This window comes from Bos indicus, chromosome 2 (assembly GCF_029378745.1).
Source record: "Bos indicus isolate NIAB-ARS_2022 breed Sahiwal x Tharparkar chromosome 2, NIAB-ARS_B.indTharparkar_mat_pri_1.0, whole genome shotgun sequence".
NCBI classification, from domain to species: Eukaryota; Metazoa; Chordata; class Mammalia; order Artiodactyla; family Bovidae; genus Bos; species Bos indicus.
Genome location: NC_091761.1, coordinates 125,550,120 through 125,823,143, shown reverse-complemented (window position 1 = coordinate 125,823,143; position 273,024 = coordinate 125,550,120). Strand labels below are relative to the sequence as shown.

The following is a 273,024-nucleotide window of genomic DNA, read 5'->3' as shown; positions in this document are numbered from 1 at the left end:
CAACAAGAGAAGCCACCACAGTGAGGAGCCCATGCACAGCAATGACGAGTAGCCCCTGCTCGCCACAACTAGAGAAAGCCGGAGAACAGCAACCAAGACCCAGCACGGGCAAAAATAAAATACATAAATCATAAAAAAAAAAAAAAGAGTCTAGCCAGAGTCTAGGTTCAGATCCCCACATCACCACTCAGTAGTTAGAAGACCTTGGGTAAGTCAGTCGACCTCCCTGTTTCACAGTTTCTTCCTCCATCACGTGCGGGCAACAACAATGCCAGTCTCATGGGGCTGTTATAAGATCTTAGCCAATGTACATGTGGAACTCGGGGCAGCACACAGCAGTACCACTTATATTTACCGTCTGTATCTTCATTTACATGCACTGAGGGCCTCAAATGTAGACTTTTGGTGTTAGGGCCACATTCAGACACAGAAATGCTGGCTAGAAAAAAATCCCTCACATCTGAGAAACTGATCATCAGACCACAACCCCTGTGGCATGCTATGAGTTTAATAATTTCTTAAAATTATATTTTGAATTTAATAATTTTAGATAAATTATATTGTGTATTCTGCATGTTAAAAGCATGATCTTGTTAAAAGAAAGAAAGAAAGTGAAGCTGCTCAGTTGTGCCTGACCCTTTGTGACCCCACGAACTGTAGCCTGCCAGGCTTCTCTGTCCATGGGATTTTCCAGGCAAGAACACTGGAGCGCGTTGCCATTTCTTTCTCCAGGGGATCTTCCCAACCCAGGGATCAAACTCAGGTCTCCCGCATTGCAGACAGACTCCTTACTGTCTGAGCACCAAGGAAGTCTATCTTGTTAAAGGTCATCAGTTAATATATGCTGCAATACTTGTAACCCCATTTTGGCAAGTCCTATTGTGTTACTGTTACACGTTCTCTTGACTCACAGGGGCTGTGTCTCTGCAGACTCCTCTCCTGCAGATCCAGAACCATCTCTAGATGCCTGGCCCTGGGCAGCATCTCCCCTTGTTTAGGCCATGTCTGTCCCTCTGTGCTCCTCCTTCAATCATTTTGGTAAAAGTAATGGGAACTTGGGCCTACTCCATCACATCCCTCAAGCCTTTATGCAAATCCCCCTTCTGGTTGTCCAGTCTACCTTGACCCTAGGGGACATAGGGTCAATCCCTGATCCAGGAACTAAGATCCCACGTGCCCAAATTAAGATCCAGCAAAGCCAAATAAATTTTGAGTAGTGGGGATTTTATGGAATTGCTATAGCTATGACAGATAAGTAGCAAACATGTCATACTTGGAAAAGATCCTCTGAGCCACTTACTAGCTGTGCATCATGAGGAAGTAAGGTTTTGTCTCTGTCACTCAGTTTATTCATGTATATAAAAGGGGGGTGAGGACTGAATATATGCCTTGAAGGTTAGTGCAAATATTAAGTAGCTGATATATTAATACACAAAGCTCAGTTTCTTGCATATTGTTGGTACTCAGTAACTGACTTCACCTCCTTCTTTGCTTTGTTATATGACATCACAGCCCTGCAAGGCCCTCTTCTTCCATCACGGACTCCACTCCAACCATGCGGCCTCCTTGCTATTTCTCACACAGTGCCAAGCACACTTCTGTCAGTGCCTTAGTGCTTGCTGTCCCTTCTGCCTGGAATACTCTTCTCTAGCTATCCACTTGGTCCACTCCATCACATCCCTCCACAAAACCCTCCACATCCCATCACTTCTGCAAATCCTCCTCAGTGTGGCCTGCAAGTGTGTTAGTCACTCAGTCATGTCTGATTCCTTCCCAGCCCATGGACTTAGCCCGCCAGGCTCCTCTGTCCTTGGAATTGTCCAGGCAAAAATACTGGAGTGAGTTGCCATCCTCTTCTCCAGGAAATCTTCCCAACCCAGGGATCGAACCTGGGTCTCCATGGCAGGTGGATTTTTTACTGTCTGAGTCAACGTGGCCTACTACATGATAACGCTAACTAATAATGATGTTTCCCCAGCCTGATCACTGCTGCCACTCCCACTCAGGCCCAGCCCTCACTCTGCTGCTTTTTTTTTTTTCCATAGCAATTTTCACTCACATATGGTATAATAAACCTACTTACTATATTTGTTGTTTACTACCATTACCTCCTTAGGTTGCAAACTCCAGGAGGGCAAAAGAGGCTGAATGAATGAATGAGCGAATGACATTATTTGCACCTGAGAAAACCAAGTTCCAAGGGGAGACTCACTTGTGGCCACAGAGCTGGGAATAAGGGGAACCAGGTGTGAATTCAAGTCTGTCTGACTCTGAAGTCCAAGTTTTTCCAACTTCTTTGGGCTGTTGGCCACCATGAAGATACGTTGCATGCTAGGCAACCAGGAGAGAGTTACTGGTAAGAAGGTAGAATTTGTGACTGAGTGATTGGCTTTGAAGCTAAATCCTTTTCTTCAGATATTTATTTATTTATTTGACCACTCCAGGTCTTAGTTGCGGGACATGAGATCTTTAATTGTAGCATGTGGGATCTAGTTCCTGGACCAGGGATTAAACCCAGGCTCCCTGCATTGGGAGCTCGAAGTCTTAGCTACTGGGCCACCAGGGCAGTCCCTTAAGCTAAATTCTTAATTCACTCAATAAACTTTTAGCACCTACTATGTGCAAGTCCTTGTGCTTCCTGCTGTGGGAGACTGGACAATGAATCTGGTTAACACCCATCGGTGAACCTGAGACTCTCATATCCACTCACAGACCAGAAGTCCTATGGGCACTTCCATCTCCACAGGTACTGATCACAGCCCCAACCTTTCCCTGAACTTGCTACCACTCCACCTTCTCAGGTACAGATTGCTTAGCCTTGCTGGAGACGTTAGGATTTAGTAAGCCAGAGGAGAAAGGCCCAGGGTTTGAATTTTATGAGCCCTGGGAAGATTTTGATGCAGGTGGTCCTGTCCACACTTCAGAAAACTCTAGCCTGAATGGGTAAAGGACATTTTTTATTGTTCCCACACCCTCCACAGTTTTCAGGGAGAACGTTCTGAGCCATGCCCCTCCCCCCACCGCATTCTTGACATGGCACTCAAAGGCCTTCACACCTTCAGGCCCACAAACATTTTTCCCTGCTCTAATTATTTATATATTGTAGTTAATTAATTTATACGTTGGACTGCAGAGGGTTTTTGTGGCTGCACGTAGGCTTTGTCTAGTTGTGGTGAGCCGGGGGCTATTCTCTGTTTGCAGTGCGCGGGCTTCTATTGCGGTGGCTTCTCTTGTTGCCAAAGCATGGGCTCCAGGCACGCGGGCTTCAGTAGCTGTGGCACACGGGCTTAGTTGCTCTGCAGCATGTGGAATCTTCCCAGACCAGGGATCAAAGCCATGTGCCCTCATTGGCAGGTGGATTCTTAACCACTGGACCACCGAGGAGTGTGTGTGTGTTAGTTGCTCAGTCGTGTCCGATTCTTTGCAACTCCAGTGACTGTAGCCTGCCAGGCTCCTCTGTCCATGCAATTCTCCAGGCAAGAATGCTGGAGTGGGTTGCCATGCCCTCCTCCAGGGGATCGTCTTGACTCAGGAATCAAACCTGGGTCTCCTGCATTGGCAGGCAGATTCTTTACCATCTGAGCCACCAGGGAAGTCCCTTCTAATTATCTTTAAGGGGGACTTTCCTGGCGGTCCTGTGGTTAAGATTCCTTGGAAATTTGAAAGTGTAAAGATAATATAGCAAACATCAAAATGTTCACCTTTCTGAATTATTGGGTGTTACAGTTTGTTCCGTTTGCCTTCATTTTTTAAAAGATATATCTGTATTATTTCATCAGATTTTAAAGTCTCTTTGAACCTTCACTGACAAGGTTATAGACAAGGTTATATTATAAGAATGTAATATGGGGGACTTCCCTGGTGGTCCAGTGGCTAAAACTATGCTCCCAGTGCACAGGGCCCAGGTTCCATCCTTGCTCAGGAAACTAGATCCCACATGCCACAATTAAAAGACCCCACATGCCACAACGGGCATAACCAAATAAATGAATAAGTAAAAAAAAAAAGAATGTAATGTAGGAGTTCCTGGTGATTAAATCTCAGTGCTTCCAATGCAAAGGGTATGGGTTTGATCCCTGGTAGGGGAACTAAGACCCCACAGGACACTTGGAAAAATAAAACACAGTTAATGTACATCAACCTCTACCAATGACAGGAAACTTTATCATGAATGTGATGCACTATTTTGACACTTTAACACACTGCTGTTCACCCACACTTCCTTCCAGCTGTGGTCAAACACTTGAGAGAATTATCTGTACTGCCTGTATCATTTCCCTTCTCTCTGACTCTCAAATCTGATCCAATTAGATTTTAACCTCTACATACTCACCTAAAGCCACTCTTGTCAATGTCACTAATGACCACTGTAGGACAAGAAAAGTCTCTTCTTCTGCCCCCAGATCTCTTCCTATACCCATGCAGCTGGGGCTGCATAAATTAGACTGTCCAAAGACAGACTAACAAGAGAAAAGCAAATAGAAGTTCATAAACATGTGCAGCATATACCCAGAGATGAATAACTCAAAGATTTAGTTAGAGCTTGGGCTGATATAACATCTTAGCAAAAGAATGAAATTTTTAGAGATATGACAAGAGAAAGAAAAAGATCTGACTCTAGGGGCAGGTAAAGAATCTGCCTGCAATGCGGGAAACTGGGGTTCGATCTCTGGGTTGGGAAGATCCCATGGAGAAGGGAAAGGCTACCCACTGCAGTATTCTGGCCTGGAGAATTCCATGGACTGTATAGTCCATGGGGTCGCAAAGAGTCGGACACAACTGAGCAACTTTCACTTTCACTAGGGGCAGCAAATTGTGGAAAGGCAAATCAAAGAAAATGATGGTAGATAAAGGATAGTCAGTAAAACTTGTTTCTGATGATTTTCTGTCCCTCCTGGTAGAGACAGGAGTTGGGACAACTTTATGAATGTGTGTCCTGCTTTTATGCAAATGAGGGTATAGGGCAGAGAGCCTTTCTTCTATCTGCTTCTTCTCAATTGCCTTTAGCTCAAAACAATCCTTGTGCCAAAGTGGCATATTTGAGGATGGCACATTCTGCCACCCAGCACCTCCATGATGCTTGATCAAATGGTCATTTCTCAATCCTCATCTTTCTTTCCCTATCGGCAGCCTTCAACACATTTGATCACTTGATCCTTCTTGGAACGCTTTCTTCAACTAGCTGGCTCTCTCTCCTCAACTGGCTGGCTCCCTCTCCTGGCTTTTCTCCTGGTTTTCCTCCCGCCTCTCTGGCTGTTCCTTCTCAGTTTCCTGTTGCTGAATTCTCCCCCTTCTCCCTTTCCTCCTCCTCAGCTGCAAACTCTGAATGCTGGGGCGCCAGGGTTCAGTTCTCACATTTTCACTGCTCTATATCTATATTCATTTCTTGGATGATCTCATCCTTTCTTGTGGTTTCAAATAAAATCTATATGCAGATGAGGCATAGATTTTTATCTCCTCTGCTCAAAACTCCAGACTATTATGTCCAACTGAACGCTCAACGTGTCCACCTGGTTGTCCAGTAGAAATCTCAAACTCAGCATGTCCAAAACGAAACTCCAGGCCTTCCCACCCCCTCCTCAAACCTGCTTCTCCTATTGTCTTCTCCATTCAGGAAACAATCGCTCTGTCTTCCCATTTACGTAGGCCAAAAACCTGAGTCATCCTTGACTCCTTTCCCTCTGTCATGTCAATCCTCATCAAATACCGTCAACTTGATCTTCAAAATATATCCAAAATCCAATCACTTCTTACCACCACCCACTGCTACCACTCCAATGCAAGCTACCACCCGAACCTCTGAGCAATCTCACCTCAACAAAGAGGGATCCCTCTTAAGCCCAAGTCAGATATTGTCACCCCCTGCTCAGACCCCTCCAAGGTCCTCATGACGGATAAGGCCCCACCCAATCTAGCCTCCATCTCTCTCTGGGCTCATTTCTTTTATTCTCATTTCTTTATTCCCTCTGCTTTAGTGACCCTGGCTTCCTTGCTATTTATTTTTCAAACACTCCAGGTTTACCACTCCCCAGAGCCTGTGATCTTGTTGTCAAGGCTGAAATGCGGGTACCCCCAGATACAGGCATGGTTTCCTCTTTCACTTCCTTAGAGTCTTTGCTCAGATGTTATCTCTCAGTGAGGCCATCCATGACCCCCACACTCCCTCTTTGAAGGGTAATACTCCCTTTTCCCTTCCCTTCTTTGTTTTTCTCCACAGCTCGTTCACTGTCTAACTTACTTACCTTCCCTAGAATGGAGCTGCATGAGGAGGGGGAATTCGAGGCAGAGAGTATAATGGTTGGTAGGACAGACTTGAAGCCAGGCTTCCAGGATGTGGTTGCTGTCTCTACCACTGTCCAAGTGTGGTACCCAAGACAAGTTACTGAACTCCATTGCCGCTTGGTGTCGTCATCAGTATGTTGGGGTTAATAACAGAGCCTGTGTCACAACATTTATAGGATAGTAAATGCTGGGCTTCCCACGCGGTGCTAATGGTAAAGAACACGTCTGCCAATGCAGGTAGATGTAAGAGACACAGGTCCTATCCCTGGATCAGGAAGATTCCCTGGAGAAGAAAATGGCAACCCAGTATTCTTGCCTGGAAAATTCCATGGACAGAGGAGCTCGCTACAATCCATGGGGTCGCAAAGAGCCGGACACAACTGAGCACACACACACACACACACACACACACCACATACACCCCTCTTCACCTTTACTTTTTCATTCAGTATTGCATTTTTAACATCTAGCCATATTGATATATAGAAATTTCATTCTTTCCTTTTAGCTGCTATGTAGTAAATATTCCACCATATTTATAACCTGTATATAATTTGTATGTCTGTCCCCCTGTTGATAGACATTCAAGTTGTTTCAGTTTTATGTTATTGTGGACAATTTGTATCAAAGCCTTTATAAATATCTCTTGGTGTCCAAATGGAATTCTGGATTCCAGGGTTTGTATATTTTCTGCTTTCCTAGACTACATTGCTTCCTACAATACCTTTGACCCTTCCACCTGCAAATATGAGAGAATTATTTTTCCCATATCCTCCTCAATACTTCTTTGAGTCAGACTTTTTATTCTTTGTTAATTTCATGAGTAGGAATAATATCTCATCATTCAAAAAAAATGTTTATTTATCTGACTGTGCCAGGTCTTAGGTGTGGCACACAGCATCCTCAGTCTTCCCTGCCACATACACAGTCTTTAGTTACAGCCTGCATGGGCTTTAGTTGTGGCATACAAACTCTCTGGGTTTCCCTGGTGGCTCAGTGGTAAAGAATCCCCTTTCCAATGCAGGAGACATAAGTTCGGCCCCTGGGTCAGAAAGATCCTCTGGAGAAAAAAAATGACAACCCACTCAAATATTCCTGCCTGGAAAATCCCATGGACAGAGAAGCCTGCAGGGCTACAGTCCATGGGGTTGCAAAAGAGTTGAACACGACTTAGCAACTAAACAACAACTTAGCAACTAAACAACAGCAACAACAATACGAACTCTTAGTTGTGACATGTGGGATCTAGTTCCCTGACCAGGGAGCAAATGTGGGCTCCCTGCATTGGTGGCAGAGTCTTAGCCACTGGACCACCAAGGAAGTCCCAGTATCTCATCATTTTTTTAAATAAACGTTTTACTTTGGAATACCTTTGTTGTTGTCGTTTAGTCGCTAAGTCCTGTCTGCTGGTACGGAGAAGGCAATGGCACCCCACTCCAGTACTCTTGCCTGGAAAATCCCATGGACTTTTTTGCAACTCTATGGACTTAGCCTGCCAGGCTCCTCTAACCATGAGATTTCCCACACAAGAATACTGGAGTGAGTTGCCATTTCTTTCTACAGGTAATCTTCCCAACCCGGGGGTCGAAACAACATCTCCTGCGTTGCAGGTGGATTCTTTACCACTGAGCCACCAGTATCTTTAGATCTATAGAAAAGTTACAAAGATAGTCAAGAGAGTTCCCAAATACCCTCCAGTCAATCTCCCCTAATATTAGCATTTTACATTACCATAGCAGATTTGTCAAATCTAAGAAGTCAACACTGGCTTATTACTGTTAACTAAAATCCAGACTTTATTCAGATTTCAGTAATGTCCTTTTTCTGTTCCAGGATCCCACCCAGAATACTACATTGTCCTGTTTCTTTAGTTTCTTCTGGTCTGTGACCATTTCTCAGTCTTTCCTTATTCCTATAACCTTGATAGTCCTGAGGAATACTGGTCAGGTATTTTGCAGAAGAAAGTGCAAGTGTTACTTGCTCAGCCAGGTCCAACTCTCAGGGATCCCATGGACTATAGCTTGCCCACCTCCTCTGTCCGTGGAATTCTCCAGGCAAGAATCCTGAAGTGGTTGCCTTTCCCTTCTCCAGGGGACCTTCCCAACCCAGGGATTGAACACGTGTCTCCTGCATTGCAGGCAGATTCTTTACCTGCACAAACCACAAACCTAATCCATTTTGCAGAATGTCCTTCAATTGGAGCTTATCTGATGTTTTATTCATGGCTTTCCAGAGGTCATAGATTTGGGGGAAGAGATGAACTACCTTTCTCATCACACCCTACTGGAGGTCACATGCTACCCACATGCCTGATTACTGGTGATGTTATTACCTTTCTTGACTTGGTTAAGGTGGTGTTCCCATGTTTCTTTCACTGTAAAGTTACTATTTCCCTCTTTCCATACTCTATGGTATCTACTCACTTTAATTTGCACTTCCCTCTGCAATCAGGAGTTCTTGTGGGAATTGCCACTTTGTCCTTTGCTTATGTTTCAACTTGTTTGCTTGTTTCTGGTTCTTACTGACTTTAAGGTGTTATTTACATGTAAATTGCAATTATCTTCTCCCAGGGAGTCCTTTAGTATTTTAACTTTGTTCATAATGTCTTTTGCCATTTACGTTTTTAATCTTAATTTAATCATATATGCAAATGCTTTCCTTTATTCTTCGTATGTTCTGAACTACCTTTGAACACCCATCCATGACTCACCAATCCCTTAGCAATCTTTGGTTTTCTTGATTTGATTGATGTTGCCCCTTTGCCTCAAATGTCCTTTCTCCTTCCTACTGCCAAGCAAGCTCTTACTTATCTTCAATGCCATAAACCAAATAAAACCTCTATGGGAAGCCCCTCCCAATTCCCCCAGGTAGAATTAGTTGCTCTCTCCACAGTCCTCTCACAATGTGTCCATATCTTTACTAAAGTACATATCTCGGGGGTCCCCCGGTGGTCCAATGGCTAAGACTCCAGGCTCTTGGTGCAGAGGGCTGGGGTTTGATCCCTAGTCAGAAAACTAGATGTCACGTGCTGTAACTAAAGATCCCTCATGCTGCAACTAAGAGTTGGTGCAGCCAAATAAAAAATGAATAAGTAAATAAATAAAATACAAATTATATTGTTTTATTGCTCTTTGCTTAATTGTATGTCTTCTCTCACACTAAATTATTACATGAGGAGTGGAACCCCATGTAGTTCACCTTTCTTTTTTTTTATTGTGTTGAAATATATGCAACATTTACCACCTTAGCCATCTTTAAGTGGACAGCTCATGGTATTAAAAACACATTGTTGGGACTTCGCTGGTGGTCCAGTGGTTAAGAAAACGCCTGACAACGCAGGGAACACTGGCTCAATCTGTGGTTGTGAAACCATTTACCTCAGATTGGGACTTGAACCCATGACCTGGGATTAGAACCCAGCCAAACCCAGCTTGGGACTTGAACCCAGTCAAAACCCTGCTTGGGACTTAAACCCAGGTGACTGGAACTCAAACCCAGCCAAAACTCTACCTGGGACTTGAACCCACATGGTTGGGACTCGAACCCAGCCCAAACCCACGGTACCTGGTTTCAGGGCTCAGGTTCTTGATGTCTCATCACAGAAAGAATTCAGTGAGAGACAGAGTGATAGGTAAGAAGTAGATTTATTCAGATTCAGAGAGAAGCACACTTCACAGACAATATGTGGGCCATCACAGAGGGTGAGTGCCGCCTAGAAATGTAGAGTGGTTAGTTTTTATAGGCTGGGCAATTTCATATGCAAATGAGTGGGAGGACTATCTCTGGTATTCTTTTCTGAAGAATCCCATGGACAGAGGAGCCTGGCGTGCATAGGGTTGCACAGAGTTGGACATCACTAAAGTGACTTTAGCCATGTCCAAGGAGCCGTGGCTGCGCGGGCGCAGGAGGGCCTAGAGGAGCTATCCCACACTGAAGGTCAGGAGGATGGCGGTGAGGAGATACCCCTCGTCCAAGGTAAGGAGCAGTGGCTGCGCTTTGCTGGAGCAGCCATGAAGAGATACCCCACGCCCAAGGTAAGAGAAACCCAAGTAAGACGGTAGGTGTTACAAGAGGGCATCAGAGGGCAGACACACTGAAACCATACTCACAGAAAACTAGTCAATCTAATCACACTAGGACCACAGCCTTGTCTAACTCAATGAAACTAAGCCATGCCCGTGGGGCAACCCAAGATGAGTGGGTCATGGTGGAGAGATCTGACAGAATGTGGTCCACTGGAGAAGGGAATGGCAAACCACTTCAGTATTCTTGCCTTGAGAACCCCATGAACAGTATGAAAAGGCAAAATGATAGTATACTGAAAGAGGAACTCCCCAGGTCAGTAGATGCCCAATATGCTACTGGAGATCAGTGGAGAAATAACTCCAGAAAGAATGAAGGGATGGAGCCAAAGCAAAAAGAATACCCAGCTGTGGATGTGACTGGTGATAGAAGCAAGGTCCGATGCTGTAAAGAGCAATATTGCATAGGAACCTGGAATGTCAGATCTGTGAATCAAGGCAAATTGGAAGTGGTCAAACAAGAGATGGCAAGAGTGAATGTCGACATTTTAGGAATCAGCAAACTAAAATGGACTGGAATGGGTGAATTTAACTCAGATTACCATTATATCTACTACTGTGGTCAGGAATCCCTCAGAAGAAATAGAGTAGCCATCATGGTCAACAAAAGAGTCCGAAATGCAGTACTTGGATGCAATCTCAAAAACGACAGAATGATCTCTGTTCATTTCCAAGGCAAACCATTCAATATCACAGTAATCCAAGTCTATGCCCCAACCAGAAATGCTGAAGAAGCTGAAGTTGAACGGTTCTATGAAGACCTACAAGACATTTTAGAACTAACACCCAAAAAAGATGTCCTTTTCATTATAGGGGACTGGAATGCAAAAGTAGAAAGTCAAGAAACACCTGGAGTAACAGGCAAATTTGGCCTTGGAATACAGAATGAAGCAGGGCAAAGACTAATAGAGTTTTGCCAAGAAAATGCACTGGTCATAACAAACACCCTCTTCCAACAACACAAGAGAAGACTCTACACATGGACATCACCAGATGGTCAACACCGAAATCAGATTGATTATATTCTTTGCAGCCAAAGATGGAGAAGCTCTATACAGTCAACAAAAACAAGACCAGGAGCTGACTGTGGCTCAGATCATGAACTCCTTATTGCCAAATTCAGACTTAAATTGAAGAAAGTAGGGAAAACCACTAGACCATTCAGGTATGACCTAAATCAAATCCCTTATGATTATACAGTGGAAGTGAGAAATAGATTTAAGGGCCTAGATCTGATAGATAGAGTGCCTGATGAGCTATGGAATGAGGTTCGTGACATTGTACAGGAGACAGGGATCAAGACCATCCCCATGGAAAAGAAATGCAAAAAAGCAAAATGGCTGTCTGGGGAGGCCTTACAAATAGCTGTGAAAAGAAGAGAAGTGAAAAGCAAAGGAGAAAAGGAAAGATATAAGCATCTGAATGCAGAGTTCCAAAGAATAGCAAGAAGAGATAAGAAAGCCTTCTTCAGCGATCAATGCAAAGAAATAGAGGAAAACAACAGAACGGGAAAGACTAGAGATCTCTTCAAGAAAAGTAGAGATACCAAGGGAACATTTCATGCAAAGATGGAATCAATAAAGCACAGAAATGGTATGGACCTAACAGAAGCAGAAGATATTAAGAGGTGGCAAGAATACACAGAAGAACTGTACAAAAAAGATCTTCATGACCCAGATAATCACGATGGTGTGATCACTCACCTAGAGCCAGACATCCTGGAATGTGAAGTCAAGTGGGCCTTAGAAAGCATCATTATGAACAAAGCTAGTGGAGATGATGGAATTCCAGTTGAGCTATTTCAAATCCTGAAAGATGATGCTGTGAAAGTGCTGCACTCAGTATGCCAGCAAATTTGGAAAACTCAGCAGTGGCCACAGGACTGGAAAAGGTCAGTTTTCATTCCAATCCCAAAGAAAGGCAATGCCAAAGAATGCTCAAACTACCGCACAATTGCACTCATCTCACACGCTAGTAAAGTAATGCTCAAAATTCTCCAAGCCAGGCTTCAGCAATATGTGAACAGTGAACTTCCTGATGTTCAAGCTGGTTTTAGAAAAGGCACAAGAACCAGAGATCAAATTGCCAACATCCTCTGGATCATGGAAAAAGCAAGAGAGTTCCAGAAAAACATCTATTTCTGCTTTATTGAGTATGCCAAAGCCTTTGACTGTGTGGATCACAATAAACTGTGGGAAATTCTGAAAGAGATGGGAATACCAGACCACCTGACCTGCCTCTTGAGAAATCTGTGAGCAGGTCAGGAAGCAACAGTTAGAGCTGGACATGGAACAACAGACTGGTTCCAAATAGGAAAAGGAGTACGTCAAGGCTGTATATTGTCACCCTGCTTATTTAACTTATATGCAGAGTACATCATGAGAAACGCTGGGCTGGAAGAAGCACAAGCTGGAATCAAGATTGCCAGGAGAAATATCAATAACCTCAGATATGCAGATGACACCACCCTTATGGCAGAAAGTGAAGAGGAACTAAGAAGCCTCTTGATGAAAGTGAAAGTGGAGAGTGAAAAAGTTGGCTTAAAGCTCAACATTCAGAAAACGAAGATCATGGCATCTGGTCCCCTCACTTCATGGGAAATAGTTGGGAAACAGTGGAAACAGTGTCAGACTTTATTTTTTGGGGCTCCAAAATCACTGCAGATGATGACTGCAACCATGAAATTAAAAGATGCTTACTCCTTGGAAGGAAAGTTATGACCAACCTAGATAGCATATTCAAAAGCAGAGACATTACTTTGCTAACAAAGGTTCGTCTAGTCAAGGCTATGTTTTTTCCTGTGGTCATGTATGGATGTGAGAGTTGGACTGTGAAGAAGGCTGAGCGCCGAAGAATTGATGCTTTTGAACTGTGGTGTTGGAGAAGACTCTTGAGAGTCCCTTGGACTGCAAGGAGATCCAACCAGTCCATTCTGAAGGAGATCAGCCCTGGGATTTCTTTGGAAGGAATGAAGCTAAAGCTGAAAGTCCAGTAGTTTGGCCACCTCATGTGAAGAGTTGACTCATTGGAAAAGACTCTGATGCTGGGAGGGATTGGGGGCAGGAGGAGAAGGGGACGACAGAGGATGAGATGGCTGGATGGCATCACTGACTCGATGGACGTGAGTCTGGGTGAACTCCAGGAGTTGGTGATGGACAGGGAGGCCTGGCGTGCTGCTATTCATGGGGTCGCAAAGAGTCGGACACGACTGAGCAACTGAACTGAACTGAAAGTGACTTAACAGGCAGGCATGGGAGGACTATTCCAACTATTTTTCGGAAGGGGTGGAGATTCCCAGGATTTGGGCCACTACCCACTCCTTGGTCTTTTATCAGTGCCTTGGAAATGTCAAGGCACCTCTGGGTGTGTCATTTCACTTGCTGACTGAGGATCAAGGTCTAGTCTTGTCTGCCATCTTGGTCCCACTTGATTCTAATCAGTTTATGTTGTGTCCTTGGGGTATGTCATTCTTTCAAAAGTTATGCCCTGCCCCTTTCCCTCCTGTTACAGTTGGGGAACTAAGATCCCACTTGCTGCAGAGCAACAAGGCATAACTACTGAGCCCGCACTCCACAACTAGAGAATCCATGCTCCGCCACAAAGGATCCTACATGATGCAACAAAGATACGGCCTACTGACCGCAACTAACCCCCAACACAGCCAAATAAATACATAAAACACGTTGTTGTGCAGCCATCACCACCGTCCACCCCTGTAACTCTTTTCTTCCTGTAAATCTGAAACTCTATATCTATTAAACAATAATTCCTCCTTCTGCCCTCCCCTCAGTTCAGTTCAGTTCAGTTCAGTCGCTCAGTCATGTCCGACTCTTTGTGACCCCATGAATCGCAGCACGCCAGGTCTCCCTGTCCATCACCAACTGCTGGAGTTTACCCAAACTCACATCCACCGAATCGATGATGCCATCCAGCCATCTCATCCTCTGTCATCCCCTTCTCCTCCTGCCCCCAGTCCCTCCCAGCATCAGGGTCTTCTCCAACGTCCCCCAGCAACTCCCCATTCTACTTTCTGCCTTTAAAGTACCTCATACATATCATGGATATGTATGTAATCATACATACCATGGATATGTATGTAATCATACATATCATGTATTTTTTGTCCTTTTGTGACTAGCTTGTTTTGCTTAGTATTACATCTTCAAAGTTCATTTATGTTGCAGCATGGGTCAGAATTTTTTTAAGGCCAAATATGATTCCATTGTATGAATATACTGCGTTTTGATAATGCATTTAAGTGCCGGTCAGTTGGGTTGCTCCCATGCTTTTGCTGTTGTGAATCATGCTGTTGTGAACATGGGTGTGCACAGGAGGGTGTCTTCGAGACCCTATGCCAAGAAGTGGAATTGCTGGGCCGTCGGGTAATTCTATGCCTTTTTGAGGAAGCTCCATACTGTTTTTCACAGCTTCGGCATCATTTTACATTCCCACCAACAGTGCACAAGGGTCCCGATTTCTCCATATTCTTGCCAACACTTGTTTTCTGTGTTTTTTAACTTTTTAATAGAATTAATTATATCTCTGCTGTACAGCAAAGTTGTTTTCTGTGTTTTTGATAATAAGCATCCTAATGGGCATGAGGTGGCTGACTAATTCATCTTTGTAAATGAACACTGGGCATGATGCAATCAGTGTTTATTGAGTGAACAAATGAGGCTACAGTCTTGTTAGAGGAAACACTGAAACCACTTGGCCTGGTCAGGCAAAATATAGCTACTTGTATGAATTACCTTAGAACAAGAGGTCCTGTTTAAAAATGTGGGACTAACAAGCTACCACCAACCAGAAGAATTCAGGAAAGGTCGAAAGGAGACAGTACACGCCCGTCCATGTGTGCCACTAAGAAGGACCCTGAGTCAAACGAACTAATCCCATCACCATAAAATCAGAGGCCGAGAGCCACGTGGCAGAGCAGCTCTTTCGGGTTCCTTTACCCTGCTGCTCTCCACCTGGGCACCTTTCCCTAGTAGCTCAGCTGATAAAGAATCTGCCTGTGATGCAGGAGACCCCAGTTTGATTTCCGGGACAGGAAGATCCCCTGGAGAAGGAACAGGCTATCCACTCCAGTATTCTTGGGCTTCTCTGATGGCTCAGGTGGTAAAGAATCTGCCTGCAATGCTGGAGACCATCCCCAGAGAAGGGAACAGCTACTCACTCCAGTAGAATTGCCTGGAGAATTCCTTGGACAGAGGAGCCTGGCAGGCTATAGTCCACAGGGTTGCAAAGAATCGGACACAACTGAGTGACTTTCACTTCACTACCCTGCTGCTCTCCACCTGGGCACCTTTCCCAGTACAAGCCTCTGGCTTTGTCAGCATGTGTATTTCCTTGAACAAGTCATTTCCAAGTGTTAGACAAGAGCCCACTCTCGGGCCCTGGAAGCAGTCCCCGGAAGCGGTCCCCCTTCCTGCAGCAGTCTGAATCAGTGGTCTTCAGACTTTTTGCTCTCGTGCCAACTTAAAGTATTTTTTTTAAACTGCATTTGTGAGGATTCCAACATGAAACAAATAACACACTCAAATTAAGATAATTCAAGCAGGTCATATGTACAAAGGAGCTAATTTAGAAGGTGCGGTCAAGGAGTAGGGAAATCACCAGGGATTATGCAGGAACCTGGGAAGAGCAGCAGCTAGGGTGTTACCACCTAAGGTCTAAAGGGCAATTTTTCTGCCTTAAGAGGAGCAGTGACTTTCCATCCAGGGTCAGGGCCAGAATGACTAGATGTCCAGAGGCTAGAACAAAGGGGATAAAAATCCTAATCTCGCTCCTCCCTCCATTCTGTCTCCTGCCAGGGCTTCCCAGTGACCAAATCCAAGTTGAGGCTAGAGGCACAAAGCCCTTGATGTCCTCCAACCAAGTCAGCCAACCAGGGGAGAGAAGACGGGAGAGATAGGTTGGAGAATGGATCTGCTGGTCCACATGCAGGCTAGGTGGCACATTTTAATATTGTTCACTGAAACATCTTAAATATAAGCCACTGCAAAAGGTATACTTGTTTGGACTTCCCTGGTGGCACAGTGGATAAGAATCCACTTGCCAGTGCAGGGGACATGGGTTTGATCCCTGGTCCAGGAAGATTCCGCAAGCCATGGAGCAACTAAGCCTGTGTGCTACAACTACTGAAGCTCAAGAGCCTAAAGCCTGTGCTCCACAAGAGAAACCACTGCCATGAGAAGCCCAAGTAGCACAACAAGGAGTAGCCCCTGCTTGCTGCAACTAGAGAAAGTCCGCCAAAAGCAACAAAGACCCAGGGTAGCCCAAACTTTAAAAAAAAAAAAGGATACACTTGCTAAATAAAACTGTTCCATCATCAGCTGAATGTAAGCATCATCAGGGTTTGATACTATCTTTCACTTCAAGAAAATACCAGAACAAGCTCACTTTAACAGGCAGAAATGCTACATCATTATTTTTTTTTCTTCTTGAACTTATAGTTTCATTTTGCTTCCTTTTCCAGAATGTTATCCTAAGGTAATATATTTTATGCTGGAAAGTCTGTTATTGATTACTTTATTCATACTCTGATAGAAATTTATATATATGATTGCAATTTAAGAAATTTTGAAATTTAAATAATTTAAATTTTCCTTTGACTCTAAGTCTCTATGTTTTAAAATTTCTTCTGGATTGAAATATCACTTATTATTGTACTAATACACAATTGATCAAAGCAACATAACATATATCTTTTGAAAAATAATTATTAAACAAAGAGTGAAACAATATTGGAAATATGTCTCTTACTGAAATCGATTTTTTTTCAGTTAGTTTGTGAATTTATGGATGTTACTACTGGAATGAAGCTGGGTTCAGCGTCAATTTTATATCTATTTTTAACTTTTATAAATAGAAGTTCTGAGAAACCGTGTTCAAATAAATAAGTAGATGAAAATGAAGGGAGTTTTGTTATAATAATGTCACGTAACTTTTTTAATTCTTAGAGTTTCAAGCCAAAAAATTACATAGTGATTATTTTGAAAATGATCAAAAGTTATTTTGGGGGGATTTCCCCGGCAGTCCGGTGGTTAAGACTTTGTCTTCCAATTGCAAAGGGCAGGGGTTTGAGCCCTGGTCAGGGAATTAAAGGTCCCACATGCTATGGGGTGCAACCAGAAATTTCTTTTAAAGTTGTTTTTAATGACAGCAAAATCAGAACCTCTTTCAACTCTATTTTGAGAGCAAAGAACTGGCAATTACTCCACTTGCAAAATGCTTTATCCAGTCTTCAGAGTTCTTCACCTGTGGTTGGTACCCTGAAGGTATTTACCCCTAGGGTAAGATTGTGGGTAAAACCCAGGGCTTAGAGCCTTTTGTAAAGTTGGAGAGGATGCGTGTGAAAAAGATAGACCTGGACCAAAGAGCATCTTCTCCAGAAGATGTGTCTTAGCAAAGAGCGTGAATAGAGTTTGAGGATCTGGACATCAATTCTTAGAAGTTTCTGTGCCATGCACCTTTGCCCTCCAGGCATTTCCAATTTAGTCAGGGGGAGAAGTTTGCCGACAAAGGTCTGCATAGTCAAAGCTATGGTTTTTCCAGTAGTCATGTATGGACATGAAAGCTGAAACATAAAGAAGGTTGAGGACCAGTGAATTAATGCTTTTAACTTGTGGTGCTGGAGAAGACCCTTGAGAGTCCCTTGGACCACAAGGAGATCAAACCCAGTCAATCCTAAAGGAGATCAACCTTGAACATTCATTGGAAGGACTGATGCTGAAGCTGAAGCTCCAATACTTGGGCCACGTGATGCAAAGAGTGGACTCATTGGAAAAGACTCTGATGCTGGTAAAGATTGAGGGCAAAAGGAAAAGAAGGTGGCAGAGGATGAGATGGTTAGATAGCATCACCGACTCAATGGACCTGAATTTGGGCAAACTCTAGGAGATAGTGAAGGACAGGGAAGTTTGGCATGCTGCAGTCCATGGGTCCAAATTGTGTCCGCAAAGAGTCGGACATGATTTGGTGACTGAACAACAAAAACAGCAAGGGGAGAGGAGTTAGAGAAACGTGCTGAAGGGTCGGTGAGTAGTGATGGAGATGTTCAGGGATTTACTTTTCACTGTGGGGGCCAAAAAAGGCTTTGTGGGTGAAGTGGCATGTCAGCTGCTTTTCAGGTTGGGTAGGATTTTGACAGAAAATATAGGAGAGAGGACATTCAAGGTGGAGTGCACTGAATAAACAAAACCTCAGCGATAAGAAGCCATAAGGCAAAAGAATAAAAATGGAAGACATAGACCATGTGAGCATGTTTGGGAAATAAGGAGAGTGTAGACAGAGGCAAAGAGTGGGAGAAAAGGCAGAGACATAAACTCTCAAGGCTAAAATCTTAAGAGCCATCTTATCTAGTCTCCACTGTTATCTCCAGCACTCCACCAAAATCCACTCAGTGCTGTAAAACATCTAGTCCTCAGGAGTTCATTATTCAGAGCTGCGGCTCCCACCTTCTTAGTACTGGGGACCAATTTTGTGGAAGACAATTTTTCCACAGACAGGAATGCAGAGGTGAGAGGGATGGTTTAGGCAGTAATTCAATCATTTTTCTGTGACCCAAGGGCTGGGGACCCCTGCTTTACATAATACCCCATCCATTGGAAATATAAAGCAAGCCACATGTGTAATTTACATTTTTCTGGTAACTACCAAAAGGGGGAAAAAAAAGAAACAGGTGAAATTAAGCATTTTTGTTTTCTTGGAATATTTAAATCCAGATTATTAATTTTTAAACAATTTTGTGTATGTATTTTTATTATTTATTATTTTGGCTGTGCTGGGTCTTTGTTGCTTTGCGCGGGGGTTTCTCTAGTTGCAGCGGACTTTCTCTTGTTGCGGCGAGCAGGGGCTACTCTTCCTTTGGTACTCGGGATTCTCACTGTGGCGCCTTCTCTTGTTACTGACCACAGGGCTCTAGGGGGCTCAGGCTTCAGTAGCTGCAGCACACGGGCTTCAGTAGCTGTGGGTGTGGTCTTAGTTGCTCCTCAGCATGCGTATTTTCCCCAGACCACAATCAAACCTATGTCCCCTGCCCTGGCAAGACAGGATCTTACCCAGGGCACCACCAGGGAAGTTCCCCATTATTAATCTGCATATCATAAAATTAATTAATTTTAAATGTATACGTTTTGTCATATGTACAGGTGAAATTAATTTTAATAGTTTTTTATTTAGCTCAACACATCCAAAATATTATCATTTTAGTTAGAAATCAAAAGAAAAACAGTTACTGAGATATTATACATTCTTTTTCTGTACTAAACCATCCCAGTTCAGATCAGCCACATTTCACTTGCTCAGTGGCCCCACGTGGCTAGTGAGTAAAGCACAAATCTAGGGGGAACCTATTATATCTTGGACCACTTTTGGTAGTTAGACATCTTCCCTTGGATGATAGAATAATGCTGACTTGATTTCTTCTTTAAACACTTGCATCTTCAACTTGTTTGCTATCGACATGTATTAATATAGAATTAGGATAGGAATAACCACCAGGTGCTATGGTTTCTCATGTTAGGGGTGCCTCATCCTGGCCTTGCAGGTCAGAGAAGTTTTCAGGAGGAAGATACACAGGAATGGGTATAATTAATGCTTAAAAGAGATTTTATTATATTCAGCTTGTAATTATTCTCTAAACCATACTTATATGTTTGGTGTACTCCTCTGTATGTGATATATTTCACAATTTAAAAATGTAAGTTTTCTTCCCAGTAGCAATGAGCAATGATCCAGTGTCCAGATTTTGGCTTCTAAAAATCATCTTCAAAAGAAGAAACCAGGGATCTTTGGAGAAGTAGATGATTTTATGGTGGGTAGAGAAAAGAAAAGGCTTCTCTGGTGGCTCAGATGGTAAAGAACCTGCCCGCAGTGCGGGAAAACCAGAGTTCAATCTCTGTGTCGAGAAGATGATTCCCTGGAGAAGGACATGGCAATCCACTCCAGTATTCTTGCCTGGAAAATTCCATGGATAGAGGAGCCTGGCAGGCTAAAGTCCATGGGGTCTCAGGACTGAGTGACTAAAAATTTCCAATTTCCAGAGAATAGACAAGATGAGCTCAGAACGTCTTGCAGTGCCAGAAAGTAAGAAAGGATTAAAAAACCAAAACCCGATAACCTGAAAGAGCAAGCGATGGGCAAAGCTGGGACAATTTGAGCTACAGAAGAAATAACGTAGTGTTGGATTATAACCCAAAGTGTCAAATAAATATTACATGAGTCCCTGTTAATAAAAATAAATAACTGAATAAATAAGTAAATAAATGGGGGAGAAGAGACAAATCTTCTTTAAAGAAGAATCCCAAATAGTTTATGTAGATGCTTCCCCCTCCAGGAGGCAGAATTTAATCCCATTCCCTAACCCTTGAGTGTCAGCTGATCTAGTGACTTGCTAAAGAACAGACTGTGGAAAGGTGTGGGGGCAGGGGTGGTGGTTATGGAGTGGGAGTGGTAGAATCAGCAAGTGGTGGAAGGTAACATAACCAGTAATAAGCCCTGTGGGTAGCATGTGACCCATGATAGGGTGTGATGAGAAGGGCTCTTCATCTCTGTGGCTATTTGTTCTCCAGAACCCATAACCTCAGTCTAGTCATGAGGCAAATAGCAAGTAAGTCCAAATTAAGGGACATTCTGCAAAATACCTAACCAGTGTTCCTCAAGGTTTTCAAGGTCATAGGAATAAGGAAAGACTAGTAAGTTGTCGCTGGCCAGAGCAGACTAAGGAGACAGGGGAACTAAATGCAGGGTGGTGTCCTGGCTGGGATTCTGGAACAGAAAAAGAAAATTGGTGAAATCTGATTAAAGTCTGGAGTTTGGGATTTTCCAGGCAAGAATACTGAAGCAGGTTGCCATTTCCTCCTCCATGGGATCTTTCTGACCCAGGGATCGAACCCGAGTCTCCGGTGGCTTCTGCATTGGCAGGCGGATTCTTTATTACCGAGCAACCTGGGAACCCCTCAAAGCTAGGGGAGAAAGACATCAAAAAAGAAAGGAAGGAAGAAAGAAAGGTCTTGCCTACTAGAAGCAGAAACCTTGGAGGAGGCTGCATTTCTGGGAGCATGGGGAAGGGGTGAAGTGGAATAGCAGACCCAGTGGAGACTCTTGGTCAGGTCAGGGTTAAGCCTTTGGGACTTTATCTCATGGTAGTGGGGGAACCATTGAAGGTTACTGAGTGTAGCCTGACTTCAAGGGTATGGCTGATTTCAGAATGACTCAGCCAAAGTCATCCTGTTCAGCCTACCCAGGCCCCTTTCTACCCTCCCCTACCCAAGGTCCCTTCTTTCCATGAGCTCTTTATTCTTTGCCTGTAGAGGCCAAACTCTGGCTGGAATCTGAGTCTTTAGCACAGAGAGATCTCCTCCACTGCTCACCCTCCCACCCCCACCCTATCCTGGTTCAGTGGTCTTTAGAGGCTCAGCATTGCCACACCTGCTAAGGGTCAGAGCCACCTTTCAACCCACCCAGCAGAGACCCCTGGGCAGGGAGGTGCAGGATGGGGACTCATGTAAAAATCCTGTAAGCTCTTAGTGGAGTCATTTCCACCACACTCTGTCCCCTCTCTCTCCTCTCTTCCTCTGGTGAAAGGAAAGCAGTCCATTGGAGAGGGAAGCAGAAGGCACCTTCAAGATGGAAACTTCTAGACTGCCACCAGGAAGATTGTTATCAGCCTTTCTTCGATGACCTGCTTGGAAACGCAAATATGTCCAGGTCAGAAGCTGGGGGCAGGGATGAGGGAGAAAATGGGAGAGAAAAGGTAACTCTATAGTTTGCTCTCCATATCCGTGGATTCAACTAACTGCAGATAGGAAATATTCAGAAAAAGACATTTCCAGAAAATTCCAAAAAGCAAAACTTGAATTTGTTGAGCACTGGCAATGATTATGGCACCCCAGTCTAGTACTCTTGCCTGGAAAATCCCATGGACGGAGGAGCCTGGTAGGCTGCAGTCCATGGGGTCGCCAAGAGTTGGACATGACTGAGCGACTTCACTTTCACTTTTCACTTTCATGCATTGGAGAAGGAAATGGCAACCCACTCCAGTGTTCTTGCCTGGAGAATCCCAGGGACGGGGGAGCCTGGTGGGCTGCCGTCTATGGGGTCGCACAGAGTCAGACACGACTGAAGTGACTTAGCAGCAGCAGCAGCAGGCAATGATTTACATTGTATTTACAATGTTATTGACAACTATTTATGCAACATTTACATTGAATCAGGTATTATAAGTAACCTAGAGATTGATTGATATTTTGGGCTATGCTGGGTCTTTGTTCCAGCATGTGGGCTTTTCTCTAGTTGCAGCTCACAGGCTTCTCTTTGTAAGAATCCGCCTGCAATGCCGGAGACCCCAGTTTGATTCCTGGGTCGGGAAGATCCGCTGGAAAAGGGATAGGCAACTCACTCCAGTATTCTTGGGCTTTCCTGGTGGCTCAGAAGGTAAAGAATCTGCCTGCAATGCATGAGACCTGGGTTTGATCCTTGGGTTGGGAAGATCCCCTGGAGGAGGGTATGACAGCCCACTCCATATTCTTGCCTGGAGAATCCCTGTGGACAGAGGAGCCTGGTGGGCTGCAGTCCATGGAGTCGCAGAGAGTCGGACACGACTGAGCGGTTAAGCACACAGCATGCTATTTTACAGGTATGAAGGACTTCAGCATCCACACATTTTGGTATTGGCAGGAGGTCCTGGAACCAATCCCCCAAGGACACTGAAGGAGGACTTCTCCTGCCAGCAGTGGTAGCTATGAGAATTCAGTGTTAGAATTTATCAATTTCCACACCTCAGTCATGCCAGTTTTCTCATCCTGTATCTTTAATCCTGTATCTTTTCCCTCTGTGGAAGAGAATACAAAACTTTAACTTTACTGAGCAATCTGTTCTGTGCTAGGCACTATGCATAACTTCGTTCGGTCCTCATAACAACTCTGTCAGTATACACATTTTACAGATAGAAAGCTGAGGCTCAGAGGAGGTAAGTGACATGCCCAAGGTTATGCAGCTGAGAGGTAGCAGAGCAGGAAGACAGCAAAGCCAGTTCAAGTCTTTAGAAGCATGGGCTTGAAAAGGATCTTAGGGAATTTTACCTTTCAGGGTAGAGGAAGGGAATGGTTTTATGGTAAAATCCAAATTTCTTACAAGGTATCTAGCCTCCACTTCTGACCTCACCCCTATAATGTCTGAAGTAGCCACAGCATTTAGAGAAATTCTTAAAGCCTTGTCCTTCTTTCTAAAGGTGTCCCTCCAAATCGTTCATTCAGGTCTGGGGCTAAAAATCAGAGCCACCATCCTTGTTCACCCCATGCAGAGCCCACATCCCCCTCAGTCACTCTTTGCGACCCTATGGACTGCAGCACGCCAGGCTTCCTTGTCCTTCACCGTCTCCTGGAGCTTGCTCAAACTCATGCCCATTGAGTCGATGATGCCATCCAATCATCTCATTCTCTGTCACCCCCTTCTCCTGCACTTAATCTTTCCCAGCATCAGGGTCTTTTCCAATGAGTTGGATCTTCACATCAGGTGGCCAGAGTATTGGAGCTTCAGCTTCCAATGAATATTTAGGACTGATTTCCTTTAAGATTGACTGGTTTGATCTCCTTGCAGTCCAAGGGACTCTCAAGAGTCTTCTCCAACACCACAGTTCAAAAGCATCAATTTTTCAGTGCTCAGCCTTCTTTGTGGTCCAACTCTCACATCCATATATGACTACTGGAAAAACCATAGCTTTGACTAAACGGACATTTGTCGGCAAAGTAATGTCTCTCCTTCTTAATACACTGTCTGGGTTTGTCATAGTTTTTCTTCCAAGGAGCAAGAGTCTTTTAATTTCATGACTTCAGTCACCATCCACATCCCCTTACACATGCTCAGGTGTCATCATAGTACCTACTGCCTCCTGACATATTTCTGTACTTATTTCTTTGCTAGTCTGTATCCATCCAAGAGAATATAAACTCCACAAGATCAGGACCTGGTCTGTTTGATTCACTGCTGTACTCCTAGTGTCTGATATAGTAGACCCATAATGTGTTGGATGAAGAAATTCTGCTTTCTTCCACTGAGTACTTGGCTCCTATTCCCCATCAGCTGCTGAATTCTCTCCCCACTTCAAAGCCTTACTCCTTCACTTTCCCATTAGGGACTGCTTCTCTGTCACCTTTCCTAGCCTAGGGACTGATACAGCCACCCAGTTAGTTGTTCCAACCAGAAACCAGAAGTCTCTTCAACTCCTCCTTTCTTTCTATCTGCCCTGTACCACTACCCCCAGTTTCCAATCAATCACCAACTCCAGTCCATTTTATCTCTTTACCTGTCCCCCAGATATGCCAAGTCTCCCAGTCCCTGCTATGCTCCCTCCTCCAGGCAGCTCTCCTACTTTGCCTGGGTTGCTGCATCAGCCTCCTCTGCCTCTGGTTAGGCCCTTGACATTCAGTCTGCATGTTGTAATCACAATGATTAGCCTAAAACTCAAATTGCCTGGGTAAGCATCCCATTGAGTCCTCAGAGACTTGAAATAAAGTCCAAGATCTTAATGAGGAATATAAGACTCTGCCCTGTGTGCATAGCCTTACTTTCAACCACACTCTGCTCCTGTCTGATTGAAACACTTTTCGTTTCCCCAAACGTGTCCATGACATTTCTTTCACCTGGGAACTCTGGCCAACTCCTGACTGTCATTCAGATCTTAGCCTGAACGTCACTGTCTCCAGGAAGCCCTCCCCAGCCTTTTCCTCCCCACCAGGCTGGGTTAGGAATCCTAAGTGTGTAGAATCAAGGCATTTTGCCTACCCTGAATGATCTCCGTGGTCACCTGGTCCAATTTCCCACCCTCTTCCATTGCGTCCCTCTGGGTGTCACTGCTTGAACAGCCTCCATTACTTCTCCAACGCTTTTCACCTTTCAAGACCCATCTCAAGTTTAGATTCATCTAGAAAAATTTCCAGAGAGGGAAAAGAAGGCTGCCTATGAGTTAGGATGTCTCTAGTCTCCCCATTGCCACTTCCTAGTGTGACTGTGGGCATGCCATTTTGCCCCTGAGAGCCTCAGTTCCCTCTAAAAAACACAGATGATAACATTACTATCTACCTCATGGTTGTTACAAGTCAAATTATAGATGTTAAAAAGCAGTGTAAACACTGAAGTGTTGTGTAGACATGAGGATGATTATCGTCTTTCTGGGCACTGTGCTCCTGCAGCACTCACAGGTCATGCCCTACCATTCTGCACTTAATTATACCCTGCCTCCAACCATCTGCTCTTGTTCCTGTGTGGTAGCCTACTGTTTACCCCAGCGCGGAAGCCAACTGGGATTGCATCTCTTACAGCCCTTCTGCATCCCCTAGAATTCAGAGATCAGCGCTGAGCTAACAGAAGGTGTGTTTTATTACTGTGATTGTAACACAGTACCGTTTATTGATTGCTTATTAAGCACTCAGCATATACTGTTTCTCAGAACTACCTGAGAGATAGGTATTTTTACTTCCACTATGCAAACTAAGGGTCAGATAAATTAAATAACTTGTCCAAGGTCACAGAGCTGTTAGGGCCATGGGGACAGAGGCCCTGAGAGTCTTTGTGGCACTATCCCCAGATGTATGTTAAGGGGCTGGTGGCTTTCCACCTATTCAGTCTTCTGCCACAGCTGAGCTGTGTTGGAGAAAAAGGAAAAAAAAAAAAAATCAAACCATAGGCTGATCAGAGGAGGTGGCTGCCATGTCATGGACCAGACACAGGGGCAGGAGACTTTTGGCAAGTAAGTTAGGTATGGCTCCACCAAAGGGAGTCACAAAGCCTTGGTCTTGGGGATGCAGTGGGTGAGAAGTGGTCAGCAAAAGCCCTGGGGCATCTAAAAGTGTCAGCACTGAATAGCTGCCCACACCTACATGAGGAGCGTAGAGAGAAGTGTGCTCTGATGGCAAAGTCACTCACAGCAAGAGGGTGATCAGCTCACAGTGAACGTGAAGTCGCTCAGTCGTGTCCCACTCTTTGCGACCCCATGGACTGTAGCCTCTGTCCAAACAGAGAGCTGTAGACTCCTCTGTCCATGGGATTTTCCAGGCAAGAGTACTGGAGTAGGTTGCCATTTCCTTCTCCAGGGGATGTTCCCTAATCGAAACCGGGTCTCCCTCGTTGTAGTCAGACGCTTTACTGTCTGAGCCACCGCTTCCATTTTCCTTGTCCAGGAACTTGATCCAGGAGGAGGAAACGTGGAGTTCACAGTCTACCACTAGGTGGCGCTGTGCACAGAGAGGGCGCACAAATTACGCGATCAGAACCTTTCACAAGAATCAGAAGGGATTTTAGATCAAGTAAGCCATAAAGTAAATGTCTCCTTTTATAGAAGACATGTGAGACCCAGAGAAGTTAACCAAGTTTCCTAGTTTTGTGGCTGAACCAGTTCAGTTCAGTCGCTCAGTCGAGTCCGACTCTTTGCGATCCCGTGGACTGCAGCACTCCAGGTTTCTCTATCACCGACTCCCAGAATTTACTCTAATTCACATCCATTGCGTCGGTGATGCCATCCAACCATCTCATCTTCTGTCGTCCCCTTCTCCTCCTGCCCTCAATCTTTCCCAGCATGATTTTTTCAAATGAGTCAATTCTTTGCATCAGGTGGCCAAAGTATTGGAGTTTCAGCTTCAGCATCAATCCTTCCAATGAATATTCAGGACTGATTTCCTTTAAGATGGACTGGTTGGGTCTCCTTGCAGTCCAAGGGACTCTCAAGAGTGTTCTCCAACACCACAGTTCAAAAGCATCAATTCTTCAGTGCTCAGCTTTCTTTATAGTCCAACTCTCACATCCATATATGACCACTGGAAAAACCATAGCCTTGACTAGACGGACCTTTGTTGGTAAAGTAATGACTCTGCTTTTTAATATGCTGTCTAGGTACTAGAGGCCAAATTCGGCCTGCTTCTAAGTTCACTACACTTCATCTTTAATGCTCATCAAATCCCATCAAAATGTCCATCTATTCATGGTGTGATCTTACTCAAGTCATTCATGTCCTCTGTGCAGAGAATAGTGAATTAGTCTAGATCCATGATGTCAATATGGTAGCCACTAGCCACATGGCTATCTAAGTTAATCGTAGTAGTAGTGTTAGTTGCTCAGTCATGTCTGACTCTTTGTGACCCTGTGGACTGTAGGCCACCAGGTTCCTCTGTCCATGGGATTCTCCAGGGAAGAATACTGGATTGGGTTGCCATGCCTTTCTCCAGGGGATCTTCCTGACCCAGGAATTGAACTTGGGTCTCCTGCATTGCAGGCAGATTCTTTACCATCTGAGCCACCAGGAAAGCATAATTAAAACTAAAAGTTAAAATTCAGTTCTTAATCACAATAACCACATTTCAAGTGCTCAATAGACAATTGTGAATAGTGGTTATCATATTGGACAGCATAAATATAGATTATTTCCATTATTGCAGATAGTTCTAATACCATTGCTGCTGCTGCTAAGTTGCTTCAATCGTGTCCGACTCTGTGCGACCCCTGAGACGGCAGCCCACCAGGCTTCCTGTCCCTGGGATTCTCCAGGCAAGAACACTGGAGTGGGTTGCCATTTCCTTCTCCAATGCATGAAAGTGAAAAGTGAAAGTGAAGTTGCTCAGCCGTGTCCGACTCTAGCGACCCCATGGACTGCAGCCTACCAGGCTCCTCCGTCCATAGGATTTTCTAGGCAAAAGTACTGGAGTGGGGTGCCATTGCCTTCTCCTCTAATAGCATTGGTTGGTATTTAAGGTCCTTCCAGCTTTTAGCATCCTAGAGATCCTCTGTGAGAGTGATGGAGGGTATAGGATTAAATGCATAAGGTTTTCCAGCTCTCAGCCTGAGTTTTTAACCACATACAAGGAATACAGAGAGAATAAGATGAATAAAAATCCTCCCTTAATGGAGTTGACATTCTAATGAGCCTAAAATACTGAATCTAAAAACCACAGCTTTGTGCCCCAGGACCTGTGGAGGGGTAGTTTGAGGTTACTATGTAAATAGTCCCTTGGAGACTGTTAGTGGCTACTGACAAATACTTCTTCTTAATTGCCTTTATTATCTCGATTCTTTCTTTCTCTACCCAACTCTCCCTGTGTTAGAACCCCAATAATGCTACCCTGCATAATTTTTGCAAAATAAATATCATTAGGAAATCCAGATGTAGGATATTAGACCATTATATACTATTTCAATCCATAGTCTCTGGAGCATAATTTTTAATCCATATGAAAATAATTTCACATTAATGCAATAAGAAAAATAACAATTTAGTGCATGCTCAGTCACTTCAGTCATGTCCAACTCTTAGCGATCCCATGGACTGCCTGTAGCCTGCCGGGCTTCTCTGTCCAGGGAATTCTCCAGGCAAGAACACTGGAATGGGTTGCCATTCCCTTCTTCAAGTGATCTTCCAAACCCAGGGATCAAACCCAGGTTTCCTGCATTGCAGGCATATTCTTTTACCATCTGAGCCACCAGGGAAGCTCAAGTACAAAGTAGAGGGACTTCTCTGCTGGTGGTTTAGCCATGGACTCTAGCCAATCAGGTTCCTCTTTCCATGGGATTTCCCAGGTAAGAATACTGGAGTGGGTAGCCATTCCCTTTTCCAGGGGACCTTCCCCACCCAGGGATCGAACCTGGGTCTCCTGCATTGCAGGCGGATTCTTTACCAGCTGAACCACCAGGGAAGCTCTTGTCACAGTTTACCTTCAGATAATATTCTACCATTTCTCTGATACAGTGTTTGCAACAATAAACGTATGCAGTAAGTTTACAGCAGTAAACTTCCAGTTCCTTCTGAGCACATTTTATACTATTATCATCATGCATTTTACTTTTAAATATGTTATAAATGCCATGCAATACATTATTGCCTATTTTGGTTTAGTTGGACAATTCCTTTTTTTAAATAAGCTATTTTTAAATTTTTTATTTCTTTTTATTTTTGTGGTGGGTCTTTGTTGCTGTGTTTGGGCTTTCTCGGGTTGTGGTGTGCGGGCTTCTTATTGCAGTAGTTTCTCTTGTTGAAGGGCACAGGCTCTAGGGCATGCAGGCTTCAGCAGTTGCAGCACTCAGGCTCTAGAATGCAGGCTCCAGCAGTTGTGGTGCACGGGTTTAGTTGCCCCGCAGTATGCGGGATCTTCCTGGACCAGGGATTGAACCTGTGTCCCCTGCATTGGCAGGCAGGCTCTTAACCATTGGACCACCAGGGATGTCCTAGTCAGCCAATTATTTTTTAAATAGATTGAAAGTGTCTTTTCTATTTATTTTATTTTATTTTATTTTTTACCATTTTCAATACTTCTCAGTTCTTTATACATATCCAAGTTCCCTCAGGTATCATATTCCTTCTTCCCGGAAGAACTTCCATTACCTTTTCTTATTGTTAGGTCTACTGACAGTGGATGTCCCCAGCTTTTGTCCGTTGTCCCCTCAGCTTTCAGCCACCCCTGCACCCCTGCAACCCAGCAGGGGTTCTTCTCCATGCTCTCCCTGCTCTCCTTGGGGCAGCCTGCGGTTGCCTCTTACATGATGATATGCAGGTCACGATGGTAAGACCTAAGGTGGGTTTCTCCATTGTCGTGACCCAGCCTCAGTCTTAGGCAGGATCTATGCATCTGGGCCTCAGGCAGGAGCCTTCTCAGCATCCCTGCCCCTCCTCCTTGTGGCACCAAATTCCACCTGGAGTTTTTGGTTGGTCTATAATGTTCCCAGACCTATACCAGATCTCAGATTGGTATTGCTGTAGGGTTTTGAGCCTGAACAAGTTTCCAGCCCCTTTGCGAAAGGTGGAGGGTTTCTGCTTCTCCTCACCCCCTGCCTGCAGTGGAGCCTTGCTTGTGTCTTGGAGTGAGAGTGTTCTCTACACACCCACCAGTCCAAGCAAAAGGGTGTTGCTGCTATTCTTCCTGCAGAAACAATAGATCTTTGCTGGGAGGAACCCAGGTGTGAGGGTCTGCTTCCCCTCCCCCAAAGGCTTAAAATTTTGCTTTGTTGAAAAGAAGGAAGCATCTGGAAAACTGTAAGGGACTTTGTAGTAGCTCCGTTGGTAAAGAATCTGCCTGCAATGCAGGAGACCCAGGTTCAATCCCTGGGTTGGGAAGGTCCCCTGGAGAAGGATAGGGCAACACATTCCAGTACTCTTGTCTGGGGAATTCCATGAACAGAGGACCTGGTGGGCTACAGCCCACGGGATCACAAAGAGTCAGACGCGACTGTGCGACTTTCACTTGCATCCTTCAGCAGGAGCCAGTAACCTGCTGCACACCTATCCCATGTGGGTGTTCTCTGGTCTCCTGCTCTGCTTTCAGTCTTTCTAGTGAGCCGCCACTGGAGGCCTGTGGAAGAGAACTTGGAGTGAAAACTCCTCTTGTGTCAGAGCCCCAGTCCATACCACACTGATATGCTAGCCCATGCATGGTTTTTAGAAATTTGTCAAAATTTTAGCTAATTTCTTCTCATCAGCTTCTCTGGCAGCCGCCACTTTCTCTTGTGTTTAATGAAGGTGACATGTGTGTGTATCCCATCTCACCTTTGAGAAGATTCTCACTCTTTGGAATTCAGTTGACTTCATTCTTCTCCGATGGGTTGAAGAAAAATTATGACATTGTAGACTACTTGCCTTTTTCTCCTTATTGAGTTGGGAGTGGTATTTTTCCCACTTTCTTCATCTGAAGTGGAAGTAAAAGCCTAGGAAATTTCTTGAAACGTACATTTTGTTACTGAACAGCACTGGCAACAGTAAAGGATTGGCGTGGTAAGTCAAGACTACTCTGGTGACAAGGCAGTGCCCCAAACAGGAATGTTGCCAAAAGTAATTCCCCATCCCTCTAGGTTGGGCCCACCTTTGCTGCTCCAGAGTGTGTGTCAGGCACTGTGGGGCAAATTATCCATTCATTCACTCAGTAAGTACTTACTGAGAGCATCCCGTGGAAGGGTATCCCCCAGGCTACCTGCTGGAGACTGTGCCGACAGGCATGGTCCTGGCCTTCATAGGGTTCACAATATAGTGAAAGTAGATACTGAAAAAAATCATGGCAAGTGTGGTTAGTGCCCCAAAAGAGGAAATAGAGGATGCTATGGGACATCACGACCAGTGATCTAACCTAGTCCTGTCCAGGGAAGCATTTCAGATGAGAGCTGGAGGTTCAGGAGAAGCTAGCCAAGTGGAGAGAGGAGGTATTCTACTTAAGTGTGGGTATGTATCAAATTCCCCCCAGTTTTATTGGCATTTATTTTATGATCACAAGTTCCCTGTGTCAGGAATTCAGACAAGGCATTACGGGATGGCTTGTTTCTACACCAGTGTCTGGGGCCTCAGTTGGAAGACTTAAAGGCTTGAGGCCTGGAATCATCTAAAAGTTTAATTACTCACTTATCTGGCGGTTTATGCAAGCTAGTGGCCTCAGCTCCCCTCTACATGGGCTTCTCTGAATGTTCTCTCCGCATGGATCAGTCTGGGCTTCCTCAGGTTCCAAGGGCAAACATCCCAAGAAAGAGAGCTAGGTGGAAGCAACACCAATTTTTCTTTTGGCTATGTTGGGTCTTCACTGGTGGTTCAAGGGGACTTCTCTAATTGCGGGAACTTCTATTATTATGACATGCAGGCTTTGGTGCCCTGTGGCATGTAGGATCTTAGTTCCCTGACCAGGGATTGAACCCATGTCCCTTGCATTGCAGGACAGATTCTTAACCACTGGACCACCAAGGAAGTCCCAAAACCATCTTTTCTGACTCAGCTTCAGAAGTCACTCAACATCACTTCTACTATTTTTCCACTTGCTGAGGCAGTCGAAAAAATTCCATTCCACGTCAAGGGAAGAAGAAATAGACTCCCATCTCTTTATGGGGGACAGCAAAGTTCTAGAAGAGTATGTGGGACAAGAAATACTGCTGTGGCCAGTTTTGAAAAAAAATCCCACAGATTGCCCCAGTGGGAAGAATATTTCAGTTGAGACAATCCTTAAACAAAAATCTTCCAATGGGAGAAGGCAGAGTCCACCTGAGGACAAAAAAAGAGGCTGGCAGGCAGCCAAGAAAAGGAGACTAGCATGAGATCTAAGAAGTCAAAAACCAAAGTCCTCATTCTTACCCTTGATGAGTTTGTCATCTTAATGGCCGTGGTGCCTCCCTTCTGCTCAGTGCTTTACCATCAACAAAGCAGCACCTCAGCGATTTCATTTGTTTCAAACAACCACCTTGTGAGGGATGTATTATTAGTCCTATTGTACAGATGAAGAAGCTAAGCATCAATGAGGTGAAGTGGAAGGTGATACAGGAGGGGCAGACTCAGTGATTTTAGTTGACACACGGATAAACATTTTACATGTTAGTGTTAATAGTTAACATCTTTTTTTCATAGAGAAATATGTCTAAGACATCAAACGCATCATCTCATTGATATTATAGCTTGGACAAATCAAAGAAGCAAATTGATTTAAAGTTGACTTAAGGGAAAGTTTTATTTTTTTAATTTTTAAAAATTTATTTATTTTTGACTATGCTGGGTCTTTTTTGCTGTGTGAAGCCTTTCCCTAGTTGCAGCAAATGGGGGATACTCTCTAGTTGCTGTGTTCAGGCTTCTCATTGCAGGGGTTTCTCTTGTTGCAGAGCACGGGCTCTAAACACAGGCTCGGTAGTTGTGGCTCATGGGCTTAGTTGCCCCAAGGAACATGGAATCTTGCCAGACCAGGAATCAAACCAATGTCCCCTGCATTAGCAGGGAGATTCTTAACCACTGGACCACCAGGGAAACTTTTAATATAAAAGGTGTGTAAATATTGTAATAATGATAAAGATGAGAGGTAAATGAGGAGAGCGTGAGAAATACCGGCAGAGGAGTAAATGTGTTGGATATGTCTGGAGTCGGATCAAATCCTGATCAGTTCCAGGGGCAAAAAAAAAAAAAAAGGTGTGAAGAGAGAGCCTGGCAAGTTATTTAACTCCCTTCTGCCTCAGTTTTCTCATTTTAAAAATGAAAATAATCATATTACTTCCCTATGAAAAGTAAATCAGTGAATATTGATAAAGTGTGCAGAAGAATTCCTGGCACTTAGTAAGTACTATATAAGTATTTATTAAACAACTAAATTAAATCAACTTACTTAAGCATAAAAGGGAATGTACTGGTTTGTGTAACTGAAAAGTTCATTGATGTTTGTCTGTCTTCAGTCTGGATCCAGAGGCTCAAAGTGTACCATTACTTCTGTCTCTCTCTCTTTCTCCTTCCCTCCCTGACTCCTCCCTCTCGCTCCACATCTCAGCTCTACCCTGCGTAGACTCATCCCCAGGTGACCTCTCAACCACTGTTGGCAAGGTGACCACAGCAGCTCCAGGGTTAGAGGAACCTGACAGAGTTCACAGCTCCCACGCCAAAAGGAAGAGACACCTCCTTTGCACGGCTGTAGGAAAAGCCGCTTTATTCGTTCTTATTGGGCCTGCTTAGGTCACATGACCACACCTCAACCAATCATTGTGGCCCATAGGGAGGACTACTTGGGTCAGTTTAGTTACAAATGTAACCCTGACTCCAAGAGGTGGAGTGAGTTTCCGCAAAACCTTGGACCAAATATGCAGGAGGGGCGGTTCTCAGAGGAATATCCAGTGTTCTTCGAAGAAGAAAAAGCATTAGATACGGGAAGGGCTTCCCTGGTGGCTCAGATGGTAAAGATTCCACCTGCAATGCGGGAGACCTGGATTCAATCCCTGGGTTGGGAAAAATCCCCTGAAGGAGGGCATGGCAATCCACTCCAGTGTTCTTGTCTGGAGCCTCCCCATGGACAGAGGAGCCTGGTGGGCTACAGTCCATGGGGTCGCACAGAGTGGGACACGACTGAACAACGAAGCACACAGCACTGGAAGGGCAAACAGAAAAAGTCTTCTATATTAAGTAAGTTTGTAAATTATCTAGAGTCGCCAGGCCTCAGTGTCCATGTGTTTATGTCAAATGAGTACAATATGAGACAGTGCCCACTGGGAATTCCCTGGCAGTCCAGTGGTTAGGACTGCTTTCAGTCACCAGCCTGAGTTCAATCCCTGGTCAGGGAACTAAGATCCTGCAAACCTCAAGGTGGTGCAGCCAAAAAAAAAAAAAAAAGCTCCCATAGAGTAAAGTCATGGTAAGTTTTAAATGATATAAACATTTAATAAAGCTTAGCACTATACCAGTCATAAAGTAAGCACTCAATAAATATTAGTTACTATTAGTAATACCCATGTCACAGAGTTGATAATGATGGAGCTGGGAGTTACATCTATGTTTTCTGATTTTAAAAACTACTGGTACACTTCAATCAACTGGTCTTTGTACCCTTCAATCAGTTTTTATAACAACAAACCCTCCTATCTCTGTAGTATTTTGCAATATACAAAGAGAATTCACCTACAATTTTCTTATTTGAGCCTCGCAATAAGAAATAAGGAATCCTCCTTATTTGATACACTTTGCCCTATACAAATGATACAAAATTGGAGAACCGGAAGCTTGAAGAATAATACATTTGCTCTATTCATTTCCTCAACAAATATTAAGTGTACACTACTTTGTGTTGAGAGGGACTCCTCCTAATGCTCCAGCTTTCTTCTCTACTCACAATGACGAGACATGCTTTTCAAGTTGCAGATCATTACCTGTTAGTGGGTCATGAGATCAATTTCGTGAACTGTTACCAGTATTTTAATTTTTAAAATGAGACAGAAAACACTGAGTGCATCCCAAATAGTGAGCCAGAATTTGTGAAACTCTCATTTAATTACACAGCTGCATATATATGTTGATACAGATCATGATGAAAAATGGAGTTTCCTCTGAAAGACTGTTGAAAAAGTTTCAAAGCCATTGACCAACAGAGGATCTCAAACTTTTTGATCCTAGGACTCCTTCGTTGTTCAGTCACTAAGTTGTGTCTGACTCCTTGCGACCCCGTGGACTGCAGCATGCCAGGCTTCCCTATCCTTCACTATATCCTGGAGTTCGCTCAAACTCATGTTCGTTGAGTCGGTGATGCTTAAAAATTATTGAGAACCTTAGAAAAATTCTTGTTTTATAGGTTTTATCTATTGATATTTACCATGTTAGAAAATAAAATACTGAGAAAAATTTAGATCACAGGAATATACGGTGGAAAAGGCAGGTAACATTTTTTTTACTGAGCTGGGTCTTCCTTGGTGTACATGGCCTTTCCCTCGGGGCAAGCGGGGGCTACTCTTTGATGCTGTGCGCAGGCTTCTCACTGCGGTGGCTTCTCTTGTTGCAGAAGACGGGCTGTAGACGCACCGGCTTCAGCAGTTGTGACAAGATGGCTCCGTGGTTTCGGGTCACGGGCCCTAAAACTTGGGGTCTGTAGTTGTGGCGCACAGGTTCAGTTGCTCTGTGGCATGTGGAATCTTTCTGGACCAGGGATCGAACCCGTGTTCCCTGCACTGGCAGGTAAATTCTTATCCACTGTACCACCAGGGTAGTCCAGCAGGTAGCTTTTTTGCACTCTTATGGATATTGTTTTGAATGTACAGACCCTCTGAAAGGTTCGTGGGAAATGGTCTACAGGATATCTGTTTAAATGTTTCTGCCAAATTTCTAACTCACTCTTTCCAAAACACACTCATTATTTAATCAATAGACTTTCCCAGAATGCCTGTTTAGTCATTGGCACTACTCTCCTTCCGTGATCCAGGTTTCAAACTAAGAATTCTGGTTTTGTGTTTATTTGTTGTTTTTTTTTTTGTTTGTTTGCCATGCCTCAAACTCAGTCCCTTGGCAGTGAAAGCGCAGAGTTCTAACCACTGGACTGCCAAGGAATTCTCTAAGGATTCTGTCTGAGTCCTGTTTTCTTCATCCGTCAGACATCTACCTCTCTTCTGTCTTCCAAGTGGACCTGGAATTATTATTTGGGAGGTGCTGTAATGATTAAGAGCATTAAGTTGCAGTTACATGACCTTGCTATAGAGCTCTGGACAAGTTACTCACGTATATGCAAAATTCAGAAGTACTACCAGATATAAAATGAAAAGTAAATCTTCCCTTCTCTGTCCCAGAGCATCCTGTCCCTCACCTTAGAGGTAGCCATGTCTCAAATATCAGCCCTCAAAAGTTTTTCATGTCATTTCTTAATTTTTCTGTCTGTCAAACTCCAGGCTCACCTTGAACCCCTCCTTGGCTCTCCCCCAACAAAACAGAATTGGTTGCTCCTTCCTATTGGCAAACTCTGCATAAGCCTCTACAAGTTTACCAAATGTATCGCTTTGAACATAGACACATTTATCGTTTCTCACTGTATTTTGAGTGAATAGCGCAATGCCTTTTGCTTTTGTAAGCCTAGTGTCTATCCAGTTCAATGCTTAAGGCAGTATGAGTGTTCCGAGAGTCTCTGAAGACAGAGTGTATTTCCCTTGATCAAGAATTTTCAAAGACTCTCCAGTGTCTGTGAGGGTTCAGTCTACACTCATATGGAATTTCCAATTTTCCCCATTTTACCTCAACTTCCCTATCTAAACTGATGCCCTGGGAAATTTTGCTGTAGCCAAGATAGTCTCCTAATTAGAGCCAGTCTGCCAAACTCTGTCCAAATGCCAGGCCTTTTTCTGTGCTGTTGACCATCAGCTGAAATTCTGAAATCAAATGTATGTTTCTTAGAAACAAGAAATGTATCTGTTTACTTATCAATATGTAAGTGTTTAATATTTCTCACAAGAAATTATCTAGTTTGGAAAGTTGCATGATATCAATCCACTGCAGCATTGTTTTAAAATAGCAAAAGAATCCCACTCCTGGGGGCAGGGGGACATGTTTTGAAAGGATATATGTAGCCCAAAATTCAATGTAGCACTGTTTACAATAGCCAAGGCATGGAAGCAATTTAAACAAATGGATAGAAAGATGTGATATGTATATACAATGGAATACTTAGCCCCTAAATAGAATGAATTAATGCTATTTGCAGCCACACGGATGGACCTGGAGATTATCATGCTAAGTAAAGTAAGTCAGACAAAGACAATTATATGATATTGCTTATATGTGGAATCAAAAAATGATACAAATGAACTTATTTACAAAACAGAAAGACTCACAAACATAGAAAACAAACTTATGGTTAACAAGGGGGAAAAGTGAGGGGAGGGATAAATCAGGACTTTGGGATTGACATAAACATTACTACGTTAAAAATTGATAACCAACAAGAACCTACTGTATAGCACAGAGAACTCTGCTCAATATTCTGTAATAAACGTGAGAAAAGAATTTGAAAAAGAATAGATATATGTGTATGTATAATTGAATCACTGTGCTGTACACCTGAAAATAATACAACGCTGATAATCAACCATAGGCCCATATAAAGTAAAACATTTTTAAAAAGCAATAAAAATACTGAAAGTATCCTAAATTTCTACCAATATAGGAATGGTTAAACAATAATATAGTTTCTTTAGTGGCAAACTATATAGCTATTAAATGAGCTAGATCTAGATATATTAACCTGAATGAATTTTAAATGGAATTTTACTGCATGCTGGGCTTCTTTCTACAGTGTTATGTTCATGAGATTCATCTAGGTTGTTGCTTGTGACAGTGGCTTGCTCCTTCTCCTTGCTATATATCAATAGTATTCTACTGTATGAATACATCCATTTTACTATTGATGACCATTTGGGTTGTTTCCATTTTTCGGTTATGATTCTGTCATCTGCTATAAATATTCTTGTGCATAAATTATGCTTATATGTTCATGATCCACGTAGAGTGGAGGATATGAGTATACATTCAGCTTTAATGGATATTTTCAAAGTCAATTTCCAAAATGGTTGTACCATTTTACATTTGTACCAATAATGAATAAGCTTTCCAGTTGATTCACACTGTCACCAAAACTTGGTAACATCAAGAATTCCCTGAGAACCTTACACTTGCACTGCAGGCAGCAAGGGTTTGATCCCTGTTTTGGGATCTCCAGTCAGGAACTAAGATCCTGCGAGCCTTGGCTTGACCAAAAAAAAAAAAAACAACAAAAACTTGCTAACATCAGTAATTTAAATTAACCATTTTAAGGGTGAATAGTGAGATCTGATGAAGTTTTTTTGGTTTTGGGGATTTGGGGGGTCATTTATTTTATAGGATCTTTGCTGGTAGACCTCTTTCTTACACCCAGGAGACTTACATGTCTCTCAGACATGTGCCTAGAAGGCTTTTGAGGGACAAGTGAAAGTATAAGTCTCTCAGTCATGTCTGACTCTTCGCGATCCCATGGACTATACAGTCCATGGAATTCTCCAGGCTAGAATACTGGAGTGGGTAGCCCTTCCCTTCTCCAGGGGATCTTCCCAACCCAGGAATCGAACCCAGGTCTCCCGCATTGCAGACAGATTCTTTACCAGCTGGGCCACAGGGAGGGCCAAGACTGGACCACAAATTCAACCTTGTATCAATGCCCTTCTCACCAATGCATAAGCCAAAACTTCCCCTCACCTCTTAACTGCCCAGGGGAGAGCAAAATCTTCTTCCTGATAAAGCAAAGTCTAAAGACATCTAAAGCCAAACATTCGGTAGGGACAAGCCTAAGAGAGGTGGACAAAAACCAGCCCAGTGGGTCCAGCACGATGACCAGGGGTGGCCAGGTTGGGAGCGGTCAAGGGCTGGCTCTGCACCAGCCACAGGATCTCGATGTCTCGGGCCAGCTTTGGGGGTCCCAGCTCTCAGTGCTCCAGTTCCGTGTAACAGCCACTGCTTCAACTCAAACGACTTGACGACAAGGGTGTGTGTGAGGCCTGTGGTGGCGACGCCCCTCTCCAGCTGGATGGGGTGGTGTGCCTGTGCAATGCGGTGCAGGTTGGCTTCCAGGCAGACGAACATGAGCTCCTCCTGGGCCTCTTCTATGTAAAATTGCAAGGGGAAGTTGAACTTTTCAGGCATGGTCCAACCACAGCTCTGTCTCCATGTCCTCCTGCCCCTGGCTGATTCTGAATAGGGGCTAGTTCAGGAATTTATCCCAACAGGATTTAAGAGGAATCAAGCTCATGAAGTTTTAATTTGCATTTCCCTGATACTTGAGGTTTAGCAACTTCTCATTTAATAGTCATGTGAGTTTTTTTCTCAGTATGCATCTTTTCAGGCATTTTGTCTATGTTTATCTTACCTTTTATTGTAAAGGTGGTCTGTCCTTTTCTAATTGGTTTATAGTAATTCTTTATATATTCAGAACACAAACCTTTCTCATTTGTATATATTGTAAATATCTTCTCCTGCTTTGTAGACTGCTGCTTAATTTGGGTGATATGTGAGTTTGCCCATCCTTCCCCATCTTTGTTAGCATCAAAATGGAATTTGGAAAAAAAAACAGAAAATTTTGCCCAAAGGTATTTCATTGCTATCATAGTTTTAAAATATTTTATTATTTATTTAGCTGCGCTGGATCTTAGTTGCATCTTACAGGATCTTTCACTGTAGCCTAAGGACTCTCTAGCTGTGGCACGGGCTCCCGAGCATGTCCTCTGCATTGCAAGGCAGATTCTTGACCACTGGACCACCAGGGAACTTCCTCATTGTTATTACTTTTTAATAAGTATTATTTATTTTTTAGAGCAGTTTTAGGTTTATAGAAAATTGAGCAGATAGTAGAAAGGCCCACAGACCCCCTTTCCATCGCCTCCAGTTCCTTAATATTAATACCCTTCTTTAGTGTAGCATATTTGTTATAATTGAGGCAATATTGATACATTAAATATAGTGCAGAGTTGTTTTTTTTACAGCCCATAGTTTTTACATAAGCTTCATTTTTTTGTGTTGTATAGCAATAAGCACTTTGATAAATACGTAATGTCATTTATCCACTTTTACAGTTTCACTGCTCTTAATGTCCTATTTCCTCCCTCCCTTCTTCCTTCCACTTTAAATCCCCTGCTAACCACTGCTCTTTTTACTGTTGCTGTAGTTTTGCCTCTTCTAGCATATCATATAGTTGGAATCATACAAGTAGCCTGGCTTCTCGCACTCAGTAGTATGCATTTAAGTTTCCTTCATGTCTTTTTGTGACTTAATAGTTCATTTCCTTTATCACTGATTATTATTCCATTGTATGGATTTACCACAGCTTTTTATACACTCACCTTTAGAAGGACATCTTGGTTACTTCCAGCTCTTGGCAATTATGAATTAAATTTCTGTAAATATCTGTGTGCAGGTTTTTGTGTGGACATCAATTTTCAACTCATTTTGGGTGAATGTATGTGTGTGTGTTAGTTGCTCAGTCATGTCCGACTTTTGGTGACCCCATAGACTAGCTCTCCAGGTTCCTCTGTCCATGGAATTCTCCATGCAAGAACACTGGAGTGGTTAACCATTCCCTTCTCCAGGGGATCTTCCCAAACCAGGGATCGAACTCGGGTCTCTTGCATTGAAGGCAGATTCTTTACCATCTGAGCCACCAGGGAAGCCCATTTGGGTGAATAACTAGGTGCTAAGACTAAGTCTGGGGCTTCCCAGGTGGCACTACTGGTAAAGAACCCACCTGCCAGTACCGGGGACTTAAGAGACACTGGTTTGATCCCTGGGTCAGAAAGATCCCCTGGAGGAGGGCTTGGCCACCCACTCTAATGTTCTTGCCTAGAGAATCCCACGAACAGAGGTGTCTGGCAGACTATACAGGGTCGCAAAGGGCAGGACACGACTGAATTGACTTAGCACACATGCATGCAAGACTCAGTCTGGCTTTGTAGGAAACCACCAGACTGTCTTCCAAAGTGGCTGTGCCATTTTATATTCCCATCAACAATGAATGAAATTTACTGTTGCTCCATCCACATCCTTACCAGCATTTGGTATTGTTAGTTTTTTTAAATTTTAGCCATTCTATCATTGGAAAAGACTCTGATGCTGGGAGGGATTGGGGGCAGGAGGAGAAGGGGACGACAGAGGATGGGATGACTGGATGGCATCACTGACTCGATGGACGTGAGTCTGAGTGAACTCCAAGAGTTGGTGACGGACAGGGAGGCCTGGCGTGCTGCGATTCATGGGGTCGCAATGAGTCGGACATGACTGAGCGACTGACCTGATCTGATCTGATCTGATTAGGTAAGTTGCATTTATCAAATGGCATCTGATGTTGAGCATGTTTTATATGCTTATTTGATACCTATGTATCTTCTTTGGTGAGATATCCAGAACTTTGTCCATTTTTAAATTGGGTTGTTTTCTTATTGTTGATTTTTAAGAGATCTTTGTATGCTTTGAATACAAGTCCATTACATGACAGGTGTTTTTGCAAATATTTCCCCCCATTCTGTGGTTTATCTTTTTTAACCTCTTAAGTGTCTTTTGTAGAGAAGATTGTTTTAATTTGAATGAAGTCTGGGTTACCAGTTTTTTCTTTCATTAACCTGAAAATTCATCACCCAACTCAGGGCCATTTAACTTTTCTCTTTTTTTATTTTCTAGAAGTTTTATAGTTTCACACTTAAGTTAATATTTCCATTGTAAGTTAATATTTATGAAAGATGTAACAGCAGTATCTAGATTCTCTATTTTTTTTTTGTATGTGGATGTCCAATAATTCAAGAAGTATTTATTGAAAAGATTACTTTTACTCCATTGAATAATCTTTACCCCTTTGTCAATCAATGGCCAGTTAACTATATTTGTGAAGATCTATTTCTGGGTTCTATGTCTGCAAGGTTAACAACTACTTCTCATTACATATGAAAACACTGGAATTCCTTTTTTTTTTTTTTTTAATATTTATTTAGCTCCACCAGGTCTTATTTGTGACATGTGAGATCTAGTTCCCCAACCAGGGATCGAACCCAGGCCCCCTGCATTGGGCACACAGAGTCTTAGCCACTAGACCACCAGGGAAGTCCCCCACTCTTTTTAAAAAAGTTTAGTTTTGGCTGCGCTGGGTCTTCATTGCTGTTCAAGGGCTTTCTCTAGTTGTGGTTCGAGGGCTTCTCATTGAGGTGGCCTCTCTTGCTGCAGAGCAATGGACTCTGGGTGTGCAGGCTTCAGTAGTTGAGGCTTGCAGGCTCTAGAGCACAGACTCAGTAGTTGTGGAGCCTGGGCTTAGTTGTCTTGAGGCATAAGGATCAAACCTGTGTCCCCTGCATTGGCAAGCAGGTCTTTTATTTATTTATTTTGGGTTGTACTGGGTCTTCACTGCTGCTCCGGCTTTTCTCTAGTTGCGGAGATTAGGGGCTACTCTCTAGTGGTGAGGTACAGGCTTCTAATTGTGGTGGTTTCTCTTGTCGCAGAGCACAGGCTCTGGGGCTCTCAGGCTTCAGTACTTGCAGCACTTGGGCTCAGTAGTTGTGGCTCCCATGCTCTAGAGCACAGACTTAGTAGTTGGGGCACATGGGCTTAGTTGCTCTGTGGCATGTGGGATCTTCCAGGATGCAGGATCAAACCCAGGTCTCCTGCATTGGCAGGTGGATTCTTAACTACTGGACCACCAGGGAAGCCCTGAAAACACTGGAATTCTCTTTGATCTATCTTTTGTGAGTTTGATTAGCAAAAGTCATTGCCCTAATCTTGATTGATACCAGGAATCCTGATACCACCGAGAGTCTAACTGTAGAGAACTGGGCTTGTCTCTGAGTTCTGGACTCTTGAGTTCTGCCCAAATCTATCACCTTGAAAGATTCTACAGTTGATACTCCTGGCTGGGTAGCCCCCAAATCCATTTATTAATCTCTGTTCCTTTGCCTCCTCTTGGGATGCCAAATAATTGCTTACTGGACTTTTCCAAACCTACCTTGTACGTAGTTCTAAGACATAGTTCCAACAAGTGAGATATAAGCAGAAATCTGTTGAGGGCTTCTAAAAAACTTTTGCTTTCTAATAAAACACAGCTAGCTGTTTTCTTTTCCCCTGTTCTTCTTGCTTTGAACATAGATATGATGTTTGGTGCTGCAGCAGACATTTTATTATACTGAACAATTAAAACTGAGTGTTGGAGCAGAAAAAATAGAAACAAATTATGTTGAACAGTTGGACTAATTACAACCATCACCTACCTCAGGACTTCTTGTTAAGCGTGAAAACAATCTCAAGTGTTAAAGCCACTGCTGGTCAGGTTATTTATTACTTGCCACTGAAAACCATCTCAATTAATCTTCTAACAGTCTTAGTTAATCTGCCAACTATTCTAGTGGGGCCATCTTGGGTAGACATTTCTGGAATGCTTCTTTTGGAAATGACCTAGGATTCTTTTTTTTCATTGTGCCACTCAGCTTGCACAGGCCCTCAGCAGTAAAATCATGAAGTCCTAACCACCGGGCCATTAGGGAATTCCTACCATAGAATTCTTTGAGACGTTTTCTTGAATGTTCCCATCAGTGGCGATCTCTGCCCCTTCTTTGGCTGGATTAAAAAAAAAATGAAGATAATTCATTTAGGAAAGAGAAGACTCAGTGGGGACACGAGAGTCATATTCATTATCTAAAGCTTTTTTTAAAAAGATATTTAATTGCCTGGACCAGTTCTTATTTGCTGCTCATGGGATCTTTGATCTTCACTGGGGCATATGGGACCTTTAGAGTTGTGGCGTGTGGGACCTAATTCCCAAATCAGGGATCAAACCCAGGCTCCCTGCATTGGAATCAGGCGTCTTAGTCATTGGACCATCAGGGAAGTCCCTAAAGGTTTTTTAAGAGAAAAAGGGATCATTTTGACTATCACTCCTAATCAAATTGACACAAGACTTTACAGTTTATGTAAATATCACTTCACTTAATACACAAAATCTATGTTGCCACAGAGAACAGAGTTGAGACAAATAAGTGGAAGTAAGAACTTCATTACAGAGAAGAACTTTCTAGTGATCAGAATAACGCAAACAAGGAAATGTGCTGCCCCATGACAGGAAGAATTGCTCACCTGGAAAGGGCTGAGCAGAAAGCTGAGGATGCCAAGCAGGAAAGCAGATTAGGGCTCAGTTGATGCTAAAATTCAGACCCAAGTCTGGGGCATGAGATTGGCTAATTCTTTCTTAGTTTCGCTAAGCAGGATTTTAGAGAAGGAACAGAAGATCGGTAAGATAAATGGGAGCAGGAGGAAGCTTCCAAGTGGAGTGAATAACTTGAACAAAGGTGCAGTGTCCTCAAGATGAGTTGGGATACTCTTGATGGACCAGTTGGACTGGAGTGGACAGTTTGGGCCCTTGAGGGTCTGTGACTTTAAGCAAATCACCAGACTGTTTTAGATCAATTTTCTCTTCCGTAAAATGAAAGGACTAACCGAAATCAGTGAGTCTGAAGTTTTCTCACAGCGACCTAGAGGGCACTCCCAAAGGCTTTGCAAACACAAGTCCTAAAGAAAATACTAGGAGGGAATGTGTTAGTCGCTCAGTCATGTTCAACTCTTTGTGACCCCATGAACTGTAGCCCCCAGGCTCCCCTGTCTATGAAATTCTCCAGGCAAGAATACTGGAGTGGGTTGCCATTTCCTTATCCAGGGGATCTTCCCGACCCAGGGATCGAACCCGAGTCTCCTGCATTGCAGGCAGATTTTTTTACCGTCTGAGCCGCCAGGGAAGCCCCTGATGAGTACATTTAAAAAAAAAAAAAATTCAATTATAAACTATTTCAAACATTCAGAAAAATATAGATAATAATATAACCACTAAGATAAAAGTGATGTTTAATATTTTGCTATGTTTACTATTGACCTCTTTTTTAAGAAATAAGTTAGCACTATAGCAAAACCCAGTTTCCCAGATCACAAAAGTGGTAAACAACCCACCTGCCAATACAGGAGGCATAGAATACCAGACCACCTGATCTGCCTCTTGAGAAATTTGTATGCAGGTCAGGAAGCAACAGTTAGAACTGGACATGGAACAACAGACTGGTTCCAAATAGGAAAAGGAGTTCATCAAGGCTGTATATTGTCACCTTGTTTATTTAACTTATATGCAGAGTACATCATGAGAAACGCTGGGCTGGAAGAAACACAAGCTGGAATCAAGATTGCCAGGAGAAATATCAATAACCTCAGATATGCAGATGACACCACCCTTATGGCAGAAAGTGAAGAGGAACTCAAAAGCCTCTTGATGAAAGTGAAAGTGGAGAGTGAAAAAGTTGGCTTAAAGCTCAACATTCAGAAAACAAAGATCGTGGCATCCGGCCCCATCACTTCATGGCAAACAGATGGGGAAACAGTGGAAACAGTGTCAGACTTTATTTTTCTGGGCTCCAAAATCACTGCAGATGGTGACTGCAACCATGAAATTAAAAGATGCTTACTCCTTGGAAGGAAAGTTATGACCAACCTAGATAGCATATTCAAAAGCAGAGACATTACTTTGCCAACAAAGGTTCGTCTAGTCAAGGCTATGGTTTTTCCTGTGGTCATGTATGGATGTGAGAGTTGGACTGTGAAGAAGGCTGAGCGCCGAAGAATTGATGCTTTTGAACTATGGTGTTGGAGAAGACTCTTGAGAGTCCCTTGGACTGCAAGGAGATCCAACCAGTCCATTCTGAAGGAGATCAGCCCTGGGATTTCTTTGGAAGGACTGATGCTGAAGCTGAAACTCCAATACTTTGGCCACCTCATGTGAAGAGTTGACTCATTGGAAAAGACTCTGATCCTGGGAGGGATTGGGGGCAAGAGGAGAAGGGGACGACAGAGGATGAGATGGCTGGATGGCATCACTGACTCAATGGACGTGAGTCTCAGTGAACTCCGGGAGCTGGTGATGGACAGGGAGGCCTGGCGTGCTGCGATTCATGGGGTCGCAAAGAGTTGGACACAACTGAGCGACTGATCTGATCTGAAGAGACTCAGGTTTGATCCCCTGTGCTCCTGAAGGAGGGAGGGAATGGCAACCCACTGGAATATTCTTGCCTAGAGAATCCCATGGACAGAGGAGCCTGGCAGGCTATAATCCATAGGGTCGCAGAGTCAGACACAACTGAAATGACGTGGCATGCATAACCAAACCCCATTGTTCATCTTGGTTTTCTTCCTTTTCCTCAGAGGTACCCACTTTCCCCAAATTTCTATGTGTTTTTCCCATTTAACTTTTTGTACTTTTATTTCATATGTAAGCATCTATAATATGTGGTATTTTTGTGTTACGTTTTACATCAATGTCATACTGAATGGATCTTTTTCAACTTTCTTTTTTCCACTCATTATTATGCTTTTAAGATTTCTCTATCTTGACAGCATGTGAATCATTGAATTGGTTGTGTAGTACTTCATGATCAGGGATTGAACTTGCTTATCCTGCATTGGCAGGCAGATTCTTTACCACTGACACACCTGGGAAGCCCCTGATGGCTCAGCATTAAAGAATCCACCTGCAATGTTGGAGACAGAGGTTTGACCCCTGGGTCTGGAAGATCCCCTGGAAGAGGAAATGGCAACCCACTCAAGTATTCTTGTCTGGAAAATCCTACAGACAGAGGAGCCTGGTGGGCTACAGTCTATAGGGTTGCAAAGAGCCAGTGCAAGTAAACGCACAGTCACCAGTGGTTAAGACCCCGTGTTTCCAATGCAGGGGATGCAGGTTCAATCCCTGGTCAGATCCAACATGTCTTGAGTTGCGGGGGGAAAGGTTGTGTTCTTTTTAAATTTGTAAAAAAAAATATCAGAAGTTGCATTGCTGGGTTGTAAAATATGAGCATCTTAAATGCTTTAATGAGCATCTTTAATTTCAGGTTGACTATATCCCCTTTTGTCCCAGAGTCCAATCAGGACATGAAAATAGTGGTGTCAGTGACTACCTCTATAGAGCTGATCAGCTGGGGCATCATCGCTGCATTCACTACTACAAGCCATATTTGAGTAATCTTTGTCTACTTCCAAAAGTCAAATCAGAAAATATTAGAATTGGTCATATAATTAAATATCTATACAGTAAAGTCAGAGAAGGCAATGGCAACCCACTCCAGTCAGTACTCTTCCCTGGAAAATCCCATGGACAGAGAGCCTGGTAGGCTGCAGTCCATGGGGTTGCTAAGAGTTGGACATGACTGAGCGACTTCACTTTCACTTTTCACTTTCATCATTGGAGAAGGAAATGGCAACCCACTCCAGTGTTCTTGCCTGGAGAATCCCAGGGACAGCGGAGCCTGGTGGGCTGCTGTCTATGGGGTCGCACAGAGTGGGACACGACTGAAGCGACTTAGCAGCAGCAGCAGCAGCATACAATAAAGTAATTCTTTCTAGAGTATCCTGGACAGATGACTATATAATATATCCTATACATGAATCCCACCAAAGACAGAGAGCTCCAAACCTCCCAAAGTAGCCCAACTCTAGTGGTTAGAAAGTTCTCTCTTAAATTGATCTGAAAACACCTATGGCTGGGAGGGGTCTTATTCTGAACTGAACTCCCCTGTGAGTCTCTGTTTCTTCTATGTAAAATGAGAGTAAGAATAATACCTACCTCATAATGTTGTTGTGAAGATCAAATGAGTTAGGGTGTGTGTGAATGTATAATGTGTGTAAACAAAGATACATGTATATATGTATGTATACATGTGTATATATATATGTATACATATGTATATGTGTATATATTTATCTATAAATGTGTACACATGTATATGCGGACATGGATATATGTATGTATATATGTATATATATGCAATATATAAACCTGTCATATATACATATATATTCATAGATGTAGAAAAGAAAAAGAGTGCATGAGAGAACAAGTGAGCTCCTGATAGAAAATAATAAATAATAGATGTAGCTATTATTAACATTCTTCTTGCTATCATCCACTCCCTATCAACAACTTGACAACAAATATTTACTGAATGTCTGCTCTCTGCAAAATATTGTTCTAAGAGTCACAGAAACATCAACCATACTTCTCTATCAATATTTCTAAGATCCTCTGATATTGCCAGCATAGAACAGGGTTTAAAATGGGGGTTCTGGACTCAAATAAGCTGGGTCTTAATTCCAACTAGCTATATGATTCATGACAGTATTGCTTAATTCACTGATAAGTACTTATCTCCCATGGTAAATGTTCAATAAATGTTAGCTATTATTCATTTGAATTGACCCAGTGGTTTAGCCTGCAGCTTGGGAGCTATACATAGGTGATCTCAAAGCTTTCTCCCAGTCTCGAAGTTTATAATTTTTTATTTAAATTATTTATTTATTTTTATATTATCTTGGTCACACCATCCAGCATGCAGGATCTTAGCTCCCCAACCAGGGACTGAACCCATGCCCCTTGCATTGGAAGCACAGAGTCATAACCACTGGAAGTCCCCTATACTTTTTCTTTAATTTTATTTTATTTAACTTTACAATATTGTATTGGTTTTGCCATATATCAAAGTGAATCTGCCACAGGTATACATGTGTTCCCCATCTTGATACTTTTTTAAATTTGGTGAAACATCTATCTGTAAGAGAGAGATCAGGAGGAATGATCCACAACATTTTTAGGATAAAGGCATTGCACAAAGCTGAATTGACAAGGGTAGGCTTTAACGCCTCCAAATGGGGAGAAATCGCACTTAGGGAGCTCACAGACTAATTCAGCTCTTGATATGAGCAGAAGCAGGACAAAACAAGCAACTCATGGAGTAATAAACACGGGGCAAACACTCTAAATGCTAAATACCTATATATAGTTCTTCCTGAGGACAAATGCTGCCTGGTTCTCACTGGAGGGACAGGTACTATTCAAAAGTTCAGACTCTCAGATTGGTTCCTTATCATCCATGTGACCCTGGGCAAATTGCTTTTAACTTTTTTATGCCTCAGTTTCCTCTACTGCAAAACAGATACAGTAATAGTACCATCTAAGGAATAGCATCTTCCTTAGTAGCTCAGTTGGTAAAGAATATCCTGCAATGTAAGAGACTGAGGTTCTATCCCTGGGTGAGGAAGATCCCCTGGAGAAGGAAATGGCAACCCACTCCAGTACTCTTGTCTGAGGAATTCCATGGACAGGGGACCTGGTGGGCCACAGTCCATGGGATCCCAAAGAGTTGGACACAACTGTGAGACTAACTTTCACTTTTCAAGGAACTGTACTCAGTACAGTGCTGACATAGTAAGCAAATGCTCAGCAAAAGCACATTATTGTTATTGTCTGATAGAGGGCACCCTATGGGTGAGCGATAAGTTTCCATTCTTGGAAGATGACCTTGTCTTCTTTTTGACTGGAGGCTCCTCGTGGGTGGGGCCCAGTCTCTACCTTCAGAAGTTAGGCAAAATGACTCCCTTGTGACCTTGGGAACTTCTTTAGAGAGGAAGTGACTCCTCCATCAGACTTGGGACTCCACAAGGCTGGAACCGCCTCTCAGAGGTGGGAACAGCAGTACTTGCACCGATCTCGGATGCATCTTGTCTCTTCCAACAGACTGAGGGTTTCCAAGAGTGTGTGTATGGCTGGCTCCCCTCCAGGCCACCCAGTGTAGGCTGATTACCTTTTATCCTCCTCCTTCAGGCGGGGAGACAACGGTGAGGAATGTGCCGCTGCAGCAGCCTCCAAGAATAGGATGGAGTGAGCTGAGACTTGGCTCTAGGGGAGGACCTGGGGCCCCAGCCTTGAGGGGTCCCGCAATTAAGGGGCTCTGAGGAAGTCTTGAGAAGGCTCTTGAGAGACTGTGTCGGCCTCTTGGGGCAGTGGGTGAGGGGAGTGTCCCAAAAGTGACAGCAGGGAGCATTTTACGTGGATATAGGATAGAAGGCGCGTCCGGGTAACTAATGGCAACTGGGCGGGGTAAGCCCGCGCTGCGGGAGCTCTTCGACGGAGAAAAACTACGACTCCCAGGATGCCTCAGGGCCTAGCCCAGCTTTTCCGCCCGCCCACTGGCTGCCGGTCTGGCGAGCGGCGAAGCGGATTGGCCGCGGCTGTGCGGGGCTCCCCCACTAGCAGGTTAGTGGGCGCCGCCGGCAGCAGACGTTGACCGGGCGCGGGGAGTGGAGGGTGTTGGAGGGGGCCCTGATCGCCATTCTGGAAACTGCCGGGCGCTGTCTCCGTAGCGTAGCCGCTGTCTGTGAGGCGCGGGGCGGGGGCGGAGACTGCGTGGCGCAGGCGCGGTGCTGGGCTTCTCCTGGGTCCCCAGACAGCTGGAGGAGATAAACAGAGCAGGAGGAGGGAGGGGAGTGCGTGTGTGAGAGCGCGCGAGGGAGTGTGAGTGTGTGTGTGAGCGCGGGTGTGAGGCGGTGCGCAGGGGCGGGCGGAGGCGCTGTCCGGCCCCGGCCAGGCGCCGGGCGGGGAGCATGGGAAGGGGCTAGAGCAGCCCGGGCCCCCCAGCCCCCTCCCCGGGATCCGCGCCCCCCCTCCGGGGAGAGGGGCCGGGCCCCCCGGACGGACATGGGCTCCTGAAGTTGCGCCGCCACCGGTCCTAGGAAGAGGCCTGACAGGTACGGGTAGCCGCCGCCCCCTGCTCTTCGCGGGCGCCCAGGCGAGGACCGGCTCCGGCAGCCTTGGGCGCACGGGCCGCCTCTGCTCTGGGCCGGCCCCAGCCCTGCCGGCCCGGGGGCCTGAGCCCGTCCGCCTCGGGGAGGGGGGCCCGGGGTGTCCCAAGAAGGGGCAGGCCTCGCCGGGGCGGAGGGCAGAGTGGGCCGGGGTCGAGGTGGGGACGGAGGGCTGGCTGGGAAGTGGTGGGGAAGGCTCTGGGAGTTCGGGGAGCCTCAGCAGAGGGAGAGGTGGAAGTCGTCCCATCACGGGACTTTCTTGCGGAGTTTTTGTTTGACATCTGATATGGCCCGGGTCTCAGGAAGAAGGGGGCAGGTGGAAGTGCCGAGAGGGCTACGTTGACCTGACCTCCTGCTCTCTCTTAGTTTCTCTCTCTCTCTCTCTCTCTCTCTGTCCGTCCCCGTGTCCAGTCCAGGCTTCTGGCAGCCGCAGATGCCTTCAGTGGCCCATCCTGGCACCAAACTGAACTCTGCCGAGGTGTTTCCACCAGGCGACTGTAGCGCCCGTACAAAAGGGCCTTTACTTGGGAACTGGCTATTCAGTACCCACTTCAAAGGGCAAATAGGAAGTGTGGAGTAAGAGAGAGACTGCGACCCAGCAGGTTCCAATTCTCGTTGCTGAAAGCTGCAGAGACGCCCCCTTGCCAGTCAGGTTGAATTTGCCCAGTGCCCTCTGTCTCTCCTCTGCAGGTGTGCTACCGGGGTCTCTAGAAAAGAGATATCGGGGACTTACGACTCATGTCTAACAACCTAATTTGACTATTTCGCCCAAAGGCCTTTTTTTCTATGACTTTCTTTAACTGGTAGAGCAACTTAAAGTTTTCTTCTCAAGTTAGTGAGTTTAAAAGCCTGGTAGGGTGGCTGTAGCTTCCCCATTCTTTCTAAAGATGGGTAGGTGATCAGGGCCAAGTGGCAGTTAAGTCACCACTTTTAATAAAGCCTGAAACAGTTTTGAGAAGACTATTCTGAGGTCACCTCCTGACTCAAAGGCATTATGAAATCCCCACCTAGGGCACAGGTATGCCCAGTGGCCTCACTAAACTTTTCTGTATCTTGCAGTCCTTCTTGACTGGCTAGTCTTTGTTCCTAAGTTGAAGGAACTACTTAAGGCTATTTTGGTTTGAATTCTGGTTTCTTCTTTGTAATTCTTCTGTTTTTAAAGAGGTTGTTGGCTGTTGAGTATAGTACTAACTAGATTCCTCTCTCACATGCCAAGGAGTAACTAGAAGGGCTTCCTTGGGCCGAGTCTAAAGACTGACAATGAATTTCTTCCTTGCAAGCTGTTGTGTTTCATTAGTAGGTGGAAAAACAACCTTTTCTGCCGTAGTTTGTCATCACACTGCTTCAGTTCTGGAGTCCAGCGATCCTTCCCTCTTTTAATCTGCTTGGGGGCACTTGTGTTCAAGTCACATCCCTGTTTGTAGAAGCAGTGCTTTGGGTCAACTTTGAGGAATAACTGAACAGCAATTCATATTTGTGCCTGGGACTCCTTCCCTTGGGGTCACTGAAGGAAAGAGAATATGTGTAATGCTTGTGGTGATGATCTCATTGACGATTTGCCAGTTTTGAGTTTTAAAGTAGTCAAACAGCTTTCCTAGCTGGCAAGAACTCATGAGACATCCTGTAAAGGATATTTTCACACACCTGGGCTTAGAATCTGGCAGATTACAACTGAAGAAGCCCCCTGCTAAACATCTGTAGCTCTGGAGAGGCTACAGATCCCTCTCCAGATCATCCCAGCATGGAATGATCCAGAACTGTGACTTTAATTATTCTTTAATTATTTTTCTTCTCTCTTTTTTGAATTAAGGAATATAGCCTGTATGTGCAGTCCTGGGTCTCAGAGAGGGAGTCATAGACAACACGTAGTGTGGTGATACTTACCTTTTCTTTTGGGCGACTGGTTTAATGATCCATTCTGTTTCCTTTCTTCTTTCATTGTCACCTTTCCAGATTCTCCACCACATCTTTGGGCTGCCAAACCCATATAACTCTTGGGCTGTGCTTTCTTCTCAGCTGTATAATAAGAAAGCTCTTCAAAAACCCAAGCCTCGATAGTTCCCATCAGAAACCAGTCCCTTGTGTTACATTTAATTCTGGCTCATTTACTGTGAGGGATATTTGCTAATTGGAATACATCCTAAAAAGTGACTGACATTTATTGAAGGCCTGGTATATGTCAGACTCTATGCTCAGTAGTGTTTTTACTTTATCTAATTTAACCTTCATGACTACCCAGTGAGGCGAAAATCATTTTTCCTAATATACGTATGAAGATACTGGTTCAGAGAGGTAAAATAACTTGCTTAAGGCCGCACAACTAGTAAGTGAAAGGATCAGAACTCAGACCCAGGTCTGTCTCCTCGGGAATCGTGACACTTGATCAGGAGCTGAAGGGACCAGAGCTAAGAGCCTGGGGGACGTATACTTGAAGAACTGTCCTTGGAAAGGGACCTGGACTTTTCTCTGTGTGATTCTGGAATGCAGCATTAGGATCAGAGGATGAAAATCCCAAGAGGGTAGATGTTGGTGTGACAGGAGAGAATTTGGCTTTCTAAAAACAAAATGGGCTGCCTTGTGAAGGAGTGAGTTAGCCATCATTGGAAGTATTCAAGCAGAGGCTTTGCCACTTTTTATCAAAGATATGGTAGAGGAGTTCATACTTATGTAGTTAATTGGACAAGTTTTTTGTTTTTTTTTTTAGTAAACTGTTAATATGTGAAAATTATATAAAATTCCTATTGTTTTGATCCGTAAATAACTAATATGTATTGAATATTTTGTGTCTGGTACTTGCTGGACACTTTTCTTCCAAGATTTCATTTAGTCCTAGTGATAAGTATTATCACTATTCCCACTCTACAGATGAGGAAGCTGAGGATCCAGAAAGTTGACAGATATGCTGGAGGTTACACAGGGAGTAATAGTAGGGCTGATACTTGATCCTGCGTGTGCACCTTCTTAGATGCGTGTCCTGGAGTAAATCAAATGTTCTCTCTGAGCTATGCTTTTCTGATCTGTGAAATGACCACCTACTCTACAGTGGGTTTGTGAGGACTCACTGATGTAATATTTGCTTTTCATTAGATCTAGTCTATGGCCCATCAAGGGCCTGGGTTTGGGGGTGAAGGGACTTTGGTTTCTTCAGGGTGAATTCAGGCCTGCCAGGAACCCTGAGAGTAGTTCTGGGGTTCATTCTTGGTGCTATTAGTAATAGCTGCTGACTCCACAAAGGGCTTTGTGGCATTAGTGACTAATACCCTAAAAACTTGAGGCCTGAATAAGAGGAGGATTCAGCCAACAGGTTGGGGTATAGGAGGCAGTGTTGGAGGCTGTGTGGAATGGAAATTCTCACCCTGTTGTAGAGTCCGCTTCAGGGATCAGTGCTGCATCTTTATATTTAATGTCTTCTTTTAGAATGAACAAGGTCATAACTGCTAGAGCTGTGACAGAGCTGGATGCAAAGAATAATAACCCTTAATCCTCCCTGTAGCCATCTGGGGAGGTATTAACCCCATTTTCTTGGGGAAGGGGGCAGAGGAGGATCTGTCCTTGCCCAGGTAGCTATCTACAGGTTCTTTGGAGGCAGTGTTAGGATCAGGACCTTGGTAAAATTATGTCCTTGTTCATAACCTCCAGATTTTATTTTCGGAAAGCATAAAACTGTGCTTATTCGTGAACCTTTTAGAGAGCCTTTCTCAGAATGGGAGTCAGGCGTTTCTGGTCAGGGAGCTTCATCAGTTGAGGCCTAAGTGTTTGGGTGCCAGTGGCTCTTCCGGTCCCCTCTTGAGCTAGACATCTGGATGTAACACAACTGCAGTTGAATCAAAAAGGAAACATTTCCAAATTGATTGACTTAGTTTTCCTTGACCTTTCTACTAGGAGTGAAATTAGAGGGTGAAACTTAAGGGCTTCCCTCTGAGAGGTACGTTGAGTTGTGGCAGGATTTGGGGTGATCCAAGTTAAAGGTGAAATGCAAGACCAGATGCTCTTGAATTCAATGAGAAAGGATAATGTTATCAGAATACTCTCCCATTTCTGTTTCTGTTCCCTTCCACTACCTTAAGATAATTGTGGCCCTATGACACTGCAGATAAATTAGTATGGTCACTGAAAAGCAAAGTTCTGAGAACAGGAAAATCTTTTACAAAACTTCAGATGGCAATAGAGAACTCTACAGACAGAGAAGACATCAAGGTGAGTTTTCATCCAGAGCTCCCAGAGTGGAGCATTTCTTAAATGGCCTTTCACAGAGAATGCTTCAGTCAGCCCCATACGGAATCATTTAAGCCAGGAGCCTCAAAGATGGCAAAGAACTTTTCCAATGGTGCTTGGCTGATGGGCTTGTCCTGCCATCCACACCTTTCTCAGATGTTCTTGTGCCAACTTAGTCCATGACCCTGAAATGCAAGCTTTAAGTTTGTGTTTGAGACCAGCAAAGTCAAGGTGATTTTGATGCCTTAGCCTAACCCTAAGAAATAAGAGACAGAGTTTCTTTTGGCAAAGAGTGCTTGGATGTGGTCTAAATAAAGATAGTAGGAATTCTTTTTTAGTGGTCAACAGCCTGGGTTCTGGAGATAAACTATCTAGTTTGACTCTTCATTTAATTACTGTAACTTTGGGAAGTTAACTTCTCCATGCCTCAGTCCTTCATCAATAAAGTGAGAATAATAGTAGTACCTGTCTCAGGGCTGTTATGAGGAGGGGTCTGTCAGACAGTACTTGTAAACTGCTTAGAATGTCCAATAAATACTATTTGCTAGGCTCAGTATCAGGCATTTCCTCCCATTCCTCATCACTCTGTGAAGGTGGGCTTTATAATCCCTGTTTTATAGATTAGGAAACTGAGGTTTAGAAATAACTTTCACAGAGAAAGTAGGTGGTAGAACTGGAATTTGAACCTGAGGTCTGTTGGACTCTGCAGCCAACTTTATTTTATTATTTTAGTTCAAATTACCTTTATGCATTGGAAGTGCATTTTTTTCCCCCATAGGATTGCTCCAGTAGGAAAACCATTGCAAACAGAGAGGAAACTTGCATATATCTTTTGCGTAATTCAGGATGTTGACAGGGAGGTCAGTCAGTTGTCACTCAGCCGGGGGCACTTCCCTGTAGTGGGAGGCAGCAAGTCCAGAGGAAAGAGAATACAGATGATGTGGATTCAGTCTCCACTCTACTGCTTCCTAGCAGTGTGTCCTGGGATAATGGTATTGGAACGAATTTTGCAGTGCATCTCAGTCTACCTCTTGTTTTACAGATGGGTAAGTAGGCTGAGGGAATGAAATGCCATACTCAGAGTCACGCCGCCAGTTAGAGGCAGGTCTTGGCTTGGAGCACAAGACCCTAATCCCAGTTCCGTGCCTCTCCCTCAGTACCGCGTAGCAGTGGGCTTCAGTTCCCTCTTGTTAAAAGGGGATCGTAGGAACTTTCCAGCATCTTCTCAAGGTTATTGTGAAGTTCAAATAAAAGCATGAACAGAAGCATTGTGATAGGTATGAAACACTGTTTGTATGCAAGGCAGTCATGTTGTTGTTCATTCAGCAAGTTTTAATATATTGGTACCTGCTAAGCCCACATCACTCCTTGGGAGACCCAGGAGGGGTCAGCAGATGAATCAGATAGATAGAGTTGGCCCTCAGGATGTTTTCAGTCTGTTAAGAAAAAGAAGCCACATAAATAACTGCTATTCAAGTTAGGAGACAAATGAAGGAAAGGGTGAGAACTAAATTTTCTTAAATTGTGATTTTGAGGTAGAGAACCGAAGAAAGGGTTTGGGGACTTTTCCTCCTTTATAGCTGAGATATAATTTACTTACCATAAAACCCATGCTTTTAATGTGTGCAGTTCTTCACTTTTTGATATAGTCACAGTTCTATAACCATCTAATTCTGGAACATTTTCGTCACCCCCCCCCCAAAGAAAACCATACCATTTAGCTATCACTGCCCACCCCCAATCACCCCATCTTCTCTCTCAACCCTAGACAACCACTAATCTACTTTCTGTCTCTAGCTTTTTCTATTCTTGAGATTTCACATAAATGAATTCACACAATATGTGGCATTTTGGGACTGGCTTCTTTCCCTTAGCATAATGTCTTCAAGTTTTCATCCATGTTACAGTGTGAATCAATACTTCATTCCTTTTTATGACCAAATAACATTCCGTTGTATGAATAAGCCACATTTTGTTTATCCATTCATCAGTTGATGGACATTTTGGTTGTTTCTGTCTTTAGCTATTGTGAATAATGTTACTATATGCATTCTTATACGAGTTTTGTATAGAATTTCTTTGTTTTCAACAAAGTCACTTTTTTCCTCCTGATCTTGTATTTCAAAGCTAGTAGAGGTGATAAAGACATCCTGTTCTCTATGCCCCACCATACCACGCACAATGGAATCCTCAATGTCAGCTTTGTCTCTCTGGTAGGGAAGGAAATGTGGAAGAAATGTTGTAACCATGCCACTGAGCATAGATAACAGGAGTTATCCGGTCTTAGAATTTAGGTTTGGCTACCATATATTCCCTCATAGCTCAGTTGGTAAAGAATCTGCCTGCAATGCAGGAGAGCCTGGTTCGATTCCTGGGTGGGGAAGATCCTCTGGAGAAGGGGTAGGCTACACACTCCAGTATTCTTGGGCTTCCCTTGTGGCTCAGCTGGTAAAGAATCTTCCTGCAATGTGGGAGACCTGGGTTTGATCCCTGGCTTGGGAAGATCCCCTGGAAAAGGGAACAGCTACCCACTCCAGTATTCTAGCCTGAAGAATGTCCATGGGGTCACAGAGTCGGACACAGCTGAGCGACTTTCACTTCACTACTACTGCTGTTGCTAAGTCACTTGAGTCGTGTCCAACTAAGCCTTCAATTAACAATCTATTAAGCCCCTACTATGATCCAGGTATGTATTTTGCACTTTTATACATACTTTATCATTTATTCCTCACAATGCTCCATTGAAGGAGGTTAGCATCCTTCTTTTACACGTGAGCAAATTGAAACTCAGAAAGATTAAGTAACTTGCCCAACCAGAGGCTGAAATTCAGGCCCAGGTGCCTACGTACTTTAAGTCTGCTCCTCTTTCTGCTACATTAACCAGAGCCCAGACAAGGACTGTGGCACACCTAAAATGGGCGGTTCCTCGTGTTTGCATATTGCCATTTAATCCTTGGTTCCAGATGAGTAATCTTCTCCAGGTGTACTTTGTTCTAGGTTTGTTAACCTTAAGCTGTTATATTACTGGTACCCTTTGCATTATGACCCTGGAGAAGGAAATGGTAGCCCACTCCAGCATTCTTGCCTGGAGAATCCCATGGACAGAGGAGCCTGGTGGGCTACAGTCAGTCGGGTTGCACAGAGTCCAACATGACTGAGTGACTAACACTTGCATTGTGAAGTATGAGTTGAAGTCCTCCAAACTGAATTTTATTAGCTTCCTTTAACTGTAACAGATATAGGCCCATTGAAGAAAGTTTCCCAGTAGCCTAAGTTAGAAGTCTGTGGAAGTGATGGTGTTAAGTTCTAGGTGTTTTAGAGCTCCAGGAACAGAATACCCTTTGGAAGATACAACATCTACATAGCAGCTCATGTTTTCTTTATAACATTAAGTCATATGTTTTCCTCTGTGCCTTAGGTGTTTCTGTATTTCTCATATTCCTGATTCACAAAAACTGGCTTCCTTCTTCCTCTTTTCCATTGAATATCAGCTGGAGTTTGCCTGTAGTATCTTAAATTACAAGTAAATACCATTCCTAAACCTTTGTATTCTAGCTGGAGAACGTTTTCTTGAACTTTCATATTCTGCTAGCAAATTAGCCCTCAATGTTATGAGAGCTTTAAGTGTGAAAATCAGAGTTTATTTATTAACTGTGCTATCCTTAGGATGAAGAAGATACATTAAAAGTTTCTTGTTGTCTGGGAGTTCCCTGGTGGTTAGGACTCAGCCCTTTCACTGTGATGGCCTCAGTTCAGTCTCTGGTTGGGAAGCTAAGTTCCCACAAGCCGTGTGGTGCAGCCCCCAAAAAAGTTGCTTGTCAACTGTTAAACTCTTCATTCTTCATTAGTGATTTCCCAGGAGTCTGCCTAGCTCTACTGTTATATGTTTAGATGTGTGAATAAATGAGTATAAATAAGATTTAATTTATTATTCCATGTTGTTCCTTCTGAATTTACTGTCCTAGCTATTCATTTTGATCATCTGACTAAGTTAAAGTCAGCCTTCTTCAGTCTCTCCTTGGAGCTCCGATTATGGCCTGGGTGCCTTTGATGCTCCAGTAACTATGCCTACATTGTGTGCTCTTAGTCTGTCACAGTCCCTGGCAAAGTAGACACTGAATTTGTTACTTTATGGGTTCTTGAAGTCACTTAGTTTGGTCTTTTTACCCCTCAACAGAACTGAATATTATGTAATTCGCATACTGCACCAGAGATAGAAATTCTCTTGAATTAAACACTTTTCTAGTGTTTAATCACACACACACACACACACACACACACATATGTAACCTCCTTTTGCCAATTTCAATATTTCATTCATATCATTTCATGTCTATGAGTTCTTTACTCTGTAGAATTGACTATTTCTGAACCTTCCTTAAAATAATGCTTTTAAAATTTGACCATGATTGAATCTCACATTCATATAACTTTTATTTACTGCTCTGATTATTTATGTATTTGAGAAGTATGAAACTAGTTATGCCCTCTGTACATTTGAGTATATTTCTCTCCTGAGGTGAGCCTTTTAAATGATCTCTACTTAGAAGTGTTTCCAGTTATGCTTGTCTGCCTCTTAAAGTTTGTGAAGAGGCACTGTTTCCTTAAGAGAGGAGAGGGTGGGCTGTGTTACAAAATGAGCTATTTGCCAGTGTGCTATCATTTCTTCTTAGGATGGGAATGGAACTGTTTACCAAAATACCACCTGAGCAGTAGTTGTGTTAAATTTGACATTTTGGGTCTTAAACCTCTGCCTACCAGTCTGATACTGTTTTAAATCCCAGTTTCCATTTTACCATTTACCTGAATAGCAGTGATTTTTGCTTGCCTGGTTTCTCTGCTTTTACTCTTCTTATTCCTTTTAGTATTTCCAAGCCACACACCAATATTAGCTAGAGTTCCTTGTGGCTTGTGGGATTTTAGTTCCCCCACCAGGGACTGAATGCATGCCCTTGGCAGTGAAAAACACAGAGTCCTAACTGCTGGACCACCAGGAAGTTCCCTAAATCCCTTGCCTTTGATTCTCTGCATCTTAGCATAGGTACTGTATCTTTTCACCTTCACTATTCCCTCATGACTAGCACAGTGCTGGGTGCTTGGTAAAAATTCAGTTTATGTTTTAAGAAAATTAGTGAATGAATAATGACAATTTATTTGGCTCTTTTGGGGATTCCCTGATAGTTCAGTTGGTAAAGAATCTGCCTGCAATGCAGGAGACCCCGGTTCTATTCCTGGACCGGGAAGATCCGCTGGCTGCTGCTAAGTCGCTTCAGTCGTGTCCGACTCTGTGCGACTCCATAGACGGCAGCCCACCAGGCTCGGCTGTCCCTGGGATTCTCCAGGCAAGAACACTGGAGTGGGTTGCCATTGCCTTCTTCATTGTGTGAAAGTGAAAAGTGAAAGTGAAGTCGCCCAGTCGTGTCTGACTCTTAGCGACCTCATGGACTGCAGCCTACCAGGCTCCTCCATCCATGGGATTTTCTAGGCAAGAGTACTGGAGTGGCTTGCCATTGCCTTCTCCGAAGATCTGCTGGAGAAGGGATAAACTACCCACTTCAGTATTCTTGGGCTTCCTTTGTGGCTCAGCTGGTAGAGAATCTGCCTGCAATGCAGGAGACCTGGGTTTGATCCCTGGGTTGGGAAGATCCCCTGGAGAAGGGAAAGACTTCCTACTCCAGTATTCTGGTCTGGAGAATTCCATGGACTGCATAGTCCATGGGGTCGCAAAGAGTTGGGCACGACTGAGCGACTTTCACTTGGGGATTCTTGTGGTGATCATTACTCTAGGAAATTGCATACTGGAGCAGTTTATTTATGTATACATAGTGGTTAAGAGCGTAAGTACAGTTTTGGGTTTGGGTCCCTGCTGTGTCTCCAGTTTATCAGCTATGTGACGTTGTGGGAATTGTTTCATACCTATGACTGTCTCCTCGTGTGTACAGTGAAGATAAAACCAGCACTACCATACAAGCTTTTGAGCTGATCTTAGCACTGGTTGTCTCCCTTCTCAGAATTGTATCCCCCTAGATCTTTGTGACTTCTTGCCATTCACATTTCAGCTTAAATGTCATTTTCTCAGAGAACTCCTCTGTATCAGACTGGATTTGTAGTTGTCAGCAACAGAAACCAATTCTAGATGATTCCTAAAAGGATATTAAGGAAACTCAACAAAATATCAAGGAAGGCCACAAAGCCAGACTTGAAGAATGGGCTGGAACAAGGGAAATTAGCTAGCAGCCAGGACCCACAGCCAAAATTATTCACAGAACCAGTCCGTGAGGTCACTGCTGCCACTTACGTAGCTTACCCCACCAGCTGACTGGACCCTAATGGCAACTGTAGCACCCCTTCCTGCCAGCATGGACTCTCCATGGTCCTCTGATTCTTTGACAGCATATCTCAATTAAGGTCTGGGGCTCATGTGTCTGTTGACATAGCCTGGGCCATATGCACGCACACTAGGTATAGGAGAGCCTCAGAAAGAGAATCTTGTCTCCACCATTCTCACTTCATAGTGAGAGGGCTCTCTACTTCCCACCAGACTCATGAGATGGGAAATTCCCAAAATGCAGGAAGGAAGTTCACATGCTGAGCAGCCAGACAAACTCCAAAATGCACTATATCTTTTTTAACCTCAAGTCTAAAAGTAGCTCATCAGTCACTCTCTGATCAGCTTGTTTTATTTTCATCATAGCACTTTTCACTACTGGATATAGTCTTATTTTATTTGTATTATTATTTGTTATCTATCCCCTCTTGCTAGAATATAGGTACCCTGAGAATAAGGAATTTATCTGTCTGTTCACTGCTATGTCTCCTAGGTCTGGAATAGTACCTGGCATATAGTAGAAGCTTCTTGTGCTTACTTGTTGAGTGAATAAATGAATGGGTGAATAAATATAAAGCACTTAGCATAATTCTTGGCACATAGTAAGTACATAATATTTGGCAACTTAGTATTTCTTAGCAGATACAAGTATTTATGTTCCTTTCAAAATAAAATTAGGGAAAGGGCTTTATACTTACATTATTTTTTTTGACCTTCCCAGTAACCTTCTAAGGAAAAGGGTGTTGGGAGGAAAAAGTGAGCCTTCTTCTGGTGAAGCGTGCATGGCCCCGTCACTGTTTGCTGCAATGCTTCCTGTGCCTGTGAGTCACGGGAATGAGTGCCTACTTAGAGAGATTAAGAGACTTGACCAAGGCCACATGGCTGGTCTTACTTTATATCAGATATACTCACTGACTTTGGTGTTTTCCATTGTGATAAGCCCCATCTCATATTCATGGTGATTGTGGGGGCAATTACTGTTAATGTTTTGGCTTTGACTGTTATAACCCAAATCAGAGTCATAAACACAATTGCAGGCCAGTGCTTAATTGATGTCAGTTTGTTCAAATTTATAATTTTAATTTGATAGCCAAGGGCCCCTGGAAAAGCCATCACAGAATTGTAGTTCTTACGATGGCATCCCTGGATGTTCTTGGTGCTTGTAGGTCTTGTGATCCTAGGTAGTGCCCATGACTTCCATATATCCCTAGTAATGCTCACTGAGATGCAGTGCTGGTTGGCTTCCACATTCTAAGGGAAGGTTTTTGCCCTTTTAAGAGCTTGTAATCCCAAAATAGATCATGGAGACATAAGCCCCAAAGAATTCAAGCCGAATGGGAGCATCTAATCAGGCAGCAAGTTTTGTTTTGTTTTTTTGTCCTACTGTGTGCCTAGCACTAAAGGGAAAAAAGCAATCTCCAATAACATAGTGTTTGTAAATGGAGTCTCCTTTTGTGGTTAAATGTCAAAAGGAAGGGAAGGAGTCTGCTCACAGCTCAGGTGAGGAATGTTTGGTTTTAGGAGGGTATACAAGGGATCTGCAGGAGGCCAGCAGGAGGAAAGCCTGGGCCAGGAGATCCAGAAGTGGCTTCAGGGGGTCCTGCTGACTCAGGAGGGTTAGCAGAGAGGCCTGATGGGTCCCCAAGGCATTGTCATAGGGCCATCATGGAGAAGAAAGACCGGACCTCCTGTGTGACTCCAGAGGTAGAAACAGGACCAAAAAGTGGGCATAACAACAGGCAGAACTTTATTTTAAAATTTTGTGGGTTTATTTTCTCTAGCTGTTTTTTTTTTTCTGATTGTAAAATTAATGTGGTTATATAGAAAAAAATTGAAAACATCAAAAAGTAGAAGGAAAAATTCAGTCATACTATTTATTATCTAAAGATGGCAATTGTTATTTTTTATATTTCCTTTTTTAAACATAGCTGTGATGATAGTGTTTATTGCAAAAGAAAATACAGGCAATCTGATATAAGCATTTTTCTTTCACAAGTAGCCTTTCTAATGCTGCATTATATCATATGGCTATCCGTTATTTAGCTGTTCCTCTATCATTGGAAACTTGGGTGGCTTTATTTATTTATTTTGCTCTTCCAAAGTCTGTGATGAGTGTGCTTCAGTTTGGAACTTTTTTATTTCTCATATTTTGTGCTTTCTTAATGATAAATTATCAGAAACGGTTTCTCTGTCAGAGTTGTATAACAAAGAAATAGTTTGCTTCAAGAGGTTCTGAGTATGAAAATCTACCTATCAGGATACTGAAGAAGGTTTTCTTAAAGTTGGACATGGTCACCATTACATTTCCTTTCCACTCTTTGACTCTGTGAATCTGTCAGACAGTTGAATGTTCTGTCTGTGTTACTGATTTTGTTTGGGGGAGAGCCAAGCTGAAGGTCAAGGATTTTGAAGCATAATTAAAAGTTACAGACTGGTGGCCACAGATGCATACTGAGCAAGTAAAACTTGACATCTTTCTCGCTGTATGCCTTGTTCTTCCTTTCAGGATGTGTTTCCATCTTCCTTCATACTCAGTCACACACACACATGCACACACACACACACACCCATTTTCTGGAGAAGCATACATGGCTCCTTCAGTGTTTGTTCCAGTGTTTCCTGTGGCTGTGAATCACTGTTTCTCCCCTGCCCCCTTGACCCTCCAGAGGTTCTTCAACACTATGGAGCAGGGCCAGCGCACCATGTCGTAAATCACAGGAGATAGCCAGTTTACTGGGTGGGCTGGTGGGGTATTTTAGGGGTGGAATCAGGGCTCCAAAGCCACCTTTCCCCATCCCTCAAGGTTTGATGATTTTTCTTCCCCCAGGTAATTAAATGTGTGTCTTGTGGACCTGGGCTTGGCTGGAATGCTCAAGGGTCCTGAAGATCCTTCTATAGCGTCCTTCTGTTGAACCCATTAAGAGAAGATGGCAAAAGTCAACATAACTAGAGACCTCATCCGTAGGCAGATAAAGGTAAGCAACCCAGGCCCATGATCCAGAACATGAGGTCCTTTTTTCCCCACAGGTTTCTTTTATAGCTGAATAAACTGAGGACTAGAGTCTCTGACTTGCCCGAAGTCGTACAACTAATTTAATCAGTGACAGACCCAGGACTGGAGCCGAGGTCTCTTGACTCTGATCTTCTTTTACCCAAGAACGTGGGATGCATGGGGATTCCTCTGTCCAAGCACGTGTACCTGGGCTCCTGAGATTGGTGGAGTCTGGGGAGGGAGGGGAGCACGAGTGTGGACATCTCTGAGGGTGGGGGTACAGCAGATGTAAGGAGAGCTTCTTCATGTTGCTCTGGCTGCTCAGCTGAAGCTGGGAGAGTCCTAATCCCACTTTAGCTTAAGCTCGCTCTTCTCTTCTTCGAGAGTCTCCTGTACCAAAGCCTGCACCTCTTCTCTGCGGTTTGTACATGGAAGACTCTCTAGTACTGTGAGATGAATAGATGACTGGGCATTCACACTCATTTAGCTATGTAGCCCGGACTTTGTCAGGGAGGCCCTCAGCAAAGGAACACGGGTGTAATGGAGGAGATTCAACCAAGACAAGTTGTGCTTCTGAAATAAGAACCCCAGGCTGGGGTCAGGAGCTTATAATCTCACTGCCCTAATTAACTACCTGTATGACTTTAGTCATTTCACCTCCTTGTGCTGCGGTTTTCAACTGTTAAACGATAATAATGTCTGTCTGCCTGCAGGCTAATCTTGAGGATGAAATCTAAAAGACCCTGAGAAAGTTCTTTGTAAAGGTTTGGTGACAAAAATCTTTAAAAACTTAAGTGGCCTGCAGCATCAGGTGTGGTTGCCATCTAGAAGGACCAAGCACAGCCTCCCCATAAGCCATGCACTTGGTGCGCGTCAGTCTGTGTGTCACGTGTTCTGCTCTGCATCCTTTTGCAGCTTTGTTCACTTGTAGGGGCATTTTCTTGGTTTGATTTCATTAGACTGGGTGGCCCTCAAGGGCCAGGACTAATTCCTAGAGGCACAGAGTCACATAATTGAAGGACTGTGCAAGTTATTTTTCTCCTTTGTATATATCCCGGAATTTGTGTCCTGAAGATGATGCCCACCTTCTTTAACCTAAATATGGAAACATTCTATTTGTTGTTTCAGGTTTGTTTGTTTTTTTGAACCTAACAATTAGGACTTAGTGCTTAATTACATACTCTCTTCTATTCTCTAATCCCTGCTGAAGTATAGTGTAAGCTCCTGCAGGCCAGTTTCTTGTTCTCTTTTTCTAGCTCTAGCCCAGCACATTGCTGTATATGTAATAGGAACGTAGTAAATCATGTTACATTTCAATCAGTTGAACCCATGAGTTTGTTTCTGTCTGCAGGAGCGGGGAGCCCTGAGCTTTGAGCGGCGCTACCATGTCACTGATCCCTTTATCAGACGGCTGGGCCTGGAAGCAGAGCTGCAGGTAAGAGCTCCAGTTTGCACCCTAGATGCAGATGACTGGTTCTCCACTCTCTGCCTGCCGAGAATCTTCTTGGCACTGTTCAAGGCATAAACAGTTTTTCTCTGTAGGTCATACCTGAAGGTTACCTCTCGTTTATAGCAGCTTTATTAGGCACAGAAATCTGAATCAAGGTTAGTGATTGACACGGTCACACAGGAGTTGTTTTTTGTCATACTATTTCCTTGGTGCTTGGAAAAAGACTATTGAATTTCTTTCATACTGCTGTTTTTACTATTGGCTTGGACAGTTAAGATTCTTACCTTTGTATATGAATTTAGAATTTACAAAGTGTTTTCTCTCGCTCACACACGCACACACACATGTTTTCTCATTTTATCTTCAGAGAAATGCTGTGGGAGGTAGATAGGAAATAGATACATATTTTTTTGAAAAAGCGATTTAGAAAAACTCAGCACCTTGTCCAGTGTTGTGTTGTCCTGTCCAGTCCATGGAGAGTCAGGTCTAGAGTCCAGAAGTTGAGCTTTTTCGTTGTGTCAGACATAAAAACAGTCCATAATATTAGTTTCATTCCCTTTTCTTCCACAAGATCATGTTCTGAATCCAGCTTTTAGCTGTCCTGTCCAACTTAGTGTCATTCTTGGTTCCTTCACATTAGTGTTTATAAGTGATTGTGTTGATCTTAGAAAAAGATTAGAAAGGAAATTATTGAATACTAACAGTGTTATCTGGAGGTAATGAAATTATAGATGATTGTTATTGTTTTCTTTTCATTATAAACTTTTATCCCTTATAAAATATGACTACATTAATAGTAATATGGAAAAGAGAACTAGAAATTACATCTTATTCCCACCTCCCTAATATAGTTACTATTAGCATTTTATATACTTTGTTTTATCTCTTGCATATTTTCACATAATCGTAATCACACTTTGATTTGATATTTTTTTCTATAATAATCCTTCTCTCTGTATTACCAAGTAGTCCTCACAGCTTTCACTGAAAATTTTTTTCTGATTATAGAAGTGGTAAATATCATAGTAGAAAATATGGAATTGACAGAAATATATAGAGAAGAAAACAAAAATCACTTTTAATTCTTCCATCCAGAGATAAACATTGTTGCTGTTTGGAATATTACTTTTGTGTATTATGAAGCAGAATGCTCATTAAGAGATGGGCATTAGAGTTGGATAAATTTAGTTTCAAGATCTATCTTCTCTCCAGCTGTATGTACAAGTTACCCCTCATTTCCTGATCTATGAAAAAGAACAATAGCTGAGAACTGTGGTGATGATTAAATGAGGTGATTTTGTAAAGTGATTAATACAATACCTGGATCATAGTAAGGTAGTTCAGTAAATAACAATTATTATTATTAAGTCTTCCAGTTTTTTTAATGCTTATATAAATTTTTTTTTACTTAATTGGTCTTATACTATTTACACAGTTTGTTACACTCTTTTATACTTTTATTTCCCCATATCCCATGGACGGAAGACCCTGGTGGGCTAAAGTCCACAGGGTTGCAGAGTCAGACACGACTGGAGCGACTTAGCACACAACGCACATATCTCTAAAAAGCCTCTGAACACATGAGTTTGTAAATGCATTGTACTATTTGTCCTTTGTTTGTTTCTTTCCGTGTTTCCTTTAGAATATAAAGTGCATCTGTTTAGTGCAGTTGGGCGTGGTGCATGGAAAGTTTTACCTCCGAGGAGACATTTGGTAATGTCCAGAAACAATTTTGGCTGTGAAAACTAGAAGAGCTCTACGGGCATATAGTGAATAGAGTGTAGGGATGCTGCTAAACATCCTACAATCAGAGTACAAAAAGAACGTGCAGCAGAGGATTATGCAGCGCCCAGTGCCAATAATGCCAAGGCTGAGAAACCCCACTCAGGAGGCGGGAGATGCTGAGTAGACAGTTCCCACTAGCTGGCTGGGCTTCTCCTTTTAACTGTGCCTCCACCCAACCTGTATTGTCTCTACTATCTCTTCCTGGTTTGATAACTTTGTCCACAATAGACTTGGAAACTTCAAGAACACAAAACAGGATTCTATGATTCCCAAAGATTTGGCACTCAAATACAAAAATATGTTAAGGTGGATGAATTGTTTGAATTTACACCTGGCTGAAGGCAGCCTTGTTGGGGACCTGTAGCAGCAGTGCACAATATGAAGGAATGCACACAGGTTTAGATGGTAAAGCAAACATCCCAGCTTTGCACTTGTGAGGCTTAGAGAAGTCAGAGCAGATGGAAAGAACACTGGGAGAAAAAATAGGCTTATGAGAGAATCAGGGGGTTGGACCTGTAAAGTTGGGAAGCCTTTTGGATAGCTTTGTGGAGATGTCAGGTAGGCAGTTGATGGTGCTAACTGGGGGAGAGCTATGGACCATAGGGAGAAATTCAGAGACTTCAGCATCCATTTAGGCTTAAAGAATAAGCCTAAATCTCTCTAACTCTTAAGAGATACTCCAGCTGTCAGAATTGATTACAACCTAAGGAGATTGAAAAGTTAACCACCAAAGAGAGTCCATGAAGTAGAACAGAAACAAAACCAGAAGAGTGTAAGGAGAGCATTTCAAGAAAGGAGTGGTCAGTTTTACTCAGTGCTTCGGAAAGTTTGAGTAAGTGGGGGCAAAACAATGACTGTGGCCTAAACTAAAGCAGTTTTATTGGAGTGGTGAGAATAGACACTAGACGGAAGGAGTAAGTTGGACATGAAGGAGTGCAGAAGCAAGTAATGGTAGTGGTTTTGCCACTTAAGTCCTGTCCAGCTCTTACGACCCCATGGACTGTAGTTTGCCAAGCTCCTCTGTCCATGGGATTCTCCAGGCAAGAATTCTGGAGTGGATTACCATTTCCTTCTCCAGGGAATCTTCCCAACCCAGGAATCAAACCCAGGTCTCCTACATTGCAGGCAGATTCTTTACCGACTGAGCTACAAGGGAAGCCCGTAGCAAGTAGACAACTCTGTATTTTAAAAAAAATTTTTTAGGAAATTCTCTCATAGTCCCATGGTTAAGACTCGGTGCTTTCACTGCAGTGGGCCTGGGTTCATCCTCTCGTTGAGGAGCTAGGATCCCACAACTGCACAAAATTTTAAAGAGGGTGATTAAATTTTACTTATCTGTTTATTTAGTTATTACAAACTTTTCCCCTAGATGAAAGGAAAGATAGGATGTAAGCAGTAAAAAGGGTAAACAGTGGCAGGAAGGGGGACCCCTTCCAGGGCCGGAAAGTGGGCTCTTGTCTAACACTCAGAAACGAATTGTCCGAGGAGACACACACGCTGACAAAGCAAGAGACTTCATTGGGAAGGGGCACCCGGGCAGAGAACAGCAGGGTCAAGGAACCCAAGAGAGCTGCTCTGCCCCGTGGCTTACAGTCTCAGGTTTTATGGTGATAGGATTAGTTCCTGGGCTGTCCCTGGCCAGTCATTCTGACCCAGGGTCCTTCCCGCTGGCACACTCATCACTCAGCCAGGATGAATTCCATGAGAAGGGTTTTTAGAACTTGATGGGACATGCGGCCTGGTGCCCCCTCTCTCCTGACTTTTCCCAAACCCTTGCAGCTGGTGGTACCTTGTTAGTTCCATTTTGTTCACCAGGACCTCCTGTTGTAAGAAAACTCTTGGTGCTGTGCCTGGCCGTGGTGGGAGGTTTTGATAAGTGGTGCCCCTAACAAAATTGTAAAAGATAACCTTCTCTTGTCTCTACACCTCCTCTTCACCGTTTTTTCTTAGCTCACTGCCGGGATAGCTGACTTTCACAGATGTGAATCTCTCTTGTCCTGCTCTCTTCTGTTTGACTTTAACCAGTGGGGAGTCTTTCAGGAGATTGGAGGAAGAAGACATCTGTTTTGTTTTCCCTTCATTTCCACCCTTCAAAGTCACTTTTGTTTTGTTTTTGTATTTGTTTTCCAGCTCTATTGAGCTGTGTAGACAATTCTTGAAGGACTTTGTTTACCAAATGGGACGGTAGATGGAGGGGCATATGGGATCAAAGCAGGGATTTGTAAGAATGGGAAGAAATACTAGAGCTTGTTTGTATGTTGATAAGAGAGAAAGGGATTGAGGATACAGGATTAGGACAGAATGACTGAAGGAGCAAAGTCCTAAGGAAGATTGGAGGGTTTAGGATTCAGAGTTGAAGCAGAGGGCTCAGCCTTTGATAAGTGCAAAGACATTTCTATCATTGTTACAAGGTCTGGTGGGTCTGGGGCCAAAAGAAGCATGAAAAGTAAAAGTGTTAGTCCCTCAGTCTTTTCCTACTCTTGGCGACCCCATGGAGAGTAGCCCCCCAGGGTCCTCTGTCCATTGAATTCTCCAGGCAAAAATCCTGGAGTGGGTCGCCAGGGGATCTTCCCGACCCAACGATCAAACCCAAATCTGCTGTGGCCCCTTGCCCGTGGATTGTTTACCCGCTGAGCCACCAGGGAAGCGTAGACTGGGATAAAAACCAGAACATCATTGTAATAGTCTGTACAGTAGCAGTTCTCAAAGTGTGGCGTGCAGACCCCTGGGATCCCCATGACCTCTTCAAGGGAATCCATGAGGTCAAAACTACTTTCATAGTAATACTAAGACATTGTTTGCAAAACTAAACTAATTCATTTAAAAGTTTGTGAAAAAGTGGTAATATTGTCATTTTAGTGTGAATCAAGGCAAGTAACATCAAATTCATTGAATCATTCACCCTATGCATTTGCAGTGACAAGCCAGTCTTACTTAAAATGCCCTTGATGTAAGTGCAATAAAACGTACTAATTTTAAATTTCAACTCATAAGTACAGATCTCTTTAGTATATGGGGTAGGAAGTACTGCTGCTGCATACTGAATTATGATGGTTGTCTTGAGGAAAAGCACTTGTTCAGTTGTTTTGAGTTGTAAGCTCAACTGGACATTTTTTTCATGGAACACCATCTGAAAGAATGGCTAGCAGACGAAAACTGTGGTTATTCAAATATGGATATTTGGCAGACATTTTCTTTAAAATGAATGAAGTAAACTGTCACTTCAAGAAGAACAACTGACAGTATTTGTTGCCAAGGATAAAATTTTAGCTTTAAAGAGAAAAAAAAAAAAGAATGTAGGAAAACTTGTGTTTGCCACCAAGAGCTTGATAGCTTCTCAATACTTAAAAAAAAAAAATTATTCAGCTCTGCCAGCTCTTAGCTGAGGTATGCGGCATCTTAGTTGTGGCGTGTTGCATCTAGCTTCCTGACCAGAGATAAAACCTGGGCCCCCGGCATTGGGAGTGCAGAGTCATAACCACTGGACCACCGGGAAAGTCCCTTCTTAATACTTCTTAAAAGACTTTTTGATGAGATCTGTGGTGATTTTAACAAATGTCAGCAATATTTTATTGTATAATAAATGTTAGCATTTGAAGATCTTCAAATTCAATAAGTCGCTATTTTCCAAACAGTCATACATGTACAGAAGTCATACGTGTGTAAAAGACCCAGGCATAATGTAAAATCAACCAGCACTTTTTAATGTAGCAGGTTACCAACAGCTCATTTATGTGGATTCAGATTCCACATTGTAACATTAAGAAACCATTATTTGTCCAGTTGTTGTGTAGTATCAAAGAAGGATACCTACAGTGATCTGAAAAGGCCATTAAAATACTGCTCCTTATTCCAACTACTTATCTTTATGAGGCTGGATTTTCTTCATATACTTCAACTGAAATAGCATCTTGCACCAAAGTAAATACAAAAGTAGATATGAGCACCCAGACATGAGAATCCATTAAGCTGGACATTAAAGAGTTTTGCAAAATGTAAAGCACTACTGCCGTTCTTCCCATTACATTCTTTTGCCTTGGAAAATATAGTTACTTTTTATTTAAAATGTGTTAACTTATCATTTATTACTATTTTAAGTGAAATTAATAACTTTATTTTCATTAAAGTTATAATTAATAATGTTAAGTTTAAATGAAGTTAATATTTCAGTTTTAATTTCTAATATGGTAAATATTGATAACCTATATCAATAGGTCTTGAGACTAAAAAGTTTGTAAACCAGTTGTCTATAAAGACACGAAGCCGAGTGACTGGATTGTGTCACTGGTGAGAAAAAAGAAAGAAGACAGATAAAGGCCCAGGACCAAGAACAAGGCATTTTCGGCATCTAGAGATTATCTTTCTTCTCTTTCTCTACCCACAGGAGACAGAAAGAATAGCATAGTGGTGGAAGAACATGATATCTTGGAAGTCAAGGAGGAAAAATATTCAGCTGTACTGATTCTTACAATCCTGATCTCAAAAGTCTATCCTATTTCCCTCTTTCCTAGTTTGAGGTTGAAAAGGATAACGTTTTTTGATACTCTCACCCCCCACTATAGTAATAAAAATGCTATTATAAGCCATATGACCTTGGATAAGCCCTTTAACTTCTAGGGCTCATTTCCTCATCTGTATAATCTGTATAATCTGACAAACATCCTGTTTGTCTCCTGGGTTTAAGAGAAGGAATAGTTAATTTGTGTATGTAAAGTATTTAGCCGGAGAAGGCAATGGCACCGCACTCCTTGCCTGGAAAATCCCATGGATGGAGGAGCCTGGTAGGCTGCAGTCCATGGGGTCGCCAAGAGTTGGACATGACTGAGCAACTTCACTTTCACTTTTCACTTTCCTGCATTGGAGAAGGAAATGGCAACCCACTCCAGTGTTCTTGCCTGGAGAATCCCAGGGACGGCAGAGCCTGGTGGGCTGCTGTCTATGGGGTCGCACAGAGTCAGACACGACCAAAGTGACTTAGCAGTGACTTAGCAGAAAGTATTTAGCATGGCACTTAGTATATTGTAAAATTCATCGTATATAGTACTCAAATATTAGCTGCTATTATTATTGTTATTTATAGAAAGTTCTTAAAGTTTCCTAAGATGCTGATTTGATGGCATCTAACTTTTAAAAACGCTTTCTGGTCATTTTCTTCCCTTGTTTTGTTTCCCATCCATTATCACATTTGTGTGTTGGTCGCTCAGTTGTGTCCAACTCTTTGCCAACCCCATGGACTGTAGCCCACCAGGCTCCTCTGTCCATGGAATTCTCCAGGCCATAATACTGGAGTGGGTAGCCTTTCCCTTCTCCAGGGGCTCTTCCCAACCCAGGAATTGAACCCGGGTCTCCTGCATTGCAGGCAAATTCTTTACCATCTAAACCACCACAGAATCCCTTATCACATATGGACCCCATTTCATTTAGCCAGAGTTGGTTTGGGGCATTAAGAAGAGGTGATATTATAAGGGTTGGGGGTGGAATAAAAGAGGTAAAATCAACAGTAAAAGCTCCTGCCTTTTGTGGTTATTGATTATAATGCTTTCCATACTGTCTGGGGGAATTTTTTCTCCTGGATTTGCTAATTTACTATTTTGTATACTTTTTGAAAAAGCAAAAGGAAATTCCAAGAGAACTTTTAGGATATAGTGCTGAACATTTAGTAGAGGTTCACTAAAAGCCTATTGGTTTGATTGACTTTTAAATTTTTCTATTTTAGAGCTAGCTTAAAAGTTTAAAAAGGTCATCTCCTTTCCACTGTTTTTCTCAGCCACCAAATGCACTCTCCTGGAATCAACTAGCATACTCAATTTCAATATCCTTCCAGATAAATTTTATTCATTTTTATGTAGATTCTCACCTTTTCTCACAAATGTTAGCCTAACGTATTTACTACTTTGTATCTTACTTTTGAATTTAAAAATATACTTTCTTGATTTTACCATATCAGTACATAAAGATGTCTCTAATATCTAAATTTTTCATGGCTTCAGAGTATTGTGTTGTATGAGTGTAGTATAAATTATTTAAATTGTCCCTGTTGTTGAAGATGTAGATTACTTACAATCTTTTGTATGGACAGTGTTATTCCTTGCAACATCATTTGGCATATGTGGGTGTTTATCTTTAGAATAAATACCTACAAATAGAATTAGCAGGCCAGAGAGTGTATCTACCTGTAATTTTGATAAATATTAACAAAATTGCCTTTCATGGAATATGCACAGTTTATCAATTTATACTCAAAGCGTCAATTTACACTCTTATCACACTTCTTCACTCTTAAACATAGTATTCAATAAACAATTGTTCTCTCAATCTCAACCTCTTCTCCCCCATGTAGCCATCATTCTGAGAAATTTCACATACAAGTGAAATACAATGGGCCAGAGAGTTGGCTTCCTAAGAGAAATGTAGTCTAGGCTGATACCTGAAATATGGATGGAAGGAGCTAACTAGATTTGGGGGAGATAGGAAGAGACTGAGCAACTTCACTTTCATGCATTGGAGAAGGAAATGGCAACCCACTCCAGTGTTCTTGGCTAGAGAATCCCAGGGACGGGGTAGCCTAGTGGGCTGCCGTCTATGGGGTCGCAAAGAGTCAGACACGACTGAAGCAACTTAGCATCAGCAGCAGCAGGAAGAGAAAAGTTCTAGACTGACAGAACAGCATTTGAGTGATACAAAAGAGAGTAGAGGGTACTTGGTTCATGAGAACAGATAGTTACAGATACAAATTGAAAAAGGATATAGATAAGGTTGGTGAGATGAGTGTGAGTGGATGATGTTTCATAATGAAGGGTGTTGTAAGCTGTATTGAAGATTGTTGATTTTATCCTCAGAGCAGTGGAGAGCTATAGAGTGGTCCGTATCATGTAAGCAACATGATCAGAGTTAAGGTTGTTTTTGTTTTTTAATTAAAATTGCCTTCAAAATGAAGATTGCTGACATTTAAACTGTGAACAAATAGACCACTTAAGAGACAGTGGTAGTGATTCAGGAAGAAGTAATTGGTTACTTGAACCTAGATAATGGTAGTTTGGGTGGAGAGAAGTCAGTGAATTTGAAAGACATGTAAGAGGTAGAATTAATAGAATTCTTGATGATTAAATGTGAAAAGTTAGGAAAAGAGAGGAGTCAAGGATGAAGTTAAATTTCTTTTAGCAGAGTAAATGATAGTATCATTCACAGAGTTAAAGAGCACTGGAGAAGAAATAATTTTGAAGGAAAAGATGATAACTTGGTTATTGCTGTTCTGGAGCTATAGGCCATGTGTCATCTAGTGCTTTCTAGATTGTTGCTGTTCAGCCACTAAGTTGTGTCTGACCCTTTGCAACCCCATGGACTGCAGCACTCCAGCCTTCCCTGTCCTTTACTATCTCCCAGAGTTTGCTCAAACTCATGTCCGTTGAGTCAATGATGCCATCAAACCATCTCATCCTCTCTTGCCCCCTTCTCCCCCTGCCCTCAATCTTTCCCAGCATCAGGGTCTTTTCCAGTGAGTCGGCTCTTTGCATCAGGTGGCCACAGTATTGGCACTTCCACTTCAGCATCAGTCCTTCCAATGACTATTCAGGACTGATTTCCTTTAGGATTTACTGGTTTGATCTCCTTGCAGTCCAGGGGATTCTCAAGAGTCATCTCCAACACCACAATTTGAAAGCATCAGTTCTTCAGCGCTCAGCCTTCTTTATGGTCCAGCTCTCACATCTGTACATGACTACTGGAAAAACCATCGCTTTGACTGTACAGACCTTTTTTGGCAAAGTGATGCCTCTGCTTCTTAATATGCTGTCTAGGTCAAAGAGGAATGTTTCATTGAGAAGGAAGTGTAGTCAGCATCATCAAATACAGCCAGGGACCAGTAAGATAAGGACTGAGAACTGTCCCTATGATTTAGGGCGAGGAAGCCTCGTGGTCACCTTGGCAAGGGCCACTTTTGTGGTATCGATAGAAGTGGGTTGAGAAATTATTGGAAAATGAGGAAGTAAAAATGTCCAGTATAGACTGCTCTTTCAGTATGGTTATGAAGGGGAAGAAAAATGGACGGCCACAGCTAAATGTGAATTTGGCATCAAGGGAGGACTTTTTAGATTAGAGAACCTTTAGGACCCTTAATCCCAAGGGGAAAGAATCAGTAGAGAAAGGGAAAGTTGAAGATACAGAAAAGTTAAAAGATCATCTAGGGTTGGGATTTTGTCAGATGAAGGTTGGAAGAGAATGATTGTGGTAACGAATCATATATTTTTAGGGAAGTGGGAAGATACGAGTAGCTTGTGAGGGAAGAATAGAGTGATTGGACTTAGAGGACTTGTTAAGGATAAGAATCATTGAGGAATGATATATATTCTCTTTTTTTCACTTACTAATGTATCTTGAAAATCACCCAGGTTGGTTCAGAGAGTTCTTTTTTTTGTTTTTTGGCTCCGCCTTGCAATCTGTATGACCTTACTTCCCTGACCAGAGATCAAAGCCAGGCCCATGACAGTGAAAGTGCTGAATCCTAGCCACTAGACCTCTGGGGAATCCCTCATGGAGCTCTTTTTCACAGCTGCATGGTAGTCTATTAATAGTATGTAGATAAAACAAGGCTAAGTCAGTGAATTTCCCATGTATGGGCTCTTACAGTTGTTTGTAATAGTTTGTAATTACAACGCCATAATGAATAAACTTTTTGTGTATATGGATTTTAGCATTGCTGGAGATACATCTTCAGGGTAAAAACCTAGAAGTGGGAGTGCTGACCAAAGGGTAAATGTATATGTGGTTTTGTTAGCTATTGCCATGACAGCACCTGTTTCTCCACAACTTATCAACAGACTGGGGGGTTGAGCTTTAGAATATTTTACCATTCTAGCAGATGAAACACGGAGAAGGCAATGGCAACCCACTCTAGTACTCTTGCCTGGAAAATCATATGGACAGAGGAGCCTGGTAGGCTGCAGTCCATGGGGTCGCTAAGAGTCAGACACAACTGAGCGACTTCACTTTCATGCATTGGAGAAGGTAATGGCCACCCACTCCAGTGTTCTTGCCTGGAGAATCCTAGGGACGGGGGAGCCTGGAGGGCTGCCGTCTATGGGGTCGCACAGAGTCAGATACGACTGAAGTGACTTAGCAGCAGCAGCAGATGAAACATGATATCTCAATAGAGTTTCAGATTATATTTCTCTTATGAATGGGCTTCCATGGTGGATCAAACGGTAAAGAATCTGCCAGCAATACAGGAGACCCAGGTTGGATCCGTGGGTCAGGAAGATCCCCTGGAAAAGGGACTAGCGACCCACTCCAATATTCTTTACTGGAGAATTCCATGGACACAGGAGCCTGGAGAGCTATAGTCCATGGGGTCTTAGAGAGTCAGACACGACTAAGTGACTAACACACAAGAGTGAAATGGAATATCTTTTTTTTTAATGTATGTAAGGGCTTCCCTTGTGGCTCAGCTGATAAAGAATCCGCCTGCAGTGCAGGAGACCTGGGTTCAATCCCTGGGTTGGGAAGATCCCCTGGAGAAGGGAATGGCTACCCACTCCAGTATTCTGGCCTGGAGAATTTCATGGACTGTATAGTCCGTGGAGTCACAAAGAGTCGGACACGACTGAGCGACTTGCACTTTCATACAAGGGTTGCTTTAATATAATTTTGCGAAGTTTGGTTTAATGAAGGAGAGTAAGAATTTATATATGTAACTGCATAGTTTTACAAACATAAGTATAGACTGGATAAGCAGAGACTAATGCAATTGGTCATCTCTAGGGGATAGAAGGGAGAAGGCAACGGCACCCCACTCCAGTACTCTTGCCTGGAAAATCCCATGGACGGAGGAGCCTGGTGGGCTGCAGTCCATGGGATTGCTAAGAGTCAGAGCGACTCCACTTTCACTTTTCACTTTCATGCATTGGAGAAGGAAATGGCAACCCACTCCAGTGTTCTTGCCTGGAGAATCCCAGGGACGGGGGAGCCTGGTGGGCTGCCGTCTATGGGGTCGCACAGAGTCGGACACGACTGAAGCGACTTAGCAGCAGCAGCAGCAGGGGAGAGAAGGCATAGAGTGGAGGGGTAGAGAAAAGGGAATAATGCTTCTGGACCGTTTTGTAGAATTTTTACTTTTATAACCACATTGAGGTTTTACACATTCAAAAAGTAAAATAAAGTTGGCAGAGATGGGGAAAGTGATGTCAACTAACTCAAGTAATTTTTGACATAGTACTTTGACTATAAATATTAGTTGACTGTATATATTTTGAAGACAAACTAAAGAAATCTTGATTGAACTCCAGTTAGTAAATTTGTCATTTGTAGTGCAATTGCTGCAGCAGTTCTGTAACTATTTTGCGTATGTTGCAGAACTGAGCAAATTAGTAAATATGTCGGTGTTGGGGTAAATTTATCAATGTATAATAAATATAATATTTATAATATTGATATAATGTTATCAGTGTTATTCCCTTCCAAATATGGAATAGGCAAAAGAACTCTGAGGTATTGAATTGGAATTATTAGTATCAGTAGGAATTCATGGGTGTTTTGGGGTTTTTTTTGGCCACACAGCTTGTGGGATCTTAGTTCCCCAACCAGGGATTGACTGTGGGCCCTAGCAGTGAAAGCGCCAGATCCTAACCACTGGACTGCCAGGGAATTCCTGAATTCATAGTTTAAAAATACATATATTTTAGCATACGTTTATATATTATTTCTAGCTCTATCTTCTGAGAGGGTCCAAGAAGCAATCATACCTCAATAGCCATGAGTTACTGGTTTCTAAAAAGAACTATGGGTTCTTGGAGGAGTGACTGATTCAAGTCTGGGACAGCCATGAGCCTACAGCATCTTGTGGCAGAGCATTAACAGAAAGTGAAGAAGTAAAAATGATAGGGGCTTATCATAAGGACACGGAAGCCAGCTTGAAAGGCATGCTGCTGGCCAAACCCGTTGTAGTTTGAGCATCAGGATGAATAATGACTATACTGAATTAAAAACCCACTGAATAAAAAATACCTGAGTTTGTGCTGGTGAGAGAGAGAGAAAGAGAAGGGGAGGAGAGAAAGCGGGGGGAAAAAACCACTTAATTCTAGTAGATTGTGGTGGTGGTTTAATCTCTAAGTCGTTTCTGACTCTTGTGACCCCACAGACTGTAATCTGCCAGGTTCCTCTGTCCATGGGATTCTCCAGGCAAGCATACTGGAGTGGGTGGCCATTTCCTTCTCCAGGTGATCCTCCCAATCCAAAAATCAAACCCAGGTCTCTTGCATTGTAGGCAGATTGTTTACCAGCTGAGCTACAAGGGAAGCCCAAAGTGAAAGTCATTCGGTCATGTCCGACTCTTTGCAACCCCATGGACTATACAGTCCGTGGAACTCTCCAGGCCAGAATACTGGAGTTGGTAGCCTTTCCCTTTTCCAGGGGATCTTCCCAACCCAGAGATCGAAGCCAGGTCTCCCGCATTGTAGGTGAATTCTTTACCAGCGGAGCCTCAAGGGAAGCCTAAATGAAGAAATGAAACGTTGGGAAAATCACAGATTTATAAGCATCATACCAAATCAGTAATTGATTCAGACAAAAATAATCAGTGAGTTATCGAACCTTTGGGTGGAAATTGATGTTTGCACAATGTAGAAGTATTTTCTCGCAGACAACAAAAGGGAAAATAATATTGGAGTGGAAACCCTGGTCTGTCTGTACTCAGTCTCGTCCGACTCTTTGCAACCCTGTGGCATGTAGGCTGCCAGGCTCCTCTGTCCATGGGATTTTCTAGGCAAGAACACTGGAATGGGTTGCCATTTCCTGCTCCAGGGGATCTTCCTGACCCAGGGCATCTTCCGCATTGGCAGGTGGATTCTTTATCACTGCGCCAGCTGGGAAGCCAGAGCAACCTGTAGATGCCACCTTAACATCAGGTGCCACCTGATAGTGTGCACTGAGGACACAAGATCACCCGGGTGGTGGTTCTGTCAAAATGCGTGATCTGAAACTAATCCTCAGGAGGTAATCAGACAAATCCAAACCCAGAGACGATCTCCAGCACAACTGACATATTATTCAGAGATGTCAGTGTCAGAAAAAATAAAGGACTGAGGAACTGTTCCACACTGAAGGAGACTAAAATGAAAATGACAACTAAATGCAGCATGTGATTCTGGATTGGATCCTGGATCAGCAGAATCAAAGGGGTGATATTGGGACAGTTGATGAAATGTGAATGTAGACTCTGTATTGAATAATAGTATCATGTCAAATTTCCTGACACTGAAATTTAAGTATGTAAAGGGTCCTGAAGTCTGTAACTTATTCTCAGATGGTTCAAGGGGGAAAAAACGTGTGTGTGTGTAGAGAGAGAGGCGAGGGGGACACAAACGTTAGCAGTTATGAATTAGGGGAAAGATGTATGTGGGTGTTTTTGTTCTATTCTTGTTCCTTTTTTATATGTTTGAAATTGTTTCAAACAGAGTTTAAAATGCTCATTAAGAAAATATGAAGAAGTGTTGTAGTGGCAGCAACTTAGGAAGAGAGACCAAAGGGAGGTCAAAATTAGAAGATTTAAGTTTAACGTTGATTAGGATAAGTTGTAAGTTGTTCTTACATATAGACTAAAACACTTCTCTGTATTCCTTGAACACCTTTGCTGAGCGTTCCTCATCCCCCTTTAGTTTTATATGCTAGCTCATCTTGTCTCAGTGAGTTTTGTCCTAACCGGACAGGAGCCAGATACCCTGGGATTTCAGTTTGTGACCTGCAGTCCTTACTGTGGAGGCAGGGAGCTGTTTGCTTTCAACATCACTAGGATTTTCCAGGTCTTCCTTAAACTTCTGATCATACTTTGATCCATTCTATTCCTTCCACTCATGGGATTTCTTGCCACAGTGTTTGGCATCAACACTGAAAGGCAGAGGGAGAGAGAAGAAAGTACCCTCTCTTTACAAATAATGAGAGTAAAAAATCACTTCCAAGTTCACATGAGTGGTAGAAATAAGATTAGTAAGATTTGTATCAGGCCTGTCTGGCCTTAAAGTTCATAGTCTTTCCTACCTCACCCATGTGTCTACTTTTTTAAAGGCCTTATTAACAAATAGTTCTTAGCTTGGTGGATTTATTTTTCTGCCTTTTTAGTTTTATTAATAATGTCCTTATAAGTTGCATACATTATATATGTCCCAACTTCACAATTGGTTTGATGTTTTTTTGTTTCTGTTTTGTTTCTTCTGTAAATTTGAGCATAAATTCACTGGAAACAAGTCATACCAAACTAGTGAGGTTTTCTTTTTGAATATAGTTGGTATGGTAGACCAGGATAGTTTGATAGAGTAACCTGATTCTAATGAAGATTTGTCAGAGTTTTTTTACAATATCAGTTTAGAGAAGGAAACTTGACAACTTTTATCAAGTAGTCACCCTGAAAGAAAGAGATGGAGCAGAGATCTGACTTTGTGAGAGATTTCAAGGACTGTCCTTTATATCAGGAGCCAGCAGATTATGACTTGCAGGCCAAATCCAGCCTGCCACCTTTTTGTTGACTTGAGTTTTTGGGGTTTTTTTAAGTTTATGTGTTTTATGTAAGTGTACAATTCAGTGGGGTTTTTGTTTTGTTTTTAGTATATTCACAAAGTTGTGCAGCTGTCACCATTACCTAATTCCATACATTTTATCACCCCAAAATAGAAGCTGTTTACCCATAGTACTCCCCATCCCCTACCCCTGGCTCCAGCCCCTGGCAACCACTCATCTATTTTCTATCTCTATGGATTTTCAGAGAAAGCAATGGCACCCCAATCCAGTACTCTTGCCTGGAAAATCCCATGGACAGAGGAGCCTGGTGGGCTGCAGTCCATGGGGTCGCGAAAAGTCGAACACGACTGAGCGACTTCACTTTCACTTTTCACTTTCATGCATTGGAGAAGGAAATGGCAGCCCACTCCAGTGTTCTTGCCTGGAGAATCCCAGGGACCGGGGAGCCCGGTGGGCTGCTGTCTATGGGGTTGCACAGAGTGGACATGACTGAAGTGACTTAGCAGCAGCAGCAGCATGGATTTTCCTATTCTGGATGCTTCATATGAATGGAATCATATACTATGTAGCTTTTTGTTTCTGACTTCCTCATTATGGGGGCTTCCCTTGTGGCTCAGACAGGTAATGTGGGAATGTAATGTGGGAAACATCAGTTTGATCCCTAGGTCAGGAAGATCCCCTGGAGAAGGGAATGGCTACCCACTCCAGTATTCTTTCCTGGAGAATTCCATGGACCGAGGAGCCTGGCAGGCTATAGTCCATGGGGCCGCAAAGAGTCAGACACGACTGAGTGACTAACATCTTTTTCATTTCCTTAATATGATAATTTCAAGATTTATCTATGTTGAAGCATGAATCATACTTCATTCCTTTTTATTCCCAAACAACACTCCATTATATGGATATGCCACATTTTATTTATCCAGTCATCAGTTAGTGGATGTTTTGTTTCCACTTTTTGACTATTGTGAATAATGCTGCTGTGAATAATTGGTGTAGATGATTTTGTGCAGACATTTATTTCCAGTTCTTTTAGTTATATACCTAAGAGTAGAATTGCTGTGTCATATGGCAACTCTATGTTTAATTTTTTGAGGAACTGCCAAACTTTTTTCCAAGTGACACCACCATTTTACATGTCCACCAGAAATGTACATGGGTTCCATTTTCTCCATATTCTTCCCAATACTTACTGTCTTTTTTTTTATTATAGTCATTCCTAGTGGGGGTGATGTGCTATTTCATTGTGGTCTTGATTTGCACTTCCCTAATGACTAATGATGTTGCACTTCTTTACATGTGCTTATTGGCCATTTGTATGTCTTCTTCTTTGGAGGAATGTCTTTTCAGATCCTTTGACCATTTTTATTTTTTTTTAATTAATTTATTTTAATTGGATATTTAATAATATTTAATAATATTATTTATAATATTGTAGTGGTTTTTTTGATACATTGATATGAATCAGCCATAGGTGCACATGTGTCCCCCATCCTGAACCCCCCCTCCCACCTCCCTCCCCATTCCATCCCTCAGGGTCATCCCAGTGCACCAGCCCTGAGCACCCTGTCTCATGCATCAAACCAGGACTGGTGATCTATATCACATATGGTAATAAACATGTTTAAGTGCTATTCTCTCAAATCATCCTACCCTTGCCTTCTTCCACAGAGTCCAAAAGTCTATTCTTTACATCTGTGTGTCTCTTACTGTCTCGCATATAAGGTCATCATTGCCATCTTTCTAAATTCCATATATATGTGTTAATATACTGTACTGGTGTTTTTCTTTCTGACTTACTTCACTCTGTATTATAGGCTCCAGTTTCATCCACCTCATTAGAAGTGATTCAAATGCATTCTTTTTAATAGCTGAGTAATATTCCATTGTGTTTATATAGCACAGCTTTCTTATCCATTTGTCTGCCAATGGACATCTAGGTTGCTTCCATGTCCAAGCTTATTGTAAACAGTGCTGTGATGAACATTGGGGTACATGTGTCTCTTTCAGTTCTGGTTTCCTCGGTGTGTAGGCCCAGCAGTGGGATTGCTGGGTGGTATGGCAGTTCTATTTCCAGTTTTTTAATGAATCTCCACACTGTTCCATAGTGGCTGTACTGGTTTGCATTCCCACCAGCAGTGTAAGAGGGTTCCCTTTTCTCCACACCCTCACCAGCATTTATTGTTTGTAGACTTTTTTGATAGCAGCCATTCTGACTGGCATTAGATGGTACCTCATTGTGATTTTGTTTTACATTTCTCTGATAATGAGTGATGTTGAACATCTTTTCATGTGTTTATTAGCCATCTGTATGCCTTCTTTGGAGAATTGTCTGTTTAGTTCTTTGGCTCATTTTTTATTAAATCATTTATTTTTCTGGAATTGAGCTTCATGAGCTGCTTGTATATTTTGGAGATTAATTCTTTGTCAGTTGCTTCGTTTGCTATTATTTTCTCCCATTCTAAAGGCTGTCTTTTCACCTTGCTTATAGTTTCCTTCGTTGTGTAAAAGCTTTTAAGTTTAATTAGGTCCCATTTGTTTATTTTTGCTTTTGTTTCCATTACTCTGGGAGGTGGGTCATAGAGGATCCTGCTGTGATTTATGTCAGAGAGTGTCTTGCCTATGTTTTATAGTTTCTGGTCTTACATTTAGATCTTTAATCCATTTTGAGTTTATTTTTGTGAATGGTGTTAGAAAGTGTTCTAGTTTCATTCTTTTACAAGTGGTTGACCAGTTTTCCCAGCATCACTTGTTAAAGAGATTGTCTTTTCTCCATTGTATATTCTTGCCTCCTTTGTCAAAAATAAGGTCTCCGTAGGTGCGTGAATTTATCTCTGGGCTTTCTATTTTGTTCCATTGATCTATATTTCTGTCTTTGTGCCAGTACCATACTGTCTTGATGACTGTAGCTTTGTAGTATAATCTGAAGTCAGGCAGGTTGATTCCTCCAGTTCCATTCTTCTTTCTCAAGATTGCTTTGGCTATTCAAGGTTTTTTGTATTTCCATACAAATTGTGAAATTATTTGTTTTAGTTCTCTGAAAAATACCGTTGGAAGTTTGATAGGGATTGCATTGAATTTATAGATGGCTTTGGGTAGTATACTTATTTTTGTTATATTCTTCCGATCCATGAACACGGTATATTTCTCCATCTATTTGTACTTTGACCATTTTTAAACTGTTATTTATTGTTGAGGCATAAGAATTCTTTGTATGTCCTGGATAATAAACTTTCATCAGATTATGTGATTTGAAAATTTTCCTCTCATTCTGTGGATTTTTTCACTTTCTTGAGAGCACTTTTGACTCACAAAACTTTTAATTTTCTTGAAGTCCAAGTTATTTTCTTTATTTTTTCATAATAAATGTGACACTTTTGATGTCACATTTAAGAAGCCATTTCCTAATACAAGATCACAAAGATATATACACTTGTGTTTTCTTCCAAAAGTTTTATAGTTTTAAGTCTTCTGTGTATGTCTTTTATCCATTTTGGGTTAATTTTTATATATGGTGTCATGTTGAGGCCCAGTTTCATTCTTTTGCATATACATATTCAGTTATGTATATGGGCTTCCCTCATAGATCAGTTGGTAAAGAATCTGCCAACAACGCAGGAGACCTGGGTTCGATTCCTGGGTCAGGAAGATCTCCTGGAGAAGGAAATGGCAACCCACTCCAGTATTCTTGCCTGGGGGATCCCATGGACAGAGGAGCCTGGCGGGCTACAGTCCACAGGATTGCAGGAGTCGGACACAACTTAGCGACTAAACCACTACCACCATTCAGTTATTGGGCTTCTCAGGTGGCGCTATTGGTAAAGAACCCACCTGCCACAGCAGGTAGACATAAGAGACTTGGATTCGATCCCTGGGTTGGGAAGATCCCCTGGAGGAGGGCACGGCAAATCACTTTGGTACTCTTGCCAAGAGAAGCCCATGGAGAGAGGAGCCTGGTGGGCTGCTGTCCATAGGGTCACACAGAGTTGGACACAACTGAAGTGACTAAGCAGCAGTGGCATTCAGTTATTACAGCATCATCTGTTGAAAAGACTACTCTTTCTCTCATTTGAATTGTCTTGGCACTCTTGTTGGAAATCAGCTGCTACTGCTGCTAAGTCACGTCAGTCATGTCCGACTCTGTGCGACCCCGTAGACGGCAGCCCAACAGGCTCCTCTGTCCCTGGGATTCTCCAGGCAAGAGTACGATCTTGCCTCTGCTCACCTCCGAAACTTAGCTTGCCTTACTCTGTCCCTTTTATCCCTGTATTCTAGCCACTGGCCTTAATTCTATATCTATAGCATGCCAAGCCTCTTCTTACCTTTGTACTTGTTCTTTTCTATGCCTGGCATGCTTTTCCTTCTCAGCATTCAAATTTCTTCTCAAACTTATCTATAGGGTTTCCCTGGCCAGTGTATCTAAAGTATAACCCATCACCATGTTTTCTTGTCTTTAATTAATTTTCTGTTTGTGCCGGAGCCAGCCGGCAAAGTCAATCAGGTCCCGAGAACGTGCACGACACGGCTGAGAAAGAATACTACAGCAAAAGAATACTACAGCAAAGATGGGGTTGAGAGGATCAGACACGTCTCCACAAAGGGAAGCGGTCTGACCACGACTTTATTCAGCATCTTATATTTATACAGGAGAGCAAGAGAAAAACAAGACAGTTAACATTTTTCCTGGCTGACCTATACATCTTACGAAAAGTCACAAAAAATCTTGAGAGCATGGGAATGGCACCCTGTTATTATTTCTTACACAAGATAACATTTCCCTGTGTGTGAGAAGTTTGTCCAGAACTCCAGGTGTCTGCAGTAAATAATCGCCTAATCTCTGGGGTGGCGGGACAGAGAGCTATGTTTGCAAGCAAACCCTCAAGGACTGAGGCAGCTCCCAGAGCTGTGTCCTTTAGATAAAGGACCCCGTTCTCACGGGCAGCTCCCTGCATCTCCTCCTTTCTTTTTATATAGGTGCACGCTTATGTTCCTTTAACCGCAATTTCCATAGATAGAAGCCTTTATCATCTATAGATCATCAATCAGTTTTTTAATTAAACAAGGTGCAAGAAATAAAACAGTTAAAATTATTAAGAATAGTCCTCCTATGGCTGCTCCCAAGTACCAAATACTATTGATGGTAGGTACATGTCAAAAAAGTTCTTTAACAAAAGACTCAGCTCTTTTTGCAACATCCAAATCAAGTCTGGGCGCATTTTCAATGTTCATTGTTTCCTGATGTAGATACAGTAAATCTAAGGAAATATTTTCATTATGCCAAATACCTTCTAAATGAGCTTTCACCTTATCCCAAGCAGTTATACTACCATTATATTTTTTGGGGGTAACACAGATCCATCGAAAATCGGCATGACATTATACCCGTAATCTCAACTTTATACCTTGAACCTCTTTGCCTAAAAATTTTACAACATCATAAAGGGCATTCAATCGATCCTCTAGCTTTTTGTCAATATCTTCTTGAGTCCCCAGGGTAACGGATACATTTTGTGCCAGATTATTAACAGAAGTTGCAGTTTGCACTGATTGTGCCAGGGACAGGGCTGCAGTAATCAAGGAGGCAATAAGGGTTACCAAAGCTACAAATCCCAGAATTATTAACCCTATTCCCCTGCGATAACGCATTAAAGCACCCTCTACTTCTCTCCAAAGCTCAAGTCCTTTTTCATCATACCAAGACCCATTAATCTTTACAGGAATCATAACAAAAGCAGGCTGTCTTAAGACTAGAACCCTAGTTTGATTAGTAATTCCCCTGACGCAGTTAGTTAAGGTACAGTTGTTACAAGTTACATTATAATTTCGTAACCCAGGTTGTATATTTACAGATCCTACTAGCAAAGCATAAGGGTGAGGCACACATGCACGAGGGTATCTCATGGTGAGATTCCATAAATAACCGTGTCTCACTTTTGATCCCACCTGAAGGTAGAAACCCTCACATCCAAGGGTGGCAGCTAGTTTCCAGATTTCTGTTTGGAACACTTTAGAGCCGCCCAAGTTCCAAATACGGGATGCAAACTTTCTATTATCTTGTGCTCCGGAGTTTCTGGCCGAGTCTGGAGACCAGTCCCACAATGACTCATTTGTCCCAAATATGTTATAAACCGTAGCAGTTCCATCTCGACACAGTTTCCATGGTGCAGCAGTGGCTCTTCTCCTTGCTTCAGGGTCACAGAAAGGGATATCTAAAGGACCAGTTCCATTAGGACATTGAGGAATTCCAGATTCTTTCGTTACTCCAGGAATATATAGGCTCCAACCATTGTCATAATCAGCCTATCCTGACTCCCCAACAAAAAGACATCCTGTTGAATTAAAATATCTAGACAGACAAATAGGTAAACGATCAAACACTCCATGATAAGAGAAATTAACTTGATTAGGAATAATATGTTTATCTGAAAACCTCCCAGGGCATATCCTCTCTATGGTACTGAGCCGCTTGTTCATTTAACTCTTCCTGTTCATCAGAGCTTAACACATCATCATTCCTTCCAGCCTTACAAGATGTTCCCTCAGGCACGGCATAAAGCGGCTCAGGCGGAGGGGCGGAAGGCTCTGCAACTTCGGGTTCTGTGGAATCCCGGAGGGCCTTTTGAATCTTACGTCCCTCATGTTCAGGATCCAGACAGTCTCTTATGAGAGTCCACAAAGAAAAAGCATCCACAGGGACACGATTGGGACCATGTAAGGAATAATATGTCTGCAATTGTTTTCCTACTTTCTTCCAAGTTTCCAGACTAACTGTTCCTTCCTCTGGGAACCAAGGACGAACTTCTTCTACAAAAAGTAAAACCTTCTCTAACTGTAACTTATTTACATGAATTCCCCTGCCTTTTAACATAGTTTTCAACATATGTACAAATAACTGGCTGCTATTGCCTTGTCCCATGATTTATTACTCTCAACAATAACACTCCCTGCCCCTTCAATAATTAGGCATTCCTCGTTACTTAACCTCAATCCTGACGGGCAGCAGCCGTCGTCGCACTCCAATTCTCGAGTCCCTGTTCGGGCGCCACCTGCCGGAGCCAGCTGGCAAAGTCAATCACGTCCCAAGAACGTGCACGACACGGCTGAGAAAGAATACTACAGCAAAGATGGGGTCGAGAGGATCAGACACGTCTCCACAAAGGGAAGTGGTCTGACCACGACTTTATTCAGCATCTTATATTTATACAGGAGAGCAAGAGAAAAACAAGACAGTTAACATTTTTCCTGGCTGACCTATACATCTTACGAAAAGTCACAAAAAATCTTGAGAGCATGGGAATGGCACCCTGTTATTATTTCTTACACCAGATAACATTTCCCTGTGTGTGAGAAGTTTGTCCAGAACTCCAGGTGTCTGCAGTAAATAATTGCCTAATCTCTGGGGTGGCGGGACAGAGAGCTATGTTTGCAAGCAAACCCTCAAGGACTGAGGCAGCTCCCAGAGCTGTGTCCTTTAGATAAAGGACCCTGTTCTCATGGGCAGCTCCCCGAATGTTTGCACTAGATCTTCATTGCTGTGCAGGAGCTTTCTCTAGTTGCAGCAAATGGGAGCTAACTCTTTGTGGTGCCTGGGCTTCTTATTGCTGTGGCTTCTCATGTTGCAGAGCACAGACTGTAGGCCCACAGGCTTCAGTAGTCGCAGTACGTGGGCTCAGTAGGTGTGGCATATAGTTCTAGGGCACGTGGGCTTCAGTAATTGCAGCACATAGGCTCAGTAGTTGTGGCTCTCAGACCCGAGAGTTTGCAGCCTCAGTAGCTGTGACCCACAGGCTCAATAGCTGTGGCACATGGGCTTAGTTGCTCTGTGGCATGAGGAATCTTCCTGGACCTGGGATTGAACTCGTGTCCCCTTTGTTGGCAGGTGGATTCCTATCCATTGCACCCCTAGCTAAGTCCCACCATGTTTTATTTTCTACATAGCACTTATCACTGTCTGAGCTCATTTTCGGAGAAGGCAATGGCAAGCCACTCCAGTACTCTTGCCTAGAAAATCCCATGGATGGAGGAGCCTGGTAGGCTGCATTCCATGGGGTCGCTACCAGTGAGTTGCGACTGAGCGTCTTCACTTTCACTTTTCACTTTCACGAAATGGAGAAGGAAATGGCAACCCACTCCAGTGTTCTTGCCTGGAGAATCCCAGGGACGGCAGAGCCTGGTGGGCTGCTGTCTATGGGGTTGCACAGAGTCGGACATGACTGAAGCGACTTAGCAGCAGCAGAGCTCATTTTACTGATTCCTGTGCTTTTTTTTTTTTGGTCTCCCTCATCACTGGAGTTCTTTATCTTATTTACCACCATAGCTTTTGCACATGTAAGAGTGCCTATTTTATAAGAAATAAAAATAAAATCAGTCCATCAATCAAATAAAGTGAATTTGCTGGGATAGACAGCAGATATAGGTCAGCATAAGGAAAAAGTTTCTCATATGGTTGTTGACTCACCCCACTATATTCATACTTAGATTTTTGCTTAAACATATAGCAGTTGAAATATATATTACCTTATTTTTTTAGAAATATGTTTTAAATTGTTCCTTTTAATAACTTCTAGGAGGATTTTTCCTTCCCCAGTAATCATAGTTCACATTAGGCTGTACTGTAAGTCTTAAATTATCCTGGTGCAGGGGAGAGAACATATTTGGACTTGATTTCCAATTTTGCTACTCAGCTATCACAGTGTTTTACAAATACTGATTTGTGCCCCACAACAATTCTATGAGGTTATGTATATTATCACCATTTTTTTTAGAGATATAAAACCTGACACACAGAGAAGTTATAGGACTTCCTCAAGGAAACACAGCTTGTGAACCCAGAAACACATTTACTGTCCTTTATGAACAGTTTAATGAACTTTGAAGAGTAATTATGTGAAGCAGTTAGGGCAGGGCCTGACACGTGGTATGATGGGTTTTGGTCACTCTTGTTTCTCTTACTACTCTAGTAGGCAATTTTCAGTCACACTAAAATTTGAGAAAGCATTGAACTCAGTTAAAGAAGCAACAGAGGATTTTACAAAGATGTTTGTTTACTCACATCATTCTGCCTTTAGGATAACTGAGTTGTTTTTTTTTTTAACTTTACAATATTGTATTGGTTCTGCCATATATCGAAATGAATCCGCCACAGGCATACACGTGTTTCCCATCCTGAACCCTCCTCCCTCCTCCCTCCCCATACCATCCCTCTGGGTCATCCCAGTGCACCAGCCCCAAGCATCCAGTATTGTGCATCGAACCTGGACTGGCGACTCGTTTCATATATGATATTATACATATTTCAATGCCATTCTCCCAAATCATCTCACCCTCTCCCTCTCCCACAGAGTCCAAAAGACTGTTCTATACATCAGTGTCTCTTTTGCTGTCTCGTATATAGGGTTATTGTTACCATCTTTCTAAATTCTATATATATGCGTTAGTATACTGTATTGGTGTTTTTCTTTCTGGCTTACTTCACTCTGTATTATAGGCTCCAGTTTCATCCACCTCATTAGAACTGATTCAAATGTATTCTTTTTAATGGCTGAGTAATACTCCATTGTGTATATGTACCACAGCTTTCTTATCCATTCATCTGCTGATGGACATCTAGGTTGCTTCCATGTCCTGGCTATTATAAACAGTGCTGCGATGAACATTGGGGTACATGTGTCTCTTTGAATTCTGGTTTCCTCAGTGTGTATGCCCAGCAGTGGGATTGCTGGATCATAAGGCAGTGCTATTTCCAGTTTTTTAAGGAATCTCCACACTGTTCTCCATAGTGGCTGTACTAGTTTGCATTCCCACCAACAGTGTAAGAGGGTTCCCTTTTCTCCACATCCTCTCCAGCATTTATTACTTGTAGACTTTTGGATCGCAGCCATTCTGACTGGCGTGAAATGGTACCTCATAGTGGTTTTGATTTGCATTTCTCTGATAATGAGTGATGTTGAGCATCTTTTCATGTGTTTGGATAACTGCGTTTTATTTGCCTTCAGGACTCATTGCATTCTGTTATATTGTGACTGTGTAATCTTAATACATTAAGGCTAATAAACAACATGTATTGTGAAGTTTAAATGAATTCGTATACATGAAAGCTTAGCACTTACAGGCACATAGCAGACATTTCAGTTTTGAGGGAGATACCCCAGAATTTAAAAAGGCAGTATGACACCATGGTTAAGAGCCAAGCAGTGGAGTCTGTCAGACAAGGATTCACATTCTTACTATACTGTTTATGCAATATGGATATTAACCTTTTTCTCATTAAAAAAAATGAGAATAGTAGTGGTATTTCCATCATGAGGCAGTTGTAGAGTTTAACTCAGCATTAAGTGAAGGGCATAATGTTGTCCCTAGAGGATGGTGAGATAGCACTTACTATATATTAGCTACTACTATCACTATTATTGTGATTACCTTTTTTCTTCCCTCTCTTTATTGAAGTATGATTTGCATAAAAATAAAGTACATGGGTCTCAGGTTGGATGAGTTTTGACAAGTAACTACTACTCATGACAAGACAGAAAATACTTCCATCACCTTAGAAGTTCCCATGGTGCCCTTTCCAGTCAACACTCCTCTCTCAGAGGAACCACTTTTTGGCTTCTGTCTCCATAGATTAGTTTGTTTGTTTTCTATTTCTCCCCATAGGTTAGTTTTGCCTGTTCATACACTTTCTGAAACTGGAATTATACAGTATGCGTGTTTTTCTGTTTGGCTTCTTTTGCTTAGCATCATGTGTTTTGAGTTTCATCCACGTGGTTTCATGTATCTATGGTAGTTTCTTTTTATTTCTGAGTAGGATTACACTGTTTGAATACACTACATTTTGTGTATCTCTTCTGTTGATGATCATTTGGGTTATTTCTCATGTGGGACTTTGAAAATTAAAGCATCTAGGGGGCAGGTAGAGAAGGGGATGACAGAGGATGAGATAGCTGGATGGCATCACTGACTCGATGGGCGTGAGTTTGAGTGAACTCCGGGAGATGGTGATGGACAGGGAGGCCTGGCGTGCTGCGATTCATGGGGTCGCAAAGAGTTGGACACGACTGAGAGACTGAACTGAACTGAACTGAATGCTATGAAACTATAAAGAAAGCTGAGGGCCTAAGAACGATGCTTTTGAAGTGTGGTGTTGGAGAAGACTCTTGAGAGTCCCTTGGACTGCAAGGGGATCCAACCATTCCATCCTAAAGGAGATCAGTCCTGAGTGTTCACTGGAAGGACTAATGTTGAAGCAAACTCCAAAACTTTGGCCACCTGATGCAAAGAACTGACCCATTGGAAAAGACCCTGATGCTGGGAAAGATTGAAGGCAGGAGGAGAAGGGGATGACAGAGTATGAGATGGTTGGATGGCATCACCAATTCAATGGACATGAGTTTGAGTAAACTCCGGGAGTTGGTGATGGACAGGGAGGCCTGGTGTGCTGCAGTCCATGGGGTTGCAAAGAGTTGGACACGACTGGGCGACTGGACTGAACTGAACTGAACTGAAGGATATTCTTATACCAGTCTTTAGGTGGACAAATGTCTTCATTTCCCTTGAGTAAATACCTAAGGAATGGAATTGCTGGGTTATACAGTAGAGGTAAATTTGACTTTATATCAAACTGACAGTTTTCTAAGGTGATAGTAGCAGTGAGATCTCTTTTTAATACGGGTGGGAATAAGGGTGGCATTTGAGGTAATCCAGCACAGAGAAATATTTGGAGTCATATGGACCTGGGTTCCTGTAAACTGGTGTTTACAGTCTGAGTGACTTATTTAATATCTCTGAGACTTAGTCTTACCTGTTAAAAGGGAATGACAATAAGGTCATGTATATTACTATCTAGTATTCTACCCAGCAGCAGCATACCAAGCTAGGGGCAGTAGTGCAGGCTTGTAAGGGGGTGTGTGGTCCGCAAAGAATTTAAAAGCAGTAAGAAAACCACCAAAAAAAAAAAAAAAGAAGGCCACCTAAGTGTCGGTCTGCTTTTTACCATCATTATGCACCTGCAGGTCGAAGCAGCGTCAGTGATAAAATGCTTCTCCTTGCCTCCTTTTCCTCCTGTATACTATGCTGCCTAGCAATTATAGGAATTTATAATAAATAGTCATTATAAGCAATCTTTAATCAAGTTAAGCAGGAAGTAAGAGGTTGGAATTTGGAAGCTGAGCGAGATCTAGGACTTCTGTTGCAGGTTCGTTCTCTGGGCAGTTTGTTTCTTCCTTATTCCTGGTATGCAAGGCTCACCATAAGCAGGTACGTGTCCAGGGTTCCAGGGAGCCAGCCACACAGAGGTCTGTTCCTCTCTCGGAGCCATCTGTAAACAACGACTCCTCTCTTTCTTTAAAGTTTGAGGTTTTCTCCCTTCTTTTTTACCCACTGTTTAATTCTGATATGCCATAGGCATATTTTCTTCCGTTGTATTCTTCAACTTAATTCTAGATCACGTACCTCATCTAAGCCAGGCTTATTTATCAAGGCCAAAACAAATCCTCTTAAACACCCCATGCCTTATATAAATTAGCTTCCCAAACACATAGTCTAACTTATAGAGCCCTTTATTAATGCCTTTTGTCAATAGTTACTTTGTATTTTTGTAGAATCTGATTTGGACTTTCTCTCTACACTTTCTCCAACTTACCTGTCTCTGAGCTGTTTTTTACTGTGTAAAAATGAGTCATAAGTAACATGTTTGTCTTCTGTGGCCTGTCTTCTGTACTTTGGATGCACTACTGATTTGAGGACAAATATAATAATTCTGGAAGCATTCATGCACTTTTCAGACAGTGCTTAAGAGCCCGAGCCCTTGAGTTAAAATGCTTCCTGATTAAAAAAAAAAAAAAAGTGCTTCCTGATACCACTTCTAGCTGTGCTACATTAGCCATGTCCAACGTGTGGGTATGTGTTGGTTTGGTTTATACCACCAAGCAACTCTCCAATACCAGCTGGTTCCCTACAATTTAACTCAATCCTGATACTGTCTACCTGGAGATAGTGTCAAATCCCTCGGGTTAAGAGCTCAGTCCTTAACCACTAGACCACCAAGAAGTCAAAAGCTTAGTCCTGTGAACAACCCTGCTGCCCTTCAGCCCCAGCAGCTACTTCAGACACCAGTTGCAAATCCAGGCTGTCCCCTGTGCTTTCGACTAATTGTAGATTAGGAGTTCCAAGGGGCTTCCCTGGTGGCTCAGACAGTAACGAGTCTGACTGCAGTGCAGGAGGCCTGGGTTCGATCCCTAAGTCAGGAAGATCCCTTGGAGAAGGAAATGGCAATCCACTCCAGTATTCTTGCCTAGAGAATTCCGTGGACAGAGGAACCTGGCAGTCCACAGGGTCACAGAGAGTCAGACACGACTGAGCGACTAACATTTCAGAAGTTCCAAACCCCTTTTCCTTGGTTTCAATTAATTTGCTAAAGTGACTCACAGAACTCAGAGAAACATTTTACTTACTAGATTACTGGTTTATTATAAAACAATATAATTTAGAAAACAACCAGATAAAAGAGGGCAAGGTACATGGGATGGGCTGCATAGCTTCCATGTCCTCTCCTAGCATGCCACTCTCCCCAAATCTCCATGTGTACCAACACAGAAGCTCTCTGAACCCTGTCCTTTTGTGTATCCCATTACCTTGGCTGGTTGATTAAATCATCGTCCATTGGTGATCAGTTCAGCCGCCAGCCCCTCTCCCCTCCCTGGTGGTCAGGTTGGAATGAAAGTTCCAACCCTCCAATCATATGTTTGGTTCTCTTGGTAACCAGCCTGCACCCTTAGGTGCTTCCCAAAAATCTCATCATTAACATAAACTCAGGTGTTAGTTGAAAGAGGTTTGTTATGGATATCACGACATCTTTATTACTTTTATTACTTAGAAAATTCCAAGGGTTTTTAGGACTTCTGTGCCAGACAGACTATATCAAGACTATATCTTCCTGACATACAATAAATACATATAAATTACAGAATCGCAGCAGTTTACCTAAGCTCTCTGAGTATTGGGTTTTCTTGGGGTTTTTTTTTTTGGAGGGGGGGAGTTGTTTCTTTTTGTTTTGATTTTTTTCGGTCACACTGCTCAGCGTGCAGATTCTTAGCTCCCTGAACAGGGATCAAACCCATACCCCCTGTGTTGGAAGTACAGAATCTTAACCACTGGACCTCCAGGGAAGTTTTTCTTATCCGTGAAATAAGTAATGATACCTGTTTCTTAAACAAGATAATGGATGTGGAATGCTGTAAAATTCCTGTGGCTGCCGTAACAAATCACCATAAACTTAGTGGCTTAAAACAGCACAAATGGATCATCTTCTAGTTCTGTAGGTCGGAAGTCTGACCTGGCTCTCACAGGCCTAATGTCTTGACAGGGCTTTGTTCCTTCTGGAGGCTGGAGAACAGAATCCGTTTTCTTGCACTTTCCAGTTTCTAGCATTTCTTGGCTAGAAGAAACCTTCCATCTTCAGAACTGGCAGTCGTCGGTCAAGTCCATTTCACACTTACATCTCTCTACTCTCTGCAGCCAGGAGAGGTTCTCTGATTTTAAGGACTCCTGTGATTGTATTGGGCTCCCCTGGATAAAGATAATCTCCCTACCTCAAGGATTTTAGCCTTAAGTCACATCTGCAGAGTCCCTTTGCCATCTACCATAATGTGTTCATGGGTTCCAGAAGACCAGGACATGGACATTTGTAAGGGGGCCGTTATTCTGCCCACCACTGGTACACGGTACTACACCTAGCTCTTTGTAAGCCCTTGGTAAGTGATGAACATTAAAAGCCCTCAGCACTCTGGGAAATTGCACGCTAAAGATGTGACCCCTGGGCGCAAGTAATTTAAAGCTTGGAGGGAAAATGAGAGGGGTGAGGAAAGAAATGAATCTGATTCAGGAAGAGTGACCAGAATCATGTATGGATTTCAACCCGGTGCCATGGGAAAGTGAGAGGCCGCAGGTGAGCCAGTGGTCTGGCAAGTTAAACAGAGTGAATGTGTCAATAATGTATTGAAGTGCAGAACCTATGAAGACATGAGGTTCAACCCACATGAGCATTTTTATAGGACAGTGGGTGAGAGGGAAGGAAAAAGCAGAGGAGAAGCCTCTGCTGACGAGAGAGTCAGGGGTTTGTTCATTCTCTCAAGTCTTCCCACGAGGCCCACCGGACCCACTTGTTCACTGTGCAGCAGATACGTGCCAGGCACTGTTCCTGGCCTCGGGAATACAGTGAGCGTGGTCACAGGGGCTGCCTTCCCCACTCAGTGTGGTGGAACAGACAGCCGTGTCAACACAGAGCCGTGATACAGCTTGACAATAGGAGCCCACAGGAAGGGTGTCCCTCCTTCCCAGGTTTACGGGATAGGAACAGCTGCTTGAGGGAAGTGCCCACGAACTGAGACCTGAAGAGTGAGTTGATCAGGATGCTCTGAGCCACAAGCAACAGCCCAGCTCAAGTGACCTTAAAGCAACGAGCAGACTGGCTCCTGACTGGAGCCCAGGAGTCGGGTAGGCATCAGGGTGGGTTACTCTGGTCATTCTGGCTCCATCTTTCTGTGATTCCTTTGGCTGGGCTTTTCTCTCCATGTTTATTTCACTGTCAGGCTGGCTACCCTCGTGGTCACAGTCCTAGGAGTCACATCAGGACACCCAGCATCCACAGGAAGAAAGGTGTCCCTTTTGTAGGTTCTTCTCTGAAAATGAGAAAACTTCTTTTTTACACGCTCTCACCTCCTGGCCCCCTTGCATCCAGTTGGGGTTACAGGCTCATTTCTGAGCCGGTCCCTATGTCTGGGTGAATGCCATGTCCAATTTGGCTTAGATCTAAGTTCCTGAACCCACCATTGTGGAAAGGACAATGAACTTACACTTCCTGAAATACATGGTCTTATTTTGGGCTGGACAGATAATGAAATGAAAATCAAGATTCCATTAGGAATGAGGGAAAGAAAGAACAGAATGTAGGAATGGAAGTGGCTTGTTCTCCTCTTCTCCAGTGTAAGACTTGTTTCTGCCACTGCATACCTTCTGCTTTTCATGGTTTCTGTTTCCTCGTAATTCTGGCTTTGCCATGACTTCTCTCTGTGCATGCTTTCAACTTCAGCCTTCGTCAGTAAGTGCCTCACTTCTCCATGTTTCTCAGTTCACATCCCTGTGCTTGATTTACCTCACTTTACACGTACCTGAAGTAAGCTCCAGGAGACCAGGGACTTTGTTATGCCCCCAGCATCTGAACAGTACCTGGCATGCAGTGCGTGCTGGGTAAACACGTGCCCTATGAGTGAAAGATCAGGCTTCTGGCAACTAGCTGCATTTCGGTCAGTTGGGCTCCTCTGTCCAGATTTTCTGTGGCTGAGGGGCTGTCCCTTGAAGCGACTGTTAATAGATACCCCTCTGGTGGTAGGAGCAGAAATTTGTTTGGATACATTTCCACTATTACCTGAATTTTGGTTTACTTTTCTGCAAAATAAAGTCAATAAAATCTTCCCTTTGTGGCTCAGAGGGGTTCAATATCAAGTGGAATTATGCATATGAAAGTGTATTATATATTGTGAACTGCATGGTGGTTTGATTCAGTCCTGGTCACTCACTCACACCTAGAAAACCCTGATGATGGAAAGGCTATTTTATCTGTTCACTTCTACTTCTTGACATTGAGTTCTCCAGGAGAACTTCTAACTGGCTCTCTTCTTGTCCCCCAGGGTCACTCAGGATGTGTCAACTGCCTGGAGTGGAACGAGAAAGGAGAGTAAGTATGAAATCCGGCACCTATGGGTGCTGGAGGAGGGTGTGGGGAGGTTGGGAGGCGGGGATTTTCCTTCCTCTTTGTAGATCGAAGGAAAAGAGTGGACCCAGAAGAGGAGTTGGGTCCTCTGCTCTCTGCTGTGTCCTTAAGTTTCATTCATCAGCAGCACACAGTTAAATAATGAATCCCAGATAGATGGAAGGTTGGATGACCTTCCAAACTCTGTTTTTTTGATAAGCTAATGCATTTAAGGAACAATGAGAAATCCTCAGAACAAAATATGAGACTCAGTCACTGTTTACAAGATAACCTTATATTCTGTGACACGTACTGTTGTTCTTAAAGTTGTGTGTGGCCTAAGTCCTTTCACCTGGGAAACATGGGCTAGAGGAACTTGAGGAGAGGAGAGGTCACAACTGTTCCTCTCTCCGCTTACAGCTTGCTGGCCTCTGGTTCTGACGACCAGCACACGATTGTGTGGGACCCGCTGCACCACAAGAAGCTGCTTTCCATGCACACAGGACACACTGCAAACATCTTTTCTGTCAAGGTGAGCAGGACGAGCCGCGGAGCAGACGGACGGTGTGACTGGGCTCCGGGTGTGGTCGTGTTTGCGTGTGTGTCTCCCACCTACCCTGGGGGTCACAGACCTCTTTGTGATCTGAGCATCTGCTGGTGATTTCTAAAACTCTCTGTCTCTTTTCCATGCGCTAATTCCTCTCTCAGAGCCAAGAGGTCAGCTCCAAATGAATGTATACGCATGTGAGTGGTGATGATATAAGGTATGGTTCTGAGTACGAACTTTGATAGCATAGCAGGCAGACCCGTATTTGACTCCCTCATCTGCCTCTTGGAAGCTGTGTGAGCTGGGCAAATCACCTGACCTCTCTGAGCCTGTTTACCCATCTATAAAAAGGAAGTAGCTAAGGACAATCCCTCAGATTCATGAATAAATAAACTAAAAAGGGAAGTAGCAATCCACAGGGTTGATGTTACAGTTTAAGGAGATTGTTGATTAAAAAAAGCACCTGGCCCAGGTGATTGTAGGAAATGAGTCTGCTGTCTGTTGGTGGAGGGGGGTTGAGGAGAGGGGAGGGAGGGGACTTACAAATGCCTTCAGACCTCTGAAAGTGAAAGTGTCCAACTCTTTGCAACCCCGTGAACAGTATAGTCCACCAGCCCCTTCTGTCCATGGGATTCTCCAAACAAGGATACTGGAATGGGTAGCCATTCCTGTCTCCAGGGGATCTTCCCGACCTAGGGATCAAAGCCAGGTCTTCCACCTTGCGGGCAGATTCGTTACTGTCTGAGCCACTGGTGAGGCCCCTTCAGACCTCGGGAGGCCTGTTATGTGGAAGTAACGTGACGCTTGTCCCTTTTGGTCCCAGAGAACAGACCTCGAATTAGTGACTATGAGTTTTCAGAAGCAGATGGAGGCCTGATGAAGGAAAGAACTGTCTGATGCTTAGAGGTATTTGAAAAAGGCAAAATGGGCCTTCTGAGGATGTAATCAGTGTCCCAGCACTGAGGTATTCCTCACGGGGAACTTAAAGGAAATGACCTTTAAGGATGTTTCCAGCCCTGAAATTCTATAATGGTGTATGTGAGAGTGAGGCTGTCCTTTGGAAAGCCTCACTCATCCAAGAAATCTTTTCCTGATTAATATCAAGACCAATTACAAGAAGCCTGAAGAGGAAGACAGATTCAAGAGCTCAAAACCAACTCATTTCCTTAATCAGAACTTCTTTCCCAGCTCTGACTCTCATCTACTGTTCCAAGGACCAAGCCTAGATTAATTCTGTGATTTTTAATGGCAGGAAAATGCTGATTCACCTCCTGCATGATGACCAGAAACTGCTTTCGTCCCCTGAAAAGTGTTAGGCCTAGTTTAAATCTGTGGGGTCAGATCAGGAGAAGGGACCTAAGCCATCATTTTGGCATCATAGAACACAAAATGTCGAGTTCAGAGACCAGAATTGGACAGTGGCCTTGATATTCCCTAATACTAAGACCTTGGGCAAGACCCTCAGCCTCCTCTTCTACTATAAAAGGGTTTCTCTCCCTTCTGGTGATAAACCACAGATGTATTTAACCCACGAGCTCCCCCTAGTGGCATCTATAATGTAGGACGAGTAGGGCAGCAGCTGCAAGCTCTTCCCAAGGGCTCTTGTTTCTGTTGGGAGTAGGGTATATGTTGTTTCCAGACAGGATTAAAGATCCCTAGTTGTCCCTAAAAATGATCAAATTCCATCTTTCATCTAGCCCTTATGCTCGTGAGCTATTAGAGAAGTGGATGTGGAAAGAGTGAATTTTTAGCTCAAGCCAGGTGGGACTTTAGTATTTTTAGACAAAATTTTAGTATTAATCAAAATTATGTTTGTGGCTGTTTTGTCCTTGCCATATGTGATCTGGACCGTTCTGTTCTCAGCTTCATTGGAATGATGGTTGTCCTTCTGAATGATGGCCACATAGAGCTGAGCCTTCTGATGCTCAGCCTTTCCCCAAGGTCTGACTTCTGAGCCATTTCCAGCACTGCCCTTATAAGGAGTGCTACTTGGAGCATCTTTGCATGGGTCCCGTTTTTCTTTTAGAATTACTTCCCAGAAGTGGTAGCTTTGGGTCAAAAGATAGAAATAGTTTTTATATGTTACCTGTTGCCAGATTGTTCTCCAGAAATATTTGAACCAATTTAAAACACTCACTCTCTTAAAACACTGAGGGACTTGTGTTTTAAGACTAATTTATTACTTAACCCCCAGGTTATTAAATAGTCATCATGAAGCATCTAGGAGTCAGACAGACTTGAATTTGAACCCAGTCCTGCTGAATGCTAGTGCCAAACCTCAATTTTAATGAGATTTTTATATTAATAAGATAAATCACGTACTCAATGTCTAGCACATGGTAAATACTTAATAAATGGTAACAACTGTGATTATCATCCATTCAGCTCTTGGCCTGGGGAAGAATCAGAAGAAGAGAGTTCCTTAGATAGTCCAGCTTGGCGTGGGTCAGGACCACTCTGGAAAATAAAGGTGTACACCCTGATTTTGACTGATAGGCCTACAGGCTGATGCTCAAGATCCAAAGTTCTCTTGGTGGACTGGCCTGGATGGGCTCCTTTTCTTATCTGCTATGGAGAGGGGGGAAAGATGCTAAGATGCAGGCTAGTCTCCTTCCGGGGCCCACCCCTACCACCTGCCAACCTCTTCTTCAATCTCTCCCAAGCAGTTCCTGCCTCACGCTGGGGACCGCATCTTGATCACAGGGGCAGCTGACTCCAAGGTGCACGTCCACGACCTGACAGTGAAGGAGACGATCCACATGTTTGGAGACCACACAAACCGGGTGAAACGCATCGCCACGGCACCCATGTGGCCCAACACGTTCTGGAGCGCTGCTGAGGATGGGCTTATCCGGTGAGGCCCTAAGGCGGGGCGTGGGGCCTGGGCCTCCCCTGCTCCCGCTGCATGTGGGTTCCCCCCTCCCATCTGCCCTCCTGCTTCCTTCCACAGACCTGGCTCCTTCCCTCCAACGGAGGTCCAGCCTCATTGGCCTGCCCAGCACAGTTATCAGGGAACAGATACAGTGGGAACACTTGCTGATTCTATTCTTCTCCTTCCTCACTTCTTGCCCTCTCCTGAGCTACACAAGCCCACTGGCTTTCTCGCCGCCTTGCACACACAGTCTGCTTCCTCAGGCTTTTGCCCCTGCTGCCCCCTCTGCCTAGTTTTCTCAGCCCCAGCTCTCTCTCAGCTCTTCTCACCCTAAGGAGACTGCCAAAGAGTCACGTCCTGGGAAGCACCTTCCCTGGCCACCCTCTGCCACAGGCCTTCCACCACTGTGTTTTGTCTCTGTGCTCTCACTGTATCCTCTATAGCTCTGATCACCACCTGGAGTTATTATTTGCTGGCTCACCCTTTTGTCTGTGCCCCTCACTGAGTAGTAAACTGTCAACACTTTCGCCTGTCCTGCCCTTGGTTGTGTCCCTAGAGCCCAGCACAGTGCCCCCACACAGAGGCACATGATCCGTTTGCCTTGAACAGTCGGCCAGTGGGCATATTCTTGGGAGGGGATCGCAGCCAGAAATGGTTAAGTGGCCTCTCCCCCTTTCCGCTGACCTGCATCATCACACCTCTGCCTCTGCTTCCCTTTTTCTTAACATGGCCTCATTGCCTTTCTCTAACTCCTTTCTTCAAATATACCCTGAGAACTTTCCCCCTATCCCCACAATCTGCTTTAACTGCCTCCCTGAGGTCCCACGGGACTTGGTGCCCTCTCCCTTTTCACAGAGGACGAGGGGTATCTGAGTCATGGAGGAACAAGGACTCGGACCAAGTCAAGTCCTACCTCTGTCACTCGTGTCCAGGCAAGTCACTTCACCCTCAGACCTCAGTTTCCTCATCTGTAACAAAACCAGCATTTCAGGAAGAGCAGTCTGGTGAGGATGGCTGAGAAAGATAAGCGAACGACAAAGAGATTATGGCAGATGTTTAGGTGGAGGTGGGTAAGCTCAGGGGTGATGCCCCTGCCGTTTTCTGGATGTGCCTGCGTCCTAGAAGCAAAACAGGTCCCGGTAGAAGTGTGCTTGTGCTGGGTGGGCGTTTTGGCCTCACCTTTACCATTGGTTCAGATGGTGAAGAATCTGTCTGCAATGCGGGAGACCCGGGTTCGATCCCTGCTTTAGGAAGATCCCCTGGAGAAGGGAACAGCTCCCCACCCCATTATTCTGGCCTGGAGAATTCCATGGACAGAGGAGCCTGGTAGGCTACAGTCCTTGGAGTCACACAGAGTTGGACACAACTGAGCGGCTTTCACTTTCCCTTTACCATCTGGATGGGACTCGGGCTTGTTCTGGGAGTAGGCGTTTCTGGGAAGCTCGTAGATGATCTCCAGATTCTCCTTCTGTCACCTCTGTACTTCTTTTGTTTCCTACAATAAACTAGGTTAAGAATAGAATTAAGAATTAGAATCAAGGAGCAGAGCAGAGTGGTTAAAACAGTCTTCCCAGCACTGCACTTAACTGCGGTGTCATCCAGGCAAGTTATTGAACTTCTTTGAACTTCTAGTGGTACCTAGGGATAGTGTGAGAATTTAATTAGATAATACCTGTGTAACACTTGGGAACAATACTGGACACCAAGCAATGTCTCATGAACTGTTAATACTCAGTAATAATGGTACTTAGTGGCAATAATATTGATATCTGTTAAAAGAATAAAAGGGTTCAGTAGTATCTGCCTTAGGGAGTTCTGTTAGAATAAAAAGAATGTATGAGAAGCCTGCTACAGGTGCTTGGCACACAGGGCACTCAAGATATGGGAGTGGTTTTTGACGTTCTTACTTACACACAGATCCAGAACCCCTCCCAGTTCGCTTGCGCTCCAGGCCTCGGCTTCTCCCCTGCCCTGTGCCCATGGACGCAACCCCCAACCCGCCGTGTCCTCTCCCACAGCCAGTATGACCTTCGGGAGAACAGCAAACACTCGGAGGTGCTGATCGACCTGACAGAGTACTGTGGCCAGCTGGTGGAGGCCAAGTGCCTGACCGTCAACCCCCAGGACAACAACTGCCTGGCCGTGGGGGCCAGCGGGCCCTTTGTGAGGCTCTACGACATCCGCATGATCCACAACCACAGGTAGGAGCACACGACAAGTCCCTGGGAGCCTGATACCCTGACCCTCGTTGCCAGGCCCTCTTCTCTTTGAGGTGGTTTTTTTTTCATTCTGTGATTTTTTTTTTAAATAATTCAATCCGTGTTTGTTTTTATGAGAAGTGTATTAAAGAAATTACTTTTACTCCATTACCTGAAAGAAATCCCTGTGTGTAATGTCTTCTGTACACACGTAGTGTACGTAGTTACCATCTTACACGTGTAAACGCCTTTATTTGTACATACAATTTTACTTTATTCTTTTAAAAAAAAAAAAGTATACTCAGAACCTCCACAGAAGTCCCAGACCTGCGCGGCCCGCCAGTCTGGTTTTCAGTGGACTCCTGGGACAGGTGTGTGGACTTCTGGCCTGCGTTGCTTTCGTTTGTGGATTTGGGCGACTGTTGTTGCTCTTCACACACTACATGACTTAGAGTAGGCCACGAGCTTTAGCTTCCTCATCTATAAAATGGGAGTAACAGGGAGGCCATGAACCAAAGACGGGTAGGCAGGGCCACTGTGATGGATGTGCCCACAGCTCTCTAGTTGGTTGACTTTTGGGGGTGCTCAGGTAAGGAAGAAAGGTACCTCTTCCTGACACAAATGGCTTTTTCCCGAGGAAGTGTGGTCCAGCCAGGAGTCCTGATCGGTATTATAACCTATTTCGTTTGCCTTGCCACCAGAAAAAGCATGAAGCAGAGCCCTTCAGCAGGCGTGCACACCTTCTGTGACCGGCAGAAGCCCCTCCCGGATGGCGCAGCCCAGTATTACGTAGCAGGTAGGGCTCACCCCAACTCTGGCCCTAAACTCTTGGCGGGGTGCTGATTGTCTCCAGAGCAGTGCAGGGAAGCAGTGCTGAGAGTCAGACAGACCCGGGTTTAATCCTGGTTACCACCCACCAGCTCTTACGTGACCTTTGGCAAATTTCTTACTCTGGAGGAATCTTAGTTTCTCTTCTGTAAAATGGGATTATGATGACTCAGTGAGACAGTGTTTAACGTTGGCCCAGTTCATACAGTAAGGGCTCAACTCTTAGAGCTGCTTTTCTGAGGAAGATGATTGGTCACTGGTAAGGCTGACTTCTCACAACTCCTTGCCCCTTTTTGGAGGGACTGGAAGCCTCCCACCTGGGTAACTCTGCTCGCTGCAGGTCACCTGCCAGTGAAGCTGCCTGACTACAACAACCGTCTGAGGGTGCTGGTCGCCACCTATGTCGCCTTCAGCCCCAACGGCACAGAGCTGCTAGTCAACATGGGGGGAGAGCAGGTATGGCTGGCCCCCCGAGGTGGCCCCTCCCCCTGCCCCCCGCCCTCACATCCGGCAGCCAGGGCTGGGTCCACCACATCCCCTACCATGAGGCAGACAAGAAGCCTCACTGGAAATGACGTTACCGTGAAATACGGAAATGCCCCGGCACTGTTGGAATTCCCAGAGAAGTACCCTGGTCTTGAGTGTAAGCTTCAGAACTGACAGACCTGTCTTTAGTCCCTGGCCTTTTATTCATGAGCTGTGTGCTGTAACTTTGAACACCTCTCTTCATTTTCCTGAGCCTTGGTTTCCTCATCTGCTGCTTTCCTAGGAGGAAATCCTGAGGCTCAGAGCTTGCAGCCAGGGTGCAGTTCAGGGCCAGTTTTGGGAAGTGTTCTTTGATAATGGCCGGTTGCTAAACCTTCTGTTGTTCTCAGTCAGGTTGTTTAATAAGCCTTGCATAAATTAATTTACTCTGCAAACACTCACTGAGTACTTACTCTGGGAGTAGCATTATCATAAACATGAGGGAGACAGGTGCAAAATATGATCCATGCTAGGCTGACGGGAGAGACATGGCAAGTGAAACAAACCATTGATGACATTTAAAGGCAAGGTGTGATACAGGAGAAATGGGATGTGGAGACTGGGTGAGCCCCCGAGTTCAGAAGAGGCCTCTGGATTCAGATTGCTGAGCCGTCCCCTGGCTTAAAGGTAGTGTAAGGATAAGTGGGAGAGACAGTCTAGCAGAGTGGTTCGGAGCCAAATAGACTTGGTTTTAGGTGCTGGCTGTGCCACTTGCTACTTTTATGGCCCTGGATAAATTAATTAAACTCTGAGCCGACATTTCTTCTTCTGGAAAGGTGGCTGATAATAGTACCTTTTTGTGGTACTAAAGATGGTACTCATTTTGTGGTACTCATTTCTAAAATGAAATGAGAAAAGTCATATAAAACACTTAACAGAGGAGCAAAGTAAGGATTCAATACATGTTAAGTGATAGTAGGTAATATTTACTGAGGGAGGTAACTAGCAATGTTACTTTGGGCAAATTGCTTCTCTTCTCTGAGGTTTCAGCTTTCCCATTTATAACACAAGATCACTGAGGCCCTTGTTGACCTAATACGTATGTGATTCTAAGGAATGACAGTATTTCAAGCCGTCCACCCCTAGGGCCAGGCCCTGGGAGGATTTTCCTGCCTGAGGTTTGCTCCATGAAGCACCCCATCCTGGGTCACTCGGTGGTTCCCTGCTCAACACTCAGCTGCATTCCTGACAGCCGCCCAGGCCTCGCTCCTGGCCCGGCCACGTTCTTGCCTCACAGTGTCCATCTTCTCTTGACCCCTGCGCTCTAGGTCTATTTGTTTGACCTGACTTACAAGCAGCGGCCGTACACCTTCCTCTTGCCTAGAAAATGCCACTCCTCAGGGGGTAAGTTCTCCCTGCCCAGCTCCTTCGGGGCATCTCTGCTGGGATCGTGAGTGTGTGCTGCCTCTGCCGGGCAGCCTGCGCCTTACTTTGCACTGTGGCTGTGATCCTCCGGAAGGAGAAGATTCTCTGAAATAGCACTGTACAGTAAGAAGGAAGGGAACCCCAGTTCAGAGAGCTCTGTAAAAACAGGTTTGCCTCACAGCCCTTTTCACTTCTTTCGGAAAAAGCAGGTTCTTCCCATGGCTTGGCTCTTGAGGACCTGAAGTAGTTGTGCCCTCCCCTGCCGTCCTAGACCAGTCTCCTCAGTGATTCTTCCTGGGCCTGCAGTTGATTTAGGCACCTCCTCACCCCCCGACTTTTAGGCATCCCCACAGCCAGATAATGCCAAGTTGAAGTTATGTCCCTCTCCAGCCAGCAGAGGGCGCATAGGCTTTCTTTATGTGCTTGCGGATCTGCCTGTCAGAACTTGCTTTCTGGGAGTGGATCTACCCTGGGAGGGATAGCCCTGCCGTGGAGCCGTCAGATCCCCGGATGGAAGCTGGAGGGCTGCTGAGGAGAAGTGAGGACTGCCTCCTAAGTTGTTGCTGTTCCTTTCTAACCACCCCCCGCCAGAAGTTCAGAATGGCAAGATGTCCACCAACGGTGTGTCCAACGGCGTGTCCAATGGCCTGCACCTTCACAGCAATGGCTTCCGGCTGCCAGAGACTAGGGGGCATGTCAGGTAAGGCCAGCCTGACTTGGGGCACAGAGGCTTCTGGAATGTGGCAGTGGTCCCCATGCCACCTCCGCCTGGTGGGACTCCAGTCGTGCTCCAGCTGAAGCTCTGGTCTCTTGGTGCCAGTAGTTGGGGTCAAGACCCAGGGGCTAGCTGCTTTTAGCCCTGGGCTCCCTCCTAAAGGGTCCCGCACAGACAGGCCTCCCCCATTGTGTTTTCTGCATTCATCTTCACGCCTCTTTCACTGCCAGGCCCTGAGCTCAGCTTTCGATATAGAGGTGCCCAGGTCCTCTAGCCCTTGAGAGAAACCTCTCTATAGAGAGATCCATGGGCGGGACTTGGACGGTGACAAAGTTCAGCTCAGCATAGAGGCCGGAGGTGTCAGCTACTTTCCTGCCTAGTTTGATGAAGAATTCCTTTAAACCTGTCTAGGACAACTTCATTTCTGCCTCTCTGTTTTTTTCACTGGCTCAAAGCATCTGGAATTGTGGCCATTGACCTGCCACAGTTACCCAGGCCAAGGGTGGGAGTGGTGTCCTCTTTCAGAAGACAATGCAGATCTCAGGGACCAAGAAAACCAGAGAGGCCTCCAGGCAGGGCCACAGATGTCCTGAGGGGCTGCTCTGACCTTCCTTGGTTGGCCTGACACTCTGCTTCCCCCGTAGCCCCCAGGTAGAGCTGCCCCCGTATCTGGAGCGGGTGAAACAGCAAGCCAATGAGGCTTTTGCTTGCCAGCAGTGGACCCAGGCCATTCAGCTTTACAGCAAGGCCGTGCAGAGGGCCCCTCACAACGCCATGCTCTACGGGAACCGAGCTGCTGCCTACATGAAGCGCAAGTGGTGAGTGGGCCTGATGGAACCAAGTTGCTGAGGCATCCAGGGGCAGTAGCAGTGGCATCCTGCCGGCCCTCAGGGCGTGTTAGGCCCAGGCCTCTCACCAGTTCCTGGTTGGTGGTGGGCAGGTGCCTGACCTGTTGGTCAGGAAGCCTCAAACACCAGGAAAGCTCACAGTTAAGTGGAACATGTTCACAAGTAGCTTCAGCATGTTAGTGCTGTGGTTGCTGGAAGTAGGAATTGGGAGAGTGGTTAATCCCAGTCCTTGGAGAATTGGGCCTTGAATCGGACTCTTAAAGGGGCAGTAGAATCTTGCTAGATGGAAATGAGGCCCTGGTGAATTCAGTTGCTATCTGTTTGAAGTGATTGTGCAGTGCCTTGACCTTGGGGTTTGCTGTCCTATCCTCTTGGACCCTTTGGACCAAGCACAAGTAGGATCCTAGACATCTGAAGCTGGCTGTGGGTCTTGTTGTGTGGTAGTGGCCAGTGGTAAGGGAGCAGGTCCATATCCTGAAGAACCCTTTACCTTTGAAGACCACCAGGGCCCCCAGCCCTTCCGCCTGCAGCACCAGCAGGCAAGCAGGCAGGCAGACCCCATCCCCCAGCCAGGGCCAGGATGGGAGATGGATAAAGCTGGGCCCACAGCCATTTCTGCTCCGTCTGGCATCCGTCGGCTCTGCCCAGACAGACAGGCCAGCTGGTGTGCCATCGTCTGGCTGCAACTCGGCAGGCCAGAGAGGGAAGCTTAAGAAACCCACCCAAGTCAGCAGGCTGGTGGATGGGGGTTTGGGAAGATGCTGCCCCTACAGGCCTTAGCTCAGACATCAGGAGTTGAACAAGGACTCAGATGGCAGCCAACCCCAGGAGATGACAGTTGGGGGGCCCTCCTGAGGTGTTTTGCCCCTCTTCCAGCAGGTAGGTAGAATGCAGTGGTCTTCATGCAGGCTCTAGGCTGAGAGCGCTGTCCTGCATTTTTGCTGAGAGGGGCTGATGATTTCCCAGTCCACAGTACCCTTAACGTCTTCTTTGAGTCCCTACTGCGCACTGGGACCTAGAGACACAAAGTTCTGTCCCTCCGAGTGCCTGTGCTCTGGCGCGCACAGCCTCTGGACAGAGGGTAAAGAGGTGGGCATGGTCCATCACCGAAGAGGCAGGAAGCAGTGAGTCTTTGCAGGGTCAGGTGAAGTGCCATGGGCAGAGGAAAAGTCGGGTCACTGTAGCTGGGGATCAGGGAGCACCGGGAAGACGTAGTGTCTGCTTTCAGTGTGGGCAGGCTTAGACAGGAGAGGGAAGGGGGAGGGGACTGTGGGGGAAGGACATTCCCAGAGAGATGAAACGTGTGAACAAAGGCGTGGGGGTGGGGGACTGACTGAAGAGCTTGTTTGCAGAACAACAAATCCATTTGGCTGGAGCAGAGGGTTCGGGAAGGGACTGGCAGGAGATGAGTCTGTGAGGTAGCCTGGGGCCAGCCTGGGAAGGACTTGGAATGCAGAGCGGTGGTGTTTTGGCCTCGATTCAGTGGATGATGGGCAGCTACTGAAGAGTTTCGAGCAGGAGAGGGAGGTGTTGAGGGCTGTCTTTTCAGGGAGATTGAGCTGGCAGCAAGTCCGGATGGGTGCGCCCTGGGGCCAGCCTGCTCTCTCCCCATCCCCACGTGCCTGCCAGTGACCCCTAGAATGTCACGTTCTGTCCCAGGCCAGTCTCCCCAGGGCGGCCATCTGCTCCTGGATGCGGTGGGAGCTGTCGCCCTCTGGCTCCTGGCTGCTTTCTGGTCTGGCTCTCCTCGGGAGTTCTGAGGGGCACCTTGCAGGCGGTAATTGGGTTTCCGAAGCGCGCCTGCTCCTCCGTCACAGCCGCTCGTTCTGACGCAGCCACGCCGTCGGGACACTCTGTCTCCTGCCCGCCTCCGCACTGCCAAGCCGCTTGTCCCTGGTCTGAGCAGGCTGCTCTGAGCACCGGTGCTCCCTCTGGGTGCTGTAGGAGGGAGGGTCAGGAGCACAGCTCCAGCGTCGGACCTGCCCTGGCCCCCTCACACAGGGGCTGTGAGCTGCGCCTTGGTGGGGAGGCCATCAGCTCGGGGCCAGAGAGGTGGCGGGGGGCGGGGGGGCTGCTTCTTAACACAAGTGGGTCCTAGGCCCGCCTCACCCCAGCAGAGGGGAAAGACGGAGAAGTGGATCCCGTGAGGGCACCTGGCTCTCCAGTTGAGAGGTGGGGCTGTCTGTGGACCTGGGCAGATGTGTATTCTATACTCCTGCACAGGGTGGGAGGAGGAGGGGCTTCTTCTCTGACCCTCCCCACCCCCCAAAATCGTTCCCACTTCCCCACATCCGTGCTTCGGGAGTTTGGAGAAGTTAGTATGGACGATTTGCAGCTCCTGTGGCCTATGCCCACCCCCACCCCCGCCATCCGCTTCCAGAGAAGTGGCTCTGCCAGACTGTCGGGCCCCATCCTCCAGCCCCTGGAGGTAGAGGCCACAGCTGCTGTGGATCAGTCAGCCAGGACAGAGGGGGGCCTGGCTGAGGACTTGCTGCCTGCCGGTCAGACCCTGAGTCCCCAGCCTGACACTTCTGGCTTCACCGGACCACGGAACTGTCCTTGAGGGCCCCCTGCCTCAGACCTGGCTTTGAAGGCCAGCCGGGGGGATCTGAGGAGGTGGGTGGAGGAAGGGAGAAGGAGGGCCTGGGGAGCCTGAGGCGGGCAAGATGCCAGGCCTTCTGCTGCAGAGCTGCGGGTGCCTGGGGTGAGCGGGCGCACAGTTGCACTCTGTGTCCAGCAGAGGGCAGCCCGACACTGGTTTTTGCCTCATGCCCACCCTCTACCTGCCAAGACGCCGGGGTTCCTGGCTTGCCTCCTAAACATACTCTGCCTCCTAGAGAGCAAGTCCTGGGCTGAACCAGGATTCTCTCCATCCCCAAATACCCTTGCCCTGAGATTGCTCAAAGGTGGGCTGGGGTGGCCACAGGAAGCGATGAGACTGAATGGGGACTCCCTGCCTGCCACGGGGCCCCACCTCCAAACCACACTCCCCTGCCTTCCCAGGGATGGTGACCACTACGACGCCCTGAGGGACTGCCTCAAGGCCATCTCCCTAAATCCATGCCACCTGAAAGCACACTTCCGCCTGGCCCGATGCCTCTTTGAGCTCAAGTACGTGGCTGAGGCCCTAGAGTGCCTGGATGATTTCAAAGGGAAGTTCCCGGAGCAGGCCCATAGCAGTGCCTGTGACGCATTGGGACGTGACATCACGGCCGCCCTCTTCTCCAAAAATGATGGTGGTGAGTAGAGTGCGCACTGAGGAGGGGTTGCTGTCGCTCTGTCTGTTGGAGATGCTACGTGACATTCTGGAGAGGACATAAGTTCTGAGACTGGAGAGGCCTGGGCTCACGCTGATTGAGAACCACGTGACCTTGAGACAGTCACTCGGTCTCTCTGAGACAAGGATTAGCAATAGCGTGTTTAAGGCACCTGGTGTAGTTCCCCCGGCCTCAGGAGAGGAGTCGGCTGAGCTAGGCCATCCTCTCCTGTCATGGACAGGGCCTTGGCCGTTCTGCTGGGATCTGAGCTCCAGCTAGTTGGCTAGAGTGCACTTGCTCCAGATGGCGTGGGTGCAGAAGAGACAGCACACAGAGCAGTGGTGAGGCCCCGGGCACAGGTATGGAGCCTCGGTTCCAGTCTCAGCTCTGCCATGTGGAACCGTGAGACTTTGGGCAGAGCACAGCCTCTCTGAACCTGCTGGCTTATTTGTACAGCGTGTTGAAGGGCCTGCCCTGCTCCTCTGGGTAGCGCTGGAGAGTGAGCCAAGTAACTGCAGTCTGTAAACATGAGAGGGGAGCTCACTGAGGGCAGACATGCAGCTTCCTCTTCTGCTGTGCAGCGTATTGGACCACGGATTGATCCATCTGTCTGGGTAGTGCCAGGCACTGTGCTATGTCCTGGGAATACATCTGGGAACAAGTCAGATGGAATTTCTGTCTTCATGAATCTATAGCCTGGGAAGGGACTGAGCGATGAAGGAGAAGCAAAGAAGACCCCGGGGGCCTGATAGGTGCAAGTGCAGGGGGAGGGCTTGAAGGCAGCCTGGGGTTCTTGAGGGAGACGTTCAGGTGGAGATCTTGAAGCTGGGGAAGGGGTGACTAGGCACGGAGTGTCGCCAGAGGTGAAGCGTCTGGCAGAGGGGCCAGCACGTGCCAAGGCCCTGAGGCAGGCAGAGACAAGGCACTGAGAGAGCTGGTGTGACTGTACAGAGGCATGTAAGCAGCCCACCAGGACCCAGGCTGACTTGTCTTCCAGGGCAGGAGGGCTAGAAAAATCACCCGCTCAAGGCTCTCTTGGCAGCACTTTGCCCTCCCCTCCCTGCCGCTCACCTCCACAGCAACAGACCTTAGGGCCGTGCATCCTCGGGGCTTCCAGACATTATTCAGGGAGCTAAGCCAAGGCTCTCCTGGCATCAGCGGTCTCCTCTTGAACACCCTCAAGGGCAGGATGCACAGATGCCTCTTTTTCACAGTTGTTCCCAGCTTTTCAGGGTAGTGGGAGAGAGATAACCCTTCATGGCTTACTACTTGAACGGAGAACAGGATGAAGGGGAGGAAACGGGGACCGAGGGAGAGATGGGCAGGACTCTCATGGTCCCTGTTCTCTGCCCCAGAGGAGAAGAAGGGAGCAGGCGGTGGCGGCGGCCCCGTCCGCCTCCGCAGCATGAGCCGCAAGGACTCCATCTCTGAGGACGAGATGGTGCTGCGGGAGCGAAGCTACGACTACCAGTTCCGCTACTGTGGCCACTGCAACACCACCACGGATATCAAGGAGGCGAATTTCTTTGGCAGGTCTGAGGCCCTGAAGAGGAGGGGAGGGCCTAGCCTGGTTCGCGGCAGGAGGTTGCGGGTGGCATGGGGACTTAGGCTTTCAGAAGTCTCAAATCCCAGCTCTGTGCCCTTGGGCAGATGGCTTCACCTCTGTGAGCCACCATCACCCCCAGCCCTCCTCTATAGATGACATACTCTCTTGGGTAGGTGAGATCCATAAATATGAATCAAGCATCTCCAGCAAGATCCCTTCTAAATATCAGCAGTGTGTTGGGGGCAGGTGTGCTGTGGGATCTGGGGGTCTGGATCCAGAGAGGCTAGGACTACTGAGGAAAGGCTGAGGCAGGAGAGTTCCCAGAGACCCCCGAGAGGCAGGATCTGATCCTGGCACCCAGGGGGCTTATGACGCACTTTGAGGGAGAGTAAGTTAGAGGGACCTCGGCCGTCTTTGACCCCAAGGTTTAGAACAGTTGGACAGTGACACGACTCTCCAGTGTGGAGAGGATTCTCGTGTGCGTGGGAGTTCCGAGTCGGGTGAAGACTCCAGAGTTCAGGGGGCTGAGTGGCTCCAGGCTTCCCTGCCCGCCCTTTCCCTCAGCCATGCAGCCTGCGGGCCATCCCCCCACCTGACCTCCCTGCCCTTTGCCCCTCCGCCAGCAACGCTCAGTATATCGTCAGTGGCTCTGACGATGGCTCCTTCTTCGTCTGGGAAAAGGAGACCACCAACCTGGTCCGCGTGCTGCAGGGCGACGAATCCATCGTCAACTGCCTGCAGCCACACCCCAGCTACTGCTTCCTGGCCACCAGCGGCATCGACCCTGTTGTGCGGCTCTGGAACCCCCGGCCAGAGGTGAGGGGGCGGGCAGGGTGGCAGCAGCCAAGCCGGGAGGAAAGAAGCGGGGGATGCTCTGCGAGGCCTCCAGCTGAGCTCGTGTGGGGCGGGAAGGGAAAGGAGTCACAGCCTCAGGGAAGCAAGGGGCTTCCGGGGAGGAGCTCTCTCCCCAGGGGTCCAAGCTGCATCAGGGCGGGAGCCAGCGAGTTCTGAAAGCTCCAGATGAAGCGGGCAAGTCCAGGGGCATATCCGTGAGCCAGGTGTGAAGGTGAGCCTCACACCCGGGAGGCAGTGGCCCAGTAACTGGGCCCGGGTATGGGAGGGCAGGGAGGGCACCTGCCCCGCCCCAACACCAGCTCCCAGATCGGCACCTCCTTCAGTGCCCTGTCCCTCGTGTCCCTCTGCGTCATGTCCCCCAGAAACCCTGCAGAGGCCAGTGCCTCAGGCACACGGGCAGCGCATAGGCTTTGGAGTCTGATGGCCCTCAGTTTGAATCCTGGTCCCTTCACTTAGGCCTGAGGGACTCAACCCAGGTTTTTATCATCTGTGTATCAGAATGGGCATGACAGCAGCACCTCAGAAGGCTACTTTGAGGATTAAAGAAGTGATGCCTGTGATGTGTCTGGTCCACGGGGACACAGGGACGGTGCGGGTAGTCAGGTGGGCTGGCCTGAGGCCTCCCTGGCTCTCTGCCCACCTCCTCCCCCTTCCCAGCTGGTAAAACAGAAGTCAAGAGGTGGATCTAATTCCAGAGGCAATTTCCTATAAATTTTAAGACCTTTCCTTGAGGGACGAGTGGCAGCAAAAGAACGGGGTGGGGGAGCTGTGTCTGCACCCCCCCGCCAGGGTATGGTATCTGTGCCCCCGCCTCAGGGTATGGTATCTGTGCACCCCACCCAGCGTATGGTATCTGTGCATCCCCCCCAGGGTATGGTATGTGTACACCCCCAAGGGTATGGTATCTGTGCCCCCACCCAGGGTATGGTATCTGTGCCCCAAACCCAGAATATGGTATCTGTGCCCCGCACCCAAGGTATGGTATCTGTGCACCACCCCGCCCAGGGCATGGTATCTGTGCCCCCCCCCCAGGGCATGGTATCTGTGCACCACCCCCCAGGGCATGGTATCTGTGCACCACCCCCCAGGGCATGGTATCTGTGCCCCCCCCAGGGCATGGTATCTGTGCCCCCCCCCAGGGCATGGTATCTGTGCACCACCCCCCAGGGCATGGTATCTGTGCACCACCCCCCAGGGTATGGTATCTGTGCCCCCCCCAGGGCATGGTATCTGTGCCCCCCCAGGGTATGGTATCTGTGCCCCCCCAGGGCATGGTATCTGTGCCCCCCCCAGGGCATGGTATCTGTGCCCCCCCCCAGGGCATGGTATGCGTGCCCCCCCCAGGGCATGGTATCTGTGCCCCCCCCAGGGCGTGGTATGCGTGCCCCCCCCAGGGCGTGGTATCTGTGCCCCCCCCAGGGCGTGGTATGCGTGCCCCCCCCAGGGCGTGGTATGCGTGCCCCCCCCAGGGCGTGGTATGCGTGCCCCCCCCAGGGCATGGTATCTGTGCCCCCCCCAGGGCATGGTATCTGTGCCCCCCCCCCAGGGCATGGTATCTGTGCACCACCCCCCAGGGCATGGTATCTGTGCACCACCCCCCAGGGTATGGTATCTGTGCCCCCCCCAGGGCATGGTATCTGTGCCCCCCCAGGGTATGGTATCTGTGCCCCCCCAGGGCATGGTATCTGTGCCCCCCCAGGGCATGGTATCTGTGCCCCCCCCAGGGCATGGTATCTGTGCCCCCCCCAGGGCGTGGTATGCGTGCCCCCCCCAGGGCGTGGTATCTGTGCCCCCCCCAGGGCGTGGTATGCGTGCCCCCCCCAGGGCATGGTATGCGTGCCCCCCCCAGGGCATGGTATCTGTGCCCCCCCAGGGCGTGGTATCTGTGCCCCCCAGGGCGTGGTATCTGTGCCCCCCCCAGGGCATGGTATCTGTGCCCCCCCAGGGTATGGTATCTGTGCCCCCCCCAGGATATGGTATCTGTGCCCCCCCAGGGCATGGTATCTGTGCCCCCCCAGGGCATGGTATGCGTGCCCCCCCCAGGGCATGGTATGCGTGCCCCCCCCAGGGCATGGTATGCGTGCCCCCCCCAGGGTGTGGTATCTGTGCCCCCCCAGGGCGTGGTATCTGTGCCCCCCCAGGGCGTGGTATGCGTGCCCCGCACACGCTGGGGCAAGTCCACCCTTGTCCGTGTCCATGCACCCCGCCCCCCGCTGTAGTCTGTGTCCTCTTCACTTTCCAGTGTGGGGCCCACCAGAAGACGCTCTGGTGTGTGTACCCCCTGGTATAGATCCCACTGTGTGACCGTGTGCCCCCCACCCCCAGTGTAGTGCGTCATCCCCTCACATGTATCCTGGCGTCTGTCTGTCCTTCCATCCATCCACATACATCCCAGGACGAATTTCCCCTGCACCTGGGCACCCATGGGTACACCCACACACACACCCTGGTATGTACATGCCCCTCCACACGCACAGCTCAGTCTGTGTGTACTTGCCCTGCTTACAGATCCCTGCAGTAAGCGTGCTTCCCCTGGCTCCCTTCCCGCAGAGTGAAGACCTCACAGGCCGAGTTGTGGAGGACATGGAGGGCGCCTCCCAGGCCAACCAGCGGCGCATGAACGCAGACCCGTTGGAGGTGATGCTGCTCAACATGGGCTACCGGATCACAGGCCTGAGCAGTGGGGGCGCCGGGGCCTCTGACGACGAGGACAGCTCGGAGGGCCAGGTGCAGTGCCGGCCCAGCTAGGCCCTCCCAGCCCCCGGCCCAGCCCCCGCCATCGGCTGCATCCTCCGCCCTGGGCAGGAGGTCAGGGGGTTCTGTTTTGGTTTGTCTTCCCTGTCCCTCCATTTTTTTTTTTTCATTTTTCCCGTTACATTTGTTAGTTTGGCATTGCGGGTGGGGATTGCTACAACTTGCTGGCTTTTGGACTTTTGGGCAGTTGCCCCTTGACTGGCCCCTTGACTGGCCCCAGCCCTGAGCAGAAGAGCAGGGGGGAAGCCCCTCCATCTCCCTCAACCCCACCTCCCCCCTCCACGTTCCTGAGGGCTCTGGCCTGCCTCAGGTGGGGAGGCCAGGGCTGCCGCTGTCTCCGGGGACTGCCCCACCCTTCAGCTGGCAGCAGGAGTGGGGTGGAATTGGACAGGCTGGCCTTGGCCTGTTAGCATTCTTGCTCCTGACGGCGAGGCTGGCTCCCTCCTGGTCTTCAGGGAATGTTCTAGAAAAGGACAGGGTGCCCCCAATCCCTGCAGAGCCGCTGTGTCAGGGTGGAAACAGAAGTGAGGAGGGAGCCCTGGAGTGGGCACGGTCAGGCCACTTCCTCCTGGCAACCCGATGTCCTTTCCCTCTCCCCCCGCCGCCCCCGCTGGACCCCCCAAGCACGGGCGCTGGGCGCTGGGTCCTTGCTGTGCCCGCACGCCCTCACCGGCCCTCTAGGGGCTCAGCCTCTCCCACGGGCCCTGGCAGTGGGCAGGGGCACCACACCATTCCCCGCCCACCCGTGCCAGCCCTTCTGCACTCTCGGGGGGGGGCCCCTCTCCTCCCTTGGGCGCTCTTCGGCCTCACTGTGACCTTTCTGCCAGAGCTCCCAGCCAGGCCTCCTCTCGCTGAGATGGCACTCCCTCCCACCCCCCACACGCTGAGCCGCCACAAAGACCAAAGAAGTGATGGCTTTTCTCTGTCCCCTGCTGCTCTGGGGGGAGGGGGTGGGTCTCCTGAGCCCTGGGATGGAAAGTCCCTAACTCGGCCCCCTCCTCAGCAGCCAGAGCTCTACACTGGATGCAGCGGTTCCCCCAGCACCCCACCACTCCCCCCCCCCCCCCCCCCCCCCCCCCCGCCCCCGCCAGGCCTCGCTCTTGGCCCCCTTGGCTCTCAGCTCCCCTCGGCACTCCCTGGGCTCCAGCTTCCAGCTGCAGCCTCCCTCCACCCTGCTCCCTCCCTCCGCCCTGTCTCTGCCAGGTGCCTCCTCTCAGTCAGGCTTCTGAGAAGCCCTGGAGACAGCAGGGCCATGTTAAAAGCTTTTTCACAGTTTTAAGAAGATGGGGGTGGGGGTGGGGTGGTAAGGATAGTGGTGGGGGGTCTGGCACCATCTCGTCATTGCTTTAATCCCAGCTACACAGGTGGCAGCCTCTCCCCCTTCCTCTCCCCGCCCCCCATCACCCTCCCCACCCCTCTCTCCTAGCTTGGTAATGAAGTATATTTATTGGTGAAGGAAACAGCTGCTGCTGCTTCTCCTGCTGCTGGGACTCGCTCCCCTGTCTCTTCTCCACGACCTTTCTCCAGCCGGGAGGGGAGAGCCGGAGCGCTGAGGCTGGGCCTGGGGCCCAAGGACTAGTAGGGGCCCCTTTGCTTTCCTGTGTTCCAGCCACCCGCCATTTCCTCCCTCCCTGCCTCCTGCCTGCCCAGCCTGGGCCCTGCCGTGTGGAGAGACACAGAAGCCTTACTGTCCTCTGGGGGCAGGAGCCGAGCCTTTTTGTTGCTCCGCTCCCAGGAGAGTGAGGGTGACGCAACTGATTAAAACCATTTTGTTCTAGGTGTGGCTGGTGGCATTTGTGGGTTGCCCATGGGTCTGGGGGAAAGGGAGAGGATTTCATCTCCGTAGCTCCGTGACTCTTGAGTAACCACACCTCTGCGGGGTGGAATGAGGCCTGCCTTGGAGCATCCCTGTGGACCGTGGCCACCAGCCGGGCAGGACCAAGTGCAGAGCCTGGCCCTGATGGCCGTGATTTGCAATAATCAGCTTTCATTATTTGGGCTGTCTTCTCATCTGTAAAGTAAGGAGGGTGAAGTCTTAGTGGTTTTTCAGACTTTTAAAATCATAACCCAAACAAATACACATCTTGCATTGTGACCCAAGATACCCATGCTAATTTGTATGCATATAATGAACATAAGTTTTACATAATAACACTAAGCCTTGCTACATGCAGTGTGTTCTAGTTACCATTCTATTTTATGAAGGAGGGGAAAAAAATGCTGTCTATAACCCACTAAATTGATTTCAAAATCTGTTGTTTCTTGATGGGCCCTAGATTAGAGGGTTTCTTACACCAGAGGTTCCCAAACTTTCTCAGCTCACTGAACCAATAGTGCCTCAGTAGTTTTTACCTGGACCCCCTAAGCCAAAAGAAATACCTGACATTTCAACATGTTAGTTAAGCCAAGATCACTTAAGAATTTATGTCCTGGGCTTCCTTGGTGGTCCGGTGGTTAGGAATCCGCCTGCCAAAGCAGGGGACATGGGTTCAATCCCTTTTCTGGGAAGATCCCACATGCCACAGAGCAGCTAAGCCCGTGTACAACTACTGAGCGCAGCCAGCCACAGCTGCTGAAGCCTGTGTGCCTAAAGCCTGTGCTCCACAGCAAGAGAAGCCACCAAAATGAGGAACGCGTGCACTGCGGCTAAGCAGTAGCCCCAGGCATTGCAACTGGAAAAAGCCCATGCAGCAACGATGACCCAGTGCAACCAAAAATAAATAATATTCTTTAAAAAAAAATTTTGTCCTACCAAGTTAGTCATTAAAGAATACACAAAAGAAAAAAAAAAATTGAAAAAAAAAATACATATCAGAAGAACCTCTCTCTATTTCATTCTCAATAACTACAGTAACTACTGGAATCTGTGTGTTTGTTGGGTGCTGTAAAACTTGTCAGACTTTCTAATCAGATTGGACGCCACCACCCTCATTTCGTGTTCCACAGTGACTTTCATTTACTTTGTATCTCAGCAACCTCTAAAAACTCAGCTTCTCAAAGATGGCATAATCAAAGGAATGTAGTGGAGTCTAAGGATAAAACTGAACCACCCTGAGCTAGAAGCTCTCTCAGTAGCCAACAGATGCTAAGTAACTCTAAATTTAAAATATCCTTCTGTGCTCCTGTGACTTGACTGTGGCACCCTAAGGTAACTTTATGCACAGTTTGGGAACTGTGGGTCAGTACTGTAGGAACAGTAGTTCCACTAGTGAGATTTTGTGGTTATTCTGTTTGTACATTTGGAAAGAACCAGGCTGAGGCCAGCAGGGTATACTCAGTTTAGTACAGGAGACAGGGAAGAGATTCTGTCAGAAGCACAATAGGTGATGTCATGAAGCAGGTGCTTATCATTCCTCTGTATTCCCAAACTGATGCTGCTTTAGCACGTTTCCAGACTATGCAAGGAAGGGGTGATGTACCAGATCGAGGGACTAGGGCAGAGTCCCAGGTGCCCTCATGGAGCCTGAGTGACTCAGTTCAGCTGCATGGTAGAGGATGGAGTCACCCATGGACTTCAGGGGCAGCCAAACTGGGGAGGACTCCCTGTGCTTGACTGCAGGGGTTGCAGGCTTGGTCCTGCGAGCAGGGATTAGCCATTGGAAGACTTCACCAGGAGCTCCATCTCATTTGGAATTGGTACATTTTAAAAAAAAAAAAGACTTTTTTTTTTTAGAGCAGTTTAAAGCTTACAGAAAATTAAAAAGATAATACAAAGTCCCATATGCCCCCCTCTCTCCCTGCCTCCATTTCCCCTCTTATTAACATCTTGCATCAATGTACATTTGTTACAATTAATGAACCAATGTTGATACACCATTAATAACTAAGGTCCGTAGCTTATACTGAGGTTCACTCTTTGTATTGTACAGTCTGATGGGTTTTGACATATATATAATGTCGTGTATTCACACTGTGAAAAACAGTTGCACTGCCATAAAAATCCCCTGCCCTCCACCTATTCAGTCCTTACCAGCACACACACACAAAAAAGAAAAAAAGTAAGTACTATAAGTACTAAGTACATACATGCTTCAGTTCAGTCGCTCAGTCGTGTCCGACTCTTCTCGACCCCATGAGTCGCAGCATGCCAGGCCTCCCTGTCCATCACCAACTCCCGGAGTTCACTCAGACTCATGTCCATCGAGTCACTGATGATGCCATCCAGCCGTCTCATCCTCTGTCGTCCCCTTCTCCTCCTGCCCCCAATCCTTCCCAGCTTAGTACCTACTAAGTATGTGCCAGCAAAATATACACAAGATATTTATGAGGAAAACTACAAAATCATGATGAGTGAAAACAAGGGAAATCAGAATATGTGAAGAGATATTCCATGCTCATACATAGGAAGCCTCTATTATTAATAAAGATGTCATTTCTTCCCAACTTGGGCAGTGAAATCTCAACCAAAATCCCAGCAGATTATTTCATGACTATCCACAGGCTTATTCTAATGTTTGTATGGAGAGACAAAAGACCCAGAATAGCCAACACAGGTAACAGAAAGAACAAAGTCAGAGGACTGACACTATCCAACCTCAAGACTTATCATAAAGCTACAATAACCAAGACAGTGTGGCATTTGTGAAGGAAAAGACAAATGAGTGGAATGATCTGGGGATCCCAAAAGTAGATCCACACAAATATAGTCAACTGATCTCTGACCAAAGAGCAGAATCAACTCAATGGAGAAAGGAAAGAAACCTTTTCAACAAATAGTGCTGGAACAACTGGAGGGTGCATGCTAAGTCGCTTCAGTCATGTCTGACTCTGCAACCCCATGGACTGTAGCCCACCAGGCCCTCTGTCCATGGGATTCTCCAGGCAAGAACACTGGAGTGAGTTGCCATGCCCTCCTCAGAGCATCTTCCCCCACCTAGGGATCAAACTCACGTCTCTTGTGTAGCCTGCGTTTTGGTGGGTGGTTCTTTACCACTAGAGCCACCTGGGAAGCCCAGACATCTACATGCCCCACCCAACCCCCCCAAAAAATGATCTAAGCACTGAGTACACTGTCCACAAAAATTAACTCAAGATTGATCATAGAACTAAACGTAAAACATATCAATAAAACTCAGAAGAACACATAGGAGAAGATCTAAGTTTGGCAACACGTATTTAGACACAACATCGAAAGCACAACCCATGAAAGAAAAAATTGATAAACTGGACCTCATCAAAACTCCTGTTCTATGAAATCACTGTTAAGAGAATGAAAAAGACAAGCCAACAATTAAGAGAAAATAAATGAATTTTTACAACTCAACAATATGAAACAAGCACCCCAATTTAAAAATGGGCAAAATATCTGAATAGACACCTCACCAAGGAGGATATACAGGTGACTAGTAAGCACACAAAAGCTGTCCAGCATTATGTCACTTCAGTTTAGTTGCTCAGTCGTGTCCAACTCTTTGCGACCCCATGAACCGCAGCACGCCAGGCCTCCCTGTCCATCACCAATTCCCAGAGTCTACCCAAACTCATGTCCATTGAGTCAGTGATGCCATTCAACTGTCTCATCCTCTGTCGTCCCTTTCTCCTCCCACCCTCAACCTTTCCCAGGATCTGGGTCTTTTCAAATGAGTCAGCTCTTTGCATCAGGTGGCCAAAGTATTGGAGTTTCAGCTTCAACATCAGTCCTTCCAATGAACACCCAGGACTGATCCTTTAGGATGGACTGGTTGGATCTCCTTGCAGTCCAAGGGACTCTCAAGAGTCTTCTCCAACACCACAGTTCAAAAGCATCAATTCTTCTGGGCTCAGCGTTCTTTATAGTCCAACTCTCTCATCCATACATGACTACTGGAAAAACCATAGCCTTGACTAGATGGGCCTTTGTTGACAAAATAATGTCTCTACTTTTTAATATGCTATCTAGGTTGGTCATAACTTTCCTTCCAAGGAGTAAGCGTCTTTTAATTTCATGGCTGCAGTCACCATCTGCAGTAATTTTGGAGCCCTAAAAAATAAAGTCAGACTCTTTCCATTGTTTCCCCACCTATTTGCCATGAAGTGACAGGACCAGATGCCACGATCTACGTTTTCTGAATGTTGAGCTTTAAGCCAACTTTTTCACTCTCCACTTTCACTTTCATCAAGAGGCTCTTTAGTTCTTATTGACTTTCTGCCATAAAGGTGGTATCATCTGCATATGTGAGGTTATTGATATTTCTTCCAGCAATCTTGATTCCAGCTTGTGCTTCTTCCAGCCCAGCATTTCTCATGATGTGCTCTGCATATAAGTTAAATAAGCAGGGTGACAGTATACAGCGTTGACGTACCTCATTTGCTGTTTGGGACCAGTCTATTGTTCCATGTCCAATTCTAACTGTTGCTTCCTGATCTGCATACAGATTTCTCAAGAGGCAGGTCAGGTGGTCTGGTATGCCCTTCTCTTTCAGAATTTTCCAGTTTGTTGTGATCCACACAGTCAAAGGCTTTGGCATAGTCAATAAAGCAAAAATAGATGTTTTTCTGGAACTCTCTTGCTTTTTCAATGATCCAGTGGATGTTGGCAATTTGATCTCTGGTTCCTCTGCCTTTTCTAAAACCAGCTTGGACATCTGGAAGTTCACAGTTCACATATTGCTGAAGCCTGACTTGGATAATTTTGAGCATTACTTTACTAGCGTGTGAGATGAGTGCAATTGTGCGGTAGTCTGAGCATTCTTTGGCATTGCCTTTCTTTGGGATTGGAATGAAAACTGACCTTTTCCAGTCCTGAGGCCACTGCTGAGTTTTCCAACTTTGCTGGCATATTGAGTGCAGCACTTTCACCACATCATCTTTTAGGATATGAAATAGCTCAACTGGAATTCCATCACCTCCACCAGCTCTGTTCGTAGTGATGCTTCCTAAGGCCCACTTGACTTCACATTCCAGGATGTCTGGCTCTAGGTGAGTGATCACACCATCATGATTATCTGGGTCGTGAAGGTCTTTTTTGTACAGTTCTTCTATGTCACGAGGGAATTACGCATTAAACCAACAATGCGATACCCCACCACACTGATTAGGATGACAACATCAAATGCTGACAAGGATGTGAAGCAACAGGAACTCATTCACTGCTGGTGAGAATGCAAAATGGTAAGAGTTTGGCAGTTTCTTACAAAGTTTCAATAGTCTTTTTGTAAGATCCAGTAACTGCTCTCCTGAGTTGCAAGTGTTATGTCCATGCACAAACGTGGATGTAAATGTTCACAGCGGCTTCATTAATAATTGCCAAAAACCGGAAGCAACCAAGTCCTTCAAAACGTGAATAGATAAAATAGGTACAGCTGTGCAATGTATGGAAATGAGCAATCAAGCCCCAAAGCCAGGGAGGAAATTTAAGTGCATTATTGCTTTTGAAAGAAGCCAGTCTGAAAGCCATACCATATGATTCCAACTATATGACATTCTGGAAAAGGCAAAACTAGAGACAGTAAAAAGATCCGTGGTGATCCATTTTTAACGTCCGTCCTCATGTGTTACTCAACCCTGCTGATGGGGAGCCTGGGGCTCGGTCAGATAAGCGTGCACAGTGAATGTGTAGCAAAAGAGGCTTCAGGACTGGAACTCCTGTGTTTGTGGTGGGCAGATGTGGTCCCAGGGTCCTGCGGTGGGTCTCTGTGCTAAGGAGCATGCTAAAATGTAGTTGCAGAACTGAAAAGGAGATGAGAGATCATCTAGCTCAGAGGTTCCCAGCCCTGGTTATACATCAGAACCACCTGGGATACTGTTTTAACCAGAGATTCTGTTTTAATTGGTCTGTGGGGAAGGTGGGGAGGTGTCCAAGCATCCATCCATTATTTGAAAACATCCCAGATTCATTCTAATGTAGGGCCAGAGCAGAGAACCACCAATCTAGTCCTATTTCCAGACCATCTATGGAGTCCTATTTACGGATATAGACAAGTTCCAAAGAGGGGCAGGAAGATGGAATGGGCTGCCTAAAACCCAAGTTAGAGGCAAAGCCACTAATCTCTGCTTCCTGGTCCACTTCTTTAAGAATCATTTTTCTTATTTAATGTCACGAAACTTTTTGAGCCCCTATTTGCCCAGCACTGGCTTAATGAAAATGCACCCAACAGGTTAGCCCCTGCGTTCCTGGAGCCCCCACAAGATCTGGAAGACGTGGGTAGCAAATACGGGGGTCATGCACTGTCCCTGAATGTTGGACTTCGCCATGGAGCTCCCCACTGAGTGGTAGGCCGTGTGTCTGATGGACGTGATGGCAGGCGTGAGGCACTCATGGGGACAGGTTGGCTTCCTGCATCTGACCCATTTCTGTACATATAACAGGTCCTAGGGTTTCCCTGGTGGATCAGAGAGTAAAGGATCTGCCTGCAATGCAGAAGACTGGGGTTCGGTCCCGGGGCAGGAAAGATACCCTGGAGAAGGGAATGGCAGCCAACCCACTCCAGTATTCTTGCCTGGAGAATTCCATGGACAGAGGAGCCTGGTGGGCTACAGTCAATGGGGTTGCAAAGAGTCGGAGACAACTAAGTGACACTGGTCCAGTGAGGCCGCAGTTTGCACCATTTTATGATGATTTACAGAATCTCAGGTCTCCTCCTCCTCTCTCTTTAATGGCCCTAAAAGGGGTCACCAGCAGAGAAAAAGCAGGGTTGAGGTTCAGAACCCCAACTCTATCTAGTTTATGCATGCTAAGTCGCTTCAGTTGTGTCCGACTGTGCGATCCTATGGACTGCAACTTGCCAGGCTCCTCTGACCATGGGATTCTCCAGGCAAGAACACTGGAGTGGGTTGCCATGCCTTCCTCCAGGGGATCTTCCCCACCCTGGGCTTGTAACACCCCTGTCTGTTACATCTAACCTGCATTGGCAGGCGAGTTCTTTACTGCTAGCACCACCTGGGAAGCCTGGCTTATGTTTAGACCTTGGAAAAGTTCCTGAACCTTTCTGGGCTTATTTTTCTCTTTGGGAAAATGGATGCCATGATACCTGCTCTCTGGTTACTTCACTGCATTGTAAGGAGGCACCAAATCATAGGAGAGTATGCACATCAAAGTGCATTTTAAGTGGTTAAGTAGTGATGAGTGATTTTAATTGCTATAATAGTTAACACCGAATGTTCATATTAGGCCAATAGCTGATCAGCTATAGCTTATCCAATAAGCTTTGCAAGAACTTTGCAACTTCCCCCCCCCCCCCCCCCATTTTGCTGCTGCTGCTGCTGCTAAGTCATTTCAGTCATGTCCGACTCTGGCGACCCCATAGACGGAAGCCCACCAGGCCCCACCGTCCCTGGGATTCTCCAGGCAAGAACACTGGAGTGGGTTGCCATTTCCTCCTCCAATGCATGAAAGTGAAAAGTGAAAGTGAAGTCGCCCAGTCGTGTCTGACTCTTAGCGACCCCATGGACTGCAGCCTACCAGGCTCCTCCATCCATGGGATTTTCCAGGCAAGAGTACTGGAGGGGGGTGCCATTGCCTTCTCCTCCCCCATTTTAGGGATGAGGAAATTGATGCCCTGACAGGTTCAGTTACTTTCCTAAGGTCTGACAACCTCTGACAGAGCTAAGGGTCAGTACTGGACTTGCTGGCTGACACCTGCATTCACATGTTCAACCATCATGCTTTATCGCCCACCTGGCAGCAGAACCCAGCAGATGCTGGGCCTGGCTGTGCTTTCTATATTCTTAGGGAAGTTTACCCGTCTATAAAATGGAATGGAGAAGGAAGTCATTTTGTAATCTCTAATGTCTTAACGGTCAGAGGGTGTATTCTCAAATGGTTTGTTGCATTGTATCTGCCCCGGTGGTCCCTTCCCCACCACGGAAAGGTTTGGAGCCATCCAGGAAGACCATTTAGGGCTTAATGGAGGGAATCCAAAGGAGCATAAGCAGAAAGGCTGCAGAAGAGAGGGGACACACACACAGCGTCACCCCTAGCAGCTCCGCCAACCTGCGCTGAGATTGCCCCAGGCTCAGCTCTGCTTCCCTGGCTTATTGATTGAGGTGATTCTTCTGCCAGAGCCCTGAAGGAGACCAATCTGTGGTCAACAGACAGCTCCGGGGACAATCCCTAAGCGCTTCCTATCTGCCGTTCTGACTCCAAGGTCCAATGGATCTAGTCAGTCCCCTTCTCAAGGAGTTCACAGTCTCCTGAGGTAGACAGACATGTAAACAGCTAATGCTAATGCAAGTATACATGAATATTCAATAGGCAGAAACAGCCTCCGTGCTCTGGGAGCAAAGAGGGAGGATTTGCTGGAAACCTTGAAAGTGGTGTAGGAGAGCAGGGGAAGGGCACCCTGCTGAAGGAACAGTTCGAGCAAAGACACGAGGTATGAAGTGCAGGGCTCATTCTCTGAAGGGCAAACAGCGCAGTGAGGTTAACTCCAAGCAAGTCCCAAGGGAGACAGAGAGAGCGATGAGGGTGGAAAAAGAAGGTTAAGGGTTGGGCCAGACCATAAGGGCCTTGAATGCCAGAATGAGGAGTGAGATGGCTTGGGGAAGGAAGGAAGGATGTGAGCTCTGGGGACTTCTACCTGGGGCCAATTGAGGGGGTGTCCTGACCCACACCAAGAGAGGACGTGCCCTGAGTTCACCCTTCAAACAAGCAGTGTCTTACCCTCAAAGCTTTCCCAGCTTGACGCTTCCAGCTCTGCCATCCTTCCCTCCCCCAGCCAGTCCTATAAGTGGGTCCAGATGGTCATTCCTATTTTAGGTCGGGGTGTGTGTTGGGGGAGGGGTAGCTATGAGCTCTATCAATTCTCTCCTGAGCTGTCTGTTAGAGGAGCTTCTTCCAGGACACTGCTGTGATCCTCTGAGCCTGGAAGGGAGTGTTAGGCCTTGGTGGAGATACCCCATCTGTCTGTGCGTGATAGGGGTGGCAGCAGCAGAGGAGGCAAGGACATGGGCCACGGAGGCTTTCACATTGGGTAAGAGAACCAAGGTGACGTGTACAAGTGGAAGGCGGCCCTGTGAACAGGCTGTGATGGGGAACAAGCCTAGGACAGAGGCTCCAGAGGAGTCAGAGAAGGAGCTGGCTTCTCCCTCCAGGTACCTGGAATTCTCCAGGCAAGAATAGTGACTCTTTGAGACCCTATGGACCATAGCCTGCCAGGCTCCTCTGTCCGTGCAATTCTCCAGGCAAGAATACTGAAGTGGGTTGCCATGCCTTCCCCCAGGGGATTTTCCTGACCCCGGGCATGGCAACCCACTCCAGTATTCTTGCCTGGAGAATCGCATGGACAGAGGAGCCTGGCAGGCTATGGTCCATAGGGTCACAAAGAGTCAGACATGACAGAAGCAACTTAGCACAGCACATGGACCCCTTCAGGTACCTGCCTCTTCTCATGTCCCTGCTTCTGCAGCTGCTTAGACCAAGGGTAGGAGGATGCAGGCCATGGGGAAAGGGGCTGGGGCTCTCTAGTCAGACCCTGCTCAGCACTGTGCCTACCAACATCCATGGGGCCCTTAAAACTCTTGGGGCACTGCCAGGTAGCAGCTAACAAGCTAGGTTCCTGCCCTCAGACTGGCTGTAGCTGTCATACTAAGCTTATAAGTATTTGTCATTTATTCAGTTTAGCAAATACTGATTAAGGAAATGCTCTGTGCTATGGACGGAGGAGCCTGGTGGGCTGCAGTCCATGGGGTCGCTGAGGGTCGGACACGACTGAGTGACTTCACTTTCACTTTTCACTTTCATGCATTGGAGAAGGAAATGGCAACCCACTCCAGTGTTCTTGCCTGGAGAATCCCAGGGATGTGGGAGTCTGGTGGGCTGCTGTCTGTGGGGTCGCACAGAGTCGGACACGACTGAAGTGACTTAGCAGCAGCAGCAGCAGCAGACACTAATAGGCATTGGTTTTACAAAAGCGAATAAGACAAATACAGTGTCTTCCTTCAAGGAGTTTCCAGCCTAGTCGGGGAGTCCAACAAGACATAGCCACAAACGTGCTGCAAAGGAAAAGAACAAGGCATTCCAGGAGTTTTCTCATTCAGATTGGGAGGCCAGGGAAGAGCTCTCTGAGAAAGCGACTTTAATCTGTGACTTGCAGGATGAATGGAAGTTAGCCAGTTTTGGAGGCAGTAGGGGCATTTCAGGTGAAAGAGAACAGTATGTGCCAAGTCCGTGGGGTATGAAACAGCATGGCCCATGAGCGGAACTGAAACAGGCTGTAGGATGGTGAACAAGTAAGCGGAAGGGCATGATGCAGGGCCTTGTGAGCCACGGCGTATTTGCGTTTTATCTAAAGTGCAATGGGAAGCCACTGAAGGCCGTAGAGTAAATGTGGTGCTTGTGTTAGTACTTGCAGATTTGTGGCAGACTCTGAGAAAGGCTGACTTTGGTTGTTTATTCATCCATATACACAATAAATGTTTAAAGAGCACCCACTGGCCCTTTGCTAGAATTACGGGTTGACAGTGCTAGAAGAGGCATGTCTAAGGTATAGATTTTCCTTGGAGACCTTCCTCCAGAAGAGATGAGACAGGTATAGTCAATGAATCAAGACGCAGTTCCCTCATTCCACAAACATATACTGTACACCTCTTCTATATCTGTGCCAGGTGCTGGCTGTTGCCCTTCACGGATCACACACATGGGCCACAGGAGAGGCACAAACATACTCAAAAGGATTTTGAGTGGGTGAGAATCATTTTCAGCTGTGATATCTGTGAGGCCTTTATAAAAACATCCATTTAGTCACTCTGTAAATCAGGAACTATCTAGTGGGCATCTGCTCTGCACCAGAACAGTGCGAGCTACTGAAATTAAGGACCTTAGAGTTCCAGAACAGAGGTAGACGTACACCCCAAAAATGCATTAAAATATTAGGCGCCAAAAATAGACCAGCATCGAAAGAGGGTAATTCAATGGAAAAAAAATCTTCCCCAAAATGCACAGCTCCCACCTTTCTGAGTGGCTGTAGCCATACCTCTCACCAGCTTAATTGTGAGCTGCTGCCTTCCTTCTTTGTCCTCCCATTTCCCCTTCCCACTCCAGCAGATTCCATTTCCTTTGTCTATCTTGGCATCTGTTTAAAAAGCCCAAAGAATTCAGGATTTGAGCCTGGCTTCTTCATATGATACTGTGTGATCTCAGACAATTACTTAACTTCCCTGGGTCTCATTTTTGCCAATTGTACAATGAAGGGATGGGATCACATCTAAGGCTTGTGATTTACTCCAGCCAAGGTGATATTCACACTCCTGCGCATTGCTCTGCAAGGCCTTCCTTTCTTTGCACCACTGCACGCACCCATCCTGGAGCCACCTGGCAAACATCAGGACTCGGTTCAAATATCTCCAGGCAAGTTTTCCCTACTTCTACACATATGCCACACATTATTTTAGCTTATCCTTCCTTTATGCTACCACTACCTCATGAAAGACCACAGAATGAAAAAGAGAGGGAAACAGACTTGGAGTTGAGTCCTGGCCACTTACCTCACCTCTTAAGCCTCAGTTTCTCACTGGTAACGTGCGGGAAATGCAAACAGTGACAGACTTTATTTGGGGAGGCTCCAAAATCACCACAGATGGTGACTTCAGCCATGAAGTTAAAAGACTTGCTCCTTAGAAGAAAAGTTATGACCAACCTAGACAGCATATTAAAAAGCAGAGACATTACTTTGCCAACAACGGTCCGTCTAGTCAAGGCTATGGGTTTTCCAGTGGTCATGTATGGATGTGAGAGTTGGACTATAAAGAAAGCTGAGCACCAAAGAATTGATGCTTTTGAACTGCGGTGTTGGAGAAGACTCTTGAAAGTCCCTTGGACAGCAAGGAGATCCAACCAGTCCATCCTAAAGGAAACAGTCCTGAATATTCATTGGCAGGACTGATGCTGAAGCTGAAACTCCAATACTTTGGCCACCTGATGCGAAGAGCTGACTCACTGGCAAAGACCCTGATGCTGGGAAAGATTGAAGGCAGTAGAAGGGGACAACAGAGGATGAGATGGTTGGATGGCATCACCAACTCGATGGACATGAGTTTGAATAAACTCCAGGAGTTGATGATGACCAGGGAGGCCTGGCTTGCTGCAGTCCATAGGGTCGCAAAGAATCGGACAGGACTGAGGGACTAAACTGACTGAACTTTTGTTCGCCTGTCTAGGGGCTTCCCAGGTGGCGCTAGAGGTAAAGAACCCGCCTGCCAATGCAGGAGACATGAGACGTGGGTTCGATCCCCTGGTCGGGAAGAGCCTCTGGAGGCGGGCATGGCAACAATTCTCGCATGTCTAACCAGTTTGTGGGGATTAAAAACAGTGTATGTCAGGCGCGTCGCACCTAAGGAGCGCTCAATAAGTAGAGACTGCACCACACCTCTCAGAAACCCTCAGCGTACTGAATTACTGAGTGCTTAGTGAAGCTCTAGCACTAGACTGCGGGAATGCCCTTAGGCAGCGCCTCGTCGCCGGCGCAACGGCGCGGCGCTGGTGGGCGTCGGGCCCAGAGGGACGCGGCTCCTATTCCCGGGGGGAAACCCAAGCCGGGCGGACCCCATCTTCGGGAAGTGACGCCGCCACCCAGCGAGCGGCACTGGAGCAGGGGCTGGGCGGTAGGGCGCACGCAGCATGGCGGAAGCGGAAGGGAGTTCGCCGCTCCTGCTGCCGCCGCCGCTGCCTCCCCCGCTCGGGATGGCGGAAGTGGAGGCGCCGACGGCGGCCGAGACGGACAAGAAGCAACTTAGCGGTGCTGGCAGCGGCGCCATGGACGTGGAGCGGAGCCGCTTCCCCTACTGCGTGGTGTGGACGCCCATCCCGGTGCTCACGTGAGTCTTCTCTGGCATTCGGCCGGGACAGGGAGAGATGGGCCGGCGCGTTGTCCTCCGGCGGCCCCGGGCCAGCCTCCGGGCCCAGCGCGCAGCAAAGCCTTCCCGAGGGGCCGGGGTTCATCAGTACCCCGCCACCCGCGTGCTGCCAGTGGTGCTGACGGATGGGACCGGCTCCTCGCTCTCGTTACACCTGGTCTGATCTGAGAGACAGTTGTTGACCGTGGAGAGGTTCAGAGGCTGGGAAGCTCAGGACCTGTGGGCGTACAGAAAAGGGGCCCCTTGACTTAGTGTGAGAGAGACATCTTCATTCATTCACTGGCTTATTCATTCATTAAACAGACGATTACTGGTCACTTCCTGTACGCAAGACATCCTGCTGGGTCCGGAGGCCCAGAATGGAAGTTTGGTTGGAACCACACTGACTCCTGGGATGTCGTCATTGGAAGGGCCCCCAGAAATATCACCACACCATCTCTGTTGCAAAGCGCGTCAGGCAGTCTGCCCATCAGACCAAAGTTATTTCTATAGCATCAGATCAGCCTTTGTCAGAAAAGAAAGCAAGTGCTCCAGAAAGTGCTGGCACCTTGTAGCAAGGAGCCGCGGGGTTAGGGAGGTAGGGAGCTGGTTTGCCCTGGTGCTTCAGCCCTGACAATTGATGATAACCATTACCCCCCGTGCTGGACACTTGGCTAAGCTCTTTTACACTCATTTTCTCTGAATTTCACAGCCACTTTCTGAGGTAGGAATTATAGTCTCAGATGATGGATCTCTACCATTAAATGTCTTGATCAGGTTCACACGAAAGTAAGCAAAGCCATGCCCAACACCGTTTTCTGACTTGCTCTCTTTTGACCACAGCCTGTTCCCTCTCACCTGATGGAATAGACTTATTTGTTCCCTGTATCAAAAACAGCCAGGTGGTATGGAGAACGGATCATTTTTGTCCTTATATGTTTCTGATTCTAAAATGAGCTCTTTTTCTTAAGTCTTGCATCATGTTAAAATACTTCTGTTGTTTCTGTTTCAAATGCTTTTGCATTTGTTTAAGAATGTCCAAGTCTGAGTCCTTTAAAAATAAAAATATTTAAGAAAGTATTTTCATTGATTAACTCAATATTCCTTTTAACACACCTGCTCAGTGACTCCTGTGTGCCTAGAATAGTTCTAGGTGATAAGAATATACAGTGGTGAGTAAAGCAGGTATGATCCTGGCTCTCAGAGAGTTAAATCATGGTGGAAGGAGATAGACAGTAAACAGGCGAACTATAAAAGAACTGATAGTGATTAGTGCTATGAAGAAAGTAAAATGTTAATGTGAGAATAAGTGGGAGAAAATGTATTGGTTTTGCTAAAAATTGTGTTGTTATCCCAAGATCTCTCTGGTTTTCCCCTGTTCTCAAAAACACTTTTGCAGAGTCCTCTGCACTTCAGACCTCTGGTAGCAATGTTGAGTGGAAGCACCACAGTCCCCAGTCATCGGGGCCAGAAGCAGCGCACACTCTGTTTCTATGTAGATCTGTGTACAGGTGTTCATAAGATGAATCTAGTGCCCCTGTCAGAGGGCTCATGTTCCCATCACAGGACTCGCCCTCCAGCAGGAGAGAGAGGTGGACCAGTGTGTGCCTTATGGTGATTGCTGACATCAGGTGCAGAGCTAGGGACGGATGGGGCACAAGGGACTGTCGTTGATTTTGGAGAGGCAGGATCAGAGAGGAGGCAACTGAACCCAGAGATCTGTCTGTCCCCTCAGAACTGTTGATGATTCTGCGTGAAAAGCCTGATAACAGCTACGGCTGCTACAGAAAACAGCAAAGAGTAGATACTTACTCTGTTCTGGGCTCTGTTCTAAACATTTATATTCACTGTCTCATTCAGTCCTCACATCAACCTAAGGAAACAAATACTATCACCCCCATTTTCTAGATGAGGAAACAAAGGCTTTGAAGCCAGCATAGGGCTTTTTCCACTGAAATACTCTACCTTACTAGGTAGAGGTCCAGGGGCAGTAACTCATTCATTCAACAAGCAGATCTTGAGGCCCTTTTGCACGCTAGGTCTGAATATACGGTAGTCCACAGAGCAGCTTTGGAGCTTGCCTTCACGGAGCTTCCAGACTGACACACACTTTGAGAGTTTCTTCTCTGGGCTTCCCCAGGCGCAGGCGCTGTCACTGTCTCTAGTCTTTATTCTGACCTCCAGCGCAGCCATGGTATGTGGAGTACTGGTCAAAGCCATACCTTTGCCCCAACCAGATGAAAGAAATTGAGGGGAAGAGGGGGAGAGGGATCTCGAGATTAGGGTCTGAGAGGTCCGAGGCCTTTCCCATAATCCTGAATGTCCATGCTGTGGCCACTATGAATCTTCAGCAACTTATATACCAGTCCAACCAGTCATATAGCAAGTATTTATTATACAGCTCATGATAACTACATTGAGCAACTACCAAGTGCAAGGAGGTGTCAGGCATTTTGCAAGCATATCCTATTTGATCCTCACGATTAGGCCACACTGAGGCACTGTCATTAGCGTTTGCCTCTCACTGAGAGATGGGAGTGAGCGCCTGCCCAAAACACAGTCCAGACTCCACCCAGGTCTGACTTCAGAGCCTGACTCCACTCTTAAATGCAGGACATTCACTCATTCAGCATTTAGTCAATGACTGCTTGGCTCCAGTCATGTGCCAGGCACTGCCTGTGGGCTACTCTAATACTGAAGAGAAAATCCCTGCTCTCTTGGAGTTTACGTGCTAGTGGGGAAAGACGGGGGCTTTCCAGGTGGCACTAGTGGTAAAGACCCTGCTTCCCATTGCAGAAGACAGACATGTGGGTTCGATCCCTGGGTCTGGAAGATCTCCTGGAGAAGGAGATAATCCACTCCATATTCTTGCCTGGAGAATCCCATGGACAGAGGAACCTGGCAGGCTACAGTCCATAGCGTCGCAGACACGACTGTTAGACGTAACTGAGGCAACTTAGCACGCAGGCACGGGGAAAGACAGTGACCATATCAGTGAACAAGGTAATCTGAGATTGTAGTAGATGCTATGAAGAAATTAAAGCAGAGTAATGGGATCTGGGGTACCTGGGGTTGTGTGTGGCCACTTTAGATGGCATCATCAAGGAAAACCTCCAAAGTTGATGCTTGAGCTGAGGCATCAATGATAAGAAGCAACCAGCTATTCGAAGCTCTAGAAGACAGTTTGGGATGAAAGCCAAAGCAAAAAACAAAAAAAGCATTGAGGTGGGAGGACTTGCTGTGTTTGATGAACCAGAAGTGGGCAGTGTAGCTAGAGAAAAGAGTGAGGTGGCATCAGAGGATAAGCAAGACGAGACTATTCTGGAAGGAGTTTGGAGTATAAGTGTAACAGGAAGCCTTCAATGAATGTCAAAGCAAGGGAATGACGGGATCTGGATTACGTTCTTAAAAGACCACTTGGGAATTCCCTGGTGGTCCAGTGGCTAGGATTTAGGCTTTTCACTGTGGGGGCCTGGGTTCAATCTCTGGTGTGGGAACTAAGATCCCTCAAGCCATGTGACAGCAAAAAAATTTAAAACAGACCACTCGGTCCCCACCGTCCTTTCAGGTCCTCAAGCTGCAGCCCAGAAGTGCTCCATTCTGTCGTCATAAAACCACCCAGTTTCCTTTGAGAGATCTTGTGAAGCCATCTGCTTCTCACCACCCCACCACCAGTACTCTGCTTGGGATCACTGTCACCTCTTGCCAGTGTTCCAGAAGAGCCTCTGAACTCCTGTCCTCCCATTCTCCAGGCACAGGCAGCGCTTTGCTTCCTTTGGAGTTCTGCTTTCTTCCTCTTGACATCTTGTCCTTTCACAGGTCTGGGTTAAAGGTCACCTCCTGTGTAACGTCCTAGCCCCACGTAATTGTTTTCCTGGGGCTGCATCTCTAGGCTTTTCTCCACCTCTCCAGCAGGCAGCCTTAAAATCACACTTGGCTGCTGGCCCTGTGAGGCCGTTTTTTTGCCCCCTGTGAGTCCTTCTTAAACTGATCAGTCTCTCTACCACCTAGTTCCTGTGGAGCCATGGTTCTCAGACTGCAGACAGATCTGGAGTTCCTATGTGTTTTGCATATAGGAGTCCTACTGAGATTTGGGTTTTTGTAAATGCCTGTGACTTGGAAAAGTTTGAACTCTCAATTCCTGTGATACACTGTGCTTTTGTCCGGATCTCTACCACATTCTTCATCAGTTCCTCAGAGGAAGCTTCTGAACTACCCCCACCCAACACACATACACACACACATATATATTGGTTGAAATGCTCCCCCCTACTTTTCTAAAAATAACTTTCTATTGAGATATAAGATATAGCATAAAGGGTACAAATCTTAAGTGTATGGGTCAGTGAAGTCCCCATATGTGTGTGCTCACGTCACCCAGGTCAAGAAAGGACATTTTTAGTATCCAGGGGAGCTCCCTTGTGCCTGTCAGTTCTGCAGAAATAACCCATCTTCTCCCTCCAGCACAATAGATTAGTTTTGCCTTTTCTTGAACTTTACATAAACAGAAGACTATGCATGCATTTTTGTGTGAGATTTCGTTTACTCTGCTTGTGCCTGTGAAGATCTGTGTTGTATGTAACAGTTGACTCTTCCTCGTTGTTACCTGCTATTCCACTGTGTGACTATACCCCAGTCTACGTACCCGTTTTATTATTGTTGGACATTTAGCTTATTTCTGGTTTTTAATCAACTTTACTGTGGTATAATCACATACGGTAACGTGCATGGACTTGTAAGTGTGCAGTTCAGTGAGGATTGACAGATGTTTTTTCTAGCTATGTGTTTTTCTTCTTTTAAAACTTTTCTTTTTCTTTTTTCCTGCTATTTTTTAATCAAGGTGCCGTGAATGTTCTTGTCCACAGCTTTGGTGGACACTGGCACCAAGGGTTTGCTTTTGTGGGGTGTGTACTCTGGAGTGGGGTTGCTGAGGTAGAGGGTAGAGTGCCCGTTTGCGAAAGCTGTGGAAACGGCTTATACTCCCAGCAGCAGTGAAGGAGCATGCCTGCTGCTCCACGTCCGCACCTCACTCAGTGTTACTGCCCTTGAGTTTAGCTGTGTTGTGGGCACGCGGATTCCCCGCTCTGTTAGTTGTCTGCACTAGCCTCTCTTCCCTACTCCCCCGCCCCTCACACCACCCTCATGGGCACTCGTCACATGTATTGTACTCATCTGCTCTCAGCCGGATGGAGTGTCCCAGCTCTGTCTGATCAGCCGAAAGACTCCCCTGAGCTCTGCCCTTCCACGTCTTTTTTTCCCACAGGTGGTTTTTCCCCATCATCGGCCACATGGGCATCTGCACATCCACAGGAGTCATTCGGGACTTTGCTGGCCCCTACTTTGTGTCGGTGAGTTCCCTGTTCTGCCCGCTCTGGAGGGCTCTGAGGCTCCCGTGGAATGCTGGCCTATCTTGCCAGCAGGCAGCCTTCCTGTGTCCCCAGTATCCAGAGAGTGCAGCTGCCCCGCAGTCCTGGCCCTGGCCCTCTGCCCCCCACCAGTATTTTGACCCCGTTTCCCCTTCTCTTGCCTCCAGGACAGGCCGGGAGGGCAGTGTGGCCAGAAGGAGTCTTAAGTAACTGACCCAGCCCTTGGCCCACCCGGGGGTACCAAGACATGGGTAGGGGTTAGAGGCAAGAGTGGAGAGTCAGACCATCCTGGAACTACATCTCTGGACCTTCAGAAGGTGGGAGTCACAAGGTGGGGGCACATGGGAGGCTGACCTGGTCCCCTGGGTGTGGCCATGGAGAAGAAGGGTCAGGCCTTCTAGAGGAACCAGCTGTGTTCTCAGGTCTGCTCCCCGGGGCTGGGCCCATGTTAGGGGCAGTGGGCTTGCTCCAGATAAGCAGGCAGCATCCTGCCTATTTCAAGGTTGCAGCTTCCTCTCCATCAGAAACTAAATGAACGAGGGTGACAGTACCAACCTGTCTGATTCATACTTACCATGATCTCTAACACCACAGAGGTCTTTCCTACCCCTTACTTTCAGTGTCATACACGTTGATGAGAATTCATCTCTGACCAGCTCTGTGAGCAGATGCTAAACCCAGACTCTGTCCCTGTGCAACTCCTGCACTCCGCATCTTGTGCGGCAGGTCTAGGACTCGGCTATAACATCTCCCTCAAAGGAGGCCTCTTGAGACCCAACCTCTGTCCCCCCACAACCCACCCCACGTCCTGCTCCGACTGCAGTCACACTGCCAGACTCCGTGTGGGCCACCACTGTCGGGTCAGGAGGTCAGAGGGTGTCTTCATTCATACTATCAAGGAAACCACCTCCCTGTGGGCAAAGACCAGAGACTGCCCAGAGAACCTGGAGAAAACCAGGCCCAGAGAGGGTGAGAGAATTACCTGGGGGCCACAGGGAGGGCCAGTCATGCCTGTACCCCGAGTGTCTGGCCTCTGGGCACAGGGCTCTGTGCACTCCTGCCGCATCGCCTTCTTCACGCAGGAAAGCTGCTGCAAGCACTTGAGATACCCCACCAGCCCCAGAGCAGGGCCCACGCCCCGCCTCGTGCCCACCCCACATACTTCCTTCTAAGTCGCAACACTTCCACCACCAACCCAGGTCTGTCTTTCTGGCTGGATGCAGGCTCCCCACTGACCTCAGCTCTTGTCCCCCAACAGGAAGACAACATGGCCTTTGGGAAGCCTGCCAAGTAAGTGACGAACATGCGTGTGACTGGCCCTGGAGCCAGGTTCCTCTGCCTGGAGCAGCAGGCCAGGCCTTCTGGGGCACAGCAGGAGCCAGGAGCCTGAGGAGGGGTTGAGGGGGGCGCAGCCAGGGTCCACCAGAGGGTCTGGCCTTGTACCACACATCTCCTGCTCCGGTCCCTGGCCGGGTCCTTTACCCACAGGCCTTCTAGGCCTTGCCTCAGCCCTGCAAGGTCGTGTTCTCAGCTGCGTCGGAAAGGTGAGGGAAAGAAGGAAAAGGTGAGAAATGGAAAGGAGGTGGCAGAACTGGAACTTGCACGCAGGTCTGTCTCCCTCCAAACCTAGACCCTTTCTCCTGCCCCTCAGGGAACAAACACACCATTTAAGGTGTAAGGGAGGCGTTGTTTAGAACTCTGCTGGAAAGTTTTGGTTGGAGAGAATGAAAGCAAATTCAGGCCCTCCTGGAGTATTGCTAGTTTGCATGGGGTTTGGGGACCTCAGTTTTTCTGTCTGGGGGCCTGTCTCTTGTGGCCTGGAGACAGCGCTTCAGTCATCGGTCTGCTCAGGAGAGCGTCAGGTGCCCTGTTGCCCGAGGCAGCGTCCAGGAGGGTGGAGCCCTGGAGGAGTGGGTGTCCCCCACAGCACTGGCAGCCAGGAGCGGGGCTCCCAAGCCCTGCTGGCGTCCTCAGGGGCCTCTGGCCTGGGTGTCTGCTGCTAGCCCACTCTTCAGCAGGAGTCGGAAGGGCACCGGGCACCCGTTTCCAAGCAGGAAGCACCGAGCAGCCCAAGTCCCCAGACCACGTCCCCAGACAGTGGCGGTTTCTCTCTGGTCCAGTCTGTAGGCTCTGTCAAGCCACTCCCCACACAGCAGCCAGAGGGCGCTTGAGCTCCCAGTGCCCCCGCCTGAGAGACCCTGTGGGCCGACCCCCAGCTTGAGGGTCCTGAGCTTTAAGCTCCACCAGCTGTTCTCCTACTCACCCTAGCCTCCCCAGTGAGGCGATGAGGGGAAAGACGGATAAACGCCTCAGGAGGACATTCAGGTCCCCAGACATGGCCCCCTGCCTCCCCACCCTCGGCGTCCAGCCTCCTTCACCCTGTTCCTCCCTCCGAACCCTCCAGCAGTGCCCAGTGTCTTCATTCCTGTATGCGCTGCGAGTGTCGTGCCCCTTCCTCCCTTCAGACTGTTCCCTCTGCCTGGAACGTCCACTCCCCACTCCGTGCCTGGCTGCTGCCTCCTGTTTCACACCGGACTCAAGTGTTCCCACCCCACTCCCCACAAGGAAGCCTCTCACACCCCCACTGAGTGAGCCCGTGTCCTCCGCAGGATCTGCGAGGCTGCGGCATGTCACACTGTTCAGCTGCCAGCTGCGTGGCTCTCTCCCTGGACCTGGCTCACCCCTGTAGCCTCCGCGCCCGCTCAGGGCCCCACACGGAGCAGGCGTCAGGGGATACTCGTGGAGCTGAGCCAGTGCCCAGAACGCCCTCTTCCCCCCTCTCAGGTACTGGAAGCTGGACCCCGCTCAGGTCTACGCCAGCGGGCCCAACGCGTGGGACACCGCTGTGCACGACGCCTCTGAGGAGTACAAGCACCGCATGGTAGGTGGGCCACCCCTGGGGGTGGGAAGCAGGGTGGGAGGGCGCCCCCTGCCCCTCACGCCCACAGCCCGGCCTGACCCAGCCCTCCCCGCATCTCCAGCACAATCTCTGCTGTGACAACTGCCACTCGCACGTGGCCTTGGCCCTGAACCTGATGCGCTACAACAACAGCACCAACTGGAACATGGTGACGCTCTGCTTCTTCTGCCTGCTCTATGGGAAGTACGTCAGGTAAGCCCCCGGGGCTCCGCGTCCACAGATCCCACCAGGGCCACGCATCCCAGCAGGGCAGCTTCTGGGGCCCAGCAGGGCCAAGCAGGCGCTGATGGGAGCCGCGGAGGTTCTGAAACAACTAGCTGAGCTGGCCGAGAGGGCGTGCCATCTGAGGCCGGCTCTGTCCCCTGCCCACGGTGAGATCTCGGGGAGTGGCCCTGGCCTCTCTTAAGCGTCAGCTGCCTTTTGATATAACGAAGATAAAGATGCTGACTCCTTGGGGATGCTGCGCGTGTGCAGAGCCCTGTGCTCAGGTCAAGGGAACCAGGTAGACCTTCGTCCCCTCCCAGCTTCTCTTGCCAGAGGCAGGGTTCTGGGCGATTGGGCCCCCCGTGGTGGCCTGGGAAGCCCTTTGAAGCCACGACCCCATGACTTGTGAGGTAGCACAGGCCATAGTCACGATTCACAGGTAGAGGGAGCTTGGAGAGGTAGAGTGACCCACCCACAGGGCCCCAGCACACACCTGGGCTAGCCTGACCGCCCCTCCAGGCTTCCCTCCAGCTGTGCTCATGGTACAGAGCTTCTGAAAAGGAGGTTCTTTTCAGAAGAATCTTTTGGTCCAAAGGGTTTTAGAGGTCCCCTGGGAAGCCCTTAACTGTGGTCACACAGAGGCTGAGACAGAGCCAGAGTTGAACCCGGGACCCTGACTCCAGCCACAGCCCTGTGCTGACTCTCGCTAGCCCCTCCCCACCTCTTAGGCTGTCTGCACCACACAGACTAAAGACTTCCTGGTTCTCTTGCCAGAGACCCCTCCCCAGACACAGGAGCCATTGTGGATGGAGTCAGGAAGGCCCAGAGGGTGGGCCTGTCTTCCCGTACCCACCCAGTAAGGTGTCCCATCGCCAGGCGCCTGGAACGGCGGCAGCCTGGGACGGGAGCTGGTGGGCCTCCGTAGTGGACCAGTCCCTCGGTTGACCGAGTTCGGGGCTGAGAGGGTGGGTCTGGGAGCTTCCTGGGGGGAGCAGCCCCATCTGGGTGTGCAGGTGGACGGTGTTCTGAGCCGCACACCCACTCCCCAGGCCCCTGCGGCCCACGCGCTCCTCTCTCTCCACCAGCGTCGGCGCCTTCGTGAAGACCTGGCTGCCTTTTGTCCTTCTCCTGGGCATCATCCTGACCATCAGCTTGGTCTTCAACCTGCGGTGATGGCCGCTCCGTGGCCCTGGGCCCACCCAGCTCCTGAGGAGGCAGCCGCCACCCTCCTTTTCACCCCAGATTGTTTGTCCTCGCCCCGAAAGGCAGGGATGGGCCTGGTGGGTTTGACCCGGGGTCTGGGCTAGGTGGGATGGAGTAAAAGGCTGAGGGTGCGCTTGGGGCAGAGGCATTTGCATTTTGTGCCTAACCGGTCGCTCCGAAGCTCCCGGACCCCTCCATCCCAGGCTCGTGACCCCCATCCTCGAGGCACCCTTTGTTTATCTGTCGGAAAAGCCTTAGTTTCCCTCTGGAGCTGGGCTCCCTCTCAGCCCAGTGCCTGGCTGGGGGGAGAAGGGCATTTGGACTCACCAGCCAGGGCAGCCCTGGGGCCAGAGCTGCGCTTGAAGCCCATTCTCCTGCCAGGGCTCTGGTCTCGGGACGAGGGCACCCTGAGAAGTCTCCGTGAGCTCGGCGCCCCAGGGCCTGCCTTCTCCACTGGCCACTGGAATGGCCCAGCAGGACTGGCGGGCGGCCCCCCCAGATGTTTGTCAGAAGCTGCGCTCGGGGTGCTTTGGGCCCCACTGCGGACAGCCTCCAGCCCATGCAGCACTCTCTTCCCACTCTCCCAGGGCCTGCAAGCCCTTGGGCCTATCTTCCCCTGCAGTTTGGGGCCTGGGCTCCCCCAACCAGGCTGGAGAAAGGAGTGATATACCCAGGGTGACCCCTGCAGATCAGAGCAGTGTCACAAAACTTGGCCTCAGCCCCAGGTGTGGACTTGACACTGGTGACTGGACGACCTCCAAGACATTGCGGGGGTGGCTGGTGCAGCCAGCGCCATCAGAGGGCTGAAGGGGAGCTGCTTCTGCCCGCCTCCCACGGCTCCCCCTTCTCTCCAAGATGTGGACGGGCCCGTGCCGCCCCCCCTCACCTCTGCTCCACAGATTCCTTTGTGCGAGCCTCCCTGGACAGGACAATAAAGAGTTTTAACTCCAGACCAGGCCTCGTCCTTGTTTTCTCCCTTTGGTGGTCCCTGGGTTCACTGGAGATGTGAGGTCCCTTCAGCTCGTCTTCTGGGTGAACTTGGGTTCCTCTGCCCCCAGCAAGGGGTCTGGTTGCAGAAGACATGGCTGTGTCTGGAGCTTAGAGTCAGCGTCCCTCGGGTGTATCCCGCTCGGAGCCTGAGCTATGGAGGTTCCTCATCACGCCTCATCCACCGCCCCGAAGCTGTCTCCCTGAGGCAGGCGGATAGTGAAACCCCTCCCACATTCCCTTTTGGAAGGAACTTGGCAGTGGGATTGGAGGTCAGTGCAGGGATGACCCCAGGGGCCAGGCCGCTGCCCTGCTCCGTGGCGCCTCTGCTTGTCATGGCCTTCGGGGCCCTGCAGTCTAACTCTGCATCCTGGCCTCCACTGAGAAAGGGTAGCGCCCACTCTTGACACCTGCCTGCTTCTGGTCCTCTGCTTTCCACCTGTTGAAGTCATGCCCTTCCCAGCTTGAAAGCCACTCCTTGGCAAAGTCTTTCCTAATCTTGTGCTATGCCAGGTGTCACTTTAGTTGAGCTAGCAAAAGATTGGTCTCTGAATCCTGAAATCCCAAGGATGGCCCTCCAGGCCCTGGATCGGGTGTCCGTCAGCTCACCCCAGACCCTACAGTGTTGCGGTTTGCAAGCCTGGGGGTTCCCCGGGTTAAGGTAGTACCACCTCCCCTCTTAGGAGCTATTCCATTTTCAAAAATCTATTTTGCACGCTGGGGTCCACCTAAGGTTTGGGGTTAGGTTCTGATGCAGAGGACACAACAGCAGAATGGACAGGAACGTTTTCGGGCCTGCTCACACAGGCCATGTGGTGATGGACCTAAACAGGTGTCATAAAAATCACTGACAGTTACTAAGTGCTGGTAAAGTATGTCATCTACCCTCACCTCAGCCCCATGAGGGTACATGCTGTCATCCCCATCTGAAGATTAAAAAGAGAAGGGATTCCCTGGTGGTCCAGTGGTTAAGACTCTGCCTTGTAATGCAGGGGACGTGGGTTTGATCCCTGGTCAGGGAACTAAGATCCCATGTGCCGCAGGGCAACTAAGCCCGTGTGCTCTGGAGCCCACGCACCCCAAGGAACGATCCCGTGTGCCCCAACTAAGACCCGAGGCAGCCAAAATAAAATTTAAAATATATATTTTTTAAAAAGCACAGAGAAGTGATGTGATTTGCTCAAGGTCACAAAGGTAGGAAGCATGGAACCACGTTCAAAGGCAGCAACTGGGCTCCAGAGCCCCCCATTTGGAACCACCCCACGAGGTGGCCCCACTGGAGCACAGGAGGGCAGGTGAGGAGGGGCTGTCCCTGACAAAAAGGGAGAATGGACTCTGGAGGCAAGAGAAAGGGACCTCCTTAAGACAGTCCTATGAGACGGCTGCCATTGTCCGTTTCATAAAGGGATAGAGAGACGCTTACAGAGATTGTCATTGATCCAAGGCCACGGGAGCCATGCGGCAGAGCCAGAATTTTAACCGAGGTCCGGGGCCTCTTAGCCAGGAGTTGCCTGGAGACCAGCCGCAGTGCAGAGGCACTAAGTGGCGGCGGGTGGGGCAAGAATTCTGCAGTTGAGCTGGGAGCACGCGTGGACCAGGTTGGGGGCGGGCGGGGGGTGTTGAAGGACAGGAAACAGCGCCTGTAGGTAGGGCTCTAAGGATGTAGGACCACTCAAAGCCAGGCAGGGGTCCTGAGGGTCAGGCCGAGGGGCCGGGCAGCCCAAAGGAGGATGGACCGTCTTGGGAGATGATAAGACTCGGCTGGGCAGGCTTGGAGCAGATTTGTTACAAGGGTCAGAGGGTTCCCCTGGCTGTCTGCTGGCACCTTCCAAAGCTGAGGAATGACACAAAAAGGGCCCTCTGACAGCTGGGCGTTAAAGGGCTGGGGGTAGTGCTGAGGGTGGAGGCCAGGAGGCAAGGGGGAGGAGGCTTCCGAAAGAGACCGGACAGAAACGGAAACCTGGCCAGTGGGACAGCGGTGGAGGTGGGGGACAGATGGCAGAGGGGGCAGCCGGGGAATGGCAGCAAGCGTCAGGAGGCCTGGGGGCCAGGACAGGAGAGCCGGCCACAGAAGTGGAAACTTGAAAACGGGAGGTTAGAGATGGGGAGGGTACAGAGGAGTTGGGGCTGGGAAGAAAGGAGAGTCACAGATACTAGGATAGGAGATCAGAAAGAGGAAGAGAGTATAGAAGCCAGAATAGACAGCAAAGTTTGATGCCTTCCAGGGTGATAGCCGACAGGTGGGGTGTTAGAGAAGCATCCTTGGGTGGAGCCAGGACAGAATAATGGGCAAGGTTGAGGGTGCTGCTGGCCACTCGCCTTCCATTTGGGGAGACTTGGCAGAGGAGGCTGGCATCAAAGTGACGGCTCCCATAGTGGACATTCAATGGCTGTCGCATCTACCCATGCATATACATGCTTATTAAGGGCCTGTAGGGATCTCATTGCACTCTAGTGAGACCCATCTGAGGAGGGATTATTATCCCCATTTAATAGATTCGGGTAACAGCACTTCCTGGGAAGCATGTGTGGACACTGAGGGACAGCGGTTGGGGCTTATGTTGGCCAGAGGACACCTGGTAACCGTGCCAACTGGTTCCAAGCACTTCCATCTCCCTTAGAGGCTCTTCAGGCTCTGCAGCCTGTACTTTGCATAGGAGGAAATTGCAGCTCAGAGTGGTTGAGACCTGCTAAAGGTCACACAGCAGCAGAGCAGGAACTCTTCGGGGTTATCTGGCTGCCATGTGCAATCCTTCCACTGCCCTTGTTCTCAGAAAGGTTTCTAACTTTGCTTTCAAAGCAAGTTTCTATCAGCTCCTTAGTGGGCGGGATGGGGCTGCAACCCATTCTGTGGAAGGCGCAGCAGAGGCTTTGAGGGGTGAGAGCCAGCTCGGGTTACAGGAGCCACAGAGGAAGTCTGCCTAGGAGCTGGAGCCAAGCCCTGGGCCTCTCCCACTGACCAGATCAGCTCTGGGTTTGCTGAAAGCCACAGCTGCACCCCTGGGGAGCCAGGAGTCCAGGCCCGGTTTTGCATCGGGCCCTGTGAGAAGGTGTTTCCTCCTCCTCAGTGGGGCAGCCGCTTTGCTGGGCTGCGGTTGAGTCAGCCTTAGGCCCTCACTGCTCTCCTGGTCCCTGAACTTGACTGCCAGGGAGCCGGGGTTACCCCACAAAGGCGTCCCCTCCATTCTGGACCCCTACAGGTAATACACCTTGGGCCGGGGGTCCCCTGCCTGTGCCCAGAGGGGCGGGCACTTCCACCTGGCATCCTGAGTCCCCTCTAGGATCTCGGGGTGTAGGAGGGAGGTGGAACGCGTCTGGGACTGGAGCAACCAGACAAATGGACAGACGCTTAAGCTGACCAATGGATCTGTCCCATGAGGGTCAGAACCATGGGGAGGGCTGGACGCTGGATTCTGCCTCTGGGACCAGAAGGGACTGCAGGGAGGGGGCGCTGCTTGGGACCCTGAACTCAGAAGCCCACAGCCCAGCCCTCAACCTCAGGACCAGGGTAGAGTCAATTCCGCAGACCGTCCCTCCGCCTCCACGCTCATACACACACTGGGTAGCCCCAGGGCACCAGGGTACACACCGCCACACACAGCCCCGTCATACACACACAGGCGCACATCCCACCACGCTGTCACCAGAAAGTCACAGAACACACAGTCTCCTGTGCAGCAGCACACAGTGACATGATGCCCAGAGACACACGCAGCTACAACACTCACACCCACAAAACATACAGGCTCCCAGATCCACGGTATGCAGACACCTGCCGAGAGCAGAGACTCACAGCAACACCAGGCAACACAGGGGCTCCCACACCAGGCCCCAGAAGCGCCCCGAACCCTGCATCTGCAATACCCCGGACCTGCACACAGTAGACGTTCAGGAAATGCTGTTAGCGTGGGCACAGGCATTTCCACAGCGTCATACAGGACACCTGACTGAGACACCCGTCCACCCCCCCGGGAGGGTGGGGCAGGGGCTTGCTCGACGGGCTCGCTGACTCAGCTGGGAGGGCACAGATTGCGGCAAAGCCAGGGCCTGCCTACTGAGCGCCCTCTCCCCACCCTGGCCCTGCCTGGTGCCCCGGGAGGGAAGGGACTGGCAGGGCAGGGGGAGCAGAGAGACCACCCCGGCCCGTGGGCTCAGGCCCGGCCGCGGGCCCCTTGCCACGTCCACACACCCCCTGGGGCTGCCCAGGTGTTTTCCTTCCGGAGTCACCATGGTACCCGAGCTGCTTTGCAGCACTCAGCCTCCACGGCCAGGACCCCAGCCAGATCCAGGCCGGGGCGTGGGGATCCCATGTGGTCAGAGTAGAGGGGCCTAGGGCCTCTGGGTCAGGGTGCAGGGCTGGCAGCAGGGGCATCCCTGGGCTGGAGGCCGCAGGGGGAGTGGGTGCCGCGGTTACCTCCGGGGAGGAAGTTGGGCTGTGGGCTGGGGAGGAGGTTGCCTCAGACAGGAAGGCCCACTGGGCCAGGGCAGGGTGGGGGTGAAGGGTGGAGGGGAGGGACCCAGGTAGGGGGATTCCCAGGGCAGGGGGCCAAGCAGATACGTGTGTGAGCCTGTGTTTCCCAAGCCAGATATGTGTCTGGCTGTGTGTGTGTGTGTGTATTCCCCATGTGTGTGCAGCTGCATTTCTGCATTTAACTAGTCAAACACTTACTATCTGTTGTGTGCACAATTCTGGCTTTAGGGGTGAGGCCCTGGTCTCTCTAGCTTCAAGGCCACAATCCAGTTTCAGGGGTGCAGTATGTGTGTGCAAAAGTCTGTGTGATTTGTAAGTATCTAGGGACACGCCTCTGTCCCCAGACTTACCCTTGTGCAAGTGAAGCCATCTGTGGTCCTTGTCGCCCTTGTGTGCTCTTGCCTGTAAGAATGTGTGAGGTACAGCTCTTGGTCTGCACATAGATCTGGGTCTATGACTGCCTAGGGCCCTTAATGTGGGACCAGGTATCGTGTGCCTGTTTTTATTCAAGGGTCAGTGTGCATGTGTGACCAGGTGTACTTCTCAGTGGGGGTAAGTGTATCTACACGTATCAGTGAGTACACATATGTCTCTGTACATGTCTTGGAGTGTGTCCCTGAGTATGTTCATGGGCCTCTGTAAGTGTGTGTCCATGAGTGCCTGTCATGCCACCTTGATCTCAGCCTTCCTGGGCTTGTACCCTGCCCACCACAGGGGTGTATATTTGGGCAGAAAAGGGCATCTGGCTCCAGGATGTGCCCTGTACAGGGGCAAGGCCTGACCTGACCCTTGGTCTGCCCCCAGGGAGTCACGTGTGCCCAGCCTGGGCGCTGGCCCGGCTGATGCCCCAGAGGGGCCATCCAGCTCCAGAGGGGCCCTGGTCCCTGCCTGGCCTCCTCATGGCACGTGAGCCAGAGCCCGAGGCCGACGGGCTCCTGGATCTCAGCTTCCTGACAGAGGAGGAGCAGCAGGCCATTGCTGAGGTCCTGAAGCGAGATGCCCGCCTGCGCCAGCTGGAGGAGGGACGGATCAGGTAAGGCAGAACAAGGGGAGCCCGGGAAGGGGCTCCGGCCTTGGGAGGCTCAGGTGGCCCCCACCCTGTCCCTTCAAGGTGCAGCTTGTCAGATATCTCAGTAGGCTTTGCTTTTGGCCCCTGGTCTACTTGGCCCTTGGCCCGCTCAGCTCATCACCTCTCCCAGCGTGGCTGCACCCGCTCCCTTGCCAGCCTCCCTGCCTGCAGGCTCGCCCTTTCGGGCCCACCGCCATGCTGCAGCCAGAACTCTCCAGATCTACTCTTGGTATCCACTCCTGAAACCTCACACGGTTCCTCAGCGTCCCATCAGGGACAAGCTCCGCACTGCGGTCCACAAGGCCCCCCTGGTTGGTCTCTGTCAGCCTCTCGCATCTCACCTTCCACCAGGAAACCCCACCCCCCGACGCACAGACTCAAAGTGTAGCGCTGCAGCCACTCAGTTGCTCCACAGTCCCTGGACACACCCTTCACTTCTGGGCTGTTCCTCGTGCCTGGAAGAAGCAGTGAAGAGGAGCACCATCAGTAGTGTCTGGGGATGCACAGACACCTCCTAGCTTGTAACTTGGACCTCCCCAGCACCGCTCTCCTCATCTGTAAAATGGGGTTAAGGAGCCTACTTCATAGAGTTAGGAAGGGTTATACACAGTCATTTAATGAAGAATAAATATTTTCCTTCTCTACCTGGAGAACTGAATTTGTCCTGGGTAAGAAATTCAAATGTCACTTACTCTGGGAAGCTCTCCAGGATTCTCAAAGGCAAAGCTGATCTTCTTACATATATATGACTCCTACCTCACTGTAGTGTCCTGGTTTATTCCAGACTCAGTTCCCCACCAACCTGAGCACCTCCAAAGCAGGGATCAAGTCTGATTTACTGTTATATCCCTGGCCCCAGGTACAGGGCCTGCCACACAGAGTGGGTGGCGAGAATGTTTGGTTGCATAAGCGGTGACCGCCATGTCCTCCCCCATCCTCCAGCAAGCTCCGGGCATCACTGGCAGACCCTGGGCAGCTGAAGATCCTAACTGGGGACTGGTTCCAGGAAGCACGCTCCCAGCGGCACCACCACGCCCACTTCGGCTCTGACCTGGTCCGAGCTTCTATCCGCAGAAAGAAGGGCTGCAGGAGTGAGAGGAGCTCCCCAGAGGGGGCAGGTCTTGTGCAGCCCAGCTCACTGGGTATGTGCGGACAAGGAGATGGGGCCCCTGGTACTATGTGACTCTGTGTGGGCACCACCCCTCCGTGGGCTGTGGGGAGTGGGTGGGTATCTTCAAGGACCAGACATCCCAGGAGCAGGGGTTCACAGAACGTCTCACGTGGGTGCAGGAGACCAGGCTGGAGGCAGCGATGTGGAGGCCGAGGCTGCAGGGAAAGAGACTGAAGAGGCCCTGGAGCCCAGGTGAGGAGGCGTGGCGGGCAGTGGCGGGTACTTCCCAGTCGGCCCATCCCTGACTGCACCTCTCCCTCCTCCCAGGCTCTCCGTAGACGAGGGCCCCCAAGAGAGGTTCATTGAAGCCGAGGTGAGCAATGAGTGACTCAGCGGGCTAATGAGTGCATGTACAGAGTCTCTGGAGGGGAGGTGGAGTGTACTAGGGAAAGAACCCAGCCTGCAAATTAATTGGGAGACCCTGGGCTAGGCCTCTGTCCTCCTCTGTCACATGGGGCTGTGGACCCAGCCTCCAAGGGATGGGGTGGGGGACAGAGCTGGGCAAGGTCCAAGACTTAGATGCCACCAGTGGGGACCCTGGGAGTCAAGCAGAGCAGGCCCTGAAGTGTGAAGGGGCGTGAAGTAAAAGGGCCAGACTGGTCCTGCAGCTGGTTACTGGCTCGGCCCTGAGGGCAGTGTAAAATCTGGAGCTGAAGCCTCTGACCTCTGACCCCATCATAACCTCTGACCCCTTCACCACCAGTCCCCACTGTGACTTCTACCCCTTGCTTCTTTCAGGGACCGGATGTCCCCTCACCACGTGTCTCCACAAAGCCTTCAGAGCAGGAGGAGGAGCCCCAAGCCGAAGAAGATGAGCGGGAAGGTGTGTGTTCAAAGCACCAGGAGGCTGGGGGATCAGAAACAGCTCTGTGTGTGCTGTGTGCTTAGTCGCCCAGTCGTGTCTGACCCTTGCGACCCCATGGACTGTAGCCCACCAGGCTCTTCTGTCCATGGGAGTTCTCCAGGCAAGAATCCTGGAGTGGGTTGCCATGCCTTCCTCCAGGGGATCTTCCCAACCCAAGGATCAAACCCTGGTCTCCTGCATTGCAGGCGGGTTCTTTACCATGTGATCTTCCCTGGTGGCTCAGATGGTAAAGAGTTTGCCTGCAATGCAGGAGACATGGGTTCGATCCCTGGGTCAGGAAGATCCCCTGGAGAAGAATGGTAACCCACTCCAATATTCTTGCCTGGAAAACCCATGGACAGGGAGTCTGGCAGGCTACAGTCCAGGGAAGCCCAGAGACAGCTATAAGTGACCCCCAAACACCTGTTTTCACCTTTCTCTTGTTTTGGGGGCGGGGAGGCGTGGTCTCCACAGGCGACCGCAGGGCAGCCCTGGGCCTGAACCTGGCTGGTAAACCAGTCCCTCCAAATTTGCTCAGGGGCGGGCTGGCGGGCGGGCAGGGGAGGGGCTCGCTGAGCAGCTTGTGCCCCTCCCAGCCCCTGACCTGGAGCACCCTCTGGTCGTCGCCGGAGAGGAGGCGGACCCGGAGATGCAGCCGCCGTCGATGGGAGAGGAGGAGCCGCAGACCCCGCCTGCCCAGGTAGGCGGGAGCGGCCCGCGGCTGCTCTCAAGACCCGGAGCGGATTCCGGGCGGGGAGCGCCTCTGCCCGAGGCTGCGAGTGTGCGGGACCAGGAAAAGCCGCGGGAGGAGCAAGGGGTACGGGGGCGCCCCGGTCACTTAGTCACTTACTCCCCTCCTGAGACTCAGGCGGCGTCTGAGATGCTGGAGAATGGGGAGGAGAACCCGGGGCCCGACTCCTCGTTCGACCGCATGCTCAGCAGCAGCTCCTCCATGTCCAGCCTCAACTCCTCCACGGTGAGGGGGTGAGGGAAAGGGTCTGGGGGTGGGGGTGGGGACACCTTTCCCCGCATCCCAACACACAACCCCTGCATAACCCCTCCCTCGACCTCACTTCCCCCCATCCCCCACCATTCCCGCGATCTGAACCCTCGGCGCTCCCTCCGCTTCCCCAGCCCCGACGTGAGCCCTGGTCCCCCGCTCTGACCTCCCACCCTCGGTCCGCAGCTGAGCGGCAGCCAGATGAGCCTGTCCGGGGAGCCGGAGGCGGGCGCGGTGCAGGTGCGCGGCTCCGTGCACTTCGCCCTGCGCTACGAGCCGGGAGCCGCCGAGTTGCGCGTGCACGTGATCCAGTGCCAAGGCCTGGCCGCTGCACGCCGCCGCCGCTCCGACCCGTGAGTGCCCGACCCCGCGAGGCTGGGGGACTAAGGGGGCCGCGCTCTCCGCCCAACCACGCCGCTTTTCTTGGCCTCAGTTTCCTCATCTGCAAAATGGGAATAACCTTCTTGGGAGACGCAGGCGTTGGGTGATTTAACTCCTATAAAGTGCGGCACGAGGCCTGCCACGCGTTCCAGGCTGTGGCTGGAGCAGGTGCTGCAAGGAGCTGGAAGGGCAAAGGGCCCCCTCCCTTTACCTTCGTTCCTCACCTCCTCCGCTCCAGCTACGTCAAAAGCTACCTCCTCCCGGATAAGCAGAGCAAGCGCAAGACAACAGTGAAGAAAAGGAATCTGAACCCGGTCTTCAACGAGATTCTCCGGGTGAGGTTTCGGCGACGGGGCGGGCCCCATTAATGAACCGAACCCCCGCCCCTTTCTGCAGGGGTAGGGGGGCAGGGGCAGACATGGTACTGTCACTCCTGGTCGCTCCAATCCTCTATTCTGCGGGAGGAACGGCTAGGAGGCCCTCACATTAACTCACCCTCCGGCATTTCGGTCTAGAGGTGGGCACGGCGCTAGTCCAGACCCGCATTTACCCCGTCTGGGGCTCCCCGGGATTCCTTCCAGCAAGGAGCGTGGTAGGATAAGGCCCAGCAAACACTCCTACAGCACTGAGGCCGCGGTCTCGACGCTGCTCCATTTCAGTGCACCGCTTTCCCTCATAGCTCAGTTGGTAAATCATCTGCCTGCAGTGCAGGAGACCAGGGTTCGATTCCTGGGTCGGAAAGATCCCCTGGGAGAAGGAAATGGCAATCCACTCCAGTATTCTTTCCTGGAGAATCCCATGGGCAGAGGAGCCTGGCGGGCACAGTTCATGGGATCGCAAGAGTCGGACACGATTGAGCGACTTCGCTTTCTTTCTTTCCTGTCCCCAGTACTCTGTCCCGCAGACGGAGCTCCGGGGCCGCGTGTTGAGCCTGTCCGTGTGGCACCGCGAAAGCCTGGGTCGCAACATCTTTCTGGGAGAAGTCGAAGTGCCCCTGGACACGTGGGACTGGGACTCCGAGCCCACCTGGCTCCCCCTGCAGCCCCGAGTGAGCAGCTGGCCCGCGTGGGGAGACCCCGGCCCAGATCTCCCGCCTTTACCCCACCGGGCTTTCCCCCAGTCCCCTTCGCCCTCGAAACCTTAAGGCCCCAGGCAGAGGTCTGGTCTCCGACCGCTGGTGCCTGGGTGGCTGTCGAATTCCCTAGGCGGTTCTCTCGGAGCCCCGCCCCGAGACCCCGCTCCATAGACACGCCCCACCAATGTCCGGGGACCCGTCTTTCCCTAGGTCCTGGTCCCCAGCCCCTGACAAGCCCGCCTCTCGCAGGTCCCGCCCTCTCCTGACGACCTTCCCAGCCGCGGGCTGCTCTCTCTGTCCCTCAAGTACCTCCCCGCTGGTTCCGAGGGTGAGTGACCGCCCCCAAGGGTCAAGCCAGAAGGGCCTTGAGAAGCGGGGAACCCGGGTCCCGCAAGGGTGAGGGGACGCTGTTCCCGGGGCAGGGTCTGAGCAGAGTCTCTCCGCAGGCCCGGGACTGCCCCCGAGCGGGGAGCTGCACTTCTGGGTGAAGGAGGTTCAGGATCTCATCCCTTTGCGCTCAGGGTCCCCGGATACTTTCGTACAATGGTGAGGGGCATCGCCACTTCCCGGCTTCCCTTCCTTTCTCCAGCGGTGGAGGGGACTGCTTGCGCAAACGCCTGGAGTCAGGAGAGTGAGGACTCTTTCCAGCAGCTGCATTCCAGTGACTGGCGCTTATAGGACTTGTTGGAGAGCTGAGACTGAGACCTGGCAGGTCTCAAGGGCCAACCTATGGAAGACCTGGAAAACCAGGTTGTGAGGCTTGGTCCTTGCAGTTCAGTGGTTTTCAAAGTAAGCACTGGAGGAATTCTAGGGGTGCCTGCATCTGCTGTCCCACCCTCAGAGAGTAAAACAGAGGCAGGCCCCAGTGAGGTTCTGAGCTCCCAGCCCTGATTTAACCAGAAGCTTTGGTTTCCCTTTAGGTTTTGTACTTCTGAGTAATATTTTGTCTTACAGAAAGAGCTCCAAGCGCCTGCTTTAGAAAAGTGTGGAAATCACTTCTGGGTGGTCTTGAAGGTGACTGAGCTGAGGAGCAGCAGACGGGCATTTCAGGGACTTTACTCTGGGGTCCTGTGGATAGGAGTTGTAATTTTTAAAGGCAGGAGATCGAAGTAAAGGTCCCAGCAAGGGTTTGAGGCTGGTTTTCAGGCAGGAACCAGAGGACATGGACATCGCAAGGGAGTGTGGGTAGGACTCGGTGACTGGTGGGTACTGGGGAGTGTGAGGGGGTGGCCACTTGACGTCAGCCCACCTCCCTCACAGCTCAGTGCTGCCTGATGACAGCCGGGCCAGCCGCCAGCGGACAAGGGTGGTGCGACGCAGCCTCAACCCCATGTTCAATCACACCATGGTCTATGATGGCTTCGGGCCTGCTGACCTGCGCCAGGCCTGTGCGGAGCTCTCCCTCTGGGACCATGGGGCCCTGGGCAGCCGCCAGCTGGGGGGCACACGCCTCAGCCTGGGCACCGGTGAGTGGGGCAGAGCCCCGAGGGGACCTGATGCTAAGAGGCCGGGGCTCAGCATGTGGCCTCGGGCAGGTCTCTGTCCTTTCCTGAGCTTGGTGTCCACTGAGAACTGGGGGGGTGATGGTGCATGACCAGGGACGAGTGTTCCTTGGGATCTGGGGTGTCCAACATGACCATGCCTTCCACCCCTTTCCCCCGCCCACTGCATCCAGGCAGCAGCTACGGGCTCCAGGTGCCCTGGATGGACTCCACACGTGAGGAGAGGCAGCTGTGGCAAACCCTCCTGGAGCGGCCATGTGAGTGGGTGGATGGCCTTCTGCCCCTCAGAACCAACCTGGCCCCCAGGACATAGCTGCCTTACATGCTCTACAAAACCCTTCTTTTGGGATCCCCATTTCAGGGCCTGCCCTTGGCTAAAAAATAAAGTTTATTCTGAGGGTAACAAGGGGCTGATGTCTGCCTGGGATGGGGGAGGGGGTTGGTGGTGAAAGTGAAGGGGGCCAGAGGAAAGAATTTTAAACTCAAGACATAAAGACCTCAGGGAGCTGGTCCTAGGACCCCTCTCCATACTTCAGACATTGCCAAGGCCCAGGGGTACAAAAGTATTGTTTAATAGTCTTTGCCTGTGGCCCTCATGAGCTTGAGGCACATCTGTGATTTGTTCTCCCCACTGGGGCTAGAGGCCTGGCCCCTACCCTGACGCCCTCCCACCTGGCCTCCTCCAGTTGCTGCTGGGTCCTGGGGCAGGTATGTCAGAAGCCTCTTGTGTTTCCTCCATTCATCCATCCTTGGGTCTGGCCTCCTGCCTCGGATGTCCTCATTCAGCCTCCTGGGGGCCAGGGGTAACTGGCGTGGATCTTGTTCGCTGTGCCAAGATGGCTCTCCAGATGCGGCATATCATCCCCCCCCTGGGGGTACCAGGCTCAGTGAGGCTCAGCCAGAAGAAGGCCCTGGGCACTCTCTGGTACCCACTGTCTGCCTGATGCCCCCTCTGTCCCCAAAGGACACTGGTGTCCCTGTATTTTTCAGGGAGGAACCCAGGCAGTCTTGTAACGGCAGGGTGAGGTGATATCAGGATCTGGCCAGCATGAGGCCATGTGTGTGGGTTATCCTTCGAGGGCCAGGACATACCTGATGCCTGTGTAGATGAGGTCATCTCTAGTGGCACAGGTCAGTAGGGCATGGAGGGTGAAGCTGTGGTTCAGTAGCTGGTTGTGGACAGAGACCCCCACACAGAAACAGGGAGAGGTAAAAATCAGACAAAGCTAGATCCAAAGATCCAAGAACTAGCTCTGGGTTACTGGGTTGGCCAAAAGTTCATTCGAGTAAGAAAAACCTGAATGAATTTTTGGCCAACCCAGTACTACCAACATGCTAGGGCTGTCCTTTCTGCACCTCAGTTTTCTCATCTGTACGATGGGGGGAAAAGTAAAGTGAAAGTGTTAGGCGCTCAGTCATGTCTGACTCTTTGCAACCCCACGGACTGTAGTCCGCCAGGCTGCTCTGTCCATGAAATTCTCCAGGCAAGAATACTGGAGTGGGTAGCCATTCCCTTCTCCAGGGGATCTTCCCAACTCAGGGATCGAACCTGGGTCTCCTGCGTTGCAGGCAGATTCTTTACTATCTGAGCCACCAGGGGTATACAAAGTGCTCATTCAGTATTGAGATTCTCTGCATTAGACGGAGAAAGAGAGAAGAGCTGAAAGATGGGCATAAGAGGAGTCTTTGGTTGGTGGGTGTCAGGGGCAACCAGCGCATTTCCTCTCACCGTCTGGATGGTGCCTGAATCCACATTCAGTTCCTGTAACCACTGCACCAGGCCCTGGTCCACCGCGAGAGCCGCTGTCAGGGAGGTCATGTGTTGAACCCAAGGGTGCCTTGGCCAAGAAGCTGCCCCCACCCACCATTCATGTTCACCAGCCTGGTCCTGCTCACCTGGGGGCTCTGAAGCCAGGGCACAGGTCCTGGCCTCCCCACTGACCCGCTGGAGGGCTAGTTGCACCAAGGCCTGGCATTCCCTTTCCTTCTCAGCCAGAACATCTCGAAGCCTGTTGGAAGGCAGAAGCCCACAGAATGGAGGGGGAGTAGCAGTAAAGCTTGTGCAGAGATTATGGGCAAGTCCCCGGAGCTGTACCTATCGGTCTCTGCTCGCAAGAGGCCCAGCTGCACCATCAGAGAAGGGGTACCCTGCTCCGGTTCCCCCAGGAGAGGGCTCGGCTCGGCTGGGGTCTCCTGCTGCTTGGGCTCGGACTCCTCTGCATTACTGGCCTCTTCCGACTTCGGTAGGACCGCCTCCTCCTCCACCTCTGCCAATCCGAGGGGGATTGAACTCAGGCAGGGCGAGAATGCCCATTTAGGACCCCAACATTGGCAGAAGACGCGGGACTCGGCACCGGCCAGGCAGCGTTAGCCTGGGAGGTATCCTTTGGCCACATCCCCCTCCTTGGCGCCGAGTCTAGGCTGGGCCTCACTGACCACGCCCCCACCTGCCCTATTGGTGTTCGCCACGCCCCAAGGATCACACCCTCTCCCCACGCGCAGGCGGGCAGGTAGGCTCCGCCCTTCCGCCCACCTGGGGCCAGCACTGCCAGGGCTGCCCGCACAGCGCGGCTGAGCAGCGAGTCCAGCACGAACATCCAGTGTGGGCGGATCTGGCGCCTGCGGAGGACCTGCTTCACCTGGAGAGGGAGGGAGGGCGCGGCTAAGACGGCTGAGCCTCAAGGAGGAGTGGAGCTTAAGTTGGAAAGGCCAAGGCAAGTAGGGTGGGCGGGCTTGGGATCAAAGGAGGGTCAGAGCAGCTAGGACTGGGCAGGCGTCCCATTCCCAGAGGCTCTATCTTCACGGGGAAGACGCGGAATCTTGCGATATCACCTTGCACATGCCTAAGTATTGGGAGCGCCCTACCTCTTAGCATGTGTGCTAAGTCGTTTCATTCCGTGTCCGACTCTTTGTGACCCCATAGACTGTAGCGTACCAGGCTCCTCTGTCCGTGGGGTTCTCCAGGCAAGAATACTGGAGTGGGTTGCCATGCCCTCCTCCGGGGGATCTTCCCAACCCAGGGATCGAACCCCCGTTTCTTATGCCTTCTGTATTGGCAGGCGGGTTCTTTACCACCAAGCACCACCTGGGAAGTTGGGTACCCCTTACTGTGAGAGGGCTCCCTCACCTCATCCGGGAAGGCGAAGAGCGGTCCTTGCAGAAGCTCGGGCTCAAGGCCCTGGGCCCGAAGCTGCCCTTGGAGTCCCCGCAGCTCCTGGGCCAGCTGCCGACGGTTGGGAGTATGGATGTGCGCCCTGAGGCAGAGCAGTAGCTGTTCCACGTGACTCCTCTCCAGACGGGGACCCTGGGAAGGAAAAGAAGGGTCCTCAGCGAGTATACGGATGAGCCAGGAGAGATGCCCGTGGGAGGATGTGCTGGGTGGGCGCTAGGCCGTCAGCAGGAAAAGCAGGCGTCCTGTCGGGGCTCGACCAGCAGGGGGCGCCGGGGCGAGCCTCCCACCTGTTCCTGCTCCAGGCGCAGGCTCTCCGCCAGCGCCGGCAGCTCCTGCTCCAGAACCGTGGCCAGCGTGGCCCGGCGCCTACTCTCTTGATGCAAGAGGCTCAGCCCCGAACTCTCCTCAGGGGACGCGGGCTCGTCAGCCCCAGGCTCCTCGGGCACCCTGGGTGCAGTGAAGAGTGGCCGATGGAGGATGGGTAGCAATACCATTCAAGCCACCTCCACCCCAGAGACTGAATCCTGGCTTTTACTTTTATCCCCCACCTCACAGGGATAAAAGAGATGAACTCAGCATTGAGAGGGCACAATAAACTTAATGCCATCCTTGCACGTGGTCCAAGTGTCTGGGTCCCCAAGAAGGGCTTTTGCTGAAGGGAGTCCCCCAGGGACAAAACCAGATGAAGCGAACCCACCCTGGGACCCTGGGTGCTCACCGGAGCTGGCTGGTGTCCCCATAACTGAGGCAGCGCTTGGGGGGACTGGGAGGGTGCTGAGAGGGTGCCTGAGGGCGCGGGAATGTCTGGGACTGGGAGGTGGAGTCTGCTGAAGGAGCAAGGCTTGCGGATGGCGCCTCTAAGGGAGGGACAAAGCCGTCGGCCTGGGCCCCTGAGCCCTCTCCCTCCAAACCTCCGCTGCCCTCACCCCAGGGTGCTCACTCCCTCCACCCACTTAGTACCTGAGGACCTTAGAGCCTGTCTGGGGGAGCCCGGGCTGCGGCTCCTCTTCCCGGGCTGCAGGAAGGGGTCTGCCAGCAGTGCTTGAGCACTGGCTCGGAGACGGGGGTCGGGCTCAAAAGTTCGGAGGAGGAAGGCTTGAGCCTCAGCTGACAGAGAACCGGGCATTGGCGGATGCACCTTGTACATGCCCACCTGGGAAGGGAGCAGGGACGGGGAACAAGGGACACATTTAGAAGTGTTCAGGACTCAGTCTGCCCCCACCCCACCTCATAAGCCAGGCCCTGAGGATCTCACCTGAAACATGGCAGCCTGCGGGCTCCCTAGCTCGTGGAAGGGTGGGTGACCTGTGGCCATCTCGATGACTGTGCAGCCCAGTGACCAGATGTCTGCTGCCTTCCCATACCCTCGTGGGCCCTGGTCAATGATTTCTGGGGCCATATATTGTAGGGTCCCTAGGACAGGAGCAGTAGCAGTAATGCTCACCTAGGCTGTATCACCATGGAGGGTGGCAGGGGGCTCTATCATTTTCTGGCCACCTGCTTTCACCCTGAACTCTATCATCCAAAACATCCCATCACCTACCCTGGTCATCAAACCTCTATCCTGAGTCTCCTCACTCATCTCAGGCTCCATCACATTCATGGCCTCCATCACCCACAGGAGGTGCCATCATTTATCCTAGACTGCACTGTCCGCTCTGAACTTTGGTCCCCATCTACACTTTTGGGCTCCATTTCAGGGACTGAACTCAATCAGCTCAGTTATCAGCTCTCCAAGCTCCAGTTCTAGATTGTATCATTGCCCCCTGGCTCAGCGACCTGCCCTGGGTTCCATCTCCCATTAAGACTCTAACTCCGTGCCCAGGAGAAACGTCACTCCCTGGAATGTCCCAAGAGTTCTCTGCCCCACATCAGCAAGCTTCCTTCGCCACCCCACACCCTGTTCCCTGTGAAGGTCTCAGTGCAGGGTATGTTGGCTGTTACCTGTGAAGGTCTCAGTGCAGGGTGTGATGCCTGCTAGTCGCTTGGAGGTGCCAAAGTCAGAAATCTTGAGCAACCCGCTGAAGGTGTTGATCAGCACGTTGTCCCCCTGAGCAGAGTGGACATTGTGCTCAGCAGACATTGGACTGGGCTCCTGATGCCAGAACTTGACTCTATCCCAGACCCCATCTCCCAAGACTCCCAGCCTGACCCTGCCTCTCTCAACCCCCGCCCCCTGCCATCCCATTTATGTCCCCCTGGAAGTTGGCTGCATTTTACTGATTTATTTTTGGCTGTGCTGATCTTTGTGGCTGTGTGCTGGTTTTCTCTAGTTGCGTCGAGTGGGGCTACTCTCTAGTTACGGTGCATGGGCTTCTCACTGCAGTGCCTTCTCCTTTGCAGAGCATGGGCTCTAGGGAGCACGGACTCAGTAGTTGTGGCGCACAGGCTTAGTTGCCCCACAGCATCTGGGATCTTCCTGACCCAGGGGTGGAACCCATGTCCCCTGTGTTGGCAGGTGGATTCTTAACCACTGGAAGAATCAGGGAAATCCTGGAAGTTGGCTTCAGATCTGAACTTCTTTCCCTCCCTAGGGAAACTTCTTGATGAATTTCCCAAGCTTTTGCAAAGGGTCTGTCCACTTCAACCGCCAGCCTGTGTCTGGAGCCCTCTCTGCTCCTCCCTCTCGCCAGCCCCACCCCCCACCAAGGTGAGCCAGCAACAGGCTGACCTTGATATCTCGATGCACAATGTGGTTGTCGTGCAGGTAGCTGAGTCCCTGCAGGATCTGGCGGGTGTAGAAACTGATGGTGCTCTCGTTGTCCTGCAGGGGTCCCCACACCGATCGCAGCAAGGAAGACAGGCTGCCTGGAAGGTGCAGTACAGGGTCATAATTGGCACCCACTTAGTCCAGCCCACAGCTGTCTGCTTGAAGGCCAGGCCATGGCCCAGCTTCCATCACCTAATCGCAGTGCCTCAGCTAATTCTGGGCTACACCACCCACACAGGCTAGGGGTCATTTTCCCCGGAGGGTTCTCCACCCCTTGCTTGGCTCCATCCCCAGGCCCCACAACTCCAGTTCCATTTGCCTCCCACGCAGGGCAGATACCTCCAGGCACTTCCTCCATGAAAATCTTGAGGTAGCCGCCCTGGCTGACGGAGCCCAGATAGCGCACAATGTTCTTGTGGCGTAGGCGTTTGTGCAGAGCGATCTCTTCATGCAGCGGCTGAGAGAACCTGGGGGCCGGTAGGGAGTGACTAACAGGCCTGCTTGAGGCAGGGGTGCTTACCCCACTCCGGTGCCAGCAGGACAGGCCTATAGATTCTCCTCCCTCATCCCAGACCCCCGCCTCGTCCTTCCTCACTTTATCACCCAGCCCACACGCCCCTCCGGACCCTAGCCCCGCCGCTGGGTCCCTGCGGTTCTGCGCACAGGCCTGGCTGGGCCCCGGGGGCTCGAACTCTCGCTGCTCAGGCACTCAGTCCCGCCCATGTGGGCCTCTGCGTCGCTCCGGCCTACAGTCGGGCCCACAGGAGCCTCTCAACTTGGGGTCCCACCCATGTGACCCGCCCACTTGTTCCCTGGAGCCCTGGCCACCCCCGCCCCCCACGCCAGCCCCCAAACCTGCTGTCCCGCTCCGGGATCTCCTTGATGGCGATGCGCACGCGAGTGTGTCGATCGCGGCCAGCGTACACCACCCCGTACGTGCCCTTGCCCAGCACCAGCCGCTCACCCGACTCCGTGTACTCGTAATCAAACTGCGAGGGCGGGTGAGATGAGGGGTTCAGTGGGGCCCTCGGCCCAACCTCCTCCTCCATCTCCCAGCACCCGCCCCCTTACCTCCAACACCTCCCCAGCGCCCTCCGTCTCCTCTGCGGGCGCCCCAGAGTCTGGACTCTTCACCAAGGCCTGGATCAGGCCGCAGAACCTGAGGGCGGAGGTCAAGACTGACGGGAGGGGCAACCTGGGGCAGAAACTGTTCCCCTCTCTGCCCAGAGCACCCAGGGAACATGGTCCCTTCCTCTCCCGCGATGCCCTGGTCCTCCTGGCCCTCGGAGCACCCCGACCCCGCGGGGCTGTGCGCACCACTGGCAGTGCCCGGCGCTGGGGAAGCACAGCTGGACGTCCTGAGCCGGAGGAGGCGCGTAGAGGAAGCAGCAGCGCTCGTCCCGCTTGGAGACGCTGGAAGGGATGAAGAACCCGGGTGAGCCGGCCTCCCAGCCGCGCTGCCTCCCCCGCTCACCTCCCCCAGGGCCCCCTCTTACCTGACGCCGCTGATGGAGGCCACCTGGAAGGTCCAGCTGGAGGGAACGTCCTGTGAGAAGAAAGGGGTCCCAGAGGGGTGCTGGAGACAGCGAGAGGGGTCTGGGGATGGGGAAAGGCCGGACAGAAGAGGTGCATAGATGTCAATGGGGTGGCTCACCGGCGACTTCACCTGCTTCTCCGGCTCCAGCAGGCTCAGGGTCACCGCGCTCACCGGGTTTGTACCCTGAACCTCCAGCCTGGCGGGCAGCAGCACCTTATTCATCTCCAGGACCAGCACCTTCAGATGACAGGGGAGAGGGGTTGGTCAGAAGGGGCTGGCACCTCTCCCGGGTCCCACACCCCACCGGCCTCACCAAGCACTGGTCCCCTTGGGGACAAGCTGTCTTGAGTGGCTGGCAGGACTGTAGCAAGAAGTGGAGCCAGAAGTGGGCGCCGTGGGGGGCTTCTCCAGGAAGCTCTAGTGTGGGTCTGAAGTGCTGATACAGCAGGAAGGTTTCCATCACGGACACCAGGTACCTGCAGACAATAGGCATGTCTTCAGTCCAGGCACCAGCTGGCACTGCCAGGGGGATTAGACTGGCTTGGTTGCAGCCAGAATCAGGCCATTGGGTGCGATGGGTACTGGTCTGGAAGAGGTTCAGACTAGATGCCAGGGGATACAGGTGCAGAAGCTGATAGCCCAGGCCGGCCCAGGACCCCAGAGGGGGCTGCTTACCATATGGGGGCGTTGAGCTTGTACAGCTGCTCTGCGGCCAGTGCCACCTGAGTGAGGTCATTGGCAAGGATCTGAGCTCCCAGGTAGAAGCCTACATCCCAGTAATACTGCATCTTCTCCACGCAGCCTTTTCGGGCCAGCAGGCAGCCCAGCTTCATGCCTGGGAGAGAGGGGCCTGGGTTGTAATGAATGTGGTTGCGAATTTCGGCAAAGCCCAGGTGTAGGCCACCAAAGTCACATGGGCAGGAAGATAGAAATGGGTGAAAACTTAGGTGTGGCCATATCTCAGGTGGGAGTAGAAGCTCAGGCACAGGTGAGGGTGTGGGAACAAGTGTATATGGCATTCGGTGTGTAAAGAGCACAGGTGTGAGCTTAGGAACAGTTGTGGCCTCAGGGGCTCATGAGGGTACAGGTTAGGCATGAGGACCCAGGTGTGAGTTCAGGCAGAACAGGTCCCAAACGGGATGGGTCAGCCCCAGCTCTAGCCCAGTGTCCTCTCTCCCTGCCCTGCCCCCAGGCCCTTCAGGGCGCCTGTAAGTAAGAGATAGGGATGCAGGATTGCGGCTCACCTATGAGCCGGAGCTCCTCGGAGTCCTCAAAGCGCTGCCCGTCAGCAATGAGGAGCACAGCGGCATTGATGCCCGAGTGAAGGCTGGGCTCTATGTCAAAAGCCTTGCGATACCTGGGGTGAGGGTGGGGGGTGATGCAGGGAGGGACTAATGCCCATAGCCCCATCCCTCAGCCCACTAGCTCAGCCCACTGTCCACTTGTTTGGGCCACTTACCAGTGATATGCCTGCTCCCGGTGCCCAGCATCCTGGAAGCCAGAGCTGAAGAACATGTCCTTGTAGATACGGCCACACATGCAGTACAGATCAGGTGCCACGGGGCCCTCTACCTGTACCAGTGGCAGCAGCACGGCCAGTGCCTTCTCCCGGTCCCCAGGCCTGTTCCTCCTAGGGGGAAGGGGAAGATAGGCTGGGGACCACTCTCTGTCCAGGAACCCCAAGACCCTGAACAGCAGGGACCTTTCCAAGGGCCTGACCATCATGAACCCAGAAGAGCAGTGCCTCTGGTCAGCGCTGACCTTCGAGAGGTGGGAATCCCAGATGGAAGTGACCGCAGTGGCTGCGGAGCCGTGGCCTTAGACGGCTGTGACCACTCCAAGGTCAGCACCACCACCCCACCCCACCCTGGGCAGCAGACACAGAATCACAGGGACGATTTTACACCAGGGTGATCCTGGTCGGCAAATTCCCTGAACAGCCGTGATTGTGGACCGCAGAGACTTTGCACAGCAGAGACCCATGTCCCCATGTGGCTGTGACCTGAGCCTTGTTCTGCCAACCCACCGGTTGAGGGCAAAGGTGTAGTGGAAGCAGACATTATGCTGCTCGGCCACGTCACAGGTGGGCAAGGCCTGCAGGGTCTCCACCAGGTCAATGATGGCTGAATAGTCCTGCAGGAGGGAACAGCATGCACTGGCCTCATGGCCTCCGGTGGGTCTCATCGGCTCACGGACCCTGAGGCAAACCTTGAGCGGGGGTCCCCTCCCACCTGACCCCCCACCTTCCCACCCACCATCCTCTGCACACTTCCAGGAAGTGCAGACACTGCACCATACGCGGAGACCCCACTGGGTGCCCAGCCTTTCCTGGTTTTCTCCCAGGAAACCAAGGCTTGGAGATGTCAGATAATTCATTCAGAGCCTCTGGTGGGTCTGGAAACTGGCCTGGGGCTTGTTGGACGGGCCTGCCTGCCTCTCCGAGCCCCGCACACCTGCACGTCCCGGTAGGAGAGCAGCAGGTTCATGATGATGTCGGGGCTCAGCAGCTCCACACTGTCCAGTCTCCGCTGCAGGCGAGCCAGCTCCTGCCGCAGCTGTAGCCCACTGAACCGCTCCCGAGCCCTCCGGATGTCCTGCCGAATGGTCTCCCGGAAGTAGCCACTAACGCCCAGGGAAGGGGAGAGAGAGAGAATGGCAGGGTCTGCCCCTCAGCTCCAGGCCCCCCTTGTCCTCACCAGCTCCTCCTGGCACTCCCGCTCTGGGGGGCCCCCATTACCAAGAGTCCGTGGGTGTGGCTTCCAGCAGGTGGGCCAGCCGGCCCACCAGGGGTGTGAGCAGGGCCTCTGTGCCCACCCCAGCCTGGAGCAGCCCGTCAGCCAGGCCCCTCAGGAGGCCCGCATCACCACATAGCACCCGACCGGTGGCTGTCACCACGTAGGGGATCAGCGTGTAGCTGCCAATGCAATCCTAGGGTGGGAGAGAGGCCAGGAATCAGAGGAGGTCAGAGGTCAGGAATAGATTAGAGAGGGGCAGTGAAGGGGTCAGAGGTCCACCCCCATGGGGATTAGAATAGCCGGGAAGGGGCCCACTTCACAAAGGGAGGCAATAGGGGGCCAAAGGTCACATGGATGTCAGGGGGGCACTAGGGAGGTTAGAGGTGAATGAGGAGGCCTGGAAACATGGTGGAGAGCAGAGGTTATAATGGAGGTCAAAGGGAAACCACGGAGGAGGGGTGGATTCGGCTCACCGAGTTCTTCTGGAAAATGTCCTCCTGCAAGAGAGAGACATTCAGATACTGGCATTCTGGGTAGGGCCACTCCCGCCCTGGGCTGGTCCCCACCAGCCCCCGGGCCACCTACCCGCAGGGCCTGCAGGTCAGGGAGGTCGGCCTGGGAGCAGAGGAGCACGTTGTTGGTCATGCTGAAGCTCTCCCTCACACCCAGGTGGTAGAACAGGGAGGGCTGTGCCAGGGAGCTGCTCACCTCAAGCACCACCACATCTGTGGACACACAGGTGGAGGCCCTGAGCTCTGAGCCTGAACCCCAAGCTTGGTACCCAGAGCCTGGAGCCCCGAGCCCTGAGCCCTGAGCCCCAAACCTCAAGTCCCGAACCCAGCTTGTGGGGAAGAAGCCTGGGGATCCATCCTGGCTGGGTCTGCCTTCCCATGTAACTCCTCAGAATCCAGTTTTGCTCTGGGCCTCAGTTTCCCCCTTTTAGGGTCCCTCTGGATCATACACAAATTATGCCTATGGTATTGAAAGGAGAGGGGTGGAGCTCCCCAGGCCCCACTGCTTGTATCCCACTGTTCAGCGCCTACGGGCATTGGGCACAGAGAAGGGGAGGCTGTGCACTAAACCCGGAGCCTGTTCTGGGCCTTTTGAGAGGCAAGAGTTGTGCAAAGAGAGACGTGCCCTTCCCTGAGTCCTCAACACAGTCTCTTGAAAGGGGCGGCTGGCACCAGCAGTGTGCTGGGTACATACACATGTATATACATACTTGCCTAGTGTGTGTACAACACTGTGCCTCTGTGAGTGTGTCGCTTGCTGTCTGTATCTCTGTGTGGGACAGTGTCTGCGACAGCCTTTGTGAAGCAAGATATGCACGATTTGTGAGTCCATCTATGATTGTGTGTGTGTGTGTCTTTGTGACCTCAAGGTCGAGTCAGCCTTCATTTTTATCTATTTATTTTTGGCTGTGACGGGTCTTTGTTGCTGCTTGCAGGCTGACACGGGCTCAGTAGTTGTGGCACACAGGCTTAGTTTTCCCGCCACAGGTGGTGGAATCTTCCCCGGACCAAGGACAAAACCCATGTCCTGTTTCCCAGGTGGCAGCAGTGTGGTAAAGAATCCACCTGCCAATGCAGGAGACGCCAGAGACGTGGGTTCTGTCCCTGGGTCAGGAAGATTCCCTGGAGTAGGAAATGGCAACCTGCTCCAGTATTCTTGCCTGGGAAATCCCGTGGACAGAGGAGCCTGGCAGGCTACAGTCCACGAGGTCCCAAAGAGTCGGACCGACTGAACGAGTAAGCACGCCCCGCAGGTGGATTCTTAACCACTGGACCACCAGGGACCTCCAGCCTTCATTGTTAGACTGACGTTTTATGGACATCCTGCAAGCAGGGTTCCTGAACTCTTGGATAAACAAATTAGTAGCGGGGCGGGGCATCCGGGTTGGCGAGAGGGCGGGGTGATCCCCCTCTGGAATACCCGCTTTCTGGCCCCGCCTCCGGACGACCCTTCTCCGCCTCCAGTTTCCGCCCTAGCTCTGCCGATTCTCCTAGAGCTACTTGTTCAGTCGCTCCGTTGCGTCCGGCTCTTTGCGACCCCGTGGACTGCAGAACGGCCAGGCTCCTGTCCTTTTCTATCTCCCGGAGTTTGCTCAAATTCATATGCATTGAGTCAGTGTTGCTATCCAGCCATCTCATCCTCTGCCTGCCTTCTTCTCCTTTTGTCTTTAATCTTCCCCAGCATCAGGGTGTTTTCCAAATGAGTCGGGTCTTCGCATCAGGTGGCCAAAGTACTGGAGCTTCAGCTTCAGCATTAGCATCAGCGACCCCTCCCCCCATGAAAATTCAAGGTTGATTTCTTTTAGGATTGATTTGTTTGATCTCCTTGCCGTCCAGGGGACGGTTTTCCCCAGCACCACAGTTTTCACTTTTCTCAGAACTATTGGGGCCTCATAAACCAAGCTTCCTCCTCTAGAATACAGTGCCGTTGGTGCCCTTCGCTTCCCTTTGCAGCCGGATCCCCGGAAGTAGTATGCTAGGACCCCTGAACTCTAGCCTCACGTGTTAGGGGCCCCTTTCCCAGTCCAAGTTCCACCTCCAGGATCCTCCGTCATGAGCTCCGTGAGAGATCATCCTGAGGCTGAGTTCTCCTATCCCATTCCTGAGATACCACACCCTGCCCCGCTCCCAGCCTCTCCCTAATTCTAGCCCCACTCCCTAGGCACGGTGCCAACTCCAGAGTGCCTAAGCTCCCACTCTGAACCCCGAGCCAGACCTGGATCCGCGAGGTCTCTGCCCAAATCTGGCCACGCTCCAGATCCCCTAAACTCCGCTTTTATCACTGGTGCCTCCTCGAGCCCCTCTGCTTTAGTTCACTTTATGCCCCCAGGACTCCGGACCTCTGGGGGTCTCCCGTGAGTCGCTGAGCCCCGCCCCTCGGCCCCGCCCCCAGACTCTAAGCCCCACCCAGCGCTCCGCCCCGCGGGCGCGCTCACCCGCGTTGTAGAACGAATCGAGAGCTGCGGTGTCTCCCAGCGCCAGGGTTCCAAAAGGCAGGCTGTGCAACTGAGGTCGCGGCCGCGGTCCGGGGAGCTGCGCGCAGGCCTCACGCAGGCAGCGCAGAGGCAGCGGCTCCGCCTCGGCTCCCGTCTCGGGTTCTACCTCTGGCAGCGGCTCCCGGGTCAGCACGTAGACCACGCTGAGCGGCCGGCTTCGCGCACAGCCCCGACCCGGGGACGCCGCGAGCGGCCGGCCCCGGCTCAGCGCCTCGGCCAGCGGGTCTTGCCAGCAGCTGCCGGCGCGCTCCAGAGCTCCGGACCGCGGGCTCGGCCCTGCCATGCGGGGGCGCTCGGGTGTCGGGCGCCCGGCTTTGGGCACCCGGGGCGGGACGGGAGCCGGGAACAGATCCTGGGATCGAGAATTTCCTGCAGGATCTGGAGGTCAGGAGTCTGGCCAGAGATCCCGTTTGGGAATCTGGTGTGCAGGGCGAAAATCCGGCCTCTGACTTGCAAGGTCCTGAAGATCAGACTTCGGGGATTGGGTCCTGGGAATCTTGGGCATCCAGTGATCCGCGGTTCAGAGTCACGTGGAAGGTCCCAGGCATCGGGCCAGCAGTGCCCACCACCCAGGATCCGCCGCAGAACGCCGGCCGTCGCTCTCTCCTGCCCCCACATGTAGGCCGGGCCCAGCCCTTTCCCGGCCGATCGGGAAAGCTCCACCCTCGGCCTTGGGGCAGCACCGCTCCCTAGCGGCCCGGGACACGGCCTCTTCCCTCCCTCCTCTCCCGCCAGAACCTCTGAGACAGGCCGCTTCCGGAACACCCTGTGCCCCTGGGCAGGCAACCACTGTGGACTGCACAGAGCAGGCACTCGTGAGATGGGTGCCCAGGCCAGAGCAAAGACCCAAGTGCATTGCAGGCTCTGCCCTGCAGGGATCTGTTGGAAGAAAGGATCTTCAGAGATGTCAGGGTGTGTAGAACAAACACGGCGGAGAGAGCCCGTCCCTCGACGTCCTTGCTGGGCAGGCTGGGAGGGACTGGACTGGGGAAGCCTGCTCCCCAGCCTGTCAGGAGCATGGGTCTTGGCATCAGAGCTGGGTCCTTTGCCTTTTCTCTGCTTTCCCCAGAATTCAATCTGCTTTGGAGTCCTTCTGACCCCTGACCTCCAACCAGGACATGACCATGAAACATCTGAGAAGAATCTTAGTGCAAACGTTTCTCCATCTCCCTGGAGAACCCCAGGAACCTCAGCCCTTGGGTTACAATGGCTTCCCAGCTCCAGTTCCCAAGAATCCCTAACCTTCTAGTGGGAATTAGTGAGGCCACAGCCTGGCATAAACTTCAGTGGACTCTGAAATCAGGAACTGGGAACTCTGAGGTTGAGTAACTTGTCCAAAATCACTCAGCTTCATAACAAAGCAGGATGCAAGGCCAGGAGTCCCTGTCAGACTCAGAGATCAGACTCTTAACTATTGTTCTAACACTTTCTTGAATGTGACCCTGGCAAATTATCTAACTGCTTAATAAATGCCAGTTCAGGAACTGCTGTTTCACTGCCCTGTTGCCCCATGGGAGAAAAATGTACCTGCCTTGTTTTGACTGAGTTCGAACTAACCCCTAATGGAACAGGCAGGAAGTAGCAGAGGATGAAAACGTGACTTACAACAGAGCCTGGAAAACAGACAACTTTGAAGGGACAGGCAGGGGATAACAGGGTGAGATGGCGGTGCAATTTCCACCACAAAACCATCCACTCGTAGGACCCAGGGGACCCAAGAATGTGGTCAGTTGATGCTTGAATCCTTCCAAGTCTGCCATTCCATGTGCCTCTGGCCTCGACTTGCACACCTCTAGGGACGGAAGCCTCACTACCTTTTGAGGTCAACTTGTCAATCTTCCTGACTGGAAAGAAGATCTTCCTTGAATGGAACTGAAACTTGTGTCCCTGCTCTGCCCTCTTGCATTTTTCCCAATAGCTGGAAGACGTCTGCCAGTTGGGGAAGAGTTAAAATGATTTTATTTTTTAATAAAAAGTAAGAGGAGCAGGGATGAGATGGTTGGATGGCATCATCGACTCACTGGGCATGAGTTTGAGCCAACTCTGGGAGACAGTGAAAGTCAGGGAAGCCTGACATGCTGCAGTCCATGGGGTCATGAAGTGTCGAATACGACCGAGCAACTGAACAATCGCTGAGAGTCCGGAAGCTGTGTGATAGAGATAAGGGTGCTGGCTACCAGGGTGCCCTAGCGAGGCACCATTTAATCCCTGTGGTAAGGGTGGCCCACGCCTTGGTGTGAGGCCCAGTTGATGCCATAATTATGGGCAGGGGCTTTGAACATCGAGTAGTGCCCATTGAGATTGGTCTGATAGCAGGATCCATACCACCAGGCGCCAGGAAGAGTCACTGTGCAGTTTCTCCCACTTGTATCATGGTCGGTGGGAAAGGGTTTCCCGCCGTGGAAACTCTGGGAGGCCCCTGGCAGGAAGAGGGTGGGAGGCGCCTCGGTGCTGGCACCATGCCTGGCACCCTTGAAGAGATCATCTCACAGGAGCTTCAGAGCAACTGTGAGGTGGGTTTTGTCTGGCCCCGTGGGAAAAACAGCAGTGTCATGGAGCCAGGGCGTTGGCCCAGGCAGCTAATCACAGAGGCATTGGGACTTGAGCTCAGGACTGTGGCTCCAAAGCCACTGACGCCTCCCTTTGCCTCGTCCCCTCCCAGAATCTCCGGCTTCCCTCTTGCTCGTCTGTCTCCTCACAGCTCCCAGCTGCAGCCTGAGCTACTGTGCCAGGGGGGAGCTAGGAGGGACTTCTTAGACGCTTAGGCAGGAAAGGGGGCTCTGCTGAGGCACTCCTTGTAACCACTTCCCTCTTTCAAATTTCTTCTCAACTGTTGGTATTTCTTTTAAAAAAACAAAGCCTTTCTTGGTTCCTCTTCCAAAGCAGATAATGATAACACTCAACAGAGCCTCAGCTGGCTCTCACATCCCCCCTCCCTGCCTCCTTACCCATTTTACAGGAGAGGAAATTGAGGCTCTAACCCAGAAGGGACTTGCCCAAGGTCACACAGTTAGTAAACGACAGAGCTGGATTTTACACTCAGGATCGATTGCCTCCAGAGCCTAATTTGTTCACTCCTGCACCACCCTGTCTCATCACTGCCATTTTTCCAATGAGGAAACTGAGACCCACAGCAGGGGAAAGAGTTGTCCTGGGTCATTCATGGAGGCCATCGCAGCTCTGGGGAAAAATCCAGCCTCCCTAGATTTCTTGGCCTGCTCCAGGGCCCCACCGTAGGCTCCCTCACCTGCCCTGCCCTCTGAGAACCTGCCCAGCACCAGCTGGTGATGGTCTGCCTCCACTAGGAGGAGGAAGGACCTGCGGGGAACAAAGGTGTGGTTGCCTAAAGTCCTCCAGCTCCATCCACAGCTCCTGGGTGCCTGGGGGAGGGGACGGGGAGGCAGAGATGGAGGAATCCTCAGATCCCAGGTGGGAAGTCAGAATGCCCAGGAAAGGCCCCTCAGACTCCCTGGACCCTACTGAGAAACCTACATTGGAGAGTAAGCTGGTGCAAATTCTCATTCCCTGGCCAGAATTCAGACTCCTGGCTCCCCACACCTGCTGTGTAGGGTGACCGAGAGCAGAAGGAATCCACGGGACCATCCCGTCACCCCTGGAGCACCTAGGGAGGCAGAGAAGGTGACGATGGGAGTCATCACTCCAGGCTGAGCCTGGGATGAGGAGATGCAAGGGGCAGAGGCGCTGCGAGGGGTGGGCGGACAGACGCCCCCCTCTTTGGTTTGGGGGCTTGTTGATAAAGTGTGAGTCCAAGTGAGACTTGCCTATAAATATACCAGTCAACTCTACACACCTTTTACTGACTCTCAACTTCACACCACAGTCCCTGGATGGACTGAAATAGTAGAAACGTTGTCCCTGCCTTCAGGAGATGGTCAGTCCAGTTGGGAGTCGGATTCAAAATAACCCTGCTTTCATTTACGCTAAGAACCAAGGTATTAGAGCAGAGGTCCATTCAGTCTTACCCTAATACTCCCTCTCAACCCCAGTTTCCTCTTCATGCCAAGCAGTCCCAGGTCCTGTAGAGTTTCTCTCCTAAATATCTTTCAGTCTAAGAGCCTCTACCTCCGTTCCTGCCCCTGCCTACCCTCTTCTCCTGCCCAGACCCCTGCAGTCATCCTAAACTGTGTCCCTACCTGCACTCTGGTCCCCATTCAATGCATTCTCCACAGTGTAGCCTGAATCTTCTTTCGAAAACATGTCTGACCTGGTCCCTCCTCTGCTTGAAACTCTTCCAAGGCTCCCCACTCTCAGAGTCAGTCACTCAGCGCCCTTTGTGAATGGGTCTCTGCAGTCTGGGCCCTCCTCCATGCTTGACCCACACCAGTAGACCTCAATCGAGCACTCCACCTGCTCTCAGCTCACTCGCACGGTCTCCCCCACCCCCTCATGCTCTCCGGCCTCCCTGCATTTGTCTTTCCCTCTACCTGGAATGCCCTTCTGCACCTCACCTATTTCGAGAACTTCTACACAGCCTTCAGGGCCCTTTCGAATGGCATCTCCTCTGTGAAGCCTTCTCAGACTTCTTCAGGCCCTCTGGGAGCTCAGTAAGCATTTGTTAGTGAATCAGCGAAGGGATGTCTTGGCTCCAGTGGGCTCTGGCTCCCCCTAGGGGCCAAGGGGTAGAAGTGCCCATTGGGTCTGACTTGTTCCAGTCCTTTCTCTCCCTGACACTCCTTCACCAGCCAGCCACCATTTGCGGTGTCCTTGTCACAAAAGACAAAATTAAAAGATGCTTGCTCCTTGGAAGAAAAGCTATGACCAACCTAGATATCATATTAAAAAGCAGAGACATTGCTTTGCCAACAAAGGTCCGTCTAATCAAAGCTATGGTTTTTCCAGTAGTCAGGTATGGATGTGAGAGTTGGACTATAAAGAAAGCTGAGCGGAGAAGAATTGATGCTTTTGAACTGTGGTGTTGGAGAAGACTCTTGAGAGTCCCTTGGCCTGCAAGGAGTTCCAACCAGTCCATCCTAAAGGAAATCAGTCCTGAATAGTCATTGGAAGAACTGATGCTGAAGCTGAAACTCCAATACTTTGGCCACCTGATGCAAAGAACTGATTCATTTGAAAAGACCCTGATGCTGGGAAAGATTGAAGGCAGGAGAGGAAGGGGGCAACAGAGGATGAGATGGTTGGATGACAACACTGATTCAATGGACATGAGTTTGAGTAAACTCAGGCAGTTGGTGATGGACAGGGAGGCCTGGCATGCTGCAGTCCATGGGGTCGCAAAGAGTCAGCCACGACTGAGCAACTGAACTGAACTGTCACAAAAGACTGGGAGGGCTCAGCCCTCAGGTAGGCACAGATGCTGCCAGTCACTCAAAGTGGTATTCCGGCTCAGCAGCTCCTGGCAGCTCCCAGGGCCTGGGGAAGGGGAGATGAGCTGATGGGGGCCCCCAAGTTATTTCTCAAGCCCCAGCAATGGAACAGGCCATGTGTTGGACTCCAGGAGCCCTCTCAATTCCTTTGGACCCCTGAAGAGGAGCTCCGGGGTGGGCTGGGCCACACCTGCTGACCCACCAACACTCCAGCACCATCTGATTCTAGGTGCCAGGGCTCCAGTGAAGGTGGCCTCAACCTTCCTGTCCCCACAGCAAGTTCACTGAATCTCCAGCCCCAAGAAAAGATGAATGTTGGCTCTGAAGTCCGAGTACTCCCAAGAGAAGGCTCAGGAACCACCAGAGGGGAGGGTGCCCAGGCCCTTCTCCTGATTTTCCCCACTCCTCCCAGCTTTCCACCCCCACTGCACGTGTGCTAAGTCACTTCAGTCGTGTCCGACTCTTTGCGACCCTGTGGACTGTAGCCTGCCAGGCTCCTCTGTCCATGGGATTCTCCAGTCAAGAATACTGGGGTGGGTTGCCATGTCCTCCTCCAGGGCAATCTTCCCAATCCAGGGATCAAACGTGCATCTCTTATGTCTCCTGCAATGGAAGATAGGTTCTTTACCACTAGCGCCACCAGCTTTCCACCCCCTCTACAAGAGATCAATCACAGCCAATTCCTGAGCAGCAGCCAAGCAGCCCCCTCTCTGGTTCAGGGACAGAGCAAAGAAAGAAGAGACCTCTAGCTCCACACACTCCCCAGGCTCACCAATCTTGCCCGGTGGTCCAGGTTGCCCTGACATCCCAGAATCAGAGAGATGCCTTACATCCTGCCCCATGTCAGGGGCCAGAAAGCAATGAAGTCAGATCCCAGCTGCAGCCTTTCCTGGCTCCTGGCTCTGTGTACTTGGGCGAATGACTGATCCTCTCTGAGCCTCCCTTCCCCCCAAGCCCAGCGAGATGGGGATGATACTACCTACCCCACAGGGTTAATCTTAGGATGCTGGGCATCCAGCCTGGAGCCTGGCACACAGTAGGTTCCTTGCCCCTTTGCCATGATCTCTTAGCACAGACTGTAATTGCCACCTCCGCAGGCCCCTGCCTGATCCCTGGCATCTCTTACCTTGAGGACCTGGTGCTCCCTTCTCCCCAGGACTTCCTGGGGCTCCAGGACAACTGGGAAAGAGGACAACTTTACTGGCTTCCAGTTTCCTGGGTTCTGCAGGGAGACACAGGGCCAGGTGGGCACAGGATGGGCATGGGGATAGTGGATATGTCTCTTCCAGACCCCTCTGCACTTTTCTTTCCATCCCCCAGATTCTAGCTGTCAGGTTTTTCATCATTTGCATCTATTTGCATACATTGTGTGTGTGTGTGTGTGTGTGTGTGTGTGTGTGTAGAGCCCAGATTATCAAACTCCCACCCTGCCCCTTGAGGCTAGTGAGCTGGGTGGGAGAAGGATACCTAGGGAGAGGATGAGGATGGGAGGGTGAGCGGGTGAGTGGGGAGGGGACCCGGGGCCCCTACCTGGGCAGCTGGGGTAGTCCTGGGTCCTCAGAGAGGTAGGATCCCCAAACAAGAGGAGGAAAAGGGGAGGTGGGGTCCGCAGCAGGCCCATATTGCTGGGGCCCTGAGAAAAGATTCCAGGCTGGTGGGAGGACATGAAGCAAGACTTCCCCCATTGTCTTTCCCCAGGGATACCCCACCCAGGCTGGAACCAGCAGAAGGTGGGGGCTTTTCCTCCTTCACCTTTGAGAGAATGGGCATTATTCCTGCCCGGTCCAACCAGGATGGAGTCCAACTTCTGATCCTGGCCACCAAGACTCTGCAGCCATCTCTTCAGACTTCTGCGTTCACATAGGATCTTTCTACTTTTGTACTTTAGCTCATCTGGAATCCCCTCCTCGTCTCTCCCTGTGAAGCTCCCCCTGGGCATGAAGGTCCAGCTCTCATGTCATCTCCACTAGGAATTCTTCCCTGATCCTTGTCACCATATCAGGAATGACCACGGACACCATCTGGTGGGCAGCAGGGCCCCCAAGTCATGCTGGGTGCTATTTGTATATCGCCTCCCATCCTTACACAGTCCCACTGATGGTTGTTATTAATATTATTGAAACTGGGTTATAGGCTGGTACATAGCAGGTGCTCCATTAATGTTTGTTAAATAAGTGAATAAACAAGGAGAAACAGGCTCAGAGACAGGACATGATTTGTGTTCTCTCTGCCAGAGATTTTGCCCAAGCCCCTAACCATGTCCCCAACCAGAGAGAAGCATTGTTAGCAAGGTGACCCCACCCTCAGGTCCACTGAGGAATCCCTGGCAGAGGCTAGAAAACAGCTGGTAATACAGGGCATCACATGGGCAGACCATGCAGGGCAAGCGTGGAGGCCAGTGAGGAAGAGGCAGCAGCCTTGGTCCAGATGTGAGGGGTGAGGTCTGAGCTGGAGAGGGACCTCTGGTGACAGAGGAGAGGAAAACGTTGGTCATTCATTCATTCATCAAACCCTCTCTGAGGGCCTTCTCTATACCAGGCCCAGTTCTTGTGGGGGAAGAGAAGACCAGGTTCATGAAAGTGTCAAGGAAGGTGGAGGCCAAGCTTGCCAGACAGGATGGATCCATGAGATGAACGCTGAGAAGCTCCAACTCCAGTTCTAGGAATATGTCCCACCACACACGCTCTGCTGCAGGTGTGCCAAGATCTGAAGACAAGCCCGTTTATCATGATGCTGTTTACGGTAAAATGGAAATAACCCTGTTGGACTTTGATAGGATGCAGGCAAATCAACCATCACCGTCTGAATAAGTCATGGGGCAAATCTGATCTCTAACGAAAGGGGCAAAGTTGCAGAACAAAATGTAAAGTATGCTCCCACTTCGTATTTTTTTTTTTTGTAATGAAAAACTTTAAAAAATAATTTTATTTTTGGCTGACTGGGTCTTCATTGCCTTGTGCGGTCTTTACTTGCAGCGAGCATGGGCTACTACTCTTCATTGCCGTGCATGGGTCTCCCATTGCAGTGGCTTCTCTTATTGCAGAGCACAGCCCTTAGGCATGTGGGTTTCAGTAGTTGTGGCACACGGGCTTAGCTGCTGGTAGAATCTTCATGGACCAGGGATCGAACCCACATGCCCTGCACTGGCAGACGGATTCTTAACCCCTGCGCCACCAGAGAAGTCATCATTTTGTATTTAAAAAAAACTAAGGGTGTGTAAAAGGTCAGTTTTCATTCCAATCCCAAAGAAAGGCAATGCCAAAGAATGCTCAAACTACCGCACAATTGCACTCATCTCACACGCTAGTAAAGTAATGCCCAAAATTCTCCAAGCCAGGCTTCAGCAATATGTGAACCGTGAACTTCCTGATGTTCAAGCTGGTTTTAGAAAAGGCAGAGGAACCAGAGATCAAATTGCCAACATCCGCTGGATCATGGAAAAAGCAAGAGAGTTCCAGAAAAACATCTATTTCTGCTTTATTGACTATGCCAAAGCCTTTGACTGTGTGGATCACAATAAACTGTGGAGAATTCTGAAAGAGATGGGAATACCAGACCACCTGATCTGCCTCTTGAGAAAATTGTATGCAGATCAGGAAACAACAGTTAGAACTGGACATGGAACAACAGACTGGTTCCAAATAGGAAAAGGAGTATGTCAAGGCTGTATATCGTCACCCTGTTTATTTAACTTATATGCAGAGTACATCATGAGAAACGCTGGACTGGAAGAAACACAAGCTGGAATCAAGATTGCCAGGAGAAATATCAATAACCTCAGATATGCAGATGACACCACTCTTATGGCAGAAAGTGAAGAGGAACTCAAAAGCCTCTTGATGAAAGTGACAGTGGAGAGTGAAAAAGCTGGCTTAAAGCTCAACATTCAGAAAACAAAGATCATGGCATCCGGTCCCACCACTTCATGGGAAATAGATGGGGAAACAGTGGAAACAGTGTCAGACTTTATTTTTCTGGGCTCCAAAATCACTGCAGATGGTAACTGCAGCCATGACATTAAAAGACGCTTACTCCTTGGAAGGAAAGTTATGACCAACCTAGATAGCATATTCAAAAGCAGAGACATTAATTTGCCAACAAAGGTTCGTCTAGTCAAGGCTATGGTTTTTCCTGTGGTCATGTATGGATGTGAGAGTTGGACTGTGAAGAAGGCTGAGCGGAGAAGAATTGATGCTTTTGAACTGTGGTGTTGGAGAAGACTCTTGAGAGTCCCTTGGACTGCAAGGAGATCCAACCAGTCCATTCTGAAGGAGATCAGCCCTGGGATTTCTTTGGAGGGAATGATGCTGAAGCTGAAACTCCAATACTTTGGCCACCTCATGCGAAGAGTTGACTCATTGGAAAAGACTCTGATCCTGGGAGGGATTGGGGGCAGGAGGAGAAGGGGACGACAGAGGATGAGATGTCTGGATGGCATCACTGACTCGATGGACGTGAGTCTCAGTGAACTCCGGGAGTTGGTGATGGATAGGGAGTGTTGCATGCTGCGATTCATGGGGTCGCAAAGAGTCGGACACGACTGAGCGACTGATCTGATCTGATCTGAAGGGTGTGTAGGTATGTATTTTGTAAATTCATAGAAAAAGGTCTGACCCATCCTGTTAAGCATAGTTATTTCTGGGGAGTGGGACGCTGGGGAGAGTGATTCTCGTTCTTTACATACATAAATGTCCGTGTGGTCCTTTTGTTCCTTGCAGGCATTTACTACATTTGAAAAAGAAAACATCCACTAGAGAAATGTCCTTAACTGGGCGAAAAGCCAGGGGTGAGGGGGGGCATTCTTTCCTTGGCCTGGGAGAGACCGGGCATCATCCCAGCGAGGGGAGGGCGACCCAGGCAGGAGAAACCGCGTGTGCAGAGGCTTGGAGAAGAGAGAACAAGGCAGGCTGGGTCACATGACCCAGATGCAGGGACCTGGAGGGGAGGCTGATGTCTGAGAGGAGGGTGGGTGTTGATAGAAGTGAGTCTGTGTTGGGGGTAGGAGGGGGTGGACTGCGTTTGGCATTGATGGGTAGGCAGGTGAGCCCTCTGTGAGGCCAAGGAGTAGCTGAAACTCCCTGTGCAGCCCAGGGGCCCTAAAGCCTTTCCAGCTGCAGCCAGAGATCCTGCAAGGAGAGGAGGCCTTGAGGGGAGGAAGAGATGTAGGCATTTGGGCAGCTGGAAGGGTGAATGGGTGCCCTGGAGTGAAGCAGACGGGGCACATGTTCCTGCTCTGAACCTGCCCTACATCCCACTGAGATGCAACAGCTGTTACTGGACTTTACAGACGAGGGAACCGAGGCCCAGAGCTGCTCCATTAACTTCCAGTCTCACAAAGCAGTCGGGTTCCACAGGCTAAACTCTTGCCTGTGACTCTCTACTGCCTCTCAGCTTTCTAGGACAATCATGAGACTAAATCAGACACTGATGCCAGACTCTCAGCCACATGCCTGGTTTCCAGCAAGTGCCCCATGGGTGGGAGATGTTATTAGAGAAGACTTCTGGGCCCAGGTTTGAGGGGGTGAAGAGAGGGAGGTGGGCATGGGTGGTGCTTTCTAGGAGGGCCCATTCAAGGAAGGCCAGAAGTACCCTGGGGAGGGTCCCGGGGGTACCTCCACCTTGGAACAAGGGCAGAGATCCAATTTAGGAGCAAAAAAAAACCTGGAGATGCCTCTGCAGAGGAGTTCTGAAGTTCTGTTCATTCTGGAGTCAGAAAAACCTGGATTAAATTCCCAGCCCTGCCCCATTCCACTCTGTGTGATCTTAAGCCGGCGTGTTTCCCTTTCTGAGTCTCTGCACCCTTCTCTATAATGCAGTGGAGGAGGGGGTTAAACACATAACAACAACAACTATTTTTTTGGCCAGGCCGTGAGGCTAGTGGGATCTTAAATTTCCCGGCCTGGGATTGAACCCAGGCTCCGGCAGTGAAAGCACCAAGTCTTAACCACTGGACTTCCAGGGAATTCCTGCAAATAAAAATACTTTAAAAGGTGACAGTGTCAATTTAAGGCTGAATTTCCATGAAAGAGAGGGCAGTGGACCATACCTCCCACCCCATCCAATCCACACACAGCCCAAGACATGGGACATAAAGCACAGTGCTGGAAAGAGCTCCTTTATTGGGGGCAGTGTCCAAGCCGGGTCCATGGGAAGAGGCCAGGCCCAGACCGAGTACCAGGCGGGGGGCCACAGAGATGACGATGAGGCAGAAGGTGGTTGAAGGATGCTCTCATCTGCACGAACCAGGCCCAGGACAAGAAGGGATGTCAACTATGGGGCTCTGAGTCTGCTCAGTGTCCACAGGGGCCACAATTTGGTGACCAAAGTTTTTCCCACCCTGAGTGCCCTTAAGGAAGCCAAGAGCGGGCAGCCTCTTCATTCTCTTTCCCCTGATTGTGGAATCTGGGCCTGAAGGGGGTCAGATTCTGCAGAGGCCAGACAAAGAAGGCACTCAGGGTGGTGGTCCCACCTCAGCTGGGCTGAGGACCCCCCCTGCACCCCGCAGAGAGCAGGCAGCGGGCAGAAGAGCAAACACTTTAATGGAGGTTGCAGCGATCCACCCCACAGCACACTTGGGGGCCAGAGCACACGGGAGCCTCAGAGCAGCTCCCCTTCTCAGAGGAAAACCAAACCGCACACGTGGCCTGGGCTCCTGCCCGCAGCCACAGAGCTGCAGGCGGAAGGCGGCCTGGGCTGTCACCTACTGGTTCTCCTCCCTGCTGACAGCATGAGGGGACAAAGACAGAGGGGCTCAGCTGGGCTCTCAGACGCCGCGCCCGGGCCGAGTCCCACATGGGCCAACACCCAGCCGAGAGAACCCCACAACTGGAGCGGGGAGACGTGGTGCGACCTACATGGAGGAGGCCAAGAGGGCCTCAGGGCCCCTGAGGCTGCCCCATGCAGGAGACGGCACACGGGCAGTGAGGGCCACCTGAGGGGCCACAGGGAAGCAGGTGCAGGGGGTCGGTGGGCCAGGTACTCACAGTGTCTGGTAGGTGCTGTCCTTGGCCTTGAGGAAGCGCAAGACGAAGAAGGCCACCGCCTGCAAACTCAGCACCATCACCACGCCTCCGATGAAGCTGGCCCCGTCAAAGCCGGGGCTGTGGGCCTCAGGGACCAAGGGGCTCTCTGCAGGGTGGAGGCCACAGCAGGCCACTGTAGGCCAGGGGCCCAGCCCCACCCCAAAACCCGGCACAGGTCATCTGGGAGGCCCCCAGTCCTCATTAGGGGAGCCTTGGACAGAGGGCTCAGAAGTTCCACCCAGATTCTACGGGTGGCTGGAAAGTGCCTGGAAGGACGGATAGCATCCGGCCCTGGCTCCGCTCCTGAGTTGCTCTGTGGCTTGATGCCTCTCACACCCTTTCTGGGCTTCCTGACTGCAGGTCCCAGATGGTGAGTGAGCTCCCTGCCTGCCTCCCTCTTCCACCAGGACCCCACAGGGTGACGATGGACCCAGAACTTGGGCGTCCACACTGCTTTCAGTTCACAGTCCCTCTCCGCCTTGGGTCTTGAGCTTCGAAGCCCAGGTGTAGATGCCGTGGTCTCCTTTCAGGACTCCCAAGTCCCAAGACCCTGGAGTCACCCAGGGTCCAGAGAGAGGGAAGGAGGAGAGGAAGACGTGGCGGCCCACACTCGACCAAGGGGATAAATGAAGACTCGATGACATGTGTCGGAGGGACTAACCAGGCTCTGAATGCCAGGCCTGACAGTCACCTCTCCGTTAGGGCAGAGCCAGACTTACATGGCATCCCCGACTCTTTCCCCCACCCCCGCCTCAGGGCCCACAGTTGCCAGGACATCTAGGTGGCTCCCAGCTGTGCCACGTTAGCCATCCACTCCCACCAGGGATTTGATTTCAGGCCCTGGGCCAGGTGCCCAGAGCAGGGCAGGACTGGTGGTAGAAGAGCATTCTAGGGCAGTGAGAGGGGCCCAGTTGGGTGCTGGATCCACTTCCCAGAGGCTGGATCCCACTTCCCCAGAAGGGGAATCTGACAATGTGAAGGGTGGTCCCAGCAGCAGCTCAGGGAGCCCCAGAGAAGGGGACTAGGGAAAGAGGAGCAGAAGGAAGAAATAAGCTGCACAAGACCCAGCTGGGGCTCAAGCTGGAGGAGGAGCCATCAATAATTCAGCCCCTGAGATCATGTTTCTGGCTTTAATTAACCAAGAGCCTCTTCAGCCATCCTTGCCAAGCCTGCTGACCTCCAGACCCTGAGGGGCAGTGGGAACCAAAGCGTGGGGTTCTTGCCTCTGTTCGGCTGGGACCCTGCTTTGTGACCCTCTCTGGGCCTGGAGGTTGCAGTAGGTAGTCACTGAGGACATCTCCTTGGCAACCTGACATACACCCTCAGCACCAAGCAGGTCCTGAGGGGGGCCATCCTGAGTTCTCAGAACCGGGGTCGGGGAAAAGGGATGGGAACCATCATTTCTTGATCACCTTCTATACACTGGAAACTGAATGAGGTGCTATACACCCTCTCATAAAATCCTCACTTTGTGAGATATTCTTCAACCCATTCTACAGATGTTGGACACAGGCTCAGAGGGAGAAGTCACAGGGTTGAGGTCACAGAGCACGGCAGTGCCTGACCCCGGCTGTTTTCCATGCACCTCTTATCCTTCCATTACCCCAGATAGTACCTACCTGTTGTGACTGTCTTCGGTTCATGAGTTGGGTGGTGGTGCACAGCTGAAGAGACAGGAAATCCATAATTAAACCAGACCCCTGCCACTTCCCATCAAGACCCCATCTCAGGCCCACCTGGCACACTCTTAAGCCTTAGTTTATACAGTTCCTTCCACCAGCGGAGCCCTCTCTCTCCATCTCTACGTTAATCATCATCTGTGACGCTGCCTCCTTCAGGAAGCCCTCCCCCCATTCCCTTCTGAGCTTCCAAAGTCCTCACTGTGGTTTAAAATAGAAGAGCTAGTTCCTCCATTTCCTCCGCATGCTTGTCCTAGATCCTCTAGCTGCACCAATTTTCAGAGGAGGAAACGGGCCAGAGAGGGGAAGCGACATCTCAGTGAGCTAAAGGCAGAACTGACGCTGGACCCAGTGCTTGTGGGCACAGTCTTCTCTCGGGGAGAGGCCAATTCCCTACTGGAGGCGGGCTCTGGCTGAGGACACCTCGGCCCCCTCCCCGCAGCTTGACTTAGGCCAGAGGGAGCCCCCTTACCTGGACATGACTCTGAGCGGTTGTAGATGGAGCAACCTTCCTTGACCACCTCTGATTGAGCCACGCAGTGTCCTGATGGGAGAAGGAGCAGGGAAGCGGTTTAGGGAGTGGGGCCAAGGCTCTGATGTTCAGAAATGGGGGCACTAACCTTGGGGAGGGCCTAACTCCATACCTGGCTCCTCTGGCCGACACTGCTCCCACACACAGCTGGAGAGGTTGTGTGCTCGGTTCCCCTCCACACAATGTTCACAGGGCTTCAGCTGTTTGCAGGCCACTCGGACAGCTGGCCAGATGTTCACACGGAGCAGGGCTCCCCGCCCAAAGCCTCGAGCACCTTTACCTGGGCGTGAGGTGGGTGCAACACTTGGAACCCAAGCTACCGTTCCCCTTCCCCACTACTACGGATCTCACCCCCCTGCACACATACACTCACCTGGATCCCCTAAGCCCCACCGCACGCCTGGAGTTTCCACAAACACATGGGCACACACGCCTAGAAGCTCCCTGACATTCACCAGAGCACCCTCCCTTTGCATATATCAGGAGCCACCCCCATCCCATTCACCTGGGGCCGCTTCACTTCCCTACACCTGAAGTTGCCTCACACCCGGAGCCTTATATACGGCTCCACAGACAGTCGGAGCCTCCTTCTACCCACCCCAGGAGCCCCGCACACAAGTGAGAAGTCCCCTCCCGCGCCCCCTCCCCAAGCCCAGACTGCTCCTGGCAAGCAGTTGGGTGAAGGGCACGCGTTACCAGCCACAGCAAGCTGGGCACACAGGAGGAGGCAGCAGCAGCCGCCACAGAGCGCAGCCCGTAAGGCGCGGGGTCCCGGCGCGGCCATGGGCTCGGAGGCGGGGCCTGGGGGGGGTGTCGGGGTCGGCGGAGAGCGGGTGTGGCGTGGCCCCTCTGGATTCGGCTCCGCCGGGGTGTAAGTAACGAGACCAGGGCAACCTGCGCTAGGGTAGGTGGGCGTGGCCCAGACAGGGCGGGGCTAGTGACGCGAGTGAGAGGGCGTGGCTTTGTTGTCTGGGGCGGGGTCCGATGGGGCGTGGTTTGTGGGGGTCTGGGGCGGGGCTCTGGCAAAAAAGACGGAGTCCAGAACTATTCCGAGTACCCGACCAGGTTCCTGGATGTCCCCTTCCCTCGCTGGATCATGAACACTCTGTTGCGTTATTATCCCTACTTCACAGGTGAGGAAACTGAGGCTCAGAAAAGGTGTGTGACTAGTCGGAGGTCAAAATTCTCCAAGCCAGGCTTGAACAGTACGTGAACTGTGAACTTCCAGATGTTCAAGCTGGATTTAGAAAAGGCAGAGGAACCAGAGATCAAATTGCCAACATCCGTTGGATCATCGAAAAAGCAAGAGAGTTCCAGAAAAGCATCTACTTCTGCTTTATTGACTATGCCAAAGCCTTTGTGTGGATCACAACAAACTGTGGGAAATTTTTCAAGAGATGGGGATACCAGACCACCTGACCTGTCTCCCAAGAAATCTGTATGCAGGTCAAGAAGCAATCGTTAGAACTGGACATGGAACAATAGACTGGTTCCAAATTGGGAAGGAGTATGTCAAGGCTGTATATTGTCACCCTGCTTATTTAACTTATATGCAGAGCACATCATGAGAAATGCTGGGCTGGATGAAGCACAAGCTGGAATCAATATTGATGGGAGAAATATCAATAACCTCAGATACGCAGATGACACCACCCTTATAGCAGAAAGTGAAGAACTAAAAAGGTCTTGATGAAAGTGAAAGAGGAGAGTGAAAAAGTTGGCTTAAAGCTCCATACTCAGAAAACTAAGATCATGGCATCCAGTCCCATCACTTCATGGCAAATAGATGGAGAAACAGTGGAAACAGTGGCAAACTATTTTTCTGGGCTCCAACATCACTGCAGATGGTGACTGCAGCCATGAGATTAAAAGACACTTGCTCCTTGGAAGAAAAGTTATGACCAACCTAGACAGCATATTAAAAAGCAGAGACATTACTTTACTGACAAAGGTCTGTCTAGTCAAAGCTATGGTTTTTCCAGTAGTCATGAGAGTTGGACTATAAAGAAAGCTGAGTGCTGAAGAACTGATGCTTTTGAACTGTGGTGTTGGAGAGGACTCTTGAGAGTCCCTTGGACTGCAAGGAGATCCAACCAGTCCATCCTAAAGGAAATCAATCCTGAATAGTCATTGGAAGGACTGTTGCTGAAGCTCAAACTCCAACACTTTGGCCACCTGATGGGAAGAACTGACTCCTTGGAAAAGACCTTGATACTGGGAAAGATTGAAGGCCGGAGGAGAAGGGGCTGACAGAGCATTGGATGGTTGGATGGCATCTCCGACTCTATGGACATGAGTTTGAGTAAGCTCCAGGGGTTGGTGATGGACAGGAAGCCTGGTGTGCTGTAGTCCATGGGGTCACAAAGAGTCAGACACAACTGAGCAACTGAACTGAACTGAGTCAGAGGTCACAGAGTTAGTGGCAAAATCTAGATTTGAAGAGAGGTAAATTTCCTGATTTCTGAGGTTCTGTAGAGTTCATCCTTTAACCAGGAGGGAAGAACAGGCCCCCAGACTCTGGCAGCCTGTATCGCTTCACCTGTTGCATCTTCTTCTCTTCTGCCCCTCAATACACTGCATCTATCTCTGACCCACCACACACTTTGGCCAAGCCAGCCATCTCACTGGTACTGGGATAAGTGGTCTTTCTGCAACCTTCCCCTCTCCCTCTTCTGGCTTTTCTCCCTCTGCAGCCACTTCTCAGGTCCCTTAGAAGACAGCTCCTCTTCCACTCTGCCCCATCCTCCATTCTTCCCTTTCCCCTCCCCACCTCTCCCCTCTCCTCCCCTCTCCCTTCTCTACTTCTCCTTTTCTTCTTTCTCCCTCTTCATTGCTGCTGGCCCAGTTCAGTCCTGAGCCCTATTCCTCTCCTCTTCTGGGTCATCTCAGTCAACAAGTACCATATCTCTATCTCCAGCCCAATGCTCGCTCCCCAGCTGCCACACCTGTAATAATATATCGTTAGGTGGTTCAGTGGTAAAGAATCTGCCTGCAATGTAGGAGATCCAGGTTCGATCCCTGGGTCAGAAAGATCCCCTGGAGAAGGAAATGGCAACCCACTCCAGTGTTCCTGCTAGGATAAATCCCATGGACAGAGGAGCCTGGCAGGCTACAGTCTGTGGGGTCTCAAAGAGTCAGACATGACTTAGGGACTGAACAGCAACAAAGCAACTATTAATGACTTACTACTAGCGGAATTTACATTCTACTAAGCGGAAAAGACTCTGATGCTGGGAGGGATTGGGGGCAGGAGGAGAAGGGGACAACAGAGGATGAGATGTCTGGATGGCATCACTGACTCGATGGACGTGAGTCTGAGTGAACTCCACGAGTTGGTAATGGACAGGGAGGCCTGGCATGCTGCGATTCATGGGGTAGCAAAGAGTCGGACACAACTGAGCGACTGAACTGAACTGAACTGAAGTGGCTTAACTTATCAGGTCTTTTCTGATGTCCACAACTACCCTCTAAACATGGGTTTTGTAATCTCCCATTTGCAGGCCTCTGGTAAAATCACTTTCCCAGGGGCACACAGTTATAATGGAGGGGGTCAGGATGTGGACCAGGGTCTAGTGAGGCCAGAGGCTACTCTGCCCTCCACTGTGCCTCCTGAGGGTTCATCTGCTTCTAGGGCATCTCCACTTGAGTTTTTGCCTCAGGCCCTGGAAATTGCCCAGTCCCTCTTTTCCCCTCAGGGAGGCTCCTTTCATCTTACCAGGCAGCTGATTGGAAACCCTGGTCTCATCCTCACCCCCTCCCTCTGTCTTGCCCCCAGACTAAAGTCCTGCAAATCCTGCTCCTGGGTCCTGCTCCCTCAGCTTTCCTTTGCTGATCTCACACTTCCTCTCAGTCTCCAGGCCTCTCCCCAGCTCACCCCTCACAGTGCAGAGCTGTCCTGAAAACGTGGATTTGACCATGAAACAAATTTCAACTCAACTTGGCTTTCACAGCCCTTTGATTCCTAGCTCTGGAAGCCTCAGAAGTCTTGTGCTCACCCCAACATCTTACCCTCTGAGAAAATAGAATAGCTTTCCCCCTAGCATGCATCGTTTGTACCTCCTTGCCTTCATCTGGTAGTGGTTTTCTCTCTTGGAGGGTCCTCCTCCTCTCCAGACTACATGTGTCTGGCAAACTAATCCTTCATGACAACACTAAATGGCCACCGCCTGCAGGAAGCCCTCGGTGACTGTCACGGAGCAAGGCTGAACTGCTGTGGCACTTGTCCCAGCTGGAAGATCCGAACCCATCTGTCCTCCTGCACCCAAGGCCTCACCAATCTCTTGCCTTGGTGACTGCAGTGGCCTCCTGGTAGGGCTTCTGCTTCTGCCATAGTCTGTTCTCCACTCAGCAGCCAGAGCAATCCTTTGAAAATGTGAATCAAATCATATTATTCCATGTTTAAGCTCACCGATGGCTTCCATCTAACCACTTTCCAAGACTTACATGATCTTTCCCCGGCCTGCCTCTTTGAGCTCAACTCCTACCTCTCCCCTTGGCTCCTTTGGTCCAGACACACTAGCTTCTTCTCTGTCCCTCAAACAATCAACCCTTTCCTCATAAGACTTTCAGTTCAGTTCAGTCACTCAATCATGTCTGACGCTTTGTGACCCAATGGACTGAAGCAAGCCAGGCTTCCCTGTCTATCACCAACTCCCAGAGCTTGCTCAAACTCATGTCCATCAAGTCAGTGATGCCATCCAACCATCTCATCCTCTGTCGTCCCCTTTTCCTCCCACCTTCAATCTTTCCCAGCATCAAGGTCTTTTCCAAGGTGTCAGTTCTTTGCATCAGGTGGCCAAAGTACTGGAGTTTCAGCTTCAGCATCAGTGCTTCCAATGAACATCCAGGACTGATCTCCTTTAGGATGGACTGGTTGGATCTCTTTGCAGTCCAAGGACTCTCACGCGTCTTCTCCAACACTACAGTTCAAAAGCATCAATTCTTCTCCGCTCAGCTTTCTTTATAGTCCAACTCTCACATCCATACACGACTACTGGAAAAACCATAGCCTTGACTAGATGGACCTTTGTTGACAAAGTAATGTCTCTGATTTTTAATATGATGTCTAGGTTGGTCATAACTTTTCTTCCAAGGAGCAAGTGTCTTTTAATTTCATGGCTGCAGTCACCATCTGCAGTGATTTTGGAGTCCAGGAAAATAAAGTCTGTTACTATTTCCATTGTTTCCCCATCTATTTGCCATGAGTGATGGGATTGGATACCATGATTTTAGTTTTTTGAATGTTGAGTTTCAAGCCAAGTTTTTCACTCTCTTTCACTTTCATCAAGAGGCTGTTTAGTTCTTCTTCACTTTCTGCCATAAGGGTGGTGTCATCTGCGTATCTGAGGTTATTGATATTTCTCCCAGCAATGTTGATTCCAGCTTGTGCTTCATCCAACCTGGTATTTCGCATGATGTACTCTGTATATAAGTTAAATGAGCAGGGTGATAATATACAGCCTTGACATACTTCTTTCCCAATTTGGAACCAGTCTGTTGTTCCATGTCCGGTTCTAACGATTGCTTCCTGATCTGCATACAGGTTTCTCAGGAGGCAGGTCAGGTGGTCTGGTATCCTCATCTCTTCAAGAATTTTCCACAGTTTGTTGTGATCTACACAGTCAAAGGCTTTGGTGTAGTCAATAAAGCAGAAGTAGATGTGTTTCTGGAATTCTCTTGCTTTTTTGATGATCCAACAGATGGCAGTTTGATCTCTGGTTCATCTGCCTTTTCTAAATCCAGCTTGAACATCTGGAAGTTCACAGTTCATGTACTGTTGAAGCCTGGCTTGGAGAAGTTTGAGCATTACTTTGTTAGCGTGTGAGATGAGTGCAATTGTCCAGTAGTTTGAACATTCTTTGGCATTGCTCTTCTTTGGGATTGGAATGAAAATTGACCTTCTCCACTCCTGTGGCCACTGCTGAGTTTTCCAAATTTGCTGGCACATTAAGTGCAGCACTTTCACAGCAGCATCTCTTCAGATTTGAAAGACTTTGCACTTGCTCTACTCTCTTTGAAACTCTTCTATTCTCTTTTCAATTGACTTGCCCCTGACCTCCCTACTAAAAACAGGTCTCCTGGTTATTCTACATCACGATGTCTCCTTTTCCCTTCAGAACATGTATCAGCTATGTACTTAATTACTCAGTTGTTTCCTAGTCTATAAATAAGTTCCAGGAAGGCAGAAACCATGTTTGCCTTCATCTACAGTTAACTCCCTGCACCCATAAAAGCTAAGCAGGTGCTTATTAAATAACCACACTGTACCATGTTGTGACTGTGTACATGTTTGCCTGTCTCACTGGCCTGTGAGACCCTCAAGGGTTCCCTACTTAATATCATATTAAGTGTTTATTTGTAGATTGTCCATTTCCCCATTAGAATGGAAACACCATGAAGAGGAGATATCTGTTCATTGCTATATTCTGTGCCTAGAACTATGCCTGGCAAATAGTAAATAAACTCGATAAATATTTACTGAATGTTGAAAATGCAGGGATATGGCCACATCGTCTCTGTCTGTAGCACCCTCTTAAACCCAAGCCCAGGGGAACTGTCAGTGAATATTGGCTGAATGAATGGGTCTGTGCTAAGAATGTGTACACGGATGATGGCCATATTCTTGGAGCTTGGACAGGGGGCTTCTGTCTGTGTCTCTCTCACACACTTCCCTCCAGAGTCTAGGCCCACAGGGTTGGTAGAGGGAAAGAAAGAAAGAAGTGTAACCTGGAGGTGAGTGCTCACAGCCATCTGGTGGTCACCTGGGGAACTACAAGTATTGTCCACCTTAGTCAAATTTCACCCCCAGCCCCTTCTGGGGAGAGAGCTAGGCTAGAATGAAGGCACACTGGATTTGGTTCCAAATAGAGTGGCTTCAGATCCCAGCTCTGCCATTGACAGTGTGATTTGGGCAAGTCGTCTGGCTTCTCTGGGCTTCACCTATGAGATAGGGGTGTAGGATTATGGTACGTACTGGGCTCTGGTCTGGCACCTGGTAGGTGGGAAGGGCTGGAGGGCGAAGTCAGTGACGAGCAGAATTAAGGAGACAGGGAAGTGGGCCTGAGGATGAGAGAAGAGAAAGGGTTGCCTTTTCCTCTAGATAGCAGATCTCTGGGGAACAGACCTGGTTGGCAGTGATGGCCTCAATTGTCCTGTTGACATGGGGCAGTTTTGGAGCACGAGAGAGTGTACTCACATGAAAATCCATAGCTTAAGACTTCCCTGGCAGTCCAGTGGTTAAGACTCTGTGTTTCCACTACGGGGGACGCAGGTTCAGTCCCTGGTCGGGGAACTGAGATCCTACGTGCTGCATGGCACAGCCAAAAACCCAAAACAAGCAAAAAAGAAACTCCACAGCCTCACTTGAGTCTCTTAGGTCTCCAGGGTTCCTCATGGTTAGAAATATCACTCCACTCTTTTCCTCTTTGGCTCGCTGAGGATCGCCTCCATCATGAACCAACACCATGATTCTCTGGACCAGGAAATTCTGACCAACCAGCTACTTCAGGGGAAAGGTGGTCACTGATGTTCTTCACCCTAGAAGGGCAACCGTATCCAAGACAGAAATTTGGGGAAAACTAGCCAAAGTATGGAGAAGGCAATGGCACCCCGCTCCAGTACTCTTGCCTGGAAAATCCCATGGACGGAGGGGCCTGGTAGGCTGCAGTCCATGGGGTTGCTAAGAGTCAGACACGACTGAGCAACTTCACTTTCACTTTTCACTTTCATGCATTGGAGAAGGAAATGGCAACCCACTCCAGTGTTCTTGCCTGGAGAATCCCAGGGACGGGGGAGCCTGGTGGGCTGCCATCTATGGGGTTGCACAGAGTCGGACACGACTGAAGCGACTTAGCAGCAGCAGCAGCAGCAGCCAAAGTATACAAGACCACACCAGATGTCATCTTTATATTTGGAGTCAGAACCCATTTTGGTGGTGACAACTGGCTTGGATGTGATTTATGATTCCTTGGGTTATGCAAAGAAAAATAAACCAACACCACCTTGCAAGACATGGGCTGCCCGAGAAGAAAAAGAACTGAAGGACAGAATGAAGGAGCTTGGGGGATCACAAAGACCAATGTAGGTGCTGGCAGAAGGAAGGATTAAAGATCCTGCAGTGACTTTATTTGTGGTGATTGTACAGATGTTTCATGAGAGGATTAATAAACTATGCAAAATAAAAAAAGACCACTGCCACTCAAAAGAGAAGATGGTCTCTCATACATCTCCCCTCTCTATTTGTGTGTGTGTGTGTGTGTGTGTGTGTGTGTGAGCCACATGGCTTGCAGGATCTTAGTTCCCTGACCAGGAATCGAACTTATGCCCCCTGCAGTGGAAATGTGGAGTCCTAACCACTGGACCACAAAGGGATTCCCTCTCATACACCGTCTCATGCCAACCTCCCAGCAGCCTCTCTGAGACCAATTGGACAGTTGTTGGGACCTGGCTCTGACAGGGGAGAAAGTGAACATCTGGGTTCCTGGGGGCAGATGTCCTTATATTCTCTTTGATGCCCCACTTTCCTCGACACTGTGCATATTACTACTCCCTCCGTGTTTTCCTTCCCTTTCTTGGATGTTGCTTTTTGTCCAGTCATCCAGTCAGCAAGTATTTATTGAACACTTCCTGCATGCCAGGCTTTGTTCTCCAGCACAGACCAGAACAAAGTCTGTACCCTCGTGGAGCTTATATCCTGGTGGGGCTGACATGTCTTTTCTCTTAAAACAATAAATTTATAATTTCAGGAGTGCTAAGTGCTCTAAAAAATGATAAATCAAGGAAAGCACAGAGAGAATGATGGAAGCGGGAGTGGTCGTCTAGGGTAGATGTTGGGAAAGCCTGCTCTGGAAGATATTGACTTGGCCACAGAGGCTCTCGAATGGAGTAAAGGGGTTCTGGGCAGAGGGAAGAGCCAGGCAAAGCCCAGGAGCAGGAAGCTTCTTTCCCGCAGTCTGTACTCTCACTGGTGGGTTTCCCTGAAGTTCCTCCTCTGCTCCCTCGCCGCACACCCAAGCCTCCCGGGTGTCCTCCTGCAGCCAGCACAGCCAGTGCTGACAATGTGCCAGGCCCCTCCCAACAATCCCATGCAGAAGATACTAACATGGTCTTTTTCTTAACTTTTATTTATTTGGCTGTGCTGGGTCTTGTTAGTTGCGGCATGCAAACTCTTTAATTGCAGCACGTGGGATCTAGTTCACCTGACCAGGGATCAAACCCCAACCCTCTGCATTGGCTATGCAGCATCTTAGCCACTGGACCAATTGGGAAGTCCCTGTCTCTAGAGAAAACAGGCCCAAAGAGCCTAAGATATTCACCCAATCTAACTGCTGACCACACCACCTGCTAACCACCCCAAACTCACCATGTCCAACCTGAAGTACAGTATCTTCCCCAGCCCTGACCTCCCCATGTACCCTGCCACTGGCCTGCCCCCTCCTTCTCCCTGTGATACTTCAGTGGTTCTGTGCTGGGAGGATAAGTGGTGGGGCCTGGGATCTGGGCCCTCACCTGGTCCCTGCCCCCCAGCCCCATCCCACAGGCCTGGTTGATTCCAATGAGGATCAGAGCTCGAGTTGGAGGGTGGAGGAGGCAGCTATTTTCCCTTCCCCAGAACTGGCCATATCTGTGGCATCTGGAGAAGTCAGCTGGGAGAGGTTCCCTGGGAACAGGAAGAGGTGGGGAAGGGGGAGTTCCTTCTCTGTGCCCTGACCTGCCAGGGTGCCTAAGATGGGAGGCTGAGAGGGGCCCGCCCTGGGGACTGAGCTGATGGCTTTCTGCTTCCAAGTTCTTCCCGGCTCCCCAACTCCTGCTGCTTCGGGGAAGTGACCCCCACCCCCACCACCACCCCGCTGGCTTTCCAGATCCTTGAATAAATAATTCAAGTTTTGAAATCTTGCCAGGCCCACCCCTCCCTGTGCAGTGAGGGCGCTATTGGGCTGACATGATTGAAGTCGCCCGGTTCCTTCTGCCAGCCCCAGCATCACGAGGGCTGGCCCGGTCACTGTCAGTCCAGACCCTTTACCCTGTCCCACTCACCTGGGGGCCCACAGTCACCTGGTATCTTCATTCCAGGACCCTGTGACCCTCATCACAGCCTGGTCACTTCAGCACTTGTGACAGGGTCACGGTGACCTGAAGAACTATCACCCAGCCCCTCCACCTTCCCTTTCTTTCGCCACCACCTCATCCCTGAACCCCATCATGGCCCAGAGTCACCCTGACACTGCTATGGTTGCCCTAGGGGCTTCTTCTCTACCTCAGCGTCGTACTGCCACCATCCCCCCAAGATCCTGTCACCACGCTCATACCGTCACTTCCACCCACCTCCCTGCTCCCTCGTGCTCCTGTCACCATCACCTCAGGGCCCCATCGTCTTGGCAACCCCTGTCATCCTCACTGGGGACTGGGACGCTCATTCAGCCCCCATCACTCGGTCTCCGTCACCTGAATTCCGTCAGCCTGTCTCTGCCACCCGAGGGTCCCATCACCTCCATAAACTCTCCGGGGCCCCTTTCCTCCTCTCCCTCTAACACATGCCCCCCGCCACCTTCCTGAGACTTCAAGGGCTCTCGCACCAGCGACCCCGAAACCCCCGGCCCGTAGAGGGCGCAGCGTCAAGGACAGCGCGGGCCGACTCAGAAGGGGGCGGAGCCGCAGCCACGGTCGCTTTTTATGAATGGGGGAGCGGGCGGCACGAGGCCTCATTACTATGCCGAGCGGCGCGCGCTGCGCCCCAGCGCGACGCACCCATTGGCCAGCCGGGCCACTGACGTCACCAAAGCGGTGGTCGGGGGCGGGGCGGGGCGGGGTGACTCACGCCGCTTCTCCCGCGGCCGCGGGGGCTTCTCGGGGTCCTCACACACCCTGCGCAGCCCGGACCCGAGTTCAGCCTTCCCGCGGCCCGGCCGCGCCCGGTTCCGAGAGGTGAGTAGCGGGCCCCGGCCTGGGTACCAGGCATCCGAGAGGGCACGCAGGATGCTGGGGCGCTGGGCAAGCGGTCAAGCTCCCAGCGGTTGATTGGGGTCGGAGGTTGAGACCAGGAACCCTGAGTCTGGGCTCACAGGAAGGGACCCAGGGTCTGGGTGATAAGAGCTGTCAGCTGGGTAGCCCGGCGTGGGGTGAGCACTCCTGCAAGGACCCGAGGCCCTGAAGGGACTGATGGTCATCTGAGTTTGGGCCGGCAGGAGGCGTCTGGGCCAGGACCCAGGCGTCCGAGCAGGAGGAGGTGTCCGACTTAGAAATCCAGACGTCCGGACAGGAGGCGGAGTCAGGCCCAAGATCCAGGTGTCCAAGCAGAGGGAGGGATCTGACTACAGGATCCTGGCTTCCAGCAGGGGGTGTCTGTCCCAAAGACCCAGAGGTTCAGGCAGAAAGAGGGGTCCAGCTGGGGGGCAGAAGTCTGGCCGAGTGTGTGTTGGGGGGCTGAGGTCCCAGATGTTGTTACCCCAGGAGTGCAGGGTGGGGGCTGGCGGGAGCTTCACGAGCATTCTCTGGGGGCGGAGTCTGGGGCTGGCCATACTGAGAATCGTGAGGGGTCTGGTGAGCCTCAGAAACTGAGCGTCATCCTCCCTGGTGGGGAGGGAGCAGAGCTGCTGTCAGTCTTGAGATGTCACCTCCCCCGGTCCTGGGCCTTTCCCAGCTTCTCCGGGATCCTATGGGCCTCTATCCACTTATGGTAGTCCTTGATCTTGTCCTCCTCAGTCACACAAGTGGGAGAAAGAGACCTGCAGGACTCAGTGAGTTAGAAGGGAGAGGGGAGCGACCCACCACAGGGATCACCAGACCCCTGCTGGCCTAGGGCATAGGCGAAGACAAGGGTATCCTGGAAGGAGCTTCAGGGCATGGGAGGGGGTGGGCAACCTGGGACCCAGCCAGGTATCCTGAGGAGAGACCCCCACTGCTTCCAGACCCCTCCACCCAGCACCCAGCCCTGCCAGCTTCTCACAGGGCCTTTCTCCTACAGGTACCATGATGTGGGGTGCAGGCAGCCCCCTGGCCTGGCTCTCTGCTGGCCCCGGAAACGTGAACATGAGCAGCATGGGGTCCACAGAGGGGCCCACAGGCCCTGCCACACCGCTGCCCTCCCCCACGGCCTGGGACGTAGTACTGTGCATCTCAGGCACACTGGTGTCCTGTGAGAACGCGCTGGTGGTGGCCATCATCGTGGGCACTCCCGCCTTCCGTGCCCCCATGTTCCTGCTAGTGGGCAGCCTGGCTGTGGCAGACCTGCTGGCAGGCCTGGGCCTGGTCATGCACTTTGCTGCTGTCTTCTGCATTGGCTCAGCAGTGATGAGCCTGGTGCTGGTTGGCGTGCTGGCCATGGCCTTTACTGCCAGCATCGGCAGCCTACTGGCCATCACCGTTGATCGCTACCTTTCTCTGTACAATGCGCTCACCTACTACTCAGAGACAACAGTGACGCGGACCTATGTGATGCTGGCCCTAGTGTGGGGGGGCGCGCTGGGCCTGGGGCTGCTGCCTGTGCTGGCCTGGAACTGCCTGGATGCCCGGGCCACATGCGGCGTGGTCTATCCGCTCTCCAAGAACCATCTGGTGGTCCTGGCCGTTGCCTTCTTCATGGTGTTTGGCATCATGCTGCAGCTCTATGCCCAGATCTGTCGCATTGTCTGCCGCCACGCCCAGCAGATTGCCCTCCAGCGGCACCTGCTGCCTGCCTCCCACTACGTGGCCACCCGAAAGGGCATAGCCACCCTGGCCGTGGTGCTTGGCGCCTTTGCCGCCTGCTGGCTGCCCTTCACCGTCTACTGCCTGTTGGGCGATGCCCACTCCCCACCCCTCTACACCTATCTCACCCTGCTCCCTGCCACCTACAACTCCATGATCAACCCCATCATCTACGCCTTCCGCAACCAGGACGTGCAGAAGGTGCTGTGGGCTGTCTGCTGCTGCTGTTCCTCTTCCAAGACGCTCTTCCGATCCCGCTCCCCCAGTGATGTCTAGTCTCATCCTGGTGACCCTCCAGCCCTGATCACTACAGAATTCCAGAGTGTTAGGTCCTCCAGGGCTTTGTTCCAACCCCCAGCTCCACACCCCAAGACCCAGCTGGTTCTGGAGTTCTAGGACTTTGGGTGTTTCACAGGATTCTGTTCAGATCCCTGCAGGGCCCAGCTGGCTCCATGGTTCTAGAATGTTCCTGTGGTCAGGGTTGCAACTCAGAAATGTCCCACAGCCCAGATGGGCTTGGAGTTCCAGTAGGCTGCTGGGTGTTTCACAGTGCCATTCCAAGTCCCTGACCTTCCCCCTGCCTTGACCTTGACCATGTCACTTTACTTTTGGGTTTCTGAGCTAAAGAGTCAGAGAGGTTAGTTACTCCGTTGCCTAGATAAGAGAAAGATTTATCTGTATATATGTGCACATACAAAGAGAATATCTATTTATTATTTATTTATGAATTTATTTATGGGTGTTAAGGGGAAAAAAAGAGACCCACACCTTGAAATCCAGGCCATACCAGGGTACTCCCAGTCCCCAACACCCTCATTTCTGACCTCAGTTCCTAGAGGGGGAAAAGGGAGAGAGAGAAACCACGTATTTTGTTATTATTTTTGCTTACTTTTTATCGAAGAGATCATAGAAACCAGAGCCTTCTCCCCAGGCCCGCCCCCCTCGGGTTTGCAGGGGGAACACACCAGCCTCTGGTTTTTTATTTTTTTAAGAAGCCATCACCTGAGAAACCGAGAATTCCTCTGCTCTGGGGGCCGACTGCCCTCTGGTGGCCGTTTTTGGGGAACTGCAGCCGGGTCGGCCGTCAGAACCAGGCCAAGCAACCCCAGCTCCACTCCAGCCTGGTGTCCAGCACCATAGCCAGAGCCTGGGGTCAGGTCTCACCCTGCAGTGCCCTACAGGAGGCAGGGTGCGAGCCAACACCTGAGCCCTCTGCCATCTGGGGTAGGGTCCCCAGTCCCCTATTCCTGTTCCTAACCCAACCCTCAATAAAAAAATGATTTTGTGATAAATAAGATTTGTCTGTGCGTGGAAGGAGTGGTGTGGGGTGTAATGGGTGACAGCCTGGAATGGGAGGATTAGGCCAGGCCTGGGGCCTATGGGAGGATCCAAGAAACTGGAGACCCAGGTGGAGTATGGCTGGCAGGTGACACCTCCCACCCCAGGATGCCAATCTGATGGGTTCCTCTGTTCAGACTCAGGCATCCCCAAACAAGAACCCCACCTCCACCGAGACTAGAACTCCTGGTGCTAGAGCCCCTTGGGTTTCAGTTGCTCACATCTTGCCTACATTAGCTTTAGTTTGGGGTTTGGGCATGAAGAATGTGCTCAAGGCATGTAGGTGTTCCAAACAACAGCAGCCTCTTCCACTCACAGGTGTCTTGTGTGCTGGGCACTGCACTAAGCGTTTTGCATCCGTCAGCTCACGTTTGCCTAACAAGCACCCCCTGGCACGGGTAAGAACTTCTCATGTTACAGACCAGGAAGCAGGCCAAGGGAGAGTCAGTGGTCAGCTCAAGGTCATACAGCTAGGAAATGGCAGATCCAGGATTCCAAAGAGGAACATTTGTTTCCAGGCCCTGTGCACTGTCCCCTGGCTGATGCCCCCTCATCGCCTGCCTTCCCAAGCCAAAGGCTTAGGACATTCTGGACCCTGCCTTGTGTCGGGGTTAATTTTCAGAGCCAGTGGCCCCATTTTGGGAGGTGGTTGGATGGGGTCTGTTCACTCAGGAGCTGGAAGGGCTTTTTTTCTATGCAAAGGTGAGTGATAGTAAGAGTGTGTGTGTACCCTTGTGTGCATTTGAGGACAAAATTGGGCAGGACTCTGAATTTCACTGTTTTGGAACCAAAAAGAACTTGTTCACCAGGTACAGGCAGGAGTAGGTTTGGGGTGTGGCTGAAGAGGAAGCTCTGACTACCCCAAACCCACATCTACCCAGATGGGCAAAGCCTGGAGGTGGGGCCCTCAGAGCGCCCCTATTGCACAGTTGGGGAGACTGTTTCCCTGGCCAGAGAGCTTTTGCCTGATGTTCAAGTCTCCTCCCCAATAGTAGCCACAGGAATCCAAGGGGAGTGGGTATACCAACAGGGTTGGGTCACAGCTGGCGGAGGGCGGGCCTGGGCTGAGCTACACACAGTGCCAATCCAGGCCCAAAGTGGGGAGGCTCCACCAGGTCAGGTTGAGGCTTACCTCCTCTCCCCACCTTCCTGGAAGGTCCCTAGGGAAAAGGTCCTCAGTCAGGAAGCACCTGTCCCATGCCAAACATCTCACACAACATCACCATGGTCCCTTTGGGGGAGGGGTGGTACTACTGCTTCCCCCATTTTACAGAAGAGAAAGTTGAGGCTCTGAGAGCAATGAATTTTCGTTTATTCATTGCTGTCCCTGTGGGCAGTGTAAATTCTAGCTGGAGGACACAGTAATAAAGAGAAGAACTAAAATATGATAATGTCAGAGTGATAATATCCTCAGAATCGAGGCACAGGGAGCACATGTAATCTTTAAATGAGAGTGCCCCTTGGGACTTCCCTGGCAGTCCAGTGGTTAGGGTTCAGCTTATCCACTGCTTCTGGGGACCCGTGTTGGATCCCTGGTCGGAGAACTAAGATACTGCAAGTGATATGGAGTGGCCCAAAAGTAAAAAAAAGATACGGATGCCCTCAAAATCCTCACTGAAGGTGACATTTGATTTGCCTAAAGTCACACAGTTAAGAGCTGAGCTGACCTGAGGGTTGAACCAGGTCCTTGTGACTCCCAATCTGTTTCTTTTCTGGGTGAGGGAATTGGTTTCAGGAGCAGCTCAGAAACAGCAAGCAAGGAAACCAGGGCAGGGAGCCCTGTCCTGGGCTATGGGAAGTTTTGGGGGTCTCCAGGGTACTCCTAGGCCTTTGGGAGGGGCAGTGTAGGAACAGGCCTCCTGTTTGCCTCCGCCACACTCCCAAGGAGCACCCACCAAGGTCCCGAAAGAGCAGGGCCAGGGCCCATCCCACCCTCGGCGGACTTGGCTCTTGGCCCCCTCCCCGCTTCCGGCTCCAGGGCCCAGCAGGGCCAGCCTCACTGCTGGTGGACCCTCACGCTGTGAGTCCTCTTCTGTCTCCGTGCAGCTGTGAGGTGGCGCTCAGGCATTTCTGGAAGCCTGCATCTTCAGTCTCGGCCTTGAGTCCTGGGCCCACACGAGGGTGTCTGAGCCTGTCCCCGGGTTGGGGTCTGTGTGCAAGGTGGGGCCCGCTGGCTTCTCCTTCCCCTGGGATTCTGCAGCTACATCTCAGGTCCTCCCTGTACCCTAAGTCTGTGTTCCCTCCAGGAAGCCTCCCTGGCTCAGCCCTCCTGTGGCTGTGAAGATGAAGTTTACACACCTCGCTACACTTCTCCTTAGTAAATATTTACAGAGAAGTTTTACCTTCCTCATCAGAGTGGGGGCCACTGAAGGTTGTGTCCCAGCTCCAACCGAAGGGCCCTGAGAAAAGGGACATGTCTGGCCCTCAAACTGAAGCCGTCTGTGTCTCTTTCAGGCTCAGACTTCTCAGCCTGGGGCTGCTCATCACGTGTGCATGCATGTGTGTGTGTATGCCTGTGTGTCTGTTTTTCGGGGTGGGGTGTGGCCAAGCCTTCCAGCCTCTCTGCCTTAGCCAGTTGTCCAACTCCATACCTGATCCCCCCAGTGACTGAGGCCCAGGAGGGTGAGCTGGGCAGTGGTGGGGGAGGTCCCTGGCTTGGAGGAGGCAAAGGCTGGGGCCCAGAACCCTGCCTTCCTGCAGGGGTAGGCCTTAGGGTGGGGCTGGGGCCCTTCTCTTCTCCCCTTCTTCCCAGGTCCTGTGGAGGGGGCAGCCCCCACCAGGGCCATGACCGCTTCTCCCTGCAATAAGTGAGGAGACAGCAGCTATTAATATAAGATGAGTTCACGGGCTCACAGCTTCTGCAGGCTGGAAAACAGGCTCCTGGGGCCAGGGGCTGCGGCAAGTCTCGTCTGTCAGATTTTCTCCTGGAGCCTGAAACCTGCCAACCCTGCACCCTGAAACTCCCTACATGCAGAGACATGTGTGCACACAGGCACATAAATGGAGGTCCAGGTTCCTGGCTGTTGAGAGAAGACCCACACATGCATACACATCCAGACACGCACATATGATCAGTGTGTCTGCACACCAGTATGCGCACCTGTGCACACAGATGTATCACATGTACACAGACCATGTCAACCTCAGGTACACATGTTCTCATGCAGAAGCACAAACCTAAATGTATGCACATGCCCCTGCACAAATACGTATGCACACAGACACACAGCCTTGTATATACATGTGTGCACACAGGTCCAGGCATGCTTGCATACCCAGACCCATCTGCACACCATGGCACACCCACATATATACAGACACAAAACTGCCCGGGTGCATACAGATGGCATCAGTCATGTACACACATGTGCATACAGGATTACATTCAAGGACTTGTACATGTACACATATATGTACATGCATGTCTTTTGCACACAGTGTACACACAGTCACACAGGTTCCTCACTGTCAGTGTTCAGCAATCATGAACTCACAGGCAGACCCTTGGTTTCTAGCACCATCCGGCTGGCTCAGCCTCCCCTCCCCCCAGCCTCATGACAGGCAGATCAGGCTCCTGCCAACCCCAATGTCTGCCCTTGGCTTCCCACCCCCCGGGGGTCCCCAGATCCCTGATTAACCCCCTCACTAATTGGCCACCAGCCCCTTGACTTTGCTGCAGGCCTTCTCAGGAGCTGGGAGCGAGAGGCTGCAAATTGGCCAAGCAGGTTGGGTCTGGGGAATAGAATGCGAGGCAGGGCGGGGGTGCTATGAGCTCAGTGCTGAGCTGGAGCCAGGCAGGGTGCCCCTATACCAGGATTGGGGGGGCACTGGCTTCGTACCCTCGTGGGAGGGCACTTAGGATTCACATGCACCCAGTCACCTGAGCCTTGATTGCACGCACTTTCAAACACACTAGTCATGTGGGTGGACATGCTCCAGCCCACTTCACACAAATGCATGTGAACATTTGCACACACCCACACTCAGGAAAAACCCCATTAATCAAAATCTTACATGTTGATAAATTCACCTGTCAGATACAGAGACCACTGATATATGTACATCCAAACACACTTCACCTAAATGCCCAAATGTGTCACATGTATACACGCTTGCAAACACGAGTTTACATGCTATACATGCCTATGAATGTACACCTAGGTATACCTGTAGGCATGTAAGAACATCCATCCACACCTGTACATGCACACCCAGAGTCCAGGCTTGTGTGTGCACACCATTTATGTGTGTGCCTACCATGATGGACCCCCAAATAGCCACAGAATAAGAACTCCCACAGCCAGCCACCGGCTTTGTGGAGGAACAGGGAGTTTGAAGTTCCTGCAGTCTAGGGAGAGGGGTGTGTGTTGGGGGCGGGGAGTGGTGGAACTTGCCTAATACCTAAGCCCACTACTCCCTCTGGGTCCTCCTCAGCCTCGGGGCTCCCAGACAGGACGGAGGTTCTGGCTTTGCTTCTCTAGTTCCTGTCTCCTTGGCTCTGGGCCTGAGCCCACAGTGAGTTCTGCTTTCTTGCAGACAGCCAGGGGCATTGGAAAGCAGAGGGTTTCTACTTTCATGCTTGCTGCCAACTTGCTGTGTGAACTTTGGGCAAGTTGCTGTACCTCTCTGTGTCTGCCTTTCCAACTGTAAACTAGGAATAAAAAGCTTGGTATTGGCCATCCTTCCAGGATTGCCTGAGGAGTCCATGGGTTCATCTTCATGGATGTGCTTTACCCGGGCATATGTCTGGGAGAGGTTAGTTCCCAAGACAGCAAGACACTGGAGCTGTGGTGGGGGGTTGGTGTTGGGCAGAATACATAATCCTGTTCAACTCCTCACTGAACAGGAGGGAGCTGAGTCCCAGAGGGAGCCGCAAGGTGAGAGCTACAAAACCTGGCCTCCGACTTCTCAGCCAGGAAATCTTCTTCTCTTTAAATACGTATGCAGGGCATGAGCAGGTGCGTGCACAATCCCCCAGGTAAGGGCGGGGATGCCTGCCTGCTGCAGCGGGAGGGTGTCTCTGCAGAATGCCTGCCACCATGGTACCGAGCATTCTACCAGGGAGAGATTCTTTTGGGTGTGAAAGGCTTATTTTCTTGTCCTCTAGCTTCAGACCCCTCACAAGACACTTCTCCCGGGGCTAAGGCTGGCTCTGGGGAGCACCTGAGACAGCTCCTAGCTTCCTGATCTAGGAGGGAACTAGCTGACAACCACCCAGAGCAGCGCTTACAGAAGTGCTGCCAGGTTGCCCTGGCCGCCAGGCGGCCAGGAGGGGGCAGTGCGGAGCTGGCCGAGGCAGCACAGGAGGGGTGGCTCCTGAGGACTTGGTGTGGTTTGCTTATGCTAGTGCTCCTGTAACTGTGTGCCGCTCTGTGCTCTTGTGTGCACAAAGACAGCATTCTGTGTGCACGTGTCTCCATGTCTGAGTGTGCACAAATGCCCACATCTTAACAGGTGTGTGCATATACTGAAGCTGTGTCTGTTGGGAGCCCCCGCCCATACACAGGGAGACCACTTTGTTCCAGGCAGTTGAGGGCACAGGGTACTTCTAACTCTAAAGGTCTAGGATAGCAGGGCCCCCAGTACAGCTCACTTATTTCAAAGCAAGAGCAAAATTAACCATCATTTATAAAACTAGGCACCAGTGGGTAGGTAGGTCAGCCTGTAACAGAAAACCTTTAACACACCCGCCTCTGACACCAAACACCATGATCCTCGATGGAGAGATTCTGAGAATGGTTTACGTTGTGTGGTGGGCAGAACAGGAGACCCACGTGCGAACTATGGCTCTGCTCTTGGTCGGCTATGCGGTCTTAGGCAACTCAACCTCTCTGAATCTTTTTCTCAACTGTCAAGTGGGAGACCCTTGGTTGGTGAAATAAAGCATAGGCAGTCTCGGGCAGGTAGTAGTTGAATGCTCATTCTTCTCACGACTAGCCCAAAGAGCTGAAGCTCCCAAGCGGAGGAGCTGGAATTTAAGTCAGACTCCCAGCTGCCCAGAACCACATTCCTTCCCTCCAATTCTCCAGCAAGGGCGGCTCCCGACACCACCATTTTGTCTTCTCCCAGGGCGGGCGTCTGGCTGCCTGTCAGTCACCGACCTCGGGAAGCCAAGTGCTGACTAAACACAGGCCTGAGCACGAGGGTGGGGCGAGGGGCTCCGCCGGGGCCAGCCGGCTCCCGCGCCCCCTCCCCGGCACCCCCACCCCCAGCGATGAGCTCAGAGTGGCTGGCGCAGCACTTGCTGACGATTCAAAACTTCTGCCCCCTCTCCTGGGATGCCAGTGGGTGACTCTCTCGCAACAGCAGGCGTGACCAGCCGAGTCACCAACCCGGCTCCCACCCCTCTCCCGGGGCCGCCCCACACCGTCTGCTGGGCTTGGAACAGGGAGTCCGCTCATCAATTACCCCCGGGGACAGCTACTCGCAGCAGCTGTGCTCGGTACAACCGTTGCTTCCTGGGTAGGTCATTTTTTTAGGGTCAGAAGAGAAACCCAGACCTGTCACCTTCCCAGGCAGGAGAGAGAGGGGGCCTGCGGCAGCCTAACCCTTTTATCGGATTCCATTGTAAGTCGTTCTATTTAAGGTAAGTTGCTCGGGTCTGAGAGGCAGACAAGATGCCGGCCAGATGCTGGCAGGCAGCATCAGCATTCTCCTGCCTGATGTGAGGCTCCCCACCGCCCCCCCGCCGCCCTCCCCGGCCCCAGCACACCCCTCTCAGCCAACTGAGGCGGCCTCCACATCCCCCAACAGGTCTCCTCCTAAATCAACACCCCCACCTCCCGCACAGGGCGCACCAGCCAGAGGCAGAGGCCCCCGCCCTCTGAGCCCACCCACACCGACCTCCCTGTGGAGCTCTGGCCACCACCTGTGGCTATCAATGTCGCCCCCTTGGAACTGCTTCTCCCATTACACAGATACAAGTGTGCACACACACACACACACACACACACACACACACACACACACCCCCCAGAGGTGGCTGCGTGGTTACAAAGACTTTCATCAAATTATTTAAAATGTTGGCATTTATGTATTCGGAAGTATACATTAAAAGTTACATAGAATCTTCAGGTCACTTGGTGTGCTAACGTGCTACACACATGAAACCTGGCAGGGACTCAAGTGAGACCAGGCCTGGAGGCACAGGGCTTTGAAAAACTGGATGTCCTTTTCTAAGGACCTGAGAGGAGCAGGGGAAAGAGGAAAGGGTCACTTCAGGGGTCTGGCTCAGCCCCACTGCTCAGATCTCAGTTGCAGCTCCTGTCCCATCTTCAGGGGAAGGGGCCCCATCTTCAGACTGTACCCCATGACATACAAGCCCAGTCCCTAACATCTTCATGTGGCAAACACACCCAAGAATAATCCACCAGACCAGGTCCTTATAAATATATTTATATCAGAGAAAACAAGGCACTTTGGGAGCATTACAGCTCACTCTCCTACACATACATCATTCTAGACAGAAAGTAAAAATTGGTTAGTTTCTCAAGTGAGTTAACTGAGTAAAGTTAATACAATAACAAAATTGCTCCCTAGCCCTTCCTGAGGCACGGGATGAGGTGCATCTCTGGGCACACCTGGTATCCCAGGTCAGCTGGACCCCGGTAGAGCTCAAAGCCTGACGACCCCAGAAAGCCTGACATCTCTCCTGAGCAAAAGCCCCTAGCCTTGGGGCACTGCCCCCCTCCCCAAGCCAGGTGAGGGGGGGCTGCAGTGGGAGGCAGGCAGAGAGCAGAGCTGGGACACGGTGGGAATGCTTAAGCAGGGTCACCAAAGCCACAGAGACCTCAATCTGTCCGAGCTGGTGCTGCAGAGCCGGAGGATCGGCGCCACGGGAAGAGATTTCACATTAGCCCTGACAACACCGCCTCGGCTCTGCGGTGACATTGGCCAGGGTCGTTTCTGAGGGGCGCGAGCTTCCGTTGGACGCGAGCTGGAGCTCAGGCCAGCTGCTCTGAGCCTCCAAGGGATCGCTGAGCCTGCCCCCTCCCCGTGGCTGCTCCTTTGGAATGTACTCATCTCACAACCAAGGCAGAGCCACAAGTCACTTCTGACACTGCCGAACTGGAAGCTGGGCCCCTGGGCCACAGGAATGGGGGCAGGTCCCCTGGGCTGGGCAGAACAGGGAAGGGAGGCGGCTCCTTGCCTTCAGCCCTCAGAGTCCTTAGGGGCCATTGCTCCACACCCTCACCAGCCTCAGCCCAGTTTAAATAATCACTAAACTTGGCTTTCTACAATTACAGGATTCCAAAGACACACAATTACCTGCACAAGGTCCTTTATCATCTTAAAGGGCTCTGGGTTTAAAGAAGCTTTTTCTTTTTTTGGTGCACATATGCATAAGTAGAGCCCAGAGGGCCTCTCGGCTGACTGGGTCCCCAGCCCCCCGAGCTGAGGAAGCTTCGCAAGGCCGGCTGCTACAAAGCGCCGAGCTTGGCTGCATAGATTTTAATGAGAGCGTCAGGCAGAGCTGTGCTGTTGCTCTCCGGGACTTGCAGATCATTACCAAACCAGCTGTAGGATGAGAACACAGCACATCGAAACCCTAGGAGGTCACTGAGCTAATGATCTAATCCTACCTTCCGCAGGCAGTGCCCCTCCCCACCTCCTCCTGCCCCCAGCCCTCTTCCACGGCAGGCTCTGTCCATTCCAGAAGCCAGGCCAACACCGCCCCCTTCAAGGTCAGAGCAGGATGATACGAGCACAGTGCTGGCTCCCCCTTTTCCAGAAAGGAGGGGGATGGGGGTGATTCAGTCAAAGCCATTAGGCCCAAACCCTGGCCTGGCCTGGCCAGGCCCCAAGACTCCTATTTGGGAGAACCGCTGCCCTCTGCCTGCTGCCCTGGTCACTGCTGGGCGACAGCTGGGGGCACCTTCAACAGCCATTTTAGAGTTCTGAAGAAAGCACCTTCAGCTTCTGGAGCACACTGTGGGAGGCACGGCAGGGGTGCACACGTTCTGGTTCTCAGCGCTGGAGCCCGGTGCCCGCCCTGCGCCCAAGACGCCCTATCTGGGGAGACAGGCGGGCACACTGGCCTCTTAATGGCTCCGTCCTCATGACTGCACGCTCTCCTCGAGCTGGAGGGGCTGATGAGGGCTTTGGCAATTACTAGAACCATGTGCTGTGCTGGGGGGAGACAGATCCTGTTTGTCTTTGTTTCAGGGCTCGGAGAGCTGGAGAAGCCAGGAAAAGCCGGTTTCAGCCTAAGAGGCTACACAACAGAAGAAACCTCACTGCTGGCCAAAGCTGACCAGCTTTTTTTCCTCAAGAATAGCACCTGTGTATTAGCTTGGGGAAAAAGGGAGGAGGGAGGGAGGGAACATCATGGTACAGTGAGGAGGGGAGCTGGAAACAGGACCCAGAGACGTCCTGCGTCTCAGCCCTCCTCACAGCTGCCAGGCCTCCCCACCCCACCTCCCCAGGCACTACCTGCGGCCGCTGCCAGCCTGAGGGACTGAAGTTTCTACAGTTGGCAGGACCTATGCTTAAACTGGGGAAACAAACGGGGGAGGAGATGCAGAGGAATTGAAAGCAGCACCTGTCACACTGCCTACCCTCTTCCTCCTCTCACTACTCTGGTCCCCCAAAAGAGCAGCTCTCAAGGCCAGGTGCTGGGCTGGTGACAGGAAAGCGGGGGCAAACGACAAGAGCAGCCACGAGGGTCTGAGCAGTACGGACAGGCCTGGCGCAGGCCCTGAGCCCTGTTGCTGGGACTCCCCTCTGTGCGGAGATCTGGAGCAGCGCAGAGCCCAGAATCTAGCAGGTGCCCACAATTTGGTCCCATAAAGCACAGGGGACTCGGAATCAGGAACTCTGGGCTCGAGCTCTGTCCCCATCCAATGGTGTGACCGTGAGCAAGTCACTTCCCATTTCCAGGCTTCAGCGTCATTCAACCCAAAGACTTCCGTCTTCTTCCAGTCCTGCAGCTCCAAGTCTCTGCTCGGCTCCTAACCGCAGCAGAGGCTCAGATCCCTGGGTGTCAGGGCTAGTTTGGTCATGGGGTCTAGAGGTTAGAACCGGGCTGTGGTGCTTGGAGGCACCTGGTGGCAAGGGAGGGGTATTTGAGGGACACAGGAACAGCACAGTCAGGGAAGGAAGCCTGGGAGGGAGGCAACCACCCCTGCCTTCATAAAGGCACTGTTTCTGAGCAGAGAGGGTAAGACATTTCTTTAGGGGCCTGATGGCTCCTGGAATAAAGGGCATCTAGAAACAGAGATGGCTTAGAAAAAGGCAGCCTCACCCTGTGGATGAGGACAGAAGGGTGAGGCACCGGGCCTGCGGCTGCTCCGCCCTCTCGATGCATGGGAAAAGGGCCAGCAGGCTTCAGGACCAGAAGATGGCTGGCACTATGCAAAGCAGCTGAGGACAAGGATTCTGGAAGACTACAGAAAATGGCTCCTGGGGGAAGGCACCATTCCAATTCAAACCCAATCAAAGGAGTGTGCTTTGGGGTCTTCCCTTCTCTTCAGTCGGCAACAGTCACTTGAAGGGAACAGGGAATATCCCAGGTACTGAACCTCAGCAGCCCCATGGGGCCTGACCTCAGGGAGACGGGAAATACATGGTGATTTGGAGGAAGGACTTGGGATATATCTTTGGTTGCTTCAGGGAAGGCTCTGGCCCCTTGAAATTCTTTTTTTCCTCCCTTTTCTTCCCCTTGGGACTGTTGGGGTAGGCATCAAAGAAGGCAGGTAGGAAAGAAAGAAAAAGGAAGTAGGCGGCAGGCAGAAGAGTTAATCCGACCATTCGTCTTCATCAAACTCAGAGGAGTCGTCTTCCGAATCGCTGTACTCCACAGCAATGCGACGCGACAGGATGGTGGCCACGTCGTTGCCCACAACATCCCGCTTCTCTTGTTCCCGCTGCTCCTCAACCCTGCGCAGCTGAAAGCCTGGAGGGGGAGAGAGAGGAGGGTTAAGAAGGAGCGTCAGTCTCTGAATCCATCCAGGACTGAGGAAGAGGGAGTGGCCCCTGGTGGAGGAGGGTACTGGAAAGGACAGCTCAACAGAAGGACGCTGGAGGAGAGCAAAGAGGGAGAGGGGAAAGCCGATGAGAAGTCAGACAGGCTTTAGGACACTGTGGTCCCAGTGCGACAAGAGCGTCTAAAGGGAGCCTGCCATTCTTTCAGGCTCCCACGCTCTCAGGCTGGTGAGGACGGTACTTCTCCCGAGGCTTTGAGTGAGGAGTGGCTGCCATACCCCATCTAGCAGGCACTCAGTCTGCCGAAGTCATTGATTTTCATGGAGTTGAGCTGCCTGAGGTTGTCTCCTCTAGACAACCCTTCAATTCACTGAGGATCAAACAGAAGAAACCACTTTCGCCTCCTGGGAGCAGAACCAGCCTCTGACAGAGAATAAATGCTCCACAATGGGAAGACGATGATGAGGGAGAGGAGGAAGGCAGGGTGAGAGGAAGGAGACATGGAGACAGGAGGGAAAAGGAGGAAGGAAGGAGGTGGGAAGGTGGGGGAGAGGAGCGGAGAAGAATAGGAAAGGTAAAAAAGTGAAGGACAGGGAGTGTCTGAGTCCAGATGAGGAAGTACCTTCCAAGACAGTGATTCTTGGTTTTCTCTGGGGCACAGAATGAACGCAAGAACACACAAAGCATAACTTTCCAAGCAGTTTGAACATCCTAGGTTAAGAAGCCTTTACTTTAAACCAAGGTGGAAAGAAATACAAACCTCTGCATTTTGGGGTGAAGCCTTTTTTCAGACTGATCTGAGGTCTGAAGTCCTACTCTCTCTCCACCCAGCGAAAGCCATTCCCCTGGGAGGGCACAGGGCCCCCCCGTCCACCCTCCAGTCAGTCAACCCAGCTGCCCAGACAAGGCGCCATGATCCTGGACCCACCACTGGGGGTTTACCTTGACGGATGGCTGAAAGCAAGTCGCTGCGGGCATCGCTCACAGGAGGCAAGGAGGACTTGGGCTTGGTGGTGTCAGAAAGTGGCGGAGGAGGTGCAGCCAGCTGGCCATCTGCACCACTGAAAGGGGGCGGAGGGGGCCCTGGAGGAGGGGGCGGGGGCGGAGGCGGAGGTGCGCCTCCTGCTGACTGGGACAAGGGAGGTGGTGGCAGAGTCGAGTAGTCAACTGCCGGCGGTGGGGGAGGAGGTGGAGGGGCAGCAAAATCGGGGTGAGGCGGGAAAGATGGGGGTGAAGGTGGTGGAGGGGTCGCTGGAGACCCAAATCCTCCAGGTGGTGGTGGGGGTGGAGTGTTTATCATCGGAGGTGGAGGCGGAGGGGCAGGTGGTGGAGCAAACCCGGGTTTGGGGCCTGGCGCAGAGCCCAGAGGAGGAGCTGGCGGTGGGTGGCTTGGGCTGACCACACTGGACCTTTTGAGTCCAGCTCTTTGGTTATTGTCTGCCGGGTAGCTGAAAGGACAAATGAAAAAGACCCACTATCACTCTCAGGATGCAAACACCCACCCTTATGTTAAGCTTATCGATTACCCTAGGTTCATTCTGATTGACGGTATAATTTCATTTTAGCTCAAACAGAAAGAACAACCTGGGGATGGTCAGAAATTCCCAGCCTTGAAATGGGCAGCTTTGTAAGATAATGAGCTTCCCGTCAGCAGGAGTAGAAGCAGAAATTGAGAAATACTGCCTGAAAAAAAGTGGACTTAGGAGTTCTCTAACAGGTAAGGCTGGCCAAGACCATCTCTTAGGTCCCCTCAAACCTTTCAGCTCTGCAAGGGAAGGCGCCCTCCTGAGTCCTCCTCTAAGAGGAAGGGTCAGCTCAATCTTGGAGCCAGGACTAATAAGCCACGCAAGAACGAACCGAAATAAAAATTCAAACACCACCACCCACCAGGCTCCATTCCACAGGCTATTAACATGCACGGGATCTTGTGAGGGCAGGGAACCCAAGCCAAGCTAGGCAAACCTGACCAGGGTGCAGATTCAGGTGAGCACACCTTCAGTGCTCCTATGGAAAAGCCTGAGCGCGAATGAGGGCCTGAGGGTCAGCAGAGACGGGAAATGAATGTGCCGCCAGACTTGACCCAAGTTGAGGGAGCATTAAGGCTCACCTCTCCTGGGTCAGGCCTGCTTGCCTGCAGCGGCGAGGTCTGAGGCATGTGTGAAGCTGAAGGGCCTCTTTTTCCACCTTTGTGTCTGTCCTACACTAATAGCTACTCCTTAGGAAAGCATCCATCTTGGAATTTTCCACAGACCTTGGAGCCTCACTGTATCTGACGCGGCAACCAGCAGGAAGTGATTGGGAGGCAGAAGGAGGTTTGGGATTAATGGTTTCAGACGCCAGGAACAGGGCGGGGGGTGGGGTGACAGCGTGGCTACAGGTCTCCATTGGGAGGGTCCTCAACATCCAGTCTCTGATTAAACAGTGTCCAAGGAGACAAATGTACCTTTCAAAGCTCTCACTTGTTAGGCATCAGAAAGAAAAGTAACTATTTTTCCTCAGGAAACACTGAAATCTAACACTCCTCAGATCCCTCCCCTTTCCAGCCATGACATGCTAACTCTTCCTGTATACACCTCTGCCAGGGACACTGACAAATATCAAAATGGTCAGATCCTAAGTCTCATCTCCTTCTCCTTTGTTTCATTCTTTCTGGAGATTCTGGCCACAGTGAAATGGAGCAGAGGCAACAGGAGAAAAAGGCAACTACTTACTAGGTTCCTAGACAACTAGGGAGAAAGGCTATTCAGTATTTTATGGACAGCAGCAGATTACACCACTTTATTTCATGCTGAGTCAGACAGAGCTAAGCTAAAAAACAGAGACAGAAGCTGGTGACTTCTCTGTTCAGGTGTAGCCAGTAGTTAAGAATTCAGGCTCTGGAGTCAAACTGGCCTGCTTTCCAATCATGAGTCTGCTTCCTACTGACAGTGTGATCCTAGGTGAGTTCACGGGCCTCTGTGCGTCCCTGTCTACTCGTCTGTAAGATGGGTACCTATCTCAAGAGGACTCTTGTGGAGGTTAAGTAACATATATAAAGTTTGCTATAATGCCTGGTACCTTACAGACAATAAATATCAATTATTTCTATTATCCTGACTCACTTGTCTGGAGTTACTTTAGTGGTCCTGGCCTGGATTTGGAACTTTTACTTTGTTCTTGAGTGTTTAACCAACCAGAGTAAATAGAAGAGATGCCACTGTTTACCTGAATTCTGCTGGTGGGGGAGGCAAGTTGTCCTCAGAGAAGGAAGGAGAAGGTGGAGAAATGGAGTCTGACTGTGGTGGTGGTGGATAGTTGCCTGCATCCACATTCTCAACAGAGCCAATGCTGCCATTCTGGTACACCAAGGTGGGTGGATACCTGATAATGAACCCAATGCCAGAATTGTTATTTAAAGCCTGAGTGATACTCTCTTGCTTTCCTAAAAAAGCCCACAAAAAATGCATTTGATTGCTAAATATCTCCCAGATATTTCTACTCCCCCAAGTTGCTGTAGTTGTAATTATTTTATTTTTTAAAAAAAATTTAATGGAGTATAGTTGATTTACAATGTTGTGTTAGTTTCAGGTGTACAGTAAAGTGAATCAGTTACACACACACACACACACACACACACACACACACACACACATCGACTCTTTTTTAGATTCTTTTCCCATATAGGTTATTATGGAGTACTGAGTAGAGTTCCCCCTGTTATACAGTAGGTCCTTACCGGTTATCTATTTTATACATAGTAGTGTGTATATGTCAATCTCAATCTCCCAATCTTCCCCTCCCCTCTCCCAGATATTTCTGTTGGATTGTCTGTAAAAATGGGACTCAACCCAGCTTATCAAAATCATGCTGTTCCTTTCCTAGTGCTGGCCTTGTCACACCCAGCAGTTCTTTGAAATTCTCTCCCAAATGTTAGGAGCAGCCCAGACCCAAATCCCAAAGTCTGTCTTGCGGCAAAGGGCAAAGCCAGGCCCCAAGGCTAGTGAGCTGCAAACACGTGACTGGCACACAGCCTGGTTTTGAGGTCGGCAAGCCTCTGGAGCGCTCAAAGGCCAAGGAGGCATCTGACTGCAAAACCAAACTGAGGATAAAACCAAGCTGAGGATAAATGCAAGTTGCTATGTGGTAGTTGGATGTGGTCTCTTATCTCACAAACCAAGCTGCTGATTCAAGTGGGGTCCTAGGGCTGGCCTCATGAACACCTGTCCCTCATAGCACTGGGCCGTGGGTGAATTCACTCTGGGTGAACAGCAACAAACTTCCACACAAACAGGAACACACCAGGCAGCAACTAATAAAAGTGTGGCCTGGCCCGCTCCACCTCGCCCTTCTTTCCACCACTGCTGGGTTATAAGGAACTCATCTAAAGTAGACCCCAAGGAGAACAGAGTTGGAGGAAACTAACTAAATCAAATGATGCTCTGACGTAAAAAATCCCCAAGGCCTTCAGCCCTGTAGACCTGGCATATCTCTTTACAGGTTTACCATGTAGAACAGCCTTGTAGCCTGATCCCGAACCTCTCGGACAACAGAATCACCATACACACACACACACGTAATGGTTGGCATTCTGAACACACAAGCTGCTGGTCTTAAGAGTCACTGAGCCTTCCTATGACAAGGGCCTGTCTGAACAGGATGAGATCATGGAACAAAATGGCCCCTTTTTATTGGGAGGTGAAGGTAATGGAGGTACCCTCAGGGCTGATTCCCCTGTAGAAAGGTTCGTTTTTTTCCTCTCACCATCTTCATCACTCTTTAAAACAAATCTCTTAATCTAGGAAGAACAAGTGTCAGAAGTGTCGAGATTTCTAAAAATCAAGAATTTCATGGTAGAATTATTCCTAAAAGCAAGAACAACTCAACTCTTTCCTTTCATCATTCCTAGACACCCAGTATGGGCTGGCATGGTTCTCCGACAGCCAGGATGCAAGGTATTTAGGGGAAAACCAGGGCGACATTTATGCCAGGCAATCTCAGCGACTTGGCTTTGAATGTCACACAGGTCGGATACCAGGATAAGCATCAAACCAAGCTTTAAAACCATTTTCCCCCCTTTTAAACCTCTAGTGTGATTTGGTATTGGGAAATGGGGTCAGACTGACATCTACTATTTCTCCACAGAGATATATAGCCTCAGTACTGGCTGCACGGCCTTTCCCACACTGTCTCTGAGGTCCGCTTTCAGTCCCTTGGCCAGCCTCTCTCCCGAGACTGACAAAGGCTGACTGAAAAGTTGCTTTGGTGATGTGCACAAATTCTCTGCCTGGCCTTCCCTACTCCCATGAAATGTCCAGTTCTTAGTCACGACCTTCGAATCAATGCTCTGAAGGCAAAGAACTCCTAAGACCACTTTTCTTCCCTTTCTAGTCTTTCATTTGAGGCCCTCAGACATCGTAAGGGCCCTAGAAGCCATGCGCTTTATTTTCCAGACCACTCTGGTCACCTTATTTAAACTGCTGAGCCTCTAGATTTTTTTCTGTTTTTTAGCAAATTTTCATCACCAAATGGAGGTACTTTAAAGTAGCTGATTAGCAGTGGTATTGATTTAAGCCACACAGCCAGACGTCAGGGGTATGAAAGGTGTCACACCAGAGCTGTCAGGCTGCTGCCCCCAGGTGCCCAGACCCTTCAAAGAATGCTGCCAAGAGGAAGCAATGCTACCAAGAGCAGCACCTACCGAGAAGGCTTTTCTTTGGATTCCACAAATTCTTGACCCATCTTCATTTTCTCCCACTCTTCCTTACGTGTCTTGATTTTACGTGGGTTTACATTTCCTCGATTTGGATTATCTTTCTTTTCTTTCTATAATGAAAAGAAACAGAAAAGCTTAATAAACATTTCCCAAAGTTCTTCATTAAAATTCCACCCACCTTCATGGATATACACCCTAGAGATAATCTGCCTAGACAACATACAGTAACCACAGAACTTACAAAATTGCTGGGTTTAGAGTGACCTAGAGGTCATTTAATCCAAACCACCTCCTGGGCTCAAACACATTTCTTCAACCCCACACTCAAATACCTGTAGCAATGGAAATCTACCATCTTTCTGGGTAATTCATTCATGTTTTTGAGCAACTCTTAACTGTTAGGAAGTTAATAAATAGCTATTTATTATTCGTTATGCCACAAAGGTCAGTGAAGAGAGAAGAGAAATAATGACAGCCATAGATATCTGGGACAGATATAAGGAAATAGTTAAAAAACAAACCCAAACAACTGATGGATTCTTCAGCTTGTGCAGCCGCACTAGCCCCTGGTGCTCTCTTAGGCCTCCCAGCAGCCATGCTAATGGGATTGTGAGGTTGCAACTGCTAGGTCATATGCTTACACACATCACTGGGAGTCTAAGGGGAGGGGAGCACCTCTACCAAAACTAGGCCTATGCCCCCACCCCTGCCCCGCCCAACCAGTAGTCAAGTGTTAAACCGCTCCCGTTGCAAATCGAACACTGTAGAGCCTTGTGCTGATCTCTGAGAAATGAGCTGCAAAGCTGGCGCGGAAGGGACTAGCCTAGCTCAAGTGTCCAGCAGAGTCAGGTGCAAATTGCAAAAGAAATAAATGGTGAATAGAAAAGTCAATTTCTAAAACTCAGCCTGAATATACTCAATTGTTAATAGCACTGGGGGGAACAAACACATTTTTGGTGTGATTTATACTTTCATCTTGGTTGTGCTTGGAGTGGACACATTTTTTTAAGAGTCTCACCTGGCATCCAAGCAAGCAGCCACTCAGAATGATTACTTCACATAAGACTGGCTTCCTTTTTATCCCCCCTCCACAATCGTGCCTACTGATGTGTAGAATAGAAGCCCCTTTCCCCTCACCCTATGCTTCCTCTTCTCTTTCATGATATCCTTGGTGTCCTGCAGCATCTTCTCCTTCCAAAGATCAAAGAAGTACGAAGGGTCTGTGTAGAATTTGAGTGCCTCTTTCCCATCGTCCCTGGGATAGAAATGAAGACAAGTAGCTGTCAGTAGACAAATGAGCTCCCAACCAAATCCAATATTCCAAACACCTACCAGTTAGCAGTTTTTACACTGAGGAATCAAGAAGTCATTCAAATCGACTGCGTATTTTCCTCCTCTATACCAGAGTTCCAAAGCCCCTGAATGGCATGGCACCTCTTTACTTATCTAGCTTTTTAAGAACCTTAGTCTTACATTCAATTCCTGGTGGAGGAATCTGCATGGTTAGGGCAAGAATGGTTTATAGCAGCAGGGATCCTGCTTATGTCTAATGATCTCCAGGGCCGCAGACATCTCCCTGAGGACATTCTGATATCTTGGCACATCAGACGGGATTTCTGCCACTGGCTCCCCTACCACCATCAATTGCCCAGGACTCTCCAGCAAGCATTAATGGCCTTCCACCCACCCAAAACCTGTGTACACATGCACAGCTTCACATGTGTACAGACGTATGCATATACACACATGAATGTGTATTATGTGTGTAGCTGTCATTCCTCTGTAAATACAGGCAACACAGCACTTAACCTATGAGAAGAGCTCAGCATCCGCCCCCATCCCCCAACCACAAGGGGGCCCCAGTGAGAAAAGACAGCCAGCTGTTCTATGACCACAAGATTTAATTACCATCTCTTAGTGGCTGTGACAGAAGAACAGGGTGAGCTGATGAGTGTCAGTGTAAGGGTCATCCACCAGATTCAATGACCCTGGCTGGAAACCTGAACTTTGGCATGGCTAAGTCTCTCCCCTTTTTCAGAAAGCATGCATTACACTATTCTGAACTAAAACAAATTGGAAAGGTAATTCTTTTCTGACCTCCAATCCTATCACAATACACAGAAACCAGTTCCAATCAAGCACTAATGATTTTTATATTAAATCTTATTCTGAGTTAGCCACATCATTCATTTCTGTTAGGCTAAATCCAGAAAACTGAGAAGAGAATGTTAAAAAGGAAAACACCCTACATTAGCTGAAAAATATACTCGTCTTACCATACTCCATTCGATATTATTAAGTGTGTAATCCCTTGCTCTCCTACAAACCCTCTGCCCAGGTCCAACCAGACTCAATGATGGAGGCTGCAGAATCAGATCTCTGCCCTGCTATGTTAGTTGGCCCCTTTGAGAGCCAAGGGGCAGACGTAATTTCACACGGTAATAACAAAGGATAGGTACCATGCACTTTCTCTGCATCTGTGTGAGAAGTGGCCATGTTCCTATTCTGGCTCTCTGGATCAGGTGGGTGTCCTTGAATTTCACACACACACACACTCTACTTTGCAGTACACCCATGTCTCACAGAAGACATCTGCCTCCAGCTATCTGTAATTACTTTTACCTGTTCCAAAGATATTTATGGATGCGAGCAAGATAAATATTCGCTTTCTGTCCCTGCTTGGAAGTTTTTTACACGGTAACACTACCAGACCAGACCACTAGAGGGGAGGGGCTTTAAGCTGTCTATAAGGCTGCCTTTTTCAAGTCCAGCCATAGCACCGTAGGTCCTTTCACAGGGGAATGTTGAAAGGATGTTCAAAACAAAGTGAACGACACTCACTGGAAGAATGCCAATTACTCCTTAGGCTCTGGAAGGACCCTCAGGGCCCAGAGAAGCTAGTCCAAAAGGCTGGCCCCACTAACACGCCCAAACATCTGGTAATCTAGCGGTTTCAGAGTAAGTGGGAGCCTTGCTAAAATGTTGCCCCTGGGATGCAAGCTATAGGACTGCCTTGTAACAAAGTCCTTTTGGTTCTATAATAACTAAATTCCTTGGATGGAGTCCAAGATGGACCTGGCTTATACCAAATTAAACTCTGCAGCATAAATGCTGTAACAAACTTTCAATATTATATATTATATTCACTCATATTATATATGAGTTTCAGAAACCAAACAATAATAAGTGACACCTGTTTATATGGTAAATGTTAGCTTCTTCCACCATAAGCAACTCCGGGGTAGGTAGTACGCTTTTCGATACAATCCTCTGATGTACACAACATCTTTAAAAAGACAATCTAGTGTTGTTAGCCACAGGCTGAAGAGGGGAGAAGCTAGCCAGGCTACCTGTAAGGGGTAAGGTTGTTGAGAGGTGGAGGAGTATCACAGGTGTTGTATGTTTCCAAAACAGGTATGGGGAGAGAGTTTCTGTCAAAGAGCTTCTGGTCTTGAACAGTAGAGCTTCTGAAGGCCTTTCGGGTGTTGATTCCTTGTAGTGATACTGAAAGAAGATGGAAGGCATTAGAAAATGGACGACAGGCTATCTGAGCAAACACTGAGTCACACCAGCCAGAGAGGCCTCAGCTGCTGCATTTCTTGGCTGCGGCTGTCTGCAGCCAGGTTTTTTTTTTTTTTTCTTCTCCCCCTCTGGGGAAGCCCCACAAGGCTGTCAGCGGCCCAGCCATTTCATGACTGAACAAAATGAGGCAACACAAAGGTTTACTATGTGGCCAGATCTAGCAGGCCCCTCCTTAGGAGGATTGAATCTTCCAAGTACTTTTATGGTAGCAAACACGACTGGGGGGAAGGGGAATTTGAGAAAGAGGGAATTGGGGAAATGGGAGAAAGGGAGTATGTGGAGGTGTGGTAGAGATGAAAAGGTTTCTTCATATCACCCAGGTTTGTGTCATTTCAAAGAAGAACTCCATAGGTCTCTCTGATTTCCCCCCTCACTTTTTTATAAATCAGGGGAAAAAATTCTAAGCAACTGCTCAGCAGAGCCTGCAAATGCTGAGCTCAGCTTCCTTACCTTCTTCTTCCTTGGGATCCAGCTGAGTGACTTTAACTTGTAGGCGGTCGACCCTCTCAGCAAGGGAGCTTACCCGAGAGGCAAAAGTATTTGCCTGAGTAAAGAGCTCTCCAAAAATGTCCTCGGCATATTTACCTGAGAGAGCAAAGAACCAAGTCACTAGTGCATAAAAGTGACAAAAATGGTCAGAAAAACTGGCTACTAAAGACTGTACTCCCCACCTCCCAAATACACACGGACCCCGCCTCTCTAAGATGGTTCAGGCTACAGGAAGAGCTTGTTCTTGGAGACAGAGATATACCCTCCAGAGCCTGGGCAGCCTACAATGTGCTCTGTAACTAAGAGTCTTCTTGGCAAACTGAGCTGTCATGAAACTCAAAGCAAGCTGAATAAAATCAAAATGTGTAATACAAAGAAACATCCTAGAAGAGTGGATAGTATGTCTACACATTTGCCTATAGCCCTTAGCTGTTTGCTGTTCTGTAAAAGTACCCTCTGAAAGTAGTTCTGGAAAACAAACTGTGAGTTAGTTAAGTGTTTACAATTAACATAAAAAATAAGAAGTTACAACCTCAATGGAGCCCCCAAAATACACTGAACCACCATGATGAGATGTGGTATCTGTAAGAGGCCTTGAACTGTCACTAACAACTCCTGCTGCTGCTAGGTCGCTTCAGTCGTGTCCGACTCTGTGCGACCCCATAGACGGCAGCCCACCAGGCTCCCCCATCCCTGGGATCCTCCAGGCAAGAACACTGGAGTGGGTTGCCATTTCCTTCTCCAATGCATGACAGTGAAAAGTGAAAGTGAAGTCGCTCAGTCGTGTCCGACCCTCAGCGACCCCATGGACTGCAGCCTTCAAGGCTCCTCCATCCATGGGATTTTCCAGGCAAGAGCACTGGAGTGGGGTGCCAATGCCTTCTAGTAGAGACTAACAGCTTCTTCTAAAGGGTGAAAAGGTGATTTTATGATTCATAAGCTACAATTTTGAAAGTCTTTGCTTTAGGTTATAATCCTTCAAATCTACATCTTAGGGAACAAGTGGAAAGCTGAAACATTCAAGCTCTCCCTGAAAAACAACATACCAGTGGTCTCATTCCACAATGTCTTGTTTTTTAGAAAAAGAGCTCCGTACTTTCAACCCTGGAATGCAAGGAGAATCTGCAGCCAAAGAAACATAACAGCAATCTGACACTACCTCCATACTGTCATTCCAAGCCACAAAGCACATTCTTGCTAGGAATGAAAAGTGGTGCATACGAATAAATATACCATCTGAGTGTGTTACTTGCAAGGTGAAGGCAGGCATAAGTGACTGCGCCCAACCGACAGATCATTTCTTTGAGAATTATTTAAAGTAGATCTGATTTTTAGCTTCTAAACTACATTTATGCTTAGTCCACACCTAAGGGGGAAAAAATTAGTTCAAAAGGCCAAAACTTCACCTTGAGGGTGAACTGCAGCTCACTCACCTTCCCGGTGTAACCTGAAGAGTAAGCATAAGACCAATCAACAGCATATTCTGGATTGCTAGTAGATTTAGTCAATAAGGAGTTTCTAATCAAGGAAGAAGCAAGTCTTTGCATACTGAATGGTTCTGTAATCTAAACAACCATGGGAAGCTCCTGAGCTCAAAGGACTCAAACTGGCTAACAAACTGCATTTCCACTGTGCAGGTTGAAGATTCCTATCTGATCCCTGTCCATAAAAAGGCTAAGTTCCTATAAGAACCATACTGTATTGACTCACAGATACAGAGAACAAACTAAGAGGGAGAGGGAAGAGGAAAGGGACAAGATGGGCTAGGGGATTAAGAGGTACAAACTACTAGGTATAAAATAAGCTATAAGAATACATTGTATAGCACAGGGAATATAGCCAATATTTTATAATAACTTTAAGTGGAATATAACCTTTGAAAATCGTGAACTACTATGCTGCACACCTGACACATATTGTAAATCAACTACATTCAAAAAAACAAAAAACAAAAACCATACTGTATCATGCTTGCCTAGGTAATGAAAGACCGACTGAGAAACACACATTAGTATGGAAAATAACAAAGGCTCAAAGATATCTGGTAACCAACCAACTGTTGTGGAGGAAAAGAAAACCCCAAATCAACTCACCCTTAGATCACCGAAAGACAGCACTCAGGACTTTGCGTGCTCCTCAGTGAAAGGAGCAGTGACAGCAGGAGCAGAGCTCAGTGCGGCACAGTGACTTAGGATAAAAGTCATACAAAGAGCTCCACCACACAGAAATGGTGACGCTGAGAATGCTACCTGAAGGGGCAGTGAGGCGGCGTAGAGGCTTCCCCACTGTCAGGTTACATCAGGACTTAAGCATACTTAGAACCCAAGATAATGCGTGGAAGAAGCAGTAGTCTTCAAACCAGAAAGTCTGAATTTAAGTCTCAGTTCTTTCTCTCTATCCTTGTCTTACTGACTCTTCACCAAGTCAAACTCTCAGCCTCAGTTTCATCATCTGTGAAACGGGGACAACTGTATCTATCTCACCAAGTTGTCATAGGACTAAATAAGCCCAAAACGTAAACAGTTATATAATGAGATTCTTCCTTATACTGATGACTTTTAAGAGTATCGATATCTCAGTATCTTAAGACTTATGCTTGAAAATGAAAGTGAAATTCGCTCAGTTGTGTCCAACTCTTTGCAACCCCATGGACCACACAGTCCATGGAATTCTCCAGGCCAGAATACTAGAGCAGGTAGCCATTCCCTTCTCCAGTGCATCTTCCAATTTAAAATATAATTCCAGTTGGTAATGTGATCAGATCAAATCAGATCAGTCACTCAGTCGTGTCTGATGCCCTGCTCTATAAGTACTAAAAAGTACTACAACCTCTGAAAACAGGAGTGTGATACTTACATATCTTGTTCAGAGTTAAATTTCACTCATTCAGATTACCAAGACAGATCCACTATCAAATCAGGGCATTCATAATAGACATCTACCTCATTCTGCAAAAGATACCTTAGCAGTAGAATTTTTCAAACGAAAACAAATCTTCTTAATGACCCAAGAGGAGGTTCCATTCTCCTAGGTGGTCAGAATACTGATTCAGTGCTGGTTGGCTGCACGTTTTCTAAGACATGGCAACCTAATACGTGAAACGCCAATCTCACTGCCCTGAGGGAAAATAAGAACTCTGGATATGCTATCAGGGAGCAATCCATGGCTGTGAAATTTTTAGTTTTGTGCTTCATGCATTCCATAATCAGACTTTCCCTACTAGACCAAGCACTTCCGGCTAGAATATATAATGCATGAGGTCAAGGTCATAAGCCTGAAGTACACAGGAGCCCATTCCTGCACCCCTCTCTGTTGGACGTAATCCTAGTCATCTTTCAAGGTTCGGTTCATTATGTAACCTCTTTTATGAAGCTTTTCTTGACTCTCCCTATTCCTGCTATGTTCCCACTCCCCGTAGGAAATATTCCTTCTTTCCCTGTATTCTCTGTGCACCGACAGCATGGAAGGACAGAAAGAATAGAAGCACGAATCACTTAACAAATATTTACTGAGCTCCTACTGGGTGCCGGGTACTACACAAGATAGACACTGGGGTTCAAGGAAACAACACACGATTTCTGCCTTCAAAAACCTTTTAGTTTAGTATAGGAGATACAGATAATTTTTAATATAATGTGGCAGGTAATAATACAGCAAGTAATAGGATCTCAGAGGAGTACTCAGTCCAACCTGGAGGAGATCCCTGAGCTGGGTCTTAAAGATCCACTGCAAAGATGGCAAGGGCTCTCTAGCAGTGGGAACAACAAAGGCACAGCGCAGAAGTATGGAGAGTACACGGCCCGTCTCAGAAGCTATGCGCAGCTGGCAATTCACCTTTCCTTCCTTCTTCCTCCCCCCCCTTCTTTTTTTCCCTTTTTAAAAGAATCTCTTTAAAAGATTGTAAAATGGGAGAAGATGGATTGCAGAAGATGAGGCTGAAAAGAAAGGTATGTCTTAAAGCCTTGAATGCCATGTGAAGGAATTTAAAATTAAGTAACTCCATAATGAGGAAGACGGGAGATGAAATACATAGCTAACATTTATGCTCTTATTTTAAAAACATTTTTTAAATTGCAAAAGTTAACACAGACTTAACTTTTTAAAATTCAAACAAAAATAAATAAAAATAAAATAAAATTCAAACAATTCACAATTATGAAAGTAAAAAGTCAGATTTAGTTTTGTGCAGACCACTCTGGCAAGATAAGTTTAAGATTTAAAAGATTTTACACAATTTTTAGGTTTATAGATTTAAAGAGGTTGATCAGAGAAAGGGAGGCCAGAGGTGGGCTAAGAATCGTTTGGTGAGTGTTCAGTTGGGCTGCCCTGGTGGCTCAGCAGTAAAGAATCCGCCTACAATGCAGGAACTGCAGGAGACATGGTTTTGATCCCTGGGTCGGGAAGATCCCTTGGAGGGCACAGCAACCCACTCCAGTATTCCTGCCTGGAGAATCCTTGGGACAGAGGAGCCTGGCAGGCTACAGTCTACAGGGTCGCAGAGAGTCAGACATGACTGAAGAGACTTAGTACGGCACAGCAAAGGTCTAATACAGGGCAGTCGTGGGAGAGACAGGGAGCCAGGGGACAAGCTTAGAAATTCTTAGGAAGTCTGACTTTGCCTCTCAGTGGCTACTGTGTCTGCATGCAAGTTACCTTACTTTTCTAAGCCTTCATTTCTTCACCTGAAAAACGGGAATGCCAACATCTAACCTCAAAGGATTATTAAGAAGATTAAATGAGATAGTCTATATGTCAAGATCCTATTAAAACCTGGCATAAAGTAGGCAATCAACAAATATGAGATCTCTTCTCACCCTCTCTCATTCTCCCCTTATTTCTTTCTTTCTCCTCTGGTAGATTATGGGCTCCCAGAAGGCAGAGACCACTTCTTATTATTGCTGTATCCTCTCAGCACCTGGCACATAAAATATGTTCAATACATGTTTACTGGATGAATAAAGGGTCAGCCAGCTCTACGACGTGAGAAAATCTTGTTTCCATAAGCACAGGCCAACCCTGGCCCTCAGATGAACTTCCTCAAGATAGGAGTGGCCTGATCACAAGTGGGAGAGTGAGCAATGGCATCCAGCAACACTACCCTGGAAAAACACCTGAGAGAGACCATAACGCCTGCTGAGAGAGAAGACGACGCATCATTAGCTAGATGGCCTCTGTCCTACAGAGAAGGAGCCCGAGTGTGACTGACTTCCACCCATTTGGCCTTCTCAGGGTGACAGAAGCAGCAATGGTGCTTTCAAGGCACAGTGAGGCTCTCTGCAGTCTTCATGTGCCTCCCCGTCAGCCGTACTGCTGTGGCACTGCTGTCGACATTCCTTTGTGTAAGACAGACACTGGCAGGGTTTCATTTCTTTCCTGACGCCCCATCCAGGTTTCCCTAAGCCCTGGATCAACTGAGACGGCCTCTGAGCTGGGTGACGGCTTAGGAATCTCAGACCCCATACATCATCTGGTCACAGGCCTCTATCTCCTCAGGCCCCTGTTTCCAAGGCAGGGGCTATTACTATCTGGGGTGGCGGTGGAGGAGGGGAATGCAGACTTTCTTGATATTCCACTGCTTTCACGAAAGGCAGTGATGCGACAGGAGGGTTAAATGTCTGAAATAATTCACACTAAGATGCTTCTGCTAAGGAAGATCACTAAAATGGCATTTTGACAGAGGTTCTTATGGGAGCTAGAAAGGCACTAGACAAATGCAGAGCCTATCCAAGCATCTGCCTTTCCCATATCTCGGCTCCAAGCAAACAAAATCCGCTCAATTCAGAATGAAATCCAAACCCAAGCATGTACCCCACTCAAGGCGGTCTCATTCATTCTTAGCAATTAAAAAAAAAAAGAAATTACAGTTGAGCTGGCTTTCCTTCAGCTTCAAAATAGACTAGGTTAACCCCCATCTTCCTCCTAGAGAGGAATGGCTCCAGCTACAATCTGTGTCACTGTGTTCACACAGCTTGCAAAACTCCCAATACCCCAGAGACTACAGAAGTAATTTGTACCCTGAACTTGGACCTGGGGGCTTGCAGCACAATTAAATGTGTACCAAGGTAGACAAGTCAGCCAGAATCTCTCTGAATGTGTGTTTGCTTTACTCCTCTTTGTGAAGAAAGGTGGTGGTGGTGGGGGTGGGGGGGTTGGGTACATAAAGACTATTGGTACATTTGAGGCTTCAACAAAGTCAGGCTACATCGAATAGCTTGTGCAATTACAGGCACATTCCCCAACCCAAGATACTGCTCTGTGAACCTCCCACTTTACACAGAGAATTCTGCTCTGTCATTCCATCTGCAGTTTCTGCTGCAGCCCTTCCTGCCACCCTTCCCACAGATTTCTTTTGAAGCAGGTGGAGGGGGAGGTGGAGGGAACCTAGAGGGTGGTGGTAGAAGAAAGGGTTGAAGGGAAGAATCTGTATAAAAAGAAGCCTCTCTCTGGGGAGGGGTGAGGGTGGGATAAATTTTCGCACTACCTAGGGAAGGCAGATGGGGGAGAAATAGGAACACGGAGGAGAAGGGGAGGAAATAAAGAGCACCAACGACCCCTGAGGGCAAAGCACAGGCTCTCTGCGGCACTCACTCAGGCTGCCCAGCTGTCGGATGACATTTGCCAGGGTGATGTTGGTCATGCATTCCAGCTCGCTTCTAACGCTAGGCAACGTCTGACGGCACAGGTGCCTTGGCTCGATGTTCCTCGTTACTAACGGCATGGTGGACCTGCTTCAGGCAATGTTCTGAATGATGAAAAACAACCTAAAAAAGAAATAACAGGAAAGTATTACTCAACCACAAATTCCAGGCACACCAAGGCTGTGTGAGTCGTTTTTCCTTTTGTCTTGCTCTGATCTAAACAGCTTTAAAAAATCTTTCCCTCTATCTCTCTTTTTTTTTTTCCTGCTTTAAGCCCTCCCCATCACACCCTTCTTTCACAGGTTTGCTATTAGAGCCCTGTTGGATGAGTTTAGAAATTCTGAACTGGTGACTGCTGGCTGAGAGTACACAGGCAGCATAAAAACCTAAAAACCCTAAAATAACAAGTATGCTCCAGCTAACAGAAGTCTCTAGAGGCAGGGACGCATGGTCAGAAAACAGCCCATTCAGCAGGTCCTGGATGGTACAGATCCTAACCTAGGGGTGTCCACAATCAGAACAGATCAGATTCCAAATGATCAATTATGAGAATCAAAAAAGAGCTTCTGTCATCTGACAGGCTCCACAATGAAATTACGTTGCCAAGTGATTCCACTGTTCTACATCAAAACATAACTTCTCCAGTTCTTCCCTGATGGAGGACTCTTAATGTACAACTAAATACTGTATCTATTAAGACTACTAAAGTTCAGTCTGTAAATGGACAGAATGAAAGAATACCAAGGAAAATTTTACATGTTCAATATATCAAACATGATGCCAAGCACACTGTGCTGTAAGATTCTCCAGTCCTTTCTCTTCTACTCACAGCTCCCTTTCTCTCTCCCATCCGGTTCAACACACCTGGGCCAAAAGGCTCTTGAGACAGCAGGAAGTGTCTGGAGCAGATCCGGAAACCTTCCAGTTACCGTTTCTTATCCTGTCGGCTAAGCCCCTTTCCCTAGGAAATCCCCCAGCACTTTAGGTTCACGCTGAGCTATTGTTTCAGAGTTAGATTACCAAATTCCTAACTTTACAAGGACAGGAGGAGGTTTTTTTTATCCAACAAAATGACTATATGACTATAGCCAAAGTACACGGGGCTGGAACTGTTCACCTAACTTGTGAAACTAAAGAAATCTGAAGCAGCCTAAAGGCTTTTGTGCTAGGGAAAATGGCAAGTTAAATGGTAAAGCATAAAGGTAATATACTCAAGTCCCCAAGACTGCAAACACCTCTTAACACACACACACACACACACACACACACACAAATCCACAGAGGTTTACTTACATTGAATCTTAAAACACCAGCTCATCACCAAAAAAGTTGACTGTGAACACGAAATGCTTAAACCAAGCTATACATCATAGAACTTAAAAGTGAACCAACATATTGTCTGACCAAAAGAAAAAAAAGCCCTTCAGCTCAAAGAGGGAGTAGAACCCTTTGGAACAGACTGCTCCTTGTTATGGACATTCTGATCTGCTAAGAGTAAAAATAAAACAGGAAGCCAGCAGCTTGGGGAACAAGATTTCCTGTCACCAACAGCAACAGCCCAAGAACCAAGAGAATCAGCTGTTTGCTCATAACTCTGAACCTCCCTTTGATAGTCACTGTGTGGCAGCTGTGCCTATCTTTGGGGTGCAGAGGTGTTTCCTGAATATTTGTCTACTGTCTAAGGAAATACTTTTCATTCTGTTACTCAGCTAAGTTCCCCTTTGATTCAACAGATTTTCTAATCCAAACTCTGGACTTTCCCTTCCAGTCTAACGATTCTCCTCTTTTACATAATGTAAAGGGTACTGGGTACTAACATGCAAGCTTCAGTAACTAACTCAAACTGAAAGAGAGTTTAGAACAGAAAAGGAGACAAGGGGTTACAAATAAAAGAAGCTCACAGGGCTCTGCATCCTCTGGATGCCCTCAGATTCCCAAAATTTCAAGCTTACCAGAAGAACCAGAAATTCAGGGTACAGCCAAAGATGACTGAAAATAGCCACTATGGCTCCCTCCCTTAGCAATCATTTCAGAACTTGCTCCAGCATCTTAGAGGAGCTACAGGAGCCAGATCCCCTTGAAATTCTGTGTCGAATGGCTACTGACAGGGCATTCCAGACATTCTCTTTGGACACCTAATGGAAACTGGATTCCAAATAGCTAGGTAAATATCAGAGGGGGATGAAGCTGGGGAAGCCACTCTTAACACCTTGGTACTTTAGCATTTATGTTTTCCCAAGTTCCTTGGGTAAGAAGACACAAATGGAGTCAACCCTGTGTCATCTGGAGGGGGGGGGGGGGGTAAGTTTTCAATACCAAGATAGCTAGCTGCGTCTTGCCAAAAAAACCCAGCTCCCACATCAAGCTAGAGTAATCAAAAAATTACAGTATTCAATATCCATCAAGACAAAAGAATTTAAAAAGTGAATCTGCTACTAAAAAAAGTCGTTTTACATGTTTCAGAGTCACCAAAGAAAGACAAGAGTCCTTATTAAATGGAATTACCCACATCACTGCTCACTTTTCTTCAAAAGAAGTGTGGAATTATGCACAATCTGAACCAAAATACTAACTTGACCAAGAAAGAAATCCTACATTCCAGTGAAGATAAACTTGGAAATGAGGCAAAGACTTCCAAGGCTCTTGACTCAACTCAGCTTTAAGTTGTGGAGTTGAGACATACTTGGGTTAGTGCCCTGAGTCTTGACACCTTACTAGCTGTGTGATCTTGGGCAATTTTCCTAGAGACATTAAATAATGTAACATATATAAAATGTCCACTACAGGGCTAAGAAAAAAAGGTAGCTATTTTTAGTTCACTAGACCTGAGGCAAATCCTCCTGTAAAGTCAATTTTATTCATTGACAAATATTTTGAAACACTTTTAACAATGGACATATTATGCAGTAGAACGCAGTGTTCACATAAATTTAAAGATGAAACCCTAGACGTCAATGAAATTTGTGAGTTCTTTTTCTGGGGACTGCTCCCAGCCATGCTGCTGGACCTCTTAAAGAACATAAATTCTCTCTCCTCTACTTTTACAATGGGTTCCTCATCTGAACCACAGAACAGAGAAAAGGATTAGAGTGACTGTCTTCTCCATTCTCATCAAGAGTGTAAACAACCAGCACCATTCCAGATGCACTGGAGAGAAGCTAAGGCATTATGTACAACGGATGCCTACTGGCATTAGGGCTTAATGTTCTCATGGGAATCCAGTTGAGAAAAACTCCTCGATCATCAGTCGTCATTTAGTGGAAAATGAGTGGAGCACTGGGTGTTGAGGAACCACTAAATTAAGGAAGTGACATGGTCAAATCTGCATTTTTAGACAAATCATTCTAACAGAAGTAGGAAGCTGTATTGGGACAGAAAACTGAAGGTAAGAAGACCAGTTGGGAAACTCTTCCCAGGATGAGAAGGAGACAATAGAATGGAGAGGCCCACCACAGCTAGCAATTAAGAACTGAGAAACCACAGACAGGCTGTGAGGGTGAGTCCAATCCTTCAGCTATCCTATCTGTAGCTCTCCCCTGATTGTTCTGTACAAAGTGATAAAATGTATGTTTCTTTATTAAACATATTATGAGAGAGTTCCCTGGTTGCCTAGTGGTTAGGATTTGGTGCTGTCACTGCTGTGGCCTGGTTGCAATCCCTGATCAGGAAACTGAGATCTTGCCATTTATAAAAAATTTTTAAGAATAAAAGTACTATGAAAGAACTAAATGCTAGTGCCAGTAATGAAGGGACAGTGAAGAAAACCAAGAAAGTAGTCATTCTTAGCTAGAAAAAGAAGTTTTGGACACATGAAAAGTGGAATGTCCTGTCTTTATAGAATCAGTAAAAGTTCTTTTTCAGTTATACTTTACTTTGATTAGAAAAAGTATACACTATAGTGATATTTGCTAATTTGGGGGTTTGAGAAGGTCTTACCTTCAGGGATGTTACACAGGAGAGGAATTAAATTAGAACCATTGAGAAGATAAAAGTTATAGGAATGTAGATTTCAATTAAGTTAGTTCCTTTTAATTAGAGCTGTCCTATATTAGAATGGGTTCTCTTCAGAGGTGATAAGTTCCCCAGTATCATCCCCTGGATATCAGCTATTAGGCATGCTGGGGGAGAGATTCCTAGACTGTAAGAAAATGATATGGAGAGGTCAGACTGGATGATTTATACAATGCCCTCTAAATCAAAGATGATATAATTCTCACTCTGGGCTTCAGTTTCTTCATTTGCAAAATAAAAGGACTAAGCCAAGATCTTTAAGAATTTCTAAAATTCTTGGATTTGCTGGACTTTGGCCACCTGATGTGAAGAACTGACTCATTTGAAAAGACCCTGACACTAGGAAAGATTGAGGGCTGGAGGAGAAGGGGACAACAGAGGATGAGATGGTTGGATGGCATCACTGACTCAATAGACATGAGTTTGAGTAAACTCCGGAAGTTGGTGATGGACAGGGAGGCCTGGCGTGCTGCAGGCCATGGGGCCACAAAGAGTCGGACACAACTGACTGACTGAACTGCCATAACCTCTGCTTGGCCAACAGTCACTTGCATTTTGAACATAAGGCCAGGAGAGGTCTAGGTACTGTAAAGATGGATGGATCATGTCCATGAATCAAACTCTTCTATAGATCTAGAATGGTGAAAAGGACATTCCAGACAGTGCTCTGGGGTTAAGTTAATTACACTCTGGGAGCCTCCCAAGCCAATTTGGGGGTTGGCTACCCAAAGATGTAAAAATGTCTGGACCAGTGACAAACATCCAGTCAGACTCAGCAGCAACCCCCATCTTCACCCCCAGCTATTTTCAGCTTAAGGGACTTGAGAATGAGTCAGAATAAATCAAAGACTTCAACCATCTCCTCCGAGCCATGGCTTGGAGTACACTGACCAGTTTGGACTTCCAGTACCATGATGGGATTCATGCTTTGAATTGGAAACTGGATGTGTTCTTTGAGGTCTCTTCACAACAGTAAGACTCTACAAGTTTGTGTATTTGAAGTTATCATGGGATATTTATATATCACATTTGGCCAGTCTTAAGGCAAAAGGAGACTCTGACATGTACCCTACACTCTGAACTCTCAACTCTGCTCCCAACAGCCTGCAGCAGGAGTGGGGTGAAGTAGGTGAGAGGGATGGATTGGAAGCTGGAAGAAGGTAATAAAGGAAGACTGCATGTGAGGGGGAAGATGCACTCATCTGTACCCTACACTTTGAATTCCTATTAACAGCAGGACAAAAAACAGATGACTGCTCATTCTGGCAATGACATGTATTACTAGCTGTTTATTATAAATAAATAAGCAATGTTTCATTTAGAGCCATGGTCACTGATAACACCTGCAGATTTCTATGGTCACATCCCAAAGCAAGTATATCTGAGCTACAGCAATAACTATAACAACAGAAATGCTTCTCAAGGCAGTTCCTCTTTGAAACATACCCTCAAAATGCTGATCAGCAGTAGCATGGGATGAGAACATGTGGGGATATTGTATGTGTGGCAATTAGTACTTCTGCTTTTCACTTCAGCATTTCCCACTGTTCTATAGTTAACAGCACTTTGGATAGGGGCATATGAGAAGCGCCTTCCTTTGTAGACTAGTTTCCTCTTTCAGGAGATAAATTTCTTTATGATAAAGAATATGCATTCCACAGTGGTTCAAGAATCTCAACTGAAAGGTCAAACAATCGCTTGATTTCAAAATGAAACACAACACTCAGGTTTACTGTAATCTAAGTTGGTCCATCAAAATATTTAAAGAAGTATAAATTGACTGTTGCATATAGCAGTTCCTCACTATCATGCAACAATTACAAGGAGAATTGCCTCTTTATAGACTTAGGCACCTGCCTACTTCCTGTTGAAATACAGGGCGGGGCTGAAGCTACACATATAACCAGACTCTCTCCAAACACAAGAAATTACTGATAAACCAGTTTAGGTCACTAATGTTCAAAAAAGCTAGCAAGATAAATGGAACTCCACGAGTGGACAAAGAAAGTATCTGACTGGGAGAACCAAGAATAAAAGCTTACTTGTGATCTAAAACCAGGAGAGATTACCAATTTCATAAATGAATGACACCAGCTATGGACCTACCTTCAATAAATGTAAAGTTCCTTCTTGTCCTAATTTGGTTTTGGGAAAGGAGTCCAGGGGAACAGAACTTCTAAACTACAGTGTCTTACTCCTTCAACATACTGCACATCTAGCAAGGACCACTCACATCTGGCAATTTCATAACTTTCTATTATCTTTTAGGGGCAATACCACCTTTTTTCTTCTATTACTCTTCAGGCTCTATTCATAGCTTTGTTCTTAAAGCTAAAATCGGGGGGGGGGGGGGGCTAACTTCGACCTGCAAAACTGGTTTTTTCTAGTATCAACTATTCCATAGAAAACTGCCTTTTTTTGTTGGTTTTTGTTTTGGGGTTTGTTTGTTTTGTTTTGATTATTACTGTATAGCTTTACAATGTTGTGTTAGCTTCTGCTGTACCGCAAAGTAAATCAGTTACACAGATACATATATCCCCTCTTCCCTGGCTTTCCTTAGGTCACCACAGAGCACTGAGTAGAATTCCCTGTGCTGATAGCTGGTTCGCATTAGTTTATCTATTTTATACATAGTAGTGTATATACGCCTATCCCAATCCATCCCCAATCCCACTTCCCCCTTGGTAGCCATGTTTGTTCTCTGCATCTGTGCAATACCTGGAGAAAACCATAATTCAAGAAGATACAAGCACCCCCAATGTCCACTGCAGCACCATTTACAATAGCTAGCACATGGAAGCCACCTAAACGTCCATCAACAGAGGAATAGGGAAAGAAGATGTTGTAAATATATACAATGGACTATTATTACTCAGCCATAAAAAGGAATGAAATTGTGCCATTGGCAGAGATGTGGATGGATCTAGAGACTGACATACAGAGTAAAGTCAGAAAGAGAAAATCAAATATCATATATTAACACATATATGCAGAATCTAGAAAAATGGTAAATATGAACTTATTTGCAAAGGAGAAATAAAAAACTACTTTTCAAATGGCCAAAATTAAGCTCTTTTTTTAAGTAAGATCCATCTGGTTGTCCAAAAGAAAATACACTTAAAATTGTGCATTGGAAACCACTTAAAACTGTGAGTCGGGTTCTAGTTCTTAGTCTAATGATGACTAGCAATTGGAGAAAAACTTTCAATTCATCTTTCCAGTTCAGCTGTGAGCTGCACTAAAAAAAATGCTTGAGAGGTGCTATATGAAACTGAGATTTTGTTTACAAAATATTCCTAGCTCCAAAGAGATTTATTCACATAAAATATTTCCTGTATCTGCATCTTTGCCTAAGTTCCTAGTTATGAATCCATTTAAATTACACAGGGTCTGCATGGTTATCACTGATAACTCTAATAACAGACACAAAGTTCATTTTACTCTCCCAGTCTTAATTCCAATTTCTAGCAAAACTTAATTCATCAAAATGGAATGGTCTGAAATACTCCAAACTATCCATCTAAAAGGTCTTTTGATCCAGCAATTACACTCCTGGATATTTATCCAAAGAAAACAAAAACACTAACTTGAAAAGATACCTGCACCTCTATGTTCACTGCAGCATTATTTACAATAGCCAAGACATGGAAGCAACCCAAGTGCCAATCAATAGATACACACTGGAATATTACTCATCCATAAAAAAGGAATAAAAACCTTTGGGACTGATATATACACACTACTATATATCATATAGGAAACTAATAAGAACCTACTGTATAGCACAGGGAACTCTACTCAATACTTTGTAACAGTCTATATGGGAACAGAATTTAAAAAAGAGTGGATAGGGACCTTCCTGGTAGTCCAGTGGCTAAGACTCAGGCTCCTAATGCAGTAGGCACCCGATCAACCCCTGGTCAGGGAACTAGATCCCACATGGTGCAACTAAGAGTTCGCACATTGCAACCACAAGATCTCGCATGTCGCAACTACAGATCAAACACACCATGTACCTCAACTAAGACCCAATGCAGCCAAATAAACACTTTAAAAAATTAAAATAAAAAAATAGAGTGGATATGTACATGTGTAACTGATTCACTGTGCTGTATAGCAGAAACTAAAACAACACTGTAAATCAACTACTGTAAAATTACTCCCCCCACCAAAAAGAATGAAATCTTGCCATTTGCAACAACATGGATGGACCTAGAGGGTATTATGCTAAGTGCAATGTCAGACAGAGAAAGACAAATACTGTATGATTTCACTTATATATGGAATCTAAAAAAGAAATGAACAAACATAATAGAAATGGGTTCCCTGGTGGCCCAGCGGTTAGGATCTGGTGCTTTCAGAACTGCCGCGCATGTGTGTGCGTGTGTGCTCACTCAGTCACGTCTGTTTGCAATCCCACTGACTGGAGTCTGCCAGACTCCTCTGTCCATGGAATTTTCCAGGCAAGAACACTGGAGGGGGTTGCCATTTCCTACTCCAGGGGATCTTCCTAAGCCAGCAGTAGAACTCGAGTCTTTAGAGTCTCCTGCACTGGCAGGCGGATTCTTCACCACTGGGCCACCTGGAAAGACTGGGATTCAACTGCTAGTTGGGGAACTGAGATCCCCTAAGCTGCAAACTGTATGGCAGCGCCATAAAAAAAAAAAAAAAAACAGAAACAGAATTATGATACAGAGAACAAAATAGGTGGTTGCCAGAGGACAGGGGGAAAGAAAGAAACAGGTGAAGGAGATTAAGATGTATAAACTTCCAGTTTCAAAATAAACAAGTCAGGGGTATGAAATGTACAGTATGGGAAATACAGTCAGTAACTATGATATGTATTTGTATTGTAACATATCTTAACCAGACTTATCCTGGTGATCAGTTTGAAATGTTTCAAAACACCAAATCATATACTGTATAATAGGAACTAACACCGAGTTGCAGGTCAATTATACTTCAAAAATAAACTCATAGAAGAAGAGATCAATTTTATAGCTATCAGAGGCAAAGGGAGGGGAATTGGATGAAGGCGGTCAAAAGGTATAATCTTCGTTATAAGATAGATAAGTGATAGGGATATAATGCACAACATGATAAATATAATTAACACTGATGTATGTTATATACAAAAACTGTTAAGTGTAAATCCTAAGAGTTTTTAACAAACACACAAATTTTTTTTCTATTTCTTTAGTTCTGTTATCTATATGAAATGATGGATGTAAGTAAAATCATTACACTGCATACCTTAAACATATACAGTGCTGTATGTCAATTATATCTCAATAAAACTGGAAACAATAAATGGGGGCTTACTTTTACTCTGACTGCATGCATGCTAAGTTGCTTCAGTCATGTTTGACTCTGTGACCCCATGGACTGTAGCCCACTAGGCTCCTCTGTCCACGGAATTCTCCAGGCAAGAACACTGGAGTGGGTTGCCATGCCCTTCTCCAGGGGATCTTTCCGACCCAGGGATTGAACCCACATCTCTCTGTATCCTGCATTGGCAGGCGGGTTCTTTACCACTGGCACCACTATGAATAAGTGAGGAAACCTTATTCCTATCATTCGTGGGTACTCAAGTACCAGATTTCTTTCAGCTATCGTCATCAAATGAGCATTAAATTCACACAGGAGTTTAACATGAAAAACAACTCAACTGCTCTGGGACAAAAAAACCCTCACAAAACAAAACCTCGTGCTTGCTCCAGCAGCACATATACTAAAATTGGAATGATACAGAGAAGATTAGCATGGCCCCTGTGCAAGGATGACATGCAAATTCATGAAGCGCTCCATATTTTTTAGGAATAAAACTACCATATGACCCAGCAACCCCACTCCTAAGCATATACCCTGAGGAAACCAAAAATGAAAGAGACACATGCATCCCATTGTTCACTGCAGTACTATTTACAATAGTTAGAACATAGAAGCAACCTAGATGCCCTCTACAGATGAATGGATAAAGAAGCTGTGGTACATATACACAATGGAATGTTACTCAGCCATAAAAAGGAATGTATCTGAGTCAGTTCTGATGAGGTGGATGAACCTAGAACCTATTATACAAAGTGAAGTCAGTAAGAAAGAGTCAGAAAGAGAAAGATAAATGTCATATTCTAACACATATATATGGAATCTAGAAGAATGGTACTGAAGAACTTATTTACATGGCAGCAATGAAGAAACAGATAATAGACTTATGGACATGGGGAGAGGGGAGGAGAGGGTGAGGTGTATGGAAAGAGTCACATGGAAACTTACATTGCCATATGTAAAATAGATAGCCAGTGGGAATTTGCTGTATGGCTCAGGGATCTCAAACAGGGACTCTGTATCAACCTAGAGGGGTGGAATGGGGAGGGAGATGGGGGGAGGTTCAAAAGGGAGGGGATATATGTATACCTATGGATGATATGGACTTCCTTGGTGGCTCAGATGGTAACGCATCTACCTACAATGCAGGAGATCCGGTTCGACCCCTGGGTTGGGAAGATCCCCTGGAGATCCAGTATTCTTGCCTGGAAAATCCCATGGATGGAGGAGCCTGGTAGGCTACAGTCCATGGTGTCACAAAGACTCGGACACGACTGAGCAACTTCACTTTCACTTTCTTTCATGGCTGACTCATGTTGAGGTTTGACAGAAAACAACAAAATTCTGTAAAGCAATTATCCTTCAACAAAAAAATAGATTAAAAAAAACCAAAACCTCAACAAATCACTGCACAAGATTATTAGAAACGTGTCAATAACTCACACAAGCCCTAATAAAGTATTCTCTTTTTAAAAAAGTTTTCTTTATTTACAGACAATGACAGAAATGAGTGATCTCTGGTTGGTGGTGGCCAAAAAACTGAGATGAGGATAGATACAAAAGGCATTCCTCTCCAAGTACCTGGGCTTGAAAACCTGGGAGGAAGCCTAACCTGGACATGTGCTACATATGGGAACACAAAGTTGTTTTTTATCGGAGAATGTCTAGTTCCCAGTTTACTATCTCACCGAGGGATAGAGAAAATGGAGCTAGGCTGTAACCCTTCTTTCCTGGTTCTCTACTGCACTTCGTTAAGCTCCCTACAGATGAGACATTGGAGCACCCACTGGTGGATGAGATACTGAAGCAAGTTTGAAAATGAGGAAGGAGATAATCAGGATGGAACCGTACATTAGGCACTGAGTAGGTCTCATTTCATCCTGCTGGCTCTCTAGCCATGCATTTAATCTCTATTATGCTTCTCTTCATATTTCAAGCATCCCTCTGTAGTAACTACTCCCTCTCTGGGATGAAAAGGCCAAAAAAGAAGCCAGTTCTATACAAATGAGAAAGGCCAGGGGGAAAAAAGGTTACAGAGTAACAACAAAAAAGGAAATTCAGCAAAATGTTTTGCTGACAGCTCAAGGTGATACACACACACTGGTCATGGAGTAGCCAGAGCAGTAGTCCTGGACGTGACTGCTAATACACCGACTTAAGTGAGGAGAGAGACCTAGCAATCTCAACTGCATCTGTACACCAGGGAGTGGAATTATGAAGCAAACTGCCATGAAATTTCATAGCAACTATTCTGTTCTGCCAGCTGTAACAAGAATTAATTGCTGAAAAAGTGTCACACACTCATCTGTCACTAACGGCCAAGCTGCCAGCAACTGACTAAGAGCAGCAAAGGGCAGCTGTACATCTTCCTCTCACAAGGTCTATCCACCATTCAAAACATGGGATTTATAAGGAAAAGTCCCTGAACAGCAGGAAAAGTACGTGTCCATTTCTTTTCTTTCTATTCTCAGTTTACTAGGTTACCAAAGCCCTCAAAAGACCTAATAAGCAGTGATGTAGAGCAGCAAGAGTATGGACATTAGAGAAGGAGGTATGGATTTCACCCCACTACTGCCAAACTTCAGTTCTGGGACCTTGGCAAGCAGTACTCGCCCTGTCTGTTTCCTAACCTGTTAAAATCAGTAAAATGATCCTTAGTTTAAGGTTGTTGTGCAGAAAAATGAAATAATGCATGTATAAAATATTTAACATAGTACCTGGCACAGCATAATTACAATAATAGTACCAATGACTGTAGTATTAATAGTAGTCCCTGCAGCAGTAGTAGTAACAGAAATACTAATTCTACATCTATCTAGCACTTAGTTCTGGCATCCAGTTAAATATATGGTTCTTTTAACCAGTAAACAACTCTTTAAGTTTTGGGTTGCATTAATTGCTAACTACTAATTATAGCACGCTTATCAATCAATGAATATTTATCAAGTAGACACTGCTGCTGCTGCTGCGGCTAAGTTGCTTCAGTCGTGTCCGACTCTGTGCGACCCCATAGATGGCAGCCCACCAGCTCCTCCGTCCATGGGATTTTCCAGGCAAGAGTACTGGAGTGGGGTGCCACAGACACTAGATGATACAAATATAAAATTCTTCCCATGACCAAGAGCTTATAATTTGAGGAGACAGATAAAACACAGGTAAGTAACAACATAGTAAACAGAAGTTATCAAACGAATGATGTAGTCAATTATGACAAAAGAAAGGATGAAAAGATCACTTTCAACTGAGCAGAATTCCTGGAATAAAGACTGGAACTGGGCAGGATTTGGATTTAAAGAATAAAGAAGGGAAGTTTTCTAGGTCAGGGTAATATAAGTAGAAGACTTGAATTCTACCGTAAGTATTTATGGAAAAGTCACAACTCTAATGGGTTTTTACGGTATTTCATGAAATTTAAGATGCATGATTATTCCAGAGATGTTAAAATATGGGGAAAATATGCATCTCAGAATTAATGAAACATAATATTTCTTTTTCTATAATATGAGAGGGTAAACACGATGATCTTTAAAAAGTTCTTTCCAATTCTAAAATGATATAAAAAAAAGAAAAAAGAAAATGATATGATTTGGTAACTTAGACTTACAAGATAATACTCAAATTTTACCAAATCATCAACAGCATGAGAAGAAAGATAATAAAAAATAAGAGAGACTGAAACCAAATTCCACTATTTGTTTGCAAGGCTAAAATGTTTACCTCCTAATTAATATGTTTGTATTTTCTTTTATATGTGCTAAGTCACTTCAGTCGTGTCCAACTCTTCGCAACCCAATGGACTGTAGCCTGCCAGGCTCCTCTGTCCATGGAATTCTCCAGGCAAGAATACTAGAGTGGGGTGCCATTTCCTTCTCCAGGGGATCACCTACGTATCAAACCGGCGTCTCAAGTCTCCTGCACTGGCAGGGCGGGTTTACCCTTTCCTCTGTATATTTGAACATAATTATAACAGCTGTTTTAATATCTTTGTCTGGTAGTTCTATCACCTCTATCATTTTTGAGTGTTTCTACGAACTGATTTTTCCCCTAATTATGGGCCACATTTTCCTGGTAACTTTTGACCGGACGTTGGACGTTGTGATTTTTTGATGTTGAGTACCTAACATTGTTGTCTTGGTTTCAAAAATGTGAGGCTTTGTTCTGGTTGGCAGTTAAGTGACTTCTGGTTCAATTTGGTACACCTGAGGTTTCTTTTTAAGCTTTGTTAGGGTGGATCTTGAGCAGCTTTTACTCTCTTGGCTCTTTAGCCCCCGTACAGACGTGGCCCTTCAGTGATCTCTACTGTATACTTTCTACTGGATCTCTGCTGGAGAGTGAGCAACATGGGCTCTCTACTCAGGCTGATAGGAATTAGTACACCTCCCTGCACTGGGAATCAGTTAGCTCATAAGTTTCTGGTCACTCTTTTCCAACCTCCTATAATCTGACCCCAGGCAAAGAAGATTTCTAGAACAGTATTCTTCCTTTCTTCCAGAACTGCACCCCACAGCTTCCAGTTGCCTCAGACTCCCTTGAACTATTAACGCAATTTGTCTCAGTTCAGTAAGACGAATCTGCTCTGCTTGGGATTCCCCACCGCCCTGCCCCGCTTTGCTCCATGGTTAGAATCTAGACAGAAAATCAGGGTAATCACGGGGCTCACGTCCTTATTTCCCTTCTCCCAGAGATGAAAGCCACAAGCTTCCTATGTAAGTCAGGACTGATTTCCCCTCTGGTTTTGCAAGGTCCCCAATTATAAAGAGGTATTAATTTCAATTTATCTTCAATAAGTATATGCCATAGAAAACTTTTAAAAGGAAGAACAGGTATCCCAAAATCAAATAAGAAAACACTGCAAAAAGGTAGGATATCACCACTATATGCCTATAACATATTTGAATAACATTTTTCTGAATAATCATAATTAATAATGGCAGAAAATTTTCCCTTTTTCTTTTTTTAAAGTTGGTACTCATATAGGTATTTATCACATTAAAAAAAAAAATCAGTACAGCTTGATGAATCCAGAGGCAAGTTCAGCCAAGAGACAAGGGTCCCCTGAGCCTCTAGTTATATATGACTCTGGGCTGGTTCATCTTTCCAAGCCTCATCTGTAAAATAGGGAAAATAAAACCTATCCCATAGGATGGTTTTCAGGATAAAAGGAGGTAACATACGTAAGCCTTCTAGAGGGGTATCTAGCACCTAGTAGGTACTCAACAACTGACAGCTCTCATTATTGCTAATTCAAAGCAGCACCGAGTTTGTTGGACTTACCTCCTAGTGGTAATACAATAATTTAAAGAGCGCAGGTCAAATTAAACAGCACTGGGCATTACACACAGAGTTCTCCTAATTGGTTCTCTTTTCTTTGGTCTCAGAAGAAACCAAGCAGTAGGTAGGCCTCTTAACTTCTGCAACGGGTTCTCTGGGAGTCTGAAGACAGGAGCTGAGAATGAAATGGATGGCCTCAAAATTCCACCAAATGCAAAACTTATTTTTGAAGTGGAATTAGTGGATACTGACTAAAATAATAAAGACATCAACAATAAAACATGGCTGTAAAGAAACTTATGTATCTAATTAGAGCTGGTTACTATTGTTAAGTGAAGAGTCAGCTGGAAAATTCAAGTTAGAACTTGTTTACTTGATCCCTCAACTTTTAAGAAATGCAATCCATTATAAACCTTTGAATTTTAAAATATTTTACTACAGCTGTGTAAAATATCACTTGAAGAGAACTGATTTGCCTTTTACCTCATGTTGTAAACTAAAAGGTTCAATAAAAATGTATCCAATGTCAAAAAAAGAAAGAAATGGATGGCCTCTGCTTACGTTATACCAATTTTAAGGATTAAGACAAAGGGTATCAGTCTATCAGTCTTTCCAATCATAGTCAAGAGTGAATTCAATATTTTCACTTTATGTATTTTGAAAGCAGTCTCAAAGGTACTACTATCTGGATTGTGCCATTTCTTAAAAAAAAAAAAAAAGAAAATTCCTTCATCTTAAAGGCCCAAGGCAGACGCCACCCTTTCTAAAAGCCCAAGGCAGACGTCACCATTTCTAAGAAGCCCTCCTCAACTCTTCTGGTCTGAAGCCATTTCTCCCTCTCCAAAGGTGCCAAAAAAGTATGCTGCACCTTTTACGGCAGTCACTACATTCTATATTGTAGCACAGCTTTTTGGAGTGTACAATTCTTTGAATACAGGAACTGAAAAACAAAATATCTTTAAACTTAACAGAAACAGTAGTAACAGCAGCAGCTATTGGAATCTGCTATAATAAGGGTGGGATTTTTAAAAACTTCTTTGCATCCTATAGTGTCTGCCCAAAATGTGTCAAGTATTTATTCACATTTTCTTTAACAGATCTAATCTTCAAAACACTACTGAAAAGTAACTGGGAGCATTGTGATTTTACAGCTAAGAGAACTAAAACACCAAGAGCAGTTCTATAACTTTCTCAGTCACACAGCTTTTAAACCCAGGTCCACCTGCATCCATGACACTATGCTGACTTCACAAAACACCCTGGCCAAGACTGTGCCCACATTTCTCATTTTCATACACAAGTGCCATCAAACCCCAGACTAGTTTCTTCCCCCTCAAAAAAAAAAAAAAAAAGATAATATGCTAACATAAGAAAGCCTTCCTGACATATTTACCCTGGAACTGCAATGGTGTTAATGAGAATAACACACTGCTTTCTCCCTCTCTACACCCAGTTTTAGCCAGCTGCTCAGGGGCTTCACATCTTTCACTTTAAATAACAGAAACACTGGCTCATTTAAAGCGCCAGCCTCAGATACCATGTTCAGATGCTACTGCTTTTCAAACAAACGCCTGTTTTCAAAGAGCTAGGCATTTGGGGTTCTGTCACTTCTGATGGGTTACTTTTATTTACAGGGTCTCTGAAAATCACTTTAAGTTTCATTCTCTGGGCACTGTTGAAATCATCAAATCTTGTCATTAAGGACTTTTTAAAAGTGCCTAATCTGTCGTCTTCTTTTACAATGAACCAAAACACATTCCCATGGGTAATTCCTAAAGTGTATACAGTAGTCCCCTTTCTCCAAGAGTCATACGTTCCAAGCCCCCCAAGGATGCCTGAAAGTACCAAACCCTATATATAAACAAAATACTTTTTTCTTTCCTTGTTAAGTCGAGAACTTTCACCTTTTCACTTTTTGGCCTCTCTTTGCCTACTCTTGCATTTGAGGGTCATTAATAGGAAATATAAGGATTATGTGAACACAAGCACTGCAACACCTGACAAGTGATCTAATAACCGAGATGGTGGCTAAGTGACTAACAGGCAGGTAACATACACAGTGTGGCTACGCTGGACAGAGACAATTCACATTCAGGGCAAGACAGCATAGGATGGCGTGAGATTCTGTTATGCTACTCAGAAAGGTGAGCCATTTAAAATTTATGAATTGCTTATTTCTGGAATTTTTCATTTAATAATTTTGGACTACTGAAATTAGTTATTATTTAATAATTTTGGTAACTGAAACGGAGGAAACTGAAACTTCAGATAATGGGTGATGACTGTATGTATGTTTTAAAATAATATTCTTCTGAGCCTTTTTCTAAAAAGCACAATTGTTTTTCCTTTTTAGCCCAAGTAAAGATACTTATATATCAGAAGTGAGTCCCACCCCCCCATCTCTTTCTGCATATGGGGAATGCTGAAAAGAGAAGTCTTTTTTAATTATTAAATGTAAATAGCTCATTAAATATAATCCAATTACTTTAATTGTAAAAAGGAAGTAATTACAATATGTACATGTATTCTTGCCTAGTAGATTTAATATCTTAAATTAATCTTTTCAGCATTAATATTTTAAATTAACCTTTGATATCAGAAAAATTCAAGAGACTGATGTCTACTTTAAATATATACATATAAAGCTGTACCTTATGGATCTTTGTTGTGCTTTCACCCACAAACAATTTTTGTGGGAACAGCCCCATCCCCATAAAGAAGGGTAATTAAATAACACCTGCCCTAACTGAACTGGTATTTCTAGTCTGCTGTAATTCATGTTAAAGGGTCTGTTTTAAATTCTAATGCTTTTGTGGGACAAAAAGCCAAGAGATGAATTCTGTGGCATTCCAATAATCACAACAGCTTTACTTAGCAAGACAAATTCAAGCCAAAATTAGGAGCATGTCTCTGGTATAGTAGCCTAAATTTTCCACTACCTCATTTCTATTCTGTTCCTATCAATTACAGTTCCCTGAGACTACCCCCGAGCATTCTTCTCTTGCTAGCCCCTTCTGGTCTAGCCCCTCAAGTTTGCTGTTACAACACTTTCCCTTAGCAGCCATTTGGCTCTTTGATTTTTACTCTTTCTTGGTGACCGAGAGTAAGTAAATTGCATAGCTAAATCTATGAACTGCTTTGAAAATGGGCTCTGCCACGGTCTGTGCACAGAAGAACTTCTATTAAAATGGAGAGTAAAGGCCTATACAGATGAGAAATTACGAAGACTGAGTTTTGTTTTTCTACCCCCCACCAAAATCTATCAATGAGTGTTGTTTTAAGATATGAGCATGTGTTTAGAAAAATTAAAACTGTGTTTACATTAACACGGAACTTTTCCAAACTTTAGAAATATCAAGAACTGAATGAATATATATGTTGTAGCAGTAACAACTGCAGCCATGTTTGTACAGCACTTCCCCTCCAAAGTAGAAAAGTTCTATTTAAAGTACAAAGAGGAACTTCTCTGGCAGTCCACTGGTTAAGATTTTGCGCTTGCACTGCAGGGGGCACAGGTTCAATCCCTGGTCAAGGAACTAAGATCCTACGAGTCACTCAGTGCGGCCACACACACAAAAGAAACTGCAAAGAAGCATCATGCGTTTTCAGCAACTCTCCAGGATTTCAGTGAAATAAATTTCACGGCTCAGACTCCAGTATTAATGAGCCAAAGGTGCATCTGTGTCTCACTGTTATGACTTCTCAAAACAAATAATGAAATAGGTAAGCCTGCTGCTGCTGCTGCTAAGTCGCTTCAGTCGTGTCCGACTCTGTGCGACCCCATGGACTGCAGCCTACCAGGCTCCTCCATCCATGGGATTTTCCAGGCAGGAGTACTGGAGTGGGGTGCCATTGCCTTCTCCAATACATAAGCCTAACTATGACTAACTCCTTTCGCCATTCAGACTGTAGCCATACTGGAACGGTTCCTGACCACATAATACATAAGGCTGGCTTCTGCTGTCATCCTGGCTAACCTGGAAGGCTATTTTATGGTCCAAAAGGATAGTGACAAGGGGTCACTGTGAGTGCCTCATTTCAAACACTGTAATGAATTCTGAACAGTTACCAAAGGTTAGCAGAAGGAATGGAGTCTGATATCTGATGATGATCACAGGACTCCAGAAGGACAGTGCCATTAAAAGACAAGAAGTAATTTCACAAGTAAAAGGTGTACTGGCAGCTAAAACTGAGCCCCTTTCAAGATTTAAATGATTCAAGTCTCATCTTAGTAACACTGGTATTTTTGTACAAAATATATCTTATTAGGCCAGCCCTTGAAAGTTAAAAGGTGTCTTTAAATGCCTGCTGACCTAAAATTGCCATGTTCCATGTTTAAAGGGATTGATTTTCTGGAAAAGGACAATAAGATGCCAAATTTTGTTCAATGGAGATCAGAATACTATTTGGTGAACCGATTCTGCACCTGTGGAAGCAAAAGAATAAGACTGGCTCACACACCCCAGAGGGAGGGTAGTATTTATGTGGGCTCTCCCTATGACCTCTTTGGCAGCAATGTAAGAAAGCCCTTTTTTGAGGCTAAGGGGTGGGTCCAGGACTTTCAACTACCCATTCAAGCAGGGTTACGATTCCCCTCCTCCGTAATTAAGTTCCCTTTCCCACTCTCCATGCATGCATGAATTGTAGTGACATTGACATGGGGGTCTGACATTAGTCTTTGAAGGTCATTTAAATCCTCCTCCTTCCAAGCTGCCTTAAAAGCAATGCATCATCCTCTCCACAATGCCTGAGTATGGGGTTTGACTAGATGGTTCTCAATGTGGAGTGAACCTAAAGCATAAAAGGAAAGGGGGCTCCAAATTCATATGATACCTCCAAGGGGTATCATAAAACGAACAAACCAAAGAAATAAAACATTAGGTAAAACTCAGCTGCTCAAGAGACAATACCAAGAGAAACACTAAACATCTAACATTACATGAATGAAAACATGTCTACTGATTAATTTAGGAAGGTAGAAAAGGTCATTCACAATATGGCCCCTTTCTTTGGCTCCAGTCTCATCTTCTGTCATATCTTCACATTTACATACTCTTCCCTGAAGTCCCACAGACCTTCTCATGGTTTCCCATCTCATCACGTTCTCTCTTGCTTCCATACTTTTGTTCAAGTCTAACCACCTACCACAACCCCCAGCTTCTTGGTTCAGTTCAGTCGCTCAGTTGTGTCCGACTCTGCGACCCAGTGGATTGCAGCAAGCACGCCAGGCCTCCCTGTCCATCACCAACTCCCGGAGTTCACCCAAACCCATGTCCATTGAGCCAGTGATGCCATCCAACCATCTCACCCTCTGTCGGCCCCTTCTCCTCCTGCTTCTAGGGTCTTCTCCCCAACATCTAGGGTTTTCCAAAACTGAGCTCAGGTATTTCGCTGGTGGTCCAGTGGCTAAGACCCTGCAATCCCTGCAGGGGGCCAGGGTTCAATCCCCGATCAGAGAACTAGACCCTGCATGTCACAACTAAGACCCAGGGTAGCCAAATAAATAAATTAAATTAAAAACAAACAAACAAACAAACACACCCACTGAGCTAAAGTGAAACATCTTTTGACATGCCTTGACCCCAAAGGAGCTTGATGCCCCTCCCTCACACCCTCTTCAAAATTCCATAATACTCTGTGCATGCCCATCCTATCCCACTGCTTAAAAATGACTGATTTTCTTACCTGCTCTCCCACTAGACTAAATTGAGGTTAGTGATCAGTCATCTCTAATTCTAATGCCTACCACCATGCGAGACACAGAATGTTCAATAAAAATTTATCAAATGAATAAAGCTACAGTAAGTGGCTACTATGCTTTAGCCCTCAAAAAGGTGAGGTGGGGAGAGTGTCTCTGGACCTCCAGTCTTACAGCACTGCTTCCTGAGGGAAGAGAACCCAATCTGAACGGTCCAAGTTTAACCTCTATTTTAGATTAAGAGTCCTGGTAGCACACCAGATCACAAGACAGAATCTCCATACACTTTCCAAGCCCTAGAAAATATCAAGGGTCTAATCTGGTACAGAGTGAGACATTAAAAATTAAAACCCAGGGCAAAAATTAACTAAAAAACAAAAGGCTACCCTGACCAATATGATCAATCTGCCACCTCCTTTTTATTCACTCACTTCAAAGTTCTTACTTCCTAAAGTAGAGAGAGATGAATGATAAGAGTCATCAGCCAAAGAAGATAAATTTCCAAAAAGGCTAGGGAAGGTCAGAAGAGGGTAAGTCATGAAAATCAGCACATGTCCACAGCTTGAAAGAAATCCAGGCTGTTATTAGAATCCCCGGGCACTTAGCCTAAAACGTTAATAAGCCTCTGAATCTTTCCTTTCCCTCCCAAGTCAGCTTCTGGCTTCCCTTCCCTCGATACTTCTTCCCCATCATCTACTCACCCAGCAGCCTGCCCCCCGTCTTTCTTTTCCTTCCTACCTTCACAAATACTGACAGAGATTATCAGAATGTGGCAAACAAGTGACAACTAACTGCATGTGGGGCATCAGTATAAAGGACATCCAATTACTCATTTGTTTGTTCCTCCTTCCTTCACTCATTCAACAGACCTTATATACCAGACAGTGTGCACACAGTGGGGAAATAATTCAACACTGCCCTGTCCTCATGAAGCTTGACCGCTCCTGAAGGAGACAAATTAAAAAGGGGGACAATAATATAAAGTGATGAATGTGACCACAAATGTTAAAATTCAAGGGTTATGGAGGCATCCAGCTCACACTGTGGGTGAAGGGGTCATAAGAAAGAGTGTCTTAAAAAAAAAAAAAAAAGTGTCTTAAAAGATGAAAAGGGTTAGTTAAGAGAAGTTTCAGGGGAAGGAAGCAATGTGTGCAGAGGCGAACAGTGTTCCAGGAACAGCAAACAGCTTGGTGTGGCTGAAGTGCAGGAGGTCACGAGTGATGAGGCTAATCAGACGGACAGAGGCCCAGGTGCAGAGAGCCTTGTGTGCGTACTATAGCACTTGGGAGTGTGTTGATGGCTACTTCGAACTACTTAAGATTGAGGCCAGGGAGTGACATGATCGGATTTGCATTTAGAAAGCTCTCTCTGGCAGCAGAGAGAATGTATTACATGAAGGGGAGAAAGACTGAGGCAGTAATCCAAGTGGAAGCACTTCTAATTGATCGATAGAATCTACATAATGGGAAAGTTGCAACGTAAGATGACAGAAATTGCTCTATATTGAGTTTGAGACCAAGTTGTCACTGATAAGCTTTCTCTTTTGAACAATTAAATTACCTAATCTCTCTCAGTTTTTACATTCTGAAAAATGCATTTGTGTGTTCTAGGGGGAACACTAGACTATCACCTATCATCAACCTTTTCTTAATGCTTTAAAATTTATAGTATAAGTTTTTTAATATATGTATAGTGAGATAGCAAGTATCAGTGTAGAGTGTACCTACCGCCTAGTTTAAGAAGAACATTACCATTAGTTTTAAAGTCCCCTGCATGTCTCTCCCCAAACCCACCTTCTTCTCTTTTCACCATGAGGTAACACTATCCCAAATAGTGATAACTTTACCACATCTGTATCTCTAAACATTTTTAGTTTCACGTTTCTTCACATGAATCTTATCATAATATATATTCGTCTGCAACTTTTCACTCTACAATTTGTTGAGATTCATTCATGTTGCTACAGTTGCAATTTAATCATTTCCATGGCTACACGGTGCTCTACTGTATGGCCACACTGAGATTTATTTATACAATCTGAAGTTGATGGATACTGGGATTTTTTTCCCAGTTTGGATTTTTTGTTTATTTTGCTAATGCCAACAGTGTTGCTACGGACATTTTTGTACACATCTCCCACTGCACACGTGCAACAGTTCTTCAGGGTAGATACCCAGGAGAGAAACTGCTGCGTACAGGTAAGCACATCTTCAATCATGAGATAATACCAAATTGTTTTGCATGACAGTTGTACCCATTTACACCACTATTTGCTGGGTTCCGGTTGCTTCATGTCTTTGCTGACATTTTTTGCCAAACTTTAATTTTTGCCAATCTGATAAACACAAAACAGTACATCACTGTAGTTCTAACATGCATTTTCCTGATTGCTCATAAGGCTGAGCATCCTCAATGCTTTTTGCAGAAAGGAGCTACTTTTTATTTTCAGAAACCTTCTCTGAAAGCCTTGAATGGCTGGAAGTCCTTCAGAAAGCTGCCTCCCAATAACTAACAAGATGAAAATTGGTCTTTCTTAGCACTAAGCTAAAACTGTATGACCAAACCTCAGCCATACTGACATCTGACACACAGGCAAATCTAAGATTTTTCATCTGACAACTGATGGTGAGTTAGAGGATTTAGAAGAACTATGCTGCTGCTGCTAAGTCGCTTCAGTCGTGTCCGACTCTGTGCGACCCCATAGACGGCAGCCCACCAGGCTCCCCCGTCCCTGGGATTCTCCAGGCAAGAACACTGGAGTGGGTTGCCATTTCCTTCTCCAATGCATGAAAGTGAAAGTGAAGTCGCTGAGTCTTGTCCGACTCTTAGCGACCCCATGGACTGCAGCCCACCAGTCTCCTCAGTCCATGGGATTTTCCAGGCAAGAGTGCTGGAGTGGGGTGCCATTGCCTTCTCCAAGAAGGACTATAATGAGACAGAAAAATCAGGGGGGCAAATATTGCAATATTTAAGGCCTCTGACTATCTGATATCAACATACTTCTTCAGCTTCCTTTCTGGTCACACCTTTACAATGCTCTACACTTCTCCTGCCTGTGATTTCATAAAAGACATTTCCTGCTTCCTGGAATACCTACCTTTTTTAAGTTTTTTTTTTTTTTCCTCCCCCTACTTCTTGAAATTTTATTAATCCTTCCCTGCCCAGTTCAAATGTAATTGCTTCCGTGAAGCCATCCTCACCCTGTTCCCCAGAAATAATTAATCAAGCTCTCCACTGCTTCAATAGCACTCTATAATTCTTCTGTTAGAGTACCCATCCCATATTACAGTTGCAACAGGGATCAACTAGGAGCTTTCTAAGGGAAAGTACTATCTCTTAAATCCTCAGGGGCTGAGTAGCACTCTGTCAACCACCATCAATTCTTCATAAAACACTGGGTAAGCAGACAGAAAGATAAACAGAATCTGCTAAGAAAAATTCTCTAAGGAATACCCTGGTGGTCCAGTGGTTAGGACTGTGCACTTTCACTGTCTAGAGCCCAGATTCAATCTCCCTGGTCAGGGAACTAAAATCCCGAAAGTTGCACAGTGCGGCCAAAAGGAATATAGTTCTTAAAAAGAAGAAAAGAAAAAATCTTTCAACAATAAAAAGGTTCTTTCTTATTCTTGCTCATTATGAAGGAAAAAAAAAAATCAGAAAAAAGGCAAGGTAGGACAAAAGCACTGGGAACTAGTAAGAATTAACTTTGACAATTCAGACTCCTTAATGGAGCTCTGTGTCAGGTAGGCCAGGAAGTGAACATGTAAACGGTACAGTCACCTTTTTAATGGGGGACAAGAACATCGAAAAAGAGATTTATAACTGAATCTAAAACCTCAGGTTGTATCTTTAAATTCATCTGGAAATTATTTGGGCCTGGTATTTTCTGCAGGAGAAGTTGTTTTCATTATAAATTCAATTCATTAAATAGTTAAAGGTTTTCAATTTTTTCTTAAGTCATCTTGATAAGCTTTCTTTTGAAGTTTGTCCATTTTATCTAAATTTTAAAATAAAATGACATAGTATTCTTTTTAACTTGATTAGCAAAAATGATTACTATAAAGAAAAAATATCTAGAAGACTGGACAGAATAAGGGCAGAGATAAGGATCCAAAACAAAGATTTGAGATTTCACAATACTGCAAAGTGTTCATGTGTCTCTGCATTCCTAAAGCATAGACTTCTTTTGGACAGGGATCATGTCTACCAGTCTTTTGTACATAATGTATTCTAAAAAGTATTTCCTGATTTCCCACATCAAATAAAAAATACAAAATTGATAGTTCAAGTCAACAGGTATTTTCTTATTTTAAGAGTTGATTTTGATTAATATATGGTTGACCCAAGTAATATTTGTAGTTGTCTTTAAAATAAAAACCTTTTTTTCAATCAAGTAAAAACTGGTTTCAAAGGTTACTCTCACTCATTAACTTAGATCTTAAAAAAAAAAAATCCATTTAAATACGGGAATTCATTGAATTTAAAGGGAAAAAAACCCAGCAGGAACTGATTTGAGCTATAAAATACAGCTTTGAATGAAAAAATACACATTACTTTAAAAAATAAAAATGCAGTTATTATTAAGACTATTGTTACTATAAAATCACACTTCATGACTTAAGAAAAGTCAGTTTACTGGTTTAAAAAAAAGCATGGTAGTCATTTGTTTTATTCACTTCTTCCTCAAACCTTAGAACACAGTAACTAACTGGAAGGAAAACTATCTGATTTAAATTTCAGGGTCCCTACCCTGTCCCACCCTCTCCCGCCCCAGCGGATGTGCACTTGGTTAAATGCATTTTGTATGAGAAAGGAGAAGCAAAGAGATGGTTTGAGCTTTAAAAATCCAGAGCAGATTATATTAGAATAATTTTGAAAGCTTGTTTAGCGACTCATGGAATAATACTAGTCTTCTATTAGTGAAGGTCAACCTTTTTAATTGGACATAGTCCAGGACACTACCTGGGCAACAAATCAGTGAGACAGTACAGACACCTCTGATTCTAAACTGGTATAATCCTTTTTTAACAAGCATTATCACAGCCTCCAGTATTATACAATAAGATTTCCCAAATATCTATGAGAAGTTGACAGTGGTAATACTTCTCTACCTATCTCATAATACCAATGTATTTTACCAGCTCTTCTCCCTATAGAAATCACATTAACAGAGATGTTTAGAGAAATTCCCTGGCTGTCCAGTGGTTAGCACCCCACGCTCTCTCTGCCCAAGGCCCAGGTTCCAACCTTGGTTGGGGAACAAAGATCTCACAAGCTGCTCAGCACAAGGCCCCCCCCCCAAAAAAAAAAGATGTTTGAGGATTTATGGTTTTAAATGTCCGTAGTTTTAAAAACTAGACAAGTGTTACAAAAATTTTTGTTGGTATTTTTCAGGCTTGGTGAAAATGGAATTTGACAAAGATTATTTTCCAAGTGGTGTGGAAGGAAGCAGAGAATTAGCAAAATCGAGAGGAGAAAAAATGAGAACGCATCAGGTGAAGGCCTGAGGTTTGTTGGCAGGAGAAAAGTATGGTACTCTGTAAACAAGAATCCATGGTAAACAAAATTTAATTAAAGTGAAGCAATTATCATGTCTTGTCACATTTGTTAAAACTAAACTCTGCCAACAGGTATCCTGTTTTAGGGTGTCCATCAACTTGATTTCCATCAATTGTCCCAGAGAAATTATTAATAGCGCCCCCTCTTACTCTTAAAAGTGAACTAGTTTAAAAAATACCAAATCACCATGTTGTACACCTGAAACTAACATAACATTGTAAATCAACTATCAGTCAGTTCAGTTCAGTCGCTAAGTCGTGTCCGACTCTTTGCGACCCCATGAATCGCAGCACGACAGGCCTCCCTGTCCATCACCAACTCCCAGGGTTCACTCAAACTCACATCCATCGAGTTGGTGATGCCATCCAGCCATCTCATCCTCTGTCGTCCCCTTTTCCTCCTGCCCCCAATCCCTCCCAGCATCAGAGTCTTTTCCAATGAGTCAACTCTTCGCATGAGGTGGCCAAAGTACTGGAGTTTCAGCTTCAGCATCATTCCCTCCAAAGAAATCCCAGGGCTGATCTCCTTCAGAATGGACTGGTTGGATCTCCTTGCAGTCCAAGGGACTCTCAAGAGTCTTCTCCAACACCACAGTTCAAAAGCATCAATTCTTCGGCGCTCAGCCTTCTTCACAGTCCAACTCTCACATCCATACACGACCACTGGAAAAACCACAGCCTTGACTAGACGGACCTTTGTTGGCAAAGTAATGTCTCTGCTTTTCAATATGATATCTAGGTTGGTCATAACTTTCCTTCCAAGGAGTAAGAGTCTTTTCATTTCATGGCTGCAGTCACCATCTGCAGTTATTTTGGAGCCCCAAAAAATAAAGTCTGACACTGTTTCCACTGTTTCCCCATCTATTTCCCATGAAGGGATGGGACCAGATGCCATGATCTTAGTTTTCTCAATGTTGAGCTTTAAGCCAACTTTTGCCCTCTCCTCTTTCACTTTCATCAAGAGGCTTAAAGGGTGGTGTCATCCGCATATCTGAGGTTATTGATATTTCTCCCGGCAATCTTGATTCCAGCTTGTGCTTCTTCCAGCCCAGGGTTTCTCATGATGTACTCTGCATAGAAGTTAAATTAGCAGGGTGACAATATACAGCCTTGACGTACTCCTTTTCCTATTTGGAACCAGTCTCTTGTTCCATGTCCAGTTCTAACTGTTGCTTCCTGACCTGCATACAGGTTTCTCAAGAGGCAGGTCAGGTGGTCTGGTATTCCCATCTCTTTCAGAATTTTCCACAGTCTATTGTGATCCACACAGTCAAAGGCTTTGGCATAGTCAATAAAGCAGAAATAGATGTTTTTCTGGAACTCTCTTGCTTTTTCGGTGATACAGAGGATGTTGGCAATTTGATCTCTGGTTCCTCTGCCTTTTCTAAAACCAGCTTGGACATCTGGAAGTTCACGGTTCACATATTGCTGAAGCCTGGCTTGGAGAATTTTGAGCATTACTTTACTAGCGTGTGAGACGTAGCGTGTAAATCAACTATACTTTACATAAAAAAGTTTTAAGTGAATCGGTTTACACAATCAATTATATGATCACCCTGTCCTTTAAGAACCAGGAGGTAGAGCTGCCTCAATGTTCAGGATCGAATCATAGTCCCAACTATTTAAAATTCAGTACATATTTCCCTCATTTATCTAGCACCATGACCACAACAGCAACAGCAGAGTAACTAAGAACATGGACTCTAGAAGCAAACAGCCAGAGTTCAAATCTTAACCCTGCTACATAAACTCTAGCTATGTGACCTCAAGAAATTTTGCTGTTTTTTTATTTTGAAATAATTTCAAACTTGGAGAAAAATTGCAAGAATAGTACAAAGGACTCCTTTATGCCCGTCACCGAGGTCCACCAATTATGAACATTTTGCCATATTTACTTTTTTATCTTCACCACACACACAATTTCTTACTAATTTTTAAACTATTTTGATAACAGGTTGTAGATAGACATGGTGCCTCTATGTCTAAATACTTCAGAAAGTCAACTCCTAAGAACATACTACAGTCCAATTATCACATTAGAAAATTTAACAATAACAATACAGTATTATTATGCAACATAAAGTCCATATCTAAATTTTACCAATTGTCCCAATAATGCTCTTTATGGGAATTTTTTTCCCTCAATCCAGGATTCTAATCCAGAATTGTGGCCAGGTTTCTTAATTTTTCCCTCATGGGATTACTGGGAGAAATAAAGGAGTAAACATACAGAATTTAGAACAGTTTTTGGCATTTAATACAGGTATTAGCTGCTTTTAGGGAGAGACAGACTCCATATAGGGCTTCCATGGTGGCTCAGACGGTAAAGAATCTGCCTGCAGTGCAGTGCAAGAGACCGAAGTTCGATCCCTGGGTGGGGAAGATCCCCTGGAAGAGGGCATTGCAACCCACTCCAGTATTCTTGCCTGGAGAATCCTATGGACAGAGGAGCGGGGCAGTGGGCCACAGTCCATGAGGTAACACACAGACTCCATACAAAGTACAATAATTGTTGGATAATGAAAATAACTCTTTAGACACTATAGTTCTATTGTGTGTGTGTGTGTGTTTTTTGGCGGGGGGAGGCATGCTGTTCAGCATGTGTGATCTTAGTTCCCCAACCAGGGAACGAACTCCTACCCTCTTCACGGGGAGCAGGGAATCTTAATCACTGGACCACCAAGGAAGTCCCTAGACACTATACTTCTTGAAGTCATTTTAATGAAAACCCTCTGTAAAATATGTTGTGCATATCCATTATTTCTTAAACACAATACACAAAATATAATTCAATCTTTTCCTTAGTAACTCAGGGTCTTCACATAAGCAGGAGTACTGTGCTATAAAACCATGATGCTGTCAAAGGTTCTTGAGGCGTGAAGTGCTATCTACCTCTGTAGTGAAATGGCAATAAAGTTCTGGACAGACATCTTGAATCTCCTCCCTCTGCTGTCATGCTTTTGATCATTTGTATGTATCAGTGCACCCACTCTACATTATTCTAATAATGCTTATAGTCAAACAAGGCTTTTAGTTTAAAAGGCACTTTCATGTCATCTCTCATTAATTCAATAAATATCTACTATGTCATTTGATTAATTAGCTGATTTGAATTTCACAAGAAGTCTGTGAGGTAAAAAGAACATGTATTACTACTTCCAATTTTAATTACCTTGTTATAGATGAATAAATTAAGGCTCAGAGAGGTCAACACACTTACTCTGGGCCACAGAGCCAACAGGCAACACCGACAGCCTTCGCACACCTAGATCCTCTGCCCCTCAATACAAACACAGCTACCTCAGAGTGAGGCCCTAGGATGATAGACTTTTTAGGTAGGTGAACAAGCTTTTGGAAAGCTCTTTGACTTTCAAAAGTACTTTCAGCTTCCTTTCAAATGCAAGGAGTTGCATTCTGCTCTGCTGAAAATGCCAGATGTCTGACTTTCAGATGCTCTTCCTCTGTATTTTCTCAAATATTTTTTCTAAAATTCTCTGAACTTAAAAAAAAATAACAAATTAAAATAAAAAATAAAATAAAATTCTCTGAACTTGAGGCAACACTTTATTAACATAGACTCCATACCCATTTGAAACTTGAGATAAACTCAGATCTGAGCTAAAGTTAACCTCTGCACTCTAATAAAGAAAAGCCTGGCTAAGAAAATGGTGTAAATAAGATTGCAGGGAGAAATGTTTAATGAGCTGTTTTTAAGCATTTCAGGAGTCTAATTTACATACAATTAAAGTTAAATTGCACATCATTCTCAGCTATTCATTAAACCAGGTACAGGGACCTCTACCTAACAAAATAACCTGGTAACATTATTAGCCTAGTTTCAGTTATGGCTCAAAGTAACAGCTGCACCTAAAGAAAAACAAAACACAACACTCTCACTAGGATTTACCCCAATTAGCCCAAATTAATGAGGTTTGATTGTACCTCCAACAATGACCCACAAAACCTATCTTCCCCTGACGGCCTAGAGTAGAAGCTCAAATGCAGTTAAAACAGCTGCCGCAGAAGCTAAGTAGAGAAAGAAGACAAAATGGCAATGGCAGAGTTAAGAGCCAGAAGCCTCAGGTTCCAGGTCAGCTTATGCTGCTAATCTGTGTGACCTTGGTTAAATCACTCTACTTCTAGAGCCCTCAGTTTTCTAAGCAATAAATGTGGTCTTTAAATACCATATCTCACTGAAAGCATCCAGAGCTCTTTGACTAAAGGGCAGGAATTGTTCAAGACGAGTCTGGAACATCTTATAAACTAGAAAGCAAGGAACAGTATCAAAGACTACTTCAGTTATGTCAAAAGGAATCAGGAGCCAACCTGAGGAGGCTCCCACTAGTTCAAGACGGAACAAACTGAACATCAGTAAAAATAACTACAATAGACTAAAACATATCAAGTATGCTAAAACTCATGATGATACTTTTTTTAAAAACCCAAACAACTCATTCATTCCCTTTGGAGTGTATCAGGGAACCAACTTATTTTCAAACTTGCAAATAAGGGAATAAAGGTAAAGAATAGAGTATTTATCCTGCCTTTCATGCACAAATCAAAAACTTCAGAGAAACCAAAGAGTTGATTAGGGAAGTTTTTCTTTTTTTAAGTATTCCAGCTCATAAATGAAGAAAGAATAATAGGGGAAAAAAAAAGAATGATAGAACAGGAATGAATATCACCATTTTGCAAACATCTAGGTAATCATCCATGACCACTTACAACACAAAAAGAGACATCTGGACATTACAGGCCTTCTGACAGAACACAACCACACTTAGGAAGCATTATATCGTCAAAGCAGGGAGCTGATTTAGTTCAGGCCATCAGCGTTGTGCTGACCAGTAAACAGCCACTACACACATGAAGCTACTGAGCACGTGAAATGTGGCTGGCTCACATGAACTGCACGTGCTGTGAGTGTAAAATACACTCCAAACCACAAAGGTTTAGTATGTAAAATATCTCAATAATTTTTATATTTATTACATGGTGAAACGATAGTAACTTACAATAAAATGAATTTCACCTGTTTCTTCTTACCTCTTAAATGCACCTACTAGAAAATTTAAATTTCACTTCAGACTTGAATATTTCTATTAGATAACGGTGCTCTAGATCTAACAACCAGTTTACAAGGAATACAAGCGGCAGAGAAACAAATAAATCACAGAAATTCAATAAGCAAAATCTAGAATAAGAAAACTTGGTTTCATCAACAACAACAAAAATATAAGGGAAAAAAGAGGCAAGAGAACCCAAAGATTAAAAGAGACTTAAGAGCCATATAAACCAAATCAATGTATGGACATTTTTTTGGAACCTGATTTGAATAAACCAACTGTTTAGAGAGAAGGGAGGAGCACTGGTGAAGGGAGAGAGGGAAAAGAGAAAGCAACTGTGGAAATATGAACACTAACTGGATGTTCAATGATGTTACTGTGTACTGTGATTATTTTTTTTTCAAGAATAATTACCTTTTAAAGCCACATAATGAAATTACTTACAATTTAAATGATATGGTGCATGGAATTTCTTTCAAAAAAATCTTGTGAGGATGCGACAGTAGCAGTACAGATGAAACAAGACTGACCATGAGACTGATGATTGTGGAAGTCCAGTGACGGACATGTAGAGGTTCATTACATCATCTTCTCTACATCTGTAATGTTTGAAATTTTCTAAACATACTTTTTTTATGAGAAAAAATTTTACTATAAGGACACTTCCAGCTTGTGAATCTACAAATATCTATGAAAATAAAAGATGGGGTTGGCAGGTACCTCAAGAAGTCATTCAATCTAGTTTTTTGCTTCCAGGAATGTTACTTGCAATATTACTTCACTCAACAAATATTTATTAAGTAATTACTAAATGCAAAGGCCATAGCACTGTAGAAGATGTATGCAGATATAAGAGTTTCTGTTTAAAGAGTTTCATAATACAGGAGAGACAAGAAAAGAACATAAATATAAAATAAAGTAAAAGTGATGAAGTTATGGTTTACCTGGTTAAGTAAATCACAAAAAGGCATGATAGAAGAGTGTCATATAACTAGGTGTTAAAATAGGCAGGATTTCGACATGTAAAGACAAGGAGTATTATGTCTAAGGTGGACAGTGTGAGCAGAGGTACATAAGCAGAAAATAATGAGACATTTCTGAGGAATGAAGATGAGTACATTATTGCAAAAGCAGTAGGGAACACGGCTGGAAAGACAAGTATGGCCAGATGATAGAATCTTAAATATCAGGTTGAGTTTGTACTTTAGTCGCTAAGAGATAGGAGTCACACAAGAAGAGATACAGATTAAAGAATATTTAGGAAGATGCTAGGCATCTCACTTGGTATTATTGCCTGGAAAATTCCATGGACAGAGAAGCCTGGCAGGCTACAGTTCATGAGGTCACAAAGAGTGGGACAAGACTGACTGACTGAGCACACACACATACATCTCACTTGAGTAGAGAAGAACAGAATGGACCTGGGGGGCGGTGGGAGTGGGGACAGGCGCAATACAGAAAGTAGAAGCAACAGTCAAGGCAAAGCTAACAAGGAACCTGAACTGGTATAGTAGGGAAAAGAGGGAGGGACCTGAGAATATCTTGGCATGAAAAGGGGAAGGTCAGGAAAGTCAACCAGCAACTAAGGCCTTACATCTCACTGAACTGGGGAAACAGTAGAGCCAATGTTTGGTATGTTGGCAGACCTATACTAGCTCTGAAATGTACTGAATAAACGACTGACTGAGTGAATAAGTAAATAAGGGGGTTTGGGGGGTGGGATGGGCAGAAGAACAGCTCAGCCTTCCTGTTTTAACTTAGGAGGAAGTCAAGGTGCTGAAGGAAAATGCTGCCCAGGTGTGCTAAGCAACATTGTCAGAAAAGCAGAGGTTCCATCGTTAAAACCTGTATAAAAAGTATAAAATCCATCCTGAAAAACTTTTACCATGTCTCCCTAGCAAGAAGGAAACAAGTTGTACCAATATGATCACTGGTTCCCAAAAGCAAACAATCCATGAAAAGCTGAAGGTGCAGAAGAGATGACCAAGTGGAAGAATTCAATAGGAATTCTGGGACTGGGGTTCAAAGGTGGAAATACAGATCTGGAAGTTTCCAAACAGAGGAGGTGATAGTCAAAGACATGAGAGAAGAGATGACCTCCTAACACAAAAGCATAAAGAGAAAGGTAAGGACACAGGACCACCTGGAGACCGACAAAGAAGAAAGATCAAGGAAAGCCAGAGAATCAGAACAACGCCCTGTTAAAAAGTTTAGAGAAGAGTTTCTAGAAGGAAGGCATGCTCAATCCTTGTTTTCTTCCTTGACCCACATATCTAATTCATCATCAAGCCTATCGGCTCTACCTCCAAAATACTTACTAAATACATCTACTTCTCTCATTTCTTCTTCCACCAACCTAGCTGACATCTCTACCACACCTGGACTTCTGCTATGCTATGCTATGCTATGCTAAGTCACTTCAGTTGTGTCCGACTCTGTGTGACGCCATAGACAGCAGCCCACCAGGCGACCCCGTCCCTGGGATTCTCCAGGCAAGAACACTCGAGTGGGTTGCCATTTCCTTCTCCAATGCATGAAAGTGAAAAGTGAAAGGGAAGTCACTCAGTCGTGTCCGACTCTTCGCAACCCCATGGACTGCAGCCTACCAGGCTCCTCTGTCCATGGGATTTTCCAGGCAAGAGTACTGGAGTGGGGTGCCATTGCCTTCTCCGGACTTCTGCTATTCACCTTAAATCAATCCCTGCCCCTCAAATAAATTTTTTTTTTTTGCAGCAATTGGATTAATCTTTTCTTTAAAAAAAAATTATTTATTTAGTTGGCTGCGTTGGGTCTTCGTTGTGGCATACAGGATCTTCAGTCTTCATTGTGGCACACGGAATCTTTAGTCGCTGCATGCAAACTCTCAGGAGCAGCAAGTGGGATCTAGTTCCCTGGTCAGGGACTGAACCTGGCTCCCTGCATTGGGAGCTGGGGTGGTCTAGCCACTGGACCACCAAGGAAGTCCCTGGATTAATCTATAAAAAATGGAAATCATATCACATACCTACTCCCTCTTTAAAACACTAACTAAATGGATATTTAAAGACACTGGGGTGTGACAATGCTAATATAATCATGTTCCTGTGGGGGAAATACTTGCATTATATATATATATATATATATATATATATACATATTATATATATGCTGAAATATTTACAAATGAAGTCTGCTTCAAAAATAATAAGGGCAAACAAGTCTGAACTTATTCTATGAGGCCAGTACTACTGTGCTATCAAAACCAGACAAAGGGACTTCCCTGGTGGTCCAGTGGCTAAGACTCCATGCCCCCAATGCAGGGGACCTGAGTTCAATCCCTGGTCAGGGAACTAAATCCCATATGCTGCAACTAAGGCCCAGTGCAGCCAAATAAATTAATTAATTAAAAAAAAAAAAAAAAAAAACCCAAAGACTTCCCCCTAAAGTTAGGAACAAGGCCGCAATATCCATTCTTATCACTTCTGTTCAATACTGTGCTGGAGGTTCCAGCCAGGGCAATCAGGTAAGAAAAAGAAATAAAAGGCATGAGACTGGAAAGAAAGAAGTAAATTCTATTTGCAGATAACATGATCGTGTAATACAGAAAATGCTAAGAAATCCATCAAAACACTGTTAGAACCAAGGCAGCAGGATACAAGATCAATATACAAAAATCAATTTTAGGGACTCCCCTAGTGGTCCAGTGGTTAAAAGAATCCACCTTGCAATGCAAGGGACAAGGATTCAATCCCTGTCAGGGAACTAAGATCCCCCATGCCTCAGAGCAACTAAGCCCGTGAGCCACAATTAGAGTCCATGAACTGCAACAAAAGATTCCCCATGACTCAATGAAGAAATGATGTGCTGCAAGTAAGACCCACAACGCAGCAAAATAAATTTCTTTTTAAAAAATCAATTTTATTCCTATACACTAGCAATAAACAATCCAAAAATTAAACTAAGAAAATAATTTCATTTACAAATGCATCAAAATAAATTTAGGAATACTTAGGAATAAATTTAATAAAAGAAGTGTAAAACTTGTAAAGACTTCAAAATATAGAGAAAAATTTTAAAGGCCTAAATAAATGAAAAAACACCCTATATTAAAAGAGTGAAAGACTTAATATTGTTCCGACGGCAATACATCCTAAATTAATCTACAGATTCAATGAAATTCCTATTAAAATCCCAGCTGAATTTTTTTTTTTTGGCAGAAATTGACAAGCTGAGCCCAAATTCATATGGAAGTGCAAGGGACTCAAAAAGTCAAAACAATATTGAAAAACAGAACAAAGCTGAAGGACTCATACTTTTATATTTCAAAATTTATAATAAAAGAGCTTCAGTAATCAAGACTGTGACACTGGTGTAAGAACAGACATTCAGGTCAGTGGATAAGAACTGAGAACTCCCCAAAACCTCTATGGTCAATTTATTTTTAGCAAGGATGCAAAAAAATTCAATGGGGAACAAATTGTCTTTTCAATATATGGTGCTGGGACAATTGGATACTCATCTGAAAAGAATAAAGTTGAACCTCTACCTAACACCATAACAAAAAATTAACTCAAAATGGATCAAAGGCTTAACTATAAGATCTAAAAGTATAAAACTCTAAGGAGAAAATATAGGTGTAAATCTTCACAATCCTGGACTAGGCAATGGTTTCTTAGATAGGACACCCAGAAAAACAACCAACCAAAGGAAAAGTAGATAAACCGTACTTCATCAAAATTAAGAAACTTTTGTGTTTCAAAGGTCACAGCAAGAAAGTAAAAAGACAACACACAGAAATGAAAAGAAAATATTTACATATCATATCTGGTAAGGGGCTTGTATCCAGAACATATAAAAAACTATACAATACAATAATAAAAAGGATGAACAACCCAACTTAAGAATGGGTAAAACATTTAAACAGACATTCTCCAAAGAAGATACAGAAACAGCCAACAAATACATGAAGGCTGCTCAACATCACACTAGTTAGTAGGGAAATGGAAAGCAAAACATTAGCTATGTGGGAGGTGGGTAAACTAGGCATTTGGGATTAGCTGATACAAACTACTACATAAAAAGCAGATAAACAAGAGGTCCTACTGTATAGCACAGGGACTACACTCAGGATCTTGTAACAAACTACAGTGGAAAAGAATTAGAAAAAGAACATATACATGTATAACTGAACCACTATGCTGTACGCCAAACACTGACACCACACTATAAATCAACTATACTTCAAAAACAAAACGAAAGCTATGAGGTATCATTTCACACTCACTAGGATGGCTATAAAAAACAGATGAGAAATATTGGTGAGGGTGTGCAAAAACTGGAATCAGACAGTGCTGGTGGAAAACAGACTGGCAGTTTCTGTGTTACCATATGACCCGGCGAACCCATTCATAGGTATGTACTCAAGAGAAATGAAAACATACATCCACTCCAAAAAATCTCTATATGTTATAGCACCGTTATTCATGACAGCAAAAAAGTGGTAACAAACCAAATGTCCACTAACTGATGAATAAATAAAAGTGTTACATCCATACAATGGAGTAGTGATACAAGCCTACCACATGATGGACACTTGAAAGCATTATGCTAGGTGAGAGAAGCCAACCACAAAACACCATGTATTGTATGACTGAATTTATATGAAATGTCCAGAAAGGGCAAATCCACAGACACAAGAAGCAGATTAATGGTTGTCTAGGGCTGTGGGGAGGGGAAAATGGGGAGTGACTTCTTTTTGTTTATTTTTTTTACTTTACAATATTGGTTTTGCCATAGGGGAGTGACTTCTAATAGGTATGGGGTTTCTTTCTAGTGTAATAAAAACACTCTGCATTTTGGAATTAAACAGTGGTGATGTCTGTATAACCTTGTGAATAGACTAAAAAACACTGAATTGCATATTTTATTTTTGTTTTTAATATTTATTTATTTTTGGCTGGGTTGGGGTCTTAGTTGCAGCACATAGAGTTTCCTTGCAACATGCAGACGTCTCTCTAGTTGAGTCACCCGCTACAGGTAGCGCGGGCTTAGTTGTCCAATGGCATGTGGGATCTTAGTTCCCCGACCGGGGATTGAACCTTGGTCCCCTGCATCACAAGGCAGATTCTCAATCACCAGACCACTGGGGTCCCTGAACTGCATGTTTTAAATGGGTAAATTGTTTGGTATGTGAATTGTATCTCACTTTATATACATATTTATTTATTTATTTATGGCTGTGCTGGGTCTTCATTACTGCTCGGGCTTTCCTCTGGTTTCGGCGAGTGGGGGCTACTCTCTACTGGCGGTGCACAGGCTTCACATTGAGGTGGCCTCTCTTGTTGCAGACCATCGGCTCTAGAGCACAGGTTCAGCACTTGTGGTGCACAGGCTAAGCTGCTCTGAGGCATGTGGAATCTTCCCGGATCAGGGATTGAACCTGTGACTCCTGTATTCACAGGCGATTCTTTATCACTTAGCCACCAGGGAAGCCCTGCATCTCACTTTTAAAAATCAAAAAGAAATGTCCACATAAAAACTTGCACACAAATGTTCATAGCAGCTTAATTTGTAATAGCCCCAAACTAGAAACATCCAAATATCCATCAACAGGTGAATGGATAAACAAACTACTATATTCATGTAATGGATTATTACTTGACAACCAGTGAAACTTGCAACAACATGGATGAATCTCAAAATAATCATCCCAAATGAAAGACACCAGACCTCTGTCAATCAGCACGTACTGTATGATTCCATTTATATAAAATTTTAGATTTCCTGATGGCTCAGCAGGTAAAGAATCTGCCTGCAACTCAGGAGACAAGGAGACAAGAGTTAGATCCCTGGGTTGGGAAAATCCCCTGGAGGAGGAAATGGCAAACCTCTCCAGTTATTCTTGCCTGAAAAATCCCATGGACAGAGGAGCCTGGCAGACTATTGTCCAAAGGAATACAAAGAGCCGGACACAACTGAGCATGCACACTGGCTAGAAGATTCAAAATAATTTATAGTGATAATGTATCAGTTGTTGCCTGTGGCTGGGAGTGTGAAGGTGAGCAACAGAGCAGAAGGGAGTGATTACAAAGAGGCAGGAGGAAAGATTTATGGGTGATGAAGATGTTCATTATCTTAATTATGGTAGTGTCTTTAATGGTATATACATATGTCAAAAATTACCAAATTTTACATTTCAATATGTGGTTTATGCCAATAACATCTCAAAAAAGCTGTTATAAAAATGAAAAAAAAAAAAGGTCTGTTAATTCAAGTATTTAAACTGCTGCTGTCTATATAGGCTAGATAGTAATTTAAAACAAAAGTTACATGATTAATAGTTACTATGTGAGGTGATGTATGTGTTAATTGGCTTGATTGTGGTTAATCATTTCACAATGTATACACATACACCAAATTTTCATGTTGTATACCTTAATATAAGATTTTTGTTTGTCAAAATATCTTGATAAAGCTTAAAAAATAAAAATAAATAAAAGTTACATTAACTGTTGAAAAAAATAACATTAGGGGAAGAGACAGAGTATTAGAGGAAAAAATTAGCCATGAATTAGTAACTCTAGTCAGGAAATAGATACACAGGGGTTCATTATACCATTTTTTACTTTTATATATGCTTGAAATTTTGCATTAACAACTTTTTAAAGGGAATACCCTGGCAGTCCAGTGGTTTCACTGGACTTTCACTGCCAGCCACAGGTTCAATCCCTAGCTGGGGAACTAAGATCTCGCTCGCAAGCCACACAGTGGGGCCAAAAAGAAAGAAAAACAACAGTTTTTAAAAAAAACTGTTCAAGCATCTGAATTAAAAAAATAAAATCTCATCAAGACTTCCCATTTTACTTAAAAATAAAACTTAGCAAGCCTACTAAGCTTTGAAATACCTTTGCCCTTCGTTCCTTCTCCTTCTACCTCGGAACTGTCTTTTCCTCACCTCTTCATTTGGTTCATTCATTTTCACTCTTCAGTTTTGGTTTGTCACCGTCTCACAGAAGCCTTTTCTGACCATCTCTGTGCTGTGCTTAGACACTCAGTCATGTCTGACTCTTTGTGACCCCAGGGACCATAGATTACCGGGCTCCTCTGTCCATGGGGATTCTCCACACAAGAATACTGGAGTGGGTTGCCGTGCTTTCCTCCAGGGATTCTTCACAATCCAGGGATCGAACCCAGGTCTCCCACATTGCAGGCAGATTCTTTACCAACTGAGCCACCAGGGAAGCCCAACCATCTCTAAGTTCCTCCATTATTTCTGTTATAACACCTTATTTTATTCTCTTACTAACATATCACAATCTTTCAATATTTTATGAGTTTGTTTTTGTTGTTCAGTCACTAAGTTGTGTCCAATTCTTTGCGACCCCACGGACTACAGCACACCAGGCTTCCCTGTCCTTCACTATCTCCCAGAGTTTGCTCAAACTCCTGTCCATTGAGTCCATGGCATCATCCAACCATCGCATCCACTGTCACTCACTTCTCCTGCCTTCAATCTTTCCCAGCATCAGGGTCTTTTCCAGTAAGTCAGTTCTTCGCACCAGGTGGCCACTGTACTGGAGTTTCAGCTTCAGCATCAGTCCTTCCAGTGAATGTTCAGGGCTGATCTCCTTTAGGGTTGCCTGGTTGGATCTCCCTGCCGTCCGAGGGACTCTCAAGTCTCCTCCACACCACAGTTCAAAGCACTGATTCTTCCTCACTCGGTCGCCTTTATGGTCCACCTCTGACATCTGCACACGACCACTGGGAAAACCAGAGCTTTGACTAGACAACCTTTGTTGGCAAAGTGATGTCTCTGCTTTTTAATATGCTGTCTATGTTTGTCATAACTTTTCTTATAAGGAGTAAGCGTCTTTTAATTCATGGCTTCAGTCACTGTCCTCAGTGATTTTGGAGCCCAAGAAAATAAAATCTGTCACTATTTCCACTTTTTCCCCATCTATTTGCCATGAAGTGATGGGACCTGAGCCATCATCTACTTTTTTGAATGGTGAGTTTCAAGTCAGCGTTTTCACTCTCCTCTTTCACCCTCAACAGAACACTCTTTAGTTCCTCTTCACTCTCTGCCATTAGAGTGATATCATCTGCATATCTGAAGTTGCTGATATTTCTCCAGGCTATCTTGATTTATTTGTCTATGTGATTAATTTAATCTTGATTTATGTGTTTACTTATTGCCTACCCGAGCCTCCTTAAACTGCATGAGAGCAGAGACCTTGCCTCTTACAATCACTGAGCTGTGTTCTTCATGCCTGGCACATAACAGATATTCAATAATTTTTTGTTGAATGTTAAACTAGTAACCCAATACTGGGTATTATTGTCGAACATTTAATACATTAAGGTCCTACAGAGAACCTATTGTTTGCAAAGCTTCAGGTAACACATATGCATGTCTGAAGTGAAAGGATACGTGATGTAACATGAATAGAATGAAAATTTTTTTAAATTCCTCCAAAGGCTAGTGAAAACAGTAAATAAATACTATTTAAGACTTATTTTTTTTCTCTGGAGAATTCATTTAGAAACAGAAATAAAGAGTGTTCTGATATAGTATTTACCTTCTTCTCAAGGCAGACCTATAAACAAGGGGATCCCCCAGTGATTAATGCTGAAACCTATCAGAAATAACATTTTTAGAAATTATCTAGAAAAAAAACTGTCTAGTGAATCTTCTCAGCTTGCATACGACTCTAAAGTAGTAGCTAGAGTTACGATGATACAAAGTCGTGTGTTAAGAAAGGTGGAAAATAGCATCCATGTAGACAAAAATAAGGTCATGCCTGGATTTATGCTGAATACAGCTACAAAAAGGCAACAAAATGCTGGTCATTATTACCAAAGCTTTGGAAACAGGGAACACATCATCCTGCCCTTGTACCAAGCAAAGTGTATCTGTATTAGAATAGAATGTGCAGTTGTGGTCACCATAACACAAAAAGGTAAAATAGAGAAGGCCTAAAAAGATACCCAAAAAGGCCAAAGGACAGAGGAGCTTATGTAAGTATATATATATATTTTTAATATAGATATATAAAGGACACATTAGTATGAAACGAAGAGGGTGTGAAATGGTAGACTACATCAAATCTTAAAAGTTACAATCCAGTTAGAAGCGTAAATAAACAAACAAAAATAAAGTATATATTTTTTTAATTTTAAGCCCAGGTTTTAGAATAAGACAGACAGAAGTTTTATGTCAAAAAAGGGAAGGGAAGGGGGAAAGGGAAGAAGGGGAAAAAAATGAAGGCAGGAAGGAATTGAGCTTTAATCCCAGTAGGCTTAGCTGTGTGACAGTGGGCATGATACTTTGAGCCTCGATTTTCTCATCTTTAAATATCTAATTTGAAGGGCTGCCATGAGGATGGAGATATGCACACTACCTAGTATACAGTCTACATTTACTACTTTTATTAGGACTAATAAAAAGTAATAGTTTACTACCCAATCCAATACATAAAGTAATAAAACTCATTACTCAGATGATGAGTACAGAATGTAAGGGAAAAAACAATCAAAGATAGTCTAGAAAAATTCATAGGCAGCTTTTCCATAAGAACCTTCTTCCTAAGAAAAATTACAAACTTTAGAACAGAGCCTTAAACTTTGAGGCTGACACTTTCACCCCTTTACCATTAGCAGCAGAATTCTGGACGAGATGATATATCCAACCAAATACGCCATTCATTGTCTTAATTTAACTAGACAGGTCCCTCTCTTACAGATGAGAAAACTGAACCTAAGCGAGTCAATGCCCAAGGCTACACACAAAGCTAATACATGGAGGAGCCTACATTTGAAACCAGATGGGCTGACTCTGGAATCTATACTCATAACCACAACTAACTGCCTCCTACTCTGCAAGAAATGTTGGATGCTGGGTATGCAAGAATGAGATGAGTGATTAAGGAGTATACAGTAAGTATTCAAAAAGGCTGCTTGATGAGTCCAGCCCAGCCAAGGTCACCACCAGTTAGATACTCAGATTTAGGGTGACCACAAGCACAAACACTGAAATAATAACTGATTAATGAGGATGTAACAAACCTAATAAAAGAAGGGAAGCCTAAAAATCCCTAAACTGTGGTCTCAGATATGGTAAACAAACTGCAGAAAAAGAGGAAAATATATCAAAATGCTAACTAGTGGGATTATGTGAAAGTGAAAGTCGCTCAGTGTGTCCAACTCCTGTTGACCCTGTGGACTATACAGTCCATGAGCGGGTAGCCTTTCCCTTCTCCATGGGATCTTCCCAACCCAGGGATGGAACCTAGGTCTCCCACATTGCACGCAGATTCTTTACCATATGAGCCACAGGGAAGCCCAAGAATAACCCAGGAATCAAACTGGGATCTCCTGCACTGCAGGAGGATTCTTTACCAACTGAGCTATCAGGGAAGCCCAATGGGATTACGGGTAACTCATTCTCTGTTTCATATTTTTTTAATTTGGCTTTAAAAACAAAAAAGAGCTCATATTATTTTCATAACTGGAAAAATGAAGAAATAAAAATAAATCTGAGGAAACTTTCACTCTTTACTCACTTCTAATTCTATAATTTGTTGCAATGAGCATGTATTACTTTTGTAATTCCAAAGACATTTTAAAAACAAATAAATCTAATATATTAGAAAAATGAAGTAAATTACATGCAAATACCAAAGCCAAAAAAATGGATATAAGAATTAGCAAATAAGGAGTTACAGTTTGTTGGAAAGAACTCTATACATACACCACAAGACTTAAGATTCACACTGAAAAAATGAAAAAAAAAAAAAAAAAAGATTCACACTGATATACACACTAACACGGACATCAAAAACTATTTTGAACAGTAGAATTCAGACACAAGAGTACATACTGCATGAGCCAAGAACAGGAAAAATTAATATGCAAGGATAGAAATCACAACAGTGGCTGCCTATAAGACAGCAAGGAACTGAGGAGGGTTATGGAGACATTCTATCTCTTGACTGGGTGTTAGCCATCCACGTATTTACATGTGTCAAAACTCATCTATCAATAATTACATACTTGTATTTCTATGTATTCCACTATATGTAAATTTTACCTTTAAAGAAATCTCATTTTTAAAAAAAAGACAGGGTTCAATCTCAAAAGACAGGGTTCAATCTCAAATCTGTTATTTATTAGTTGAATGACTTTAAGGAAGTTACTTAACCTCTCTGAGGCTGCTTATCTGTATGTATGCTCAGTCACATCTGACTCTCTGCTACCCCAAGGGCTGTAGCCCACCAGGCTCGTTTGTCCATGGGATTTTCCTGTCAAGAATACTGGAACGGATTGCCATTTCCTCCTCCAGGGGATCTTTCTGACCCAGGAATCGAACCCCCGTCTCCTGTGTCTCCTGAATTGGCAGGCGGATTCTTTACCACTGAGCCATGGGGAAGCCCATTTATGGGTATAAAATGTAGCTAACATAATTTATCTCAATGCTGGGAACTGACTGTAACATGTATCAAAGTCAGAGACTGTGCTTTGCAAACTATCACCCTATGAATGTTCAAAGAACTTTAAAGGTAAAATGGGGGCAAAGTGGATCTTATATTTCTCATAATACCACAAATGGCTTTGTTATCAGGAACACTATTCTTTAAAGACTATCAGTATTCTACAAAGGGAAATTTACTTATAGTTCTCCATTGTGAAGGGAAAGGAACATCATGGACATGATCTAAGACCTCCTTCTACACAGTTAAAAACAATTACTCAAGATACGACTTGAGAGAAAGCTTGCTAGACTGAGTACTTGCCAGAACAATGGCATAATCACAGGAGGAAAAGGTCTCAATTCTAAATATGTGAGAGTAAAAGAGTTGCTCACTACTTTACTATGTCAATTACAAAGTTTAAATGTCTCCGTAAGTCATAACATAAGTGTGTGTAAATGTGTATCTGTGCACATACATACACATATTTACTCAAATTGGAACAGAGTTAAACCACTGCTTCTTCCAAAAAGGGCTTCTACATTCTAAAAATAAGAAACTTAATTCTGTTCAACTAGAATTCAGAATTCATCTTATAACTGAGAGTATGTCTCAGGCTTTCCCATATTTACCCAAAAAGAAAAGCAGCTTGAAAAATAATATCATAGGCAAAGTCTAATAGCCTCTCCCATCAATCTCAAACTGTTTGTCTTTATTAGTGTATAGAAATCATGAAGACAACCAAATTTTTCTGCGGTAATTCTATATCTGAATGTTATTTCTTCTGTAAGCATTCAACAATTCTTGTTTCTATTCTTCTCTTTTCTAATTCAATTCTGTTTGGTTTCTAAGTTAAGAAGTGTGTTTCATTTGCATAAATGGTAACTATTCTGAGATACCATTCATAACTATACATTTGAATTCTCTAGAGTACTATTCATAACTTTAAATGGAACAGGGGAAAAAAAACCCTCATTCACTTCACTTTAATGGTGACTAAGACATGAATGGTTATGCTATCCTGTAGAGGGCTGGCCAAAGGACTCAAGTCCCCAGTGCTACTGCTAACTTGTCATCATTTTATGAGCGTCCAAAGGAACCAAGAGGATCACTGCCTTGACCAATCCACCTACCACAAAAAAATACTGAGCTCAGAAAAACATGCTCATTAGCTAAACATGTTTAGAGTTATGAAGTATCTATGTAGAAACATTAAAAGAGGTATCTTAGCCAAGAAGCTCAAAAATTAGCTGAGAAGAATCCTGACAAGTCCTGGCAAGTTCTCTATAAGACCAATGCTGGTTATTCTCTAAGTGTTAAAACAGCTTTTCTGAGAAAAGCTGAGTCTTTTATTCAAAGTAGTAATATTCTAGTAGTTCTTTACCTAATCAGTGGCAGAAACTGAATTCACAAAATCTGCATAAATAATTCAACTGTACTGCTCTAATAAATTTAAACCAAATAAAATAAAATTTGAGCAGAATAAAAATGATGGTGCTATTTTAAGTTTGTCACCTCCTGATTTCCCTCATTTTTCTTTCTTATCCAAAAGTCAGAGACAAGAGACTATATAACCAGAAAAGAGGAATGGAAGGACAGTGCATATGTGAGGACACCTACATTCATTTCCGCTGTATGACCCTATCCTTGACAGAGTTTTCAACAGAGGGCAATTTTCCCCCCAAAAGACATTTGACAATATCTGGAAACACTTCTGGTTGGCACAGCTGAGAAGGGACAGAGGTGTAGTTACCATTAATAGGTAGTGGGTAAAGACCAGGGATACCGCTAAAGATACTACAATTCCCACAACAGTCTACCACTATACAGCATATTATTCAACCCAAAATGTCAATAGCACTAAGGATGAGAAACCTGAACCCAAGGCTCAATAAAGACCTACCTCTCAATAAATGTTTGTTGGAATGAACTGAAAAGGAAAGACCATAAATTGGAAAAAGAGAAGCCTACAAGAATGAAACAGAAGACAGAGGCCTAAATTAAACATTACTAGCATCTATCACGGAGAAGGCAATGGCACCCCACTCCAGTACTCTTGCCTGGAAAATCCCATAGATGGGGTTGCTGAGGGTCCGACGCAACTGAGCGACTTCACTTCACTTTTCACTTTCACGCGTTGGAGAAGGAAATGGTAACCCACTCCAGTGTTCTTGCCTGGAGAATCCCAGGGACAGGGGAGCCTTGTGGGCTGCCGTCTATGGGGTCGCACAGAGTCGGACACGACTGAAGCGACTTAGCAGCAGCAGCAGCAGCAGCATCTATCAAGCCTTTATTGAGACTTCCTGGAGGTCCAGTGGTTAAGACGCTTCACTTCCACCACAGGTGATGTGGATTAGATCCCTGGCGGGGGAACCAAGATCCGACATTACACGTCGCATGGCAAAAAAAAAAGGCTTTATTGTGTGTTTCACAATCGGTCATACAGAAATGAACAACAGAGCCCAGCCCATAAGAAGCTCATCGCCAGGTAAAGCAAAGAGTTTTATAATTTGTCTGTTATCTGATTTGACAATATCCGATAAATGCTTTAATGAAGGAGAAGACAAACAAGGGAGTCACTCAACTTTTCCTAGGAATGATTCACATCTTAGAAGACATCTTAGCTCAGTTCTGAAGGATGAGTAGGAAGCATCTTACTTCACAGCTTACAATGTCTCTTTCTAGACAAAAAGCCATTCAAAAAAAACTGTGGAATACCAATTATGTTCCACGCATTCTGTTATGTTTTGGAGACACAAATTACAACTTTCCACTTTTTCCCTTGGCATTGCCGGTACCCAGCAGCCCACCTCCACAACCCAAATCCCAACAATTCTTTCATTTAGCAATTGTCACCAACCTATCACAGTAGTCAGTAAGGCCACTATCTACAGATTTAGTAGAACTTCCAGTTGCCTGTCGACAAGACTGTATCTAATCTTGCCTAGATCACAAAATCAGGATGACGATGCTGGCAGAGTAACCTGCAATGAACTGACTATGCGTCCAGATCTGCCAACTGTTGGATGTGTGCTGGTATCTTGGAAAGCTATTTAACTTTATGAAAAAATCCTCTTCCACCCTACCCAATTCATGCCAGAACCAACATGGAGTTGCTCAGTCGTGTCCGACTCTTTGTGACTCCATGGACTGCAGCCTACCAGGCTCTTCCGTCCATGGGATTTTCCAGGCAATAGCACTGGAGTGGGCTGCCATTTCCTTCTCCAGGGGATCTTCCCGACTCAGGTATCGAACCCAGGTCTCCCACATTGTAGAAAGACACTTTACTGTCTGAGCCACCAGGGAAGTCCAATATCAAATTAATCAACATGTATTTACTGAACACCTTCCAGGTGCTTACCTCAATGGTTGTCAACCCTGGTTGTTTACTGACATCAGAATTCTCAGATATAATTTCCTTTTTGATGGTAAATTCTGATGCAACAAAAGTGTGATGCCTTGGCCTTTAGGCTTTACAGAATATACAAGAAGTGTAATACACAGTGCTTGTCTTGAAGAGCTTAACCACAGTCATAACAGAGTAAATTGTAATAGTATGTTTGTTCACTAATTTGTAACCCTTTTGCAATATTATCAATCCTTACCAAACAGAAGAAACTGAGGTAGTCTGGATAAGAACTACTTCTATTCCCTAGTCCAATCAAACACCAACTACACCTAATACACAGTTACACTGATACACTGTTCCACACCCTTTCTATCTCCCAGACAGTCAAAGTGCCAGTCTCAGAAACTATGAAGACACTCCAATTAGGAGAATGAATTGAGGCCCTCAAATCAGGTGGCAGTTTGTCCTGAAGCCCAGAATCTCTCAAATTCATGCTGTCGAAGGCCTTCTTTTAAATAGGAAAAATAATTATTTAACCTCTAACAATACCAGTCTACCTCACTCCTAGTTGAATTGTTCAAGAATAGTAAAGAGCAGACTGAATTTTTGTAAATGCGCTCCTAGAGGTCCTTGGCCGTTTAAAGAAATCACCCAAATTCATAAGGCTGGTAAACTTCAGTTTTTCACATGGTAAATAATTGAAATTTTTAAAAAAGTAAAAATATAAATCAAAACTATCTAAATCCAATATATTTTAGTAAACTCCTTGATGTACAAATTGAAGAAGCTTGAAAAGTTAAAAACGTAAAAATTTTGATCTAAATCTCATCCAGCAGCAATAACCTCATACTAAAGACCACCTTCAAACTTTAAATTCTGCAAACATGATTCTACAGATCCTCACCTGATTAGTCTTTCTCTGAATTATATGGGAAAAGATACAATTCTCTTAATTGCTACATAAAAATTGATGATCACAAGACCTATAAATTACTTTTTAAAAAAAGAGGGCAGGAAAAAAAAATAGAGGGCAGGGATGTCATTCAAACATCTAAGATAGAGACCAATAATGGTATTAAAAGGTAAAATTTTGTACTTGAGGAAAAATGCATATTGATGTATATTAAAATAAGAATATCATATGAAAGAAAAAAGTGTCTTCTATGTAATACTGTTTTTAGGACCTATGACTTTAAAATTTGCTTGGTTGACAATATTTGTCCTTGTAATTGTTCATCATATAAATTATATCCATAAAATTCCACAATTCCTTATTTCCAAAATCCAAAAGGCTATAAAAAACAAGTTTTCATTATTCATTTGGTGGCAAATCCTAACATGAAACGACTATAAATGAAATGACATGAGGCTATTCATAACATTTATTTATCCCAGTTGGTGTGAACATTCTGACATTTTACTGCAGAAATAGAATTGTGTTCGATTACAAGGCGCTGCCCCACACCTCTCAGGGATGTTACATAACTTACAATATATGTACATTTCTTTTCCAAAATTCTAAATTCAGAAGCACAACTAGTCCCAAGAACCTCCCCCCGCCCACAGTACTGCAGACTGATAAACTATATATAATTAAGACTAAATCTTTTACAGAAAATACAACTGATATTAAGAGTAAATGCAAATCTTTACATGCAATAGATAATAAATTTAATGTCTTAACTATTCACACCTATGCAATCCTGCAAAATAAAGCATTATAAAGACTTAACAAATGTCAAAAAACACACCATTTTTTGTTTTTCAATTGATGGGGACATTTGCATCATCCAATATCTAGATCAAGTCCTCTCAGGCTGAAATCCACTAATTTAAATGACAGTTTTAAAAAAAGAATCCCAAAGATGACAATTGGTAATTATGTTGAGAAAAACAATTATTCACTGACAAATAACATATTCAGTTCTGACTTTTTAAAAATTATCTCAGAAGGTTTAAGATTTAAAATTCTTTCATTCTAGAACATAATCTCTGAACGTAGAACATATTACAAGTGACTTTTTCTGTGAAAGCAGAGCCTTGGACAGGGGACAACAACAGGAACAGTCCTTAAAAACATTTCAATGGGAAGAAGAGTTTCACAGTTCTTTCCTTGCTTCCTCCTTCAGTTGCAGCTTTTCTGGTTTTAGAATTTCAAACAAAGAAATACATATTGGCTCCAATGCTAAGAAACGCCCTCCTTCTCAGCAACTTCCTCTTCCAATTTTCTTCCCTACGGTTGACATATGAGAACAATGCACACTGCCGACCTACCATTTTGATTAACCAAAAGCTCTGAGACTTGGAAAAATTAAGGGTTGCAATTTATTTGTAGTACCCACTCTAGGTCCACAATCTTCACTAATCTAGAAGTCAAATAACAGGAAGCAAAAAGAAAGGAGTATTTCACTTAATCAAGAAGCGGGCTATTGAAACTTTCACCCCAAGAATCCAAAGAAATTTGCACTAACAAATGGGAAATTCCTTCCATCCCAAGAAAGCTTGGCCTTCTTAGGGAAGAGAAAAAGTTACTAGGCTGGCACCATTCCAAACCAAGAGTCAAGTCTATGCACCAATAGTTAGTGAACTTCTACTGGCCATGCAATCAGGATTCAAACTGAGTTCTCTTGAGATCCTGACACACTTCCGAGTGACTTTTACAATTCGCTAACGGTCCTTTCCAACTCACAAACTGAACAAAGGGGATGCACTTATGATTAACCAACCAGAGATTAAGACCCAGCCTGTCTCCTTGTCAGAAGTCAATTCAAGTGTCTGGGACCCAACCCCTCCCCCATCCATGACAAAGCAAACTTCCTTTAAGTAGACAGTCAATTGCCCCTAGACCAGTGATTCTCAAAGGAAACACCCTAATGTTGGTAAGCTCTGAACCTTACTGTGTGACCTTGGGCAAGTTACTTAAGTCCTCTGAAACTTAGTTTACCTATAAATTCTCAAGTGTGGCTGTAAAAATTAAACAAGAACCTGTTTGACATACAGTAGGAGCACCATAAATGTTCCTTCTAAACCACCCAAAAGAAAAGCGAGTTCTTTGGGGCCTAAATTTCAATCACAGCCCCAAGAGGCTCCAAGGATCCCTTCCTCTTCTCCGATTCTATGAAGAACTGTACAAAACTTCCCCATCTCAGAGACTCTAGGGTCCTGGAAGACCAAGACAACCAGACCCCATCCCATTATAGTCTGGGGTCCATCCAGAGTCTTCCTCGATGGGCCCCTTTAGCCAACTTTCCTTATTACTTTGCAGACCATCCTGGACACACACCTACACTCACGTACACACACATTCCTCTCCGCCACTCTGCAACTGAGGCCAGAAGTCTCAAAGAGCGCTTTAATGCCTTCATGGCCGAGAAATGGAAACTGAGGCTCCGCCGAGAGAAGATCTCTGACAACGTCTGCCCGCAAAGCCTTCGTTTTACAACTGGGTAAAACGAGGCCCAGAAAGGGAAGTGACTTGCCCAAGGTCACACAGCGAGTTGAAAGCACAGATAAATCAGGTTGGGGTACTTTCGCAGCCTCGCGGGCCCTTCCAAGCCTCCGAGGGGATCTCCGGGATACCTCCTCTCTGGGGAGGGGAGTGTACTGTGAGACATCACCCCGCGCTGACCGCTCACCGGCTCTCAGTCGGTATGTGGCTGGAGGCGCGGCACCCACTCCTCCGGAACCCTGAGCGGCTCGGGAGAGGCGACCCGACCGGGCCCGGCGCCTCACGGCTGGGCCCGCCCGCGGGGACTTGTTGCTCACCTGGTCTCGCGCGGTCTCCCTTAGCGTCAGAAGGGCTGGCCAGCCGCCCTTCTCCGCACAGGGTCTGCTCTCTCCGGCCACCTCTCGGGTTGCCACACAGCCGGACCCCCCGCCCCCCCCCGCCTCAGCGCGATACGCCCCCAGCCGCGCTCGCCCGGCCCGCGTCCGCCATTACGCGATTCCCCGCCCTGGGACGCAGCCACACCCCGCCAACAGCCCTGATTGGCTCTCTGCCCCACCCGCCTGGGACTTCCGGGCTTTCCATTGGCCTGAGTGCAATGTCAGTTAAAAGCTACGCAAACGACGTACTCAAGGGTACTGTCCCGGGAGCTCCACCCGAGCTACTTCCGCAATCGGAGTAAACAGCAAGGGGCAAACCAAGTGAAGTGGGGGTGGCTTTGAAACTAAACCAACTCTTATATTCAAAG

The 273,024-nt window shown here is 47.1% G+C and overlaps 8 protein-coding genes, 2 long non-coding RNA genes and 1 other non-coding gene across 27 annotated transcripts; 7 read left to right on the top strand and 4 right to left on the bottom strand.

Annotated features, from left to right (window-relative positions):
* The first annotated feature begins 50,287 nt into the window (after positions 1-50,287).
* WDTC1 (WD and tetratricopeptide repeats 1) lies at positions 50,288-117,858 on the top strand. 5 transcript variants are annotated; one of them, XM_070775742.1, is made up of 16 exons: positions 50,288-50,700; positions 64,125-64,272; positions 65,641-65,724; positions 97,710-97,756; positions 98,192-98,303; positions 100,982-101,172; positions 103,209-103,391; positions 104,090-104,184; positions 104,557-104,672; positions 106,010-106,085; positions 106,701-106,806; positions 107,466-107,639; positions 110,673-110,908; positions 112,282-112,459; positions 113,096-113,288; positions 115,878-117,858. In XM_070775742.1, exons 2-16 carry the CDS (start codon positions 64,225-64,227, stop codon positions 116,073-116,075), a joined length of 2,037 nt encoding a protein of 678 aa, XP_070631843.1. In that variant the 5' UTR covers positions 50,288-50,700; positions 64,125-64,224; the 3' UTR covers positions 116,076-117,858. The 5 variants fall into 5 exon arrangements, with proteins under 5 accessions (XP_070631843.1, XP_070631833.1, XP_070631845.1 ...); XM_070775732.1 differs by having other exon boundaries at positions 50,290-50,700; positions 106,698-106,806; XM_070775744.1 differs by having other exon boundaries at positions 50,292-50,700; positions 100,985-101,172.
* Positions 117,859-130,551: 12,693 nt separating this feature from the next.
* Positions 130,552-141,472, top strand: TMEM222 (transmembrane protein 222). Of its 3 annotated transcripts, none has more exons than XM_070775704.1 (6): positions 130,583-130,811; positions 136,093-136,177; positions 137,454-137,485; positions 138,980-139,076; positions 139,177-139,307; positions 140,369-141,472. In XM_070775704.1, exons 1-6 carry the CDS (start codon positions 130,615-130,617, stop codon positions 140,490-140,492), a joined length of 666 nt encoding a protein of 221 aa, XP_070631805.1. In that variant the 5' UTR covers positions 130,583-130,614; the 3' UTR covers positions 140,493-141,472. The 3 variants fall into 3 exon arrangements, with proteins under 3 accessions (XP_070631820.1, XP_070631805.1, XP_070631816.1); XM_070775715.1 differs by having other exon boundaries at positions 130,588-130,811; positions 140,405-141,472; XM_070775719.1 differs by lacking the exons at positions 136,093-136,177; positions 137,454-137,485; positions 138,980-139,076; positions 139,177-139,307; positions 140,369-141,472 and adding an exon at positions 131,154-136,086 and having other exon boundaries at positions 130,552-130,811.
* A 3,083-nt stretch (positions 141,473-144,555) lies between these two features.
* Positions 144,556-153,428, top strand: SYTL1 (synaptotagmin like 1). Of its 2 annotated transcripts, none has more exons than XM_070775691.1 (15): positions 144,556-144,709; positions 146,785-147,013; positions 147,992-148,191; positions 148,340-148,412; positions 148,488-148,533; positions 148,959-149,043; positions 149,661-149,764; positions 149,933-150,040; positions 150,251-150,417; positions 150,684-150,780; positions 151,335-151,493; positions 151,770-151,848; positions 151,967-152,066; positions 152,781-152,986; positions 153,196-153,428. In XM_070775691.1, the coding sequence occupies exons 2-15, from the start codon at positions 146,823-146,825 to the stop codon at positions 153,333-153,335; spliced, it is 1,755 nt and encodes a 584-aa protein (XP_070631792.1). In that variant the 5' UTR covers positions 144,556-144,709; positions 146,785-146,822; the 3' UTR covers positions 153,336-153,428. The 2 variants fall into 2 exon arrangements, with proteins under 2 accessions (XP_070631792.1, XP_070631785.1); XM_070775684.1 differs by having other exon boundaries at positions 149,927-150,040.
* Positions 153,429-153,578: 150 nt separating this feature from the next.
* On the bottom strand, positions 153,579-166,880 carry MAP3K6 (mitogen-activated protein kinase kinase kinase 6). 2 transcript variants are annotated; one of them, XM_070775666.1, is made up of 29 exons: positions 166,124-166,880; positions 163,762-163,901; positions 163,650-163,673; positions 163,179-163,369; positions 162,895-163,063; positions 162,468-162,574; positions 161,901-162,071; positions 161,686-161,798; positions 161,117-161,276; positions 160,755-160,917; positions 160,559-160,678; positions 160,401-160,450; positions 160,222-160,317; positions 159,976-160,063; positions 159,760-159,893; positions 159,244-159,371; positions 158,866-159,002; positions 158,139-158,244; positions 157,450-157,607; positions 157,155-157,347; positions 156,913-157,051; positions 156,482-156,641; positions 156,150-156,326; positions 155,556-155,661; positions 155,118-155,289; positions 154,919-155,031; positions 154,752-154,825; positions 154,115-154,191; positions 153,579-153,812 (listed from the first exon to the last, which is right to left on the bottom strand). In XM_070775666.1, exons 1-29 carry the CDS (start codon positions 166,464-166,466, stop codon positions 153,593-153,595), a joined length of 4,029 nt encoding a protein of 1,342 aa, XP_070631767.1. In that variant the 5' UTR covers positions 166,467-166,880; the 3' UTR covers positions 153,579-153,592. The 2 variants fall into 2 exon arrangements, with proteins under 2 accessions (XP_070631767.1, XP_070631776.1); XM_070775675.1 differs by having other exon boundaries at positions 153,579-153,891; positions 166,124-166,878.
* On the top strand, positions 155,610-156,808 carry LOC139178258 (uncharacterized). Its single transcript, XR_011562708.1, has 2 exons — positions 155,610-155,736; positions 156,082-156,808. It is a non-coding gene; the product is annotated as an uncharacterized lncRNA (long non-coding RNA).
* Positions 166,881-168,127: 1,247 nt separating the features above from the next.
* On the bottom strand, positions 168,128-174,464 carry FCN3 (ficolin 3). The gene is given in 8 exon segments (XM_070798550.1): positions 168,128-168,602; positions 169,431-169,528; positions 169,530-169,563; positions 169,676-169,789; positions 171,476-171,590; positions 172,281-172,324; positions 172,652-172,747; positions 173,056-174,464. Coding segments are annotated over 8 exon segments (1,128 nt in total). The 5' UTR covers positions 173,465-174,464; the 3' UTR covers positions 168,128-168,384.
* Positions 174,465-177,624: 3,160 nt separating this feature from the next.
* Positions 177,625-181,655, bottom strand: CD164L2 (CD164 molecule like 2). Of its 5 annotated transcripts, none has more exons than XM_070775630.1 (6): positions 181,455-181,654; positions 180,871-181,038; positions 180,699-180,770; positions 180,167-180,211; positions 178,509-178,567; positions 177,625-177,758 (listed from the first exon to the last, which is right to left on the bottom strand). In XM_070775630.1, exons 1-6 carry the CDS (start codon positions 181,540-181,542, stop codon positions 177,642-177,644), a joined length of 549 nt encoding a protein of 182 aa, XP_070631731.1. In that variant the 5' UTR covers positions 181,543-181,654; the 3' UTR covers positions 177,625-177,641. The 5 variants fall into 5 exon arrangements, with proteins under 5 accessions (XP_070631731.1, XP_070631745.1, XP_070631760.1 ...); XM_070775644.1 differs by having other exon boundaries at positions 178,509-178,653; positions 181,455-181,650; XM_070775659.1 differs by lacking the exon at positions 177,625-177,758 and adding an exon at positions 177,766-177,950 and having other exon boundaries at positions 181,455-181,655.
* A 9,918-nt stretch (positions 181,656-191,573) lies between these two features.
* GPR3 (G protein-coupled receptor 3) lies at positions 191,574-194,731 on the top strand. Its single transcript, XM_019985843.2, has 2 exons — positions 191,574-191,681; positions 192,721-194,731. The coding sequence occupies exon 2, from the start codon at positions 192,726-192,728 to the stop codon at positions 193,716-193,718; it is 993 nt and encodes a 330-aa protein (XP_019841402.1). The 5' UTR covers positions 191,574-191,681; positions 192,721-192,725; the 3' UTR covers positions 193,719-194,731.
* A 7,428-nt stretch (positions 194,732-202,159) lies between these two features.
* WASF2 (WASP family member 2) lies at positions 202,160-272,750 on the bottom strand. Of its 4 annotated transcripts, XM_070775607.1 has the most exons (10): positions 272,597-272,723; positions 267,543-267,843; positions 222,055-222,227; positions 215,428-215,562; positions 214,746-214,899; positions 212,533-212,650; positions 211,381-211,505; positions 208,908-209,063; positions 206,646-207,151; positions 202,160-205,674 (listed from the first exon to the last, which is right to left on the bottom strand). In XM_070775607.1, exons 3-10 carry the CDS (start codon positions 222,182-222,184, stop codon positions 205,517-205,519), a joined length of 1,482 nt encoding a protein of 493 aa, XP_070631708.1. In that variant the 5' UTR covers positions 222,185-222,227; positions 267,543-267,843; positions 272,597-272,723; the 3' UTR covers positions 202,160-205,516. The 4 variants fall into 4 exon arrangements, with proteins under 4 accessions (XP_070631708.1, XP_019835890.1, XP_070631718.1 ...); XM_019980331.2 differs by lacking the exon at positions 267,543-267,843 and having other exon boundaries at positions 272,597-272,750; XM_070775617.1 differs by lacking the exons at positions 267,543-267,843; positions 272,597-272,723 and adding an exon at positions 236,718-236,889.
* Positions 225,346-235,422, top strand: LOC139178247 (uncharacterized). Of its 2 annotated transcripts, none has more exons than XR_011562692.1 (2): positions 225,346-225,600; positions 235,203-235,422. It is a non-coding gene; the product is annotated as an uncharacterized lncRNA (long non-coding RNA). The 2 variants fall into 2 exon arrangements; XR_011562691.1 differs by having other exon boundaries at positions 232,593-235,422.
* LOC139179341 (U6 spliceosomal RNA) lies at positions 231,823-231,929 on the top strand. The gene has a single exon (XR_011563721.1). It is a non-coding gene; the product is annotated as a U6 spliceosomal RNA (small nuclear RNA).
* Positions 272,751-273,024: the final 274 nt, after the last annotated feature.

Excerpts from the sequence above, each read along its gene's own strand:
- WDTC1 (XM_070775732.1), top strand. The coding sequence starts at position 64,225 with ATGGCAAAAGTCAACATAACTAGAGACCTCATCCGTAGGCAGATAAAG. Across the intron at positions 110,909-112,281 it reads CTTCTCCAAAAATGATGGTG|AGGAGAAGAAGGGAGCAGGC; the intron begins GTGAGTAGAGTG and ends TCTCTGCCCCAG. Across the intron at positions 112,460-113,095 it reads GAGGCGAATTTCTTTGGCAG|CAACGCTCAGTATATCGTCA; the intron begins GTCTGAGGCCCT and ends CCCCTCCGCCAG.
- TMEM222 (XM_070775704.1), top strand. The coding sequence starts at position 130,615 with ATGGCGGAAGCGGAAGGGAGTTCGCCGCTCCTGCTGCCGCCGCCGCTG. Across the intron at positions 130,812-136,092 it reads ACGCCCATCCCGGTGCTCAC|GTGGTTTTTCCCCATCATCG; the intron begins GTGAGTCTTCTC and ends TTTTTCCCACAG. Across the intron at positions 137,486-138,979 it reads GCCTTTGGGAAGCCTGCCAA|GTACTGGAAGCTGGACCCCG; the intron begins GTAAGTGACGAA and ends CCCCCCTCTCAG.
- SYTL1 (XM_070775684.1), top strand. The coding sequence starts at position 146,823 with ATGCCCCAGAGGGGCCATCCAGCTCCAGAGGGGCCCTGGTCCCTGCCT. Across the intron at positions 148,534-148,958 it reads AGAGGTTCATTGAAGCCGAG|GGACCGGATGTCCCCTCACC; the intron begins GTGAGCAATGAG and ends TGCTTCTTTCAG. Across the intron at positions 149,765-149,926 it reads CGCAGACCCCGCCTGCCCAG|ACTCAGGCGGCGTCTGAGAT; the intron begins GTAGGCGGGAGC and ends TCCCCTCCTGAG.
- MAP3K6 (XM_070775666.1), bottom strand. The coding sequence starts at position 166,466 with ATGGCAGGGCCGAGCCCGCGGTCCGGAGCTCTGGAGCGCGCCGGCAGC. Across the intron at positions 160,918-161,116 it reads AAGCTCAACGCCCCCATATG|GTACCTGGTGTCCGTGATGG; the intron begins GTAAGCAGCCCC and ends TATTGTCTGCAG. Across the intron at positions 156,327-156,481 it reads TGCGCCTGGAGCAGGAACAG|GGTCCCCGTCTGGAGAGGAG; the intron begins GTGGGAGGCTCG and ends TTTCCTTCCCAG.
- CD164L2 (XM_070775630.1), bottom strand. The coding sequence starts at position 181,542 with ATGGCCGCGCCGGGACCCCGCGCCTTACGGGCTGCGCTCTGTGGCGGC. Across the intron at positions 178,568-180,166 it reads ACCGAAGACAGTCACAACAG|GCGGTGGCCTTCTTCGTCTT; the intron begins GTAGGTACTATC and ends CTGAGTTTGCAG. Across the intron at positions 177,759-178,508 it reads GACAGCACCTACCAGACACT|ATGAGAGCATCCTTCAACCA; the intron begins GTGAGTACCTGG and ends TGGTTCGTGCAG.
- GPR3 (XM_019985843.2), top strand. The coding sequence starts at position 192,726 with ATGATGTGGGGTGCAGGCAGCCCCCTGGCCTGGCTCTCTGCTGGCCCC.
- WASF2 (XM_019980331.2), bottom strand. The coding sequence starts at position 222,184 with ATGCCGTTAGTAACGAGGAACATCGAGCCAAGGCACCTGTGCCGTCAG. Across the intron at positions 209,064-211,380 it reads TCCAAAGAAAAGCCTTCTCG|GTATCCACCCACCTTGGTGT; the intron begins GTAGGTGCTGCT and ends GTTCATTATCAG. Across the intron at positions 205,675-206,645 it reads GCTTTCAGCCATCCGTCAAG|GCTTTCAGCTGCGCAGGGTT; the intron begins GTAAACCCCCAG and ends CTCCCCCTCCAG.